Consider the following 288358-nt stretch of genomic DNA (forward strand, 5'->3'; position numbering starts at 1 on the left):
TGGACTAATAAATGATAATTATTATTAAAATATGTTTCATTAACCTCTCTTGGATGTGAGTTACAGTTATGCCCTTTTTAAAGAGGTTTGGAGGCATTTTGGGGGGATTCCAGACTTGATTTTCACTCATTCTTTGTTATTCTTCAGAGGCTGCCAAACCTGTGGAGAAGGAGACCCAAGAACGGGAGTTTGCAGGTTTCCAGGGAGACCCAAGAACGGGAGTTTGCAGGTTTCCAGGAAGGCTAAGGACGGGAGTTTGAAGCCATTCCATGTGCATGCTCATACAGAGTTTGCCTTTGTGCTGAACAGTGCAGATTTGTGAGTTTCCGGGTGTATTTTTGTAAGAGTTTGGTGTTTCCGGTTGAGTATTTCATATCAGTTTTGGTTGCTGCTGTATTTTATACTTTAAGCTGTTAAAATAGAGCTGAATATATATATTGGGACGTGATTAAACTTCTGAGATAGATTATTAGTGTTCTTGTGGTGTTTCCGAGCATATTTTGTGCTATTTCGGGAGCCCGATGAGCATAGTTTTGGTCCTACATTTTTGAGCTGTTGTGTAAAGGCTATACGGATCTGGAAATATCAATTTGTAGGCTGTTATGCTGCTGAAAGTTCTGTAAAAATTTCCATTTTCAGATTCATTAATAATTTGTGAAGTTGTGAAGCTTTTAGCACTATTTTCAACATACCCGATTTGGGGTTTCTTAAGGAATTTGGTGGATCTTTGTGATAGCAGTTGTTTGATTTTAAAGATCTGATTAGAGGTTGGAAATATCATGAAAAATCAGAAAAGGGACATTTCAGTGGTATCAGAGCCATGATCTTGCCAGCCTGAGGGTTTGTAGAAGTTGCAGGTCAGTTTTGACAACTACCCAGATATTGCATTTCAGTTTTGAGAACTACCCAAATCTTGCATGTCATAATTTATGATTGCATGTTGCTTCTAATCAGCTACATGTAAAAATTTATGGTTGCATGCTACTTCTAATCATTTTCATGTTAGTTCTTGGTGAATTTGGTGGTTGTAGAAGTTTGCATTTCAGTTTTGACAAGTACCCAGATCTTCCATGTCAGTTTTGACAACTACCCAGATCTTGCATGTCATAATTTGGTGGTTGCATGTTGCTTCTAATCAGTTGCATGTCCAAATCTATGGTTTCATGCTACTTCTAATCATTTTCCTATTAGTTCTTGGTGAATTTGGCAGTTGTAGAAGTTTGCATGTCAGTTTTGACAACTACCCAGATCTTGCATGTCATAATTTGGTGGTTGCATGTTGCTTCTAATCAGTTGCATGTCCAAATCTATGGTTGCATGCTACTTCTAATCATTTGCATGTTAGTTCTTGGTGCTTGAAGAAGTTATATCCTATTGGGGTTACACTCTACTTTATCCAGAATGGACAGGTATAGTACAGAGTCTCAGAGGGAACGATCTTGGACAATTGATAGCCAGAGTCAAAATAGTAGAAAGGATGGTTATTTAGACATTCGAGATAAACTTATGAAAATAAGCCATGACATGTCTAAACAGTTGGTTGAGCACCACCGTATAAATGACATGTTATCTGACCCAGCTAAGGTGGATAAGTTGACTGGATTTCTATTTGGCAGATTTTCTCACAGGACAGATGACACAATTCCCAAGAACTTGCATGAGGAGTTTGAGAAACTAGCTGATAGCCAGGTAGTGGTCTCAGATTCTACTTTGCCACAGGAGGTGGTGGGAAAGGATATTACACAGATTGATAGTAACAGTCAACTTGATACTCAAATTGAGACAATTGTTTACAGGTTGTCAAAGGGTGATGCCACAGGTATTCAGGATGGTATAGTTACAACAGGCAGTGACTACAGTGTAGTGGGTTCAGATGATGATTATGAGGATGTTGTTGTGCAGGATGGTGAGATACCTAGTAGAGATGAGCAGACATTGAGCATTCATGAATTTGCTGAGAAAGAGTACCAGGCGCAGTTAGATGCTTCATCACATGAGGTTGAGGCAGGTAGTACTTCACATGATTTATCCCGCCAGCTGAAGGTGAGTGAAGATAGTATTGTGACTTCATTACCTTATCATGACAGGTATGTGGAGTTAGTTGGTATTGGTCATATTACTCAGGTGAGGAGTTTGCTTGAGTTACCAGTTGATTCTAGTTTACAGATATGGACACGAGATTTTTATATTGGTGTTTGGGATTCAGTTGACTGGAGATCTTTAACACTTTTTGGTCGCAGTGTTTGTTTGGGTGCTATCATGGATTTGATTAGCGGATTACACGGTGTTGTCTTTTCTTGTGCCAGTATCTTGTCTGATGTTGGTATTAGTTTTTATACACCGGTGTTGGGCTTTGTTCATATATCCAGTCGACCATACTTGCTGGAATGTGTTGATGATCTTTCATATTTGGCAGTGTGTACAGATGAGTCCCAGGATCATATTGGCATCGATGACATCCAGGAGGATGTAGTGGGCAATTTTGAAGACTTAGTTTCTTTGGGTACAGAGGAGTTGGACAGCAATGCTACAAATTTTGATACTCTGTATGTTGATATGAGCTTTAGAGTTGATTCACAGGACATGGATGGTAATACTCTAGAGACTAGTAACTTTGAGGATACTCCTTTAGACAGTGCATCAAAGGAGGTTTGTAGGAGACAGTCAAGCCAATGCCATCATGTGTCTAATCAGTTGAGAGTTAGTGACCGAGACATTGCTATCACTTGCCAACATTTTGATGCTGCTCGTCAATTATTAGCAGTTTATGGATGGGGTTCTCCTACTAGTGATGAGCAGGAAGGAAGTTATCTTTCCTTGACAGAGATCCACTCTTTATGGGAGGCTATTCAGATTTTGAGACAGAATTATATGCAGTTGGTAGCTGATAGAGATTATCTTATGGAGTGGGGTAGTACAACATATGATGCATTGTTGGCCAAGGAAGATGAGGTGAGTGAGCCTACTGAGCAGCTTGAGGTGACTTTTGAGATTCTTGAGAGTACACAGTTGGCTTTCAAGGAGTCACAGTTTCATTTGGCTAAGGTGACCATGGAGTTAGAGCAACTACAGTCTTTATCTGATTCTATACAGTCACAAGCTATGGTGTTTGGTGATTCGAGGATGTCCATGACTGAGATTGTCAGAGACAATGGAGATGGGGATGCATCCATCCTTGATACTAACATTGGCATATCAGGTTCATTCCCACTAGAGTCAGGTTTAGTTGAGTTGGGTATTGTAGCAGATTATTGTATGCCTGACAGGGTGGTGGCCTCTAGTACTGAAGGCACAGAGACTAGAGATGTATCAAAGGTCATGTGTGATGTTGGTGAGTCGACAGTTGGCATGGTTCCTGATAGTAATACTACTCCCTTGGTGATATCTTTGGAGGTAGTAGTCAGTTCCAACATGGTTGATGATCAATTGCAGTTAGTTTCATCTGGATTACAGTCTGAGCCACTGACTGAGATTGGCGCATTCTATCGGCATTACACTGTGAGGTACGCTCATCAATTTACCTTTGATGACCATGTTGATGAGATTATGATACAGAGATGTACTTTGGTTCCTAGTGCTTATCATCAATTATGGAATAGTTTGATGCCTCGAGATGAGAGTTGTGATGGGCACGACATGGCGACAGGTTTTGTAGTTGATAGCTTGATAATACATGACTTAGAGCAGGAGTTTTGGAGTGATGCTTCAGCAAGTGTTGTTATTGATTCTACTCCTTTGGCTATGACATCTCCTGACTTAGCTAGTGATCAGTCACAGTGGGTTGTATCACTTGTTCATGGAAAATTTGGTTTGGGTTCCATTTCTTGTTGTTTATCTTGTGATGGCTTTTCACCATCAGGGGTGCATGGGAGTTATGGTTATGAGACAGTGGCCAATGATCTACAGAGTTGTGTTGACTGCAGGAGTTGTATAGTGTGTGGATTCTCCATACTTGGTATAGTTTCATTTGAGAGCATTCACCATTGTTGCAGAGTTGGATTGTACATTCCATATAGGCCAGTGGAATGCATTGATGGTATTTACTATGTTGGTAGTCCACTTTACTTGGGTTTTGATATTCTAAGAGTTTGTGTCTCATGGGTTTTTGACTGTGGTAATGGTGATTTTGGAGTTTGGTTGAGCTATAATTGCCAGTTTGATTATGGATTCCTCTTGGTCATATTGCAGAGGATCTTGCAGGAGTCTGTGTTAATTGGTAGTAGTATAGTTCATGACTACATTTGGGATCCAGGAGGATTGATTGGTTTATTGTTCAGCCATTGCTTGAGGACAAGCAATGTTTGGGAGGGGAGGACTTGTCATGTCCCCTTTTCAAATAATTAAAAAATAATAATCTTTGCTAAGACAGGCAGGCCCAAGAAAGTGAAGTTTCGGAAAAAGGGAGTTAATCTTTGGAAACCGTTGGACTAATAAATGATAATTATTATTAAAATATGTTTCATTAACCTCTCTTGGATGTGAGTTACATTTATGCCCTTTTTAAAGAGGTTTGGAGGCATTTTGGGGGGGATTCCAGACTTGATTTTCACTCATTCTTTGTTATTCTTCAGAGGCTGCCAAACCTGTGGAGAAGGAGACCCAAGAACGGGAGTTTGCAGGTTTCCAGGGAGACCCAAGAACGGGAGTTTGCAGGTTTCCAGGAAGGCTAAGGATGGGAGTTTGAAGCCATTCCATGTGCATGCTCATACAGAGTTTGCCTTTGTGCTGAACAGTGCAGATTTGTGAGTTTCCAGGTGTATTTTTGTAAGAGTTTGGTGTTTCCGGTTGAGTATTTCATATCAGTTTTGGTTGCTGCTGTATTTTATACTTTAAGCTGTTAAAATAGAGCTGAATATATATATTGGGACGTGATTAAACTTCTGAGATAGATTATTAGTGTTCTTGTGGTGTTTCCGAGCATATTTTGTGCTATTTCGGGAGCCCGATGAGCATAGTTTTGGTCCTACATTTTCGAGTTGTTGTGTAAAGGCTATACGGATCTGGAAATATCAATTTGTAGGCTGTTATGCTGCTGAAAGTTCTGTAAAAATTTCCATTTTCAGATTCATTAATAATTTGTGAAGTTGTGAAGCTTTTAGCACTATTTTCAACATACCCGATTTGGGGTTTCTTAAGGAATTTGGTGGATCTTTGTGATAGCAGTTGTTTGATTTTAAAGATCTGATTAGAGGTTGGAAATATCATGAAAAATCAGAAAAGGGACATTTCAAAGTATTCAAATTAAATTTAAATATATTAGGGAAATGAACTTATTTAATTAAATAAATTTAATTAAATAAGTAGAAGAATATGATAAATATAATTAATTACTAAATAATTAATTATAATGTCATAGGAAATATTAAATAAATTAATACAGTGTTTGGGACGATTTAAGCATCTACAATATAAAATGTAACTTAAGTGAAAAAAGGAAGAGTATGCAACTTATACTTAAGTGTTATATTTTATGTATGATCCCAATGCTAAAATTGGCCTCGTAGGGCCTGTTGGATTTTACTTCCAAATTTAGAATAGCTTTTTACATTTAAATGTGTTTATTTGTAAAATTTTCATAGTGCATACCCACTATAACGCACGTACACCATATTGCAAGAACACTATAGGGCAACCACACTATATTTTAAACTTTGTGAGCTTGTGGCTCGACCTATCCAACCCATAGTGTGATTTCCCTATACTACGACCATGTTATGCCTTAAATTGGAAAAAAGAGAGTAAGGGACATCTTTTTGGTACTGCATCTTTGTGCACTTACCCATGTATGTATGTATGTATGTATGTATGTATGTATGTATGTATGTATGTAGGTGATGTAATGAAAAATATTTCTCACCAACCCTATTTTCCTTAGGGTATTCTCTATGCCACTTCACTAGCCTAATTGGGGTTCTTCACTACCCTAATTGAAGAGGGTTCCTAACTTGAACCTCTTCTCTTCAATTTTCCAACATCAACATTAGAACAAACTCATCCATAAACTTGCCCTTGGATGTCTCCTTGCATCCCCTATACCTAAAAACCAAATTTGATAAAAAATAATCAACCTTGGAGAGGAAGGATTGTTACTAAGGTTTTGGGTCCATTACAACACCAAACAACCCTAATTTCATTGAAATCCCTATAGATTTCAAAATCTAGCACCAAATTGACCTGATTTGGGCTACAAGGAATTATGCCTAATTTCTTACTATTTGACCAATAACTCCAAATTTTACCAAAAAAGCTTCACTTCTTGATACCCTTTATGGAGACCTTCAAGATTTTACTATCTCCACTCCTCAAATTGTTTGTACAATGGGGTGCTATTTTATAGCCTAAAAATAAGAGTTTCATGGACTTTAAATAGTTTGCACAAGGGTTTAATTTTTCACCTCACAAAACTCATCACCTAAATCTCTCCTTGGACATAAAGCCTCCTCCCAATTCTTTCTTCCTCCCCAAATGCTCAAATTGAAGCATCCAATACATTCAACCCACTGAAAAACTATTGCTTTGTTCTGTATTCTCTAGCCATGCACTACTAGCTCACCTAGGGAATTACTACAAAAATAAAATAAAAAACTTTCCAGGCCCCAAACTTCTCCACACATATGGTACAAGGATTCATCTCACAAATTCCAAGAGCCCATCTAGATTCCATAGAGGAATGGTGAGTTATGACCCCATTTACACAAAATGTTTGGTTCAAACCAACGATAGTGCACAAAACTAAAGAATTTATAAAATAAATAAAATTAAACCAAACACACACTAAACCTACTAATTACATGGGATACCTCATTCATAAGTTAGAGTGCTGAGTTCAATCCATAGAAACACCATTAATAAGAAAATACATCAAAATACTCAAAAAACTTGCTCATTCATAAGTTGCTTCTCGTTCAAAACTACATCCAACCCTTGTGACAAGTAGATGGAGGCATTATATAGTTCTATGACCTCTAATACAACCACTTAGAGGTGGTTACACAACCATTTGATTGAGGTTGCACTTTTTACAAGAAAAAATGTCATGAATTTTTTGCAATTTTGCAAAATTGTCAAGTGACTTTATAACTTTTGTCCTAGTTAGGCCAAACTTGGTCCAAACCCCATGAAACTCCACCAAGTTCCTAGATATGTCACTTATGTCATGAAAACATAATTTCACCCCTTAGTTGACTAATCTAGCCCTCTAGATGCACAAGTGTCATTCTTAGCAATAATGACAATAATTTGACTACACCAAGAAACTTTGGATGACTAGGTAGTAATGAAGATCCAATTAGACCTCCTTATGGATAAGTTCTACTCTAGGTCTCTCTACCCCTTTATTCCACTAGTGGCTTGGCTAAGACCACTACAAGACAAAACTCAACTAGGAACCCTAGGTTGTTAGATAGCCTTACCTAGGTGCTCCTACACCATGCTCCCCACAAGAGCAAATCATGTGACTCTATTAGACAATATGTCATCAGTTATTCCCATCTTCTTGAAATCTACATCTATAACCCATGTTGCCTCTAACACTAGCTTATTCTTCCACTTGATGAGGTGTTCCATGTACACCTTGTGCCTAGTAGTCTTCTTGGCTCTTGAATATAGTACCTTCTTTGCCTCTAGCTGCATCTTGGGAGGTAGGACATTAGTTGCTACATCCTTGCTAACCTATTGTATGTTCCCATCTATTTTAGTTAAATACCCTTAAACTTGTTTAGGTCTTCCACATTGAAGACTAGTGAGATGTTCAAGTCACTAGGCAGATCCACCTTGTATGCATTAGCTCCATATTTAGCTAGGATCTTGTAGGGTCCCATTCTCTTCATTTGTAGTTTGGTAGGTACTCCCTTCTACAATCTAGACATGTTCAAATGTATTATGATATAGTCACTTACTAAAAATTGAATATCTTTCCTCTTCTCATCCACATTAGCCTTCAATTTTTGTGTAGAGTTTTTTATAGTCTTCTTCACTTGTTCTTGAATCTCCTTCATGGTTTGAGTGAAGTCTTCAGCCTATCCACTTCTGTATTCCATATCTCCAAGGTCTCTAAGTTCACACACACCCCTTGGATGAATCCTAAAAACAATCTCAAATGGGCTCCTACCTATTGTCACGTTCACACTATCATTATATGCATACTCTGTTTGAGGAATAATCACAACCCATGTCTAACCATATTCCTTAGTTAGGCACCCTAACAAGTTACCTAATGTTCTATTAACCAGCTTAGTTTGATCATCAGTTTGAATTTGGTAAGTTGATCTAGAAGATAGGTTAGTTCCCAACCTACTCCACAAGGTTTTCCAAAAATGACTCATAAACTTGACATCCCTATCTAATACAATGCTTAGGGGTAGTCCATGGATCCTCACAATATGCTTAAAGAACATATGTGTTAAATGAATAGCATCATGGGTAGTCTTACAAGGTATGAAGTTTCCCATCTTGCTAAATCTATCTACCACTACATAGATGCTATCATATCCCTATTTTGTCTAAGGTAACCCCACGATGAGGTCCATGCTAACACACTCCAATGGCCTATTAGGGACTGGTAAAGGTTGTTACAAACCTACATTACTAGCTGCTCATTTTTCCTTCATGCATACTACACATTTCTCAACATATTTTATCACATCCCTTGACGACTTTGGCCAATAGTAGACCTTTGAACTAGCTCTAGGGTCTTTTTGATGTTAAAATATCCACTTAGGATTCCATTATGTTTTTCTTGGATAAGGTTCTCTCTTATAGAACCCTTAGGAACACGCAATTGATTCCCTTTCAACAACAGTCCACTCTGCAAAGTATATTTAGCAAAAGAGCTATGAAAATGATTTTGAAACTTAGAGCATACCTTGTAAGCCTCAACAAAATCTTCATCATCTTTGTAGAGGTTCATGAAACTCTCTATACCAATGCTATGGATTTGAACTTCTTGAATGGTCAACATTCTCCTACTTAGTGCATCTACAACTTTATTCATTTGCCCCTTCTTGTGGTTGATGGTGAATGTGAATGCTTGCAAGTATTCCATCCACTTCAAACGTCTATTGCTTAAATTTTCTTGGGTATTGATATAGTTAGGGGCTTGGTTGTGTAATCACCTAAAAATGGTCATCTAGACTATTAGCCCCCTTCTCAGCATTTTGGCTAAATTAATTTAATCATTTATCTAGACCAAATTGCTAATAATCAATTTATTTGATTATAACCTATAGTTTGACTATGCTATCCTAAGTTTATTATTTGATTAAAAGAACATGTCCCCTTTTAATTAAATAAAATACCCCATTCTTCTAACCCACTTAAAGTGCACACATAAAGTCCTTTTTCTATTTTGCAATTAAAAGAAAAGGCTTTGTGACTTTTGTCTTATATGACAAGTCAACTTATATTCTATTGGTTGATTTGTGTGTGCACATGGATCACTCCTATTTTCGAATTCCATCGTTGATCATCCACCATCTTCATCTTGATCTCCACCGTCCATACATCTTTAAAAGGGAGAGAGCTTTCCCCCTCAATCCATACATCTTTTGAACATTGTTATGCTACAGGTTTTCTAACAGATTTTCTTTGGAGCTTTGTGGAGAACTTCTCTTCCTTGTCTACATTCTCTCATCCATGGCATTTTAGCTTAGATTCATGTTGCATGTTAGTTTAGCTTCTATTTTGCAATAATCTCTCACATAGCTTAATATTTGGATTGTAACACTCTCATTCATATTCTAGCATAGCTGCATTTGACATTCTCATTCTAGCTTAATCTTCATTTGCATTGCATCCTTGAGGAACTCCTTGGGACATTTGCATTCTTGCATCTTGTCTTTGGAACCTCCCATTGCATGGTTTACTAGCAAGAAGAGTATCTCTAAGGCTCATCTGAGAGCCTTTTTATTCTTGAAATATACTCTCTTGCACTCCATGGATAGGGAGCTCTAAGCCGGCATCTAAGCATTCCAACTCATGGAATTGTTTGGATAGAAGGGTTTAGAGTGGGACACTTTCGAGTGTACAGGTTGTTAGTAAATAGTGCAAACTCCTTGGGTAGAAGGTAGTGCCTCCATTTCTTAAGTAATTGGACTAGGGCATACAACTCCAAGTCATATGAATAATACTTCTTCTTGGCTTCATTTAGCTTCTCACCGAAGAAGGCTGCTAGTCTACCTTCTTGACTCACAACACCCCCTACTGCCATCCCACTTGCATCACATTCTAGGGTAAATAGTTTCTCAAAACTAGGAAATTTTAGGATATGTTGTGTGGCTACTTGTTCTTTCAACTTTTCAAATGCATTTCCTGCTTCAAGGGTCCACCTAAATTTGGCCTTCACTCCACCCTTTATGGTATCTAATAATGGTGCACAAATGCCACTAAAATTCCTAATAAATTTCCTATAAAACTAAGATAGACCATGGAAACTTCTTACCTTTTTTGTTGTAGTAGGTGGTGGCCAATTGAGGATAGCCACAACCTTGTCTTGGTTCATCTTCAAAGACCCCTTGGATACCAAATATCCTAGGTATACAAGCTCTTGCTTCATAAATTCACACTTTTCCAAATTGATTGCCAAATTCTCCTCATGCAACTTCCTTAGCACCATCTCCGCATGCTCTAGGTGTTATTTTATTGTCTTGTTGAAGATGAGTATATCATCAAGATATACCACCCCAAACCTTCCAGCACAATCCTTCAACACTTCATTCACAAGTCTCATGAATGTGCTTTGAGCATTTGGGAGCCCAAATGACATCACAAGCCACTCATACAATCCATCCATGGTCTTAAAAGTTGTCTTCCACTCATCACCTTCCTTTATCCTTATCTAATGGCAACCACTTTTGAGGTTCAACTTGGTGAAATGTTGAGCTTCTCCAAGAAAATCCATCAAGTCTTCAATTCTAGGTATGGGGAACCCATACCTTATTATGATCCTATTGGTGGCCCTTGAATCTGTACAGAGCTTCAATTTCCCTCCTTTCTTGGATGCCAAAACTACTGGCACTACACAAGGACTAATGCTATTCTTTATCAGACACGGATCTAGGAGTTCTTGCACTTGCCTAACTACCTCTCTGTTTTGATATGGGGTAAGCTTATAGGCTAGCTTATTAGGAAAGGAAGACCTAGGTACAAAGTCAATTTGATGACTTATCACTCTCTTAGGGGGTAGAGTTGCAGGTGTCCCATCACTCACTATGTCCTTATATTTCTTAAGCATCTCTTAGATTTTTGTGGGTAAGGGCTCTTGTCTAGCTTTCTCTTCATCCTTAGGATTAAGGAGAATGACATAACCTTCGTTGTCTTCATGTTTAAGAGCCTTGATGAACTCCTTCCCACTACTCAATAACACACCAGGAGTCTTGGATTGTGATTCATCCTCCTCCAATAAGGATCAAATCTTGAAAGTCCTTTCATAATTCTTGAAAGAAATAAAATTCTATTTCCCATCATACACAACACCTCTATCATATTGCCGAGGCCTACCCTATAGTAGATGGAATGCATCCCTAGGCATTATGTCACAAAGAAACTTATCCATGTAACCTGCAATTGAAAACTCAACCCAAGTCTTCTCATTCACCAACACACTTTGCCCTTCATTCAACCATGTCACCTTGTATGGGATAACATGTAGTACTTTTTTTAAACTTGAGTTTCCCCACTACTCCCTCTGATATAATGTTGTCTATGGAGCTTGAACTCATAATTACTTTGCACACCTTGCCCAAAATCTTACACCTAATTCTTAACAATGCTTTTCTATGCTTAGGTTCATCCTCAACTAGCTATCTAATCAACACTCTCTTGAACATTAAGTTCTCCCCTCTTTCTGACTCAATATGGTCTACCTCAGATACCTTAGAACTCATGGTATCCTCTTAAGCATAGGCAACCCTCTTATCACCACTTGAAGAAGTAGGCTTATTAGGACATCTATAGGTAGGGTGACCCAATTAACCACAAGTGTAACACTTCATACTTGTAAAATATGAGTTTCCCCTAAGTGTATCTCTGGTTCTATTTGAGCCTCCTTTATTGCCTCTTCCTCTTGAATACCCCCCCCTTGGAGTAGTTTCACTAACCTGCTCTGCTAGTTTGGACTCACTTTGATTTCTCTAATCATTGCCTTTGCCTTGGTATCCACCTCTATGCCCTCTTTGGTCTCTTCCTCTACCTCTACCTTTGAAACTTGAGTCTCCCTTCTTCTTGTTCTTTTCTTCCACCTTAAGTGCTAATTGATGACACTTTTGAACAATTGTAGGAGTCCATAGGCTTAGCTCCTCTTGGATTCTCTATTTAAACCCCACCAAGTAACTTGCTGCCTTAACAAGTTCCTCTTCCTAGATCTTGGACCTTAGGCATAGTTTTTGAAATTCCTCTATATAGGAGGCCACATCAAAGTATTTTTTCTTCAAACCTTGTCTCTTTCTATGCAACTAGACCTCATAATCTTCTAGCAGATAGCTCTCTTTCATTTTGGTCACCATGGCATTCCAGATAGCTATGGGCTTCTTGCCCATGCTGACCCTTTCATCCTGCAATCACTTCCACCATGTCAATGTTGGTCCCCCAAGTCTTGATTTTCCAACCTTCACTTTTTGTGCCTCTATGACACCTTCACATTCAAAATGGTTCTCCATCCCCTCAATCTATTCCATCACTATATCAGATTCCATATTTCCATTAAACAATGACATTCCTTCTAAGGCTTTTCCTCCTAGTGCGTTGATGTCTTTCAAGAATGGTTCTTCATTCAATGGAGGGTTTGGTGTAGGTATGACATCCTCCTCCTCAACCTTTTCCTTTCCTTTTTCACTCCTTCCACCTTCTTCATATTTATTCTTGGCTGCTTCAACAACTTCTTCTAGCTTGGTCTTCATTTCTTTTAGGGCTTCTTCAAGGATTCTATTCTTCTCCTTTTGCTCACCCATCTCTTTGGCTAACTCTATATTAGCTGCCATGTTTGTTGAACCCACTAAGTCTTTAGCAGTTTGAAACATTTAACCACAATCTCAAATCTTTTGGGGCTTTGATACCAATATGATGTAATGAAAAATCTTGCTCATCGATGCTATTTTCCTTAGGGTCTTTTCTAGGCCACTTCACTAGCCTAATTGGGGTTCTTCACTGCCCTAACTCAAGAGGGTTCCTAACTTGAACCTCTTCTTTTCAATTTTCCAGCATCAACATTAAAACCAACTCCACTATAAACTTGCCCTTGGATGTCTCCTTGCATCCCCTATACCTAACAACAAATTTGATAAAAAATAATGAACCTTGGAGAGGAAGGCTTGTTACTAAGGTTTTGGGTCCATTACAACACCAAAAAACCCTAATTGCATTGAAATCCTATCAATTTCAAGATCTAGCAACAAACTGTCCTAATTTGGGCAACAAGGAATTAGGCCTAATTTCTTACTATTTGACCAATAACTCCAATTTTTACGAAACAAAGTACCAAACAAGCTTCACTTCTTGATACCCTTTATGGAGCCCTTCAAGATTTTAGTGGTCTCTACTCCTCAAATTGTCTGTACAATGGAGTGCTATTTGATAGCCCAAAAATAAGGGTTTCATGGACTTTGAATGCTTTACACAAGGGTTTACTTTTCTACCTCACAAATTGATCACCCAAACCTCTCCTTGGGCATGGGGCACTCCTCCCACTTCTTTCTTCCTCCCCAAATGCTCAGATTGAAGCATCCAATACATTCAACCCACTGGAAGTCTCTTGCAATGCTCTGAGTTCCCTAGCCATACACTACTGGCATGCCTAGGGCAATACTGCAAAAATAGAAAAAACAATTCCAGGGCCCAACCTCCTCCACACATATGGTACAAGGAGTCATCTCACCAATTCTAAGAGCCTGTATAGATGCCATGGAAGAATGGTGAGTTATGACCCTATTTACACAAACTACCTAGTTTAGACCAATGACAATGCACAAAACTAAAGAATTTACAAAACCAATGAAAATGAACCAAATACACACATAACCTACTAATTACATGGGCTACCTCATTCAAAAGTCATACTACTGAGTTCAATCCATATAAATACCATTAACAAGGAAATACATCAAAATACTTAGAAAACTTGCTCATTCATAAGTTGCCCTACCCTTCCTTCAAAACTACATCCAACCCTTGTGATAGGTCAAGGGAGGCCTTATAGAGGTCTACCACCTTTGATCCAACTACTTAGAGGTGGTTAACACAACCATCTAATCGAGGTCGCACTTTTTGCAAGAAAAATTGTCAAGCAACTTTACTATTGTTTTCCTAGTTAGGCCAAACTTGGTCAAAATCCCATTAAATTCTAACAAGTGCCTACATATGTCACTTGTGACATTAAAACATCATTTCACCCCTTAGTTGACTGATCTAGTCCTCTAGATGCACAATTGCCATTCTTAGCAATAATAAACAACAATTAAACTACACTAAGCAACTTTGGATGACTAGGTTGTAATGAAGACCCAATTAGACCTCCTAATGGCTAAGTCCTATTCTAGGACTCTCTATCCCTCTTCATTCCACTACTGGCTTCGCTAAGGCCACTATAAGCCAAAACTTGACTAGGAACCCTAGGTTGTTAAATAGCCTTACCTAGGTGCTCCTACACGAGTATGTATGTGTTGGAATTCTTTAGAATAACTGAGAGGGGGAATGAATTAGTTATTCAAGGTCCAAATGTACAAAATAAAACTTTTCACAATTCAGTGAACCCATATATCATTCTTAACCATGCATGCATCCATTGTGTGTTAACCAAAACTAATATGTTACTATAACATGAACATGCAGAAATATAAAGCATAAAACACAACATATCCATTAGCACACTTCACATAATGATTTAATGTGGAAACCCAATTTGGGAAAAATGACCAGTAACATGCTAGTCCTTTTTCACTCTTCTGAAGTGATGCCCTGTTAAAGGTTACAACACACACTGTTAAATGTGACCCGGTTAAGGGATCAATCACCTTGTTAAAAGTGAGCCTTGTTAGAGGACTTTAGGCCATTCACTTGGAATGCCACCCTATTAAAGGATTTTTCAATGACTCTTAAGTCAACCTTTCTTCAAAGGATTTACCCTAATCTGATACAATTGTTAGAAAGTAATAGTAGATCTTTGATCTAATACAACTTACAACCTTACTTGCAGATTACAAATCATTATTCGGTCCTCAACTCTGCTTGGCTTCCAATCTTTGCAACTCTGACAGCTTGTTCACCCTTCAAGTATTCATCCTTTTTAAGCCTTCTTGCTTAGTTCATCATTGTAGACTTCTTCTCTTGGGTTGCTTGATGAAGCAAACCCTCTTCCTTCTCCTTGTCAGATTTTTTGCATCCAAAACTCTTTAACCTCTCTGCTTCATGACCAGATATCCTTACATATAGGGATTTTAGAACTCTTTTTTCTGCTCATTATCCATCTCAAATATTAGGGTTTTCAAAGGATTAGGTAGGATACAATGTATCTACCCCATATCTTGTCTTCTCTAGAATCTTCTCCTCGAATCCATTTGAATTCGCCTCCAAAATGGTTTACATAAGATTTTGTGTCTCCAACTCATCAATCTTATCTTCCTCCTGATTTACAAGTTCCAAGAAAAAAAACTTGTCAACTTTTATTTGGAAAATCTTTGATCTTATTCATAATGCAATAGCTTGACATTATCAATTTACTAATGCTCGACACATACTGCATTACTTAGCATCTATTGTAAAATCACTTAGCAACAACTAGATTTTACTAGTGCTCGACATCAATTGAAAATCACTCAGCTTCTACTATCTTGCTCGACACCTACTAAATTTTTCGACATCCACTAGAAATTGCTTTCACTCAACTCCAACTGAATTTTTTCTCGGCTTGCACTAACTTTTCTCGACACCTTCTATCAACTTGGTCAAGCTTAGTAAATGAACTTTGTCCAACCTTATTCTTTTGAACTTTCTAAGAGTAGCCAATCATTTCGTAACCTCAAGTAGATCATCAATACATTATGTTATCATTGTCTTAACTAATTCTTGCACTTCAATACATAATCATAACTCAACCTTTCCTCTAGGTACTTTTGTTACATCTTGTTGATCAAATCCTCTTCATCAATCAACTAAGTGATAGTGCTTGAAACATATAAGCAATTGTCTTACTAGCATATAATAGGTTTGACATCAGTGACAAAACAATGATTGAAAACACACAGTCTTCTTACAACAATCTTTCCATTCAAATGATATTTTCAATCATATATCAACAATCTCCCTCTTTGGCATTGATGGTAAACCAAACTAATCAACCAATCAAACAAATGATAAACTAACTAGGTTAAAACAGTAAGGCAATACCAAAAAGAAAGGTTGTGAGTAAAACTTCTCCCTCTATCACCAACTCCCTCTTAGGTTACAAAATATAACATTCTCTTCTTCCATGGGTCAATAGAATATCTAAATATCTCCCTCTCTTGTTTTCTGCTTTCTCCCTTTTTCTTTTAGTTCTTTTAGTCTTTTTTCTTTCTTAAGATGTACTCTTACTTCATTGCTCCTCTTGTTTATTGTACTTTCTATGTTCTCCCTCTTGATTAGTATGCACTTGATTAGTTTAATGTACTTTCTCCCTCTTTGACAACAATGCCAAAGACATATACTCAACAATTGTCATCTTTGATATATGCAGATATAAGCTTTTACAGGCTCTTCAATTTTCTACCTCTGTCACTGAAATGTCCCTTTACTGATTTTTATTGATATTTCCAGCCTCAAATCAGAACTTTAAAATCAAACAACCAATATTACAAAGATCTGCTAATTTCCCAATAAAACCCAAATCGGGTATGTCCAAATTAGTGTCAAAAACTTCACAACTTCACAAATTATTAATAAATCTAAAAATGGACATTTTTACAGAAATTTCAGTAGCATAAGAGCCTACAAAATGACATTTCCAGATTTGTATAGCCTTTACACAACAGCTCACAAATGTAGGGCAAAACTATGCTCAATCGGGCTCCCGAAATTAACACAAGAATGTCCGGAAACACCACAAAACACTCATAAACTATCTCAGAAGTTTAATCACGACCCAATACATATATTCAGCTCTATTTTAACATCATAAAGTCTGAAATACAGCAGCAAACCTAACTGATATGAAACACTCAATTGAAAACCCAAACTCAAACCAAAAACACCCAAATCGGCACTATTCAGCACAAAGGCAAACTCTGTATGAGCATGCACATGGAATGGCTTCAAACTCCCGTCCTTAGCCTTCCTGGAAACCTGAAAACTCCTGTTCTTGGGTCTCCTTCTCCACAGGTTTGGCAGCCTCTGAAGAACAACAAGAAAATTAGCAAGAATCAAGATGTAGAATGAGCCCAAAATGCCTCCAAAACCCTTTTAAAGAGGGCATAACCCTAACTCACATCCAAGAGGGGTTAATAAAATATAATTTAATAATAATTTTTATTTATTAGTCCATTGGTTTCCAAAGATTAACCCCTTTTTTCGAAATTTCACCTTTTTGGAGCCTACCTACCTTAACAAAGTTTTTTTTTTTTTTAAAAAAATTATTTGAATAGGGGACATGACAAGTCCTCCCCTCCCAAATATTGCTTGTCCTCAAGCAATGAAGGTTGAAATTCTCAAGAATATGTTCTCCTTCCCAAGTTGCATCCTCTAGTGGTAATCCTTTCCATTTGACCAAATGCTCTATGATGCTCCTATTTCTCAACCTTTTCTCTCTTGTATCCAAAATCTCTTCTGGTATCAAAACTAATTTCCCTTCATCATCAAGAGGTGGTAATTCTGTAGATACTATGGTTTTCTGGCCTAGAACCTTCTTTAAGCAAGATACATGAAAAATATTATGTATTTTGCTGTTTGGTGGGAGCTCCAATTCATAAGCTACCTCTCCTACCTTCTTGATGATTTTATAAGGCCCATAGAACCTTGGCTTGAGTTTCTCTGCCCCACTTCTCTTCAAGGTGCTTTGCTTATATGGCTGCAACCTAACAAATACCAAATCTCCCACCTCAAAAGATCTTTCAATCCTTTTCCTGTCATCATATATCTTTTGTTGGTTTTGTGCATGTTGTAGATTATCCTTGAGGGACCTTATTATGTCTTGGCTTTGCTTGATGAAATCACTTGCTGCAGGTACTCTGCTATCAAAAAGTATTAGATCAACAAAGGAAAGGGCATCATAACCATAAAGAGAATGAAAAGGAGGCATACCAATAGACATGTGATGAGATGTATTGTAACAATACTCCCCTAGGTGTAACCATTTCACCCAAGCATGTTGTTGATTTGAAACATAGTTCCTCAAATATCCTTCTATCCATTTATTAACTATCTCTGTTTGTCCATCTGTTTGAGGGTGATAGCTAGTACTGGGAGTGAGTTCAGTTCCTGCCAAATGAAAGAGCTCCTTCCAAAAAGAGCTGAGGAATCTACTGTCCCGGTCACTAACAATTTTTCTAGGCAAACCATGTAATCTAAAAATTTCCTTGAAGAACAATTCGGCCACTTGTGATGCCTTGAAATTAGATGTGATAGGAAAGAAATGTGCATACTTAGTTAGTCTATCTACCACCACATATATACAATCCTTACCTTGAACCTTGGGCAACCCAGTGATGAAATCCATGGAAATACTTTCCCATTTTTGTTCGAGAATAGGAAGTGGTTGCAACAACCCTGCAGGAAAATTTTGCTCACTCTTGCTTTGTTGGCATACCATACATTCCTTAATGTGTTTAAGGACATCCTCCTTCATACCCTTCCATGAAAACTGCTCTCGAATTTTCCTGTATGTCTTGAAGTATCCCTGGTGACCAGCCAAAGGTGTGTCATGAAAGGCCCTCAATATCCTCTCCTTAGTTTTTGACCCTGGCACTAAGAAGATCCTGTTCTTGTAATAAATCAATTCATCAACAACCTTGTACCTATTATCATCCACTAACTTATCCAAAATCTTGGTGGCAAATGAATCTTTAGCATACTCTAAAATTATGGAGACTTTCCAATCAGCAGAGATAGATGATAAGGAACACAAAGTGGGCTTTCTTGAGAGAGCATCAGCAACCACATTATTCTTTCCTTTCATGTATTCAATATCAAAATCATAAGCTTGCAATTTGCTTACCCATTTTTGTTGACGATCATTCAAATCCCTTTGGTTCAAGAAGAACCTGAGGCTATTATGGTCTGTCTTTACAATGAATCTCCCACATACCAAATATTGTCTAAACTTATGAAGTGCATGCATGATTGCCAACATTTCCTTATCATAGATGGAGTACCCTTTCTCTGATTGATTTAATTTTTGAATCTCAAATGCTATTGGATGTCCCCTTTGAGTTAGGATAGCCCCTATACCTTCTCTCGAAGCATCACATTCAACAACAAAAGGTAAAGAGAAATCTGGAATTGTAAGCACAGGGCATGAACTCATTACCTCCTTAAGCTTATCAAATGTTTTTTGTGCCTCTTCTGTCCAAATAAAAGCTCCTTTCTTTGTCAAATCAGTCAAAGGGGCAGCAAGCTGAGAAAATCCCTTGGCAAATCTCCTATAGTAGCTACACAACCCGAACAAACCTCTCAACTGTGTAAGATTAGTGGGTGGAGGCCAATCCAAAATTGCCTGGATTTTTTGTTGATCAACCTGTACTCCTTTAGAGCTTATAATATTTCCCAAATATAGGATCTCTGTCAAACAAAACTCACATTTAGATAGCTTAGCATAGAAGGATTGCTGCTCTAAGATTCCCAAAACAGTGTCTATGTGCTTTAGATGCTCTTCCCATGTTTTACTGTATATCAAGATATCATCAAAAAATACCAAAACAAATTTTTGAAGATACTGACTGAATACCTTATTCATACAAGATTGGAATGTTGCAGGTGCATTAGTGAGTCCAAATAGCATAACAAGAAATTCAAAGTGCCCATAGTGACATCTGAAAGCAGTCTTTTCCACATCTTCACTCCTCATTCGAATTTGATGGTAGCCTGATCTTAAGTCAATTTTTGAGAAGTATACAACACCATGTAACTCATCAATGAGTTCATCTATGCGTGGTACGGGATACCTATTTTTTATGGTCTTCTTGTTTAGAGCCCTGTAGTCTATACACATTCTCATTGTACCATCCTTTTTCTTGACAAGTACCACAGATGATGCAAATGGACTAGAGCTAGGCCTTATGAATCCCATGTCCAGGAGTTCTTTAATAGTTTTTTCAATTTCTTCCTTATAACCTCTTGGATGGTGGTATGGGGTTGTTATAACTAGTTTGGCACCCTGTTCTAACTCTATAACATGCTCAAAACCTCTATCTGGTGGTAATCCTGGAGGCAAATCATTGAAAACTATACTATGCTTATCAAGAATATTTTGAATTTCAAAATGGAAATTACCTTGATTCTTTGGAGAGCTTGTTGGTTGGATTATGACTCCTGCTGCCCATGTTACTTGTCCTCTTCGAAAAGTCCTCTCCATCCTCTTTGCAGAGACCGCCTTAGGTGCTCCATTCGATAACCCTCTCAATATGACTTCTTTCCCATTGGAATGAAATTTAAACTCCATAGTTTGATGGTTCATGTAATAGCCTCTGATAGAGTGCAACCATTGAACACCCAATACAAGATCTGTCTCCCCAATACCAACCACATAGAAGTCATCACATAACTCATAATCTCCTAAGGTCATCTTGAGTTGTTTCACCACCCGTGTGCAAGGTATAGTGAATCCATCAGCTACAGTAACATTGAATCCCTCAAAATCTTCTGCTTTAAGCCCTCTTTTCATGACAAATCCCTCATCAATAAAATTGTGAGTTGCCCCACTATCAAGAAGAACAGTCAACCTTTGCCCTGCTAGTACCCCTCGAATTCGGAAGGGATGGTATCTTGGGACTCCTGATAATGCTGCTAAAGTGCCATCCTTGCTGATTTCTTTTACTTTCTCTTCTTCTAGCTCCTCCTTAGTATCATGAAATTCCTCATGCTCATCTGAATCAGATTCTGAAGCAACTTCAATATAGTGCACTTGACCTTTCCCCAAACATCTGTGTCCTGGAACCCATGGTTCTCTACAAGTAAAACAAAGCTTTTTCCTTCGTAATTCACTCCTAGTCTCTTCATCTACCTTCTTTTTTGCCACATTTGTCACATCTTTTGGTGGTAGTGTTGGGAAAGTCTTTTTCTGAAAATTCCCTTATGTTGCCAAAGATTTGGGGGTTTTTGATTAGTGATTGATTTCATAGGCACGCAAGTTTCAAGTTGCAAGCTTCTTTTGATAGCTTCCTGTAAGGTTGAGGGTGAGAAAGCCTTAACCAAACCCTTAATAGAATCTTCTAAACCATCAAGAAAAAGATAAATGATCCTCTTTTCACTCATATCAGGTACCATAACAGCCACTTTTTGAAATTCTTCTATATACTCATTAACTGATTTGGTTTGCTTCAACTTTGACAATTCTTTAAAGTACTCTTCATCATCCTTGAGGTCAAATCTATCTATCACCCTTTGACTGAAATCTTCAAATGTAGTTACCTGATCGTGACCTTGAGTAGTCATTCCATGATACCACCAATCATAGGCTGCATCTTCCAAGTGTAGACTTGCAAATTGAATAGCATCACTCTCTTTCATGGGGTTAAGTGTGAAGAAAGTTTGTAATTTTTGTAGCCATACTCTAGCTGAAATTTTATTTGTTCCATCAAAAGTAGGTGCTGTAAACTTGCTTATTTTATTTTTGAGCTCTCTTCCACTTGTGTCATGCTCCCTCCTGTTCTCTTTATTAGGCATCAAAGCGTTCATCATATCCACATATTCTCTAAAAGGAACTGAACTACGAAAGTCATCATCTAAGCCATTGTAAGTAGCTCTTAATGTAATCAAATTACCTGTAACCTCTTCCACTGGATTAATGGCTGGATTTGGTACCGGTGGCTCATCTGCAGGCAAGAAAATAGATTTGGTTGATTTAGATGGTGTGGATCTCCCATTTCTCGGCTCCTCTGAAGTGCTTCCTTTCTCATTAATAGATGCAATTCCTTGTAATTTTTCTGTCAATATTCACAAAGCCTCTCTAGTTTCCGCCAAACCATCCACTGTTTGCTTCTGAGTATTTTGGATGTCTTGGAAGAATTTCCAACTTCACAAATTATTAATAAATCTGAAAATGGACATTTTTACAGAAATTTCAGCAGCATAACAGCCTACAAAATGACATTTCCAGATTTGTATAGCCTTTACACAACAGCTCACAAATGTAGGGCAAAACTATGCTCAATCGGGCTCTCAAAATTAACACAAAAATGCCCGGAAACACCACAAAACACTCATAAACTATCTCAAAAGTTTAATCATGACCCAATACATATATTCAGCTCTATTTTAACATCATAAAGTCTGAAATACAACAGCAAACCTAACTGATATGAAACACTCAATTGAAAACCCAAACTCAAACCAAAAACAACCCCGAAAACACCCAAATCGGCACTATTCAGCACAAAGGAAAACTCTGTATGAGCATGCACATGGAATGGCTTCAAACTCCCATCCTTAGCCTTCTTGGAAACCTGCAAACTCCTGTTCTTAGGTCTCCTTCTCCACAGGTTTGGCAGCCTCTGAAGAACAACAAGAAAATTAGCAAGAATCAAGATGTAGAATGAGCCCAAAATGCCTCCAAACCCCTTTTAAAGAGGGCATAACCCTAACTCACGTCCAAGAGGGGTTAATAAAATAGAATTTAATAATAATTTTTATTTATTAGTCCATTGGTTTCCAAAGATTAACCCCTTTTTCCGAAATTTCACCTTTTTGGAGCCTGCCTGCCTTAACAAAGTTTTTTTTTTTTTTTTTTAAATTATTTGAATAGGGGACATGATAGTCACCTTGCTTATGACTAATTTGAAATTCTAGCTCTGTGATTACTTTAGGCAATTTCCTAAAGTAAAATCCACTGCATTGATTTGTATAAAATGAGTGTCAGCTTTGTTTGATGCAATGTACTCCCTCTGTCTTTTACATAGTCTTTGATAGGGGTATCACCACTAATTTACCTCTTAGATACTCATAAGAATCCTTAGGTAATGCTTTGGTGAAGATATTAGCAATTTGCTCCTTTGTGTTGATATATTCCATCTTCACTTCTTTGTCTTCAACCAACTCCCTTACATAATGATACTTTATTGCAATGTGCTTTGTCTTTGTATGCATTATAAGATTGTTTGATATATTTTTAGCACTTATATTATCACAATAAAGTGTCACTGGTTCAGTGATTTCTTCCTTCATTCCCTTAAGTAGCTAGTTGATCCATACAATGTTTGTGCAATTAATAGGAGCAACAACATACTCTACTTCAGAAGTAGATTGGGAAGTACAAATTTGCTTCTTACTTATCCATGTAACAAGTATTTTGCCTAAGAAAAATGCTCCTCCACTGGTGCTTTTTTTGTCTTCAATATTTCAAGCCCAATCAACATCAGTGTAGGCTTTCAGTTCAAAATTTTCATTCTTCTTATAGTATAAACCATACTCTTACATTCCTTTCAAGTATCTCATTATTCTTTTCACAACCATCAAATGATTCTCTCTAGGGTTAGCAGAGAATCTAGCAACTATCCCCACAACTAATGCAATATCAGGTCTGTTGTGTACTACATATTGAAATTTGCCAATCATGGATATGTACAATGTTTGATTGACCTCAGCTGAATCATTATTCTTTGATAGCTTGAGTGTTGTTAACGTAGGTGTACTTACTAGTTTTGAATCCTCAAGTCCAAATGTCTTCAATATCTCCTTGACATATTTTGACTGAGTGATATATACACCATACTTCATTTGATAGACTTTTAATCCTACAAAGAATTTGATCTCACCAAACATTGACATTTCAAACTCCTGTTTCATCTGATTTACAAAATCTTTACACAAAGCATCTTGACCTTCAAATATTATGTCATCAACAAATATTTCAGATAATAGTATACCTTTTTCTTTATCTATCTTCATGTACAAATTTTTGTTATCATATGTCCTTTCAAATCCAATCTTAACAAGATAAGTATGAAGTCTCTCATACCATGCTCTTGGTGTTTATTTCAATCCATATAGGGCTTTGTGTAGTCTACATACCATGTTTTTATTGTTTTTATCCACAAATCCTTCTAGCTATTTTATGTAGACATCTTCTTTTAATATGTCATTCAGAAATGTAGACTTAACATCCATCTGATAAACTTGGAAACCTTTGTATGCAGCATAAGCAAGCAAAATTCTTACTCCTTCCATTATTGCAATAGGGGCAAATGTTTCACCATAGTCAATTCCTTCTTCTCGTGCATACCCTTTGCAAACTAGTCTTGCTTTGTTTCTTGTCACTTCACCATTCTCACTAGCTTGTTTCTAAATACCCATTTTGTGTCAATTAAATTCTTGTCTTCTGGTCTAGGAACTAGGCTCCAAGTCTTGTTCTTTTCTATCTTCTGAATTTCCTCTTCCATAGCCTTGTACCAATCATCATCTTCCAATGCATCTCTCACTGTCTTAGGTTCCTTCATACTTAACAAACATGATTCACTTCTAAACCTATTTCTTGTCATTGGCCTTGCATCTTTGTCCCAATGATTTGATCTGCAGGATGGTGTCTTTTGACATATTTGGATAGTCTTGGATCAATTCTTGTGGCTGCATTCTATCTCTCGGCTTTAGTATCACTATGTGCATCTCTATCAAGTGTTTCAGAATCTCTTTCATGTGTGCCAATCTTAGATTAAGATTGTGCATTCTCCTCATTTTGCAACTCAACATTCATAGGATGTGACTTAGAAATTTTTGAGACTTGCTGTTGATTGGCTGCATGATTTGTAGCATCTTCTTCAGTAAGCATTCCTTCATAATAGTATACAAATGTCTTGTAATCTTCTGGTTCTTTTGTAGGTTTAGCCTCATGTGCTTCTGTAAACTCATCAAAATTCACATTTGCACTTTCCACAATTTTGTTAGTGTTATTAATTAAACACTTATAAGCTTTACTTCTTGTGGAGTACCCAAGGAATGTACCTTCTTCGCTCTTTGAATCAAACTTTCCACTCCTAACATCTTTAAGAATATAGCATTTGCTTCCAAATACCTTAAAATATTTCACATTAGGTGGATGACCATACCATAGTTCAAAAGGTGTTGAGTGAGTACCTTTCTTTACTTGCACATGGTTCAAGGTGTATACGATAGTACTTATAGCTTCTCTCCAATATTTTAGAGAAACATGTTTCTCCATCATGAGTGTTTTGGAATAGTCCATTACAAACCTATTTATTCTTTCAATAATTCCATTTTGTGGGGGGGTGTTAGGTGTTGATGTCTGTCTCTTGATTCCTCTGTCATTGCAGAACATCTCAAATTCATGTGAAGTGAATTCACCTCCTTTGTCTGATCTCAAACATTTCAAGCTTTTACTTGTTTCTTTTTCAACTCTTGCCAAATACCATTTAAACATTTGAAAAGCATTTTTTTAAAATTTTAGAAACATGACTGTCATCATCCTAGAGTAATCATCAACAAGCAATATTGTATACCTATCTCCTTTGTAGCTTTGCACTTCAATAGGTCCACACAAGTCAGTATGAACAATTTCAAGTATTTCCTTAAAGGTATAAGCTTTACTTTTAAAACTTGACTTTGTCATCTTGCTTAGCTGACATTGTTTGTACATTATATTTTTCTGTTTTCTTCAACTTAGGCAAACCTCTAACTCTTTTCATGTTGCTGATACTAATCAGATTATCAAATTTAACATGACATAATCTCTTGTGCCAAAGCCATACATCATCAAATTTTGCAATAAAACAAGTAGCATTTTCTATATCCAAATAGAACAGATTACTCCTAGTTTGATCACCTTTTCCAATCAAATTCCATTTGTATCATATATCTTGGCTGATTTCTTTTCAAACTCAACTTTGTACCCCAAATTATTCAATTGTGACACACTTAACAAGTTATAATTCAATCCTTCAACATAATAACCATTGTCACATGAAATCTTGTCTGTGAGCTTGATAGACCCCTTTCCTTTTATTAAACATGGTGCATCATTACCAAATCTTACACTATTTCCATCATAACAAGTTAAGGTAATGAACTTACTTTTATCTCTAGTCATGTGATGTGAGCATCCATTGTCAATGATCCATTTGTCATTCTTGTTCACATAAGTCATAAGTGCAGTAGCCTCATCCTCATCTGATTCATCCTTCATTGCAACATATACCACTTCATTATCATTTTCATCAAAGTCATGTTCATTAGCAATGTAGCATGACTTCTTGCCTTCATCTCTGTAATCTCTTCCATCATCTTCTCTTCTATTTGTGTGCTTTTTCCCTTCTCTAAAGTTCTTCTTCTATGTACATCTTGCTGCAATATGGCCAACTTCATTGAAATTAAAACAAATGATAGATAGCTTAACTTTGAATTTGCCTTTTCCTCTATGAAATTTTCTAGCCAGTAATGCTTCCAATTGTTCAATGTCTTCCTCATATGTACTGTTGTCACTGGACGCATACTTTATCTTTCTTTTCTTCTTCTTTGGCTTCACCTCCTCAGAATCTTTCAATAACAATTTGGCTTTGAAAGTTGATTCAATACTTTTTGGACTGTAACTTTGTCAAAATTAGATAACTCAAAAGTATCGAGTCTTCCTACTAGACCTTCAAGGGTTAGATCATTTACTGGCATACATCTTAACTCTTGGATTGAAAACACTCTAATGGTATACACAAGCAACAATGTTCTCAAGACTTTACTTAGCACAGTATCATCATCTATTTTACCACTAACACCTTTTATTGCTTTTATTCTAGCAACATATTGAGCAATGTTTTCACCTTCTTCCACTCTCATATCATCAAACTTACCTCTGAGGCTCTCTGACTTGGCTCTTTGAACATTTTTGTCTCCTCCATAGATGGTGTCTAGGGCATCCCACATCTGCTTTGCACTTTTAAGGTCTTTGATATCATCAAACTCAGCATAGCTTAGGGCAAAGGCAATCTCCAACATAGCCTGATTGTGCTCCTTCCTTTTCTTCAAATCTTCAGTAGTTAGGGCTCCTGATGGATCAACATGTGCTACTAAAATGCAAGATTATACATAATCTTCAAGTCCTCCAAGGTGTGGCTTCATCAAACTTTGCCATGCAAAAAATTTATCTCAGTTTACTTTGGGTAGCTCTCTTTTTGACATCTTGATCTTTATGCTTTTAGTACCTTAAAACTAATCCTCTTAAGCAACTACGCTCGGATACCAATTGTTTGAATTCTTTGGAATAACTGAGAGGGGGGGTGAATCAGTTATTCAAGGTCCAAATATACAAAATAAAACTTTTCACAATTCAATGAACCCATATATCATTCTTAACCATGCATCCATCCATTATGTGTTAACCAAAACTGATATGTTATTGTAACATTAACATGCATAAATATAAAGCATAAAATACAACATATCAATCAACACACTTGACACAATGATTTAACATGGAAACCTAATTTGAAAAAGAAGACTTTACAACATATCAATCAACACTCTTTTGAAGTGATGCCCTGTTAAAGGTTACAACACATACTATTAAATGTGACTCAGTTAAGGGATTTCAATCACCCTATTAAAAGTGAGCCTTGTTAGAGGACTTTAGGCCATTCACTTGGAATGCCACCTAGTTAAAGGATTTTCCAATGACTGTTAAGTCAACCTTTCTTCAAGGGATTTACCCTAATCTGATACAATTGTTAGAAAGTAATAGTAGAGCTTTGATCTAATACAACTTACAACCTTACTTGCAGATTACAGATCACTATTAAGTCCTCAACTCTACTTGGCTTCCAATCTTTGCAGCTCTGACAGCTTGTTCATTCTTCAAGAATTCATCCTCTTTAAGCCTTCTTGCTTAGTTCACCATTGCAAACTTCTTCTCTTGGGTCACTTGTTGAAGCAAACCCTCTTCCTTCTCCTTGTTAGATTTTTTGCAGCCAAAACTCTCTAACCTCTCTACTTCATGACTAGATATCCCTACATATAGGAATTTTAGAACTCTTTTTTCCACTTATTATCCATCTCAAAAATTAGGGATTTCGATGGATTAGGTAGGATACAATGTATCCACCCCATATCTTGTCTTCTCTAGAAGCTTCTCCTAGAATCCATTTGAATTCGCCTTCAAAACGGTTTACATAAGATTTTATGCCTCCAACCCATCAATCTTATCTTCCTCCTGATTTACAAGTTCCAAGAAAACAAACTTGTTAATTTTTATTTGGCAAATCTTCAATCTTATTCATAATGCAACAACTTAGCATTATCAATTTACTAATGCTCGACACATACTGTGTTACTCGACATTTATTGTAAAATCACTCGGCATCAACTGAAAATCACTCGACTTCTACTATCTTTCTTGGCACCTACTAACTTACTCAACATCCACTAGAAATTGCTTTCACTCGGCTCCAACTGACATTTTTCTCGGCTTGCACTAACTTTTCTCAACACCTTCTATCAACTTGGTCAAGCTTAGCAAATGAACTTTGTTCAACCTTATTCTTTTGAACTTTCTAAGTGTAGCCAATCATTTCGTAACCTCAAGTAGATCATCAATACATTATGTTATCACTATCTTAACTAATTCTTGCACTTCAATACGTAATCATAACTCAACCTTTCCTCTAGGTACTTTTGTTACATTTTGTTGATCAAATCCTCTTCATCAATCAATTAAGTGATAGTGCTTGAAACATATAAGCAATTGTCTTACTAGCATATAACAAGTTTGACATCAGTGACAAAACAATGATTGAAAACACATATTCTTTTTACAACAATCTTTCCATTCAAATGATCTTTTCAATCATATCTCAACAGTATGTATGTATGTATATATATGAGCTTCCACTTCAATCTTTGCTCTATTTCAAATTATAATATAATCTTAATGATAAAACTTATGCTAATGCTAATGCAAACTAAAATTTTAAAATAAAAATATAAAATATATAATATATCATTAATATTTAATAATTATAGATTACTATTATAGATTAACTATAATAAAATAATAATAATAATATCTTTCATTCTTCTTACGATTGCTATAATAAGTAAAGAGATATCCTTGTAGAGATGCCTATTTTCATAAATTGTCCCAGTGTGATAGGTACCTCAAAAAAGGTGAAAGGTGTCTATGTTCATAAATTATATTAGTGCTATAAGTACCTCAAAAAAGATATCACCCATCTTATTTTCTTTCTATCAATCTATCTATAGTAGTTAAATAAAATAATCGGATTAAAATCAGTCCCCACCTCTCTCTCTCTCTCTCTCTCTCTCTCTCTCTATTTTTTCATGTTAAAAAATTTAAGCAAAAAAAAAAAATCTAGAAATCAACCACCTGGCAAGGCAGGATAAAAGTGTATTAAATGATTTTATTTATTATTGTTTGTACATCTTGGTGGCTCTCGATTCTAGAGCCTCAATACCAATAATTCCTCTGCCCTATCACCTGACTAATAAGTTGTGTCAATATTAAAAAGCTTTTAAAAAAATCGATATTAAAATAAATTATAAAAAAAATAACAATCAAATGTATTGATTTAAAAATTAATTTTTGATTAAATAATTAATGATATTAAAAAATACTACATTATTGTTTAATTTTTTATTATTAATTAGTTATTTTGAACTATTTAACAATTGTCTACATTAAAAATACAAACTAAAATTTTATATAATCGTATTGTAAGAAATTATCTTTTATTTTTAATTTTTCAATTTTCATTTGACTTATTAAACTATTATAATTTAAATTTCATATTGTTCTTTTTTACTTTAAATTTACAAATAAAATATTTTTTTAATGAAATATATTTTATTAAAAACAATAATACTCAATGATTATAAATTTCAAATTTCAAATTTCATTAGAAATTTTTGATAAACTAAATTTAGAATTCAATGAATAATGTTTTAAACAATTTAAACAATTGTTTACATTATCTCAAATTTACACATGAAAACAAAATAGAATAAAATAATCAAACTTACTTATTTTCCTATCCACTACATGTAGATGTAGACAATGTGGATAATATATAATGTTAGAATTTTTTGCATTAGCTCCTAAATTTAAATCACATTTATTATACATTTTAGTCAATTACACAAGGCAAGGACTCTAGCTGTATCACACAACTCTTGTTTAGCTAAAGAGCCTATGAAAAAAACTTGATCCTAATAATGAGTTCATTAAAAATTAGAAATTAATAAAAACTAGTTTATAAATTTACTATTCAATTCCCATAACATTGCACAAATTGGAAAGTCTGCAATAAAGCTTGGGATACGTTTGTCCTGATGAGAGCTACATCTTTTAATAGAGGTTCATTGATTCTGTGGACAGAAGCAAGACTCCTCACCCATTCTACAACAATCTCTTATCCACACTGCAATTAACACTCAAACACATAAGTAGAATTACCAGGACTAGTTCCTTTGGGTAGAAGCATAACAAAGTGCATGTCAGGAGGAAAAATGATAATTCCTCTGGAAACTGCAAGACACTTTGACACCTCAGGTGTATTATCTTCTTCGTGTAACGTTTTTCGGGGACACACAGTTTCTTCAGTTAATTGGGCCAAACGTTGTAATGCAAGGAAACCCAGTTACATAGAGAGAGTCCGCTCAAGAGGAGAAAGTTGGCTTACAGTGCGGGCTTCTGCCAAATCAAATAAGGCGAGCATAAGTGCACAAGTAAGTGAAACAGAGGGGGAGCTACTAAAAGATTCCAAAATTGTACTACAGGTAATTAAAATGTTCTTCCCGGCTTATTACTTATTTTCTTTAAAGAACGGTAAAGAGTAACTGTTATTTTAAGAACAATTATGAGGTAAATCTCGTGTGAGATTCTGGCATAGTTACTAAGAATATTTGGTATAGGAGAGAGGAGGGTATCTCTAATTTGTTACTCTACAAATTTCGCTTCATTTCTGTCAGCGTCACCTAGATGCAATGAGTGCTAAATGTTCCATTCATTCTCATGAGAGATAAATTTGTGTGAACCATTAACTCATTGTGTTTGACTCAAAAACTATACAACAGCTGAATCCTGATGCAATATCACAATTTGACTTCATATGGAAAATATCTCCTATTAATCAATTGATGAGCTTAAGGGGCTTTATAATGTATAGTTTGTAAGACATGACACTTGCTGAAGGTTTTGTAAATGGGCTTGCAAGCAATGTGGCCTTAATCAGGAAGAAACCATAGTTAGGAACACTTGAGTTGGAGTGATACTGGGATAGGTGACCCTCCTAGGAAGTTCCAGTATTTTTACACCTAGATGCAATGAGTGCTAAGTATTCCATTCATTCTCATGAGAGATGGGTATTGTGAACTAGTGCTCATGAGACAGGGGTCAATGAATTTGACTCAAAAACTAAACCGTTCAATCCTGATAGCATTATCACAGTTGACTTGCTGTAGAAAATATCTCCAACTTATCAAGTTTGAATTTACTATTTGTTAGCTCCATATTGCTTTCACCCAAATTTTTAAACATTTGTGTCAAAACTGGTAATGATTGTCATATATCAAACACATTATGATAAATAAATTGATCTTTTATGTAAAGTTTAATTGCATCAAGCTTTGAATTTGTGCTTCAGCCTGAAGGAGAGTTGCTCATTCATTTAATCACCATATTGGAAACTGTTGTATAGTACGGTAACTCACAAAAACAATTAAATCCAAGGATATTTTTGAGCTGCATTGAGATAGTTTGTCAGAGATGATCATGTCTCTATTGCACACAATATGGCAAATTTAGGAGCCAGATTACTTTTCATTTGGGATAAATTAAAATAAAAATTTTCTGCCAGTGGTTTGGAGAAACAATTTAATTAGGAGTTTCATTAAAGTTGGAGCAAAATAAATTCACAGAGGGCATTCTGTGTAATGTGGTCAATTTTCAAGATAAAATGGCTTCTAGTTGAAAGCTATGAAATTTATGGAGTGGAGACATGATCTTTGTTGGCTCCTGATTGTTCTCTCACAACTTATCTAAATCTTGCAAAAAAAGTGGTAAAAGGTTCATTGCTATAATTTTGTCAGAGATTTCTAATAGTTTGAAGCAAATGGTAGCACCTGATGTGTTTTTCATGTCTTATAATAAATAAAAAGTAACGTACTTAAGGAAAAACATCAAACGCTTATTTGAGCTCTTGAGTGGCTCTAAAACCTATTCAACTTGTTGAAATACTTTAAATTGGGGATTTAAATGGTTATAAAACTCTTCAAATTCCTGAGATACATTATGCCAGCACTCTCTAGTGGTTACAGAACCCATCTTGACTTGCAATATGCCTTTCAAAAATGGAATGAAAGCACTTTGTAATTTGTACCGAGCATTGGAGGCTAAGTGAGGTTTAAAAACCTTTACTGGCTCTTGACACTTATTCATAACCATACTATAGTCAGAAGGGTGATCCTCAAATCTAATGTCCCGTCCTAGAACTCCTTTATCTTCTTTTAAATAAATATCCCATACTCATTTAATTACAAATATTATTTTGTCCTTATACTATAATTTTTATATCTCTCTCTCCCTCTCTCTCTCTCTATATATATTTAAGTCTTATTTACAATTTATAATATTATTTTGAAACTATAAAACTTATTTTCCTGGATATCTGCAGTAATCTTTTTTACAATTTGCAGGTAGATCTTTGTACAAATGTCTTGAAATATTTCTGCTAAAGTTGGGGCTTTTGCCCTCTAATTTGATTAATAAACTAAGGGGTTTTGTCCTTGAATTTTGATTTATGAGGGGTTACATCTTCAAGATTGCTGAATCTTTGATTTATGAGGGGTTTTTTTTAAGATTGCCGAATCTTTAATTCATAGATCATGTAGGAAACACAAAATAAGTATATCTACTCTGAATTCCTCTTACCTTAATTTTTTTTTTCTTTTAATTCATAGATCATGTGGGAAACACAAAATAATTATATCTGCTCTGAATTCCTCTTACCTTAATTTTTTTTTTCTTATATATGCATATTCTTTAATGGTCATAACCCTTGGGATGCCTCTTAACTTTATAGTTAATATTTATTTATTCTTTGTTTGAATGAGATAGTAGCTGTTCAAGTAATTGCTTTACTATTTCTATCAATGGATTGAATGCCATTTTAAGATTTCCTGGGATCAATGGATATTTTGTTTAGTTGGGAATGTTTAAATGTGGGTGGGTGCATGACTATACACCCTTTCCAAAATTTCTTGTCCTCAAGCAAATTTAACTAGGGATGATCAAAGATATCTGCTCCTTACCATGTGGCATTGTCCATAGTAGATTCTTCAACTTTACCAAATAGCTTGGGATAACTTAACTTCTTAACTTCCTTTTGTTAATGTTTAGCTTAGAAATAAAGATAAACAAAAGAAAAAAATAGATACAAAAGACACAAAACATTTATCGTGGGGAAACCCTTTAACTTGAAGGGAAAAACCTAGCCACACCAAAAACTATCTCTTTTCTTGATAGTAAAATGTTCAAGTACTATGCTTTCTTTTGATATGGTATATCTACACAAAGTAATCATTCATATATATAGAATTGAGAGACTCTTCACATCACAATTGAAGGTCTCTTCAATTTCCAAAAACCAAGTCTTTTCATATTTCCAAACGCATGACTCTTCGCATGACACATGTCTCTCAAAATAATATTATCTCAAATATTATCATGAATATATTCTCTAGTTGTTGACTCAAATATTATTTCTATTTCAACATATGGAAAAAATCAGAGATAAAGATCTCTATTGCAGCTACAATCTTCAACACTCCCTTTTAGCAAAAGAGAGATCTTTAGTATGACAGACACACATAGCTGCAATCAAAGATGTGTTGTGAGTTTTTCACACCATCGCCCCAAAATTTTGGGGACCCCCTTTTTTTTTGATCACTTAAGCAAATTTTTGGATTGTCCAACAATTTTGATTTTTTCGAGAATTTTGAGCCTTGGGCACTTACAGGCCAATGGGAGAGGGTTAGATTTATTTTCACCCGGTTTCAACTTGATTTTCTAGAGCCACCAATTTTATCCTTAGGCCGAACAAATTTTAAAGAACAACTCTTGGCAGGATAAAATTGTGAATTTTGTACTTAGACATTTTCTTTTGAAAATTTGGACATAATTGTATAAATTTGGATAATTTTCAAAAAATGAAATTTATGTTAATTTTGTTCTTTTGGAAAATCTTAATTATTTTTTTGATGAAGAAAAATAATTTTTGTGATGGTGAAGTCAAATTGCAAAATCAATTTTTAGGCTCTAGAGAAATAGTTTTATTTGTGTTAAAATGCTAAAATTGCTTAGCTAAATCGATTTGAATTAAAATTGTAAAAAATGGTTTTAAATGGATTAATTTGCCTTGAAAACTTTTAGCCTTTAATGAAATTAGTAATTTAATATTGAAAAATGACTTTTGGCTAGCCAAAATCTAAAATGACGTATTAATTACTAAATCTTCATTAAATGGAAATATTTAACACCTCTAAGACATTATTTATTTTCTTTTTGCAATTTTGGTCCAAATGGCAATTTAAAAAGTTAATTTTCATCATGGGAAAATTAATTTTAGCTATGTATTTAATTGTGGGCCATAATTTTGCATTAATTATTTGTTTTTCTTTTTCCGAGGTCCAAGTCGGCCAACTTGGAGGAAATTAGAAAGTTGGGTATAAGAGGAGGCCTCTCTCCCATTTCTTCCTCACTTTTCACTTCTCCTTCTCAAGGCGTTGGTGATTTTACAAGAGCAGATCTGCACTTTTCTTGCTTGGCGAAATTTGTGGAGGCCAAAATTTGTGGAGGGTGAAATTTGTGGGAGCCGAAATTTGTGGGAGATAAAATTATGATTTTTGCAAGAGGCTGCGATTTTGGCCCTAGGTTGGGTAATTTTATTTGGAGGTGAATTACATGATAAATTTATGATTTGCAAGGGATTTGAAGTTCTTAAAGTCAAGTCCTAATTCCGAAAAGTCACTGTAAGATTATTGGTTAAGGCGAATTTTCATCATCTAGAGTTGCAAAGGGTCCTTAAGCTGACATCCTTCTTTCGTTCTAGTTTTAGGATTGCTTCCCTTGGTTCTACTTGCCTTCTGGTCCACCACTCTACCATCCCATAATAGGGCGACGAGCATGGAGGATGTTAGTGCAAGTGAGAATTCCAAGCGGACAAGACTAAGAAAAACAAAGAGGATATGATGCCCAAAACGCCCTTCTTTTCGAAAATGAAGAGAATAACCGACACCAATATCGGTATAGTGGACATGATACGGATGAAGGAAAGACTGAAGGAATGAAAATCCCCCCTTGGCAAAGAGGATATCAATGAGACAAATTTTGGATCGAGGTTGGATGAGTTGGGAAAGGTTGCCATCAAGAAGAAGCATTTGGGCACTCTTTCCTCTCTCAATGCTTTTATTGGATTTGTGAAGGAATATGAGAAGGATCGCGAAAGGATACTTCAAGCAGCGAGCAGTGTGGCGAAGTCAGCGAAACTCAGGGCGAAGCACACACCTTGTCCTCCTATGGAAGAAGTTAACAGAAGGCTAGCTAAGTTCATTGCCTTAGGTAAGAAAATGAAAGAAAAGGGAAGATTTATATTAGAAGATCATTTGATGTAAGCCCAAGTGGCAATTTCCCTTTCTTCTAGAATAGGACAAGTGTCTATTTCTGATTGGCCACCATTTTGGTGCCTTCTCATTGGTTGCCACTTTTTGCACTTTTTTTATTGGTCCATTGATGAGCTGGCAGCTTCTCATTGGCCGGTGGGGTGGCAACCCTAATTAGGGTCTTGAGGATCCAATTTGGATTGTTGATCTTGTTTTGATCTCCACCATCCGTTGTATTTTTGGCCCCTATATAAGGCCATTTGCTCTCATTTGTAAAGTGTTAGAGAAATTGTTGCGAAGATAATACTAAAATTGCTCTCTTTTTCATTGTTGTGATTTGCATGTTGATTAAGAACATTGGGTATTATTGCATGTTTTCTACTTCCACTTAGATTTCTTTTCAAGTTGTTAAAGTTGGTTTCATTTCAAGTTGTTTAAGTGAGGTTAAAGTAGATGGATAGTTGTATGGTAGCATTGGTAAATGTTTGATAGGGATCAATACTAGACCACTAGCATCCTAGCGGCTGGTTGGGAAGCTTTGTGTGGTAAACTAGTTTATTATTCCTTTGAATCATTGCACCTGTGGAAGTGAGGCCGCTGGTCAGCTATCATTAGGTTCGATCCCCGTCCATTTGCTAGCCTTCCATCCATAGGAGTAGGAGTAGAATAGTGAGTAGCTGGGTAGTCAAAGTTTAGAGAGAAGGAAGTTAGAGGAGTAAGTTAAGTATTAGAATACATCCATTCACCTTCCACAACCATCGCTTTCCCATCAACATCATCCTTGGCAGACACATTCTCCATCATCACTACCATCAACATTATCTGCCACCTGCACATTTCACAAACCGAGCCACATCACCTTCATTCCACCAAAGTCCAAGTCATCCTTGAATGAATAGCGTAAGGCCGGCTACGTGATTACCAGCAAATCACATCGATAAAACTGAGCGAGTATCCAACGGTGTAAGGAACATTGGAGTTATACTCATGTCCCATGAGCAATAACTTTTCAAGAGAGGAGTTGCATGTTTGATATCGCATATCGAATATTCAAATCCTAATATGTTATGTAAGTGATACAAAACTCACATCAACATTATCTGGCGCTAGAAGGAGGGTTGAATGATTTTCATTTTCGGATCAACTTGGAAATTTAGAGCATGACGAGGAATGAGGTTTCAAAGCTAGATTTGAGATGAGAGATCTCTTTTAAAGTCAAAAATCAAAAAATTCAAAAATTTTTAAAAAAGAAGAAAGGTTTCTCAATGGATAGGCGAGTGGACGTTCATCCCATTTGGTCTGATTTGAACAAAAGGTTATCTCCATTGAATTTGTCTCAACTTGCAGCACCAAGGAAATGTAGGATACATGGTACTACGGATCATGGGGAGATGGATTGTTTGGTGTTTCTCTTAAGAGTGGACATGGTATTAAGAGGAAAATTTTCTTTTTCACAAATACATGCGCCTACAATCTTTGTCCATTCGGAGGAAGATTTTCTTGTTTTCAGAGAAGATATCAATAGGGAATCAAAAAACACATGTGGAAAAAGTTATTGGTGCCTTGCATATAGTCTCATATATTCAGAGTCTACTTGCCCATCTTGCCAAGACACCATTGACTTGGTCAAGTTTCAATTGGGTTGGTATGAGGAAATATCAGTAGGGGGTGGTAAACATTTATTTCAACTTTCAAATTGGACACCAAAGAATGAAAAGGGTAAGATTTATCAAGATGATATGGTTGATTCTAATGTTCAAGATAACCAAGTGGATGAACCTTTACACATTATATCACAAGATGGAGAGGTTGACAATAAAATCGAGGGAACAATTGAATTTATCCAAGAGAGAGAGGAGATGGTAAGAAAAGGAAAGGATTCCACCGAGATCTTGATTGAGTTAGATCCAGATGCTTCATCCGATGAGGGTGAAGGCATGTTTGAGAGCTTCAAGAACTTTGTGACTAAAACTGTACAGTAAGGAATGGAGTCGGGTAACCGAATATCAGCAGAGAACCTATTATTACCCAATTGGTGCAGAATTCACAATGCATTCCACTCGGAGTTAACTTGCTCCTTGTGGCCTTAGAACAAGTAGAAAAGAGAATCCCAGGGGATCTAAAACGAGAAGATCAACATGGCAGACAGAAGGTTGAGATTCAACAAGTTGATGAAGCAAAAAATCAACAAGTAAAGACACACAAAGAACTACAAATGGAACATCAAAAGGTGGACGAAAAGGAAATCTTTGGTGAGCCTTCATGTATAATTCAAAAGGTGACTCTTGAGAATGGGTTGCAAGAAGTTTCAAATATCCTTAAAGAGGAAGATAATTAGGTGGGAAAGTTGAACAAGGAATTACAAATATCACAAGAGAATCAAGATATGAAGAAAAATTTGATAAACCAATACAAGATGCTAGCTCCACCACATTCTTTGGGGGGATGCTTGAAGATCCTATGAAAGAAATACAAAAGGAATCATAGCCCAAGGCACTTCAAGGTGATCGAGTTGTAGGAGGTGGCATGATTCACCATCAACTTCGACCTCCAGAAAATTTGCCACTTGAAATGGAAGTTGATGGACAATTCACAAAGACGTATGATGGTTCTCCTATTAGTCTTGAAGGTGCTATGTTTGGTGAGAGTCTACATAAAGAATGGCAAGATGTTCCTGAAGAGAGTTCAAAGGGAAATTACGTGCTAGATGATGAAGCTCCTATTGATGAGGATATGCAAGGATTGTTGAGTGCTGATCAAGTTGCTCCCGTGGCAAAGGAAAACAAAGAACAGTTTAGGTTGATGCTATAGTTGGATATTGTGCTCGAGCAACTTGGAGAGGTGTTTGATGGGGAGAATATCAAGGACTCCTTGATTTTTGAGGATACACTTGAGGAGATTCACAAGGATTCATGGTTCACTGTTCACAGGGACAAGCCTCCAAAGGCGATATTTCATGAGCTTGATTCCAAGATTGATCTTGCTTGGGCTACCAATGAGTTCGATGTTGATGCTATTGGGATGGTTCACCACCAACTTTGACTTCCTGAGGCCATGGAGAATTTGCAGGTTCCATTTGAATTTGGGTCACACCAGGTTGTTTCTTTCCTTGCTCTTAAAGATGAAAGGTTTGAAAGGTTTTTATTTTGATTATGGAAATTCTGGAGAAACTACTTGTATATGGATTAATCATGGACCCTATGAGTTGCCTCAATTGTTGATCTTGCATGATAATTTTCTAGAGTTTGAGTTTGAGGTGACCAATTTTTTTTCAAAGTACAAGGATGAGTTTGCGAGATTGAGAACTATCATCCAAACCTTGTTACTTTTGAACAGCTTGAGAAACCATGTTAGATCTAGTGTATATTAGATCAGTTAGTGTTGTCCCTTTAGAGTCTTGTACATAGTTAGAGTAGGTTTTCTTTCAGTTGGTAGTTAGTTTGTTTTTTCTGTTCTTTAGAGTAGAGTTTGTCTTGGACCATTTGGCCCAAGGGTTTAGAGTATTTTTCTTTTAGTTGTTTAGTTTAGTTGTTGTAAGGGATCTCGAGTAAAATTTGCATTAGGTCATTTGACTTGAGATCTTTTACTCTTCCCTTAGTTGGAGCAGTTTTGGTTTTGCAAGTGCAAAGGGGGTTCCATGTTGTCACTCGTGGGTGAGGTGTGTAGATTTTACATTTTTGGTGACAAAATAGAGTTTGCCTTGTTCATTTCTCGAATACATTTAACAAGGTTCAGAGATTAAAGGATGTCTTTAGTTGTTGGTCTATGATAGGACTTGTACTAGATTTGGGTTAGACTTGATAGAGGTTCCTAAGTTATCTTTGACATGGTTACAACATTCTATGCACACTTAATTGCTCTGAGTTCTGGGTATTTTGAAGTGAAATTGACTTAGTAAAAATCATACGCTTGCTTCAGCGCCACTGTGGTCTTTCAAACCCTCTGCAAGCTTCATTGCCTGCAAACCAAACAAAAGATTGAAAAGAAAAAGAAAAAAGAGAAAATATCATGAGAAAGGAGAAAAAGCAGTATCAAAGTGAAAATAAAGATGAAATTTGGTTCAAGGGTGTGCAATCATCTCTACCGGTGCTATAAAAATAATCACTAAAGGTAGAACCATGATTGTGGTGCTACAGCGATAACTCCGTTGGGGCTATAGATGCCTGACTGGCAGCGAGGCTCTATCCAGGTTGCTTTTGAAGTAAGGATATTATAATAGCTAAGTTTAATGGATTTAAGAGATTATTGAGTTCTTGTCGAGTGAGGAATAAATCATTTGCACACACGTAACTTATGGTCAAAGTGCTTAGGTTCAACTTGAGAGTTCTTTCCCTTGTTGAGTGCTCGCCCTTAAGTAAATTTTCGGATAGGCCATCTTGAGATTTTTGTTCTAAGTTACTTATTTCTTGAAATGTTCAGGAACATTTCTTTGGGTTGATGCTAAATGTTGTGAGGTTTTCACACCATCGCCCCAAAATTTTGGGGACCCCCCTTTTTTTTGATCGCCTCGTACGAGCCAATGGGAGAGGGTTAGATTTATTTTCACCCGGTTTCAACTTGATTTTCTAGAGCCACCAATTTCATCCTTAGGCCGAACAAATTTTAAAGAACAACTCTTGGCAAGATAAAATTGTGAATTTTGTCCTTAGACATTTTCTTTTGAAAATTTGGACATAACTGTATAAATTTGGATAATTTTCAAAAAATGAAATTTATGTTAATTTTGTTCTTTTGGAAAATCTTAATTATTTTTTTGATGAAGAAAATTAATTTTTGTGATGGTGAAGTCAAATTGCAAAATCAATTTTTAGGCTCTAGAGAAATAATTTTATTTGTGTTAAAATGCTAAAATTGCTTAGCTAAATCGATTTGAATTAAAATTGCAAAAATTGGTTTTAAATGGATTAATTTGCCTTGAAAACTTTTAGCCTTTAATGAAATTAGTAAATTTAATATTAAAAAATGGTTTTTGGCTAGCCAAAATCTAATTTTAATGACGTATTAATTACTAAATCTTCATTAAATGGAAATATTTAACACCTCTAAGGCATTATTTATTTTCTTTTTGCAATTTTGGTCCAAATGGCAATTTAAAAAGTTAATTTTCATCATGGGAAAATTAATTTTAGCTATGTATTTAATTGTGGGCCATAATTTTGCATTAATTATTTGTTTTTCTTTCTCCGAGGGTCCAAGTCGGCCAGCTTGGAGGAAATTAGAAAGTTGGGTATAAGAGGAGGCCTCTCTCCCATTTCTTCCTCACTTCTCACTTCTCCTTCTCAAGGTGTTGGTGATTTTACAAGAGCAGATCTGCACTCTTCTTGCTTGCCGAAATTTGTGGGAGCCGAAACTTGTGAAGGGCAAAATTTGGGGGCCGAAACTTGTGGAGGGCGAAATTTGTGGGTGCCGAAATTTGTGGGAGATAAAATTATGATTTTTGAAAGAGGCTGTGATTTTGGCCCTAGGTTGGGTAATTTTATTTGGAGGTGAATTGCATGATAAATTTTTGATTTGCAAGGGATTTGAAGTTCTTAAGGTCAAGTCCTAATTCCAAAAAGTCGCTGTAAGATTATTGGTTAAAGTGAATTTTCATCATCTAGAGTTGCAAGGGGTCCTTAAGCTGACATCCTTCTTTCGTTCTAGTCTTAGGATTGCTTCCCTTGGTTCTACTTGCCTTCTGGTCCACCACTCTACCATCCCGTAATAGGGTGACGAGCATGGAGGATGTTAGTGTAAGTAAAAATCCCAAGCGGACAAGATTAAGAAAGACAAAGAGGATATGATGCCCAAAATGCCCTTCTTCTCGAAATGAAGAGAATAACCGACACCAATATCGGTACAGTGGACATGATACAGATGAAGGAAACACTGAAGGAATGACAATCCCCCCTTGGCAAAGAGGATATCAATGAGACAGATTTTGGATCGAGGTTGGATGAGTTGGGAAAGGTTGCCATCAGGAAGAAGCATTTGGGCACCCTTCCCTCTCTCAATGCTTTTATTGGATTTGCAAAGGAATATGAGAAGGATCACGAAAGGATACTTCAAGCAGTGAGCAGCGTGGCGAAGTCAGTGGAACTCAGGGCAAAGCACACACCTTGTCCTCCTATGGAAGAAGTTAACGAAAGGCTAGCTAAGTTCATTGCCTTAGCTAAGAAAATGAAAGAAAAGGGAAGATTTATATTAGAAGATCATTTGATGTAAGCCCAAGTGGTAATTTCCCTTTCTTCTAGAATAAGACAAGTGTCTATTTCTGATTGGCCACCATTTTGGTGCCTTCTCATTGGTTGCCACTTTTTGCACTTTTTTCATTGGTCCATTGATGAGGTGGCAGCTTCTCATTGGCCGATGGGGTGGCAATCCTAATTAGGGTTTTGAGGATCCAATCTGGATCGTTGATCTTGTTTTGATCTTCACCGTCCGTTGTATTTTTGGCCCCTATATAAGGCCATTTTCTCTCATTTGTAAAGTGTTGGAGAAATTGTTGCGAAGATAATACCAAAATTGCTCTCGTTTTCATTGTTGCGATTTGCATGTTGATTAAGAACATTGGGTATTATTGCATGTTTTCTACTTCCACTTAGTTAAATTTCTTTTCAAGTTGTTAAAGTTGGTTTCATTTCAAGTTGTTTAAGTGAGGTTAAAGTAGATGGATAGTTGTATGGTAGCATTGGTAAATGTTTGATAGGGATCAATACTAGACCACTAGCATCCTAGTGGCTGGTTGGGAAGCTTTGTGTGGTAAACTAGTTTATTATTCCTTTGAATCATTGCACCTGTGGAAGTGAGGCCACTGGTCAGCTCTCATTAGGTTCGATCCTTGTCCATTTGCTAACCTTCCATCCATAGGAGTAGGAGTAGAATAGTGAGTAGCTGGGTAGTTGAAGTTTAGAGAGAAGGAAGTTAGAGGAGTAAGTTAAGTATTAGAATACATCCATTCACCTTCCACAACCATCGCTTTCCCATCAACATCATCCTTGGCAGACACATTCTCCATCATCACTACCATCAACATTATATGCCACCCGCACATTTCACAAACCGAGCCACATCACCTTCATTCCACCAAAGTCCAAGTCATCCTTGAATGAATAGCGTAAGGCCGCCGACGTGATTACCAGCAAATCACATCGATATAACTGAGCGAGTATCCAACGGTGTAAGAAATATTGGAGTTATACTCATGTCCCATGAGCAATAACTTTTCAAGAGAGGAGTTGCATGTTTGATATCCCATATCGAATATTCAAATCCTAATATGTTATGTAAGTGATACAAAAATCGCATCAACAAGATGTCAATGATCAATTATCATTGCATAGATTCTCATAAAAACATGCTATCTTAGCATAACGTAATTCACCATAGTTACTTCATAAACACATGAAATTAAAGTCATGGAGTCACACACGACTTCCACCATGCCTACTTGCAGAGGGTGGTTCACCATACCCACTTGTAGAGGGTGGACTGAGGGCTTTCACCTTAAACTACTTCAAGAGAAGAATGCATTTCAACCATTCCTACTCATGGAGGGTGGTCCATTGTATCTACTTACAGAGGGTGGAACAAGGTTTTCACCTTAGACTTCTCCTGGATAAGAATGCATTTTCTATTAGAGTTATGAAATTAGCACTTTGTTTGTTGATAATGAAGGTGTTATCAAATTAGCATGAAATCTAGTCTTCCATGAGCAAACCAAGCATGTGGATGTTCACTATCACTATATATGACAATTGTTTGAAGACGAGACAATAGACTTGTAGTATGTTCCTACAATGGATCAAACTGTAGACATTCTCACCAAACCTCTTGGTCCTGATAAGTTTGTCAAATGTAGAGGACAATTTGGTGTCATGGATAGATTAACCATTAAGGGAGGGTATTACAATAATAGATAGCTTCTATAATTATCTATTATTATTTATTGGTTATCTATTTGTAATCTATTGTAAATATTAGAATGTTTCTAATATTTAGTTAGTTGTTAGTTATTTGATAGCTAGAATTGAATGTTTCTATTCTTTACGATCGTTTCCTAAGAAAACATCGTTTATTCATTTGTATATATATGTATATTATTATTATATTTTGATCGGTAAGTGGCTGAAGCCTAGATTATTTATTATTATTAAGATTAATTATTCTTATGTGTTAATCGCGAGTAGATTTGAACTCAAGACCTTCTCAATGAGAAGTTCGCAATTTACCGATGCGTTGTAGGCTCTTGCCTATTTGTATATATTGATCACTGTTAATAGCGAGTAAGTATTTTACCAATTACTTTGTAATATGGTATCAAAGCTATTTTTTTTGAAAAAAAATATTATTTTTTGGAAAAGGTTTTTGAAAATCTTTAATTTCTTAATGAAATTTTAGACTCAAGATTTTCAACATGCTTTGCCTGGCTATGTTCAAAATTTTGTTTGCAAGGATTTTTTCTTATATCTATCTAGGGTCTCTGTATATATTTTTTCTTTGGGTGGCTTTTCTCTTGCAACTCATGCATCATCTGCCTTTCCCCTGCCCGCACAACCACCTTCCTCTGAAAAATGACTGGCTTTTTTGCATTTTTGGGCCTGTATTTGACTTTTTTTTGTGGACCTATTTTTTCTAGCAAATATTTGAGCTTTCATGGCTACCTCTAGTTCCTGCACTTTCAACTAGGGTTTCTACTCTTCAAATGCAACTGAAATTTTATTTTGATAGAAGATTTGCATTGGGTTTTTCTAGATTTCAACTGGGTTGGTCTCTGTTTTTTTTGGGTGCATAATTTTTTGTGCCTTGTTTTTTGAGCAATCGGATTCAAAATCTAATTTCAGATTCTTTGTGGGTTTTTTGAGCTCTCTTCTGGGTGTCCTTTAATTTTTTTTGGGTCTTTTGTCAATCTACCTTGAAGTTCATGCCTTTTCAGATTTTCACTTTTTTTTTTTTTGCATCAAAACGTGTCATGACATCTCTCACCAATCTTTTCTTGCAAGGCAGCCAACAATTCAACAGAAAGAACTACACCTAGAAGCAGACAATGATGATGGTCTTCGAGTACCGTTTCCTTGAGGCGCATGTTCTGGGTATTGAGACTCGTCCTACCACAACCAATGCTACCATAAACCACTTTTGCAGAACATATAGAGCAGATTCCCTTGCAATTTTTTTTAATTTGAAGTTAGATTGACCATTAAGGAAGGGTATTAGAGTTAAATCTCTCTATTTCTGTTCTCTCTCTTCCATAGATTTACTTATATTTTTAATAGCCAGTCTTCTTCTATGTTTCTATATTCTCTTACTGTTCAATATGGAAACTTTCTTTCTCTCTTTGGGATGTTTCTATTTCTCTCTCTTTGTTCGTTATAGAAACATTCTTGTGTATACTTGTATATATAGATAATTTATGACCTTTATTTAATAACACGTTCATTATTTTACCATAATATTTTCACCATGCCTACTTGTAGAGGGTGAATTCACCGTACCTACTCGTAGAGGGTGGAACAGGGGATTTCACCTCAAACTTCTCTCATAGAGAAGAGCTCATTAACAACATGTATAAAAATGGTTGAGATTCTCTCTATAAATTCTCCCTCTCCGTAGGAACAACTTGATCACCACAATAAGATAACTGATTCCAATTTGACCAAACATGTAGCTTTAGCAGTTACATTGCTACATGAGATTGCAAAGAATTAGACATCTCCCTTTGTAACATAACCTCCCTTCGAAGCTGAAAAGTGTCCATCTAAATATCATTTCCTGTATATGATCTTCTTCTTTTAATGAAGATATGTATCATCAATACAAGCAACGCCCTCATGTTCATCAATCTCTCACCATTTCATTGCATCTCGATGCACCCTGTAACCAAGAGAGATTTATAACAACTCATAAGATTGATCTCTCATAAAGAGAAATATAGAGACCAATGCTAACAACATACATTAATCAATATTCAAGATATAATCATAGAATACTTATTTCTTATCTCAGTATGCACACAAATATGAAATACACAATGATCTCTTTTATAAACGCAGACTAGCATTCATATCATAGAACTTGCTAAACAACATGCGGTCATATCAACCAATCTCCAAGATCAATCATTGAAGCCATCAGGGATAATTGTGAAATTGTGGAATCTGCCAGCTCCAACTTATGTCACTTTGAGAACCGACTCCATCAGAAGAAAATAACATTTATTCCATGCCCAACTCCTGCTAAACACTCCACCATTCTACACTCTTCGTATTTCTGTTGTTGGAAGCTTTGTTACACCAACTTACTCCCGTTTAGTAGGAATTGGTATTGTTCATACTCCAGTAAATTTGTTGTCCATTTCACAGTTTCCTTGCCTTCTATCCATTGTAGACTTGCTTGCTTACGTGACTTTTATATTCTCAACACCCTTTTCCATACACTTCCAGGATGTTGTGAGATAATCATGGTGAATTAGCACGATAATTGTATGTCGGCTACTCTGTCCAACGAGCCTGGAAAATAACACGAGCTTCTCATCTGCTCTTTATACATTAAATCTTAAACTAGTTGAGATGAGGAACATAATACCTAATATCAGATTGAATTAATGAGTGTACGCAACTTCCTGTATTCAGTATGAAACTGAAGTGTTTTTAACTCTTGTGACTTCTCGATTCATCTATACTCCCAAATGTAACAAACAATAATGTGATTAAGTATTTGGTTTGTCCTCGTACTACTATCAAAGTGCTTGGAAACCTTTATTTGCGTTAATTGCATCTTCTTCTCTTTTCTGCACTCTTTTGTTTACTTTTCTTGTTGCAGAAAAGCAAATTTTGACAGGAAGAATTCCAGTTGCACAGTATATAATCTGAAAGAGAACACATAATATTCCCAAGACAATAAATGATGAAAACATGAAGCAAAGAGCCGTAAAAGACACAACATCCATAATATGCAGAGACTACAATGAACGCCAATCCATGAAAGAACAACCTTCGAGTAGAAAGAAAATCATCTCTTTCTTGTAACGCTAGACTTATCAAATGTCAAGGAAAGACTCTTCGTGTGGCGATGCAGGAAACTCTTGACATACTCCAAATATCTTATCATCCTCCACATGGTAACACATCATACTCTATGCAAAGACACTTCATTCATATAAAACCGATACAAGTTTTTATTATACACTCTGATCTAGAGTCTTCAACAAAGAATAACCGTCCAACCTTGAGCGCAGGAGATACGAAACATCAAACCAACCACCGTTATATAAGGAGAAAAACATTATGAATCCTTCATAATTACAAGCACTAAAAGAATGCACCAACCACAACAAAATAGAATTATAGACTCTTGACCAATAATAATCATGAACTGATGCCTTTATTAAGTGAACCAAGCACTTGCCTAGAATATGAAATTAATTTTCTGGCACAACCATTGGTCTTTGCAGGATGCTAAGTCAACATATTCAAGACACAAATACATATTATATGCAAGTGTCTTCAACTAGGATATAGACTAAACACAATAGAGACAAAAGGTAGAACAACACACAAGTATGAAAGACATCTTTCGAAGCTATAATAACATCAGTGCTCCAACACTTGTAGATTGCCTGTGAAATAGCAATCTAAGATAGATGCACAAACTAATGATCAAAAAGGACTTCTTTACTGCTGTCATCTAAACTTGGCTCTAAACAACAATAAAGAAGATAAAAATAGGTACAAAAGATACAAACCATTTATCCTGGGAAAACCCTTCAACTTGAAGGTAAAAACCCAGCCACACCATTAAAATATCTTTTTTATTTATACTAAAATGTTCGAGTACAATGCTTTCACTTGATACGATATCTCTACACAAAGTAATCATTCATATATGTAGAATTGAGGGACTCTTCACATCACAAGTGAAGGTCTCTTCAATTTCCAAAAACAAATCTTATTTCCAAACACGACTCTTCGTATGACATGTCTCTCAAAATAATAGTAACTCAAATATTATCATGAATATATTCTCCAGTCGTTGACACAATATTATTTCTATTTCAACATATGGAAAAATCAGAGATAAAGGTCTCTAACGCAGCTACAATCTTCAACACTGTTCTCTCATGTCAAGGATTTCTTTGGGTTCCAAAATAAATTTGCTTGCTTCATCAAGTGGGTAACTTTGGCATGGCATAATATGTTGAGCTAGCACTTTATTGAGGCAAGATACATGAGAGACCTTATGAATTCTATTATTTGTTGGTTGCTCCAACTTATAAGCTACCTCTCCAATTCTTCGTATAATCTTATAGGGCCCATAGAATTGCGGCTTGAGCGTCTCTGCAATACTTTCCTTGAGAGAATGTTGTTTATAACATTACAACCTTAGAAATATACCAAGTCTTCAACTTTAAACATTCTTTCCAATCTATAGTGATAAACATATATCTTTTTCTGACTTTGAGCTTGTTGCATGTTTTTTTTTAATGTGTTTGAAATATTCATACTTCTCTATACCAAGTTCCTAGCTTTAGGTACTACTATTTACGAGAATCAAAATTTACAAATGATAATGCTTTGTAACCATATAGTGCTTTGGTAGGAGTCATTCCAATTGGCATAATCGTAACAATATTTTCCAAGATGAATCCATTTAACCCATGTCATTTGTTGTCTTGTAATAAATTTCCTTAAATTACCCATTCATAATTTCTGCTTTCTCATCCATTTTTTGTTGGTAGCTAGTGCTTGGGGTTAATTCTGTTTCTGTCAATCAGAAGAGTTCATGCCAAAGCAAACTAATAAATTTACTGTCTATGTCACTAACAATAGTCTTGAGGTAGTCCATGTAGTTTTAATAAATTTCTCTAAAGAGTAGAGTGGCCACTTGTGGAACTCTTTATTCAGAAGATATGACATTGAAATGAGCATACTTGGTAAGTTGAGCTAAAACCACAAAGATACAATCCTACCCATGTACTTTCGGTAGACTTGTGATGTAATCCTTGGATTTTGATGGGATCTGAAACCCTTATAGGAAGATGCAAAAGATAGAACACATACAAACAGTAGACCAACAATCAGAAAAACAGCAACAACCTAAAGGAGACTAAACATGTAAAGACCAAGCTACAAACACAAGGCTGAAGCACCCAAACAACTTAGTACAAAGGATTTTTATAGGCTCCCATAACCTTTACAACTGGTTTTAAAAAGGCTTCACCTTCCACAGATACATCCACGAGATTCCTTTTCCTTACAAAGTCTTCACCTCAATAGGAGTGAGATGAAAGAAGAGGGGAGCAAGACCCACATCAAGCACCTTATAACCAATAGCCAAAGAAAGGGTAGCAACAATGCCCTTACAACTGCACACCATCTCTCCCACACCAACATTCTCCACCTCAATAGGAGAAACATCCACCACAATAGGACTGACAGAAAAGGAAGGTAATTGATGAAGCAACAAACCTTCGATCTTCTCACAAGGAAAATCTCCACCTCCATAGCAGAACTCTTTACATCTATAGGAGACTTGTGAAAAGATACCAAAGTAGAAGTAATGTAGGTCCTCAATAGAAAATCGACAAGAACAGGAAAGAGAGCCCCCTCAACAATCATTGAAACAAACTGCTCTTCCATAAGAGTAGAAGAGACCCTTAACTAGAAACACAGATTTAAAGCTAGGCTAGACAAAGTCCAGGCAAAAGGGAAAACATAAACCCAAATGGGTATGACAGTGTTAAGATTTGAACCAGAATATATAGATTGCAATAAACTGAAATTACAATAAAGAGAACACAAATATTATTCTGGGAATAACCCTTTTCACCAAAGGGAACAACGCAGCCCACAGAAAGATGGATCCTTAATTCAGTTCATCAAATCAATCACAAAGAATCTCTGCCCCTTATGGATGTCTTCAACGTACAATGATCACTCAATGATCAGAGTCAAAGAAATGAAACAACTGAGTTTTGCTTCCCAATACACAGATATAACTTCACAGTTATATTCTCAATGCATTTACAAAATGTGATTACCTACTCTCATACGAAGCAAGGCATGCATGTCTGCAGAAAAATTACTGATGGTGGTCAATCTTGCTAAAGCAATCAATGCAAATGTCTTTACTAAAACTGTATTGTCAGTATTGTATAATCTTCAGAAAAGACTGTATGCTGCAATCACAGAGGATACACCACAAACAACACACTCAGAACATAACAAGTAATACCTGATACCAGGTATAAATGGTCTCCACCGAAAAACAAAAATGAATTGATGCCGCCTGAACCAAGAAGACAAACAGGGAAAATGAATCGGTGTGGAAAAGATAACCGTCAAAATCAACAATGCTAATTAAACATGTCGCAATGAGCTCATAAATTACATGCCGTGATGAATAAAAACAGATCCAACGGTGAATACTTAAGATCAATCAGTGCACATGACTGCCCATAAGTAACTGATACCAAGTTAGCATCCACATGGAACAGGAAAGGAGAACCATGATCAAACTATGTTGATGATAGAGGAACCATGCCAAATAAGAGCTAAGCATCAGATGCACAATGCTAGCTATGACATGTAAGAACAGAAAAACTGAATTCGGGCAGAACTCCATAAGAAACTCTTGCAAGTGATAAAGTCATGAAAATCACAGGAGCAGCAAAGAGTAGAGATATTTCATAGCAGCAACAAGAGGAACCTATTAAGAGAACCAAAGAACATCAACATGAGAAGATCTATCCCGTAGCTACCCCAAGCTCAATAGATAGAAGAGAGGCAAAAACTATCATGCGCCTCACAACAAAGCTTTTGGAATGAAAGAAACTTGTGCACATCGTGCATGGGGCATCAAACTGACTGACAATCTCCCAATAGACACAAACAGGTCCCAGGGCCCCAAATTCCAAAAAAGCCATTATTCACCAAAACAACTCTGGCTGTAGCACCAATGATGATAAAGCTGCTAGCACTACACAGAATAGGTGAAATCCTAGCATCCAAAACCTCTATAGCCCAACTAACCTCAACCAAACATAAGTGATACTCAAAGCCACAGCCCAATGTCATGGTAAATTGATGTTGCAGTAGTTGTATTAAATAAAGGAGATGAAAGTTCCTTATATAGATTTACAAAGACAATGTTTCTAAAAGAAACAATCGTGAACTAAAGACGGAAATAGAAACTACCTAATAAACTAAAGGCTAACTAAGATGACCATTAAAGAAATTTTATAATATATTAATACTCTCCCTTAATGGTCATTGTCTAATTGATGTCTTTTGGTCACAAATTCTTCAAAACATTTTGCTGCTGCTAAGATCCTCCCTAGATCTGCAAAATGTTAATGACCAAGAAGCCAAAATCTGTCCAAAAATGAACAAAGACTTTAGAATGCTTTGCAACAAGAGACAAGAGCCTGCCACTGAATCTGCCATGGAGATAAGTCTGTCACTAACCCTCCTAGAATTAAAAAACCATCTGACTAGAAATCATCGTAAAGTGTCCAACTTGATGTTGGATAACAAAACTGCTCTTCCTTGGAGACAGAGAAAAACACCGAGAACAACTAGCACAATGTTGAGGAAAAATTTGACTTACCCTCCAAACTTTGTAGATGAGCACAATACCACAGGATGCCCCAAACAAGCTGGAAAAAGCCATGATTTTTTAAGGAGAAAAATTGATAAAAATCCAACCCAATTTTTGAGTTGGACAATTAATCAAACCTAACATGATTTTTGAGGTGAAAAATCAATCAAAACCAGACAATACAAAGCTTCGCTTTTTTAAGAAAAAACGGTAAAACCCACTAGATAAATTTTGAGGACAAAGTTATAAACCCACAAAGGAATCTCACATAGCTTTGCAAATTACAGAATCATAAATTTTTCTAGGGAAAAAATAATAAAAATCCATTAGAAAATTTTTAAGGGAAAAATTTATGAAAACCAATCAGAAAATTTTAAGAGCGGCAAAGCATGAGACTTCATATGGTAAACCAGCACATGCAAGCAACATGCAAGCACATGCAAGTACATGCAACCCTAAAAAATTAGAGACTTTTGCTGCAACCAAGAAATCACGGGATCAAAACCTTTAACCAGGCATGTGATTTCCAGCAAAATCCTCGAACATGAACCAAAAAAGTTTCATAAAATACTAACGATTTTATTTCTAAAAACTGAAAAACAAATTTCTGGAAAAAATTCTAGATCAAGAGGCTTGAATTTTTCTTAAAACATTTTGCCAAATTTTATGAAATCCCATCGACTTGCTTTGATACCATGTTATGGTAATCGATGTTGTTGTAGTTGTATTAAATAAATGAAATGAAAGCTCCTTATATCGATTTACAAAGACGATGTTTCTAAAAGAAACAATCGTGAACTAAAGACGGAAATAGAAACTATTTAATAAACTAAAGGCTAACTAAGATGACTATTAAAGAAACATTATAATATTTTAATACAAAAACCAAGATTTGGGTCAAAGATGAAGCATCTGGCAACAACAAGGCCACTGCTAACACTAACACTTGAGCCCATAGAAGAAGCACATGCGACACCAACGAAAGGTTTTAAAAAAATCCAAATCTGTCCTTAAATTTGGTAACAAGGCAGCCATAGGTCCCCAACTAAAGAACAATTTGGCAAGGACTCTGTTTTGCCTGCAGCCACAATCTGGAGTATAGAAAGGCTTCACTTTGGTAGTCCTATCAGCCAGAAAAACTTTAAATGGAAATAGCTAGATAAAGCTTGGCCAAATTATCACCTTCCCCATTTCATTCTCTTTCATTTGCAAAGGCCCTTGCAACTCCAGAAACCTCCGTAGCCCAACTGACCTCAACCAAACTATAATGTCCCTGATTTTGGCATGTCTACATAGTTGATGGAAATAGCGCATCATAGTGACCCTTGTGAGCCGACAGGGTGTTTTGGGGGTCTCAGTTGTGGGCTTACTATTTTTAGTAAGTCTATTTTCGATAGTTGCTATTTTTGGCAGTGTAGTGGGTGGCTTCAGCAATTAGTCGTCACCTGCAGTTAATAGAGTAATAAATTGTATGAGCTCTTATTTATTTATTAATCATTGAATGTATTATTATAATAATGACTTTAAGAGATATTTCTTAAAAAGCAAGTTGGAAAGTTTCTAGTGTTGAGTTCTTTTGGGAACTTCCACAAATTCTGAAGGGGAGTTTTAAGGTAACTTTGGCCAACGAAAGCTTATAAATAAGAGCTTATTTCATTGGGAAAGGCACGCTTGAAAATATATTTTCTTTTTGTGCCTTTGTGGCTTTCCTAATTTTTGACTTGTGAGCCCTTGCTGAAGTATAAGGGTCTCGTTTGAGAAGTTCTTGGCAATTGTGCTGAAGTATACAATTGGCAAACATCTTGTACTGTGAATTCTGTGGCTAAGGAGAATAATCTGGAATATTTATATCATTTGGTTGAGGGTTTGAAGTAATTCTGAGTTTTCTATGATAATTGTGTTGAGGCAAACAATTATTCGCTTCTACTACTATGCCTAAGGTGGCTTGGAGATTCTGTTAATAAAGGTGGATGATTCTTGATGGGAATAAAAGTGGATTTAGCACAAACGACTAGATACTGGAAGTCTGCAAATTCGTTTGTACTAGCAGACCTGGTAGAATGCAAGGGCAGTTTCCATTGTGAAGTTGGTCGGCTTCTTTCTTGGGTCTTATTCACATTCCGAGTCTTGTGTTTTGAGATGGGATGGCCATGTGTATGCTGGCGTGATACTATATTGGGCTGCGATTTCAAGATAGGCTACATGGGAGATCAAACCAAGCCGTGAGTGGTAGTTGGACTTGTATATGATAGATGGCAGCTACCGGGAGTTGTGTTGAAGCTGAATTCATTACGGCAGAGGCGAATTATGCATTCCTACTGTTTGCAAATGGTGGAGTCAGCCGCAAATGGACATTAGAGGGGACAGCTACATCACTATATTCATTACAGGTTCTAATTATTGTTTAGAAGTGTATTCAGATTATTGGCAAGGTTGTTCATCATCTCAAATTTAATAAATTGACAAGCATTGTTTTGGAAAGGTTTATACTTATTCAATTTATGGTCTTGATAGTTATATATTTATAAGAACCAAATGAGCAGATATATGATCAAAAATTAGAAAACTTTGAAACAATAATTTGTTCATCAATATTTGAACTGGGACCCAGCTAGGGGTTTTTACAGTGGTATTAGAGTGGTTTCTTGCCAGCCTGCAGGAATTGGGCTCCGAAATAGTTGTTAGTTCAGTATGTGATCCATTTTTCTATCATGGTTGATGATAGGAGATTTGTGTCGAGTATGCACTATACCTGATGAGGACGTAATTCTCCTCCCAGAGGAGAGCCTGAGATTCAGTTTGGTTCAGTTGGTAGTCTGAGTGGTTTTGGTGGCACTGGAGTATGACCCATAGATGCTGAGGTCAATAGAGATGCCCTACAGGCATATAGGAATATTGCAGCCGAAAAACAACAAATAATAGATATACTGCAATAGTTGTCTAATACTCTGTAGTAGATAATGCTTCCTCAAGGACGGAGTAGGGAGAGAGCTCGAGATGTTTCTATTGGTTCTCATAGATCTCGAGTCGAGGATAGAACACAAGATGGTGTTAGATATAGAGATGTAGATTGGGTTCGAGTTGAGGATCATAGTGGATTAGCTGACGGAGGTGACATTCATATTAGCACTCATGATAGGTTGTAGAAGCCTACATTTCTGAGACCTGAGATGGAAGCGGTCAGTATTGAGCCTGAGGCCGCTCCTTTTGTTGATGACATCTTGGCACATTTTACGAAGTGAGATGCTTTCCCACAGGCAATTAAAGATCATTTGAATTTTGATAGGTTCCTGATCCGGAAATGGGAGCATTCCAGAGCGAGGCTAGGACTTGAGAGACAACGACCTCGACAAAATGAGTTACAAGGAGTTGCCAGTAAGATGACATTAGAGCACTTTGATGGTACTGGGAGAGTTATAGCTTTAGCTTGGATTCATAAGCTCGACACATATTTGGCTTTGTGTCCTATGTCAAAAGTGGATGCTATCAGATTTGGAGTGTTGCATCTAGACGGGGCTGCCCATGATTGGTGGTACCATGGGTTAGTTTCTTTGTGACATGATCACATCACTTCCTACCAGGAGTTCATAGATCTCTTGATCGAGAGGTTTGATAGGAAGGATCCAGAGGTGTACTTCCATGAGTTGGCTCAGCTGAAGCAGTTTGGTGGATTGGAGGGTTACATTAGTGAGTTTCAGAGGCTTTCAGTAATGGTTTGTGATATTTCGGAGCACAGACAAGTTATGTTATTTATGGAGGGATTGACTGAGCCACTTTGTGGATGGGTAAAGTCATTGGGCCCATCTTCTCTACAGCTCGCGATGAGGAAGGTACATGAATTGGAGTCCTCTTTTTGAAGCAAGGTTGCTTCAAAATCTTCTGTTCTTCCACTTGATGATGAGGAGTCCCCACCAGTTGTTGAGGACAAGGGTAAGTCAGTAGGGAGGTCTGATGACACTCCTAGAGAGGACTTGAGGAGTTGTCAGCTTTGCTTTTGGTGCAAGGGGCCTTTCTCAAAAGGTCGTACTTGTGTGTTGAGGCCAAAAGGAGCATCAAATCATGGGATGTGGGTTTACATTGATGAGATTGAGGATGAGTCATCACAGCCATATGAGGATGTCGATGAGGATGATCATATTAATGATAGAGTTTATACTATGATGAGTATTTATAGGTTGGGTTTTGACTCACATGTTTAGGATTTGCATCAGATACAGAGTTGGTCTGAGCTTAAGCTGGATTGTCTGCAAGATGATGTGGTAGGCATAATGAAGGAGAGTGTGTTGAGATCTCCTAAGGATTTGTCTATTGGTGATGTTCCGACCTTTACATCACCAGCACGGGTACTTGGTGCTGTGTGGTGGGTCATGTTATTGGTTGTGTTGATGGTTTTGGCATTCTATTGGCTCAGTGAGGATAGGGACATCACTTGTTTCTTATGGGATCCTGGTGGAGGTTTTGTATGATGTTAGATTGCTTGAGGACAAACAATCTTGGGAAGGGAGGACTGTAATGTCCCTGATTTTGGCAGGTTTATGTAGTTGATGGAGTTAGCTCATCATAGCAACCCTCGTGAGCTAACAGAGTGTTTTAGGGGTCTCAGTTGTGGACTTACTATTTTTAGTAAGTCTATTTTCGGCAGTTGCTATTTTTGGCAGTCTAGTGGGTGGCTTCAGCAGTTGGTCGTCACCTGTAGTTAATAGAGTAATAAATTGCATGAGCTCTTATTTATTTATTAATCATTGAGTACATTATTATAATAATGTTTATATTATTATAATAATGACTTTAAGAGATTTTTTTTAAAATCGAGTTGGAGAGTTTCTAGTGTTGAGTTCTTTTGGGAAACTTCCACAATTTTTGAAGTGGAGTTTTAAGGAAACTTTGGCCAACGAAAGCTTATAAATGAGAGCTCATGTCATTGGGAAAGGCACACTTGAAAATATATTTTCTGTTTGTGCCTTTGTGGCTTTCTTGATTTCTGACTTGTGAGCCCTTGCTGAAGTATAAGGGTCTCGTTTGAGAAGTTCTTGGCAATTGCGCTGAAGTATACAATTGGCCAACATCTCCTACTGTGAATTCTGTGGTTAAGGAGAATAATCTAGAATATTTATATCATCTTGCTGAGGGTTTGAAGTAATTCTAAGTTTTCTGTGATAATTGTGCCAAGGAAAACAATTATCCGCTTCTCCTATTGTGCCTAAGGTGGCCTGGAGATTTTTTTAATAAAGGTGGACAATTCTTGCTGGGAATAACACTGGATTTAGCACAAACGACTTGATACTGGAAGTCTGCAAAATGTTTGTATTGGCAGACCTGGTAGAACATAAGGACAATTTCCATTGTGAAGTTGGTCGGCTTCTTTCTTGGGTCTCACTCACATTCCTAGTCCTGGGTTTTGAGATGGGATGACCATGTGTATGCTGGCATGATACTAGACTAGGCTGCGGTTTCAAGATAGGAAGCGTGGGAGATCAGACCAAGCCGTGAGTGGTAGTTGGACTTGTATATGATAGACGACAGCTACTGGGAGTTGTGTTGAAGCTGAATTTATTATGGCAGAGGGAAATTGTGCATTCCTACAGTTTGCAAATGGTGGAGTCAGCCGCAAATGGACATTAGAGGGGCCAGCTACATCACTATATTCATTATAGACTCTAATTACTGTTTAGAAGTGTATTCAGATTATTGGCAAGGTTGTTCATCATCTCAAATTTAATAAATTGACAAGCATTGTTTTGGAAAGGTTTATACTTTCACAATTTATGGTCTTGATAGTTATATATTTCAAAGAACCAAATGAATGAATATATGATAAACAATTAGAAAACTTTGAAACAATAATTTGTTCATCAAGATTTGAATTGGGACCCAGCTAGGGGTTTTTACACAAACATAAGTGATACTCAAAGCCACAACCCAAACCAAGATGTGGGTCAAACCTGAAGCATCTGGAAACAACAAGGCCACTGCTAACACTAACACTTGAGCCCATAGAAGAAGCACATGCGACATTCCAGTGAAAGGTTCTTAAAAAAACCAAATCTGCCCTTAAATGTGGTAACAAGGCAGCCACAGGTCCCCCAACTAAAGAATGATATGGAAAGAACTCTGTTTTACCTGCATCCACAATCTCGACTGCAGAAGGGTTCGCTTTAGTAGCCATATCAGCCCAAAAACTTTAAATTGGAATAGCCAGATAAAGCTCGGCCAGATTATCACCTTCCCCATTTTATTCTCCTTCATCTGCAAAGGCCCCTGCAGCTTGAGAGCCTCTCAAAACCCTAGTTCCAGCTCCACCTCTCCTGCATTAATAAATGTCTTATGTCAAACTAGTTGCTCGAACATTGATAGAATTTGATGAAATTTGTGCATATTTTGGTTTATGTTGAAAGTAGCTACAGATGTTGAATATTATAATTTACATTAGAGCTAACTGTGGTTTATAAATTTATTTATTATGGTAAGATATTTAATTGGTGATATTTCATTAGACATCTGGTTTCTTGACTGCATTATCCATTTAATTAGTTCCTGTTGATGTAGATTTGTTAGCCTACAGTTTAGCTAGTAATCAACATTCATTTGTTTTTTTCCTTTCAAATCTTTTTTGACAGCTGCTACTGGTCTTTGCCTGATAAGTTTCCCTTCTTTAAGTTTAAAATCTTGCTACAGGTTTTGACTATTAACCATATGGTGAATGGCACAATAATATAGTATGCTAGATATCTACATCAAGCAAATTCTCATTGTAATCTTGTATATGTGCACACTTCATACTTATACATGTTATTTATAGCTTTTAGTTTTAGGTTTAATTATGTCTTAGGGAACCTTCCCTTATAAATTTTGAAACAATACACCATGTTTGATGTTTCTTTTTATAGTCTGCAGCAGCAGAATGGTAACAATATAATACTTCATCATATGTACGATCTAAAGGTTGTCATCTATAAGCAGCTTTTGACTGCCACATCTTGATGTCAATTCTTCAAAAGTTGCTGAACTTTATTAAGTACATTATATTTCATTTAACACCTAGGCCATATGCCCAAATTATAGTTTCTTTTATATCTTCACTTCCGAATCAAAAGATAAGAATTTTGTTAAGAAATCAACGCACTATATGAGGAAATTATGCTGCACTTTCTCAATAATAAAATATGCTTTTTTGTTAGGAAAGTTTTCTCCTAAAGCTTGCAATGAATGTTGAAATAGTATTTCATTTTAATGTCTGATATAGTTTTTAGAGAGGATAATATTGAAGTCCTTTACAGTAATGACATGAGCTTATACTAAGAACTTTTGTCGATGCATCATTTAAACTTAGTGTATCATTAGTATTAATGCAATCATTTTGTGCATATGAGTCTCGGAGGGAGCTGATACTTATATTTTGTGAAGAATTAGAGAGTTGCTGATTGGGAGAAAGCAAAGAAATATCAAAAAAGTGGTGAAATATATGAAGGAAAGGTTGATAAATCAAAAAGTGGAGGGCTTCTAGTGCGTTTTCACTCTTTACAAGGATTTTTACCATACACTCAAATGGTAATGCCAAAAGGTACGCTACATATTTACATACTTTTATATTAGGGTTTGGTGTCATCTATTTCCCTGTGTACTCTGTTATCTTGTGCCTGAGAGGACATAGAATGTGATTGATTGAAGCATGGTAAGAAAGCTTTCACAGAATCACAAAAGAACCTTAATAATTAACAAGAAAACTTTGTGAGCCTAGTTGAGTTATTAGCTCAATAGATTTGAATATCTGATCTATTTTCTACGCAGACAGGATTTAATTGACTAGATTATGGTAAGATTGTTCTTTTTGATATTATAGCAGGATACAAATTGATATGTAAGACATCTTATTTCTAATCCACGAAATTATGGACATGCTCACAAGTGAGATTATGACTGTAGGTAGTGGTATATACCTAGATGGAATCATGTTATTTTTTAGTTTTTAAAATACTGGTCATCAAGCAACTAGTTGTTTCAAATGTGATGTTAGCTGGTTGTGATGTCACCACAATCATGATTAAGATCAGTGACATCTATTTGTAAATCTACAATATACATATTCATATGAGGCGTACTATAGGTAGATATAATTTTTTTAATAGAATATCAAATGTAGATGGAAGATTCACATGCATTGGAAATAAATATTGCAGTAGATGGTAGAAACCACCTTTCTTCCCTTTTAGAGTAAAAAGGACACGATATTATCAAGAGCTTTCTCTCAAGAGCAGATGGATTTTTGTGATGTCCCTGCTTTCCGATTCAATTCGATAACTGTAAACTGCAATCATTTGTCTGTACAATATCCAAAATTGTATGTAAAACATATCAGAAATATTAGATTTAAGTAAGTACTAATCCAAATACTACCCAAGCTACCCCTCCTAATCCTTCAGGAGAGATCCTTTCTCTAATCACCTAACCCTCTGGTGACTTTTATCTCGATTAGGTAATTGTCATAGATAGAGCTTCTCCCTTAGGCCTCTTTGGGATCTTTGATAAGACTACTTGGTAGAGATCCCACCTCTATCAAGTCTCTTATCTTTGACACATGCATATGTTTGACCACTACAATATATATTGCCTCTAATGGATCCTCTAAAGATCCTCTATGGATCCCAATTTGGGAATCCGACATTCTACTTAGAATGCCCTCTAGACCTTGAGTTCTCCTTTAGAGAAACTCGACATTCTAAGAGAATTCCCTCTATTCTTTGAGTTCCCTATTAGAGAAACTTGACATCTATAATTAGATGCCCTCTACCAAGATTCTTGCTTGGTCTCCCTAATTGATTCAACTATAAAACTATTAGTTTAACTGCTCATCTCATATGTTGATAATTCTCGTTCTCCAAATATTAATATTTCAATAGATAATTCAACTCTGTGTCTTACCTTTGATACATCTATCATCCTTTGTAAGATTATATTCAGTACCTACTCACAATATATACTTGTAGCTGTTTGAAGTTACCCCAAATTGAAGATGTAGGATCATTGAAGTAATAATATCTGAAGCTATACCCAATTATGCTGAGATTACTAGGGCTTTTTGTTACTCACGGTGTTATTGAATAAATTACTAGATATGTCCAATACACATCTCTCCTTAATTTCCATTGGTGCCAATGTGGAGCCTCTTATATGGTTATCCTATGATAGAAATAATCTGATAACTAGGGTACGATTGGTTTCTATTGCATCTTTAAGGAAATACATTTTTTTTAGATTCATTCTTGTTCCTGTTTTGTTATCCATTCACACAGTCAAGAAGCTGGATTATTTGAATCTTCTATCATATTGTTCTTCGTTAGGTCTCTGCAGACTTCTACTATCTCCTATTGTCTCGATGGTCTCATTCATTGTTGGTATCTTAGTGTATGTTGTTTGAATTCTTATTTTCCTTCCATCATATAGTATTAAAAAAAAAAAGAATTTTGACTCTCGTTATCAAGTGTTGTGATTCCCAAATAGCGGGTCTCTCCTCTATTTCATATCCACTCGGTCTTATCACTTTCTTGCCTTAACGGGTCTTCCTCTATGTTGTCACATATGATACCCTCCTTATGTTATTACTCTCATCCTTGTGGGCTGTGCTATACTAGTGTTTCTCTCCTCATAAAGCCCAATGACTCTTATACTCCTATTATGTCTATGTTGAAGGGACTATCCATGTTGGTTGTCTTGGTGGTGTAAGCGATACCTAGAAAAGTTTCATACTTTTCCTATTCATGCTCTTTTTCTCTATTTGTGGCAGCTAGTGATTCTAATCACTGATGGTTTCCTTACGTGTTTTCTCTGGTGGCAATGATTTTTTTATGACTGGGCCATGTTCTCTATCACTCCCCCCTTCTCCTCCATTTATATCATCCTAGCTCGAGTAGAGAAGGTTGCCTATGTTGAAAGGGCATGTCTGTTTGACTCAAAGGTCGTGATTCTAAATAATTTAGGACTCTATACTTTGTCTTTTATTAAACCAATTGATTTAGGCATTATCTATTCCTATATGATCTCCATGTAGTGACTAATACAAGAGATGATTTATCCTTAGCCGGTTGTCTTATGAAGATCATATTGTAATGAAATAATTTTATTTTATATTTTTATATTCTTACTTATTTAATATTATCATATTCTTTCATTGTAATAATATTTTATTTATCTATTTAATTAGATTACTATATTTATAATCATGATAATTATTATAAATCTTTAATTATTTAATTATTTAATCTTATATTTTAAAATGTTATTATACAAAATTCTATTCTAGAAGGGGACATTACAATTTTAAACTATGGAAAGTGCCTGATGATTAATTACTAATGAAGAGCTCCAAAGAGCCATGATGTCTTCTGTTTTTCGTTGTTTATTTCTTAACTATGGATGGACTATATCCAAAACATAAGAGCAACCGCTCCTCTTCTGGTTTAGTGGCTCCTTTTAGACTGAAATTGTTGTAGATACAGTTTTCAGGGCTGAATCCTCGCAACATTTGTAATGTGCAACGGTTCTCATTAATACAATATTTAGGTGGTATGAAAGCTTACATATTTTTGGGCTTTGCCTCAAAGAATGCAACTAGCTATCTAAGAAGTATAATATCTCCCATTCATGACAAGGTTACTCTTCCTTTTCATACTCAATGCTGTAAATTGGATGGGTAGATTATCATGATATAGTTAGACAGTTGGGTTTAAGAGTGCTTTCCCCTTATCAAGACTTTGTAAATGCCAATTTGCAATTCCTCAATCCTACGATTTCTTGGCACTCAATTTAACTACATCCAGTTATGCCTGTGTTATGGCCCTCTTACCCATTTTGGCTATATTGCACCCATTATATATAGCTGACATTAGAAGGCAAATACCCAAGGGAAAAGAACCCGAGGGAAAAGTACTCGAGAGAAGTACCCATGGGAAGCTGTTACATCCCATTTTTCCTTAATCATAAAATATTCTTTATAGCCATTGAGACTTCACGTGAATTTGAGTTGATTGGTTTAGTTATGGTTTCATGTGATATGGAAGTGTTGGTTATTCATAATAATTTGATAGGAACTTGGAATAGTGATTAATTGTTATGATGTATGAATTGGAAATGGATAGCCAATATGATTACTTGTTATAGTAATTTTGATTTTATTAAATGATGGGAAATATGTTATTACCATGGTAAATTTCTTTTGCAGGAATGCGACGAAGGGAGAAAGCATTGCTAGAGAGGGAATTGGGCATGAGGGCACCACTTACCATTGAGTTAACAAGTAAACTGCCATGGTCAAGGGAAAATTGGACTAGGCAAGCAAGGGTCTACCAAGAGATCACCATGAGCTAACTAGGTCAACACATTTAATAAAAGAAAGTTTTTACGTGAACATAAATGAAAACTAAGAATATGTTACCTTAAGAATTGGTATGGCAAACATGTTCTAGTATAATGGTACCCACGATACTTATGTACATTCGTACACGTACATGTATATATTCAAATATGACGTACACAAACTTAAAACACAATGTATACACAAAGTACATATATTTAGAGTAATACATATATATATATATATGTATGTATGTATGTATGTATGTATGTATGTATATGTGTATATGCACGTACGAATATATGTAACTATAATAGGCACCATTATAATAAAATATGAAGAATACGTTATTATTATTCCATCTTATGACAATATTTTAATTGTTCCATCAGTCTTCATATTATATTTCCAGCGGCCTATATTGTTATTGCTTCTGTTGGCCATTTTCCATTATTGACCTTTTAAATTGAGGCTCTTGAATGTTAAGCCAAGAATATAACTCATATTCTCACAACCTTTCCTCTATCTTGCTGGTAACTCCATTCGAGAGAGCATATGTTTTGAGCGCACATTTTGAAACAAGAAGCCTTTCTCTATATCCACAATTTTCTTTCATATCAGGGAGCACTATCATATTTGCATTTTGGTATTCATATTGCCATTGTTCATATCTGTGATTTGTATTCATATTGCCATTGTTCATATCTGCGATTTGCATTCATATTGCCATTGTTTCATATCTGCGAAAGGCATCCATACTGTGGTTGATTCTTATCTGTGATTGCCTCTATATTGAAATTATTTTTCCTACCTGCAATTTTCTTATTGGTGAATGTTTCCAAACTTGCAATTGCTTCCATATTGCTAGAGGCTTGATTTCTACAGTCAAGGGGCTGTACCAGGCATTACAAGTCCTTTCTGTAATTTTGTAATCAACAGGTTGCATGTCTTCAGTAGATTTCTCCACAAGTGGTTCAGCTACTTCAGCATACTTATTGTGATTTCCATCAACTGCAACTCGAGAAACTATCTTGGCTTTCTTATTCTTTGAAATCCTTGGCTTGGTCACCTGTTTGTCAGACTCTTTAGGTGGGATTTCCTCTTTCTTTCTCTTTTGTGTGATAGTTCTCAACCATGGAGGAATACTGAAAGAAGATGCATTGGTTGAAGTGGTAGTCACCATAGTTGACACTGGATTGCTCTGCATGACAGTAGTGACTATAGCAGGTGCCTCAGTTTGAATGACCATAGGAGTAGGGCTACTATGTGTAACTTCAGTCATGAATTACTCAAACTGAGCTGAAGTCACATCAAGCAATGCTATAGAACGAATAGTAGTAGTAGGATTTGACAAAGAGTATGTACCAAAACACTCATACTCATACTGATGCCCCCTGTTTCTAATGTAGGTGCAACTAAGGACATGGGCAATGCTGGAGTGATGGTCATGGAATCTTCAAGAGATGGATGCTCTGTAGAGAATGCATCCATAGCTGTGCCCAAGGGTGAATCATGAGATTCATTTGATATTGACCCTAAATTTGGAAGAGAAGTCACAGTAAGAACCGTTGATGCGAGTTTTGTATCACTTGCATAACATATTAGGATTTGAATATTCGATATGGGATATTAGACATGCAACTCCTCTCTTGAAAAATTAATGCTCATGAAGACATAAGCAATAACTCCAATGTTCCTTACACTTGTGGATATTCACTTGGTTTTATCGATGTGATTCGCCGGTAATCACATAGGTGGCCTTACGCAAATTGTTGAGGATGACTTGGACTTTGGTGGGATGAAGGTGATGGTGGTTCGGTTTGTGAAATGTGCGGGGGCAGATAATGTTCATGGTGGTGATGATTGAGGGTGTGTCTACCAAGGATGATGTTGGTGGGAAAGTGGTGGTGGTGGAAGTTGAATGGATGTGTTTTGATACTTGACTTACTCCTCTAACTTCCTTCTCTAAACTTTGATTACCCAGCTACTCACTATTCTACTCCTACTCCTATGAATGGAAGGTTAGCAAATGGACGGGGATCGAATCTAATGAAGGCTAACTAGCGGCCCCACCTCCATAGATGCAACGATTCTAAGGAAAAAGAACTAGTTTACCACACAAGGCTTCCCAACCAGCCGCTAGGATACTAGTGGTCTAGTATTGATCCCTATCAAACATCTACTAATGCTACCATGCAACTATCCATCTACTTTAACCTCACTTAAACAACTTCAAACGCAACCAACTTTAACAACTTGAAAAGAAATCTAACTACGTGGAAGTAGAAAACATGCAATAACACTCAATGTTTTTAATCACCATGCAAGTCACAACAATGAAAAAGAGAGCGATTTTGGTATTATCTTAGCAACAATTTCTCCAACACTTTACAAATGAGAGCAAATGGCCTTATACAGGGGCCAGAAATACAATGAACAATGGAGATCAAAACAAGATCAACAATCCAGATTGGATTGTCAAAACCCTAATTAGGGTTGCCACCCCATCAACTAATGAAAAGATGCCACCCCATCAATGGACCAATGAAAAAGTGCACAAAGTGGCAACCAATGAGAAGGCACCAAAATGGTGGCCAATTAGAAATAGACACTTGTCCTATTCTAGAAGAAAGAGAAATTTGTCACTTGGGCTTACATTAAATGATCTTCTAATATAACTCATCCCTTTTCTTTCATTTTCTTAGCTAAGGCAATGAACTTAGCTAGCCTTTCATTAACTTCTGCCATAGGAGGACAAGGTGTGTGCTTCGCCCTGAGTTTTGTTGACTTCGCCATGCTGCTTGCTGCTTGTAGTATCTTTTCATGATCCTTTTCATATTCTTTCGCAAATCCAATAAAAGCATTGAGAGAGGAAAGGCTGCCCAAATTCTTCTTTTTGATAGCAACCTTTCCTAACTCATCCAACTTTGATCCAAAATCTATCTCATTGATATCCTCTTCTCTGATATCCTCAAAATCAAGTGCCACCCCAACGTCGCTCATCATGGTTAAAATGGAAGTGTCGACGCTTGGGCTATGTCGTGCAATCTCATTATGTATTTCTTCAAGTGTTCTAAATCTGGTAGTCAATGCAACAAACCAAGATTCAACTGTACTCAATCCTCTCTCATCCACCAACTTGGCCCTCTCCAAATATGCTTCTGGTAGCCCAATGAATGTCTGTAGCCTAGGAATAGCCAAATCTTTGATAGGAAGGAAACCTTTCCACTCCTCTTCGAATAATCTGAACTTGTCTCTAATAGCCACTAATGACTGGAATGTCGAGATGAAGGCAAGAAATTTTTCCCATCTTGGATTGTATCATGGATCCAATCCTTGACTTCATGTAGTTGAGCTGATATCTCTTCTGAATTGCTTTCGCTGTCTTGAGGAAGGGCTGCTTGGTGCAGCTATTGGATGGGCTGGCAGTCTCTCCCATATTTGTTCTCGGCTTCCAACTCTACTATTCTTTCATTTGCCTTCCTCAACCTTTCTCTGATTGATGCTATACCTTCTTGGACCTCCTCACACCCCATATCATCTGTATTCCTTCCCAAGTTATGTTCCACTATCTCATATTCCTGGGCCACGATCTCATCTACTGCCTTGTTGATTGTTGGAATAGCAATCTGAACCTTTCGGTGACCATCACTGTCGCTCCTGATTACCCTTGCCACTGTTTTTTCCATTTATTTTTGGTTCTCGCTATCACCTTTTCCCATTAACCCTTGGATGTCCTCAACTGTATGGGCCGTTACCACCTCGCCTCTTGGCATAAGCATTTGCCTTAACCATAGTGGTGCAGTGCATCTCCCCAAATCTGGATTCGGTTCAACTAACAAAGCATCACCATCGGCCTCGGGTGCCTAACTTGTTGCCTCAATGTCAATTGGCCGATCTTCTTCTCTACTAGTTTCTGCGATATCATTTCCTTGTTGGTTTTCCGAGAGAGGGGAGTACTCGGTACTCTCACTATAGCCACTTGATTCCGAATCAGAGCTTACCTCTACCACGACCCCTTTATCACTTGAATTAACCTCTTGGCGTCTTGCCTCAATTATACTCTCTCTTGACGGCACTGCATGCTGTCTCTTGGCTGGAGGTTCTGGATGTTCTTTGCCCTTCTCTACCTCCAAAAATTTGTTCTTGCCGTTTCTAACCATTTCCTATTGCCGGCTACTTCCTTCATTCCTCTGTCTGACTGATTCTGTTTGTCTCTCCTTTGGCATCATTATCTCATAGGTAAGGGGAATCCTTTGCCTTTGCAGCTTCCTTAGTCTTTCATTATACCATGACTCAGTATGTAGATCTACTGCCCTTGTGACTACCTCCAAGGAAGGATCCTGATGGTCATCCCAATCCACTGGATTCAATTCTGTTCCTTCTACTATACCATAATCTTCTCTCAACACATTTCCATCATCCTCCAGTTGATCTAGAATATCAAGGCCTCTCCATTTGATAGCTCTCATCATGTTCATCGACAGCCTTGAAAAAGCTAGCTTTCTCACATGAAAGTCATCCTTGGCGTTGGCCCAAAAGTCTTCTATGGTGGGAACATGCTTGAATTCATTTCCATGAGATACCTTGATAAGACCATTAGGATCAAATCCTTGCCTTGCTCTGTACCATCCTAGATGATACCATTCCAATTCCTTCTCCGCAGCTTGAAAGGAGGCTCGATTTGGGCAACTATCATTGCCAATTATGATTGAGAATGTAACGCCTATTTTTCCTTCATTTCTAATTATTCTATCATAGTGCTCAAGTTGCCTAGCCAATTCCATTAAAACTACCTTGTCGGGAGGGTACCTTGGGAGCCTCTTAGGACAAACTGTACTTCCTGCCACTCTAATGTATGTAAATTGTGGAAATTGGATGAACCAACTCCCATACTTCCTAATTCTTGCTTTTGCTTCCGGTGAAAGTCTCTTAGCAGGTGTCTCTTGTAATACCCTTACTGTCTTCATGGCGAAGGCATCACAAAATATCTTATAATCCTTGTTGTTATGCAAATGGAGTTGCGGATAGCATTCATGCACCAAATATTGCCCCAGCCCACTACCAACTTCTCCCAGGGCCTTAAGTCCCGGACTCTTGTACAATCTAGCAATTAGGTAGAATAGATAGGATCCCATGTAGAATTGTCTTTGGTTTTGTACGGTTCTGAGTTGCAATTCTAGGTTCTCGCTTATGATCCTAGCCCAATCAAATCTTCTTTTCCCCTTTTCAATCTCATCAATGAAGAAATACATCCAATTTTCAAATTGCATCCGTTGAGCTAGGCCCATGATCTGGCTAAGAAGAACAACGAGATCGCCATATTCTATTTTGAAATTTTCCATTGTAAACCTTGATGATCTGCTAACACCTTTCTTTCCCTCGTGAATCCAATTTTGCTTTAAATGCGTGAAATAAGCCTCTTGGTTATCTTGGAATGATTTGGTTGCCTTTGTACTAGGGAATGTTGAATGTTTCTTCAATTTCTTGTTCGCCAATGTTGGCCAACACTCTCTTCCCTTCATCAAAAATGATGGATTTACTGTTTAGATAAAATCTAGATGCACATTCCATAATCAATTCCGGACACGATAATGTAGGAGAAAAAGCTGATGCATGTACAATTCCGCTTCTATATATCCTCTTTGCCAAGGGGGATTGTCCTTCCTTTAGTTTGTCCCTCATCCGTATCATGTCCACTGCATCGATATTGGTGTCGGTTATTCGCTTCATTTTTGAGAAGGGTGTTTTGGGCATCACATCCTCTTTGTCTTTCTTAGTGTTTGTCCGCTTGGGATTCTTACTTGCACTAACATCCTCCATACTCATCGCCCTATTACAATTTAGCCTCATTTCTACAAAATTAAAATTCTCACCAAAGAAAAATTTAAGATTTTTCAAAACTCAAGTCTAACAAAATTTCCCCGTTTGAAAGATTATTCAAATTTATAGTTATATCTGGATTTTCAAAAGGAAAAAATGTCTAAGTATAAAATTTACAATTTTATCCTGCCAAGTTAGAATTAACTTTGAAATTTGTTCAGCCTAAGGATAGAATTGGTGGCTCTGGAAAATCAAGTTAAAATAACTGGGTGAAAATAAGCTAAGTCCCTCCCACTGGTTTGAAGGTGTCCAAAGCTCAAAATCTTCAAAATTCAAAAAAAACTCTTGGACAACTTCAAAAAACTATTACTGAGGCGATAAAAAAAAAGGAGGGACCCCCAAAATTTTGGGGCGATGGTGTGATAACCTCTTAACAAGAACCTCAAGAGGACATGAACCCAGTAGTGAAGACTTCTTTGATCTCCTCACTTCATCATCACTCGAGTCAACTTGAATTGATGGAGCTTCAATCCCCTTTACCTCAAGTACTCTTGAATCCTTTCCTCCTTTGATAGATAGTTTGGGCAAACTTTGAACAGGAGGTTCAAATGTAGACGAAGATGTCCTGTCTTTAGCTTTACCCTTTATTTATGATCTCAAACCAATCGGACCAGCAGGATCAAAGTCTTTGTCAAGCTTTATTTTAATGCATTTGAGACCCCTTCTTTTCATCCACGGGTTGGTATTAGCAAGAATAGATTGGAATCTATCCCGAATTGAAGTACTTTCCTTACATGATCAAGTAGGAGGAAGAATGGGTAACTTCTCCAGATCATGCTGAAAATATTCAGTATCTAGGATTTGATCATCATCTTCAAATCCAAGAGGGGTTGATGCCAAGTTGAAATCCACAATCTGTTTCATTGTTAACAGAGTATAGTCCATGCGTCGTATATCTACCTTAGTTTATACATGAATCCAGAGATCTTCTAGACGATGTATGTGCAAGAATTGCTTCCTCATCTTGTCATGTAGCCCTCTCCAGTTAAAACAATTGCTAGCTGCAAATTTCTTCAATGCGATCCTTTGAAGTTCAAACTCCATGTTCTTTGCTTTAGGCACATTATCCAATGAGTACCCACCAATCTTCAATGGATTATGTTGATGAGATCCCCACTCTTGGTTGGTGCAAACTGGACTGATCAACCTGCACCTCCATGAGTTGTCTTGCTAATTCCATAAGTATAATTTTATCAGTAGGGTACCTTGGCAACATGTATGGTTCTCCCTTGAAGCATCCAACTCATAGATATATGAATTTGGGAAACTGTAAGAACATACGACCATATTCAGTTACCTTGTTCCACGCTTAATCAAAGACTTCCTTGTTTGGGAGTTCTTTATCGAACAAGCACATGAAATGCCCAAAGAAGACATCTTGAACCTTCGGTAATGTATCCGACTTTGCTTCAAAGGCAACTGCTCATAGTACTTCCACACATGAACTATAGATCTATCATTTTTTGCTGACAAACCAAAAATGTACCCAAGGCAGCAACAATATATACCATATAGGAGTTCATGTTGAGCACACCAGTAGACAACACATTCACCAACTGCTCACATATTGAATCACTCGCAAATTTAGCCCAAAAAACACTCTTTTTCTACCTTATTATGAGTGAAATGTACTACATCCATGGTTCGAAGGTGTTTGAATCCTTGAGCCCTGCCAAGTGATTGAGCAATGTAATGAGATCATTGATTTCTTGAAATCACATTGATGCATGCCCTTTATTGGCCATCTAACAAGGTTGGGCCTCTTAGTAATCAATCAGTTATCATTAACAAACTAAGTATAATAAGCAGTATCCTCATTCCACCGCTCCATAGCCTTTTGTCTTGTGATTTTTGTAACAATTGGAGTACGAGGAACGTGAAAAATACAATCAATAGTCTCAGGGTCAAGACTAATGATAGTATTGCCATCCTAATCTCTAATGGTTTGAGAAGGCACATCAAAGTGTTTAGCACATGCAAGAATGAATTCCGGCTCATGTGCTGCCAAAAGTAAATTAGACAAGAAATAAATATGATTCCGCTTGATCCATGTCATATTCTTGGTAACTTCAGCATCAACTCTTGCTAGGAAATCGTCAATGTTCATGTGAGATATCAGTATCCCATGCTTCATCACAGTATGAATTTACTAGTGATGGTGGAATGGAATTATGATACTGATTGTATTGATACTTCATCGTCTTTTTGTCTTTGTCCTTTGCTGGAGTAGGTTCTCTTGACATTGCAAAATTGTACGCTTGCACAACAGTCACATGAAAATCCCATAATATGAGAACATCTTCATGCAAAGGACCCATAACAAGATATTGAGTGTAAAAACACGGGTTTTGGACAAGGTATGGATAGGGAAAATGAATGGAATGACTAAGGATAGAAAATTAACAAATAGGTCTAGCTTAGAATGGCTAAAATATGAGTGAAATAGCCAAAAATGGATTTTTTTTGGAGTGAATTGCATATGCGACCTGCAAGCTTGGAATTTAGTGAGCAAGGGAAAAAATGAATAACACATTGAGCATCTCATGTTTTAACGAGTGCAAAATGCGAAACTCTATCTAGTAAGCATGTGGGAGAAACTTCAATCATAGGGCAGCCATATGGAAGTATACAAAATGCATAATGGTGGGGTTTAAACTTGCATTTGTATGTAAGGGAAAAATGAACTTGTCTTTCTTTTAAGAACGAGATTTTACACTTGACTGCATATGCAAGAAAGATGAAACTTTGCATATGCTAGATAGATGAAACCTTGCATATGCAACTTGGAGAAGATGATGGAAGATAGAAGGACCAACTTCATATACACAAAAGAGATGCAAATCTGAAAATGGAAATAACAAAGATTTGTAAGAACTTTCAAGACAAATATATTCAAATGCCTTAGAAAAATAACCAAGGAAATCTGACCTAAACTCCACCAAGAATGAGAAAGACAAGTCTTAATCCAAAACTTTGAGCAAATCTGAAATAATCCAAGAGATTTAGGATTTTAGATTTCTCCAAAGCCAAAGACTTAAATAGATTTCGGAATCCACACAACATAGTTCGAATTTGGACATGTGAAGGTGGTTAGAGAAATGAAATGCCCAAAATGTGCAGCAAACTTTGACCTAGTAACTTTGAATGCAAAGACACACAAAAATGACGTCTAGGGCAAAGATTAACTTACAAACTAATGAAGAACAAGCTTGGAATTAAAAACCCTTACCTTAGAAAGCCTTTTGAAGAGATTTAATGCAAAACTGCCTTGAAATGAGATCAAGGCCAAACTGGGCTGTTTTTGCCCAAATGCATATACGAAAATATATGCAAATGCTTCTAAAATTGCCATCCAAGTCTTATTGGAAAAAAAAAAGACTTAAAAACACCTTTTAGAAAGGCATTAGCATGTCACAAAATGCATGCATTTCTTCATAAAATCACCGCCTAGGGAGATTAAGGCATTTTTAAGACAAAAATAGGCTTTAGGGAAGTTTATAACATGTGCTCTTTCTTGGAAAATCGTCACTTCCGGCCATATAAAGATAAACAGATTATTTGAAGGCAAATGCATGAACTTTTGCACATGTAAAATGGTGGAAAATTGCCAGTTAGTCTTAAACGCATTTTTTTGAAGACATAAGCATACATGTTAAACATATGCAATATGATATAAAATAGCCACTTTGTTTGTAGGTGGAATTTATAAGTCAAAACGTATTTCTCAAAGGCATTTACATGTGTTTGTAACATATGCAGTTGGCCTTAAAATCACCACTTTTTCCCTTAGGCTTAAAGAGAACAATCTTTTTAAATAAAAAACGTATGTATTTGGGTCCAAAATCTCCACTTAAGCTTAATATGAGTAAAGAACTCTTTTTCAATTAACATTTACATGTCAAAATGACATGCAATTGTATTTCAAAAGCCTACTTTGAATGGTGATTAAAAATACATATGCATTTGTTTATTGAACTTTAAATACAATAACATATGTAATCGCATTTAAAAACCACACTTTTAATAATGCTGGGACTTAAAATTTATTGGGATTGGATTTTCATGAAGTATTTTGCATGTGGATATATGCAATATGAAATAAAAATCCAGTCTATACACTTAAGTTGTCTCATGTAATTATAATTAATATTCAACTATAGTTTCTAATAAAGTAACACGAAGAATAGTCTTGAAATAGGCTATTTTCATGAAACATAAAAAACTATGGTCAAATAAACTCAAAATGAGTTGAAATTTTAAAATGGACCACAAAATCCACAGTAAATATTAAATATAATTTTATGTCGTGTAATTGCCAATAAAAAGCCCACTTTTATGAGTTTTTAGTAAAATATGCAGTTGGCCTGGAAAATCCCACTTTTCCCCTTATAACTAGAGCTAGCCAACTCCGATTTGAACCTAAGTTAGCTTGAATCAAGCAGAATTCCAAGGGCTATACACCTAAAGCAAAAACAAGAGCAAAAAACTATACACCTAAGGCAAAAACAAGAGCAAAAACTATTTACAACACAAAGAAAAACAAACAAAAGACATGAAAGTTTACCAAAAAATTGAGTGTTTGCAGTGCGAGAAGAAAAAACTCTTACCAACAAACAATTACAGATAATCTTGATGGAAAACCTTCAAAAGAATACATAGACAAGCCTACACAAAAAAAGATTCGGAGATAATGAATTGTTTTCATGATGCCTCATCAGGGCATTGCAATGAAAAGGATGCGCCTACGAATCCATGAGAAAATTGCGCAGGGTTGCATCAATTTTGTGATGTCAAAATTGAGGACAACATGATTCACACAATGGTAGGGCATTGATTATGACGAGACTTTTTCTCCTACTATCAAGATGAGCACAATTCTTCTCCTTTTGACCATTGCATCTTAGTTTCAATGGAAAGTCTATCAAATGGATGTTAAGAATGCCTTACTCAATGGTGAATTGCAAGAAGTCAACATGACACAACCTCCTGGCTTCAAGGTTTCCGATAAAGAATACCATGTCTGTAGACTCAAGAAAGCACTCTATGGACTTAAACAGTTCCCTCGATCATGGTGTTGGTTCCCCACAGATTGGAATCCTATGAGCCTTACCAACTCAATGCTAGGATTCCAAGAGGTTGAAGGCCAACTTGACAGGACTGACCAATCCGATCCAAGTACTTTGCTCTTTTGGCTTTGTAGAGCCAAGGCAGGTGCACATAATCTTGAACCTATCACTTAGGTTCTGAAGATCGTGTAGGAGATGATCAAATCACAAGTGCAACAAAAAGTCTTCAAGGAGGCAAGAGATTAAGAAAACTTTTAATCTGTATGTCCTAAGTAAATAGGTGAAATATGTTGAAGCTATTATGACTTCACCAGGAACTTTAGAATGTAGATGCTTTAGATGAAATTACTAAGACTTCAAAATTATGGAATTATAACAAATGTAAATTTGATTAATCTAAAATTAAAGTATCAAGATAACAATGTTTTAGATAAGATTGCTTTTAAATATTAATGCTTTAAAATGAATATGGGATATACACAATGAGCATCAATTTCTAATGAACCTATAAAGATTAGTGCCTTATCTACTTGGGCAATAGAGTCATCTGCATTATATGTTATTAGGTACAACTTTATGAGAGAAGAAAGATAATTTAATATCACAAACTAATCTAGATTTTAGAATGTCAAAATCTATATCAAATATGCAATCTACTACTAGTCTAAAAGGAAATTTAATTTCTTTTTAGATATCCAATTAGATAAAGAGAAGAAAAAACATAAGTTTTATCAGAGTCCTTGTTTATCAAACAATGAATGCTTTGAGACTGATTTTCGAACCTACTAAATTAGATAGGAATGCAATAGTCTCCTTTTAAAAACACAAAGGACCAATCTCACTTGTAAATGACGTTCTCCATTGATAGAAGCACATATCTTAAATATTCGTATTAGAAGATAAATTCCTAGTTACATTGCTCTTTCCATATATCAGATCTCAAATAACATTTGTTTATGAATGCAATGTGTCTTAGATAAATAGAATCACTTGTATTCATTTCTATATTGTTGGCATTCCATATTTCTAACTAATGAAAGGGTGCATATTGAATACACACAACCTTTTGGCATCTAATCCCCCTCATAATTGAAACTGCCCGATAATCCTATAGAATTACGAACCTTACATCTTCAATAAACTAAAAAATAACCCAAATGTGCTTCATGACTTATTAAATAGATATAACAAGGAATCGTATGTCTTAGAGAAGAAGCGTCGAGTTCCTCATGCGATGACAGAAACAACAATGATGCATCTCATAATTTGGGAGTCATGTTTGTTCATTCTAGGTGCTGAGAACAACCATCATCACCGTGAAGATCCAAATCTTCTTCATTCATAGGTGCGACAATCTATTTAGGTATTGTGCTAGGAAGACACGATGCCTTTTGTTATGTTCAGGTTTCTTAATCACCACCATGGCTTTGATTTTCATTCATATGTTTGATCTATTTGTGCAGGATTCCTTCTCCATCGAGACCACTGGCCTAGTAAGAAGAAAACACCTTCTACAAATTATGCATTGGAGGAACTCATTTCCTTGGCCATAAACAAGAGCCTTAATCATCCTTAGTTCTTCCGCCCTTGAGTAACATGCATAATGTATAATGGTTGATATATATTTGTGCACTATGCTTCTCCTTCATCATGCATCTCATAGGCCAGCAACAAACATAAAACAACATTAGATATAAATTACTAAAAAATGATTTATAATACATAACATAACTTCCCCGCTCATGAGGCCTTGTGAAGAATGGGCGCTAAAATCTACATTATTGTAGAATGAAAAGAAAAATAGGAATCATGTCAAAAATCCAAAGTCTCTTGGAAGACCACTCCCCAGTATTTGATATGCATTCCTTCTAACTCGCAAATTCATTATCAACTTGGTTATTTCTTTTCTGAAGTTTGCTAGAGATTTAACACATCAATTATTTTGGAACATCATTGAAATCCATTCATATCTCAAATGGTTCCGTCCAAGAATACCTGCTTCTTCATTATTCCTATAATGCGCCACTTTACTCATCTCATGATTTTACAACTGTTTCTAGAAAACTATGTAACTCTGCCTTCTACCACATCTTTAGGACTATCTCATGATGAATGTTTTCCGCACATTTATTAAATGTTTTCTTGGCTTTGCAATATCTCTCGTGCGTGCCAAGATAATTGAAGGATGGTGAGTTGATTAACTTTCAACTGGGTAGACAATCTTCAAATCTGACATACACAATCATCTTTGTTTATTCCTCAAATTGCCTTAGGCACATGGTATTGGTACCAAGGAGTTCATCTGGGCTTCTTCAAATGGAATCCAACCTTAGTTGTAAGGTAAAAACATATTTCCTTTTAATATTAATCCTGGAATTAGTTGAACAGAGTGGTGAAATTCTATACAATAGGACATCAATATTCTCCATTGAAAGTTAATTGGGGCCTTAAGACACTGCTGCTTCTAGTCTGTTGTGTAATCTCGGTAATCTTGAACCAGTGCATTATTCTTGCACAAAAGACTTCCAATAATATCGAACTTTGGTGTTGCATTCCAAGGTATTTTACTTGCTTATCTCTTTTGCGACATCACTTGCTATGTCTTTTGATGACATCTTTTCACTATAGGAATTTTCTTTGGGATTCACTGATATATTTTTTGTTCTTATTTTCATGGCCAGTGATTTTCATCAGTTATTTACATAAAATATCACATATGGTTTCCCTGAAATACTCATTCAAAGAAGCATCTATAAAATCCAATTAATAGTCAACATCACATTTTCCTCTGTCTCAACAATCCCTGTATGTGAATAGAAATATCTTAATCCATTCGTGCCCCAAACTTTCATCTCCATTGTGCTATGTTAGATGACCCCCAATTCATACAACCAAAGATATCCACCCTTCCTCTTATGCAGACTTGAGATGATGCTTAGGATCAATAATATCCAATATGTTGTTGGCAATATGAAACACTGTTATAATAGTATAATAAAATAGGATGCATCAATACAAATACGATCTTGATTGGTCAAATTACAGTATCTGATTATTATCTCGTGTCAATGAAAGTCCATATCTAATGGAAACAGAGTAGTAACTAAAAAGATAATATCAACAATTAACTGAAAAGAGTGGTACTCAAATGGAAGTCCTGATATTATAAATTAGGACTCCATTAGTGGCTCTTATTGGGGACATATGCCCCTTGTGGCTATAATGAGTATCCTAACTATCTCTGGATGGAGCAAACCTTCTTTACTACATGCCTCATCAAAGTACATTTTCCATATGTTACCATGGTTTTCCTGCACATGTACTTCAATCGGGTCAACAACATTTAAAACTGGTTTAGTTATATTCACTTGAAAGTTATCCATATCAAACAGGAAAAAATTAACATCAGAATCATGATTTAAATCTTTAACTAAGTAATACGATCTTGGCTCTTTTTTAATTTTGATTTCTTTACCACCTACTGGTATAGTAGCATAAGATAAATTCAGTTGAACATGTCCTCCTACAAGGTTTGACCATTGTGGAGATAGTAACATGCCATAATTTGCTGAAATTTCTACAACAGTAATGTCAGTCCTATATGAAATTTGAGGAAATGTAGGAAATCTGAATTCAACATTTTTCATATTACCGACTATAGGAACAGATCCATTATCCATAGCATAACATTTTCCATAAGGAATATCCAATTTTAGACCGATTTATTTCATAACATCAGCAAACATAATGTTAACTGCTGCACCAGGATCAATCATGCAGTTTTTAACTAATCTATTATTAATCAACAAAGTCAAATAAAAAGGAATTTACTTGATTAGGGTTTTTATTTAATTCAATCCCTACATATACAATAGGAATTTCTTCATTATCTTATTTATAATTTTTATCATGTATTTCCTTTATGCTAGATATGATCACAATCTCCTTCTTGTAATTAGGAAATTTCATCGTTTCGATTAGCGGGACATTAATTTTTAAAGAGACAATGCATGATTCATAAAAGAGTGACAGTTGGAAACTTGCTTACCAGTATTCTGCTTGGTCGATTGCTTGGTTAATCTAGGAGGTTGAGAGGTATCTACTTCTTTACCTTGGCTGCTGATCTTCCTTGATGTATCTCCTTGCTGCGGGGTCTTTGCAAACATGCTAGCAGGTTTACTTTGATATGTACCTGTGGGTTTATTCATTCGTCGATACGTTTGTTTGGCCTGCTCAATGACTGCAATAGTATAGGCTTTTCTTTCCTCATATGTCAACATTCTAAGAGTAGGCACTTCTTCCTCATTAGAAAACACTTGCTGAATATGATGTTGCTGATCATGTCTTCTTTAATATAGATTGGAAGCATGGTCCTCGTCAGAATACTCTTCACCATCTCTAGCCCATAAAGGTTCAGATGATAAAGCATTAACAAATGTTGATCCTATGTTTCTTGATTTTCTTCCTCTAAAATGCTACAACAAAATGATTAGGTGCATGAGGTAATCTGCAAAGCTCGCACCATGGCCCATCTTCAACTATGTTAACTTTCTTTAATGGATCAAGAGTGGCCTTAACATGATTTGTTCTCTCTAGTTTTCCATCTTTCCAATTTGTATTATATGGCATATCATGTAACCTTGGTCTGTCTATCTCTGAAATGGTATTTTTTCAATTATATTTTGCCTCATCTTAATATCCTTGAGCATAATCTCTTTTAACTCATCCCTTTTGGGGGCTTTAGGATTATACAACTTTGTATCATCCCTCTTGTTTATTCTGCTAGCTACCTTTCTGTCATTCTCTATTGTTGTAGCTATCTTGAAAGCTTGTGGTAGAGAACTAGGCCTATGAGACCTTATCTCATAATGAGTCTTTCTATCAAATGCGCTTAGATAAAAGTCAATCAGAAAAGAATCCATTTACCTGATTTCTTTTGGGAATTTGTTTAACACTTTATTGTATCTTTTGTTGAATTTTGATATTGACTCATTCGCATTCTTTTTGATGCTTGTTAGCTCATGTGAAGAAAAAGATATATCGTTGTAAAAGATATATCATTGTGATCCCCGAGCTGCTCTATGAATTGATAGACAAAATCACACCATCCAATTATGAATCTATCAAGAAGACTCCTATACCACTTTGCCACGTCTTCTACTAAAGATTGCACAAAAGTTTAATGAAAACATCCTCATGATCTTCTTCCAACTCCTCAATTGTATTCTTTAGATTAATGACATTTTGCTCAGCAGATTTAACTCCATTGCTGGAAAACTTTGGAATGGCTGTTCTTAGATCATTAGAAATCGGGTTGGCGTATCCTCTTATCCCATCAAAATCAAGTTGTCTATACCTTTCAATAACCACAAGCTGTCTTACAATGGTTTCTCATTCCTTGATTTTGCATTCCATAACCTTGGTTATTTTGATTGATATCTCTATTGTTTTGATTGCCACGATAGAGCTGCTTGGAGTTTGCATTATTGTGGGGAATGCCTCCAGCATGCTGCCCTGAATTTCCAGCATGTTGGTTGTTGCTATAACGTCTTCCAAAAACCTCATTCTGATTTCTATTTTGTCCATTATCATACAAAGGATTAACATGGCTAGTGGCGAAAGGCGAGTCTAAGTTTTGTGTGTGAGGAGGGTTGTACTTAGATGTTCTATTCACCTCTTCTTGAACATGTTCCTTTCTTCCCTCCATCTTGCTTGCCTTTTCCTTTCTCCATTGTTTTCTTTACTTCGTTGAGAAATAATATCCATTCTTGATATTCCTAGTTTCTCTAGGATATCATTAGGCTGTATCTTAAGTATTCTTGCTAATATTGCGTTGTTATCTCTACATGCTTCAGCCATTTTTTTAATGACCACACCCCATTGTTGTAACTCTTCCTCATCTTCTTCATCATCTATTTGAGTAACCTCACATTATGGTTCTTCATCAACTCTAGAGATTCGAAAGAATGGATTAAGATTTTAATCTTCCTTCTCGGGACTATTGAGCTTCGAATTACTTCTTTCGTTTTGCTTATTAGTCTTGTCACGGAAATTCTTGTGTCTTGAATAGATCATTTTTTATAATTTGTTTTGACTTTTATTCTTTCTCGGCTTTCTTTCAAAGGTTAATTCTGTGAATTTATCTTGCCCTTGATTCACTGATTTCCTTCCCCACATAAACTTCAAAGATAGATGTCTAATTCCTTTATCTTTTCTTATACAAATTAATTGATCATTCATGAACAATGTATATATGATATAGTCGCCACCCTTTAAGGGAAATGAAATAAATATTTAGGTCATTCCTTAGCAAAGCATATGCCACAAAATGTTTGTATTGAAAAATATATAACTCTGAAAATAAATTCAACACTTTTACAGGAAATAGAATCTTTATAATTTCAGATTCAAAAGAAAGCTCTAATGCTTATATGCTTACCCCTATATGCTGAAATGAAGAATCAGAACCTAAAAAATCTGAATGATATCAATTATTCAAAAACTTTTAACCAGAAAACAAGTATTTAATGCTGAATTAAAATATCCAAAACTTCTCCAAAATCTGAAATAGTGCCAATTATTTAAATGCTTTGATAAACGGGAAAAGATTGAATGCTGAAAAAAATATCAATTCTAAAACAAAATCTGAATTATGAAACTCACCACAATGTCTTGATTAAATGAATCTCTATGTTGGTCTGAAAACAAAAAACTTTTAAAATTACTTGCAACTCTCTTCAGTAGAGTCGCCAATTTGTTGGTTCCGAAAACCACAGATTGGAATCCTACAAGTCTTGCCAACTCAATGCTGGGATTCCAACCGGTTGAAGGCCAATTTGACAGGACTGACCAATCCGATCCAAGTGCTCTGCGCTTCTGGCTTTGTAGGGCCAAGGTGGGTGCACCTAATCTTGAACATGTCACTTAGGTTCTAAAGATTTTGTAGCAAATGATCAAATCACAAGTGCAGCAAAAAGCCTTTTTGGAGGTAAGAGATTAAGAAAACTTTTAATCTATACTTCCTAAGTAAATAGGTGAAATATGCTAAAACTATTATGACTTCACCAAGAACTTTAGACTCTAGATGCTTTAGGTGAAATTTGTAAGACTTCAAAATTCTGGAATTATAACAAATGTCAATTTGATTAATATAAAATGAAAGTATCAAGATAACAATGTTTTGGATAAGACTGTTTTAAATATTAATGCTTTTAAATGAATACGGGATGTACACAATGAGCATCAATTTTTGACAAACCTATAAATATTAGCACCTTATCTACTTGGGCAATAGAGTCATCTGCAGTATAGATTATTAGGTACAACATTATGAGAGAAGAAAGATAGTTTAATAGCACAAACTAATCTAGATTTTAGAATGTCAAAATCTATATCAAATATGCAATCCACTGCCAGTTTAAAAGGAAATTTAATTTCTTTATAGATATCCAATTAGATAAAGAGAAGAAAAAACATAAGTTTTATCGGACTCCTTGTTTATCAAACAGTAAATGCTTTGAGACAGATTTTCAAACCTACTGAATCAGATAGAAATGCAATAATCTCCTTTTAAAAACACAAAGGACCAATCTTACTTGTAAATGATGTTCTCCGTTGACAAAAGCACATATCTTAAATATTCGTATAAGAAGATAAGTACCCAGTTATATTGCTCTTTCCATATATCAGGTCTCAAATAACATTTATTTATGAAGGCAATGTGTCTCAGAAAAATAGAATTACTTGTTGTTTCTATATTGTTGGCATTCCATATTTATAACTAATGAAAGGGTGCGTAATTGAATACACACAACCTTACGACAACTAATCTTTCTCATAATTGAAACTGCTAGATATTCCTATAGAATTACGAACCTTACATCTTTAATAAACTAAAACATAACCCAAACGTGTTTCATGACTTATTATATAGATATAACAAGCAATCACATGTCTTAGAGAAGAAGTATCGGGTTCCTCATGAGATGAACGAAACAACAGTGTTGCATCTCATAATTTGAGAGTCATGTTTGTTCATTTTGGGTGTTGGGAATATATATCATCACTGTGAAGATCCAAATCTTCTGCATTCACGGCTGCGGCAATCTATTAAGGTATTGTGCCGGGAAGACATGGTGCCTTTTTTTATGTTCATGTTTCTTGATCACCAGCATGGCTTCGATTTTCATTCATATGTTTGATTTGTTCGTGCAAGATTCCTTCTCCATCGAGACCACTGGTCTAGTAAGAAGAAAACACTTTCTGCAAAATATGCGTTGGAGGAACCTCAATCACCCTTAGTTCTTCCACCCTTGAATAACATGCATCATGTATAATGGTCGATATATATCTGTGCACTCTACTTCTCCTTCATCATGCATCTCATAGGCCTGTAACAAACACAAAATAACATTAGATATAAATTACTAAAAAATGTTTTTATAATAGATAACATAACTCCTCCACTCAGGAGGCCCTGTAAAGAATGGGCACTAAAATATCCATTATTGTAGAATGAAAAGCAAAATAGGAATCACGTCAAAACATCAAAATCTTCTGGAAGACCACTTCCTAGTATCTAAGATGTATTCCTTCTAACTCGCAAATTCATTATCAACTTGGCTATTTCTTTCCTGAGTTCTATTAGAGGTTTAACGCATCAATTATTTTGGAACATCATGAAAATCCATTCATATCTCAAATGGTTCTATCCAAGAATACCCGCTTCTTCATTATTCCTGTAATGCGTAATGTTCTGTTTCCCTTCCAATGCATTCCAACTATGAAATTCCTATTAAGTATTTGTCAGATGCACAATGGGGGAGGCCATACGATAGTATTCTAGCAGACAATGCACACAAGGGAGGCCGTATGGTAGCGTTGGAGTGCAATTGGGGGCTGTACAGTAGCAAGTAATGTGTAATGGGAGGTCATATGGTAGGATTAGAAGAGGCCGTACGGTAGTATTAGAAGAGGCCGTACGGTAGTATTAGAAGAGGCCATATGGTAATAGGTGGATGTTGTATGGTGATGTCTATGTCCGTACGGTGATAGGAGGATACCTTATGGTGATGGAGTTGAGCATTCGGTGAGGAAATAAAGAGGCCATGCTTGACGGGGGTGATGCAATACTTTGTTGTTCTTCAGATTTGCTCAAGCTGAGTCCTCCAGAATGGATTGAAAACTTCAAGGGAATTATACAAAAGACACTAGAGTATATTGAGACAGTCATAGATAGATATAGATATATTCTAGACTGAAATGGTGTTCCAGATTTGCCAGATCCGAAGCAAAGAAGTACAATGGACAGAATAGGGTGAGGGTTGATTCCCATCGAAACCATGAGAGCCAAGTAGGGAAGATCTTTCACTTTCGGAATAGTGAACAATAGAGAATCCCAATGGGAATTCAAAAAATAAAGAAGAATAATCTAAATCGCATAATAACTACTACCTACATGCCATGCTTAAATACCCTTTGGAGGAACTTTCGAGGGTTTACAAAGATAGCCGACGACAACACCTACGGAAACAATTAAACTAAAAATGTGTCTGAGATATACTAAATCAATCAAAACCACAAATACAAGTATTATTAACTTTGGCCCCATATTAATTAATTAAAGTAACTAATTAAAGGTCCTTTTATTATATTATTTAAATTTTGGGACTAATTAATTAATTAATTAAATTATTACATTAAAATTTGGGGACTGACAAATCCTTCCTACCCAAAGATTGCTTATCCTCAAACAATCCGTCTTCAGATGAAACAACAACAGCTTCAAGTTCCCAAATCAAACGCATAGGTGAGATGAGTGAAATGAGATCAATCCTTTGTAGCATCACATTGCCATCAAACTTTCGCTGCACCACTCTACTATAAATATTGTCATGTCTTGAGTTACCAGGATCCTAAAGATGCCGATCATAAATTACATCGATGTCATCATGTTCGTCAATCTCTTCTGAAAACTCATAATTTAGGCAGACCCTATTGCTCTCGTGCAAAAGGCCCTCATACGAAAAATTACAGTTATACATTCCTTGAGCACAGTTGGAGGATAGACTTCATCACCAATCAATTGTAACAATGGTTCCTGTAAACAACCTTTGCTCCATTCTCTAGGTTCATGATTCCATTTATATGACTCTAGATTATTATCCATGCCCTCTTGTAAATTAGCAGCCTTGTTCTCATGCCACACATTGAGAGTATTATGGGGGTTCACTTCAACATTGGTTTTGCTGTTTGCACCAAGATCCCAAACCAAACATGCAGGCGAAATGAGTGAATTGTCATCAAATCTCCCTTGCACCACACTATCATTAAGCATCCGTTATGCCACTTTGATATAAACATTGTCATAGCCTTCGACAGGATCCCAATGACACAAATTGATGAAATCTTTCATGTCATATTCAAAAATCTCTTTGGGTATGGTCATGCACACAGACATTGATGCTAGCACAAACTTGGCTAGTAAACAATCACAACAACTACTATTATATTCCTGACGTTCGAAACCTTGACGAAGAGAGCTTTAGTGGCGAGAATGTCAGTGAAGGGCGGCTCGGCCGTGAGTATCTTGGAGATAGGGGCTTTGACGAAGGATGCTGGGATGATGGGAGCCTCAGCAAAGAGTACCTCAGTGAAGGGAACCTCTATGGAGAGTAACTCAGTGAAGGAAACCTCGACCATGAGTACCTCTACGAAGGGAGCCTTGGCAGAGAAAGCCTCAATAGAGAGTACCTCGGCGGCAAACAAAATTTTAGCTGCAGATAAAATCTTGGTGGCACATAGAACCTTGGATGATGCCTCGATGATGGATAGAGTCTCGATAGCAAGCAATGTCTCAATGGTGACCAATGTAGCTATTGCAATGGACACATCCACAATGAAAGACACACAATGATGACAGAGACAACCACGATGACGTCAATGGACACAAGTACGGTGACGGATACAAACTTGACATCGGTGATGGACATGACGACGTTGACAGACACAACAATGGTGACAGACATGATGGACTCGGTAACAGATACGATGGCTGTCGCCGATAAATATTGTGTAGCCGACGAGTTGACGTTGTCGGTAGATATTGTGTAGCCGACAGGTTGATGTCATTGGTAGTTGTTATGTAGCTGATGGGGCCCTTCGGGAAGGTTCTTTGGAATGGTATATGTACAATTTTGGGTCATCATTGTAATCATCATAAGCATTATGTAATCTCTTCGGCATATATGTGAATAAAAGGAGTACTACTGTTACATGTTCTTGTTTCATTATCTATATGCATTAAAACTATTTACCTCATACGGTAAACAGTTGGCGTCATTGCCCAATGGACTTGGAACAAAGGCAAAGGAATGAAGATTAATACCGAATCAGCTTAACAAGGATAGAAATAAGATAAAGGGAAAAGATGGAATACTCACCGCATAAGAAATTTTAATTTTGGCACAACAAGCTAAGCGCAGACAGAGATTTCAGTAGATTGCCGATGGACACCGAAGCACCGAGGAGTTGTTGGAAGAGACTCAACAGTAGTTGGATTTGGTGGAAGAAGTGAGGGAGGAATTTTTGAACCTGTATAGCCGAGGGAAGAGAATCCAGACGAAAGGGAATTAACTTGCACGGTTCAGAGTGCCAAGGGAGCACGAGTGTGGAGTGAATTCTTCATTCGCGATACACTTCCGAAATGGGCAACTTCGCTTGAGGAAAACCCTTTTTCACTAAGCAACACGACTGTTGGAAATAAGACAACTGCCTAGAACAGCAGAGTGTACAGAACAGTAGGGGTGTGTAGAACAACGTGGGTGTTCAGAACAACGCAGGTGTGCAAAAACAGCACGGGTGGGCAAAATAGTGTGGGTACACAACAAGTACCTCCAACTCGAATAGTAATGGTTGGACCAAAGGTAAAATTGCCAAAGTTTGATGGTGATGGAACGACCGATCCAATCCGACACTATAAGACATGCGAAACAATTTGGACAGAAAATGGCATAACTGACACAAATGAATGGGTTCGACAATTTCTGGCAACCATAAGAGGTATAGCAATTGATTGGTTTGCCGATGCGAATCCCCAAAAAATAACTAATTGGGTGGGAGTTAAAAAGGAGTTTATCACCGAATTTCAATTGCTGCGCGACGACAATGAGATTGTAGTAGAAATATACAACACAAAGCAATGGAAAAATGAAATAGTCCGTGTATATGCCAGGAAACTAAAAGAATTAATAAATAAAATGGAAAGTAAGCCGACAGATGGGCTGCAAAAGAGATGGTTCATTGAAGGACTACGCTCGAAGTTAGGGAAGAAAATGAAGATCGTGCCGCCATCATCGTACATCAAAGCATACAATCGGGCGATGAACTTAGAAAGTGAGCAAAAAACAAAAAAGAAGAAAAGAGCTCATCCGACTCAGATGATGCATCTTCGGAAGAAGATAGCAGGGATGAGGAAAAGGGCAGCAAGAAGGTTCAAGCTCTCTATAAGGATATTCTCCGAATGATGAAGGAATTTAAGAATATGCAGAGAGAGACGAAGGGAAACAAGCTATAGTGCATAGAATGTAAGACAAAAGGTCACACGAAGGGATCCTGTCCGAAGAAACAGTTCTGTGAGATCTGCCAAATTATGGGACATTCCTTAAAGAATGCCCCTTCAATATGAAAATAAGAGGGCCTCAATAGGTGCTCTTGACATAGGAGGCTTCTAGGTCAGGAGTGAGTGGGAACATCAACAACAATGGTGCCACTTCGGGTGGGTACAAAAATAATAGAAGAGGGCAAAACACCAATACCAACAACAATAATAATAGGAGCTGCAGCCAGATTCAGTACGATGCAAACAACTGCCCGATGGTTCAATGCTGAGCATGTAATTTGTGGGGCCACTTTGCATGAAACTGTACATCAACGAATACACCAAAGTTGTTATGCCGATGGTGCGGTACTGGAGATCATGAAGATGCCAAGTACCTGAAATCAGGAGTGAATCTGATCAGCATTGGTGTGGATGAAGAAGTCTTGGCAATCACACGGAAACAAGAAAAATTGTACCTCGATTCGACGGAAGAAAAGAAGAGATTGGAAGAAGCACAGGTAGAGATTAAGAAAGCAATGTAGGCAGAGAAATCACAATTGAAGAACACTATCGGTACCTCAACAAGGAACTGTGCAGAAGAGAACATCTTACGACAGATATTACAAATTGAAATACCAGTCAAGTTAAATGATCTGATCCTCACAATGCCTCAACTACGGACAACACTCACAAACATAGCCTCGACTGCTAAACTACTAGGAGAACATGGAAGGGAAAAGGAAAGCAGAGCAAGTGCAACAGACCCAATGTTGTTGGCCCTCACATCCGGACAACATCCAGCGGTCGTTGAAATGGGTATATTAGGAATGGTCGTTTCAGACACAATTGTGGACGGAGGTTCAGGGGTAAATGTCCTACTAGAAGATACCTGGAAGAAGTTGGGATAGCTGACGTTGTGGCCACCTACATTCTAGTTGCTCATGATAGACCAGCACGGGATCAAACCATTGGGAATTCTGATGGCACAACCAGTGACTATTGGAACACAACCGTTCCTACTTGACTTCATTGTCATCTCGATGAAGAGGAGAGGATATGACGCCATTCTAGGCTGAGGATGGCTTGTACAAGCAAGGGTTAAGCACGACTGGAAGAAGAATACATTATCAATGGAAAGCAGGGGACGACGATTCGTTATTAATTTACACACACAAATGGTGGGTGAAGAAGCCGTATCATTTGATTTCGAAGAAGAGGATGAAGGAAAGCAGCGATTGGAACCCAATGAGGAAGGAGTCCTATGGTTGGAAGGTGGATTGACGGACGATGATTTGGATTCAGTGAACGGCCTTTTCCATTGGTAGATGGAGGATTATGAGCTCTTTCCGAGCTATAATATGTTAAGGGTCAATGAAGGTGAGAAAGAAGAGGGAAATGAATGCCCAAAGGAATATAGAGAAGCGGAAGAAGGAAAGGCGGTTATGAAAAAAGCTAAAGGGAAGAACATATAGTATGAACCTAGAAAAAGTAAAGATTCCACCATACGGTACAAAATAAACAGACAGCGCCAAAAGAAAATGTTACGTCGAATCACGGATATAGTAGAAAGGTGCTGGCATCAAGGAAAACACATCATACAGTCTGCATAGGAAACAAAGAGGAAGGGTTTAATAAAAGCCTCAACAATATGGAGGGAAGGTTCTAACATGAAGAATACAGTTATTGACAGCAAGGAGTGGCAGTCGATAGAATTCATGGTATCGAGTTTCGAGAACAAACTGGGCGATATGGAAAACTTGAGGGAGAGATCGTGTAACTTAAATAGACTTGATGAACAATGAGTCTAAGCACAATGGGCCATAGAGGTGACACAGAATAGGTGCAAAGCATGGCATGATAGACACCTGAAACTGAACAAGTTCTAATCGGGGCAGCTAGTGTTGAAGTATGATGGACGAAACGAAATCAAACCAAGAAAGTTTAAAGTCAAATAGGTCGGGCCATACTAGATCCAGGAAGTAGGTGATAAAGGAGCAATAAATTTATGGACACTGGATGGGAAGGAAATTCTGGAAACGGTGAATGGTTGCAAGTTAAAAATATATATTGCGCGACCTATTCTGTTGTCGACAAGTATCGAGGAGCAGTAAAATTCTGAGTTTTAAAAAAAGAAGAAAAAGTAGAAAAAAAGAAAAAAAAAGAGAAATGAAAAAAAAAAGCCATTAAAGCCATTGTACGATCTTTTAAATTGAGCCTCATGACCGTACAGTAAACATATTAACACCGTGGGCTGATCTCTTTTTCATTTTATGACCCTTCAGTGTATGCATTCACTGTACGGTCCCTTCAATAAATGCACTCATTGTACGACCCCTCCAATGTAGGCAAACAACGTACAGGGAAAGTCTGAATCCATATAAAAGCCGAACATGCATAGCAGGCACATTAGGAAACCATACAATGTGTAGTGATAAGGGAAGGAGTGATGACTGATGGCTATACGACATACGATGGAGGAAAAAGGTGCAGCAAGGGCAATTACAACACAGTTCAGATTGTACGGCAATTGCAGTAGACACTTATCCAACTACAATAAGAAGAGAGAAGGCTAGGTTCATTCAGACCGTACGATGTACAACTTCTAAGACACGGAATTTGGACTGTACAGTGTACGACTACATAAAAGAAGAAACATTAAGTCGTACGGCCAACCAAATAAAAATGTTGGCAATCAGCTAGTCTTTAACAAGTAAGGTCGTATGTTTCATTTTTGGGCAATTGCAGGAGGAATTCATAAGTACAGTAGAAGTTAGAAGCCATTCATTAAGTCTTGAAGGAGGGCCATACGGACGCCAGGGAAGGAAAATAATTTGTGTGCAGAAAAATAATTGACCTAACCCAACAAAAGAACAAATGGAGCCTGTAGGAAAGAGGTAGTAGAAGAAAACCTTAGAGGAAGGAGCCAAAAAAAACAAAAAAATGATAACAAATAAAAAATGTTCAGAATGAGTAACGCATGATGCCCAAGGGAAAGGAAAGACATAAACATAAGCAGTTGCCAGAAAGAGTGTAGAATCGAAAGAAAATCACAAAAATGGTGGTTCCATGGAGTTTTGTGTGGCTTTGAGAGTGTTAATTTGGTCTTGGCGGCGGGGGCACTGCTCCTCGACCTTGCTGTAGACCCTTAGTCGGTGTAGTTAACAGTCGTGGGAAGTGTGACTAGTTGATGAGACCTGGAGCTGCTGCAGGCATGGAGTGTCAGTGTACTAGAGGTGGAGGGAACAATAGAGCAAGCCTTTCGAGAGGGGTGATACATTTTGAGGCACTTGGAGTAGGTGTTGGACATGAAGCTGTCTTGTTGGATGCATAGAGAGCTCGGGACGAGCTAATCATCCAGTTGAGGGCAGTAGAGCGACACTTTGCTAAGTATACCCAGGAGTTGAAAGAGAAAGCGGCACGGGTGGCTATCAAGGTCAACTTGACTAAGGAGACAGTATTGTGTTAGCAGAGGTTACAGATGCAATGTGGTTTGGAGACCAGTTTGGTCTAGGCACGAGACGAATGTGAAAGTGGTGTGACAAAAACAGATCTATCTTGTTGTAGTTAGTCAATAAATGTATTCCATTTTGTTAATCTGTGTCGGATATTTTGTAATTGTTGCCCGGAGACGACTTTCTTTTGGGGGGATGATGTCACTGGTAAATATTGTGTAGCCAACGGGTTGATGTCGTTGGTAGATATTGTGTAGCCGACGGGTTGATGTTGTCGGTAGATATTGTGTAGCCGATGGGTTGACGTTGTCGGTAGATATTGTGTAGCCGAGGGGTTGATGTCGTTGGTAATTGTTATGTAGCTGATGGGGCCCTTTGGGAAGGTTCTTCAGAATGGTATATGTACAACTTTGGATCATCATTGTAATCATCATAAGCATTATGTAATCTCTTCGGCATATATGCAAATAAAAGGAGTACTACTGTCATAGTGTGGTTAGCCATGGTGATACTTAGTTGGGGAACAAGGTGTGTACAGGGAAAAAGTGGTCCTCTCGTGACCTCAACTAGGAATCTTGCATGTGTCTCAGTAGGTAGACCTCTTCTTTTAACCAAAGATGAGTTTATGAAGTTTAGAGTGGCTTCATTATCGAGCGTCACAATGATCCTCTGTCCTTGAAGGGTTCCCTGTACACGAAATACTGTACATCTTGGGCTCCCAGCTAGGGCAATGGTTCCTCCACGTCGTACCAACGTGACTATCCTCTTTGTACAGTTCAAATTTACTAGCAAGATCACTAGCTTTGATAGCACTATAAAGAAATCCTCTGTCATAGTGTGGTTAGCCATGGTGATACTTAGTTGGGGAACAAGGTGTGTACAGGGCAAAAGTGGTCCTCCCGTGACCTCAACCAGGAATCTTGCATGTGTCGCAGTAGGTAGACCTCTTCTTTTAACCAAAGATGAGTTTATGAAGTTTAGAGTGGCTTCATTATCAAGCATCACAATGATCCTCTGTCCTTGAAGGGTTCCCTGTACACGAAATACTGTACATCTTGGGCTCCTTGCTAGGGCGATGGTTCCTCCACGTCGTACCAACGTGACTATCCTCTTTGTACGGTTCAAATTTACCATTTTGGAGTCCTCGTGGGGGCGATCGTCTTCTATGGGCAGATTCTCCTGATCGTCCTCATCATCGGATACGACTTTGATGTAATGTATTTTCCCTTTACCGAGGCATCTATGCCTAGATTCCCATAGTTCCTTGCAATTGAAACATAATTTTTTCCTTCGAAGCTCCTATCTGGTAGCTTTGTCCAATAAAGGCTTCCTTGGTAGAGGTTTGTTATCTTTGTCCCTTGGAAATACTGGCGGTTTGGAGTTGGAGTAATCTCAAGAGGACAATGTCAATGTTGATGCCATGCTTCACACCTTTTTTATAGTCTCCAAAAGGGTGGTGGATTGAAATCTTTTACCCAACCCCGTAGTGGTTTTGCTAGTCCATCCATGAAGAGTACTATACGTCTCCTTTCAGAAATGTTCGTAACCAAAACAGAGAGTTTCTGAAATTCTGTGATGTACTGGTCAACTGATCTAGTTTGTCTCAATTGTGCCAACTCTTTGAAATTGAGTTCTGGATCTTTACCATCAAACTGTTATGTCAATCATTCAGTGAATTTTGCATAAGTATTGACTTGGTCATGCCCTAGCATAATAGTGCCATGATGCCACCATTCATGCACCACTCCCTCCAAGTGGAGTGCTGTAAATTTAATTGCTTCTTCTGGCATTGGATTAAACTGGAAGTAAGTATCGACCTTCATTACCCATGCTTGGGCAGATATACACCCAAATTCGTCAAATGGTGACATATTTACTTTACTCAACTTTCTTTTGAGATCGTCATTAAAATATCTTCGGTTTCCACCTTCGGAATATCGCATTCTCAATTTTGCGTAGTCTTTGTAGGATATACCCTCTCCCAAATTTGCATTTTTCCAGTCTTCTTTCAATTGTTCTTGAATCTCCTCAAAGGTTGGTTGCCTTCCTCCATGTGGTACCTCCGTCCGTGTAGGGAAAGTTGGCATGGATAGTCGAGAGTGTGCCGGATGAGGATTCACCTTTCCCAAAACTTAGTAGGAACTATGACCATTTTGTTCCCCAGATATCTTATTGTCTACCAATTATCAAAGAGTTTCTTCCATAAGTCACTGAGTGTCATTGATCTGTGCCTGATTCCTTGAAAGATCCCTCAATAGTGCCATGACTTCCGCAGGAGTGGGTTCTTGATCTGCGATTCTATCAACTGAGTGGGATCTCCTTCTCTTCCGGCGATAAACTTTCATTCATTGTCCACAGGATGGCAGGGTATTTGGCTCGGATACCACTGTAATGTTTAGTTTCCCTTCCAATGCATTCCAACTATCAAGTGTCAGATGCGCAATGGGAGAGGTTGTATAGTAGTATTCTGGCAGGCAGTGCACACAAGGGAGGCCATACGGTAGTGTTGGAGTACAATTGGGGGTTGTACGGTAGAAAACAATGTGTAATGGGAGGCCGTACGATAGGATTAGAAGAGGTTGTACGGTAGTATTAGAAGAGGTCGTATGGTAATAGCTGGATGCTATACGGTGATGTCTGTGTCCATACAGTAGCATTAGGGCTAAGATAGTGGGTCCATAAGGTGACAGGAGGATACTGTACGGTGATGGAGTTGAGCGTTCGGTGAGGAAATAAAGAGGTCGTGCTTGATGGGGGTAATGCAGTACTTTTTGGTTCTTCAGATTCGCTCAAGCTAAGTCCTCCAGAATGGATTGAAAATTTCAAGGAAATTATACAAAAGACACCAGAGTATATTGAGATAGTTACAGATAGATATAGATATATTCCAGACTGAAATGGTGTTCCAGATTTTCCAGATCCGATGCAAAGAAGTATAGTAGACGGAATAGGGTGAGGGTTGATTCCCACTGAAATAGCGAGAGCCAAGTAGGGAAGATTTTTCACTTCCAAAATGGCAAACAACAGAGAATCCCAATGGGAATTTGCAGTACAAAGAAGAATAATTCAAATCACATAACAACTGCCACCTACATGTCATGTTTAAATACCCTTCATAGGAACTTCCGAGGGTTTACAAAGATAACTGATAGCAACACCTATGAAAAAATTTAAACTAAAAATGGGTCCAAGATATACTAAATCAATCGGAACCACAAATACAAGTATTATTAACTTTGGCCCCATATTAATTAATTAAAGTAACTAACTAAAGGTCCTTTTATTATATTATTTGAATTCTGGGACCAATTAATTAATTAATTAAATTAAATTATTACATTAAAATTTCAGGACATGACATAGTACACCACTTTACTGATCTCATGATTTGAATACAATTGTTTTCTAGAAAACTACGTAACTCTACCTTCTACCGAATCTTTAGGACTGTCTCATGATTAATATTTTCCGCACATTTATTAAATGTTTTCATGGCTTTGCAATACCTCTTGTGCATGATAAGATAATTGAAGTACAGCAAGTTGATTAAGTTTCAATTGGGATGGACAATCTTCAAATCCAACATAGACAATCATCTTCACTTATTCCTCAAATTGCCTCAGGCTCATGGTATTGGTACCAATGAGTTGACGTGGGCTTCTTCAAATGGACTCTAACCTTACATGTAAGGTAAAAACATATTCCCTTTTAATATTAATCCTGGAATTAGTTGAACAGAGTGGTGAAATTCTATACAATAGGAAATCAATATTCTCCACTGAAAGTTGATTGGGGCCTTATGACAGTGTTGGTTCTAGTTTGTTGTGTACTCTCGATAATCCTGAGCCCATGCATTATTCTTGGACAAGAGACTTCCAATAATATTGAACTTTGGTGTTGCATTCCAAGATATTTTACTTGCTTATCCCTTTTGCAACATTGCCTGCTATGTCTTTTGATGCCATCTTTTCACTATAGGAACTTACTTTGGGATTCACTTATATATTGTTTATTCTTATTTTAATGGCTAATGACTTTCATCAGTTATTTACACAAAGTATCACATACGGTTTTCTTGAAATACTCATTCAAGGATGCATTTGTACAATCCAATTAACAGTCAACATCGCATTTTCCCCTGTCTTAGCCAGCCCTGCATGTGAATATAAATCTCTGAATACATTCGTGTCCCAAACTTTCATCTCCACTGTGCCATGTTAGATAACAGCCAATTCATACAACTAGAGATATCCACCCTTCCTCTTACAGTTGAGATGATGCTTGGGATCAATAATACCCAATACACTGTTAGCAATATAAAACACTGTTATAATAGCATAATAAAATGCGATGCATCAATACAAATCTGATCCTGATTGGTCAAATCACAGTATCCAATTATTATCTCATGTCAGTGAAAGTCCATATCTAATGGAAATTGAGTAGTAATTTAAAAGATAAGATCAACAATTAAATGAAAAGAGTGGTACTCAAATGGAAGTACTGATTTTATAAATCAAGACTCCATTACATGGTACATCAAATTTGAGTAGTACCTTTGATTATAGACTTCTTTACACTAGGAGTTATGATTCCAATCACAATGGGTTCACAAATTTAGATTGGACATTTTTAGTTGATGATAAGACACCAAATTCTGGATATGTGTTCCGTTTGGGATTAAGAGCAGTCACTTGGACTAGTAAGATGCAACATGCAATCTCACTCTCCTCCATAAGAGAGTATCAAGAAGTTGTTAAAACAATTTGTGAGGTAGTTTGGCTTCACCGGATGCTTGCGGATGTGCATTTATCTCAAGTAGGCCTGATTTTGTCCCTCTTTGATAATTAGGGAGTGCTCAAACTTGCCAAGAGCTCGGTCTTCCATGAAAGAACCAAACACGTGAATGCTCATTGTCATTTCATTTGACAGTTGGTTGAAGATGAGATTGTTCACTTGCAGTTTGTTCCAACAACAATTCAAACTGTGGACATTCTCACTAAGCCTCTTGGTCTAGATAAGTTTGTTCAATTCAAGGGACAATTGGATCCTATAGGCAGATTGACCATTAAGGGAGAGTATTAGAATATTATTGTGTCATTGCTTTGATGGCCAATTTGTATTATATTAAATCATTTGTAGATAAGATCATCATTATGATCTTAAATTTCTAATTAGAAACTTTCTATTTTTTACATTAGTAAATTCTTTATAATGATCTCTTCAATCATTTGTTAATACATCAAATATTTTACCAATTACTTTCCGTAGTAGGTGACACCTTCATTCTCTCCCCCATTAGCACTTCAAACTATGCAAATTCATTTGGTGAGGCCTTAACAAAGTTGATGGTGAAGCTCACCAATGTTGGCCTTAAGATGTGAGCTAAGGGCAGTGGGACTCAGAGTTATATTCCATCTTCAACTTCTGAACACTATATTGTTACTTTTTGAATAGCCTTTGGTTTTATATAATGTTCTATATTTCTATGCTCCCTGTGATTTCCAGCCTTTTAATATTTTTATTCGCCTCACATAAATGGGTCAATTCAATTGAATAACGTGCTTAAGTGGATTGTTTCACTTTGCACACAATGAAAAACTCTTAAATATTTAAACTAATGTTTGGGTATTAAAAAGGGGCACCTTTCTAGGTCAATACACCTTGAAGACCAAATTCCAAGTCCAATATGTTCTAGTTATGTGTTATACTTATGGTATGAGATATGTGCTTAACTAGGCTTAATCACTCTTCTAAATCATTAGAAGATTGTGTTGTCCATAAGTTACAGGGTTAGCCGAATTTTTGGCTTTAGGTTTGAAATTTGGCAAACCTCAAAAAATAATATAAAAATTTCATTATATTCGTCTAGAAATTCGTATTACAATATTTCCTTTGTCATTTTGCATAAGGGTTGAAGCATTTCTGATGGTCAAAACAAACACTGGAAGTCATCTGGCAGTTGTGGTGTTTGGAGTCGCCATTTGTCTTTGGCAGTTGCATTGTTTGAAGTTGTTGTCTTTGCTGAAGGATTTCCCCTGGCAGCTCTGCCATTTTCAACTTGCCCAGTCATCGACGGTTGGATGCAATATAGTTATAAAATTTTTATTTTATTTTTTAGGTTTCAAGTTTAATACTTTTTTATTAATTCTTATTCAATGTTTCTTATTATATATTTTATTTTTATTAATTTTTATAAAAGTGTTTATTAAATTTAATGCAAGTAAAACATTTATATTTTATGCATATTTTTATTTATTTATATTAGTAATATATTAATGTTTTGTTTGTTTAGTTATGATTATTAATATGTTTTAATTACATCATTTTAAAATTATTTTTAATTGTATAATTTTTATAGTTTTATTTTATACAAATATTTTTAAAAAAATAACATATACATATTTTTTTTTGAAAATTATATAAGGTGAATTTAATGTCGATTTTATTTTCGATTTTTTTGCGTTGTCGAACCTTATCCAAACTTCATAGCTGTTGAACTCGAACTCGAACCTACTGCATACAATTAGGAATTGTTGTTAGTATGTTTTTTTTTTAAATATATAGTTTTTTAAATTGCATATTTAGCTTTTTGTTTATTATATGATGATGCAGTATTCTGAGCTTGATCCTGTTCTTAGATTGTAAATTTCTATATTTTTATGATTTTATATATTTTTTGTATGTATGAATCCAGCAATTTTTTTTGGCCACATCCACATACCTGAACCCACCCAAACCCAAATCAGTAACTTACCATTTTTCTTGTTTACATAATCTTGGAAATGTGGTTTAGGCTTTAAAGTTATGGATCTTCAAAGTTACTTGTAACATAAAAAATAAATATTCAATCTCAAAGCTAACGGCTGGTCCTTTCTTATCGGAGTTTAATCAAGTATTATTATTTTTAATCATTGGCAAATTCTATCTTATGCATCAGGATTAGTCATTTCAGTTTAGCCACTATTTTAGTAGAATCTTGTGAAACTTAAATACATTTTAATTCAGTTTTAAAAAGCCTATGCCTTAATTCATGGTTTACTTTTGTCAAATGCAATCTCTTAATGATATGAAATATTCTCTATCAGATTAATTCTTCAAGTATGCACATTGGGTTTATTTTTTCAGAAAAGTAGCGTGTCATTTATACTTTAGCATGTAGATGAACTCATTTATATGGATCTTCTAATTCCAACCTTCATGTTGCACGCAGATCGGAACAAGCCACTGGTAGAGGTTATCAATGATTTGATTGGTTCTACAGTTTCTGTAAAGGTATTTCTTGTGTTATGTTGCCTTGGCTACAAGAAATGATATCCCTTGCTAGTTGAAACCAAAAAAGTGATTTCGATAGGAGTGCTAAATTCCATTTTCAAAATTAGTTTCCTTCCATAAATAATGAAATTGTAAGAGTCAGGCGACAATCGTTGCCACCACTGAAGATGGACACATTGCAACAACAACAAATAAATACATTGACTGTGTCTCAAGGCCCAAGAAAATAACCTCCCATCATTTAGATAATATTTTAAAGTAAACAAAAGAACCGGGAAATAAAATAGTAAGATTATGAAGAAGGTCAAGCAGGTTAAAAGGGATTAACAATTTACACGACGTCAACTGAGACCGCAAATCACATATCTTTAGAAGTCATCAAGATGGACATTGAAATCTATCTTATAGATGGGGCGGCAAGTTAATTTTTGGGACCAAGAGTTCAATCCTTAAGAGGTTTATTGGCAGGGTAAATTGATATACACCAATAAATGTAATCTGAGAAGACCATCCTTCACGTGAGGAGAATAACTTTGTGTAGGCTCCCAAAGAGGAGGCCTTTTGGGCCCACACAAGGAAGACTGGTAATTAAAGACAGATACGTTATTTTGCATCCACTTTCCACATTCAACATATCCTAGTGAAGAAGTAAGGGAGTGTATTTGAAGAAGCACATGCGAGCTGCAGGACGTAGTGTGGACGCAGTTTTTGAACTCCTTTTGGATGCAAATTTTGCTTTTATCTTTTTAAGTGATTGAGACAATTTTTTAATTTTTCTTCTGATCTTTCTATACATGGTCTAGCATATCTTTGATTAATTGATTTTTATGCTGTAAATATGTTCTAATTTTATCATAAACCAGATATCCAAGAAATAATTGCATGAAAAGCCCTAGATTGTATGGCCATAAAGAGTTACTTAAATCGTTTATTGGAAACTCCTTAAGATTTTATTAGAGAAATGTCAATATTCCCCACTTCTTATTGTGAGATTTACTGGTCTTGTGGGCTGCATGAATCTGCATGCCCTTTCCACAACATGGTCTGAAGGTTTTGGGAAGCATGACCTTGAACTTGCATTTGATAGGTTGGATAAGGTGGTGATAGTTGGAACCTGTTGATGGGTGTTTTACGACCACACTAACACATAATAAAATGCCAAGGTATCCTATCCTCTCTTGAGCAAAATCACATGTATGCTAGGATTGGTCATACGGGTGACTCCAAGGTTCTTTTTTGCTAGATCTTGATGTGTCGATAAGCTCAATGGTCATTGTGATATGCTGGTAACACAAAGTGACTTATATTTGAATCATTCTTTGCCTCTTCTGCAATGTTGGCCGGAACTTCTTCATTGGATTTTGCAATCTCATGATACTTCTTCCTTCAACAACACAACTCAAATGTACTAAAAGTTAAAAGGGAAAGGGTTAAAGAAATCTAGTCTATTCCTAAGGACAATGATATCAATGGATAGTGCTTCAGTGCATGAACTCCAAGATAACCAAGTTCTGCTTTGCCAAGATTAACTACAACTCCATGGGAATTATGCAATCTTCCGAGGATTATACAAAGATTTTTCATATCATAATGAACAATGCACATTTGATGGTCGAAGTTAAGAATCTGTATAACAGGGGCTCATGCTAACTTTACACTGCAATGTATAATCAACAAAATGCAAAAAGAATGAGCCATAGAAATTCATGAAACACCATTACATTCTCCATTGAAATCAAAGCACTTTTTCTAGCAATTGAGATATTGGAAGAACACCATGCAACAAGTCAAAATTTAACATGAATCCACCATATCTTCCAAGAAACCTAACTTTTATTTCTACTAGTCTTACAATGTCTTCTCCTCCTATTTTACTTATACTCTAAGAAGCAAGAGCTCTTTACTTCTAACAAGCTAACTATTGTACTATGATTTAGAAATGAAAAGTGGTGGCCTTTTCTAGAGCTCCTAAGTGTGAACGATCAATATTGATTTGAAATTAAGGGACCAAATTTTCCCACCTTAGCCCTAATTAGGGTTAGGTCATGGAAAGAGAATTTGTCATGAATAAGTTGGCCCACATGGAGCAATAAGAAAAGTGTCATCTACTTAGTGGGAGAGTGGTCAAAGTGACCATTAATGAAATCAGATTCCCACAATGCATTTAATGCTCTTTTGCCTAGAATAGGTTATGCTTGATCCATTCCTTATATGTTGTCAACTGGAATACTTTTAATTAGCTAGTGAAGGTGTTTGGGCATTGTTCAACATGCTAGGTGCCATGTAAATGTGATAAATCACCATGGGCAATATTTTTTAATCGCATGATTTTATGATTAAGGCCCTAACTTTGATTTACTCTTTTGAAACTCTCTCCTTGATCATATTGTTCCTTCCATATACTTGCTTTGGAATCAATGTAATGTCCCCTTTCTAGAGTTCACAACACATTGTTGTCGTTAGTCTATTTTCCCTTGGTACCATAAGCTAACCAAGACATAAGGGACTTTGAGCCCACTTGGCATAGGCAGTTTCAATTACAATTCATTTTGGGGTGTTTAGAGGCAGTTTTGGCCACACTATTTATAGTAAGTCATTGCGGCTATATTTCAACTTCCACTGCAGTGGTAGATCGATGGTAAATTGCTCAATATTTGATAGGATCATTCATTTACCATTGATATAATTTATTATGCATCAACAAAGTCTTATATAAAGTTAAATTTAATTATTTAACTTTATTAATGCATAATCTATACTTTGTAGGAAATATTTAAATTAAATGGTTCCTCTTCATTTTATAACACATTGGAGACATAAAAGGTAAAGGGGAAATTTAAAAAAAAGAGCACCCGCAGAAAATAGGAGCCGTGAGAATATAGGGAGCCACAAGAAAATAGTGTTCTGCAGAAAAATAGGGACCACGGGAAAATAGGGGTTGCGAGAATGTAGGAGTAAAAGACAGTGTCATGGTTTTTTATCCTACATTGAAAAAACAAGAGAGTGAACTCATGAGAAAGTGTATAGAAAGGAGCGAAGTACTCTCTTTTTGGATGCTTTATTTATGTTTGGATATTGCATAAAAAGTTGGTGAAATTTTGCAGATTATTCTCTTGGGCTTGGAGGACAAAAAATCCTCTTTGCTAGCATTGTTCTCGTGGTTGCAAGAAACCGTCAGGGGAATTTGACTGTACTTGAAAGGAAGAAATCAAGAGATTGAAGAGTATTTGCAGGTATTTATCTTCAATCAAGGGTTATTGTTGTTAGTGATTTTATTGCATATCTTAGAGTTTGGAGTGCTGGGAAATTGTGGACATCATAGAAATATCAAAGATATTAGAGTTCCACAATCCATCTGAATATTATGAGAGTTTCTGGATTTGTTTGTCTAAGATTTTTTATCATCAACATTTCTGATCACACTACATGATCCATCATCAGGATACAAGAGATCAAAAGGAATTTTTTTCCCCCTTTCAATCTCTTGCATCCTGATGATGGATCATGTAGTGTGATCCAAAACATTGATGATAAAATATATTACACAATCAAATCCAGAAACTCTCATAATATCATAGAAATACTCCAGCTGTACCTGTCAGGTGTTTAGTGGAGCTTCATTTCATACCTTACTGGCAGTATATCTTTTTGCTGTGCTATATCATTACCAGGCCAAGCCGTGAGCATGCTGGGCTGCAGCTGGGGGCCCTAGAAGAGAGTTGTTGACTGAGTTTATGGCCCTGTAACCTTGTCTCAGGCAGCCAAACTCTACAAAAGGTTAAATGTATATTTGGTGGCTTTGTAATTCACTCAGCTGGGTGCTATGTAATGTTGGAAGATGTGATTGATGCTGGAGATTTGTGTGTGAACAATATCTTTTGCTTGTATGCACGTTGCCAACCATTGGTAGATGATAAGCTGGAGGGATAATCAGGTCTGCGATGTTAAACACCACTGATTTTTTATTGAGTAAAGTTCTGGAATAAATCTGAAAACAATATATTATTATTAACAAACACTGGTTTCAGTCTGCTTTTTAGTCACCATTTCAGAATTAAATTTGATTCCTTGGCAAGAGTTTTGTTGTGTTATTTCTAGTTGTATGGAAATCTGATAAACTTAGTAAACATCCTCAAACCAAATACACATTTGCATATTGAAAAACAAATCAGCATTCTCAGCATCCAGGTTGCACACAAACTGTTTGAAAAAAACTCCAGGAGTCAAAGTTTACGTTTTTTTTATCAGATCAAGGGGGTATCTTACAGTGGCATCAGAGCAGTGTATCCTGCCATCCTAGTGGGTACACTACAAAATGATTAGACAGTGACATGGCTGATTGGAGTGTACAACCATTGTCACATGATTTAATACATGGAGAAACTGGGCATTACTGAATACGGGGCAAGAAGAACAGAGAAATCCGAAAGAACACTTGAGCATAGGTGAACAGGTTACAAGGAATACGGGTGAACAAAAATCTCAGGAGCAAAGTCAACAAACAGACTTATTTTTGCAGATGATGGCTAGACAAATGGGTATTGATGTCAACAATGGCAGAAATAATGGAGGAAACAACAGTGCTATCATTAAGATGAAGACTTATGAGATGCTAGAAGATCTTCACTACTTGCATGAGCATCCTGGTTGGTTAATATCCTTTTTTAAAAAGAAAGAAGTAAATGAAAAATATTCTCCTAGTGTAAGAGACAATGAGAAAAAAAACAAATAGAAAGAGCTTCGTAGCAAATCTTTTGAACGAAGATTAGTGCCTTGATAGAGGAAGACCAGTTGACAAATTTTCAGAGTGACTCTTCGGACATGTATACAATTACTATTGATGAGTCTGTGCATGAAGAGAGATAAAACAGTAGCCTTGGATTTGATATCAGATATTTCCAGTGAAGATAGCCAAGACAGATACATATTGAATGATTATGCAAAGCCTTTGGGGAGAAGCGTCTATGAAGACATCAGTGCTAGTGAGCTTGGCAGTGACTTTTTCCACTCATGTGGACAACAAGCACTTAATTTCTGAACAAAGCAATCAACCTTTTGAAATATGGGATCTGGGTGTGTTGGCACCTAGGTATGATAGAGATCTTATCCAAGATGAATTTCATTTTGATTGTGGTGATAACCATAATGCAAGTATGAAGGATACTAATGATGATTGAGATGAAGATCTTGAAGCAGAAACTGATTTATCTTTGCACGGGGGTGACTTTGAGCAGAAGTTTACGATGTAGGATGATTCAGATCCACAATATATTGCTGAAGATGATAATGAGAATGTATGAGAGACTTGGGACAGCCTTGGAGTCATTGATGAAAGGTATAACAGTTCTGATTTTGATATTCATAATAGCAGCAATTCTTTTGATTTGCATAAAGAAGATTGGAAAAATCAGTTCGTGGTGTTCAATGATAACCTATTGTTTGAGATCAGTGTAGAGAAGATATGACAATCCACTTTTTGAGTTGGATGATGGAAAATCTCTTGGTTGTAGTGCTGCATTTGGTGAAAATATTAAGGTATGGAATCCAGGAGAAGATTTATAACCTGACTTGGAGCATGATTTTCAGCCCGCTAATGATTTGAGTTTTCTTTATGAGGTGTGATTGTGTACTCTCTTGCAAGACACCCAAATATAAATTGTACAAATAAGGAGACAAATGAAGATCGCATGTGGAGTGAGCTTTGGAGGGATGATCTAAATACTAAATTTGACAGCATTGGTCATTCCCTTACCAACTGTCTTGTTATTCCATGTGTTCATTCACAAATGGACTGGAGAGAGAGATTTTAAACAGAAATTGGAGCATTGACAGTATGACCACTCTTAGGAGTATTTCTTGGCAAATAATAGATCAGGTTTTCAGTTTGGAGCTTGTTGTTTGGCTGAAGGTCAGTCTCATCATTTCACAGGTTGTCTCATTCAGTGGAGTTGGCACACTATTCTTTGTCAAGGTAGTGAGGATTTCCAGTTGGTGATTTCTTGGAGGTGTTTTTGTAGCACTTTGGAGTTGATTTGGAACTGCTGTTGTCCTTTGTGTAGAACCACAAAATCAGATTGTTCTTCACTAATTTCATTTTTGAGCAATGATACTTTTTGTTTACTTCAAATCTTCCAAATTGCAAGACCTCATCTTATGAAGGTTTGTGCTGTGAACTTTGGTGGCCTACTCTCAGTGATCATTCATGACAATGAACTTTTGCATGCTTTGGTTTTTCTATTAGAAATCTGTAGAGTTGGAATAGTGAGAGGTTTTGCATGTCTTGATGATTGTATTAGAATAGTACAATGGAGACATGTTAGATCTTTAAGGTCCTTTGATGATGGATGAGCTTGTTGAACTCTTTGTTAATGTAATGTTCCCCATCTTTTAGACCCTCAATTGAGTTCTTATCTTTTCATTCTCCGAAGGCTAAGTGGAGAAATAAAGAGAAATAAATTGAATTAAAGTCAACAAATAAGTAAATCTAAAGGTGACTTTATATTTAATTAATTTAATTTTTTAGAAGCACAACTAATTATTGTATTGGAAAGAGGGAAGCTTCTAGAGAGTGCAATTAAATAATATTTTATTTCCTTCTAGAAGGGTGAAGGAAAAGAATTAATAGATGCGAGAGCTTCATTGTTAAGCATCCGATTATTGTCAATTGCATTTGATATAAACTTGGGAGAAGAAACTAAGGGTTTTTGATTTCAGTTAGCCATTGGAGAGCGTCAATTCTTCAGTGTTGCAACCATTTGAGGTAGTGAAATATCCACTAAATTTGGCATTTAGGAGATCTTCATTCTAGAGTTCTATTGGTGCTTAAATTGGAGATTACATTTATTGCTGGCTGCTACAGTGCTGTGAACAGTGACGTGAACAGTACCCACACTATAGTACTTGGCTTGATTATGATTGCAATTTCATCTCCTTCATTGGGCGATTTGTATATCAGGTTCTACAATCAGTTTGCATCATTTAAATTGGTTATTTGGCATTGTAAAGGTGGCTGTCATAAGTAGTTGTAGATGCACATTTTATTTCAAATTTATAATGTCATTTCTACTCAGTTTTTTTTGGGGTTGCAAAGCCAAGAGCCTTGGAATATTATGTTAAGCATTGAATTAAAATATATCTCACTAAAGGAGTGATAAGTTGTAGGTCTATATATTTGATGTAATGTGCATATTTATATCTACCATGTTTGACATAATAGTATGCATGCCAAGTGTTTGACAAAATACCAATTGGCTGTGTAAGTGCACATTTTTCATTTAGATTTCATCTATATGCATTTGAAAAGCCAAAAGAGAATTGCATATGCATGTAGTTCTTTTCTTAGATATAGTAGTAATCAATTACAGGATTTTAGATTCCCTTTGATATCATTTGAAGCAAGCATAACCAGTCTAAAACTTAGAAACAACAAGCATAGAGATTGTATTGGAAGTGTTTCAAAATTTTCCTTGACCTACAAATCAACAAGTTGATGTTCGAATTGACAAAGGATATTATAGTGGTATCAAGGCTTGCTTGCAAAGTGTTTGATGAAATGTCAAACAACTGAATTAGAGAAGAATTTGGTGTTTGACGAAGTTATAACCAATTGGGGTTATTACAGTTAAACCCCAATTTTTGCTTAATTATAAAATATTCCTTATAGTAGTTGTGACTTCATGCGAAGTTGAGTTCATCATTATGGTTTCATGGAAATGGAAGTGTTGGTTATTCGTTATATGTCACCATCCCTATAGGATAACCTTTGTGATTATTAATTTTTTTAACAAGTATGATAATTTATTGTCTTTTAACATTATCAGATTTCCACAATCCATTTGTAAATAAAATGTTTTCTAGATTTGATTGGTTGTGATTTTTACCATCAACGTTTTAGATCATACTACATGATCCATCATTAGGATGAGAAAGCGCAGGATAGTAGAGATATGCAGATTGAGACATTCTCAAGAGATATAAGAAGAGAAGGAGAGAGCACACAAATTCGTGCAAAGAACAAAAAGTGAGAAGTGCACCACCTAATGAAATAAATGAGACATGAAAGATAAATGGCACAGAAGAATTTAAAATTATAAAAATATAAATAAAAGGTGATAAAAATAAGAAATTATAAAAAAAGAAAATTTGAACCTAAGAAAACCAAAAAACACATACACTAAGAGAAAGAGAAACAAAAATACATACGCAAATGAAAGCATGTATATACACACACACACACATATATACAAATATATATATATATATATATATATATATTATATATTATAAGTATATACTATTATATATATTTACAGATATATATATATTATATAATATATATTATATATATTATAAGTATATACTATTATATATTATTGTCTTTTGTTATAAATTATTTTGATTTAGTTGATTTATTTTAAAATCCCTTAGATGATGTTCATTCAAGTGTAATGACCCATACCTACAACTCTAAAAATCAATATATAGCCACCAGAATGCTTGTACAAATGTCAAATGGAGTGTACGGACAAGGTTGAAGGCCATACGGTGCAGGCCGTATGGTATGTATGGGACACTAGAAGTGTCGTACGGTGGGAGAGAGGTGATGTACGGCTAGCAATCTGGCCGTATAGAGGTATAAGGGGGCCGTACGATAGAGTGAGAATGAAGTTGTACGATTAGTAGAGTAGCCGTACGGTAGGGAGTATGGGGCTCGTATGATTGAGTATATGGAGGCTGTATAGTTGGTTGGGATGTAGTACGACTTAGCTTGGAGGTCGTATAGTAAGTAATGGTAGTTGCGCAGAGTGTTGGGAGAAATGAAGGAGGTATAGAAAAATAATGATTTCAGATCTGCACTTTAAACTATTAATTTCAAGTTCATCAAACAATGCCAAACAAGAATAGAGAATTAGAACACAAACAACCTTCAATTAATAATTGCCAAAAGATGGTTCTCCAATTTGCTAGATTCGGGCAAAGTCTTACATGCAACAATGGAATAGGGTGAGGTTGAATCACACTGAAACCACATGAGCCAAATAGGGAAGATCTTTCACTTCCGAAATGGCGAACAAAACCAGAACTCCAATAGGAATTTGCAGTACAAAGAAATAATCCAAAATTGTATATCTATGACTACCTACAAGTCGTGCTTAAATACCTGTCGGGAAAACTTTTTAAGGGTGTACAAAGATAGCTGATGGCTACACATACCTATGGAAATAAAACTAAAATGGGTTCGAGATATTTTACATCAATCGGCCCATTAACATAGATTTGATTAATAAACTATTTTATGATAGAGATATTACAGTCCTTTCATCCCAAATTTTGCTTGTCCTCAAGAAAACGCAATGCTGGATGTTGTAGAATGTGCTCACCTTCCCAATTTACATCGTCCAGCGGCAAGTGTTTCTAGCACACCAAATATTCCTTCACCTTTCGGTTCCGTAGGGTCTTCTCACCTACTTTAGTAATCTTTGCTGGTTCCAATATGAGCTTTTCTTCTTCATTGAGTGGCGGAAGGTTTGTAGCTACTGTGATGTTCTGTCCCACAACTTTCTTCAAGCAGGAGACATGAAAAATGTTATGAATATGGCTCCCCTCCGGAAGTTCCAGCTCATTGGTGACTTCACTGACGCGGTGAACTACATGATAAAGTCCATAAAATCGTGGATTCAATTTTTCTTTTTCCTTCTCTTTTAATGAGGATTGTTGGTATGGCTGGAATCTTAGGTAGACCAAGTCTCCTACTTCGAAACTCCTCTCTATTTGGTGTTTTTCGGCGTTTATCTTTTGTTGATTCTATGCCCATTGTAAGTTTTCCTTTAGGTATCTTAGAATGTCTTGTCCCTCTTGAAGCCAGTCCCTCGCCCTTGATATGCGATTGTCTCCTAGAACTGTGTCGATGAAGGAAAGGGGTTCGTACCTGTATAGAGCTTTGAATGGTGCCATCCCGATGGACATGTGGTACATGGTATTGTAACAATATTCCTCTAGGTGTATCCATTTGACTCATGCCCTTTGTTGTGCTGACAAATAGTTCTGAAGGTAACCTTTGAGCCACTTATTCACAATCTCCGTTTGCCCATCTGTCTAAGGGTGGTAACTAGTATTTGGTGACAGCTCTGTTCCTGCCAGTCAAAACAGTTCTGTCCAGAAGATACTGATAAATTGTCCATCGCAATCACTGACAATGTTTCGAGGTAACCCGTCTAGATGAAAGACCTATCTAAAAAATAGATCAGCTACCTGTGCAGCTTGAAAGTCTAAGGGGATGACGAAGAAATGTGCGTACTTCGTCAATTTGTCAACCACTACAAAAATAAAATCCTTTCAGATCACCTTGGGAAGTCCAGTAATGAAATCCATCGAGATACTTTACCACTTCTTTTCTGGAATTGATAGAGGTTGCAGTAACCCGGCGGGTAGAGTATGTTCGGATTTGTTCTCTTGGTAGATTGTACACTCTTACATGCTGCAATACATTTCCTTTAAGGCCTTTCCATGAAAACGTCTCCTTGAGACGTTTGTAAGTTTTGAGAAAACCTGAGTGTCTTGCCAAGGGTGAGTCATGTACCTCCTTCAAGATTTTCTACTTCAATTTGGATTTCGGCACTAAAAAATCCAATTCTTATAGTAAATGATGTCATCCACCACTTTGTACCAATCATCTTGGGTGTTTCCATCAATTAGCTCACAGGCCAATGTGTTTTTGGAATATTCTACCAACAAATGTGCTTTCTAGTCAACTGAAATCTTGGTTAGTAAGCAGATGGCGGGTTTCCTAGAGAAGGCATCTGCAACCATATTGTTCTTTCCTTTCACATATTCAATGTCAAATTCAAATGCCTGAACTTTGCTTACCCATTTTTGTTGCCTCTAGTTCAAGTCTCGTTGCTCTAGAAAAAATCTCAGACTATTGTGATCCGTATGAATGACAAACTCGGCACCCACCAGATACTGTCGAAACTTGGTTAGCGCATGTACGATGGCCAACATCTCTTTGTCATATGTGGAATATAAGCATTCTGTTTGCATAAGCTTGCTGCTCTCATAGGCTATGGGCTGTCTATCTTGCATCAGTATGTTGATGTGAGTTTTTGTACCACTACATAACATATTAGTAATTGAATATCTGATATGGAGTATCAAACACACAATTCCTCTCTTGAAAAGTTAATGCTCACGGGACACGAGAATAACTCCAATGTTCCTTACACTTGTGGATATTCGCTTAGTTTTATCGATGTGATTTGTTGGTAATCACGTCGGCGGCCTTACATTATTCATTCAAGGATGACTTGGGTTTTTGGTGAGATGGTGATGATTTTGTATGAGTGCCAGGTGATGTTGATGGTGACGGTGATGGTGGAGGATATAGTACCAGATAATGTTGATTGCACGAGGAGGCGATAATGGTTCTAATGACTTCTACCTTCTTAACTTTCTTAGAGTGAAATTCGACTACCCAACTACTCACTATTTTACTCCTACTCCTTCAACTACTCGCTATTCTACTCCTATGAATGGAAAGGTTAACAAATGGATGGGGATCGGATCTAATGAGAGCTTACCAACGGATCCACCTCCATAGATGCAGTGATTCAAAGCAAAAGAGAACTAGTTTACCACACAAGGCTCCCTAACCAGCGACTAAGATGCTAGTGGCCTAGTTGTAGATCCCTATCAAATATTCACTAACATCACCATACAATTAGCCATCTACTTCTACTCTAACATGAAATGAAATCCTACTTTAATTTGAGAGATGAGAAGAACCATGCAATACACCAAAATCATCATGTATATCCACCATGCAAGCCACAACAATGAATAGAGAACAATTTTGATAGTATTTTGGCAACAATTCTCCAACATAACTCTCACAAATAAGAGCAAAATGGCCCTATATAGAGGCCAAAATTACAACCAACGGTAGAGATCAAAAGAAAAATCAACGATCTAGATTGGATCCTAGAAACCCTAATTAGGGTTGCCACCCCATCGGCCAATGAGAAGACACCACCTCGCCAATGGACCAATGAAAAAAGTGGAAAAGTAGTAACCAATGAGAAGGCAACAAAATGGTGGCCAATCAGAATTAGACACTTGTCCTATTCTAGAAGAAAGAGAAATTACCACTCGGGCTTACACCAAATGATCTCCTAATATAACTCTCCCTTTTTCTTTTTTTCTTTTAGCTAAGGCAATGAACCTAGCTAGCCTTTCGTTGACTTCTTCCATGGGAGGACAAGGTGTATGCTTTATCTTAAGCTCAACCGATTTCATCATGTTGCTTGTTGCTTGTAGTGTCTTTTCATGATCCTTCTCATATTTTTTTGCAAATCCGATAAAGGCATTGAGGGAAGAAAGGGTGTTCAAATGTTTCTTCTTGATAGCAACCTTTCCTAACTCATCCAATTTTGATCCAACTCTTGTCTCATTGATATCCTCTTCTCTGATGTCTTCAAAATCAAGTGCCACCCCAACGTCGCTCATCATGGTTGAAATGGAAGTGTTGACGCCTAGGCTGTGATGTGTCACCGCTTTTTGTATCTTCTTTGCCAAGGGGGATTGTCTTTCCTTTAGTCTATCCTTTACTTGTAGCATATTTACTGTTCTGACATTGGTATTGATTATTCGCCTCATTTTTGAGAGGAAAGTTGTTTTGGGCATTATATCCTCTTTGTTTTTCTTAATGTTTGTTCCCTTAGGGTTCTTGCTTGCACTAACAGCTACCAACTTGTCAACCTATGATAGGATGGTGAAGTGGTGGATAATGAATGCAAGAACCAAGGGAGACAATGTCTAGACAAGAACTAAAGAGAGAAATCTGCTTAAGGACTCATTTCAACTCTAAATGATTTGAAATTGCCTTTACCAATAGCTGGGTCTTCTTTTTGGAATCTTTACTTGTATCATGTTTATTGTACTGACATTGGTATCAGTTATTCACCTCATTTTCGAGAAGAAAGTTGTTTTGGACATCATATCTTCTTTGTCTTTCTTAGTGTTTGTTCCCTTAGGGATCTTGCTTGCACTACTATCCTCCATCTCGTCGCCCTATTACGGGATGGTAAAGTGTTGGACAATGAATGCAAGAAGAATCAAGGGAGACAATATGTAGACAAAAATGAAAGAAGGAAATCAGCTTAAGGACCCCTTTCAACTATAAATGATTTGAAATTGCCTTTATCAATAGCTAGGTCTCTTTTTGGATTTTTATCTGTATCATGTTTACTGTACTGACATTGGTATCGGTTATTTGCCTCATTTTCGAGAAGAAAGTTGTTTTGGGCATCATATCCTCTTTTTCTTTCTTAGTGTTTGTTCCCTTAGGGATCTTGCTTGCTCTACCATCCTCCATCTTGTCGCCCTATTACGGGATGGTAAAGTGGTGGACAATGAATGCAAGAAGAACCAAGGGAGACAATATCTAGACAAGAATGAAAGAAGGAAATCAGCTTAAGGATCCCTTTCAACTCTAAATGATTTGAAATTACCTCTACCAATAGCCAGATCTTCCTTTTCGAATTTAGGATCAGACTTTGAGAATTTCAAACCTCTTGCAAATTAGAATTTTAATCCTTTGGAATTGTCCACCATTTGTCCAAAAAAGTCAGACCTCCATCATGTATTTCTTCTCCAAATAAAATCGCCCAGATCTGAAGTAAAAAATGCAGTCCCTCTTGAAAATCAAAATTTTTTCTTCCACAAATTTTGGCTCCCACAAAATTCAGCTCCCTCAAAATTTGGCTCCCACAAAATTTGCCTCACACAAAAGTTGGCTCCCACAAAATTCGCCAAGCAAGAAGAGTGCAGATCTGCCCTTAATCATGGAAAATTGCCAAACATAGAGATCTCTACCATGAAGAAATTTGTCAACAATAATGCAAAGCTGCCCTAGCTGGAAAAATCACCCAAAGAAGATGCCAATCTGTCTTAGCAAAATTGCTCAAGGAAGAGAAAATTTGCTCCTAGCCAAAAATCGCCTAAGCACCAAAGAAGAGTGAGGAATGAAGAAATGAGGGGAAAGAGTTTCCTCTCATACCCTACTTGCTCATCCTCCCTAGCTAGCCAACTGGGACCCTGGTAGCAAAAATAAATTAATTAGAACACAAGACATGGCTCCCAATTAAATGCTTAGCCCAAAATTAACTTTGCCAGGATGAAATTTACTTTTTAAAATTGCCAATTAGACCAAAATTGCAAAAGGAAAGTAAATAATGCCTTGAAGATGCTAAATGTTTCCATTTAATGATGATTTAGTAATCAATATATCATTAAAATCCTTAGTTACCGGATTCGTGCCCTAGAGGCCGGATTCGGATTCGTGCCTGGATTCGTGCAGATCCGGGCAGGATCCTTGTTTTACATAGTGGATTCGTCCGGATTCATGGCCCACGAATCCTGATGAATCCACTGTGTAAAACAAGGATCCTGCTTGGATCTGCATGAATCCAAGCACGAATCCTCAAGGATCCAGCGTGAATCCTCAAGGATCGACAAGTTTAAGTGAGTCTAAGTTATATAATATGACTTTTTTAAATATATTTTTTTGCTTTCTAGTGCTAAAATGACCTTTTTATGCATTATATATACTAATAAATGAGAGAAATAAATAAATATATATATATATCTGTTACTAGTTGGGGCTTGGGCAAGATCAGTAATATATATATATATATATATATTCATGAATCCTCCACGAATCCTAATTGGGAAAAAAAAAAAATCACGAATCCACGGATCCGATTCACGTGCCCGAATCGGATTCGTATCCCGAATCGGTAACTAAGTTAAAATCGGATTTTGGCTAGCCAAAAGTCATTTTTTCAATATTAAATTACTAATTTCATTAAAGGCTTAAAAATTTTCAAGACAATTTAATCCATTTAAGCCAATTTTTTGCAATTTAATTCAAATCGATTTTGCCAAATAATTTTAGTTTTTTTTTTTTTGAAAAAAATAAATCATCTCTAGAGCCTAAAATCGATTTTGCAATTTGATTTCATCTTCACAAAAGAAAAAAATTTGGCCAAAGAAATTCAAGATTTTCCAAAAAACTCAACTCTAACAAAATTTCACTTTTTTGAAAATTCTCTAAATTTATACAATTACATCCAAATTTTCAAAAAAAATCGTCTAAGTACAAAATTTACAATTTTATAAAGCCAAGTGTTGCTTTTAAAAAATTTGTTTGGCCTAAGGATGAAATTGGTCATTTTGGAAAATTGAGTTGAAACCGGGTGAAAAATAAACCTAGCCCTCTCCCCTCTAGCTTGAAGGTGTCCAAGACTTAAAATTTTCAAAAAATCGAATCAAAATTTTTGGACAACTCAAAATTTGCGAAGGTGATTGAAAAAAAGGGGGTCCCCAAAATTTTGGGGCGATGGTGTGAGAACCTCACAACACAATACCACCAATGCCTTCTTCGGATGTGTCACACTCGAAAATGAATGTTCGAGCGAAATTAGGCAATGCAGGTACAGGACAAGTGCTCATTTCTTCTTTTAGCTTATCAAAAGTGAGTTGTGCTTTTTCATTCCACTAGAAGGGCCCCTTTCTAGTTAGGTCTGTTAATGGAGCGCTGAGCTGAGAGAATCCTTTTACAAACCTCTGGTAATAACTGCACAGTCCAAAAAATCCTCGCAACTCCATGAGTGATGTCAGGCGAGGCCAATCAAGGATAGTCTGAATCTTCTCCTGATGAACTTGAACTCCATATTTACTGGCAACATGCCCCAGGTACAATATTTCTGTCATATCGAATTCACACTTGGATCACTTGGCAAACAAGGACATCCTTCATGATCTGTAGAACTTCGTCCAGATGCTTTAGGTGCTCTTCCCATGTCCCGCTATAAATAAGAATATCATCAAAAAATACCAGTAAGTACTTACGCAATTGTTTGTTGAAGATGCGATTCATGCATGATTGGAAAGTAGCAGGTGCATTTGTTAATCCGACTGACATTACCAGGAACTCATGATGCCCATAGTGACAACGAAAGGCTGTCTTTTCCAAATCTTCCTACCTTATGTGGATCTGATGGTACCCGAAATGAAGATCTATTTTCAAAAAATAGAGTGCACCATGTAATTCATCCAGCAACTCATCTATCCTTGGAATGGGATATCTATTCTTTATTGTTTTTTTGTTCAACGCACAGTAGTCCACACACTTGCGCATCATCCTATCCTTTTTGACCAAAACCACTAATGACGCGAAGGGGCTAGAATTGGGACGTTTCCATCCTTTCTCTAGCAATTCCTAAATAGTCTTTTTGATCTTATCTTTGAATTTCTAGGGATGGTGGTAGGGTGTGGTTATGACCGGCTTGGCTCTTGTTTCCAATTCTATAGTGTGTTCAAACCCTTGATGAGGTGGTATGCCAGGATGAATGTCTATAAAAACCTTATCATGTTCACTCAAAATATTCTGGAGATCATCATCCTGGGGAGGTGTCCATTGCCTTTTTATAGGTTCCGCTAAGACAAAACAATGTGCAGCACAAGCAATGTCATCATGCCGAAAAATTGCTTCCATTCGATGTGCAGAAACTTCCTTCGAATCCTCATTTGCCATTCCACAGAGAACAACCTTCTTTCCATCGACAAAAAAAGTGAAGTCCATCCATTTGAAGCTTTGAGTATGTTCATTAAGTGTCTCCATCCACTGTATGCCTAGAATAACCTCCATATCATCAAGGTCCACTATGAAGAAATCCTCAATCACCTTATGATTCGCCATTGTGATACTTAGCTGAGGAACAAAGTGTGTGTAGGGCAGAAGAGTCCCTCCAGCAACTTTGACCTGAAATTCTGCGTGCGTCTCCGTAGGTAGACCTCTTCACTTCACTAAAGATGAGTTTATAAAGTTTAGGGTGGCTCCGCTACTGAGCATCACCATAACCCTTTGTCCTTAAAGGGTTCCTTGCACACAAAAAACCATGCACCTCGGGCTACCAGCTAGGGTGATAGTTCCTTCGTGTTGTACCAATGCTGCAATTCTTTCCATATGGTTCAAACTAACCATCTTGGTATCTTCGTGGGGTTGGTTATCTTTGGTGGGTATATCTTCTTGTTCATCCTCATCATCGGACACGACCTCAATGTAGTGAATCTTTCCTTTCCCGAGGCACTTGTGCCCAAGTTCCCATGGTCCCTTGTAGTTGAAACATAGTTTCTTCCTTCGGAGCTCCTGTCTGGTAGCTTCGTCCAACGACGGCTTCCTCGACAGAGGTTTATTATCTTTGTCCCTTGGAAACATTGGCAGTTTGGAGTGTGAGTAACCCCGAGAGGATGACGCCAACGATGATGCCATACTCTGTGCCTTCTTAATGGTCTTTGATAGGGTGGCAGGATTGAACCCTTTTACCCAACCTTTTAGTGGTTCTGTCAGTCCGTCCATGAAGAGCACTATCCATCTTTCAGAAATGTCTCTAACCAAAATAGAGAGTTTTTGGAATTCCGCAATTTACTAGTCAACTGATCCAATTTTCCTCAATTGTGCCAAATCTTTGAAATTGAATTCCGGATGCTTACCATCAAATCAATCTATCAATTTCTCAGTGAATTCCGCATAGGTATTTATTTGATCATGCCCTAGTGTGATGGTGTCGTGATGCCACCATTCATCTGCAACTCCCTCCAAGTGTAAGGCCCCAAATTTAATTGCTTCTTTTGGCATGGGATTAAGTTGGAAGTGCAGGAAGTGCCCTCGTGCCCAATTCCTTCTTTGGCAATGCTTTCCCCCCTTCGTCACGTTCTTGCAAGAGACATTTACCACGGTAATAACATATTCTCATAATTTTATGAAATTAAAATTATCATAGCATATGATCATATTAGCCAACCATGTAACATCCGGTTTTCTCGGGTCTAATTAAACATCTAACATACTCAAAGAATATTGTTTTTACTTCGTTTCATAGGAAGCTAGTTATATCATTCACGTTCATGTGAATAAGTTTTATCATTAAAATCAGTTAGGCAAAATTTCGTAACTTAAAAACTTGAAGTACCAACAAATGAAATTACTATAGAAATTGAAAACCACATACCTTGGAAAACTGAGATCGAAATCAAACTAAGGATGCTTTTGCAACCACTTGGGTTAGTCCACAAATACATTATAACAATTTCATATGATGACTATCATCTGCAAACCGCTATCTTAAGATCAAAGGATAATTACAATTAAATACCACGATATTTTTAATTAAGGAATCACATACCACTGTATCAATTAGGGCATCATTTACCTTCGGTTCATTTAGGGCTTCTGATACCGCTATCTCACTTAGGGCTTCCGCTACCACAAATTCAACTAGGGCTTCCGATACCATGGATTCAATTATTACAAATTTTCTCTTTTTCACCTCGTCACCCTTTTTCTCTTGGCTACATAGCCGGGTGAGTCTCATATATTTGGAATTCTCAGAGTAGATGGCTCTATCAATTATTACATACATCCAGCATTTCACACTTTGTGATTACATAATTATTTTCTTTAAAGATCTCAAAATTGATAACATTCTCCCTGAGTGAAACATGCATAAGCTATAGAAATGTTTTAATTTATTAATTTTATGAATACTGATGTCAACCTCATTTTGCTGGTTCTCTTCACCTCCTCACCTTATTCAGGCCTCCAAGCCGGCGATTCCAAGGTGTTATTAGATTAAAGATCACAGTGATACTTTACATCTTCTTTACCACATACTGGCATCTTTGCCTAGTGAATTCCTTGGTGTTTTGGTTTCAATATCTTATTCTCAGTTTAATATATTTCAGGATGCATCTGATTCTAAACTGGGTTGATATACTTTCTTATCATGGATCCAAAGATAATTTCAAAGTAGCTCTACATATTTGGACATATATATATGAGAAAGAATAAGAAATAGACTTTATAATTTCAATGTCATATCAAAATTGAAAGCGTTTGGGTTCAAGCACCTTATTCGAGTATATGGCATGGTTTTCAAATACATAATAGAGTAGAAAAGGTGTATACACATTTATCCCTACCTATCATACTTTGCGTTGGAAATAAACTGTCAGATTTTGCGACATGAAATGGTTTCACAATGTTCTTGCTACGGTTATTATAAGCATCAAAAAGATTAACTAAGAACCAGCAGACTTTGAGCATATAAATAATCTGAGATCGACTTTGGCAAAGAAAACAAAATAAAGAATGTGAAGCAGAGTACGATATGTGTCTTACGTGACTCCTTAAGTGGTTTAGAAGGCTTGAGTCTTGAACAAATTCTTACCTTCAAACTATGATCCGTGGCCAGTGCTAAGAATATTGCAGGTAAATATGACCATGAGTTATTGAGCTCTCGTTCTGGTATTAGCAACGGCTAAGGTTGGAAAGACTGAAAAAGAATGATCATATCCTTATTCTGTTATTTATCTTGTGGTAGAGGTTATGAAGGAATAATGGGACAGATGTAAGAGCAGTAAAGTGTATCGACTTTCAGACTTAGTCATTCTTCGAGCTTCTGTTAGCAAGGAATGATATGAAAAAGGAATAGAAGAATGAATTGTTTCAGGAATGAAATTCAATTAAAAGAAGAGCCTGACTTAACGACTTCTTGCAGTTACAAGAATCTATTTGAATTCCCAAGAAGTCTATATGAATTTAAAAACATAAATTCTATTAAACATGCCAAACAATAATTGGTTAAAAGCAAGAATAATAAAAAGAAGAGAATAGAATTGGAAGATTAAAATTCAAAGTTTATAATAATACAATTATTATAATTTGAACATTATTATAATGTACAACTATTAAAATATTAAATGATAATGGTGCCAAATCATTTTATATTTAAATGCACGTTATTAAATATTTATTAAAAATAATATGACGAAAGGTAAATTAAAATCCTTAAAGATATGTTTTATATTTAAACTCAATTAATTAGATTAAATTATTAAATAACTCATGCGAGTCCTGCAGATGTATTCTATTTCAAATCACTAGGTCCTTTACCCTTCTGCCCAGTGATGTTGATGCCCTGCCTAATTCTTTTCTGACAATGCTTCCACCCCTTCGACATGCTCCCTACAAGGAATTATAAATCATTTAATCATAAATAATCATAACAGTTAACCTTTCATCTTAATTCCATGAATTTGTGATTAACGATCAACGAACATGTCATCTTCACTTGATATCATAACGACTAACTATCTTACCATTTTGTCAGATTATATCAATTTAAACTGCCAACTGACTTCATGTCAACCTCAACGGCTATATTTTAAGCTAGGTCAAAAATTGGGATGTAACATACCATTCCCCTTGTGGTTCATCATCCTCGATGAACTTGAAATTGCAACGAATATTATAAAGGAGTTTTAAAATTGGAATGTAACGTACCATTCCCCTCGTGGTTCATCGTTCTATATATATATATATATATATATATAACATTGTGATATCATTTCTTTTCTCTATTGGGTCAAAATGAAAATCATAATCGAAACTCAAGATCCAAAGATACTTGCATGGTAACATAAATTTAAGCACATGCTCACCTAAGTTCTCCTTACCATACTTGTGGTTTTCTTAGCATCATTTGAGTTGATTCTATTTCATGTTCCTGTCATACTCATGTAGGCACTCACCATATCATTAGTTCAATTCCATATTGATATTTAAGAGAATTTTCAAGGTTCAATGACTGAAAATAAGATAAGCATTCAAAATTGAAATTCTTCAGCTAGCAAGTTCTAGATCATAACTTAAATCACTTATACATACCATTTGGCTTAAGGCACTTATTAATGGGTAGATCGTCCTGGTAAACTTACAGATCACCTGAAGAAGATTATTAGATCCATGTTTTTCCATTTATGTAATCTCGGCCTCTTTGTCCATCTTATCACAATAGCATTTCTTTGTAACAATCATTTCATGATAGAATATACACTTTATCTCCAAAGCAATATACAACAACTCAATATGCAGAGTCAACATTGCATGTGTATTATACATGTATAGCAGTGTGTCAAAGGGTAAATACATGTTATACTGTGCAAGATATACATCAAATCAAGATCATAAATATCTGAAACAATTCATAATATTCTTATCGAGTGGCTCATCATTCATTTGTAAATACTTGGAAATTCATCTTTTCCATTTCTGTGATTGAGGCTTCCATGCCCATCTCATCGAAAGTTTACATTTGTAAACAAACATTGATAGTTCCAATTATGCAAGTATGTTTACTCCTTACTGGAGCACATAATGATCTTGTCGTTTAACCAACATCAGAAAGGATCATGGTTCATAGTTTTGTTTTCATTCAGTTCAAGTTCAAATAGGTAACAATTTATTTTTGTCATTAATTTGGGTTGACAAACCCGATCATGATGGATTTAGATAACATTTTATCAAAATTATATAAACTGTGTTTGGATTGCGCAAGCCTCAGCATTTGGACCCATCTTAACCTTTTCATTCTCAAGAAAGAATGGCCCTCCCTCCATGGATAAGGCATATGTATCATTCTGGTCCTACCATCTAAGTATTCAGGTGGGTTGAAGTCCCAACAGTTATTCAACAAAATAATTGAAGCGTCTGGACAATTAACAAAGATCAATTGTGCCAGCAAATCTGCCTAATTTCACCCTGGCCAAGGATTTCAAAATGTGGGTTGACAAGCCCGATCTCCACCACTCAACTTGCCAATCCTTATCTTTTTAATAGTTTATACATTTGTCCACTTTATATTATTTCAGCCTTCCTGGCTATTCTGAATGATTTTCCAGTGTGTTTTTCCAGTTTTGATTGCAATATCTATTATGCAAAATAAATCTTTTTCAACATTTATATTTTCAGTTTCTCAGAAATAATGCTGGACCCAAGGTTTCAGCGTTGAACGCAACGCTTTGATACCATATGTAACATCCAGTTTTCCCGAGTCTAATTAAACATCTAACATACTCAAAGAATATTGTTTTTACTTCGTTTCATAGGAAGTCAGTTATATCATTCAAGTTCATGTGAATAAGTTTTATTGTTAAAATTAGTTAGGCAAAATTTCTTAACTTAAAAACTTGAAGTACCAACAAATGAAATTACTATAGAAATTGAAAACCACATACCTTGAAAAACTGAGATCGAAATTAGACTAAGGATGCTTCTACAACCACTCGGGTTAGTCCACAAATACATTATAACAATTTCATATGATGACTATCATCTACAAACTGCTATCTTAAGATCAAAGGATAATTACAATTAAATACCACTATATTTTAAATTAGGGCATCACATACCACTGTATCAACAAATTGAGGATACACAAATGAGAAAACAAACGGTGGATATGCAAACCATGGAAAAACAAACCATCTCATTGGTAAAAAACGGTCAAGAAATTATGGTACACTTTGAAACTAACCATTTAGGGCAAGTCAAAATGGCATCACTTGGCAAGACAGGAAAATATATCTGGGTCAATGTTAAACAGTTCAAGGGCATTTTAAAACGTAGACTTTCTCGTATGAAAGGGTCACAGGACAAGCAAAAACACGGGCAGAGATTGCATAAACAAGTCAAAATGTGCCCTCCTCCACACTTAAGTGGTGACAGTCATCTGTATGGTAGTAATAACTTCGATGAGTCTGTCAGTTACAGCCCTACCTCCACACCTCTCGCTTGGTGCCCAGATCTTTATGTGCAAGAACTTTTGAGGGCCAAGAGGAGGTTGGAGCTCCTAGAGGCTAAGGAGCAAGAAAGTTACCGCAATATACAGGTGCTAATTGCAACAAATAAAACTCTTGCAGATGATAACAACACTTTAAAAGCTCAAATCTCAACGTTGCAAGAAACACTTTTAGCCGGGAAGCTTGAATGGCAGAATATGAAGGATGAATGGAAAAATCTGAATGTGACATTGGAAACAAACAAGGTCACAGCAAATACCGAGTCATCTCATAATAAGGAGAAAACGATTCTTCACACTAGTTTGCTAGGAAAGGCAGATGGTGAAGAGAAGAGAAGGAGTTTTGCAGAAGTCACCAAAACTTGGGACAAAAACAGCAAACACCCTGATATGGCAAGAGAAGAGGCAAAGATTCGTGTGAACACGCAAGACAAAGAGGTCAAGGAAAGGCAGCTTAGGGCATCCAATATAATTATCAAGGGAATAAAAGACTATGGGGAAGGCGAACATACCCTTGACCTAACGAGGGATTTCCTACAAGATGTGCTGTTGTGGCAAGGACAAATCTGCCAAGCTTGGAGGGTTGGCAAACCACACGCTGAGAGAAATAGGCCAATCAAGGTAGTCATGCTCAGCATTAGCGACAAACAAAATCTACTTAACAAAAAACAGCTTTTGTGGGGTTCTCGCTTCGTTTTAGAGGAGGATTTAACTATGAGACAGCAAGTAGAAAGAAGGATGGAAATGGAAAAAATCAGAACAGCTAGAAATGAAGGCAAAAGAGCTTGGATGTTCAAGGGAAAAGCAGTTATTGCTCATTTTGGCCACTGCTACAATGAAGGGCAGCAAGAAGGCAACAAAGGTGCAACAACAAACACCTTAACAGGCAGCGATACAACAAGATCCATAATCACACCTAGCGATAATAACTCAACTTTGAGTCTTTCGCATCAAAATAAATAGCAATCAAGCTTAACCCAGGCGTCCTTAAGTTTAGTTTGTTGGAATTGCAGAGGTTATCCGTGGAGACGTGGGCCTGGGTTAGGGCCTATTGCGGAAGGCAAAGACATTATTTGTCTCATAGAGACACATGAGCATGAGGGATGTAAGACCCCATTGTTTGAAGGCTACTGGAAGATGGCAGTGTGGAATGAGGCAGCGGGAAATGGTAAAGGTTATGGAGGTATAATGGTTCTAGTAAAAGAAAAAGAAGGTCGTGTCATTCAGCTGGAAAAGACTGATTCTAATAAACAATTTATATGGCTCAAAATCGTGGAAAATAACACTCTTCTCAGGATTGCAGCTTGTTACTTTGCTCCACAAGTATCTAAAATTTATAAAAAGTGTGGTTTAGATCACAATGACCCTTATGCTACGTTAAAGAAAGATGTTGCTGTTTTTTCACAACGTGGGGATGTCCTTCTCGTTGGAGGTTTCAATGCTAGGACAGCAAATTGGCAAGCAAGTATTTTCAGCTCCGAAGTAAATGATAACCCTATTTGGCTCACAGAAGAGAGAAATCATCCATGGGATAGAATATCCGAAGATGCTAAAGGCTGCAATCATTTTGGGGAAGAATTGATCACTTTGTGTGGCACATTTGATCTAATAATCTGTAATGGTTTGGCTAGATGGGCTAAGTCGGGCAATTTCACTTGCAACACATACAACGGGGCAAGTGTGGTAGACTATGTAATTTGTTCGCAGCATTTGTATAACAATATTGAAGAAGTTGAAATTGGAGAGCACATTTGGGATCTCAAATCAGATCATAGACCACTGTACGTAAATTTGTATTGGGCAAAGGATAGACGGATTGGGGCAAAAATCCAAGGCCCTCAACACCCACCTTCTTAGGGCAGAATTTTGTTAACTTCAGAAAATAGTAACACTTTCAGGGCTGCTCTTGAGGAACTTTGTATGGGACACCCTATGTATAAGCATGGTGTTAATAGTCATGATTTATCAAATCTGATTCACAAGGCTCTTTCAAAATGCAAGAGAGCAAAAAATAGAAAATCTGAAACTAATTGTTTTCCAGCCAATGCATGGTTTGATAAGGAATGCAAGAGGGCTAGGAGAAATCTAAGGGAGTCAAATAAAACTAACCTTGACATTAAGACCTACAAATAGATCCTAAAGAAGAAAAAAATCGATTTTATGTCCACAAGGAGAGAGGAGCTAATTTTCTTGGGCAGAAATAACCCCAAACGTTTTTGGAAAGAACTCCAACCAAGGAGGAAGCAAACTGAAAATAATATTACTGCCACCCAATGGTTTGATTATGCTAAGAAACTTTATGAACAAGAAGGTGGAGTGGGACAGCCACCTTTGGTCAATGATACCACAAATATTTTTACTGTGCAAGAGATAGAGACAGGGATTAAGAAGTTGGGTGGAGGCAAAGCAAAAGACCTTGTTGCACTTCAAGCTGAATATTTGAAGTGGGGTATGAAAACTCTTGCACCGCACATCACTGAAATCTTCAACAAAATCTGCCAGGAAGGGTTTCCGAAAGATTGGACAATCAGCCTTGCAATACCACTTTTTAAGAGTGGTGATGTTAACAATCCCTCCAACTACAGGACTATAATGATCAATCCCCTCTTTGCTAAACTTTTTGGCAGTATGATAGAAACTAGGATCAGCAAATGGGCAGAAGAAAATCATAAACGTGCTAAAGGGCAAGCTGGTTTTAGGCCAAAGCACTCGACAGTGGATCACTGTGTCACTCTGAGACACATTATTGAAAAAGAGTGGGAGAAAAAAGAAGAGGTTTTTTGTTGCTTTGTTGACTTCAAAAAGGCTTTTGATACCGTTCCGAGAGACAAGCTTTGGTTGAGGATGGAAGAATTGGGGATTCCTAGGCATCTCAGAGCTGCTGCTCATAGAATGTACGAAGAGGTGAAAGTCAAAATCAGAACTTCAGATGGCATTTCAGAATGTTTTAGGAGCGATATCGGGGTCAAACAGGGCTGCCCTTTATCCCCTACTTTATTTGGTTTATATATTGACAAACTGGAAGAGTGGTTAAACATGCAAGAGCGTGAAGGCATTCAGCTAGGGGAATTTGTTATAAAGCTACTCCTATATGCGGACGACCTCATTTTAATTGCCAAATCTGCTTGTGGTTTGCAAGACCATCTATCTTCTCTTGAGCGCTTTTGTAGAATGGTGGGGATGCAAGTCAATATCAGCAAAACCAAGGTTATGATTTTCTCTAATAATAAAAAACAGCATCAACATGAATTTTATTACAATGGAAGTGTTCTCGAAGAAGTTGCGGAATATAAATACCTTGGCATCGATTTCAACAAAAAACTAAGCTGGTCTAGCTGCAGGTATAAAAGGACATTAGGTGGATGGAAGGCTTTCTACGCTCTTCAGAATAGGTGCCGTGAAGCGGAGTTGTGGGATTGGAAAACTATTCAAACCTTGTTTGGTCTTCTTGTGCTGCCAGTTGTTCTTTATGGGTGTGAATTATGGGCCAGCAGCACTACTATAGCACAATGGAAACAAATCGAAGGAATCCAAAAGCGCTTGATTACAAGCAAGTTTAAAATTAAAAGCACTGTTCCATATGACATCATGCTAAGTGAAATGGGGGCTGCGCCTATTGAGGCACTTGCTATGGTTCGCCTTTTAAGCTATCTAAAAAGAATCAAAAAAATGGAAGAGGATAGATGGCCGAAAGTTGTCTTTAGTGACACACTATGTAAGCGAAAAAGGACATGGATGCAACAAAACATCAAGTGGATGAGTAAATGGAATATTCATTTCAATATGTGCCCCACAAGTAATAAAGAAATAAAGGTCTTTGTTATGGAGAAATTCTACAAGAGAAATTGGGGAAGCGAGATTGGGAGGAAGAAACTATATTATATAAATGAGTTCAACCCCACTTGTGATCAACTCGAAAAAGTGTACATAGGAGCCAACATTTCTTGGAGAGCTAAAATTCTTATTGCTCAGCTGAGAACCAACTCTCACCAACTTCGTTGTGAGACCGGACGTTGGAAGAGGCCAAAGGAGGCTTGGGAAGAGAGAATTTGCAGATTTTGCAATTTTGGGAAAGTGGAAACTGAACAACACTTTATTCTAGAATGTGAGGCCTACAAGGATAGCAGGGATAAGTTTGCAGATACTATATGTGACAGTTCTTGGCATAACCTGTTCAACGAAGAGTACATTGAGCAATTGGGGGGGCTCATCATTAGTCTACACAAGAGGCGAACAGCGCTACTTAAGTCTGCTTGAGTTGTCTTGCTGTCCCATAGGCTATTTTTGGCCTCGTGGACGTTAAAATTTTATCTATCTATCTATCTATCTATCTATCTATCTATCTATCAATTAGGGCATCATTTACCTTCGGTTCATTTAGGGCTTCTGACATCGCTATCTCACTTAGGGCTTCTGCTACCATGGATTCAACTAGGGCTTTCGATACCACAGATTTCCTCTTTTTCACCTCGTCACCCTTTCTCTCTTGGCTACATAGCCGGGTGAGTCTCATATATTTGGAATTCTCAGAGCAGATGGTTCTATCATTTATTACATACATCCAACATTTCACATTTTGTGATTACATAATTATATTCTTTAAAGATCTCAAAATTGACAACATTCTTCATGAGTGAAACATGCATAAGCTATAGAAATGTTTTATGTATTAATTTTATGAATACTGATGTCAACCTCATTTTGCCGGTTTTCTTCACCTCCTCACCTTATTCAGGTCTCCAAGCCGGTGATTCCCAGGTGTTATCAGATTAAAGATCACAATGATACTTTACATCTTCTTTACCCCATATTGGCATCTTCGCCTAGTGAATTCCTTGGTGTTCTAGTTTCAATATCTCATTCTCAGTTTAATATATTTCAGGATGCATCTGATTCTAAATTGGGTTGATATACTTTCTTATCATGGATCCAAAGATAATTTCAAAGTAGCTTTGCATATTTGGACATATATATATGAGAAAGAATAAGAAACAAACTTTATAATTTCAATGTCATATCAAAATTGAAAGTGTTTGGATTCAAGCACCTTATTTGAGTTACTGAGTATACAACATGGTTTTCAAATATATAACAGAGTACAAAAGGTGTATACATATTTATCCCTACCTATCATACTTTGCGTTGGAAATAAACTGTTAGATTTTGTGACATGAAATGGTTTTACAATGTTCTTGCTACGGCTGTTATAAGCATGAAAAAGATTAACTAAGAACCAATGGATTTTGAGCATATAAATAATCTGAGATCGACTTTGGCAAAGAAAGCAAAATAAAGAATGTGAAGTAGAGTACGACATGTGTCTTACGTGACTCCTTAAGTGGTTTAGAAGGCTTGAGTCTTGAACAAATTCTTGCCTTCAGATTGTGATCCGCGGCCAGTGCTAAGAATATTGGAGGTAAATACAACCACGAGTTACTGAGCCTCATTCCGGTATTATCAGCGGCTAAGGTTGGAAAGACTGAAAAAGAATGATCATATCCTTATTTTGTTATTTATCTTGTAGCAGAGGTTATGAAGGAATAATGGGACATACATAAGAGCAGTAAAGTGTATCGACTTTCAGACTTAGTCGTTCTTTGAGCTTTCGTTAGCAAGGAATGATATGAAAAAGGAATAGAAGAATGAATTGTTTCGGGTATGAAACTTAATTAAAAGAAGAGTTTGACTTAACGACTTCTTGCAGTTACAAGAATCTATTCAGATTCCCAAGAAGTCTATATGAATTTAAAAACTTAAATTCTATTAAACATGCCAAACAATAATCATTTAAAAGCAAGAATAATAAAAAGAAGAGAATAGAATTGGAAGATTAAAATTCGAAGATTATAATGATACAATTATTATAATTTGAACATTATTATAATGTACAACTATTAAATTATTAAATTATAATGGTGCCAAATCATTTTATATTTAAATGCATGTATTTAAATATTTATAAAAAATAATATGATGAAAGATAAATTAAAATCTTTAAAGATACGTTTTATATTTAAACTCAATTAATTTAATTAAATTATTAAATGACTCATGCGAGTCCCGCAGATGTATTCTATTTCAAATTGCTAGGTCCTTTACCCATCTGCCTAGTGATGTTGATGCCCTGCCTAATTCTTTTTTGACAATGCTTCCACCCCTTTGACATGCTCTCTTCAAGGAATTATAAATTATTGAATCATAAATAATCATAACAATTAACCTTTCATCTTAATTCCATGAATTCGTGATTAACGATCAACTAACATGCCATCTTTACTTGAAATTATAACGACCAACTATCTTACCATTTCGCCAAATTATATCAATTTAAACTGCCAACTGACTTCATGCGAACCTCAACGGCTATATTTCAAGCTAGGTCAAAAATTGGGAAGTAACAAACCATCTCCAATTCATATATCATTATAATGATTAACCAATAATCCAATTTATCGTAAGATCATAACGATTAACCAACACTTCATTTTTACATGAAACCATAACGAATAACTAGTTTAACCAATCACTCAACTTCTCATGAAGCCTCAATGGCTATAAAGGAACATTTAAAATTGAGCCAAAAATTGGGATGCAATAGATACCAATTCGTCAGATGCCAAATTATCAAAACTCCCATTGTTAATTATTAGTTTGTAACATTTTCCTTCAATCTTACATCTGGTCTTGAAAAAACTTTTCCTAAAAACAAGTTCTTCATTCAATAGCTCATTCCACAAGGTTCTTCTGATCATCAGATTCTCTCCATTCTTAGGTTCTCATTAGGAGGGTTAATGGCTTCTTCTTGAATCAAAGCATTTTTGCTACTACTCCCTGTCTTCTTCCCAGAAAAGGTACATTCAAAGGCACCATGTCCTCCACATTTGAATCAAGTACCCTTAAACTAAGATCTATGTTCACTTACCAATACTATTATTCCTAGAGTAACCAGAATAATCACCTCTAGCATAGTTACCTCTTCCTTTGTTAGCATTATCTTCTTTCCCTTCTGGTTTGCCTTTATCTTGATGTGTACTGTCGGGATCTGCCACTTTCTCCATAAGATCTACCTCTAGTTCGCTGAAATCTTCCACCTCTTGTCCTTTGTCTATGTTCTTGTTTTTTTGCCTATATTTTTTCAGCTCTTAAGGCATATAGTATGCTTCAACACTTTCCATTTTCACAAAACTGATCTCATCTTGTATTGAAGTTCTTAGTCCATTCAGATATCTAACATCCTTTTCAACATCATCATCAATATGTCTAGATCTAATGTCCAACTTATAGAATTCCTTAGTATAGTCTTTCACAGTCATGTCTTTATATCTCAAATCTTGATTTCTTCTCTGCAGGTTAACTTGATAATCAGTAGGAAGGAATTTCTTTTTCCACTTACTAACTATTTTCTCCCAAGTCTTGATCTTTTCTTTTCCTCTTCTTTGTTTATCAGTTCGCAAGTGTTTCCACCAAAGAGAAGCATGCCCTTTCAACTTTGTAGCTACTATTCTCGCCTTTCTATCCTTAGGGATACTTTCATAATCAAAATACTTCTCAATCTTAGAGATCTAATCCAACAAAGCATCAATATCAAGATTTCCATGGTAAGTTGAAAGTTCAAAAGAAGGTCTTCAATTTTCTATAGATAAAGCTCTAAAAAACCTTTCCTCATTTTATTCCTCTTTAGGTTCAGGATTAGGTGAACCTGCTTCTTCATCACTAACATCATCAAGATGTAGTATGTAATCTTCTCTTGGCTGTCTCAATAGCATCAAGTTTAGCTGCAATTTGCCTCAACATGTCCATTATAGCATTATCAACATTTCCTCTACCTCGAACCATTTTGATAGTAGTTACTGCAAGAATCATGACCCTTTGCGAGTTATAGGTCAGAAATCAAATCTACCACCCTACAACCAATCCAATCAGGGTTCTCCACGATCCCAAAACTTCACAAGGAAAGAAACTTTTGCTTTGATACTACTTGACACAAGGTAATATGGAGACATGAACCCAAGGACATTTACCAACCACCCTGCTAGAGTATACACATAGAAGCCAACACAAATATGGAAGAAAAGACAAGATATATATTGATTCTAAATGTAGTTATGATGAGGAAATCCTATTACAACATTCCAGAAACAAGGCCTATTTGGTTGCAGCCATAAACAACTAAAATACAATCTGGGAGTTTAGAAGCTTGGGCTTACAGAGCCAAACTTATGATATCTTTCTTTTGCTATACTCCAAAAAACTACCTACTCTAATCCTAGATCTCAAATTGTATAGCCAACAAGACCACAAGTCGCTCTGTCAGGCAATTTATTACAAAATTGAGGTCCTACCCGAAGGAGAAATCAGAGACCAAATATTTAAGAAAAACATGTTTGTGGGGACAAAGATAGGTGATCCAAGAAGAGATCCCCAAGGTCCTGGATAACTTTGACATCACAAAAACCTCGCAGAAGCAAATGACCACATGTTACTTGATGTGCTAGGAAATAAGCACGCCTCGAGCATAAAGAAGGATAATTCTCTCAAGGAATGGAATTAATATCCACGAACGTATAATAAGGAACCATGATAGGTCTTCATTATATTGGCGATACCAAGAGCATCTTGAAAAAGACCAAGCAAGGACCATAGGGAAACGTTGCCATTCCAGTAGTGGAAGAGCAAGGAACCACTGTGAGGCTCCACATTGCCCCATTGTTGTTGGAACCATCATTTGGCATTAGCAACCAACCTCGATTCCCAACCAAGAGGAGGAGAATACCGAATAATAGAATGAGGTTCTTGGTAACGACTGACTTCTCGTCACATCTAGCATCTGTCACAAGGCCTCGTGCTTGTTTAAACTGAACAACTTTCAATTTTGTGAGGTCCTCATTGAGATATATCTTCGAAGGAAGAGGGAAGAGCTTCTTCCTAGCTCCAAGCACATGAAGTCTATCTGAAAGACTATGGAATCAAAGGAAAATGGTGGAGTTGTAACCAATCGAAGCCCTATTAAGAGAGATATTAAGGAACTCAAGCTAGTCCCTAAGAAAAGCATAAGCCATATCCAGTGAGTCGATAGTTGCAGTGACAATAGATGGGAGACCACAAACCTTGTCGTTGAGCTCTCTCACTCTCCTTGTTCTTTCCTCCACAAGTTTAGATTGAACAATGGCTTCCACCCTGGTCAGAGGAGGGGGAGGAAGAGGGCCATTACCATTGCAAATCATAGCTCAAGACTTCAATTGGGACTCGGTTTCAAATCTCAAAGATGTTTTTGGATTTCTAGTTCCCGTTGCATTTCGTTTAGGTGTTTGATTTTGGATACTTATTCAACTTGTGAACACAAAAGAAAAAAACCAAATAAAGCAGAAAGAGCATAACACAAAAGCAAAAAAAGAGGACTTGAAGCAACCAAATCAGCATGAAGGACCTTTTTTATAGGGTAGGACTCCAAGAAGTTGTAAATAAACTCTACACCTTCCTTAGAGCCACAAATCTGTCCCATTTTTATTAAAAATAAATAAAAATCATATGATTTAAAATTTGTTCATACATGTCAATTTTGGGAGAAAATTGCTTCAAAATAAAATAAAATTGAAGGCCATGCCCCTTGACCCCACTAGTTGTTTCCCTTAGACCCTAGCTTTCAAATTTAAAAACAAAGGATGAAATTGACAGGGAAACATTGTTCAATAAAGTTGATTTTTTTATGTCCACTTCATTGAGTTCCATTAATGAGGAGTTTCCCTTGAAGGATGATTAAAGGCCTCCCTTCACTACATTTTGACATTTTTTACTTGTTTTGATATCACACTAATCATCTTTATGATTTTTTGATATAATAAAAATCTTGCATTCAATGATACAACAATTCTATCTAGTATTCTAATTTCTAATTTGCAATTTGATAGTCATTGTTCCATTGTTCATTGTTCAATGTTCAAGTATTTAGTATGTGGCACTTGAATTTTTGCCATTTTACTTATATTGTTATAAATCTTTTCATAACTTGCATTTCAAGTACTATATGTATAGTATATAGTATATACAACACCAACCTCCTGCCACCCTCCCCAAATTGAGGCCCTTAGCCCCCCTGTCCTAGAAACCCATACTGTTGTCCTCCCATCCGCTTGTCCCCCAGAGCCCATGTAACACTATTCTTGAATGATAGTTTCAATTTAGTGATTTTGATGGTAAAATTTATATCCACTGATGTAAGTTATAGTATATGTTTACTACGAACTAAGGTTGCATGAAGATGAGGGCACATGGTTACTTTGAGTATGGTTATGATTATTTAAAAAAAAAAGGAAACGAGGATACTTTGGGTACGTCAATTTGTTTATATTTAATTTAATATTTAATATTTAATATTTAATATTTAATAGAAAATCTTAAAATATAATGACATTGAGTTTTGAAAATAAGAATAGTGATAAGTTTACTGTCAAACATTAACTTTGAAGATTAATGATTGCATATAGAAATATGCTTGAGAAACAACAAGGTAATACACAAACAAAAAACTGAAACAAGAATAAGAAATCTTAATCAAGGTCCTTGGCTATGATGCTCTCCATTAAGTACCTATTCAGTACCCGGTGCTTGGGTACGTGTACTAGTACCTTGAACACATCCTAGGGGTGTGGGTATGAGTACCAATGCAACATAGCTCTGAGCCCAACTTAAGCATTAGTTCAATTGTGACTGCCTGTTTGACATTATTGGGTACTTGAATGTATGTTTATAATCTGAAAATATTTTGTTTACTTTTCAAGATTTCACTATTTATGTGGTGTTGTGAGTAATCTGGTTAAATATAAAACAGTTATGAGATCCATCTGTCTGCAGCATTAATTATTATATTCACTGTCCTAAGAATTCTTAGATAATTTTCTAAACCCTTATTTCCCTATTGCAATTTATTTTGAAGCAGTTTGGTAGTATTATTGAACTGTTATAGAGGCTCTGAAGATCTGAAAATGCTTGGACAGCTAGAGAAAAGTATAATGTCCCTTTTTCTAGCCTATTAATTCATGTTGTATCATTAGCCCTATTTGCCTTGGTCCCATGGGCTAATCAAGACTTTGCAGGGATCAGATTGAGATTTGGCCTAGGCAGCTCCAGTTTTAGGCTCATCAGAGTTGATTTTGCAGGGTTTCCAAACAATTACTAACTATAGTAAGTTAGTAGGGTTCCTTTTTCTTGGCATTTCAGTATTGGATTTGGAACACCTCACCACGACCTTTTCAACGAGCTATCACGCATGATTTTCTGAGTTCGATTGGTTATTTATTTTTAATGCCAAATATTAAAGAGTTTATTAATAAAGTGACTTTTAAAATTAAGTACATATTATATATCACTCTATTTTTAAAAGGGTTAATTGAAGCCTCAAAAATAAATATGAAGAAACAAGCTAGCGGACAATGAAAAGTCATAGGAATGTGTTATGAAAGAAATTTTAGAGGCTCATTATCTTCATACTTGGTTTAATGATTTGATTACTATTCTCTTGGAGATTTTGGAAGCTTCAACTTTCAGCCAGTTTGAGTTTGGAAACCCTCAAGCTTGGAAGCAGTGGATGGAAACCCATTGTTAGTTGGAGTTGTCATATGGGCGTCTTGCTTGTGCTTAAAATCTTTATTGCTTATTAGCCATCTTCTTGTAATTTCTGTACTTGTGATTGGAATTTATTATTTCTGACTGATGATTGGATTGCAGTATTCATTTCTGAAACTATATTTTCATCTACGTATTTTGGTAAGTTTTGCTAGATAATTTGAAATCTATTGCATGAAATTATCTGATTAAATTTTTGCACCAAAATTTGGGTAAATACGTTGTGGGAATATTACAAAAAAGATCCTATTATTAGACTTTGGAGAATCTGAAATCCCACCATTAGGAAGCCTATTGGAGAAATCATTCTCAATGAGAGAGTTGCATTTTCTGTCTAGGAGCATTTGTGTAAGTTCCCTCCTGCTTACAGGCATATCACATCATCAACTGAGTCTATCCAAGTGAGTCAAGACCTGACATAGAGAACCTTTAGGTCATCTCACTTGATCAAACATATTAGCATTTGAGATATGCTTTTAACATAGAATACATTGTGTATTTTATTCTATGTTGGTGGTTGCAAACACCCTCATCAATACTTTCTTGTTTAAGAATTGAATGGTTGAGAGAACTTATCAAAGTTCTTAGATAAAGATATAGTTAGATTGCTCTTCCAGAACAAATAGTTATAAATTTTTTAGGTTAATTTATTCCTTCAAAGATTGAAAATATCATTTTGAATCTTGATTATCGGGATGCTTGATTGGAAAGTATAAACGATCTATCATTAGCTATTGTAGCCATTAATTTATGTTTTATTTTTTAGTTTCTTATGTATAAAAGACTGTTCAAAGGAGCTTCTTACTTAATCAGTAGTAGTTTTCTAAGAGAATGATCTGGATTGTTTCTTGAGTAAATAAAATTGAATGAATAGATTACTTATATGAAGTTGTTAGAATTAAATAGATTCTAATTAGAGGAAGTGAAGTTTCTTTTCGATGCTCTCCTTATTTATGAAAATATGAACTAGAACCTATTAGGAGATAAATAAAGCTTCTAACCCTCTAATATGATATCTAAGATATTTAGCTGATTTTAAGAATGATGAAATGATCGATAGATTAGAAGTGTTGAAGAAGTAGGAATGCTGCGAATGTGTATGAAATGACAATTCAGTGTTGATAAATACTGAGTATTGATTTGTAATTTTGAATCTAATAATTGTAGTCCCCAAACTCTAAACGGCAGAACATATATTGATTTCGATGTGTTTCCTGGATTGGATCTACATTATAAAGGATATGAATAGACATATCCATGAGTGGACATGTCTCCACAAGGTGGAGACATGCCCGCTCATGGGTATGTCTCATGAAGAGGTGCCCTTCATGCCTGATCTCTGTCATGTCCCCATTTTGGAGGCAATTTGATTTAATTAAGTTGTCCAAAATAATGAATATTTTATGAGGATGACTAATTAATTATTTTAATTAAATAAATAAGTGATATTAAGTTAATTATTTATAAAGTTATCAAATAAATAAATATTAAAAGGTAACTTTAGATTTAATTAATTTAATAAAGTGACTTGAATTATAAAATATTTTTTATAAAGTCACTAATAGATAAAATAAAATAATGTTCTAGAAGCTTCTGGAGAAAGTGGAGGAAAAAGAATAAATAGGCACCCCGGGCTTCATTCTAATCATTTAGATTTGTTGTTGTTGATGTTGATGTTTGTTGATGTGCATTGTGGAGCCTAGGGTTTCTGCAATAGTCACAACTGGCCATTCAGAACGAAAACTCTCAATTGGTACACAATTTTGAGGGTGTGAAATATCACTTGAATTATTGCAGCTGGGAGGAAGATACTTCAGTCTTCTATTTGTGCTACATTGAGAAAAAATATTTGTGGCCATTGAGAACGAAAACTCTCAATTGGTACGCGATTTTGAGGGTGTGAAATATCACTTGAATTATTGCAGCTGGGAGGAAGATACTTCAGTCTTCTATTTGTGCTACATTGAGAAAAAATATTTGAGTACAAAAAGCAAGCCAAAAAAGCAGTTCGAAAAAGTAGGCCGAAAAAGTAGTCCGAAAAAAGCAGGCCGAAAAAGCAGTCCGAAAAAAGCAGGCTGAAAAAGTAGAACTGAAAAAGAAAGCCGAAAAAGCAGGTCCAGAAAAGCAATCCAAAAAAAAAAGCAATCTGAAAAAGCAAATTCGAAAAAGCAAAGAAAATTATTACAACCATCTACAATCAAGGGGCGGCAGCTAGAGAGGCACGACTTGGGCACTTGAGGAGGTTATTTTCTGTTCAGTGGTATAGCAATACATCTATTCTCTAAGGTGACTTCATATGCCAGGTCTGATGTGTATTTTCATAGTTGCCTTTCACTATAGAGTGCTGTTGTAATTGTCATTTCGTATCAGACCTATCATTCATTAATAGATACATCATTCATTTTTACATTCCTCACAATGATATCAGCAATCCATGGCTTTACTTGTAATTAATCATGCATGTGATTAGCGTACTGCTGTAGGGGAGTATTGAAGTTAGATATTTAGTATTGCATTAGTTTTCATTGGCAGCTGTAGGTGCATATTACTTTACCAGCAATCATCATATTTTGATATCTTTGTAAATGCCAAGAGTCTTGGCTAACTTAGCATGAATATTGTATTGGATACTCATTGTCAATTAAGGAGATACAATTGCTGGTTATTAATAGTTGTCTTTGAGCGTTAATATATCATTTTTTTTTTATCAGCCAGTTAGTTTGCATACCAACTGTTTGTTAAAATACCAGTTGGCTGTAGGTGATCATTTTCATGATTAGAACTCATATATGCATTCACTGTTGCCAAAATTAGTTGCATATTTATGTTAGGTCATTGTTTAGACAATTTGGAGTCTTTTGTAAGCATTCTCTTTGAGGCAAATCCAAACAAGAATCACTGCAGCAATCTGAAAAGTTATATCAGTCAGAGGACCCTTGCTTGCAAAGTGTTTGATGAAATGTCAAACCACTGAACTATAAAGATTTTTGGTGTTTGAAGAAGTTATAACCTGTTGGGGTTATTACAATGGTATCAGAGCTATTAACTTGCCATCCTGTTGGGTAGATTGGACATTGAATCAGTTAGTTACTCATGTTTACTTCAAGTACCCAGAACCAGTGGGACAAGGATATGAAGAAGCTTAAACAAAATTTGAAAAGGTTGGATGAAAGTCAGAAAAGGATGAATGAATTGATGGTTTCCATGTTTAAGAGGACTACATCATAGAACAAAGACAAAGAGGAACAAGAGGTCTCTACAAGTGAGGTATCTAGAAACCTCTACAAGGAGTTTGCAGCAGTTGGTGACCAGCATATAGTCGAATCTAGGGAGGACAAAAATCAGACTAGCTTGGAGGAAGATGTTGGGCACACAATACTTCAGAAGGTAGTGGGAATGGATATTATGCAGATTGATAGTAATAGTCAACTTGATACTCAAGTTGAGACAATTGTATACATGTCGTCAGAGGGTGATGTCACAGGTACTCGGGATGGTTTAGTTCCAACAGGCAATGACTACAACATAGTGGGTTCAGATGATGATTATGAAGATGTTGTTGTGCATGATGGTGAGATACTTGGTAGAGACGAGCAAACATTGAGCATTCATGACTTTGTTGAGAGAGAGTACCAGGCACAGATAGATGCTTCATCACATGAGGTTGAGGCTGATAGTACTTCACATGATTTGTCCAGCCAGCTGAAGGTGAGCGAAGACAGTATTTTGACTTCATTATCTCATCACGACAAGATGCGGGATATGATAGAGGATCACATTCGGATGATTCAGTTACAGGGTAGATATAAGAAAGTTTAGACGAAGTCTTCTTGTGTTGACTTACAGGAGATTAGGGAAGGAATGGGAACGATGAAGTTGAGTTATTTACATCTTCTATCAAATCGTGACCATCTTTTTAGACTTGTCAGAGACTATTCAGATGCCTTGAGGAGGAAGGAGGAAGTTGACAGGCTTTCTCGCGAGCTTGAGGACACTCAAGCTTCTTTGGGAAATACTTCATTGGCATTATAGGATTGGGAGAGACATGGGAATAAGCATGGCATGAAGTTGAGTTTAGTTTCATCTTGCACTCCTAATACTCAGCTTTCTGCGACAGGCGGATCATATGTGGTCGCTGATAATGTTGCGAGTTCATCTTGTATTCAAATCCAGGATACAGGGACAATGTTAGACAGGTATGTGGAGTTAGTTGGTATTAGTCATATTACTCAGGTGAGGAGTTTGCTTGAGTTACCAGCTGATTCTAGTTTACGGATATGGATTCGAGATTGTTATATTGGCATTTGGGATTCAGTCGACTGGAGATCTTTATCACTTTTTGGTAGCAGTGATTGTTTGGGTGCTATCATGGATTTGATTAGCAGATTGCACGGTGTTGTCTTTTCTTGTGCCAGCAGCTTGTCCGATGTTGGTATTAGTTTTTATACACCGGTGTTGGGCTTTGTTCATATATCCAGTCGACCATTCTTGCTAGAATGTGTTGATGATCTTTCATATTTGGTAGTGTGTACAGATGAGTCCCAGGATCATATTGGCCTTGATGACATCTAGGAGGATGCAGTGGGTAGTTTTGAAGACTTAGCTTCCTTGGCAGTTTCTTTTGGTACAGAGGAGTTGGACAGCAGTGCTACAGTTTTTGATACTTCGTATGTTGATATGAGCTTTGTAGTTGATTCACAGGATATGGTTGGTAATACTCTAGAGACCAGTAACTTTGAGGATACTCCCTTAGATAGTGTGTCGGAGGAAGTTTGTAGGAGACAGTCTAGCCAGTGCCATCATGTGTCTAGTCAGTTGAGAGTTAGTGAGCGAGACATTGCTATCGCTTGCCAGCATTTCGATGCTGCTCATCAGTTGTTAGCAATTTATGGATGGGGTTCTCCTACTAGTGATGAGCAGGGAGGCAGTTATTTTTCCTTGACAGAGATCCACTATTTATGGGAGGCTATTCGGATTCTGAGATAGAATTATATGCAGCTGGTAGCCGACAGAGATTATCTTATGGAATGGGGGAGTACAACATACGATGCATTATTGGCCAAGGAAGATGAGGTGAGTGAGCTTACTCAGCAGCTCGAGGTGACTTCTGAGATTCTTGAAAGTACATAGTTGGCTTTTGATGAGTCACAATTTCATTTGGCTAAGGTGACCGTGGAGTTAGAGCGACTACAGTCTTTACTAGATTCTGTACAGTCACAAGCTGTGGTGTCTGGTGATCCGAGGATGTCCATGGTCGAGATTGTCAAAGACAGTGCAGATGGGGATGCATCCATCCTTGATACTAACATTGGCATATTGGGTGCGTTCCCACTAGAGTCAGGTTCAGTTGAGTTGGGTGTTGTAGCAGATTGTTGTGGTATGCCTGACATAGTGGTGGCCTCTAGTACTGATGGCACAGAGACTAGAGATGTTGTATCAAAGATCATGTGTGATGTTGGTGAGCCGGCAGTTGGCATGGTTCCTGCTAGTAATACTACTCCCTTGGTGATATCTTCGGAGGTAGTAGTCAGTTCCAACATGATTAATGATCGATTGCAGTTAGTTTCATCTGGATTGCAGTCTAAACCACTGACTGAGATTGGCGCATTCTATCGGCATTACACTGTGAGGTATGCTCATCAATTTACCTTTGATGACCATGTTGATGAGATGATGATACAGAGATGTACTTTGGTTCCTAGCGCTTGTCATCACTTATGGGACGGTTTGACACCTCGGGATGAGAGTTGTGATGGGCATGACATGGCGATAGGTTCTGCGGTTGACATCTTTATAATACATAACTTAGAGCAGGAGTTTGGGAGTGATGCTTCAGCGGTTGTTGTTATTGATTCTACTCCTTTGGCTATGACATCTCCTGACTTAGCTGGTGATCAGTCACAGTGGGTTGTATCACTTGTTCATGGTGAACTATTGACTGAGGTTGGTTCTTTTTATCAGCATTATACTACAGGGTATGTACATCAGTTAGCATTTGATCCTTGTGTTGAGGAGTTGATGGCAGGCAAATTTGGTTTGGGTTCCATTTCTTGCTGTTCATCTTGTGATGTCTTTTCACCATCAGCAGTGCATGGGAGTTATGGTTATGAGACAGTGGCCGGTGATCTGCAGAGTTGTGTTGACTGCAGGAGTTGTGCAGTGTGTGGATTCTCCATACTTGGTACAGTTTCATTCGGGAGCATTCACCATTGTTGCAGAGTTGGATTGTACATTCCGTATAGGCCAGTGGGATGCGTTGATGGTATTTACTGTGTTGGCAGTTGTGATTTTGGAGTTTGGTTGAGCTGTAATTGTCAATTTGATTATGGATTCCTCTTGGAGCCTGTGTTAATTGACAGTAGTATAGTTCATGACTACATTTGGGATCTAGGCAGACTGATTGGTTTATTGTTCAGCCATTGCTTAGGGACAAGCAATTTCAGGAAGGGCGGACTGTCATGTCCCCATTTTGGAGGCAATTTGATTTAATTAATTTAATTAATTAAGTTGTCCAAAATAATGAATATTTTATGAGGATGACTAATTAATTATTTTAATTAAATAAATAAGTGATATTAAGTTAATTATTTATAAAGTTATCAAATAAATAAATATTAAAAGGTAACTTTATATTTAATTAATTTAATAAAGTGACTTGAATTATAAAATATTTTTTATAAAGTCACTAATAGATAAAATAAAATAATGTTCTAGAAGCTTCTGGAGAAAGTGGAGGAAAAAGAATAAATAGGCACCCCGGGCTTCATTCTAATCATTCAGATTTGTTGTTGATGTTGATGTTTGTTGATGTGCATTGTGGAGCCTAGGGTTTTTGCAATAGTCACAAATGGCCATTGAGAACGAAAACTCTCAATTGGTACGCAATTTTGAGGGTGTGAAATATCACTTGAATTATTGCAGCTGGGAGGAAGATACTTCAGTCTTCTATTTGTGCTACATTGAGAAAAAATATTTGTGGCCATTGAGAACGAAAACTCTCAATTGGTACGCGATTTTGAGGGTGTGAAATATCACTTGAATTATTGCAGCTGGGAGGAAGATACTTCAGTCTTCTATTTGTACTACATTGAGGAAAAATATTTGAGTACAAAAAGCAGGCCAAAAAAGCAGTTCGAAAAAGCAGTTCAAAAAAGCAGTTCGAAAAAGCAGGTCGAAAAAGCAGTTCGAAAAAAGTAGGCCGAAAAAGCAGTCCGAAAAAAGCAGGCCGAAAAAGCAGAACCGAAAAAGCAGGCCGAAAAAGCAGGTCCGAAAAAGCAATCCAAAAAAAAAAAGCAATCCGAAAAAGCAAATTCGGAAAAGCAAAGAAAATTATTACAGCCATCTACAATCAAGGGGCGGCAGCTAGAGAGGCATGACTTGGGCACTTGAGGAGGTTATTTTCTGTTCAGTGGTATTGCAATACATCTATTCTCTAAGGTGACTTCATATGCCAGGTCTGATGTGTATTTTTATAGTTGCCTTTCACTATAGAGTGCTGTTGTAATTGTCATTTCGTATCAGACCTATCATTCATTAATAGATACATCATTCATTTTTACATTCCTCACAATGGTATCAACAATCCATGGCTTTAGTTGTAATTAATCATGCATGTGATTAGCGTACTGCTGTAGGGGAGTATTGAAGTTAGATATTTAGTATTGCATTAGTTTTCATTGGCAGTTGTAGGTGCATATTACTTTACCAGCAATCATCATATTTTGATATCTTTGTAAATGCCAAGAGTCTTGGCTAACTTAGTATGAATATTGTATTGGATACTCATTCTCAATTAAGGAGATACAATTGCTGGTCATTAATAGTTGTCTTTGAGCGTTAATATATCATTTTTTTTTAATCAGCCAGTTAGTTTGCATACCAACTGTTTGTTAAAATACCAGTTGACTGTAGTTGATCATTTTCATGATTAGAACTCATATATGCATTCACTATTGCCAAAATTAGTTGCATATTTATGTTAGGTCATTGTTTAGACAATTTGGAGTCTTTTGTAAGCATTCTCTTTGAGGCAAATCCAAACAAGAATCACTGTAGCAATCTGAAAAGTTATATCAGTCAGAGGACACTTGCTTGCAAAGTGTTTGACGAAATGTCAAACCACTGAACTATAAAGATTTTTGGTGTTTGAAGAAGTTATAACCTGTTGGGGTTATTACAATCTCTAATCAGGTTTCAACCTTTAATAGTTACAAATAATTTCATTAATAATAGTGTTGTAGATATATATATTATATTATATCTCACATAATATTAAATATGATATGTATATATATCTTCAATATAGAAGGCGGAGACATGCCCGCTCATGGGTATGTCTCATGAAGAGGTGCCCTTCATGCCTGATCTTTAATTGGGTTTCAACCTTTAACAATTACAAATAATTTCCTTAATAATAGTATTGTAGATATATATATATTATATTATATCTCACATAATATTAAATATGATATGTATATATATCTTTCATATAGAAGTTATCCAACTGAAGCTAGAAAACATTAACACTCCCTCTTAGCTAGGGAGGATAAATACATGATTTGATATTACCTCAGAGTAATATCAAGATGGCATGGTTAAGAATATCCTTGATCAGAAGATATTCACCATTAGATATCATCTCATGCTATCAAGACTAATGGCCTCAGAATATCAAGTCACACGATATTCACCAAGAACTCTGACTAATGGCCTCTTGAACGTCAAGATGCATGATATTCACCAAGTACTCTGAGTAATGGCCTCCTAAACATCAAGTTAAATGACATTCACCAAATACTCAAAATGTTCAGCATGTGCATACGTATCCTCAATAATACTTACCATAGGAACATTCATGGTCTGTTTAAGGAACTTAATTCACTATGCAAGATATAATCTATCATGATCTACTTAGACAAGTAAGATATCCATAATAATCACCCTTTGAGTCTAAAGCCTTGATTGGCATAATTATTTTATTATGTTTTACTCTAGTGAATGTGTGGAGCCTTCAGGCTGTAATCTTAGTTGCGAGACCACCACGATCCTTGTACTTGTAGGACACTTCGGTGAAATACAACAGAATACACTGGTATTTGTGTGGGAACTAGTACTCTTAATCTCATTTATGTGAGCTTATGCTGCTAATTTTGATTGTCGTCACATTACTCTTTGCTAGATCATGATATTGTTACATCAGCATTAGATTGTAGATATATCATGTTGCACATATGCCATTAGTCTTGCTAGGTTCAGATTTCTAGGCATCCTTTCATTGGGTCAAACATTCTTCACGTTAGGCAGAATTTTGTGGGAGTGTAAAAAGGTTCTTGGTTGGGTGGATGAGTGTTCCAAATCTCGTGAGTGGTGTGTTCAAGGGAGATAATTGTCAAGAGTTCTTGTCAAGATTGTCATCACCTATGTGCATTATGTACTGATTATATTCAGTCATGTTGCCTATTTTAAAGTATTTGTCTCCTTAAGTTCTACCCAATTTTGGCCAATTTTCATGTTTTGAACTTCTTTGACGGAAATATTTCTCTTTTGGATTTTTTTGCCTTCTTTTAATGTTTTAAACTTTGTAGACAAAATTGCTTATGGAGCATGCTTTTGGCCATTTTGTCCTCTTTAATGTTTTGAACTTTTTGAGACAAAATCGGACAGTTTGGCCACTTTTCACTTAAACATCTTTTTAATCTTTTTCTACTCTTTATCACTTTAAAGTTTAAATGACTTTTTGTTCACTTTCCATTATGATGTAATCCAAAGCATTGGATGCCCTATTTGCATCTTTTGCATTTTCCTCTTTGTTGAAGCTTTGATCTTCATCATAATTGATGTGTTGGAAGGCTGTATGAAGACATTGATTAGGGTTTGGAAGTATGGCATACATACACATGGAAGATTGGGGTTTTGTGGATGTTTTTAGTTTGAAAATTACCATGATTTTTTTGGTATGGGTCTAGTAGTGTGTGCATGGGAGCAAATCTTTTTGATTTGACAAATGGGTTGTGTCTATAAATAACTTTTCTGAGTATTTATATTTTACAAAATAAGTTTTATTTATTTAAAAATTATTATTTATCTCTTTTGTTTGAGAGTTGTTTAATGCAACTAGTAGGAACTAACATTATGTTTAATTTACAAGTTGTGTTGCATCTTTATATTTATTTAATGTTGTTCAATATTAAGTATTATTGCTAGAAAGTTCCATTGTTTTGAATTATTTATTGTATTGGATCACTAAATTGTTTTCATGCTATTCTATATTCAGCAATACTCAGAGATGTTCATGTATATATTGCTAACATTCCTTATCTATATGACACCTAATGCATATCTCTAGTAATCCCCAAGTTGTCTTTGAATAGAATTTGCATTAATGTGATTTTATATATCTCTTGTATACCATGGATATTGTTTTCTAAATCGTTTTTATTCCTTGATGTTGTAGGTATCTGAAGTAAATGAAGAAGAAAAAAAATTGATATTCTCTCATAAACTTGCAATGTGGGAAAAGTATATTGATCAAGTAAATGTGGGGGATGTGTTTGAAGGAAAAGTCAATAGTTTGGTTGAGTTTGGTGCCTTTGTATACTTGTGCTTTCCTGATGGTTAGTTTGTTAGACATGACATTTGAAGGTGGTTTTGCTAATATTTCAAATTTTGTTGGATTTTTTACTCTTTAACACAATCGTTCAATTTTTCAGTTATATAATGAAAATGCAGTCCAACACTTTTTGTATCATATGATTTACTTCATGCACATGCTCAGTTAAAAGCCAATCATCAATTCATTTATAGAAGTAAAGTCTCAAATTTATCAAGTAATATGAGAGTGAGATAATTCTCATCCAAAACTATTTTCCATACTTAATTTTGGCAGGCAGCTACCATATAGAGGGATTGGTTCACAAATCTGAGATTTCGTGGGATTTAGTTCGTGACATAAAGGATTTTTTGACAGTTGGCGAAACTGTTCGTGTAAAAGTTGTTAACATAGACAAGTAAGTCTTTTGGATCTTGAAAATGATTAATCATAGTATTTTGTTAATCATGCATATTATAGTATAGAAAATCAAGTTATTCAGAATGTCTATTCTTCAATTTGTACTAGAGATAAAGCACACGAGATATCCCATATAGGACTTATAGTTAACTTGCTATAGTAACAGATCATGATGTGTCCATGCCGGAGATATTTTCCTATCAATTACCAACTTACAAATTCTTGATTGTCAACACTACAAAGACCTTCAAACATTTAATATCCACCTCTAAAAGATGTTCAAATAGTCTAATATTTTCATAACAATTTCAAAACTGATAATGAGAAGTGTAGAAAAATTCTATACAAAAGAAGCACACAAAATTGAGAAACATGGTCACACTTCAGAGAAACCCTTAAAAGGGAAGAAAATAATAGAATTTTTTTTTCAGAGGTATAAGATAGTTATGATCTGTATAAAGGAAGCATAGGAATTAAGCAAGGATTAATGGAAGAAGAAGAAAGTAACTTCCAAAGTGGCAGCAATGGTCGAAGGTGGTAATTGTGAGAGGGTGTGAGTGTGACCATTGAAAAGGGCAGGCATGGTGAAAAGGTGTGATACTTCCTCACAAATGATATAAAGGGGGAAGAAGGATTAATATGGAATGGAATATGAAGCTTATTTCTTTACTTATCATCATCAGAGAATCAGAGGTCATAACCTGTATTTCAATACTCTTCACAAGAGAAGAAAGGAAATGAAACATTCATATTGCTGGCAAGCATCTATGAGTTTAATACTGATTTACATGATATTATTTGTGGATTTTATTCGAGGTAAGGAAGCCTTATATGGTAACATATACGTATATCATATATGTTTGTTAATAGTAGTGAAATCAGAATTATATATAAAATTATGTTTTATTGTTCAAATCTATCTATCTATCTACCCATATATATTTGTAATACATTAAATATTAATATATACATAGCCATTCCTTAATCACTCGTTATAGCCTTAAGAGGATAAGTTGGTTCTCAGGGTGAGCTAGAGTAATTCCTCGCAAGGTAGGAGAATCCCAAGATGGGGTAAAGACATATATTTGCAATCCTTTGAGGGGAAAGTCTTGAGATAGATGTGAATATGCATTTTGAAAACCTTGAGGGAGCCTACTTGTAGATTGGTTTCTGAGCCCTCTAAGGACAAGTAATTCCCTAGCTTCCTTGGTGTTGATGTATAGGAGAGAAGTAAGGAATTGGCTCCTTATGTTAATAATCAAACGTATTACAAGTCAATTATTTCTGTATAATGATGAATGTTAATTATTGGAAAATTGGTAACCTCCTTGTAAGGAACATTTTAGAGACTAAGTTAAATTCCCATTTTCAAGCGCAAACCAAACCCTAGTTGGAAATTTAGGGTAAACCAAGTAAATTTCCTATTGGAGACATTACAAATATAAAGGAGATGTTAGTGGAGAAGATTGGTTATAGGACGGGGTGAGGGGTGAGAAAAGATAGTGTACATGAGGAAGTGTGAATGGAAAGCATGGTAAGTAATTTATATGTAGAGAAGAAGTTGTCTCTGTTGGGGATATTACAAAATATAAAGGAGATTTTAGTGGAGAAAAGAGGGTATAGCATACATGAGGAAGTGTGAATGGAAAAGTGTGGTAAGTAATTTATAGGTAGAGAAGAAAAGCTTAGTTGCCGATTCGTGAAACGAATCCGATTCGGGCATGCGAATCGGATCCGTGGATTTGGGATTTTTTTTTTTTTTCCAATAATGATTCGTAGAGGATTCGTGTGTGTGTGTGTGTGTGTCTCTCTCTCTCTCTCTCTCTATATATATATATATATATAACTAAGAGAAATTATTTCATAGTATGAATCTATGATTCTAGTATGCATCTATGAATCTAGTATACTTGATAATTGATCTATATTCATGATTATAAAGAAAATCAGAACATTCATATTCATGTTTTTATGTTTTCGTAATTTATCAATAATTATTACATGCATTCATTCTTTGTATTTAGAAATCAAGATCAAAGCTTTATTTTATGAATATTATCATCCTTTTTATTTATTGTCAATTTTACATAGGCAAAGGTGATGGGTACACATTTGAAAAAGTTGAAAAATGTCAGTTTTTTCTTTTCTAATTACATTTTGCCTATATCCTAGGAAACAGTAATGAGAATGTGAAATTGCAAACATTTATGGATAGAAAATCTATGGAACTTAACATCACTTTCAGCACAGAAGATTTTTCTTTGGGTGCTGAAATTTTTTATTTTGAATATATTTTTGTTTGCCTTGCTAATATCTAGGGTGAGACCCTAAGATAATGGCTACACCTTAAGAATATTAGGGTAGAGCTGGGGAACTGTGTCATCCATCTAGTGGTACACCTTACTCTAAACAGTTTGCAACACTCATCTCATGTTATGTATGTAATCAAACAACTTCATTGGCCTATGGCTACCAGCCTTTGGGTGGATAGGAGACCTCTCCCAAATCCTATCCATAGTCACAGGAGGCAAAAGAGATTGAGTCAAACATACCTGAGATATGACCCATATGAAAATTCTTAAAAGCAGGTTCATCCTTGGAACCTGCCAAATCTTGCAACATAGATTTTGTGTTCATCTTTTGAAATTTTTAGATATAAAATTAATAGAGGAAGTTTTCTCATACAGTTTTCTCAATTTTCAGACATAGGGTTTCAACTTTCAACCCAAGTTTTGCACCAACAGCTAACTGCAACTGGGTTCACAACAGGATTACTGAGATCCATCTTGTAACCAGAACTACACAACAAAAAGATACAAGGAAATACAATGATATAATCAGCATTGTTCCACCTTTAACCCTCAGGTTGGTTTCCTTTGGGTTCTGTTCCCGACCTTGTATTGCCATGGATTCGTGTTGGATCCTCAGGATTCGTGCTTGGATCCTTGAGGATACAAGCAAGATCCTTGATTCTTCCTGTGGATCCATCAGGATCCTTGGGCCACGGATCCTGATGGATCCACAGGCAGGATCACGGACCCTGCCCGGATCCTCACGGATCCACGTGCGAATCCGGATCCGGATCAGACTCGAATCCGGATCTAGGGTCTGATTCACGAATCCGGTAACTAAGAAGAAAAGTGTGTTTGGAGGCATGGTTAGGGTTAAAGGTTAAGGATGGGAAAGAGGTAGGGTTGAGGGTTGGAAGAGGAGAGAAAATGATGTGTAGTAAAGAAAGGAGTGTGGTTGGGAAAAGAATGAGAAGAGGTTTTTTTTGGGGAGTGAATTTGTAGGCATAGTGAGCCAAATGGAGGAGGGAAGTGGGGTAGGCTGTTGTGAATGTGGATTTATTCCACTCACACGTCTTAAGGTTACTTATGTGCCATTCTAGGATATCTTTATAATGGGGCCATAGCCCATTATTAGATATCACCACCAACCCATGCTGCCCCATTTCCTCCAACCACCATTTTCCACTATTAAACATTGCTGACGTGTATTTTATGACTACATTACTAGTAGAATGAAATATTGAAGTATTTTATCCTCTCTTGATCAAAATTTAATGTATCTAAGATTGCAAGTAAGATCAACACAATTTCCAAAATTCCTACAAGGTTAGATAGGCTCAATGGTTAATGTGATATGCTGGTATCATCAGGGGCCCTATATTATATTCCTCAAGTTGACTTCAAACAATACTAGCTATCAAAGCTTTCAAATGGTATTGCAATGAAAGTACCTTTGTGGTTTTTCGCAATATGTAGAAAGTAAATGAGAGTAGGGTGAGGGATTCTATTCTAGTCCTAAGAACTTGAAAAATGAGTAGTGCTACTAGATGAAATCTACCAAACTTTGCTTCGCCAAATTCAACTACACAAAGCTGGTGCTATCTCCAAGGGTTATGCAAACAATTTTCATATCTCAATGAACACTATAAAAACACAATGGGAATCAAAGATAGAAGTAAAGCATCCACATAATGACTCAGAACCAACCTTACATATCATTTAGGAATCACCTAAGAACAAAAGCTATGAGCAAGCTGATCCCACCATAACTCTATTACTTGAAAACATATCTACTCTTAGTGAGGGAACAACAAGAACATTCAAGCACCAAAATACATCAAGAAATCTCCAAACTGCACTAACAACTTGATTATATTGCTAGCTCATAAGCAAAAATCTCGAGATTCCATCCTTTACTATAAGCGAGAAGTAGAGTCCTTTATATAAGTCTCAGATTATAATTTGCGGGCAAGAATGAGACAAAATAAATGCCCTAGATTTTTCTATGTCAACCCTTATTAGGGTTAGGGCAAGGACACGAGACAAAATAAATGGCCTACATTTTGCACCTCTATAACACCTATGAGCTTAGTAGGATGAACACACTAACATACACGAGATGACGAATATTTATTAACAAAAGACTGAACAACCATATCTCATCATAAATCTTTGAGCTCTTTTGAATGGCCTTGATACCACTTATGCTCTGCATCACGCTGAGCATACCAACTTTCTCTATCTAAAGATCTCTTTGATAATTTGAATTGAAGGAAATGAAGCCACAAATTGGAGAGCCTTAATATAGTTTGTGATGCAAAGAAGCTTGTGTTAATGAAAATGTTGAATTTGGTTTTCAAATCTTGGCTTGCAAATCACTTGGAGAAATACATTCATCTTCATTGAACTCCTTTGTTAGATCTTCCTGTAGCTTATTTCTTGCTTCATTGTTGGTACACTTTTTATGGACATTCCCTAATATAGGATGATCTATTTGATCAAGAGATTTGAAAAGTTAACTTTTTGGAACTTTGGATTCTCCAAAAGACATTAATAGCTCTTCCATTTAACTAGGAACCTTTGTTGACATATCCTCATACCTATCATCTTCAATCTGTTCATCAATATCTATCTAGGGTCATTTGTCTATCCACTAATTCTTCTCCATGGTAGTTTTTATGAAATATAAAATTTTCATTTTCTTGTTGCATAAAGGTTTGGAAAAGGTTGCTTGATGATTCATCATCTTCTACTTGGAACTGATTTTTAAATCTTTCATCAAATGTACCACTCATTAAAGATTCAGTGATTATCTTTAAAAGCAAAGATCTTAATTTCTATAGGAGAAGGAATTTGCAAAAGTTCACTTGAGGTTGCCTCTTCTTTAGTCATAGTAGTACAAGACAGCATGATAGACATTGAAGGTTTGATTCTATCAATGGAGCTATCATCTTCAATAATCAATGGTGGACGAATAGGAATATCTTCTCCACATAGAAAGACATCTTATGAAGACTCTAATCACCAAGTTGGAATAAAAATTGTTTGATATTCGTCTTGATGCATGTTTTCTTCACCGTTCTCCAGCTTAGATTGCTTTCTTGTCTTCGAAATATTCGATGCATCTTCTTTAATATTGTCATTATCTGGTTGATCAAATATTTCTTCTTTGTTATCAGAATCTCCGCAATTTTTTTGCCATGCATCAATGCATTTTTCTGTTTCTTTCTATCAACTTCTTTTGTATCATTCTCTTGATAGGAATTCTTTTGAGAAAATTCCACTCCTTTTACCTATGCATGTTGTGGTGAAGCTCTCTAACAGTTTGATCATAAAACTTTTGGATAGGAAGAAGATGATTTCTCAGTATTTTCTTTTGTTGAATCTTTTGCAATCTTTGAAGCAATGAAGGATGGGGTTTATTAGGATCAAGCTGCATACTGCTTTTAAAGCTTCTCAAAAATTGGGTTTGTATAGGATTATCAAAAGTTTGATTTTGTTGAACAATAGATACAATGGAATGATCACTTTTATTTTCCTCATTGTTGATTTGGGTAAATGACCATGATGAAGAAAATCAAACTCCATTCCATCTTTTTTTGAATTTGGAGCAAGGCTTAACTTTTTTAGGTCAAGGTTCTTGCTAGAATAGAAACAATTCAAAAATAGAATTTTCTTAGGGTCATCCAAAGTATAATTTTGTTGAATGACAAGCATAGGAGAATGATATCTTTTTTCTTCATCATTGTTGTATGTCACCAATTTGGACAAATGATCATGAGCAAGAAAATCAACTTTTGTTCCATCATTTTCTTTGATTTTTTGCAACTCTTGAAGCAATGCAGGATGTATCTTATAGGAGCAAGTTCCTTATTTCCATAGCATGTTTTGATGAACACAATCTATTTCAGATCATTGAGAGTATGGTTTTGTTGAGGACCAAGTATAAGAAATGAACTACGTTTCTTATCATCATTATCCATCACCATTTCACATGAATGATACTTCTCAACAAAATCTTCTCTGTCTTTGCATGTGGAACCTCTTTTTGATAAAGTTTCTTGATCATGAAAAAGAGATTGGTTATCTTTGCCATCTTCTTCTTCAATCTTTTGTAGAGTTCAAAGCAAGCAAGGACGAGGCTTTCTTGGATCAAGCTATAAGCCACCGTAAAATCGTTTCAAGAAATCAACTTATATGGGTTCATTAAGAACCTAATTCTTTTGATAAGAATAATCTTCACCCTCACTTTCACTGCCACTTCCCATTTTTCCTTTATACTAAACCATAATGTCATGTCCAATATTTCAATCTTTCAAATAGAGTCCACAACCTTTGTTCATGGCTTAGAGTTGTTGAGGAGTGATATACATTGGCATTTTGAATTTCCCTAGCAGAGTTGCCAAAAATTTGTTGGTAAACAAATTTTTCACTGCAAGTGTTTCTTCAAAGCTAACCTTGTTTTCCCTATGAGCAGTCAACAATTGGAGAGATTGCAGTTAGATCACAATTAGATTGCAATCTTCCTATGCATTTGAGAGGGGAAACTCCCTCATATGATAGGGCTATTTTAATTTTTTTTGCACATTTCACTATAAAGCACAACAAGAAACAAGAGAAACTAAAGGAAATGGATAACATAAATCTCAACAGTAGACATACTAATACTAGTTGAGATTCACAATTGATAACAAATCACAAGGGGGCTTTTAGCACATAATAAGTTTGAATATACAATTATGATAGAATATTGATAACAAATGTTGACATATGAAAATATAGGCTATTCCAACACATTCATACCAAGATTCCAAGAAATGAATGCATTTTATCAAATCAATTACATAGTTTAGAAAGACCATTGGATTCCATCAATACATAATCAAATTTCCAATTTAACATACGAAGAATTAGTAATAATAATTGATGAACACATTCAAGACATATAGCTTAATCTATTCTTCATTATCTCTTTGAAAATATACAAGTTCAAAAACACTTTTGTATGTAGTGTAAACCCAAAATCCTGTTTAGAAATTTCTCCGTAGTTTCCCCTTTGCAAAAGGTCCCCCTTTTACTTTGCAAATGGCTTGTATTTATAGGTTCAATGAATAACCAACCCATAACCGCTTAGCATAACCACTAACGATAACTACTTGGGGTAGCTAATTAGGGTAACTACTTAGGATAACTACTTAGGATAACTACTTAAGTAACCATGTAGTTTAACTAGCTAAACGATTGTTTCAAAATAACTACTTTTGTGAACAAGTTAGGATTTACCTAAATTTTACAATGATAAAGTTCAAGATAACTTCAATTACAATAATCAACGAGTCACTTTTACAAAAAGGTAACATAAAATCCATATCCCTGAAGAAAGAACAAGTTATTGGCTTTGTCGAGATAGTCATTATATCTTTTTCCAATCAGCCACTCATGCACTTTACCTGTGTTATGCCGTGCATGAACTTGTAATCATCTTACCACTAAATTGGTCAACCCACATTTTTATAGCTCATTTATAATTTCTTCCACATCATTCACGACATGACACCAAACTCATTGGTATCACATTATTGTTTCCATTGATATCTTTATTTTGTTTTATGTCCCTAACATTCCATGAAGTTGCATTTCAGACTGTGTCTCCATGAGTTTCTTACATACACTAGTTCTTTATGTTAATGAATAATTTCTCCACAATTAGAAAGCAATTGTGGTATTCCTATTCTCATCACTGTTATCCTCAAGTATCATTTTGTTACTTTTCAAAGGAATGTACCGTGAAATATTAAAAAAGGATTTTTTGAGTGCTGCAAAAACTTGAAGTATACAAAAGAATTGCCATAGTAAAGTGTCATGTCCCCTTCTCAGCTCTAGTGTTTTGGCGCCAAGTTAATCTATCTCCACATCCAGATAGATTAACGACATTAACTAACAAGATGCTTACCAGTCACACAAAGGTTTAATTTTATTTATTTCAGTACTTTATTAAAGTATGTGGAATAAAGTCACTTTATGTTATAAAGTTATATACTTTATAAAGTGGCTTTAAGTGACTACAGGACGGAAATTGTTAAATTCATGGATCTTCTACAAATGTATATTTAGAATTTGATTGACGCAGATATGACTAATGTTTACTGCAGGTCCAGTCCTCTATATTCGATCTTGGATGATTAATAATATCTCTGCTATGTAATTCAGAGGAAGTAAAATGCTTGGAAGATTAGAGTGTTGTGTATGTTTGTCTTCCAAACTGTATTCACAACCCGTACATATATCCTATCTAGAGGGTATGTCCCTCAAGGGACATAACCCTTAGCATTAACGAACAACTTGTTATCCCTAAGCCAGCGATCTTTAGTAAATAAATTAGTTATGACTAACCAAGTTAACCAAGAACAAATAATGTATTTGTCCAGAAATTGCTGGCACCTTTAGAGACAATATATATTAAATTGAATGCCATTCATTAGGAATATATGTATAGAAGAGCAGGTATGATCTGTACCATCAGACCTGTAGGTTTATCTAGGTTATATTCTTAACACTCCCTCTTAACCTGATAATCCTACAGAGAGATCATATCTAGCAACATCAATACAGATGTTTAAGCAAGAATTAATACTCAATATCTATTTGTCTCTTCTTAGTACGTGATATCATAGAACACATGATACAAAATCATATTGCTAAATCTCTGGTATGACAAATCACTGCTACTAGTGATAAGACAAATGTTGGGACTCATAGAAATTGGTATTTCTATATCACAACGAGATCCTGAGTTTAAGATCTACCAAAATATAGAATAAACTTGGAGAATTCTAAGATTCTTCCTTTATCCAATTTGTGACCCATGAACATAGCAATGTTAATGTCACAACACGATCTAAAACTCATCTGAATCTTACAGTAAAATCTATTGTTTAGTACATTATCTAAGAGATCATCATAATGCCTTTTACACAAGTATTCATTATTTCAGAGATCATCACCTCTTTAAATAATGATTACACATGGTGGAGCCCATAACAGTCAATAGCCTTACAAAAATAAAATTATCATAAGAATACAAAATAATTCAATCATACGTGTATCTTTACTAAGATGATCACTCTCAGAGAGGTTTAATAAGAATATCTGTTTTCTAATTTCTAGTACTTAAGGATGAAGTCTAGAGAATAATTAAATTCTCTCTTTATCCAAGTTGTGATTCATAGATATCGAAATGTCTCTTTCACAACACAATCTTGAATCTATTCAAGGTTTGCCAGTAGTCCTTTACTGATTTAAAAACACCATAAGATCATTTGATATCACATCAAATTTGTGCTGGAAGATTTTTTTCTATTACTGCAAACTAATGCTGCAAGACTGTTTGCTGAAAAATGCTTCCACACCATGATATTTATAAAGGTAGGCCCATCAGAGGGTTGCTCACTTTAGATTTTCAAGACTCCAACTGGATATCAAATCTTCCGAGCTCCTTATTCAAGGTTGCCTTGATGAGAGCTTTTGTACTTTATGAGTATACACCATCTTGACATGGTACACTTAGTCTGAGTTTGTATAACCTAGATCCTGGGGAGTCAACTCGATTTTCTAAGTACTCTCTTTGACATATAACCTTCTTATAAGTTGATACTTATGATTTTTGCTACAAATTCTTTATTACTTGGGAATAAATAAAGCATGGTCTACTCCCTCTTGGACTTGAGGAAAGATCAGAAATGCCTTGAGTAAAATGTTTTGATATCGCATATGATATCATGAGTATTGGCCTCCTAGAATATCATCAATATTTATCAAATACTCTTTGAGTAATGGCCTTCCAGAATGGTAGATAGTCACCAAATATTACAATAAATTTTGTGCTTGACCATAGTTTCCAGCAGCCTAATGTATCCTCTTTTAATATTCCCGAGCTGACAAAGCCTTACCAAAAGTATCTCCCATCTAGAGATCACAACCTCCATTTCTGGCCAATACCATAGAATTAAGTTTGCTAGAATCTGATTTAGCTAATTTGAATACTCCCTCTTAGCTAGGGAGGATTCAAAACATTCAAAATATTCACATAATCACTATGGCATTCTCAGAGGGTGATATTGAACATTATGGACTTTCTATGATACCATCTTGCATACTTGCAAAGGATGGATCTACCTTGCATTGCCCACAGAGGGTGGGAGATACAACTAAATGTATCAATGAAGCAGTCTACATATCTCTCATCTTCCCATTGCATTCCTCTTATGAAAAGTAATTGCTCCTTGGTAGAAGAATACTTAGATACATTTGGTACTCTAACCTTGGTGCCATCCTGACAGCTTTTCACAAAGATTAATAACAGTCCAAGAGAAATATCAATGCTTGAATCATTCATGATTCATTATCCAAATAATATAGCATGAATTAATAACAACATGAAGGATTGAAGAGCATTATTCAACCATAAAGAATACTTATCTCTTTGTACTTCTTGGTCTGTCTGCAGTCAACAGATATAAGCATTCAGCAACATAGAAGTCAGACTAGATCACAAGCTCCAGTCCATAGTATATTCTGAAATCCTTTGCTTTTATTGATCTTGAAGTAATTTCAAGTGCAGACCCATCTCAGTTCATTATGTTTCCATTAAAATGTAAAGTGTTGCTAGTTAGAGTACTGAGGCTTCCAAGAATATTGAAAGTGTAAAAAATATGACTTCCACAGTTTCAAGCTGAAGGACCTTCACACTATGCACTTTATTAGGATTTGGAATTATCTCCATTAAAACATCAACATCCTCAAGCCTTTTAATGGCCATTATAACTCTTGCTATGCCTTTTGCAGTCTTTCTGCCCATCAACTCTGTACTGCCTGGAATCATGTGGAGTTGTTCTGACAACACTCTTGTTCAATATTTCCCTTGATGGCTAATTCTAGAAAAACTTCATAGGCTTCCTTAGTATCTACTGATTATCGACTCAAAGTGCAGAAGTCTACTATCTTATTTTCTGACCGAGTTGTTTCATCCAATTACAACTTCGAGGGTTTCAACCCTAATGAGAAACAATCCCTACTTAGAAAAACTCTTTCAAAATTACAGCACCCACTCAATCAATTTGAGCACCAACCCAATGCCAACTTACAAATGATTTGAGGAACCAATTGCATTAAGTCTGAAGTCATATTAATCCAATAATATTGCTGTAACTTCCATTATAATCAAACTGAAATTCTGATACAGTAAACTGTTTATGAACAACTTTTCAGAACAAGAAATTTAACTTGGGATATATGGAGCTTTTTTGCAAATTAAATCAGATATTATAGGGAAATGTCTCTAGCAAAATTGAAGCATGTATTGGAGAATATCACAATTATTTCATACATGAACTGAGCATTGATCTGTTCAACTTATTCTCTAAAGTCTGAACTGTATTACTGAATCTTCTTTCAGTAGTACATTGATGATCACAACTTATCTTGTCACTTTCAACAGCATTGAGTCCACATCACCCTTCAGCAGACATATTGTGAATATATATTTTTTATTTCAGACATAGTCAATCCGTCTCTCAGTCTGTTTATCTGTGCAATTGAATTTCTTCAGATTTTACAAGGATGCTTTTCCTTATCCACACAGACATCATAAAGGAATCGAGAGCATATGTATATACAAGTCGCTGTTTGTTTACTCACACATGTTATATTTGATACAACTAATCAACAAAATGAGTTTTATTTTCTATTGAGTGTCGGATCTTTAAACTGTAGCACTCATATCAATCCGATTTGCATGTGGATTGGCCCATGTGACCCATCCCAAGCACAAGGTTTTTACGGTGGATTTGGTCTGATTATATCTTATAAGCCCCAAGCACACCATCAAGGGTGTTGATGGTCATATCAGTGTATAAAAAAAAAATCCCTGCACTAGAACTGCCACATGGCCCCATCTGTGGCACATTGGTGAAGACACATGGGTTCCTTGGCATCACAGAGCATGAGCCAATATGCTAGCAGATCCACACTCCTGCATACAAGATCTTTGCACAACATGAGTGATTTTGTACAGCAACTACGATCCAAGAATCAAATCTTCTTTGAATCTAGATGCCCAACATCCCATGGATCACGTGACTGATGGTGGAAAGCAATTTTTGATCAAAGACGCATCATTGGTTATGAATACGAGCTTGATTCATCTTCATTGATATATCCAGCTAGTTGAGTTCGCTAAGCTTGAAAATCATTGGTCTGATTTCACTAGCGAACCTTCCAAAACTCTGTTGAGTCCAATGAGTTCAATACTTGACAAACCTCTTATCGATATTATTATGAATCTTTACTATTTCCTGTGTGATTAAGTTCATAGATTTGTATAGGAGGTTTCTGTAATTCAACAACACTTGTAGATGATTGCGCCTGATAACCTTATCGCTTGTCAACAATTAAAGTTTATTATCATCGAACCCCCGATGACAACAAGAAGTCTTTGTGGTAAACAGAAATAAAACTCCAGTTTTTCTCTAATGCTATTATGTCTGTATTATAGATGTAATACTGTCATGATGAATTTGGTTCCAAACCTTACATATACTTGGAACATGATGGGTTAACAAGTAGGCACCCAGCTTACTCTAGACAACAGGCAGACAACATTCGATTCAAAGAAAGTATATACTATTATAGTTTGGTATTTATAGACTCTGGAGTAATTTTCTAAATAGAGATTCAACCCATCAACACCACTACTATATGGGAACAGATATATATTTATCTAACGTTTTTGCTACAGTAAATGTTCAAAATTTCAAATATTGGTTCTGTCCTCTCAGATCCGAGATTACAATTATCGCCAATCTCTAGGAATGTCTTGTGATTCCATTTCCATTCAACCAGCTCATTTAAATACCATTCATCAACTATTCTTTTCATATCTATTCTTACATTTGCAGTTGGCTCTGATATCATGTTAAATTCATGGATCTTCTACAAATGTATATTTAGAATTTGATTGATGCAGATATTACTAATGTTTACTGCAAGTCCAGTACTCTATATTTGATCTTGGATGATTAATAATATCTCTACTATGTAATTCAGAGGAAGTAAAATGCTTGGAAGATTAGACTGCAGTGTATGTGTGTCTTCCAAACTGCATTCACAACCTGTACATATATCCTATCTAGAGGGTATGTCCCTCAAGGGACATAACCCTTGGCATTAACGAACAACTTGTTATCCCTAAGCCAGGGATCTTTAGTAAATAAATTAGTTATGACTAAGTTAACCAAGAACAAATAATGTATTTGTCTAGAAATCGCCAGCACCTTTAGAGACAATATATATTAAATTGAATGCCATTCATTAGGAATATATGTATAGAAGAGAAGGTACGATTTGTACCATTAGACCTGTAGGTTTATCTAGGTTATATTCTTAACAAAAATGGTGTTTTTATCCCACATTACTTGCTCCTCGTGTTTTTCCCTCACTTCAAGGTTACAAAAGAAGAGCTTGTATTGGGATTTGAACACACAAGAAGTTTATGAAATCAAGACACTTATATTCTGGTTACTAAATGTGACTGGTCTAAAACTTTGAGGATGAAACCCCTCGAGTTTAGTAGCAAAGGAAGATTGGACGATACCCCAATCTTGACCTTGGTAGTGATACATCTTTCAAGCAGAATCGACAAGTTAAGGGAGATCTCAGCAGTCGTTGGAGGTATGTGAAATGGTTATATACATTGTATGAACACGAATCTGAACACCATTCTGGAATAATCGAATTTCATTGGAGGGTAGAACGATTAGAGAAAGAAGTGATCAAATTTCTTAGTTCCACCAGTGTAGTCGGAGGTTGCTATATAAAAGGACGTTCGGCATTTGAGAGCATGCTATGTTGGAAATACTGAGCTTACGAGATTGTCATTCTCGCCACATACAATATCGATAGAGAGAGACTACGTTTGACTAGTGTAGAATTCCAGTGAAGCCGCGGGTTGGAATAAGGAATCTGGGTGGTAGCTACGGGACTAGTAGGATGTAACGCATTATTTTGGGCAAGTAAGGAAACTAGTAGCTCGTTGTTCATGGAGAAACCTCATGCCTAGGACTGACGGTTATTGGGACAATATCTGCACTTTAACGGCCGTTGCTTGCTCATTGACAGTTAAGGCAATATAGTTAGCAAGGAGAATGATCGGCATAAATCTCAGTGTGCTCGGGTTTAGTACAACATCCAAATACGGGTCTGTCATTCTGATCACAACATTCTGATAATTTCGTAGATAATCTTGGTTGTAATATTTTCTTTGATTTAATGTCATATTAGTTGGAAGGAATGAACATTCAGTTTAGTTGGTACCACTTGTGTTGATGTATCTATCGTGCCCAAACTATGAGGGCAAGAACACAACAAAATTTTTTTGAATAACGATAAAATTACTCTAAGTTTGAAAATGATTGTGATTACAGTTTAAGTCAGTTTCTCTATATTACGTCTTAAGATTATAAACAAGAGGATGGTTATTATAATTAAGATTTATCTCAATAGACTTATGTTATTACATTAACTTTTAATAATAAGAAAACAATTATTTAAATGACAAAGCAAAAGTATTCGAGTACAGATTCATTGTGAAAGTATAATCAAAATCAACTATAAAACTCTTAGACAATAATCAATTTACAAACTAATCGATATTGGAAGTCACTTTATGGAAAAACAATTTAACTAGAATTAAAACATATTATATTTATATAATTTATTAACTTTAAACATTTCAACTATTTTAACATAAAAATTAACTATCTAATCTTACTAAATTTGCATGATGATAGAACCTAAAATTTAGTATTAATTTATCATGATGCTTATAACAAAATCTAACTTAACCTTGTAATTCAAATAAAATCACCATTCAGGTACCAATTTGATTTATGCTAATAAAAACTATGATCGCAACCAAACTATATTAAAAGATAAATTTATTTAAAAGAAATACTAACTGAATTAAAAATCTAAACTATATTACATTTAATATAATTTTGATGCTAAACTAACTTTAATTTTAAAGAAGACGTTTACCAAACTAAACAAAAATTACATTTAAATATCTATATATAAACATATAGAACACTAACCAAATTTACTTAACTAACCTAACTAATCTAAATCTACCACATAATACTAACCTATTACTAACAAACCTATCTAACACCCTACACTAACCCTACCATCCCCCCCTAAGCCCATCCTAACCCCATGCCCCACTTGGGCAAGCGCTTCCCAAGGAGCGCTTCCCAAGCGCTGTCCTTGGGACAGCGCTCTGCCCAAGGGAGGCGTGTCAGACCCCCCCCCTTCCCCCAATAAACATGCGATCCAAGAGGGTAGCAAGTGGAAGGAAACAAGGTCAAATCACTTGCAAATTTGTTATTTTAAACACATAACTTTAATGCCTTCCCTCCAATCTGAGCGCCCAATTTGGAGGAAGATAGTGATGGGACATGGTGACGTCATCATGTGGGATGACAGTTTGACTTGCCCCAAATATTCATTGATAAAGTTTAATAGGTGAGAGTTAGGATATTAAGGATGTCTACTAAAACTATATTATTTTTGTCATAATGAATAGAATTTGGTTTTAGATTTTATTTTATTTTATTGTGATGTGAATATTTTAATAGTCTGTAATAGCATCAACCAAATTTTGAGTTTTTCATACAATTTCAAGAATGAAAATGTGCTTCTACAGGCCCCTTTTATATGTATTTTTGAAAACTTATTTGATGGTTAAGGTCTTACTATATAGTCTTATAGAATTGGTGTTTTAATTCATAATGATATTAATCTACCACCTTTTTATGCATTATGCTCAACAAATCAACTATTGCAAGATCATCAAAATCTACGTAAATTTCTTATGAATTCCTGCTTAATAACTTTCATGAACCTCAGATGCTATGTATTTCAATGATACCTACATTACATGAAATAATCATCTACATATTCGTTTAACTATCTATTATAACTAATGGAGCAAAATTGAAATAACATAGTGACGAAACTAGTCTTAAGGCAATTGAAACAATACAGAGATCAAAATGATAATGCTCTATTCATTTTTGATGGGAGTATCAAAACACACCACGTTCTTTCCTCTATTGTGTTTTCAGATTTAAGTTGGATATCTTGACATAATTCTTTCCTTCATGTTCTTGCAAATTCACTTTCAACACAACCTTACATAAACTAAATCATACCAAACTCAAGGAAATACCGTACATTTATAATTTGAATCTTGCATAATTGGATATCATTGTTCCATCTTATCTTTGATACACATTCATATGACAACACAGAATACGAAAATTTTAAGAGAAGCAAAATTTACTCAATCACTTATTTTATTATCAACCTGATTCAAGGGCTCAGCCGGGAAAGAACCAGGAAGAAAACCCGGCTTCGTTGCCATTTACAATAAGGTTTAAAATACAATTTACAATAGGATCTCAATCCCAAATTTCAACAATTACATCAAATTTTTCCTCATGATCAAAATCAAAGAATTTGTAATGTTTTCTGAATCTCTTTTCAAGAACCATGGAGGAAACCAATAACTGATCGGGTGACAACCAAGCAGAACCAAAAGAAAATCAAACATGCATAATCATACATGGTTTACACAATAGGATTCACAATGAATCAAGACTAGGGAAAGGTGGATTCTTCCAACAGGAGAAGTCAAGCACAACACCAATTCAGATGCCCAATTGGGGCTGATAACCAAGAACTTCCGTTCTTCCATTTAAACATGCCATACTCATACCAGGTTTGTGCTGACAGGTAGGGGCCCATAACACCCTACCCTTTATCCCTCTTCTCATTCTGAGAAGAGACTCTACACTGGTTGGAGTCCAACTAAACAGACCTTTCCCAAAATTGGTCACTTCTGCCCTCCCCAAGGGTGAGTAATACCAAAACACCCATGCAAGGAAAACTCAAAATCTCAAACATAAACAAGAAAGGAAAAACAACCAAAATAACATGGTTATCAAATCTTCCCAACATACCCACATCCATATAAACAGTGAAACAACAACAAGGTAACATGAACATGAAACAAAACATAAAAACTGAATAGGGGAGATGAGAAATTTCCTACCTTCACAAAGAGGTAATGGCAATGAACAAGTTTGAGTAGAGTATCCCTTTCCTTCCTTCAACCTTCAAGCATTCCTCTCTAAATGTAGAGATTGGGTAACAACACAACTAGTCCAAGGAAGGCCTCTAAATAAGCCTCCAACTCAACCACCCAAAAAGGAGCAATAACTATCTCCACCCACTAGCCACACTAGAAACTCCTAACTCAACCTACACCATGGTTAAACCCTAAAAGGAGGTTGGGTAAGACAACTCATGACAACCACTTGCATTTTTCGCACAAAGGCAAAAAGGGGACTTTTGAGTGACCTCAAAAGTCAAAAAAAGGGGCTTAGGGGTTGGAAAAGACCCCTAACCCATACCCATACCCTTTAGATGGAATAATAACATGTTTTAAAGCTTTAGGAAAGAGGTTAGAGTCAAATAAACTCTAGGAATAAAAATAGGTCCATCTAACCACTCTAACTTGAAATCTACGCACTAATCCGAATTGAGGAATGACTAACCTCGATTAAGAACCCAAAAAGGAAAACTGACACTAACTTAAACCAACTTGGTCCAAAGGTTAAACAATTAACCCTAAACAGCACACTGAAGCACATAAACATTTTACGAGTGTCAAGTGACACTGAAAGAACATAATTACGAACATTAACACTCACTGAACAAGGACGATGCATACATACATCACACAATAAAATTACGCGAATTACGAACAACAAGGTTTTCAAAATTTAGCACATGGAGATCAGTTCTGTTCCTCCGTAGGGTTTCTCAGCTAAATATCTGCACACTCATTGCACACATCAGTAGTCCCGTAAAATCACATGTACATCAATGTATACGTATTCAGAATTCACATGAATTAAAACATACATCAATAAGAGTTTCTTCATCCTACATAATTCTTAACCATTTGAAATATCTTAAATCAAATCTTAATCCTACATTTACTGATTTCGTCAACATACACATACATGAACATTAAATGACAATCATCAAATATATCTGCAAATGACATCACACAACATGAAATAATAAAATATGTTCTAAGCATCAGATACTGTCTCGACATCTCGAGTCGTGAATAACAAAATAAGGGTAATGTATCACTATGCTACGATGGGTCGGGGCGAGGCCTCACATCCTCCCCCACTAGGCATGAACTTCCTCCTGGAGTTCATCAAAAAGGTACGGGTACTGAGATCGCATTTGCGCTGCATCCTCCCATGAAGCCGTGACCTCATCGTAACAATCCCATTGGACCCTAACCTGGCCCAGCTCTCGGCCTCGAAGTGCTAGGGTCCATCGGGCAATAATGCGGATAGGCTCCAGTGTCAGCTGTCCGTCTGACTCCACCCTGTAAAGCATCCCAATCTATAATATGAGACTCATCATAAATGTATCCTCTAAGTACTGAAATATGAAATACATCGTGGATGCATGACAGGCTAGGTGGCAAAGCTAAACGGTATGCAACAGGTCCTATCCTCTCAAGGATCTCGAACGGCCCAACAAACCGGGGTGCCAACTTAGAGCCCTTTCCGAATCGAATCGGACTCTTGTGTGGTCGTACCCTCAAGAACACTCTATCACCAACCTGATACTCTCGATCTGTCCTCTTCGCATCTGCATACTTCTTCTACCTATCCTGTGCCTCTCTCAGGCGCTGTCTAATCAGGGTCACCTGCTGCTCCATCTCCTTCACTAACTGGGGCCCAATAGATACTCGATTCTCAATCCTGTCCCAACTTAAGGGTGTCCTGCACGGTCTCCCATACAAAGCCTCATAGGGCGGCATACCTATGGAAGAATGATGCCCATTGTTGTAGGAAAACTCGACAAGATGTAGGTATTCCTCCCATTTGACCTGATGATCCATCACGTACATACGTAGCATGTCCTCCAAAACCTGATTCACTCGCTCGGTCTGGCCATCGGTCTGAGGATGGTACGCTGTACTAAAATTGAGCCTAGTGCCCAAAGCCGACTGCAACTCTCTCCAAAACGAAGAAGTGAACAAAGAGTCTCTGTCAGATATGATCTTACGGGGAACACCATGAAGTCTAACAATGTCCCGCAAGAACACCTGAGCTATGTCTCGTGTTGTAAATGTAGTACGCACGGGTGAGAAATGGGCAACCTTGGTCAATGTGTCGACTATCACCAAAATGGCATCATGGCGACGAGATGACATAGGAAGACCAACAATAAAATCCATAGATATAGTGTCCCATTTCCACACTGCAATCTCATGTGGTTGGAGAAGCCCGCCAGGATGACGGTGCTCCGCCTTCACCCTCTGACACTCGAGGCATCTCGCAACTATGCTAGCAATTTGCACTCTCATGCTTGGCCAATGATACAACTGCCTCAAATCTGCATGTAACTTCTTAACACCGGGGTGCGCTGCATAAGGTGCTCTGTGAGCCTCAAGTACAATGAGCTCGCGCAAACTCCCAATGGAAGGTACATACATACGTCCCCTATGCCGCAAAAGTCCATCAGACTCCAAAGAATACTCTGCAAACTTCCCTTCCAAGGGTCTCTGAGAATGTACTAACTGACTTACTTCTGCATAAAGCTCATCAGCTGGCAAGTGCTGCAAAACCCGCTCTCTCAAGTCAGTGCAAGTAGTCACAGCTGAAAGTTCATGGCGCCTTCTGCTTAAGGCATCTGCAACCACATTCTCCTTTCCCTTGATGTAATGAACATCAAAATCATACTCACACAGGAACTCCATCCACCTTCTTTGCCTAGCATTAAGGTTCGGCTGAGAAAATATGTACTGCAAGCTCTGGTGATCGGAATGAAGCTCGAATCTATGACCTAGAAGGAAATGTCGCCATCTCACCAAGGCATGAACCACTGCCGCTAGTTCTAGGTCATGAGTAGGATAATTGAGTTCATGAGTCTTCAACTTCCTAGACTCAAAGGAAATAGGTCGTCCTTCCTGCATAAGGACTGCTCCTAAACCATCTAAAGATGCATCGGTGCACACCACAAAATCTGCAACAGGATCTGGTACTGCAAGAATTGGTGCACTCGTGAGGGCTCTCTTGAGCTCTTCAAAGGCTCTACCACACTTCTCTGTCCACTCGTACTTCTTCCCCTTTCTCTGAAGAGAAGTGATGGGGTGTGCCAATCTAGAGAATCCTGAAATGAAGTGTCGGTAATAACCTGCTAGCCCCATAAAGCTCCTCACTTCGGTAACACTGGTGGGTGCTGGCCAATCCATGATAGCCCTGATCTTTGATGGGTCTACTGAGACACCATCACCTGATATGACATGACCCAAATAATGTATCTCGGGTCTGAAGAATGCACACTTCGACAAGCTGCCAAACAACTGATTCTCTCTTAGCCTCTGCAATACCTGTCTCAGGTGCTCTTCATGCTCTCTCTCATCATGAGAATAAATTAGAATGTCATCAAGAAACACAACCACAAACTTATCCAAAAAGGTACGAAATACTCCATTCATGAGGCTCATGAATACAGCTGGAGCATTCGTAAGGCCGAAAGGTACCACGGTGAACTCGTAGTGGCCATACCTAGTACGAAAAGCTGTCTTGGGGATATCACTATCTACAATCCTCAACTGATGGTAACCCGACTTTAGGTCAATCTTTGAAAATACACGGGCACCCTGTAACTGGTCAAAGAGATCATCGATTTTGGGAAGAGGGTATCGGTTCTTGATGGTTACTTTGTTCAATTGCCGATAATCAATACACAACCTTAGTGATCCATCCTTCTTCTTGACGAAGATCACCGGTGCACCCCAAGGTGATACACTAGGTCGAATATGCCCCTTCTCCAAGAGTTCCTCCAACTGAGCCTTTAGCTCACTAAGCTCATGAGTAGTCATCCTGTATGGTGCTCTCGAAACTGGCTCGGCTCCTGGCACTAGGTCTATATGAAAATCCACTGCTCGAGGTGGCGGCATACCAGGAAGCTCCGAAGGAAACACATCTGCAAACTCCTGAAGGATTGGAAAATCATCAAGGGATGGCTCCCTTTCTGAATCTTCCTCTCGGTCACTAATAGTGATAGCAAACAACTGACAACCCTTTCGCATGCACCGTCTAAGCTGCATAGCGGAAATCATACGAAGGGACACTGGCCTCTTCACTCCGAAGATCTCCCTAGAGATACCATCGTCATCCACACATTCCACCCTCTTCTGTTGACAATCCATCTTGGCGTTGTGGGCATAAAGCCAATCCATGCCAAGAACAACATCATAAGAACCTAGAGGGGTAATGCGTAGATCAGTCCTAGTGGACATGTCTCCAATCTGCATCTGACAACTCCGCACCAAGGAACTAACTGACACTCTGGCTCCTGAGGCTAACTCTACCTCCCAACTAACATCCTGTCTAACTGCCACTAGCCCGCAACGCTCCACCACAAATGGAGATATAAAAGAGTCAGTAGCCCCGGAATCAAATAAAACTGCAACCATATGGCCCTGTATAATACCTGTAGCCTCGATAACTGTGGCCTGATGCTCAGCCTGGCGGTTGTCAACCGCTGCAAAAACTCTATGGGATCTACCCATGTCACCAACTGTCGGCTCTGAAAAAACCCTGCTCTGACCACTGGATGCCTGTCCCTGCGGACACTCCCTAGCTATATGACCCATGCCACCACAAGTGTAGCATGGTCCGCGAGAATAAGATCATGCACCTTGTGACCCAGACTGCTGTGGGCCTCCTGATCTGCTAGATCCGCTGAATCCTCCCCTAGAAGACTGTTGAGTCTTCATTGACTGAGACTGTGGGGCCTGTACTTTCTGCTCCTGCCTAGGACCCTGTGACTGCCACTGCTTGGGCTTAGAGCCCTGATAACCATGAGAAGGTTTCTGCTGTTGCTGCTGCTGGGGTTTTGGCTGCTGAGACTGTTGGCCCCTAGAGGACCTTGCTGTATAGTTCTGATTCCCCTTCCAAGGGGGTTTCTGCTGGAAGGAGTTTCGGTTCTGAGGCCGATCCCGTGACTCCTGCCTACCTCGAGTATCCTCAGCAACTAGTGCTATCTCCACTGCCTGTCTGAAGGTGGTAGGGAAGGTCATCCTAACTGGGCCCTGAAGAGAGAAATTCAGACCCATGATAAAGCGATGCACCCATAGTTTCTCGTCCTTCATGTATTCCACATAGGGAAGGAGCTCGAGAAACCTACTCTCGTACTGAGCCACTGTAAGGCCTCTCTGGTAAAGAGAATGGAACTCCTCTATCTGTTTCTGCTGGAAATGCTCTGACAAGTACCTCTCTCGAAATCTTTCTAGGAAAGATTCCCATGTGAGGGTGTCCATCCTCACTCCACCAATGATCTCCTCCTGATGCCACCAGTTGGAGGCATCCCCTCTCAACTGATGAACTGCTAGGCGTGCTTTTAGATTACTCCCATAAGGGCGTAACCCAAAGCACCGCTGTAAGCTCTGCAACCATGCCTCTGCTACTGAACCCTCAGTGGTACTGGTGAACAATGGTGGTCCAAGTCGAATCAATTCCCTGATGTCATCCCCTACATGTCTAGGAGGTCTGTCAAAAGGGGGTCCTCTCTGGTGTATGGACTCTTCCTCGTGATCACCCTGACCCTCTATCTGTGTCGGTGGGGGACTCCTAGTCCTCTCTCTGACTCCGGGCCCGCCTCCTCCGGGTCCCTCTGCTTCCACTACTGGAATCTGCCGAACTGGCTGAACTATAGGTACCACTCTTTGCTGAATTGCACCGATCAAGGTCTGAAGTGCATCTATAATGTCCTGGTTTGGGTTCGGTGGTGGTGGAGGTGGAGGTGGAGGTGGTGGTGGAGGTGGTGGTGGTCCATCCTCCTGTCCCGCTCTACCACCCCCAGTCTTACGACCTCTACCTCGCCGGTTACGAGTAACAAACGGCATCTACACAATTAAAAGTTTGAGTTAAGTTAAGAAAGCACAATGGTTTAAGGTTCCTAGCGTTGAAACACGGGCTCTGATACCAAAATGTCGTGCCCAAACTATGAGGGCAAGAACACAACAATTTTTTTTTTAATAACGATAAAATTACTCTAAGTTTGAAAATGATTGTGATTACAGTTTAAGTCAGTTTCTCTATATTACGTCTTAAGATTATAAACAAGAGGATGGTTATTATAATTAAGATTTATCTCAATAGACTTATGTTATTATCAACCTGATTCAAGGGCTCAGCCGGGAAAGAACCAGGAAGAAAACCCGGCTTCGTTGCCATTTACAATAAGGTTTAAAATACAATTTACAATAGGATCTCAATCCCAAATTTCAACAGTTACATCAAATTTTTCCTCATGATCAAAATCAAGGAATTTGTAATGTTTTCTGAATCTCTTTTCAAGAACCATGGAGGAAACCAATAACTGATTGGGTGACAACCAAGCAGAACCAAAAGAAAATCAAACATGCATAATCATACATGGTTTACACAATAGGATTCACAATGAATCAAGACTAGGGAAAGGTGGATTCTTCCAACAGGAGAAGTCAAGCACAACACCAATTCAGATGCCCAATCGGGGCTGATAACCAAGAACTTCTATTCTTCCATTTAAACATGCCATACTCATACCAGGTTTGTGCTGACAGGTAGGGGCCCATAACACCCTACCCTTTATCCCTCTTCTCATTTTGAGAACAGACTCTACACTGGTTGGAGTCCAACTAAATAGACCTTTCCCAAAATTGGTCACTTTTGCCCTCCCCAAGGGTGAGTAATACCAAAACACCCATGCAAGGAAAACTCAAAATCTCAAACATAAATAAGAAAGGAAAAACAACCAAAATAACATGGTTATCAAATCTTCCCAACATACCCACATCCATATAAACAGTGAAACAACAACAAGGTAACATGAACATGAAACAAAACATAAAAACTGAATAGGGGAGATGAGAAATTTCCTACCTTCACAAAGAGGTAATGGCAATGAACAAGTTTGAGTAGAGTATCCCTTTCCTTCCTTCAACCTTCAAGCATTCCTCTCTAAATGTAGAGATTGGGTAACAACACAACTAGTCCAAGGAAGGCCTCTAAATAAGCCTCCAACTCAACCACCCAAAAAGGAGCAATAACTATCTCCACCCACTAGCCACACTAGAAACTCCTAACTCAACCTACACCATGGTTAAACCCTAAAAGGAGGTGGGGTAAGACAACTCATGACAACCACTTGTAATTTTCGCACAAAGGCAAAAAGGGGACTTTTGAGTGACCTCAAAAGTCAAAAAAAGGGGCTTAGGGGTTGGAAAAGACCCCTAACCCATACCCATACCCTTTAGATGGAATAATAACATGTTTTAAAGCTTTAGGAAAGAGGTTAGAGTCAAATAAACTCTAGGAATAAAAATAGGTCCATCTAACCACTCTAACTTGAAATCTACGCACTAATCCGAATTGAGGAATGACTAACCTCAATTAAGAACCCAAAAAGGAAAACTGACACTAACTTAAACCAACTTGGTCCAAAGGTTAAACAATTAACCCTAAACAGCACACTGAAGCACATAAACATTTTACGAGTGTCAAGCGACACTGAAAGAACATAATTACGAACATTAACACTCACTGAACAAGGACGATGCATACATACATCACACAATAAAATTACGCGAATTACAAACAACAAGGTTTTCAAAATTTAGCACATGGAGATCAGTTCTGTTCCTCCGTAGGGTTTCTCGGCTAAATATCTGCACACTCATTGCACACATCAGTAGTCCCGTAAAATCACATGTACATCAATGTATACATATTCAGAATTCACATAAATTAAAACATACATCAATAAGAGTTTCTTCATCCTACATAATTCTTAACCATTTGAAATATCTTAAATCAAATCTTAATCCTACATTTACTGATTTCGTCAACATACATATACATGAACATTAAATGACAATCATCAAATATATCTGCAAATGACATCACACAACATGAAATAATAAAATATGTTCTAAGCATCAGATACTGTCTCGACATCTCGAGTCGTGAATAACAAAATAAGGGTAATGTATCACTATGCTACGATGGGTCGGGGCGAGGCCTCACATTATCCGTTTCTAGTATAGAAATTTCTTATGCATTATCTTAGTTGCTCAAAATGCTGTTCTGAATATAGTAGAGAATCTGGTATAACTGTTTAACGAAATTCTAGTTACAATCCTGTACCTTTTAAATTAAAAAAAAAAAACCCAAAATGCTACATAAAGTGATGACATCATTGATAAATATTGTCCCATGATGATTGGAATGTAGAATTCTGCCATGTTTTAGCTTGATGTAGTTGATCAAGATAACACTTATTTTTCAAAGTATTCAAAGTATTTATTTCGTAGTCGTAGGCAACCATCATCATTCGACCACTTCGAGATTTTCAACATTCTTCTTTTGTGGACTCGTTTAAACTCTGTGTAGGTGAGATTTTTTTATTAATTACTTTGCTATCAGTCATCCTGTTAATATTTGGTAGCTTCAGTTGGACAAAGTCATAAGACTAAACTGAAGTTATATATATTATGTATTATATATTTGATATATATAAATATATGTGCATGTGTAGTTAAATAATAAACTATTATATTAATTACATATTAATGAATAGACATGTCCCATAAAGGAACATTTCTTTCCATATCTCATCCACAATATAAAGAGAGACTGTTGTAGTTGGAAGACACATACCAAACATGGTAGTGCTTAGTACATTGCAGCGATCCTGAAAAATAACATGGTATCAGAGCCAAACTGTGAATGCTAGGAAATAAAGAAAAACAACGATTGAAAGTAAAAAAGGAAGGATATATCTGAAGATTCAAGGTCGGGTTGGTTATTACTACACATCTGGATAATTGTAATAAATGGAATTGTAAAATTCAAGGATCTTGATAGTCCAACAATATTGAAAAGAGCCCGAGATTATAGGCATATGCAAAAGTAATAAGTGGAAAAGAGCAAACAGAGTTTGGTAGTCCACATCATTGCTGGCAAGTCCAATTGCACCATATGGAGAACATACAATTAGACCTCTGCTAGTGATAATGACAAGCCTTGACAAATGTAGAGATAATTCGCATTTAGATTGAAAGAATCAATGGGGTCTTTGGCATCTATAGGTAGTAATATCAAATCTATGAATGAAAAAAAGATGGAAAAAGGATGTCCCTGTGCATACTAAAAGAAGTATATGATATAATGCCCAAAAGTGAATCCTATGCAGTTTGCAAATAAGCAATGATAGAATAGTAGACGCAAACAAAAATACTTGATATCGAATCAGAATAAGGGATAAGGGAAGATTAAAATTAATTGAGTGGCTAGGATTTATAGAATAGTTGGTGCTCGTAACTGTAATAACATTGCAAGTGACAGTGGATAGGACAAGAATTAGCATAACATCGAGAATGGAGAAGACAAAATCAATGACAAAGATAAATAGAAATTGGGGACAAATAATCATTCCTACAAATATTTGAAAGATCAATAATAGTCAGCAAGTAAAATAATTATCTCAAGGAAGATCAATAGGAAATGATTAAGATTTTGATTCTGACAAAAGAGCTTCAAAGGCGTTGCTTATCACATCAAAGATACAAAATCATAGGATATAAAGAGAGCATTGCACAACATCATGCGAACAATTAGAGAAAACAGATGAAGAAGACATAGTGAATAATAACAGGAAGGTACTATAAGTTCTTGTAGAGATGAGTGATGAGTGAATTGATAAAGGTGGTTCCACTGCATGCTGAGCCTAACATAAAATGGAAATAGGGATGTAACGTATGGATAGGCACCTGAAAGTTAATACAAATTTGTCAGAGCATTTAGGAGAAATCAAAAAATGCCATGTTACTCAATGACCATCAGCCTTTGTTAAATACGTGGGTCTATAAATCCTATTGGCGTCAAATACACTGCAAGCCACAATTTGATAACACACAAGATATTAATTAACACCATTTTTGGAGAGACACAATCTTTCATAGTAATATAACAAGGGGGGAGATTATAGTTCTGCCACCGTGGGAAGACCCATTAATAAAGGGAAAAAGATGTGACAAAATGCCACATTTAAAAGAAAGAAGATATCAAAGAAGTGATCCATTATTGGGTATCGTGGTGTGTTCCTCCATGGCAAGTAGAGGACCTTATCCACTTACATAATGAGTACGAATGCATTGATTTCACCTACGAATGATAAAGTTAACCTTCACTAAAGAGATAAGTATTTTCTAATTATTATATCTTGAGAACTACTTTTTTGTAGTTAATATCTTATTTGTATTTCTATGCATATTATAAGAGATATTTGCTTGATTTTTTTCCTCTGAGAATGTTATTGCAAGAAAAGGTTGATTGGTATCAGATTCAGAGGGAGTCTGACACTTTGTTGATGGAAACTTTGGATGAGGAGCTCAAATGTTTGATATTGAGAGGGAGTTAGAAAGTCCATATGTGTGACTCTGATTTTAATGTGCCTACCCCTTGTCTACATCATGAGGAAGTGGCGACTTCAAAATGATTATCACTTGTATTTGCAGAAGCTATTGAAAGGTGATGATCTTACAATAATTTTATTTTCTATTAGGATGGATATCTTACAATGCCTATGCAGATCATGATTAATTATACTTTGCATGGTGGATGTTTATATGGTAGGCATTGTGAGAATGCATGTACATATACCTTATAAATATTTTTGAGTGCATGGTGAATGTTATGCAAATTGATGTTTTGGAGGCCATTACACCGAGTACTTGGTGAATATCATGCAACTTGATGTTTAGGAGGCCATTACTTATAGTACTTGGTGAACATCTTGCATCTTGACATTCTAGAGGCCATTACTCAAAGAATATTTGGCGAATATCAAATGTTGATATTCTGGAGGCCAATACTCATGATATCAGATGTGATATCAAACCTTATTTGAGTACATGGTGAATATCATATGTTGATATTTGGCAGGCCATAGAGTATTTGGTGAATATCATATCTAGATATTCTGGAGGCCAATACTCACGCGATTTCAAAATGGTGAATATCATGTGTTGATATTCTGCAGACCATTACTTATAGTATTTGGTGAATATTATATGTTAATATTTTGGAGGCCAATACTCATAATATCAAATTTGATTTCAAAATGGTGGATATCTTTTGATCAAAGATATCCTTAAAATTCGCCATTCCTAATATTACCAATAGTGTAATGTATGTCTTGTGTTTATCCTCCCTAGCTAAGAGGGAGTGTTAATGTTTGGTAGCTTCAGTTGGATAAACTCATAAGACTAAATTAAAGTTATATATATTATATACTATATATGTGATATATAAAAATATATGTGTATATGTGCAGTTAAATAAAAAAATATTATATTAATTAAATATTAATGAATAGATATGTCCCTTCTATCCATATCTCATCCACAATATAAAGAAAGATTGCTGCACTTGGAAGACACATACCAAACATGGCAATATTTAGTACATTTGGAGCAATCTTGAAAAATAAGACATCCATTCTTTCCATCATCCTTGTTCAATCTCATCATTAATCGTCTGCCTATTTATCCAAGCACCATAACATCTGACTTCCAGTTAGGAGTTGTGACATAATCAAAGGAATTAGCATATCCTCCATACTATGCAATCATTGTTCAATGAGATGTCTGGAATGTGTTCCAAGCATATAAATTTCTTTCTGCAAAAGACTCTTGGTATGCTCTCGTTTACGAAACCACTTCTAGAATACACGTTGCAAACTCCATTTTTATGCACATTTTGCAATCATTTCACATCAGTCCCAATGATGACGTTTTTTTAGGCAGATTGTTGAACACTTTTGGTCCATTATATATGAATCCACATTCTGGATGCATGTCTTCGAGAGCATTTCTAACTTAAATACCCGACACAAATTCTCATACCAATATGTTCCGATGCACATCTGTAGGCTGTTCAAAGCTTCTGTTTGCATTCTGGCAGCAAGGATGATGGCCAAGGTTGATGCATCAACCGTTACATCTGCAAAATAATTTTGTTTAGATTTTTTTTAAGCCTTTCCTCATGTCCATTTTGTGCATGTATTGCAATCATTTTGATTAATTCCTTGAATGAAGAATCAGCTTTTCTCTAGTCAATTGCATTTGCTCAAAATTTTCGGAGACATTTTCAATAGATCCATTTCTCGCATGTTGTGCAATCATGCCATGTCGTGAGACCATTTCTTTCAGGCAGCAATGTTAAACAGCTCTAGTGCCTTTCTGATGATTCCAACTTTTGCTTGTGTATCTGCAATGTGTCATGGTAAAAGATCTGTTTGAAAGGTTATAAAGAGTTCTCACCAAAACTATTTTGTGTATTCTATAGCTGTGTCTTTCCATGAGTTTCATTTATTTGAGGTGTATTGCCAATCTTTACAAGGATTTTAAGTTAGTTATAATAACTATCTTTTTTTATTTGATTGTTTATACTTCCCACAAACTTAATGATGGCACCTTTATTGCTGATCGTTGATAACGTTTGAATTAAATCAAACTCTTTTTCCATTGGACGTACCAAATCGGTAATTTCTCAACTTATACTAACTTGTCGACTAGGCTTTCATTGCCGATAGCCTTCGGCTTATACACGCACCTCTTCCATGGTGAAGAAATTTTGGTTTGTAACAAGGTGGCGGTCTTTTGACTTATCAGCTCTTGGAGGAACCAATTAAACACACATAAACATATTCTTGTTGGCATTTCAAAACACTTTGACAACCAAGCTAAATGACCTATTCACTATACCTTGTTGGCATTGAAAAACTCTTGTCCCAACTTCATCATTGATTTAAAGTTCCTTGGCCTATGAGAAACTTCCAATGGGTGCATGTCTCTTATAATTCTGTAATTTGAGATGCTTCTCAATTTTCCAAACTAACTGATTCCACCAACCAACTCCTTATTGGCTTTTATGTAATTTGATGAAAGGACTGATCCACTACTTAAACAACCACTTGCATTCATCCATCGGTGATTTTTTCATTATTGAATGTTGGCAATTGGATCAATATAATTGTTCCATATGTCCATTGTGTAAAATAAGAGCTTATTTTATGGCTCAATTCAAAAACTTTGGAAGCATTATGATTTGACCGGTGGGAGGATAACTTTGCAATACACAATCACCCATCTGTGTTTTAGCAAGCAACATTAACATACAGATGAGAACTTTTATTGAAGGTTTGAATGATCTTTCACATCATTCTCAAATGGACCTTTGAAGTCATTTTCACGTCTTGACCAAGTGTGATGTTTCTTCTTTTGAACGAAAAAGTAAAAATCATCATGTGCTTCAACTTCAAAATATTCCATGTCATTGTTGAAAAATTTGGACTCGGCAATAACTGTTCCAACCCAAAAAGTTTGGAAAACTTGGAAGCACCAAAAAATTGTGAAAAAATTGACAATTTTATTGAACATTTGAAAATATATAATTTTTAAAAATATTTTAAAAAAACTGTTATGAATAAATTAACAATAATAAATATAAATTTATAAACCCAGCTATAGGTTCACCATTCATAACTCTATATTTAAATTTATATGAAACTTAAGATTGGGGGATTGATAGTTGCAGGTCCAGAACAGTAAATCAACAGTCAATGCAGCAAGTATAGGGGACTGTTCGACCCTCTTGAACTCATGATAACAACACAAGTCTGCCCCAAATCTGATAGAAATGACCTTCTAGAGTCTAGGTGCTACCAATATGCTGTACACTCTGAAAGACATACAATGGCCAAAGTAAGGGTGCAAAAGTAGTCAAAGTCGAAACTTGAGGATGCAGATGTTGAAGTCAAAGTTGTTATATTTGCAGTGCTAAAAACCCGCCTCCTCCATTGCACTTGAAGAAACCTAAAATCGTTTTTTATTTTATAAATTTTTTGTTTTTATGTTTTGCCTTTTTGGTGCCAATTTTTATGCCCTAATCATGTCTTTTGGAGAGTTTTTTACCAAAATATCGCTGCATGACATTGGATAGAGTGCAGGCAACTTTAATTGCGATTTTATTGTCCTCCTTTATGACTCGTGATATATTGTGAGCTTAGCCATATGTTGCAGATATTTTTAACCATGCTCCATGCAATGATTTTGATGGAAATTATATGTAATTTGAAATGTTTAAAACCAGGGCTAAGCCACTGCTGTTGCTATATTACTTCAGGGTCATTGAAATGCCACTGGTTAATCAATTGGGGAGAAATAGCATTAGAATGCTTCAATTATATATGCTCACTATCATCAATATATGTCTACTCTTGTAATTTGAATGAATTATCTTGAAACCTTGAAAAGTTAAAAAGGGTTTGTCTGTCATCAACACTGTGCCAAGAAGGCCATTGTTCTAGTAGCAAGTAGTTTTGAAACTTGTGGAAGATGTAAATATTAAAATAAAGAAGTGTATTTCTATATCTTGTACACGATCATGTCAATACTTCTATAGTGTTGTTGAGGATATATAACATGATCTGATGCAAACTATATCTTTGTTCACCATCAGCTCCTCCTTTTGACATGAGGGGTTTGATCCACATGATTGAATTGTATTCCACAAGTCCTGTATATTCTGACATGCCTAAGGTTTACTGTTGTAGGTATGACCCCCCTCATACTCGATTCTATCTCTTCCTGGATTTAGTAGTAACTTTATTTTTATTTCTTGAAGATTCTTTTTAGCAATCTTGATCACTTGATGTAACTTATTGTAAGTTTATGTCCCACTGAGATACCTTTGTCATTTTGGACATTAATGAAATTCTTTCTCCATACTTGTTTTACCATCTCACCTATGTTTGCATATAATATTGTGAATACAGACGAAGGTCAAGGATGGAATTATCAATCAAACAACTGCAGGCTGATCCTTTGTTTGAGACTTTGGATACATTGATGCCTCCAGTAAGAATATGAATATTTCTATCAAATGCTTTTGTTCAGAAGAAAATAGAATTTGCTTCTATAGCTTCAGTGAATGCTGTGATTGTATGAATATAACATCTGACATGTTGTCATGATTTTCATCAACAGGAAGGAATAAACATGGGTGTGTCAAATGCTGATGTTGGTGTACCAAATGAACAACTACCAGGTTTAGAGCAAATTTGTGAAGAACTTCGTCAGGAGGAAGGGTACATTATGCCAACTCAGTACTAAATCCTTATAAGTTAGCTTTTGGCACATGTTGGAAAAACATACCTATGGGAATTGCAGGCTATACTTTTGGGAAAATGGAAGCTGAAATCTGAATTTTGATTCTGCTAGATGTGGAATGTGGAAATAGCTTCATTCCTCAACATAAAAGATTTTTTTTTTAAAAAGGTTGTTAAGTTTTCATATTGAATCAAATATTTCATTCATTGAGCTTCTTGAAACTGAAGCAAATGGTACGCTCATCTCTACTTCTGGACTTAAAAAGCTTGTTAGTCTTTAACAGGAAATCACTGAAAAGTACCATGCTCATTTTCCATGTCAGACAAAATTGTGTATTATTTAAGCGCATTTTCTGTAGTTCCCATTCTTGATTGATCTGAATTTAATGGGGAATTTTGTCCAAAATATTCTATCTGATTTCTATTTGTTGAACAAACATATTAGTCAAGGAGATTATTCTATCAATTCTAGCACTTTTTCTAGTTGCTTTTATCTTTGTTTCCCTGGCTTCTGTAATTGGCAATGGCTGCAATAGGGCTCAGAGCAATGTGTTTGGATTTGGCAAAGCCTTCTTGGATTTTTCTAGTTTGATTTGGAACATTTATGATCATTTTGTGGCTTCAGTCAGGAAATTTGGTGAGTACCGATATTGTGCATAATTATGCACAAAATAAGCTCTTGACACTAGATAGAGACTGGAAATGACGCTGGTTGTTTCAAATCACTGTTCCTTTGCCTCTTTGTAGATTTAGTACCCTCTTTTATCCTATCATTGAGATCCAATTCGAGCAAATTCGAGTGCCCTAGCAAGTTGTCTGGGAAAATAGGATATTTGTTGATCGATAGAGATTTTGGTTTTATGACATTGTCCTAAAGCTCCATCCTTGGATGAACCCTTCTCTGCCCTGCTTCATTTGTAAATTGGAATTGCTGTTCTTGGGTTTGAAAGGAATGGAAAGTTCTTTTCAGACAATGTATAGCAATATTGGCAAGAACCTTGCTTATAATAGGCAACAAATATGCAGAAGCTTTCACAAAAACCTGCAATTTAAAAAAGCTGCAATATACTGTAAATGTTTCCTCCAAATCAGTGCAATCACCCCATAATACTGCTTTAAAAACATTGGTTTTACAATGTATCTGCAACAAAAATCATCAAAGCCCGGGTTTGAAACTTTGAAAAGCCATTGCAAAGCCCTTCATAAGTCTGAAACCATGCCTTTGATAACTTAGGGTTTACAAACCATATTGAGACAGCTGCAAGAGCTCTCCAAATCTGGTGGCACCCCTAGAGAAAAGTTTTTATAAATGATGAGCATTGAGAACTGATGAAAAATGTTGTGGAACCTGTTCTAGTATGGAAACACTTAAATACCAACAAAACCTAAGTGGGAAAACCCTCCAACACTGTTCAACTATACTTTCCTTTAGTGCTTCAACAGTAATGGATGAACAAATGAATGCCACCTTGATTTAAAGAAGGAATGCCATGCTGTTCAAGTGTTCTTTTTGGTTTTTGTATTGTCCCCATTTTTCCCAGCATTGTTGTTATCCTTGTAGGCTAATTATTGTGGATAGAAGGTGTTCTAAGGCAATGGCTTGGCTTGGGAGGGTTTTGTCTTCTCCACAATTTAGTAAATTACAGGTTGGTCTTCGTTTGGCTCATATTGGACTTTGTTTGGGCTTAGTTTTGTTTACTTACTATTTGTGGCAGGTCGGATGTTGATTGATTTGGTAACTTTATTATTTAATATAATGGAGGGCTTTGGCCTTTTACCAATAAAAAAAAAGGTTGGTTGTTAATTGAGCCGGAGTGTTTTTATTTTCGGAAAGTGCATTTGGTCATAGGAAGAAATAATAGGTGTGGCTCATATTTTAGACAACATATTTAAATGATGAGTATTTTGAGAGTTATTATATTTTAATTGGCCAAATTATTAATATTATTTAATGGCTTATTATAAAGTTATAATTTAACTTTATAACTTTACTTAAGTTGAGGGTTGAGTCATCATTGGAAGGGGCCATTTATTTAATTAATTATATGCCTAAGCCAAGTATTAAATTTTACTAAAAGAGTTGTGTTGGAAAGTTTCAAGAGCTGAGTTCTTTTGGGAAACTTTCACAGTTTCTGAAGTTGAGTTCTCTTGGGAAACTTTTGTCAACAAGAGATTATAAATATGAGCTCATTTCATTGGAAAAACACAGTTGAATATTTATTTTCTTTTGTTGCCTTTGTGACTTTTCCTGAGATTGGTTTCTGTGCCCTTGCTGAAGTATAAGGGTTTGAAGTTGATCTATCTTCCACAACTAAGGTATTGTGGATTTTTGAGAATTTATTTTGTCTTCCTACTATTCTTACTGTTGCTGGAAGGCTCTGTTTATTTATTATTCTTTCAAATTTGACTGAGGGTTGAAGTCTGGAAATTACTTGGAACATTGATCTGCAAATTAGTGCTAAAGTATATTAATTTGCTCAGCACTTCTTTATTGTTCCACACTGTACCTGGGAAGTAATTATTGGTAAAGGAAAGACAAGAGGAAATTGTTGCTACTGTGATCAATTGACACTTGTAATTTGAACTAAGAGTTAATAGTGCGTTTGGGAGGACTACGAAATCAATAGTGGCTGCATTTTGAGCCTATAATCGCACTTGCGATCACCATCTACGTGTTTACAGTCATTACATTCAGCTTGCAATCAAGTGTAGCAAGCCTGCAATAAGAGTTTATGGGCATGCAATCAGGATTTGGGGTTCCAACATTGCAGTAAATTGAGTCTGCAGGCCCGTGATTTGTCTTTAGAGACTGTGGCTACATTTTGTGGATCTGCATTTGCATTTAGGCTGGTGATAGAGATTGTGGGTTGTGTTTGGAGGGGAGGGCTTGCAAATCGAACCTACAGGCTTACATCTTGGACAACCTCATCCATTCATACTAGGCGATAGTTGTATATGCAAGCCAATTGTTCTTGCAAAGACATTCATATTCACTTAAATAGTTTCGAATTTACTACTTGAAATGGTATTGAATTTATGGAAAAATGCTATCATACACTTGTCAATCCTATTTGCAGATAAAATTTAGAGTTGTTCAGTTTGATAGAACAACCATTGTGTTAAGTATTTAGTATCATTAAAGAACTCCATCAATTCAGATATATTTATAAGGAATAATTATATAACAGTTGTTTGCTATTCATCTATGCAAAAGTCTTGAAGTCTGATATGCAGTGATAACATTATGGTCTGCCAAGTGTTTGTTGAAATGCCAAATATTTGATTTGTTGGCAAGCTTGTGAAAATTGGAGTTGTAACTAGGATAGGGTTATTAGAGTGGTATCAAAGTAGTTTCCCGCAAATGTGCAGGAATTTGGCTTATTTGATTAGTGCTTTATTTTGGAGATTTGGTTTTCAAAGCTATGGACGTTGACAGAAGGTTTGGTAATCATTATACCCACATAGGGTGTACTTATCCACCCAGAGATGGAGAATCTAAGATGCAAGGTATTGTGAAGCAGTTGGATGTGCTCCTGAATGAGCTGAATCAAAAGCACAAATGGATGACCCAACTGATTTCGATTTCGAGATTTGAGTAGAGCGTCATATCACTTTTTCGAAGAGCGAAATTTGATGATACAATTGCGGCTATAGATGTGCAATATTTCGTATGAGACACCACATGAGTTGGGCACAGTAGAGGAGGAATGTGAGAAGAATTTGTGTCATCTTGAGTGAGATGATGCAATGGTTGACATGAGTTCCCAAGATCATGTATTTGTTGGCGATACAGCGATAGATGGAGTTGGAGCATGCGAGGATACTAACATATTAGCAACCACTTCTGTGTCGGTTGAGCCATCTAGCGAGGAGTTTAGTAGTATGCATGTGGTTGTAGATGTGTGCTCTAATAATAGTACACTTGGTATTGATGATGAGGTGAGTGATGTAGTGACAAAGTCATGCTATATTATTGATCAACACAGTGTTAATGTTCACTTCGTGTACAATCCTATGTTTGACATGGATGCAACATTGTCTTATGACAATCTGTTGTTTGAGGTTGATATTGATCACTCACCTGAGTTGAGTTGGACTCAGTTTTCACCATCTGCAGATTCAGTTTAGTTTCCTATGGCGTCAGTTGGTGATGTTCCCATGTCCACAACTTTTGACGGGGATCCACCTATTATTGATACAGTTGGCATAAGTGCATATGGATCTCCTGTAGCTACATCTTTTCCAAGGATTGTTGGTGATGATCAGGATTCCAATGCAGTATATATTATGTGGGTGTTGACTGGGAAAAAGAGTATGCTGAGATTTCTTATGGAGTTGTCTTCTAGTGATATCTTGACTGCTACATCAACAACACATGTTCTGAGTGCTATGTTGTAGGTTATGTTGTTGGTCCCAATGATGTTAGTGGTATGCAGTTGGTTCAAAGTTGACAGGGGTGTCACATACTTCATTTGGGATCCAGGTGGAGGTTGGAGCTCATTGTGTTGCTAGATATCTTGAGGACAAGAAATCTCGGGGAGGGAGGACTATAATGTCCCCATTTTTGCTAGCACCAGAGTTTGGGAGATCAGCCTATTATTGTGATCCTCGTAGGCTAATTATTGTGGATAGAGGGTCTTCTAAGGCAGTGGCTTGGGAGGGTTTTGTCTTCTCTACAATTTAGTAAGTTATAGGTTGGTCTTCGTTTGGCCTTAGATTGGACTTTGTTTGGGCTAAGTTTTGTGTATTAACTATTTGTGATAAGCTAGGTGTTGATTGAGATGGACCCTTTCTATTTTTGGAAAGCGCATTTGGTCACATGGAGAAATAATAGGTGTGACTCCTATTTCAGATGGTATACTTGAGTATTTTGGGAGTTATTATATTTATAGTGGCCAAATTATTATCATAATTTAATGGCTTATTATAAAGTTATAATTTAACTTTATAACTTCACTTAAGTTGAGGGTTGAGTCATCATTGGAAGGGGCCATTTATTTAATTAATTATATGCCTAAGTCAAATATTAAATGTTACTAAAAGAGTTGTGTTGGAAAGTTTCAAGAGCTGAGTTCTTTTGGGAAATTTTCATAGTTTCTGAAGTTGAGTTCTCTCGGGAAACTTTTGTCAACAAGGGATTATATATATGAGCGCATCTCATTGGAAAAGCACGCTTGAATATTTATTTTCTTTTGTTGCCTTTGTGGCTTTTCCTGAGGTTGGTTCCTATGCCCTTGGTGAAGTATAAGGGTTTGAAGTTGATCAATCTTCCACAGCCGAGGCATTGTGGATTTTTGAGAATTTGTTTTGTCTTCATACTATTCTTACTGTTGCTGGAAGAATCTATTATTTATTTTTCTTTCAAATTTGACTGAGGGTTGAAGTCTGGAAATTACTTGGAACATTGATCTGCAAATTAGTGCTGGAGTATATTAATTTGCTCACTTCTCTATTTTTCCACACTCTACCTGGGAAGTGATTATTGATAAAGGAAAAACAATTGCATTGAGAGGAAATTGCTGCTACTGTGATCAATTGACACCTGAGATTTGAGCTGAGAGGTAACTGTGCATTTGGGAGAACTGTGAAATCACTGGTGGCTGCATTTTGAGCCTACAATCGCACCTGCGATTGCCACCTATGGGTTTGCACTCATTACCTTTAGTTTACGATCAAGTGTAGTAAGCCCGTGATCAGAGTTTGTGAGCCTGTGATAAGGATTTGTGTTTCCAGCATTGCAGCAAATTGAGTCACATTTTATCTGCTTGCCTGCGATTTGTCTTTAGAGACCAGTGGCTACATTTTGGGAACCTACATTTGCATTCAGGCTGGTGATAGAGTTTGTGGGCTGCATTTGGAGGGGAGGGCCTGTAAATCGAATATACAGGCTTACATCTTGGACATTTGCATCTATTCATACTGGGCAGTAGTTGTATATGTAAGTCAATCGTTCTTGCAAAGGCATTCATATTCACTTAAACAGGTTCCAATTTACTATTTGAAATGGTATTGAATTTACTGGCAAATACTATCATACACATGTCAATCCTATTTGCAAATAAAATTCAAAGTTGTTTTGTTTGATAGAAGGGCCATTCATCCAGTGTTAAGTATTTAGTATCATTAAAGAAGTCCATCAATTCAGAAGTATTTGTAAGGAATAATTATATACAGCTGTTTTCTATCCATCTATGCAAAAGTCTTGAAGTCTGATATGCAGTGATAACATTATGGTCTGCCAAGTGTTTGTTGAAATGCCAAATATTTGATTTGTGGGTAAGCTTGTGAAAATTGGAGTTGTAACTAGGACAGGGTTATTACAGTTTTATGCTTTTAGGGAAGAAATAAGGCTGGCATTCTTTTGGAAATCCTTTGTCACTATAAAGTTCTTTTTAAACTTTAAACAACTAGGCACACCCTAGGAGTGACATAACAATATAAGTATTAAGAATAACTCTTGAATCCTCTTTTCATATTTGCAGAACTTGTGAGTACTTGCTAGCCAAATTGCTAGGTGAGTTAGTTGCCCAAAAGCTCATTTGTGATTTTTTGAAAAACTTGCTATAATATTTGATATTTCCCATTAAAACTTGCAAGTCAATAAAAGAAATTGCAATTTTTTTGCTTAGAACTGTCCATTTCTTGCTCGCTGCTAAATTTTTTTGACTTTTGCTTCATTTTCACATGGGATTGCATGTGGTGAAACAAGGATTTGCAATGGTAGTTTCTATGGTTTCAAAGGCCTTAATCTAAGCTTAGTGGCGAGAGCTTTTTCCTCTTGAGCCCACCTTGTATCACAACAGGGAGCATGCCTGCAACATCTCTCCCAAACCCCCACAAAAAGTGCTGCCCCTTGTCCCCCATGAGGGACACTGCCCCTCTAACCCTTTGAGGTCTCCACTTCCAAATCGCCATTAGTTTTTAGGATCTCTTCTTTGGCAAGAAACTTGATTATAATGTGGGAGTGATGCATAATTGTGATATAGCATATAACTCTTGAGTGTGCTATCTTAGATGTTATCTTCACTGAACTCGCCAAAAATCTATTAAGACAAAGCAACTTCTTCATATTACATGGCTAGTGGAAGTGGCATTATAACTCATTTAGAGGTTGAAGTCATTTTTGGGTCTGATATGTATTACGTATTAAATTTTTATTTTGGATTTTACATTATATAGATCCATATTAGAGTTTAATAATTACATTATCATATTTTCAGCTGATATACATTTCAACAAACACAATGTCATTGCAGATGTACTAAGTCAAAAGTAACAACTTGGTGCTTTGTAGAGTTTGGAGGAAGGTTCCAGCCAAGTCTCATTAGCAGAAGTGACCGATCAGATTAAGGAGGGCTCGGAAAATGATTCCCAAGCTCATTCTCAGATTGTGCTCCAAGTTTCGTGTTGGGCGGACAAGGAGGTTTTCATTGAAGGATGGGCTGTATAATGTCCCCTTTTCTGGCCAGTCTGTGTGGTTGATAGAGTTAGCTCATCATAGCGACCCTCGTGAGCTGACAAGGCATTTTGGGAGTCTCAATTATGGATTTACTATTTTTAGTAGTTGTTATTCTTGGTAGTGTAGTGGGTGGCTGGACAGTTGGTCGTCACCTGAGCTCTTATTTATTTATTATTCATTGAGTTGCATTATTATAATAATGGCTTTTAGAGATATTTCTAAAAAGCAAGTTGGAAAGTTTCTACTGTTGAGTTCTTTTGGGAAACTTCGACGTTTTCTGAAGTGGAGTTTTATGGAAACTTTTGCGAACGAAAGCTTATAAATGAGAGCTCATTTCATTGGGAAAAGACACGCTTGATTATACATTTGATTTTGTGCCTTTGTGGCTTTTTCTTGGGTTCTTAATTGTATGCCCTTGCTGATGTATAAGGGTTTGGAAATTCTTTTGCAATTTAGCTACTAAGGTATAGCTAAGTTTTCCCAACTTCTCTACTATTCATCATTGTAGTTGATAAGTGTTTTCATTCCACTACTGAAATATAGTGGATTTGATATTGTTGGATTCTCCTATTGTGTTCAGTGTCTAAGGAGGAATTTGTTTACATTGGTTGATTGATCGAATTGGAAGCAATTTGTTGACTAAGAATTGTCTTGAAGATTTGTGATTGCAATTGGGAGTCACTCGTGCATTTGAAGGTCGAATCCCTTTCCTAGTAGCGATTTGGTTACATTCTGAGGGAGCCGTTTGGTGTTTTAAGAGCTGGCTGATCCATATTCAAAAACCTGTGTGTGATTAAATGTGGCCTTTGATTTCCATTTATCGCTTACATCTGGAGTTTAGGGTCTACAGTCAGTGTCAAAATTTGATGAAGGGTTCTAATTAATAATCGCCCAGTGTTTGAGTGGAGAGTAGCAATATCATAATGTCGTCGGTAAATATTGTGTAGCCAACAGGTTGATGTCCTCGGTAATTGTTATGTAACCAACAGGCCCTTTTGGGAAGGTTCTTGTTATGTAGCCGACAGGCCCCCATTATTATTGTTGGTAGTGTTGTTTTGCCCTCTTCTATTATTTCTGTACCCACCCGAAGTGGCACCATCGTTGCTGATGTTTTCGCTTGCTCCTGACGCGGAAGCCTCTTGGGTTAGGAGCACCTGTTGAGGCTCTCTTGTTTTCATATTGAAGGGGCATTCTTTTAAGGAATCTCCCATAATTTGGCAGATCTCACAGAACTAGTTCTTTGGATAGGATCCCTTTGTGTGACCACCTGTCTTGCATTCGATGCACCATAGCTCGTTTCCCTTTGTCTCTTTCTGCATATTTTTAAATTCCTTCACCATTTAGATCATATCCTTCTAGAGAGCTCGGACCTTTTTGCTACCCTTTTTGTCATTACTGCTATCTTCTTCCGCAGATGCGTCATCTGAGTCAAATGAGCTACTTTTCTTCTTCTTTTTCATTTTCTGTTCACTAAGTCCATCTCCCGATTGTATGCTTCGTTGTATGATGATGGCGGCACAATCTTCATTTTCTTCCTTAACTCTAGGCATAGTCCCTCAATGAACCATCACTTTTTCAACCCATTTGCCAGCTTACTTTCCATTTTATTTATTAATTCTTTGAGCTTTTTGGCATATACACAGACGGTTTCATTTTTCCCTTACTTTGTGGTGTAGATTTCAGTTACGATTTCATTGTCATCGTGCAACAATTGAAACTCGGTGATAAACTCCTTTTTAATGTCCGCCTGTGTAGTTAATTTTTGGGGATTCGTGTGAGCAAACCAATCAATTGCTACACCCCTTAGGGTTGCTGGAAATTGTCGCACCCATTCATCTCTGTCAATTACGCCATTCGCCGTCCAAATTGTTTCGCATGTCTTATAGTGTCTAATTGGATCGATCGTTCCATCACCATCAAACTTTGGCAACTTCTCCTTTGGTCCTGCCATTATTACTTGATTTTGTCTACGGGCACTGTTCACTATTGCTCCACCGGCACCGTTCGGCACTACAGCATCGACACTGTTCTGCACTCCAACACCGATGCTTTGTATTCCGACACCAGCGCTTTGCACTCCAACACTGGCGTTGTTTCGGGTAGTCATCTTATTTTCAACAACTGTGTTCTTTGGCGAAGAAGGGTCTTCGTTAAGCGAAATTGTCCGTTCCGAAAGTGTATCACAGACGAAGAGTTCACTCTACGCTTGTACTCCCTCGGCACTCTGAGCCATGCGAGTTAATTCCCTTCCGTCTGGATTCTCTTCCCTCAGCGTATATAGGTGCAGAAACTCCTCCCTTGCATCTTCCACCAAATCCAACCGCTGTCGAGTCTCTTCCAACAATTCCTCAGTGCTTTGGTGTCCATTGGCAATCTGCTAAAACCTCCATTTGCACTCGGCCTATTGTGCCAAAATTAAATTTTCTTGTGTAGTGCATATTCCATCTTTTTTCTTTATCTTATTTCTATCCTTTTTAAGCTGATTTGGCATTAGTCTTCATTCCTCTGCCTTTGTTCTAGGTCCATTGGGCAACGGCACCAAATGTTTACCGTATGGGGTAAATGGTTTATTAATTCATACAAACAATAGATAAGAACAACAATACTCCTTTTATTATTCACATATATGTTGAAGAGATTACATAGTGCTTCCAATGATGATTACAACAATGATTCAAAGTTGTACAAATACCATTCCGAAGAACCTTCCCAAAGGGGCCCGTCAGCTACATAACAATTACTGACGACATCAACCTGTTGGCTACACAATATTTATCGATGACATCATCAAATGTTTACTGTATGGGGTAAACGGTTTATTAATGCATACAGACAATAGACAAGAACAATAATACTCCTTTTATTATTCGCATATATGCCGAAGAGATTACAAAGTGCTTCCAATGATGGTTACAACAATGATCCAAAGTTGTACATATACCATTCTGAAGAACCTTCCCGAAGGGGCCCATCGGCTACATAACAAGAACCTTCCTGAAGGGGCCTGTTGGCTACATAACAATTACCAACGACATCAACCTATTGGCTACACAATATTTACTAACGACATCATCCCCCCCCCCCCCAAAAGAAGAAGTCGTCTTCGGACAACGATTACAAAATATCAGAGATAGATTAACAAAATAGAATACATTAACTAACTAACTACAACAAAATAAATATGTTTTTGTCACACCACTTTCACGTTTGTCCTGTGCCTGCACGAAATTGGTCTTGAAACCACGTTGCATTTGTAGCCTTTCCTAGCACAATACTGTTTCCTTAGCAGACTTTGATAGCCACCCGTGTCGCTTTCTCTGCTTCCAACTCCTGGGTACACTGAGCCAAGTGTTGTAGTAGTGCCTTCAACTAGATGATCAACTCCTCCCGAGCTCTCTATGCATCCACCAAGACAGCTTCACGTCCAACACCTACTCCTAGTGCCTCAAAGTGTATCACTCCTCTCGAGAAGCTTGCTCCATTGATCTTTCCACCTCTGGCACACTATGTCTGCAGTAGCTCTAGGTTTCATCAACTGGTCACACTTCCCACGACTGATAACTAAAGCAACTAGGGGTCTAGGCGGGGTCGAGGGGCAAAACCCTTGCTGCCAAGACCAAATTAGCACTCTCAAACCCGCACAAAACTCCATGGAACACATCATTTTTGTGATTTTCTTCTGATCCCATACTCTTTCAGCTAACCACTTACATTTTCTACCTGTTTATGTCTTTCCCTTCCCTTTGGTGTCATGTGTTATTTGTTACAAACGTAAATGGCAGAATACTTTCTTGATTAATCAGAGATCGGAACGATCAATATATACAAAAGGACGATAGAATAGAATAGAAACATTCTATTCTACACTACAACTAAATATTAGAAACATTCTAATATTTACAGTAAACTACAATAGTGAGCATTAAAGATTATTCTAATACCCCCCCATAATGCTCAATCTATTTACTACACCAATAGATCCCCTGAATTTAACAAACTTGTCAGGACCAAGGGGTTTTGTGAAAATATCTGCTGGTTGCTCTGAGGTAGGGACATAGAGTAACTGAATAGTTCCATCTTCTACTAATTGTCGAATATAATGGCAATGAAGCTCTATGTGCTTGGTTCGTTCATGAAACACTGGGTTTTTGGCGAGTTTGAGTACTGCCTGATTGTCTGGAAACAAAGAAGTTGGACCCGCTTGAGAAATATGCATATCTGCAAGCATCTGACGGAGCCAAACTGCTTCACAAGCTGCCTTGACAGCTCCTCTATATTCTGCTTCTGTAGAGGAGAGGGCATGTGCCTGTTGCTTCTTACTGGTCCAGGTAACTGCTGCAGATCCGATACTGAACACATAACCAGAAGTAAATTTCCTGTCATCAACTGAGCCGGCCCAATCAGAATCGGCGAATCCACGGAGCTGAGGAGTAGTACTCCTTGTATAACAAAGACCATAATCTGAAGTACCCTGTACATAGCGTAATACACGTTTTGCTGCAATCCAATGATCAGTCTTGGGGTTTGTCATGAACCGGGAGATGTAGCTGACTGCAAAACTGAGATCAGGTCTAGTAGTAGTAAGATAGATGAGACTACCTACTAGTTGCCTGAAGAGTGTTTCATCTACAGGAGGAGAATCAGATTGTGCGGACAATTTCAGACCAGTCTCCATAGGAGTGGAGGCAGGTTTGCAATCCTGCATTCGAAACCTGTCAAGCAAACTTCTGGCATACTTGGACTGAGACAAAAAAATACTGTTGTCAGTCTGCCAAACCTCAATACCTAAACAATAATGAAGCAATCCAAGATCGGTCATGTCAAAAGTTCTGCATAGATCCTGTTTGATATCTGAAATCAAATGTTCTGAACTCCCAGTAATGATCAGATCATCCACGTAGACAACAAGAAAAAGAATTTCATTACCAGGGTGTTTAATATACAAATTACTATCTGACGGGCTGCGCTGAAATCCCTGAGTAACCAAGTACTGATCAATCTTTATGTTCCAAGCCCTAGGAGCCTGTTTAAGACCATAGATGGCCTTCTTGAGTCTACATACTTTTGGTTCTGAACCGGCAACCTAAAACCTGGGGGCTGTGTCATGTAGACTTCTTCCTGTAATTCACCATTGAGAAAAGCACTCTTCACATCCATCTGATGAACTTTCCAACCATACTGAGCTGCAATGGCAAGAAGAATACGAATAGTACTCATCTTAGCTGTTGGAGCAAATGTCTCCTCATAGTCAATGCCTTCACGTTGGGTGAATCCTCGAGCAACAAGTCTGGCTTTGTATTTGTCCAAGGTACCATCTGCATGGTACTTGACCTTATAGACCCATTTACAGCTAATGGGTTTCTTTCCAAGAGGAAGATCTGAAAGAACCCAGGTGTGGTTCTTCTGAAGACTTTGAAGCTCAGCATCCATTGCATGTTCCCATTTTGGAATTCCTTTGGCCTCTGCATATGTCTGGGGCTCAGGGATACTATGGATGTTTGCCATAAGAGCTATATTAACTGTGTTGTGCTGAATGCTCTTATTTCTGGAGGTTCTACCCTCAATGAGTTCATCAGGACGAAGATCACTAATCGTTTTAGCCCACCATTTTGGCCGAAGAGTCGAAGAGCCAATATCAAATGCTGTCGGGATAGCTGTATTATCAGGAGGTGGCTGAGGTGGTGTATCAGTAGCATCAGATGACTCATGTAAAATAGAAGAACCCAAGTCAGAGATTGCTGAAGACTGAATCTCAGAATGCAGTGGAGAGTCAGAGAGCGGAAATGGTCCAAGTTCCTCATCAAACACAACATCACGATTGAAGATTAAATGATCAGTATTTACATCAATCAACCGATAGGCCTTATGTGTGTAACTATATCCTGTAAACATAAGTTTTTGGCTTTTGGAATCCAACTTAGTGCGTTTGACATTAGGAATCCATACATATGCCAGAGAGCCAAAAACTTTCAAATGGTTGATCTTAGGTTTGCGACCAGACCAGGCTTCCTCAGGGGTTTTATGATTAACGACAAGAGTGGGTGACTGGTTAAGAAGATAGACCGCTGTGGATACTGCTTCTGCCCAATATTTTCTAGGAACATTTCTATGTTCTAACATAGCCCTAGCCATTTTTGTGATGGTACGGTTACGACGCTCTACAACACCGTTTTGTTGAGGAGTGTGAGGTGTAGTGAGCTGACGTCTAATGCCGTGAGTAGTACAGAAGACAGAGAAAGCAGATGAACAAAATTCCCCCCCATTATCGGTCCTAAGAGTACGGATGGAGGAACCAGACTCTTTTTCTACTAGAGCTTTAAATTGCTGAAATATAGGAAAAACATCTGATTTTTGCTTAAGAAAATATACCCACATTTTGCGACTAAAATCATCCACAAAGAGTAAGAAGTACCTATTCCCGGAAATAGAAGGAGTATTCATAGGACCACATACATCAGCGTGAAACAACTGTAGCACTCTAGATGCCCGCCATGATTCGCCATTCGTAAATGGTGTCCTATGTTGCTTCCTTGCTTGGCAAGCTCCGCAAACGCGATGGTTCTGGGTCTGGATGTTAGGTAGGCCATGGACTAAATTATCCCGAGCAAGTTGTGCTAGATATTGCATGTTCAGATGACCATATCGCTGATGCCAGAGGCTGCTGAGAGCGGATGATTCGGCGATGAAGGCATGCTCAAGAGAATCTCCTGAATCTATAAGTCTATAAATACCATGATCCTCAAGACCGATAGCAAGGATAGTGCGAGAAGCACGATCAATAATTGAACACTTATTTCCACTGAAGATGACATCCAACTGAGGAGAGTGCTTCATAATCTGACTAACAGACAGAAGATTATGTTTCATGCCAGGAACATAACATACATTGAGAAACATGAGTTTTCTTCCTCCAGATTGAATCTGAACATTGCCTTTTCCGACAATATTGTATTCTTCGCTGCCTCAAAAGATGACTGAATCAGAATAGGGAGTTAATTCAACAAACCAATCACGCCTATGAGTGAAATGTCGAGAGGCACCAGAATCGATGTACCAGGCAGAAGATTTCGCATGATTTGTAGGTATGCTGGCCATAAAGGCATGATAGAGAGATTCTTTCTGCTCTGAGTGCTGGGCAGCATTGGTTTGCTATTGAATTGAGTTTGACTTCTGATGTTGTTGATACAGATGGTCATAATATGCAAATGTCTCAAATGGCACAAATTTCGAGGTGAGAAAATGAATGACCCAAAAAAAATGGAGAAGTATACGGACGAGAGCTTGAAAAACCCAGAAATAATACGTTGTCATAATTTGGATCCGCTGGCTCAAAAATCGAGGCACAAAAATCTCGACACCCACAAAAATCTGACGAAGACCCATTTGAGATCTCAAAAAACCCACCAAGAATATGTGATCAGAAATCTTTTTTTTTGAACCAAAAAAGTAGGGTTTTCGAAAAAAAAACTTTACCCGACTGGAGAGAAAGTTTCAACTATGGCAGATCTGTGCAAAAACTTGCAGAAAACGACCCAGACCAGTCGGATTTGAAAGGTGACGCAAGCTGCCTATATATCACCAAAATACTGCGCCAAAAAACCAGACACGATTTGGAAAATTCGCGTCAAAAAAAAGACACGAAAAAAATCGCGTTTTTGTTCTCAGTCGTTTCCAGAAACCAGTAGAACCCAGAGTTGCAGCACTGAACCACGAACCAGGCAGCATTCGAGTTGCAGACAAAATTGGTGATATGTGTCCAAAAAAACTAGCTAAATCTATTACAGGTGCCTTATTTGATTACAAATCGCCATGATTCAAACAGATGATAAAAAACAGAAACCCTAGACGGTTTTTTGTTTTTTTTTTGTGAACAATCAGAAATAATTCCGAAAAATCTTTAACAAATAATTTCAATAGAAATTATAAATTTTCCGGAAAAATTTGAAGCATTTGCTCTGATACCATGTTACAAACGTAAATGGCAGAATACTTTCTTGATTAATCAGAGATCGAAACGATCAATATATACAAAAGGACGATAGAATAGAATAGAAACATTCTATTCTACACTACAACTAAATATTAGAAACATTCTAATATTTACAGTAAACTACAATAGTGAGCATTAAAGATTTTTCTAATATTATTCATTCTAAACATTTTTGATTTGTCGTCTTTTTCTTTTTTAAAGCTATAGATTCTTCCTCTAGTTTTTCTTCCACTTCCTCTTTCCTGCAGACTCCATTTATTCTTTTACTTGGTTAGGTCACTTATCTCTTTGTACAAACCAACTGTTCTACAAATTTCTCTCCTTGCCTAGCGTTTGTATGGTCCTCCTTCATCAACAGCTGCTGGCTTTTGCTATCCTTAGTGATTTCTCTGCTTCTAACTTCGCCGTACAGTGTCCATCAACCTGTTGGCTACACAATATCTACCGATGATACATAAGGCTTGCGATAATTTTGGCAGGGGCTTCACATAACTTTTGGGATCATAATTCATGCCGGGAGATCAACCTTTGTCTTGGAAGTGCTGAGATTATGTTCTGGGGATCCAGCATTGATCTCTTTAATTATTATAGTCACTACCAAGTTCAAATTTATATCTGAATACCAATATTGTACTCTCTTCGATAGATATTTAATAATTGGAAATGTTATTCATTATTTCTGATATCATATGTGAAGTCTATATTTGAACAAGTTGGAATATGTTGCCTATGCTGGCATTGTTTAGTTTGGACATTTATGACCATTACTACAAAGTACAAACACCTGTCATTATATTGGAAATCGATAGTTTGATGCATTCTAAGTGTTTGATAGAACATCTGAACAAGAATTAGGTGTTAGTTCAGTTTGTAGCCAGCTAGGGGATTTTATAGGCTGTTGTATTATGCTGGAAACCGAGTGTACGTTCCTAAGTGGAAGGAACTATGAAAGGAAGTGTTGCATATGTGTCATGATTCGATTTGGATAGGACATTTAAGCCAGAAGTGAACGATGTTGTTAAAAGGGGTTTCTACTGGGAAAACATGTTGTAATGTCCCTCGCTTAGCCAATTTGGATATATGTTGTCGTTAGCCCATTATTTCATGGTCTCGAGGGCTAACGAGGACTTCAAATGGGATCCTGAGGTTATTTGGCCTAGTCAAATTTAATTACAGGCCAAATGGAGTTCGTTTGTTGGGTTTTGGGGAGGACTTACTATTTTTAGTAAGCCAACAGGGGATGCAGGCCTTCATTTTTTCGGCAGCAGGATGAGATGTATTTTGTCAAGCTCTTTCTGATGAGCTATTATATGTGGAATTCTAAATTTATTTGGTATATTATTTTAATGTTTGAAGTTATAACGATAAAAGTGACTATTTAAATTAAATATTATACTGTTTCATAAAGTCACTTTATAAAAATCAAGTTCCCCCTTTTAAAGTACATGCATGGGCACTTGTAAAAGGGAAAAAAGTAACATTAAAACTCATGTATTATCCCACATTGGCAAGAGGGAAGCGTAGAACTAGTGAAGAAGGTTTAAAAGAAAGAGGATAACTCTCATTTGGGCATGCTTGGATATTATGTGAATTTGGCAATTGTGGAGATTTTCTCCTTGGGCTTGGAGGACGTAAACAGTCTGTGCTATCAATCTTGACGCCGTTGAAAGAAATAGTCTTGAGATTTGTGTTGGAATTTCAAGGTAATTTATATTGATATCTATTCTCTATTTGGTTGAATTTCACTGTGCCAGGAAGAGTTCAGTTTTGGTAGTCGGGAATGAAGAGCCAAATTATAAATCTGGGTTGCTGATAGAGTTTGAAGTTCATAGTATTTCCCCAGGCTGCTGTACATGTTACTGGGCATCTTTGTTGAAGGCATCATTTAGCATGGCTGGGTTTGTGGCCGAGCTACAGTGACAATGCTATAGTACCGAGCTACAGTGACACGGCTACAGTAATTGCTGTCTTGTGGAAATCAGATTGTGAGGTATTTGATATTTTATTTGAAGGAGATTGTCAATTCCTAGCGAGTTTGATTTGAAGGAATAAAGGTTGGGTTGAAGATAGACTGCTCGTAAATAATTTGTGTCTATTTTGGAGGGGCTGCAAATCAGTGTTGTGGCTGTCTAGTGACTGCATAGAGGCACAGAACCAGTACGACCAGGTTTGGAGTTTGAACATTTTCAAAGCGATCTGCTGTTGCTATTGCTGGAGTTGTTTCTTACGAATTCAAAAAACAAGCTGAAAACGGGATGGCCTATTACAGTGGTATCAGAGTTTGTTTATCCTGCCATCCTAGTGGGTACAAACACAATAAACAGGTGGTGATATGATAGATTGGAGTGTTCAACCTTTAACTCATCACTATAATTTAAGAAGAACCAAGGCTCGTCTAAACATAGGACAAGAGGGACAGGGAAATCTAGAGGGATCATATTGATACAGGTGAACAGGTTATTGGCAATATGGGAGACAAGAATGCTAGGGATCCTGGAGAGGAAAGATTCTTACAGTTATTAGAGACCTTGGCACAGGGACAGTGATTAGCAAAACAGAGGGCACAGGAACAGAATCAGAGATTGGAGCTTATGATGCAGATGATGGCTTGTCAAATGGTGTTGAATGTTAACATGTGTGGAGGAAATAATCATAATGGTAATAATCAGAATGGTAACAATTAGAATGGGAATAATCAGGATGGGACACATAATGGAGGTGAACAAGTTGGGAACAATTTCGGTCATGCACCCCAGCAAGCTAGGACAGTGAGTTCGAGGCCCATGATTCCCACATTTCCTCCTAGAGCCCCAGAGCAGCTCGTACCAGAGCCCCAGATCACTGATATACAAGACCAGTTGAGGAGAGATTGGGAAGCCGAAGGTCTAGATTTTACTGCTGCAATTACCTTTAGGGAGTATATGGATGTGTGGATGAAACATGTCATGTGGACATGATAGGAACCAGAGCTATGAGCTACGAAAGAAAGTAGGTAAACTTCAGTTACCATATTATGATGGCTCGGGGAAGTCTACAGCAAGAGCTTGGGTTCAAAAGCTTGACACATACTTTCAATTGAACCCTATGCCTGAGGAAGAGGCTATTAAGTACACAGCAATTCATCTGGATGGGTTAGCACATGAGTGGTGGCATCATGGTATGGTCACTATGGGTCATGCACACATTACCTCATATGTGGAGTTTACGGAGAGATTGATTGAACGTTTTGATAGGAAGGATCCAGAACTCCATTTCAAGGAGTTAGCTCAGTTTAAACAGTGGGGATCATTGGAAAAATACATTTCAGAGTTTCAGAAACTTGCAGTTTTAGTAACAGATGTATTTGAATGGAGGATACTGGTTCTACTTATGGATGGGTTAGCTGATCCGTTGAGAGGGTGGATTAAAGCTCTCAACCCTCCCACTTTGCAGGAAGCCATTAAGAAAGCTCGTGACATGGATTCCTCTTCAGCTTCCAAAAATAAATTCCAGCCAAAGAGTTTCCCTTCGAGGAAAGATAAGGACAGGAAACCTTTTCATAGAGAGGGTCAGCCACCTAAGGAGGAAAAGTAAGAGGTTGGACAATGAGACACTTAATGATCTCAGGAAGAAGAAGCTTTGTTTTGATTGCAGGGAGCCTTGGGATTTGTCACATAAGTGTCCATTGAAAGCAAAAGCTAAGCAGATGGAGTACTTTTCAGCCGAAGAGTCAGTGGATGGAGATTCAGAGCAGTCATCAGAATCAGATGGAGATGATGATAATTCTTCACATGAGGAAGCACGCAATGATAGCACGACAGCTCAGTTGTCCAGTATACAGGAGGCCGTCACTTTCAGAGTTAGGGGAACTTTGGATGGACAGAGATTTGTGGCACTCATTGATACAGGGGAAACACATAACTTCATTGATGAGAAGTTTGTGTCATGCAGAGGGCTACATATAGAGGAGCACAGGGGATTTAAGGTGATGGTTGCCGATGGCTTCAAAATCGACTGTACCAAGAAAATCTCCAACTTGCAGCTTGTTTGGGAGATTATGACATGGTGTCACTCAAGCGGATGCAGAGTTTCTTTAGACATGATTAGGTGCAGTGGGGAGCAGAGTTCAGAGCAATGTCGAGGAGATAACAAAGCAGCATGAACAAGAGTATCCACCTGATGTACAGGAACTAATAACCAAACATACTAAGGTGTTTGGTGAGATACCTCCAGGGAGACCCTCGGATAGGGGAATCGAGCATGTTATTGAGTTAGAGGAAGGAGCTAAGCCAGTCATCATCACACCCTACTGCCATCTAAAGAGATATAAGGATGAAATAGAAAAGGCAATCAAGGAGTTGATTGACATGGGGCAAATACGGCCAAGCAAGAGTCCTTTCGCTTCTCAGTAGTACTGGTGAAGAAGAAGGATGGTACAATGAGGATGTGCATTGATTATAAGGAGCTAAACAAGAAGACAATCAAGAACCGATACCCTATCCCGCGCATCAATGAGCTTATTGATGAATTGCACGGTGCATGCTACTTCTCTAAGATTGATTTGAGATCCGCTACCACCAGATATGGGTTAGAGAGGTGGATATGGAGAAGATAGCTTTTAGATGCCACTACGGACATTTTGAGTTCTTAGTCATGCCCTTCGGGTTGACTAATACTCCCGCCTCTTTCCAGTCCTGTATGAATAGAGTGTTCAGAGATCAGTTGAGGAAGTTTGTGTTGATATTTTTTGATGATATACTGATATACAGCCGTACTTGGGAGGAACATTTGAAGCATATTGATATAGTGCTCAATATTCTAGAGAGGGAGTCATTATATGCCAAGATGAGTAAATGCGAGTTTAGGATGACAGAGTTGCTCTAATATCTAGGGCATATTATCAGTGCAAAAAGTGTTCGGGTTGACCTAGACAAGATCAGGGCCATTCTGGATTGGCCACCACCAAGGAACACTTCACAACTCAAGGGATTTCTCGGCCTTTGTGGGTTCTACCGCAGATTTGTGAAGGGATTTTCACAGATAGCAGCACCACTTACAGATTTGACATGGAAAGATAGTTTCAAGTGGTCAGAGAGGGCTCAGGATTGTTTTGACAGGTTCAAGAAGCTAATGAGTACATGTCCTGTTTTGTCTATTCTAGATTTCACCATACCTTTTGAGTTGCAGTGTGATGCCTCGGGAGAAGGCATAGGAGCTGTCCTCATGCAGGGAAAACATCCCATCGCATATGAAAGCAGAAAATTAAGAGGTGTTGAAAGAACTTACAACATCTATGACAAAGAAATGCTAGCAATCATGCATGCGCTAGCTAAGTTCAGGCAGTACTTAGTAGGAAGCCGATTCACAGTAAAAACAAATCATAATAGCTTGAAACATTTCCTTGGACAGAAGGATCTTAAAGACAGGCAACAAAAATGGGTGAGTAAGTTACAGACCTATGATTTCGACATAGTCTATGTCAAAGGGAAGAAAAATATTGTCGCAGATGCTTTATTGAGGAGGCGTCATTTGCTTGCTGTTGGGAGAGTATGCCAAGGATAGTTGGGCATCTAGCATTACTGAGGGGGCTATTCAGGATAGTCGATATACTGTTGTAAATGATCAAATCATTTACAAGGGGAGGATTTATTCGGTACTTGGGTCTGCTATGAAACAAAAGATCTTGAGAGCATTTCATGATTCACCATTAGCCAGACATCCAAGATTCTTTAAGACATATTGGCAAGTGAGAGAGTGCTTCACTTGGAAGGGGCTCAAGTCTGAAGTGCTACAGTTTGTTAGGGAGTGCCTAGTGTGTCAGCAGAACAAACAAGAACATTCCTTTCCAGGCAGATTACTACAACCCCTACCTATACCTGAGAAGAAGTGGGATAGCATTTCCATGGATTTTATCACAGGCCTTCCAAAGGCACAGGGTCGGGATTGTATTTTTGTTGTGGTAGATAGATTGACGAAATTTACACATTTCTTTGCAATTTCGTCTACATATTCAGTAGCATAGACAGTAGAGCTATTCTTTCGAGAGGTATTTAGATTGCATGAGATGCCACGGAGTATAGTTAGCGACAAAGACAGCAGGTTTATGAGCCACTTTTCGTAGGAGTTGTTCAGGTTGTGTGGAACAAAGCTCACTCCGAGTACCAGTTACCACCCCCAAACTGATGGGCAAATAGAGATAGTGAACAAATGGGTTGAGGGGTACCTTCAAAACTACATTGCAGGACAGCAGAAGGCTTGGGTGAAGTGGCTACATCTAGGGGAGTACTGCTATAACACCTCTTTCCATATGTCTATTCAAATGTCCCCTTTCATGGCATTCTCTGGGTATGATGCTCCTAATTTCTTGGATTTGTTATTTGGGGACAGTAGGTTGCCTAAGGCCAAGGATCTTTTGCAGGAGTGTCAGGACATTATGCAATATTTGAAGGAAAATTTGCAAAGGGCACAAAATCAGCAGAAGCAATATGCTGATCAGCACAGGGTTGAGAGGTCTTTTGAGGTGGGAGACATGGTGTACCTCATGTTACAGCCGTATAGACAATCCTCTCTCAAGAGGAGTGGAGCAGAGAAATTGAAACCACGCTACTATGGACCATTCAAAGTAATCAGGAGAGTGGGCGAGGTAGCTTATGAGTTGGAGCTGCCTGCAGAAAGTAAAGTGCATAATGTGTTCCATGTGTCACGCCTTAAGAAGGCATTGGGGCACAATGTGGTGCCTTCAGTAGTTTTTCCACCTCTTGATGATGAGGGGAAGCTTATCTTGGTTCCCGAGGCTATACTTGACACCAGGGAGAGAGTGCTTCGCAGGACTATTAGGGAGTACCTAGTGAAGTGGAGGAACTTACCAGTTGAGGATGCAACATGGGAGGCAGAGAAAATTCTTCAGCATCTAGAGTTGAGATTGCTTGGGGACAAGCAATTTCAAGAGGGGCGGACTGTAATGTCCCCCGCTTAGCCAGTTTGGATATATGTTGTCGTTAGCCCATTCTTTAATGGTCCCAAGGGCTAACGAGGACTTCAAATGGGATCCTGAGGTTATTTGGCCTAGTCAAATTTAATTATAGGCCAAATGGAGTTCGTTTGTTGGGTTTTAGGGAGGACTTACTATTTTTAGTAAGCCAACAGGGGATGCAAGCCTTCATTTTTTCCACGGTAGGATGAGATGTATTTTGTCAAGCTCTTTCTGATGAGCTATTATATGTGGGATTCTAAATTTATTTGGTATATTATTTTAATGTTTGAAGTTATAACGATAAAAGTGACTATTTAAATTAAATATTATAATGTTTCATAAAGTCACTTTATAAAAATCAAGTTCCCCCTTTTAAAGTACATGCATGGGCATTTGTAAAAGGGAAAAAAGTAACATTAAAACTCATGTATTATCCCACATTGGCAAGAGGGAAGCGTAGAACTAGTGAAGAAGGGTTAAGCGAAAGAGGGTAGCTCTCATTTGGGCATGCTTGGATATTATGTGAATTTGGCAATTGTGGAGATTTTCTCCTTGGGCTTGGAGGACATAAACCCTCTATGCTATCAATCTTGACACCGTTGAAAGACATGGTCTTGAGATTTGTGTTGGAACTTCAAGGTAATTTATATTGATATCTATTCTCTATTTGGTCGAATTTCACTGTGCCAAGAAGAGTTCAATTTTGGTAGTCGGGAATGAAGAGCCAAATTATAAATTTGGGTTCCTGATAGAGTTCGAAGTTCATAGTATCTCCCCAGGCTGCTGTACATGTTACTGGACGTCTTTGTTGAAGGCATCATTCAGCATGGCTGGGTTTGTGGCTGAGCTATAGTGACAGCGTTATAGTATCGAGCTACAGTGTTGCGCTACAGTGACACGGCTGCAATAATTGTTGTCTTGTGGAAATCAGATTGTGAGATATTTGATATTTTATTTGAAGGAGATTGTCAGTTCCTTGGGAGCTCGATTTGAAGGAATAAAGTCTGGGTTGAAGATAGACTGCTAGTAAATAATTTGTGTCTATTTTGGAGGGGCTGCAAATCAGTGCTGTGGCTGTCTAGTGACTGCATAGAGGCACAGAACTAGTACGACCAGGTCTGGAGTTTGAACATTTTCAAAGCAATCTGCTGTTGCTATTGCTGGAGCTGTTTCTTACGGATTCAAAAAACAAGCTAAAAACAGGGTGGCCTATTACACATGCATGATGATGTTGAAATGTATGTCAAGACATGTCTTACTTGTCAGTAAGACAAATCGGCGAACATGCAACCTAGACTTCTGTTGCAACCTCTATCCTTTCCAGTCAACTCGTTGGTGAGTGTGAGTTTGGACTTAATCACTCAACTGCCGATTGCCGATGGTTACTTGAGCATCATGAAGATCTTTGATAGAGTCAATAACTATGTTGTGTTTGTTGCTTCTAAGCAACCTTGCATTGTTGAGGATGCGACAATGTATTGCTTCAAGAATGTGGTTAAGTATTAGGGGATACCTTTGAATATTATGTACGATAGGGATCCGAGATTCACTTCTAATTTCTGGTTTGAGTTGTTTTGTTTGGCAGGCACGAGGTTTCTCATGAACTCGAGCTATCATCCTCAAACAGATGGACATATTGAGCCAATCAATTGTATGCTTGAAGATAACTTGAGGCAGTTAGTGGCATTTGATCAGACTAACTGGATGAGATTGCTTGATGCATCATAGTTCTCTTACAATTTGCATAAGAGTGAGTCATTGAAGTTCTCTCCGTTTGAGTTGGCGAATGGGAAACAACCACTCACTCCTCACACAATGATGCGAGGTTATTTGGGGTCTGATACTGATGCAACCAAGTTGGTACAAAATTGGAATGAAAGGGTTGAATTGGCAAGGTATCATCTTACCAAGTCAACAGGTCGGATGAAGAAGTTTTCTGATGAGCAGTAAAGGAAGGTTGAGATCAATGTAGGTGACAAGGTTTTGCTAAAGATGAACCCGATCCAGTTCAAAGTACCCAAGGGTCTAAGTCCTTCACTGTTGAGGTGATTTGATGGACCACTCGAGGTTGTGCAAAAGATAACCCAGTCGCATACAAACTGAACTTACCTTTTTATCTTGGTGTACATCCAATGTTTCATGTCTCTTAGTTGCTAACACTCATCCAAATGAGGAAATCTAGTGAGGAATGTTCCTAGCTGAGGACCAACCAATGTGATTGATCATACCAACATATGAGTTGCACAAGTGTTGGCAATACTTATAAGGGGGCATGAAAGAAAGGTTTCTCATGAGTTCTTGGTGATTTGGGAAGGAACAACTCATGAAGAGACAACATGGAAAAGAGGTGAAACAATGTGGTGTGATGAAGAGAAGGTCATGGAGTTCTTGCAGGGGAACTCATTACGATGGAAATAAGTTGCAGGGTTAACCCCTCCCATGCATCTTCAAGGGGGTGCATCGACATGAGTTAGGTGGGGGAGGATGTAACCACCCTAGTTGGTGAGCTAACTTGGACAAATCAAGGTAACTTGATTTGCTTGTCTGGCGACATGATTTATGTGGTGACTTGATTTGGCCAACATGACTTGATGACTTGATTTGGCCAACATGACTCGGTGATGATTTCGGCTAAGTGTTGAAATCGACGATTTGGCACATCACATTGGAGAATGAGTGGCATCAAGATAGGTCTCATGGGGGATCGTTGGAACAATTTATGAGGCGGTGATTTGACCAAGGTAGGATTGGTCGTTTTGTAAGTTCAATGTTCCTTGAAGTGTGTGTGATTGCACTAAGTGTTTTATGTGGCGTGTTGCTCTTTTGGGGTTGACTTGCATAACATGTTACATTGGACGATGCATGATTGGTTAATCAAGCTCTTTGAATATTATGAGCCAGCGATCATGCGATTTGTGATCTAACTATGGTGGACTTTGTTCCACGTTTGATGCATTGTCTTTATAAAGAAGGAAAGGCTCAACTCATTTCAGATTTAGAGATCAGTTGGAGTGTTGGCGGTCTAGAATGTGACTGAGGAGCAAAGTGAGTGAGAAGGTGAGCTATGGTGTTCTTCATTGCATTGCGGATTGTATTTGCAGAGTGTTTACCGTATGGGGTAAATGAATTAATGCACACGGACAATGAAACAAGAACATGTAACAATAGTACTCCTTTTATTCACATATATGCCGAAGAGATTACATAATGCTTTTGATGATGATTACAATGATCTCAGATGGTATATATATACTTCCCGAAGAACCTACCCAAAGGGGTCCATCAGCTACATAACAATTGCCGAAGGGCCCGTCGGCTACATAACAAGAACCTTCCCAAAATGCTCGTTGGCTGTTTTACAATTTTACCGACAACATCATCCCCCCCCAAAAAGAAAAGTCGTCTCTGGACGAAAATACAACAAAACTCAAAATAACCAAAATACATCAATGCATAAATACTACACAGAGGGATGCATCCCTGGCATAGTGGTCGTCCGCCCTCTCAACTCGTTCAGCTCAGCTTGTAGCTTGAAGACTTGCTCTTTCCTAACCTTTAGTTCTACTTCTGCCTCCATTTGGAGCTCTAAAGTTGACTGCATCATCTTTGCAATTTCACCCAACTCTTTCTCCTTTCCTGCTGCCACTTGTTCCTTTTCTGCTGCCAACTTCTGTAGCTGACTTTGTTTGTCTAACAGGGCTATCTTCTCGGATTCCTAGGTGGTCCTCTCTGAGGCTAACCTCGCAGCTGACTCCTCCCGAGCCCTCTTAGCTGCTACTTGATTTGCCTAACTTCTTCGAAGAGTGTAATATGCCTCCCTATATAACTTCACTCTCTCATGAGTCAAAGCCTCTACTTGGCTCTCTATCCCAGGATCTCTTGTCGTGGCCCAGTCCTGTCACATCTCTGCAGTCTCCACATTCGGCCATTCCCACTCTTCAAAACAGATTGTAAAGGCAGTTGGGCATCCTAATCTCATAAAAGATATGACTCCCTCCAACTCCTTCACTACTGAGTCCAATGCCCGAGTCTCCGTCGAAGCTAACACCTAGTGAGCCCGAGTTGCTAGAGCTGCTACATTAGCAAGAAATGCCTCTCTCATCCCTATCTCTTGTGCTACTGAATGTTCTTGCTGCACACCCATAGCCCTCTCTACTGCTTCCACCATATGCTCCACAGCGCTATGCGACGATCCCACATCCTGTACTGGCTCCGCTACTTGTGCCTGCTAAGTGTCTTCCTCCAGAATGTCGTCTTGCATAGGTGTCTACATGTAGGACATCCAAGGTTCTGGAGTGTAGTGGAACTACGTACTCAAGTAAGTACTCAACCTCTGTGCTCTACTCTCCCTATCACGCTCAGGTGATGCCAAGAGTGTTGTATCCATACTCATAGTAACTACTGCATCTGAACCCACTACATCCAAGTGCACACTAGGCGTATTTTGGCTCTTCACTATCTTTGTTACTAGAAGTTCGGGTGCCTCCCTAGTAGTCTCCTCTCTCTCCTCAGGTACCCTCTCTGTTGTAGGTGCCATAGATTCTGCTGCTAGTTGTGCTTCAGTAGATGTCACCGTTTCTACTACTAGAAGTGCTTCAGCAGGAGCTGGCATACTCTCTTGGCTTACGAGTGCTGCCACCTGTGCAAATCCCACGGCAAACCCAACTGTTGGTCGGACTGGGGGAGGCCTTACCCCGTATTGCTAGGGTGCTACTATTGTAACCGCCTGCTGGGGTGCTGTAGTCATCACTATCGGCTATCGTGTCTATCTAAACCCTAGTATATGAGCCATGTGCACACCTGCTGGGACTAGGCAGGGAGTGGCAGATAGTGTAGGGTGCGAAAATAACAAGAGAGTGGCTATGACAATCTCAACCTCTTCGTCATTGTCTTCCCCTTCCTCCTCTCCCATGCTGTTCTTGTTATTATTATTCCCATATGCCAAACAGTACATTATGTTTCGATGATAAGATATGATCACAATGCTTTTTGAAGGGGTTATAATACTTTTCGAAGAACTTTCCTAAAGAAGTCCGTCGGCCCCATACAACATGTCGCTACAACTATTTTCCTGTTGGCTATATAACAAGACTTTTTCCGAAGGGACCTGTCGGCCGATACACAATTTCTACCGATGACATCAAGCCGAAGTCTTTTCTACCGTGTAGAGCCCTTTTGCCCAGTGGCTTAGTCCAAGTGTCTCCACTGCATGATAGGAGGTTCCCCAGGAGCTAATGGTCCAAGTCTTGCCTCCAACCTATCTTCTGGAATCATCCGCGCTGTAGCATCGAGGAAGAGACCTATGGCATAATGTGGCATATAAAATGTCTTATGCTAGAGTGTCATAAATTCATGCATTCGTTCAGCCAGCACAGATGCCCAATCATGCACCTTCCCATTCATTATGTTGTTCATCATGGATACCTACGGAAAGGAGATATCGGATGCCCTACTTGATCCCATAAGTTTGGTCTTTACTAAATCCATCAGGCATCACCATGGTCCCTCCTAGATGTTTGTTTTCTTTAATACCCTACCTTTTGATGTCTCAGCCAATGCTTCCTATTCTGCTTCAGCCATGTCTTTACATACCAGTTCGATCAAAAACATTTTTACCTCCTTGGAAATCTTTTTAAGCTGTACCTTCTTGCCCTGCGGCCCTGGTATGCCAAACACCCGTGTAAAATCTGCTGCTTTGAATGAAACTACCAGGGCTCTTCCCAAGTACTGAAATGTGCTTTTCCGAGAGCCCCTACCATAAGTCTCAATCATGACGCGCAGGAAACCCTCGTATTCTCAGATGCAAAAAACAGGCATCCGAATCGCCCATTCCACTTGTGCCCTTCTGATGCTGGCTTTTACTGGATGATTGCCTTGAGTTTCCTACCACCACTTTCTACAATCCATACCGCTCAGTCCTTCAAATGCTATATTCTAATGTGTGATCTCAGTGGTTGTAGGTGCCTGTGCCTTACACTTCTGCTTGCTGTTGCTACTGGTGCCTTCACTCTGGTTACTTGTCGACATTTTCATGCCCTTCCCAGCTGTCGATTCTTCCAACTCTCTTTTCCACTTTCTCTTGCCTATAGACTCCATTTATTCTTCGGTCAGTTATCTCTCTGTACACAAAAATTGTCCTCTTTTCCAAGTGTCTGTATGGCCTTCCTTCAAGACTTAACAAATGGCTTCTAACTTCTGTTGTACTAACCAAGTCCTACGAATTCCCAGAAGGGAACCGTACGGCCGTATTTGCTCTTATGGACCAGCCAATTGTTTGTATGCGACTTCCAACTTTCTCCCTTGTCTAGGCCGTATAGTGAAGGAACATAAGAAAAACGTACAGGCATATAAAACACCATAGGAATTGTTAACTGCCTTTTCTGTATGGAGATTTACCCAGACCAATCTGAAGATTGTGTAGCCTCCACTAAGCCTCCTGAAGAGGTCTTCAAATCTCTGTAAAATCTATGCTCTATAGACCAAATTTGCATCAATCTCTTCCAATCGTGGCAACAAGACCTTAAGCTCTACAAATTTACTGATGTCACTCTCCTCTCTTCCCTTCCTATCCAATCCTCCCTTTAAATCACCATGATAGGCACTGTGGAAGACGATATTATTGTTGATGCTTGACTGCAATGCCCGTATGAACATAAGGCTATTAGAAGAAGCCATACGGTGGAAGCACTAAAAGCTAGAGAGAAACCGTATGGTGTTTATACAACAAGAACCTAGGCAATTGTCGTACAACAATATGAAATCCGCAAGAGAAAACTTGTATTGACCCTTTTATCCGTATGGTAACAGCAGCACATAAAAGGGCCATACGGTGATTATTTAGCTCCTGTGCACAAAAGTTCGTACAGTGCTTGAATAAGAGAGGAGGCCGTACGATGCTAATTTAAGATTTTAAACTCTTTTTAAAAGTCTGTATGGTGGGAAAAACAATCCTTGCTCTGTTTTTCCATATGGCTACAAGACTTCAAATACTGTACGGTGCTATTAACAGATTGCCGTACGGTGACTATGCTGGTTGTCACATGGTGACTTAAATCTTTTCTTTTTTTGTTGTTTACTCAAAATTTTACTGCTCGTCAATACTCGTCAATGAAGGAACAGGTCGCGCATGATATATTTTTAACTTGCAGCTGTTTGTTTACCGCATAGGTTAATTAAGAAATGCACCCAAATAATGAACACAAACAGCAATACTCTGTTATTCGCATAAGCCAATAGATTACATAACTGGTGATAAGATGCTTTACAATGACCCAAGAGGGTGTATAAATACTTTCCGCCAAACTTTCTAGAAGAGGTCTGTCAGCTACAAAACAATCCTAATCTACCCGTCGGCTACAAAACAATCCTAATCTACCCGTTGGCTATCAAATACACAATCTCCGACGGCATAACCCAGTCGGCTACAGTTTCTACCGACAACATCATCCCCTCCAAAAGAAAAAGTCATCTCCGGACGACAATTACAAGATACTCAAGACAAATTAACACACAAAATACATTAACTGACTAACTATAACAAGATAAATTTTCTTTTGTCACATCCCTTTCACATTTTTTCTGTGCCTGCACCAAACTGGTCTCCAACCCACGATGCATCTGTAGCCTCTGCCAATACAATACTATCTTCTTAGTCAAGCTGACCTTGATAGCCGCCTATGTTGCAAACTCTAGGTACACTGAGCCAAGTGTTGTTGAACTGCCTTCAACTGGATGATCAACTCATGAGCTCTCTGTGCATCCACCAAGATAGCCTCACATCCAACACCCACTCCAAGTGCCTCTGGTATACAGACATTCCATGCCTGCAGTAGCTCCAGGTCTCATCAATTGGTCACACTTCTCACGACTGATATCCGCAAGGACTGGGGGTCTAGGAGGCAACGCCCCAAGGTCGGCAAGACCAAATTAGTACTTCGAAACCCACACAAAACTGCATGTAACACACTATTTCTGTAATTTACTTCTGATTCTACACTTTTTCTGGCAACCACTGATGTTTTCCCTTCCCTTTGGCATCATCCGTTACTCATTCCGAACAATTTGAATCTGTCGACTTTTTTTTTTTTTTGAAAACCTCCTTTCACCCTTCTTCTAGGTCTACTGGTGTATTGCAATCTTCCTGTGGGTCAACTTCTGTGGCAAAAGGACCTTTTGAACTGTTTCACCCATGCATCACCTTCCACGGCAAAAGTGTCCGTGGGACACTTTGTGTTCATGGCCATGTGACCGTGGGACACTCAGTGTCCGCGGGACACCTTGCTCGTGGGACACTTAGTGTCCGAGGCGCGGGCGGTGTCCGTGGGAAACCCAGCCCGTGGGACACTTAGTGTTTGCGGGTGGTGTCTGTGGGACACCCTACCGATGGGACACTCGGTGTCCGTGGCACGGGCAGTGTGCCCGTAGAACACTTAGTGTCCGTGGGACACTTGGTGTCCGCAAGCGATGTCCGCAGGACACTCGGTGTCCACGGGCGGTGTCCACGAGACACCCTATCTACGGGACACTCAGTGTCCGCGGCCAGTGCCCGCAGGATACCAAGTCCATGGGACCACTTCTTGGCAAAACTTTCTTTATAGACACCTGCATGATCTTATCCGCTAGCAGAATGTAATCATACGCTTTAGTTATCCCCGTAGCCTGTCTTTTCAAAGCGCATTGAAACACAGATTGAGCTTTGAAGTGCTTCTTCCCCATAATTGAAGAGATGCTTTTTCTAAAGAGGGCTCCTTGTGAATCCCCCTTAGAAGAATCCCCCATATCCCTCCCTCGGAGTCGAACCTTGGGCGACCGCTTCTTTGGATGCCTCTTTATGGAGTTCGGCACAACCAATGGACAATCCTCATTATCTTGATCAGTGGCCCATTGTGGCTGCAATTGCCTCTCCTCGAGTTTGTTCAGATTATATAAGCTTTCCCTCAAGCTTTCCATGCCGCGTACCATGAATTTTGTCGGCTACCATTCCTCGCCGTCAACTATCTTCTTGATTTTAGAACTTTCACTCTGTATTGCTGAAGTTTTTATTGAGCCTGCTCTCTTTGTTTTCTGTGTAGACCGTATAATGTGTTTTCCCTGCTGCTAGCACCCTTCTAATAGATCAATGGTTCGTCATAACCTTTTCTTCCTATGCAGTCATATTGTGGGATCTTTCCTTTTTCTGGGTTCGTGCTGTATGTTCTTCCCTTCAGCTTCAGCCGTAATCGCCTGTCCTTCTTCCATTTCTCTATATTCCTTTGGACATTCATTTTCCCCTTCTTTTTTACCTTCGTCTACCCTTAACATATTATAGCTTGGAAAGAGTTCGTAGTTCTCTATCTGCCAGTGGTAAAGACCATTGATAGAATCCATATCGTCGTCTGTTGATCCTCCTTTCAACCACAGGACTCCCTCCTAATTTGGTTCCATACACTGCCTCCCTTCATCTTTTGCTTCAGAATCTGAGGACAAAGCTTCTTCCCCCACCATCTGGGTGTGCAAATCAATGACGAATTTTCTCGCTTTTCTTTCAAGTGATAAAGTGTTTTTCTTCTAGTCATGTTTAACCCTAGCTTGAATAATCCATCCACGGCCTAGAATGGCATCGTATCCTTTTCTCTTCAGCAGGATCATGACAAAGTCAAATTGGAATGGTTGTGTGCCAATCGTCACCGGTTGTGCCATCAGAACGCCGAGAGGTTTAATGCCCTGTTGGTTTGCTGTCAACAACTAGAATGTAGGTGGCCACAGTGTTGGCTATCCTAGCTTCTTCCAGGTCTCCTCAGGTAAGACATTTACGCCAGACCCTTCGTCAACTATTGTGTCTGTGAGAATGTGTCCAAAGATCCCCATCTCGACAACTGCGAGATGTCGGCCAGATGTGAGGGCTAGCAACATTTGGTCATCTCCGCCTGCATCAGTTTCCTTCCCTCTACCTTGTTCTCCTAGTATCCTCGGAGCTGGGGCATTGTAAGAAGCAAATCATTTATCTTGACTCGTACCTCCATTTGTAAAATTTGTTGTACAATGTTTTGTGAGTTTCTTGCCGAAGTGCCAGTGGTGTCCCTCAACTGAGATGTTTCTGCCTACGATGCCTTTTCAATCTTCGCTCGTGCTTCTACAAATTTCCTCTTTTCTTCTACTGGGTCTGGGTACTCTTTTGCTTGCCTCTGTGTAATCGCCAACACCTCTTCTTCAGCTATCCCGACAGTGATCAAGTTGACTCCAGATTTTGGACATTTGGCATCTTCATGATCGCCAGGTCCGCACCATTTGCATAATAATTTTGGTGTGTTTGTCATTGTACAATCCCGTGCAAAATGACCTCACAAATTACATGTCCGGCATTGAACGATCGACCGTCTGTTCGCATTATACTGAATTCGACTCATCCCGCCATTATTATTGTTATTGTTTGCATTGTTATTGTTGTTTTACCATTTGCTATTATTCCTGTATCCTCCCGACGTAGCACCAACATTATTGGTATTTCCGCTACTGCCTGACGGAGATGCCTCTTGTGTAAGTCCCTGCAGGGATCCTCTGGTCTTCATGTTAAAGGGACATTCCTTGGTCAAATGGCCCATGATCTGACAAATGTCACAGAATTGGTTCTTTGGACAGGATCCTTTAGTATGACTGTCAGTCTTACACTCTGTGCACCACAGTTCACTACCCTTTGTCTCCTTCTGCATATTTTTAAACTCCATCATGCGGATCATGTCCTTTTGTAGGGTGCGCACCTTCTTGCTACTGCCTTCATCATCGCTACTATCTTCTCCGGAAGGCTTGTCATTATTAGAATAAGATGAGCTAGTCTTCTTCTTCTTCTTCTTCTGCTCACTTTCGAGGTTCAATGCTCTATTATAAGCTTCTGTGTATCACGACGGCAACACAATTTTCATTTTCTTCTGCAAGTTTAGGCGTAGACCTTCCACGAACCATCTTTTCTGAAGTCCGTCCGCTGGCTTATTTTCCATTTTGTTTATCAAGTCTTCTAATTTCCTGGCGTAGACATGGACAATTTCATTCTTCCCCTGCTTAGTATTGAAGATCTCTGCTACAATTTCATTATCATCGCGCAACAGTTGAAATTCGGCCAGAAACTCCTTTTTAATGTTATTCCAACTGTCTAGCTTTTGCGGATCTGTACTAGTAAACTAGTCAATTGCCACGCCTCGTAGGGTGGCTGAAAATTGCCTCATCCAGTCGTCTTCATCAGTTATGCCATTTGCCCTCCAGATCTTTTCACATGTTTTGCAGTGTCGAATGGGATCGGCCGTACCATTGCCATCGAACTTCGGCAGTTTCTCTTTTGGTCCCACCATCACAATTGGTTTTTGTAAACAGGCGTTGCTCGGTCCTGCAACACTGGCGTTGTTCACTACTACACCGTGGTTTTGCACTCCCACACCGACGGTTTGCACTCCCGCACCGACGGACTGGTCTCCCACATCGGCGGACTGTTCTCCCACACGGGCGCTCTTCCACACCAGCGAACTGTTCTCCCACACGGGCGGTCCGCACTCCCACACTAGCGGACTGTTCTCCCGCGGTCTCAACAGCTGTGAACGTTGGTGAAGAAGGATCTTCTGAAGTTGTCTCCTGCGGAAGTGTATCCCGAACGAAGAGTTCACTCCACGCTCGTGCTCCCTCGACACTCCGAGCCGTGCGAGTTGATGCTCTCCCATCTAGATTCTCTTTCTTCGATGAACACAAATTGAAAAACCCCTCCCGTGCTTCTTCCACAATTCCACTTGCTGCCAAATTTCCTCCAACAATTCTTCCGTGGTCCGGTTTCCGTCAGCAATCTTCTGAAATCTCTTTCGTCGTTCAGCTTGTTGTGCCAGAATGTTTACTACATAGGTTAATTAAGAAATGCACCCAGATAATGAACATGAACAGCAGTACTCCGTTATTTGCATAAGCCGACAGATTACATAATTGGTGATAAGATGCTTTACAATGACCCAAGAGGGTGTATAAATACTTTTCGCCGAACCTTCTAGAAGAGGTCCATCGGCTACAAAACAATCCTAATCTACCCTCGGCTACCAAATACACAATCTCCGATGGCATAACCCAGTCAGCTACAGTTTCTACCGACGACACCGTTTACCATTTTCGGAATTTCCTGCCCGTCCAGTGTCCATAACTTTATTGCTCCGTTATCACCTACTTCTCGGATCTGGTATGGCCCAACCCCTTTTGATTTTAAACTTGCCTAGTTTGATTTCGTTCCATCCATCATACTTCAACACTAGCAATCCCAGTTGGAACTTGTTCAATTTCAGCTGTTTATCATGCCATGCTTTGCGCCTATTTTGTGTCACTTCTGTGGCCCATTGTGCCAATAGCTGCTTCTCCTCGAGTTTGTTTAGATTATGCAATCTTTCCCTCAGGCTTTCCATGTCGCCTAACTTATTTTCCAGTGCGATCCTCAAACTCGGTATCATAAATTTTGCTGGTATCACTGCCTCCTGTTTAAACATCAATTGGAACGGTGTGTGTCCCGTTGTCACCTTGTATGCCATGTGGTATGCCTAGAGGGCAGAGGGCAGTTTCTCCTCCCAGTGTTCACCTTTGACCGCACATGACTTATAGATGATTGCTACCAGGATCTTGTTCATAGCCTCAGCCTGTCCATTTGCTCATGGGTAGTATGGACTTGATAGAGAGTTATATATTTTGAATTTTGTCATCAACAGTTTAATGATGTTATTTACAAAATGCCCTCCATGATCACTCATTATCTGAAGTGGAATCCCATACCGTGTGATTATCTGTTCATATATGAATTTTGCTGTACTAGCTGCTAAGTTATTCGGTAGAGCCCGTGCTTCTACCCACTTCGTTAAGTACTCCGTTGCTACAATTATATATCGACATCGGTGCATCCGGATCACTTTCAAAGCTCCCACAAATCCAATCCCCATCGTTTGAATAATTCCTACGCATGTGAGGGGTGAAACGGCATAAAGTCTCTCTTCAGTGGTTTTTCAGCCCTTTGGCAAGTGTCACACCCGATGACCCATTCGTGTGCATCGTTGTACACTGTCGGCCACCACAGTCTTGCCAACAATATTTTCCATGCTATTGTATCAGGTCCCATATGCCCTCCTACTGGACCCTGATGTGCTTCCTTCAACACTCTTGGTATTTCCTCCTCTAACACACACCATCGGAGGATGTGATTAGGCCCCATTTTGTACAATAATCCATTAATCAATTGAAATGTATGGCTCCTAATTACTAACTTTCGCCTCTCATTTTGTGGCATCTCCTTCGGTGGCTGTCCCATGGAAAGATATTCCCCAATACTCGTGTACCATTTTGGTAGTACTGCAAGTTAGAATAACTGTGCATTAGGGAAATCATTGTTCACTCTGTCTATCGGTTCACTTGTTTTAATTCGCGACAGATGGTCTACGCTGACATGATGTTTCCCGGGCCGTACAATGATCTTGAAGGTGAATTCCTGCAACGAAAGTAGCCACCGACTGATTCTTCCTTGGATGATAGGTTTATTCACCAGGTACAACAGAGCTTGATGGTTGACATAAAACACGAATGGTGTTGCCAGCAAGTAATGTCTGAACTTCTGTATTGCATGGACCATTCCAATGGCTTCTCATTCTGTTGTACTATAGTTCTATTCTGCTTTTGATAGTAGTTGGTTGGCAAAATATATCGGGTGATCTAGTCCATGGTTGCCTGTTTGCGCCAAAGTTGCTCCAGTTGCATAGTTGGATGCATCCACATGGACATGAAATTCCTTGTTCCAATCTAGGTACGCCAATATCAGTGCTGTGACCAACTGTACCTTCAACCCTTCAAATGACTCATTTTGTTCTTTCTCCCATTTTAATGGTTCCCCTTTTGCATTTTAACCTGTCCAGTGGGTATGGTACCTTGGCAAAGTTTTTGATGAATCTTCTATAATAGCCTATGTTTCCTTGGAATGACTTTACCTCCATTATGTTTGTAGACGACTGCATTTCCATTATCACTCTTTGTCTGGATCTATTTTCAGCCCCTCCTTGCAGACTATATGGCCAAGTAATTTTCCCTGCGGGACCATGAATCTACATTTCTTTGGATTTAAAGTGGGGCGTGCCTTTCAACATCTTTCCATGCATTCGCCCAATGCTGCCAGATTTTTGTCTTTGGTGCTGAATACAGATCAGTCGTCCAAGAATGCTTTGAAATTTCCGACAGACATTTTGTCGAATATGTGCAGTATGATTCTTTGGAATGTAGTTGGTGCATTGCACAGGTCGAATGACATTTGGTTGTATGCGTACATCCCGTCTTCTACCACAAATGTCGTTTTCAATTTGTCCTCTTTTGCTATGAAAATTTGATATATCAAAAACCCGTCCATAAATGAATAAATCTCATGCCCAGCTACCTCCTCCAATATACTGCCTATGAATGGTATCGAGAAGGGGTCCTTGATTGTTACCGCATTGAGGCATCTGAAATTAACACATATCCTGATTTGGGTGGTATCCTTCTTCAGGGATATGACTATGGGCGACACCCATTCACTTGTTTGAACCTTAAAAATAATATTAGCCCCCAACATTCGGTTAATTTCTCCTATAACCCACACTGCGTAGTTTCTATTCATCCTATAAGGCCGATTCAATACAGGCACTGCACCTTTGACCAATGAAATGCGGTGAACACAACTCTAGTGGAACTCCTTTCAAATCCTTATATGTCCACGCGAATATATCTTTTTATTCCAAAAATATTTTAAATGCCGCTGCTTTTAGTACTGGATTCTAGTTATCCCCTACCAGTATCTTTTCTAGTTCGGCCTCATCTCCTAAATTCATGGGTTGTGTTGTGGCTTCATTATATTTGATCGGCTGCCCCTCACCGAATACATGGGCAGGTGTTTCATCCAGCGATGTGTTCCCTTCTTTTATTTCCCTGAACTCTTTTGGAAATCCATCTCCGTTGTACCCTTCCTCTATCGTTAGTATGTTGCAGCTCTGGAATAGCTCATAATCCTCCATCTACCAGTGAAATAATCCGTTACCGAATCCAAATCATCGTTTGTCGATCCACCTTCCACCCGTAGGATTCCCTCCTGTACTTGTTCCATTCACTGCTTCCTTTCATCCTCGTCTTCAGAATCAGATGATAGAGCTTCTTCACTCACCATTTGCGTGTGTAAATCAATGATGAATTTTTGTCCTTCACTTTTCAGTTATAGTGTATTCTTCTTCCAATCATGCTTAACCTTTGCTTGTATGAGCCATCCTCGGCTCAGAATGGCGTCGTATACTCTCCTTTTCAGTGGGATGACAACAAAGTCAAATAGGAACGACTATGTTCCAATAGTCACTGGTTGTGCCATGAGTATGTCGAGAGGTTTAATGCCGTGTTGGTCCACCGTCAATAATTGGAAGGTAGGTGGCCACAATGTCGGTTGTCCCAATTTCTTCCAAGTATCTTCTGGTAACACATTCATGCCTGACCCTCCGTCAACAATTGTGTCTGTCAGAACAGTTCCCAGAATTTCCATCTCGACGATCGCTGGATGTAGTTCGGATGTGAGGGCTAGCAGCATTGGGTCCTCTACACTTGCTCCACTTCCCTTCTCCCTTCCTTGTTCTCCTGGTAATTTAGCAGTTGAAGCGATGTTTGTGAGTGCCGATTGGAGTTGAGGCATTGTGAGTAGCAGATCTTTTAGTTTGGCTAGTACTTCCATTTGTAATATTTTCCGTAGGATGTTCTGTTCAGCGCAATTGGTGTCCTTCAAGTGTGCTTTCTTCTTTTGCATTGCTTTCTCAATTTTCGCCCATGCTTCTTCCAATTTCTTCTTTTCTTTTATTGGGTCGGGGTACAGTTTTGCTTGTTTTCGTGTGATTGCCAGAACCTCCTCTTCGTCTCTCCCAATAGTGATCAAATTCACTCTTGATTTCAGGCACTTGGCATCTTCATGATATCTCGGACCGCACCATCTGCATAACAACTTTGGTGTGTTTGCCAATGTACAGTTTCATGTAAAGTGGCCCCACAAATTGCATGCTCGGCATTGAACCATTGGGCGGTCGTTCACATCGTACTGAATTCGGCTGTGGCTCCCATTATTATTGTTGGTATTCTTGTTGGTATTGTTGTTTTGCCTTATATTATTTTTGTACCCACCTGAAGTGGCACCATCACTTTTGGTGTTTCCGCTTGCTCGTGACGGAGAAGCCTCCTGCGTTAGCACTTGTTGAGGTCCTTTTGTTTTCATATTGAAGGGGCATTTTTTTAAGGAATGTCCCATAATTTGGCAAATTTCATAGAACTAGTTCTTCGGACATTATCCCTTTGTGTGACCTTCTCTCTTGCATTTGGTGCACCATAGCTTGTTTCCCGTTGTCTCTTTCTGCATATTCTTAAATTCCTTCATCATTATGATCATATCCTTCTGGAGAGCTCGGACCTTCTTGCTGCCCTTTTCGTCATCATTGCTATCTTTTTCCAAAGATGTATCATTTGAGTCGGATGAGCTACTTTTCTTCTTTTTTGTTTTCTGTTCACTCTCTAAGTCCATCGCCTGATTGTATGCTTCAGTGTATGATGATGGCGGCACAATCTTCATTTTCTTCTTTAACTCTAGGCGTAGTCCTTCGATGAACCATCGCTTTTTCAGCCCATCCGCTAGCTTACTTTCCATTTTATTTATTAATTCTGTGAGCTTTCTGGCATATACACAGATAGTTTCACTTTTCCCTTGCTTTGTGGTGTAGATTTCTGCTATGATTTCATTGTCGTCGCACAACAATTGAAACTCGATGATAAACTCCTTTTTAACTTCCACCCATGTAGTTAATTTTTGGGGATTTGTGTCGGCAAACCAATCAATTGGTACACCCCTCAGGGTTGCTGGAAATTGTCGCACCCATTCATCTGTATCAATTATGCCATTCGCTGTCCAAATTGTTTCGCATGTCTTGTAGTGTCTGATTGGATCGGCCGTTCCATCACCATCAAACTTTGGCAATTTTTCTTTTGCTCTAGCCATTACTATTCGAGGTTGAGGGATTTGTTGTGTTCCTGCGCTGTTTTGCACTCCCGTGTTGTTTTGCACACCCACGCTGTTTTGAACACCCATTCTGTTTCGAAGAGTCATTTTATTTCCAATAGTCATGCTATTTGGTGAAGAAGGGTTTTCGTCAAGCAAAGATGTCCGTTTCGGAAGTTTATCTCGGATGAAGAGTTCACTCTATGCTTGTGCTCCCTCGGCACTCCGAGCCATGTGAGTTAATTCCCTTCCGTCTGGATTCTCTTCCCTCGGTGTATGTAGGTTAAGAAATTCCTCCCTTGCTTCTTCCACCAAATCCAACTGCTGTCGAATCTATTCCAACAATTCCTCAGTGCTTCGGTGTTCGTCGACAATCTGCTGAAACCTTCGTCTACATTCGGCCTGTTGTGCCAAAATTAATTTCCCTTGTGCTATGCGTATTTCATTTTTTTCCTTCAGCTTATTCTTATTTTTGTTCAGCTGATTCAGCATTAGTCTTCATTTCTTTGCCTTCGTTCTAGGTCCATCGGGCAATGACGCCAAATGCTTACCGTATGGGGTAAATGAATTAATGCACACAGACAATGAAACAAGAACATGTAACAACGGTACTCCTTTTATTCGCATATATGCCGAAGAGATTACATAATGCTTCTGATGATAATTACATTGATCTCGGATGGTTTATATACTCTTCTCGAAGAACCTTGCCGAAGGGGTCCGTTGGCTACATAACAATTACCGAAGGGCCCATCGACTACATAACAAGAACCTTCCCAAAGGGCTCATCGGCTGTTTTACAATTTTACCGACAACATAGAGTTGGGAGATAGCTCACAAGCTATAAGTTAGAAATAAACAAATGAAAACAAACGTTGTGTGCAAGCAACATACAATCTATTTTTAGCATAAATTAACCACTTTTAGGCAACCCAATTTTCTGATATACAATAATATCTATTAATGGATTCCTTGCTGATTGCACAAGATAGTGTACAAGATTTCCATAAATTAGACATAGCAGGAACCAAAGGTGAATGTTCCCAGAATGAAGTTTGTTTCACATTTTATACCTCCTTAATTCTAAAGTTGTCTTTATATGAGGATGTCCAGACAGAGAGTGAGTTGTAAGGCTTTTGCCAACTTTCTGCATGGAGATTCCTTTCCAAAATTCAACTGGGGCAAACATTAGTCTGACCCAAAGTAGAACTGCTCTACTTTTCATAAGATCAACTGTTGGACTAAAATTTCTAGTTTAAGATTACGTTAGTGAGTCCTCTTTAATCACGAGCTTATGCCTTCCTTGGAAAACTTTCTTTTCCGCAGTGGTGGTATTTCTATCAATCCCATTGGTTCCAACTGATCACATATCCATGTTCTATGGAAGTTGAAAGCTGCCTGAGGTTCCATAAATGAACACAACGGGTGGGATCCATCATTCGTTAGCATCCATCATAATTTTTTGCTCGATATGAATTGTCAACTGTACATTTGACATGAATATGAAGGAATTAAGCAGCTGTTCCCTTCATGGAGACTGACTGATTTGAAAGCAACAGATTCCTTGAAGATTGTGGATCAGTAGGTTGAGGAGCACATGCCCTTGTAGAATATATCTGATGACTGATCCAAAACTTGGGATTATTGTTTGGTTTAGAGAGAAGAGACTGCAGCATTGGCCAATTTCTAGGCAGGGAGGTGAGAGGTTTTTGGAATTCCATCAACTTTAAATTTTAATATCTTTGATCAAGCCCAGCTGGACTTTGACCTTAGCATTTTGTGTTACTTTGTACCCTTTATAACTCTCCCATGTGGTTCATGATTCATATAAATATTATGCATATATAAAAATTCTCAGTTCGAAAAGTCTTTAAAGGTGCATTATGGACATCTAGGGTAGAGGACTATGGCATCTTGAATATTTTAAGTCCATAAAGAATTCAACTTTTGGGATTAAGAAGTTCAAAATTATCCTAGAATGTGCTGAAATTCATATTTTATGAATATTCTTTCTGAATTATGAATGATAAGTACATTTTAACTTATAAAATTTCCTTATGTTTCACCAGAGAATGGGGAAATATAGGAGATCGACAGAATACATTCTGTTTGGAACTGTGTAGGTTCCATCAGAAAGGATTTACAAATGGCCATAGAAATCACAGTAATGTTGATCTTGGATCATAGGAGTTTCATCAATGAATGGTAAAAGGGAGTCAGGGATGAATGTTTATTTGATACACAGACACATGGACACACACACATATAAGGGAGGGAGTGACAGGGAGTAGCAGATATAGTGGGCACTGGTCTCTTCTAATCCTCAAAAATGAACATGGCAGTGTACATTAAATGACATCTAACCATCATAGATTTGGTGATTGTTATATTCTTATCCTCACTCTTATAAGGGAATCTTCTATAACACTTAACTCTTCAAAACAATGTTATTACCGTGACTCTCTGTATCACACAAAAACCCAAAGAATGTATTCCAACAGATCAGTGGGAGTGGATGTGTAACAAAATCTGTGATTCATGATAATACAATATTTGTAAAATACAAAAATCCAAATCAACCATAACAGTGTTGTTTGGGCAAGATCTGAATTCTTCTGTTTCGTAATACTGGCATTAACTTTCATACTTTATGCTGTGGATGAATCTTTGAAGTGTATGCTTCTAGTTTTATGTGTTACTCCTTTATTTCTCTATATTTCTGTCCTTGGCGCATGCTGATTAGAAATGTTTTAACATGTCTCCTGACCATTTGGAGGAAGGCCAGATGTCCCAAGGGGGAAGAGGGGGGAGGGGGAGGGGGAGGGATAGGGGATATAGTGGGAACTTGTCTATTGCAATCCTAGAAAAAGGACATGGCAGTGTACATTAAATGACACCTTACCATTATAGATGTGGCGATTGTTATATTCTAATCCTCCCTCTTTTTTAGGAAAGCTTTCTTTAACACAACTCTGCAAAAACTATGTTATTACCATGACTCTCTTTATCACACAAAAACCCAAATAACTCATCCCAACAGACCAGTGGGAGTGGATGTGTAACACAATCTGTGATTCATGACTCTGCATTATTTGTAAAAGACAAAAATCCAAATCAACCATAACAGTGTTGCTTGGGCAAGATTTGAATTCTTCTGTTTCCTAATACTGGCATAACTTTCACATTTTATGCTATGGATGAATCTTTGAAATGTATGCTTATGTGTTAATCCCTTCATTTCTCTTTGTTTCGGTTCTTGGCACAAACTGATTAGGAATGTCTAAAATGTCTCCTGACCATTTGGAGGAAGGCTAGATGCCCCAAATAAGTCTCTTTTTTAATTTGTAAATTCTCAGAAAGTCGCCAAATATATTTAAAAAAAATTTAAGTGGCTTTCAAATTTGTAATGAAAACAATGAAAATATTAATTATGTTGCTATACTTGAATCAATGAACATTGAATGTTAAGTATCTAATTTGATTCATTACGTGGGTGCCAAAACTTAAATCTTGATTTTATGTACAGCCATTCCTGTATACACATGTACACTAAAACATATGCACCTCCTCCCTGAAACATGTTCTGACATCCCAGCATGGATTTGTTATAGACAGATACAAACACTTGCATAACCTCCCTGAAACATGTCCTGCTGACCCCAATCTAGAAAAGAACATAATTTATGATTTCACGAAAAAAATTGTAAGTTCCAGCCAATTTTGATAAATAGGAAGTGCTTGGATCACTAAAATTACATTCCTTAATGTGCCCTCCTTGGTTCTTTTGAATCCTTCTTGATAGGCATTTACCCTAGAAAAATTGAAACCTGGTTGCAATATTGAAAGTAGCTATGATGAACACATTCATTTGTCCTAAATGCATCCTTTAAGCTGTGAATTTATTTAGAGGATCCCACAAAACCCTTGTATACCAATTCTCTCCTACAACTAGTATCCTTCTCCTTTTAACGATAATCTGCTCCTATCTTTGATTAATTTAATAAGAGGAGACTGACACACCCTAATCACCTTTCACACATCCTAAACTATTGATGTGAGTTTTATTCCACTACAACATGCATAGTCAAATACTCAATGTTTTGGAGTGAAATTTCAAATACTCAATCTTCTCTTGATATAAGGTCATCTCTTATGCTAAGCTTGCAAAGTAAGATCATGAAATAACTTCAAGGTTCCTTTCAACTGTGGATACTCTCTCAGCAAAATAATGTGATTTGTTAGTAATCACTTAGGCACGGATTTTTTGAGTCAATCAAGTAAACATTGACAATTACTTTCGATCACTTAGGCATGGATTTGTTGAGTCAATCAACTAAACATCCACAATCACTTTCGTTCAACCAAATTACTTCAACATGAAAAGAAATCTATTCCAAGAAAAGATGGAGGAAACCATGCATCACTTCAAAGAAATATTAAGTATTTCGTCATAAAAAACCAACAATGAACTATCCATTACTTTGAAAGCATTATAGCAAGAATTTCATCAAGTCTCTCCCTTAAAGTATTATAGCAAGAATTTCATCAAGTCTCTCCCTTAGCTAGCTATTGCAGGAGCACCTCATACAAGGGCACACTTGGTGGTTGAAGAAGGTTAATAATGATGTCATGTATAAAATTCAAGTTTGTAAAGTCATTTGAAGATGTTTCAAGTCATAATAATTCATTATGCAAAGCCATGTGATGTGATTACAAAAAGTTGTCAAAGTTGTTTAGTAAGGTCCTAAATTGGTTCATATGGTCAACTCATGCAAATAAGCCCATGGAAGGATAAGCGTGTTGTAAAAGGTCATATATAGTCCATTTTGATATGTTAGGAGGATTTATATAAGGTTTTAAAGTCATTTGTGTCAAAATTCAAAACTTGTCAAAAAGTTGCAAAAGTGCAACATTTGCAGAATGCAAATTTTTGTAATGTTGCGCAAACCTTGTAAAGGAGAAGTTGATCGGTCAAATGGGTTATTGAATAGTTTGGAACTATCAAGAACATTATAAAATGACATGTGAAGGTTGGGCTTCGTATGGTGATCAAGTTAGAGGAAGGATTTCCAAGGTTATTCGTAATATACCTCTGACTGTCACTCCTATTCTGCAGATTTGAGGACAGTCATGGAGTTTGTGTAAGATTTTGATTGTAGTTCTTTGTGTAATGGTCAAGAAACACAAGGGAAGGAAGCAGAATCCATAAGAAACTATTGCAATGTATTTGTTTTGAGAGATCAGGGAATAGATCTAATGTTTTGTTCAAATTGCTTGACAGTTACTCTGTGACCAGTCACGTTTTTACTGTTCATCAGCATTTTTGTGTATGAATGGATTGGAAGACCATCGAAGCCTATATGGCATTGAAGTAGAATGAATTGAATTTGTTTTGAGTCAGGTTAGAACCTTGGCCGTGGATACGAGAGAGAGATCTAATGGATTTTGTAAGAACAGGTATAAACCCTTAGTAACAGACTGTTTGCAAGGGTTTGTTTAAATCTTCAGATTTAATCGTTGGAAAAATACGATTCTTGGCTTTTCTGAAGTATATTCACTAAGATTTGAAGGGCGTTTGATATTACGTCGAATGGATATGTTATGTGGGAGAAACATGATGCCCTAGCGGGCAGAATTAATGAATTATCTGGGTTTGTCAGTGTAACTTTTGGTTCCTGAGGCTTATTAATAGCTATATGATTGTGAATGACTCCTGATAATTGGATAACACCAAAGTATTGCATTCAGACATTGTGTAGGCATGGGGGATGGATGCATAAGAGTTTAAGGGTCTGATTACACTAGTTCACATAAAACTGTCATGTTGGACAGTAACAGTCATGTTTTGATCTTGATCATTATATGTTCAGAGGGAAGTGTTTTTTTTTTTTTTGGGATTACCATGGTTATGAAGGGACAGTGGAAAAGGGTCGTTTATGGATAACTGTTGTTAGTTGTCCACATAATGAATCTTGCAGGTTTTGTAGATAAGGCATTGAATCAGGGTATGGACATTGGATCAAACATGTATTGTGTGCAAGTATGAGCAACAGGACAGAATGAAGAATTATTGTAAGGTAAGAGCTATTGGATTTTGGATGATTGATATTGGAGACAAATAGGCTTTGAGCTATTGGATTTTGGATGATTGATATTGGAGACAAATAGGCTTTGAGGCTTAATTTCTGTACTAAAGATTAAAGCGGTTGTTTGATGACATTGAATATGAATGGGATAACTGTGTATTGAAGTATAAGTTGCTGCTTGAGTACTTGTGATGGCTAGATGAAACGCTGTTTTGGATCCTTGGAGGATGATAATCCTTATGACAATTGGATGTTAGTAGGATCAAGTTGGTAAAGATAATGTGTTAAATGGGTTGATTAACTAATTATGCCTCTAGAAATTTGTATTTGATCAAGAACATGTGAAATTGATGTTTGGATCAGCATGATCCAAGAGAGTTGATGAGTTTTCCATGATGCTCTGCATCGCTAGCCTTTTCTAATCTAATCTTCTACAATCGTCAACTTTCTAACTCCTCTAACTGTCTAACTTGTTTACAAATGTGAAGGCCTTGGCCTTTCATAGTTGTTCCAATACAATGAAGAACCAAGATCAATTGAAGATCAAGGGCCAAGATTAATCCCCATACACCCTAATTAGGGTGCCAAATTTACAACGAATTACATGAGGGCACCAATTCATGGGCCAGTAAGAAAATTACAATGATTTAAATAGCCAATGAGAAAATAGGACACTTGGCATGTCGTGATTGCCTGTGCTTGAAATTGGAATTTTCTGATTGGAGGAGATAATTCAGTGCCACACTCATCAGCCTCATCCAATAGATCTATGTAAGAACATGTTCTTGGAGTCTTGGCTTGTGGGATTTGTCTGTTAAAACTGCAAACATTTCTTGCTTGGGTGTTAGAAAGTAACTCTCAACTTGTCAAACTTTAATTAATTCTTCTGAAACATTTGGCTCTTGGAGGATGATTGTGATGGTTCATATCTTCACATTGGTTCATTTTTATGATCCTGAAAATCTTCCTCATGACTGGATTTGGATTGGTATGCTTCAACTTGTATCTTGACATGAACTTCATCACATTTATGAACATAATGATATCTTCACGTGGTTGGATTCTTGGACTTGATCTTTCAGATTTTCTTTGCCTTTGATAACTTGGTGTTGGATCCTCCTCTCATTTGAAAGCCCTGGGCATTCCTCCTGAAGCTTGTTTGGAGTCTTGAGTGTCTCCTTACTTTTCCATCTTTCTTCAACAATGACCACCTTGCAACACCAAAAAGGAAATTTTATTAAGTGCATGAGAGGGAAAGAGAAATAAATTTTTTTATAAAATAATATTACATTAACAACAAATAAAAGAAAATAGATTTCCCCACTTTAAGATTAAGTGTCTCCATCTTCTTGCAGTCCAAAATAATCTTGATCTGGCCACTTAGCATGAATCCACCCAAAATCTGGAATGGTACTTGAGTTTTCAATGCATAAAGTACACAGATTTCACTTCCTCGTCTTTTATCTCTCATTTTGGGGAATATTCTTCCTTGAAGTTCAGAGTTGTTGCCTTATGATGCCTTAAATTACAGGCAAAAGATATAGCTATTGCTACCGAAGACAATTCACTATCTTCTCATGATGCTTTACTCCTAGATAATGTGCTGCCAACTCTAGATACAAATCGCTGCCAAGTGCTTATATAGATTTTGCAGTCCAACTAAGGTGAAGTTCGCTGCCTCAAATTGCAGAGACAAATCATTTTGATTCGGTCTTGAAATGGCTTGGAGTGTTACCCTTATATAGGTGCAATGAAGGGATGCAACCTCCAATGCAAGGCTGAACTTGGCTTATCAATAGAATTTAATCATTTAAACTGCCTTTCAGGCCTCCACAGGTCGACCTTGAGGGAAATTTTTATTTAAATCTGAAATTGCCTGTGTTTGAAGAAGAGGAATCTTAGGCGGAATTCCTCTAATCAGCTCTAATCAGAGGAATTCCACCAAGGTCTTTTTGGTCTATTAATTGAATTTTCCTCTCTAACTTGACACCTTGCTCTTTGCTGAACTCAAACCTTATCGCACTGAACTTAATTTTGCTAAAAAATACACACTCAGGGGTCATAATTTTGAAATTTAGAGGATTACAGGGGGCGTAGTTCCTCTAATCAGCGGAATTCCGCCAACTTGGGCTGCACCTTGCTGACACTTTCAACCAGAAAGCATGCTCCATTACCCCTCATTCTCATCATCTCCCCTTCATTAGGCCTTGCTACCTCTAGATTACTTATTTCAATCCAATGTTAGCCATCACATGGGCTGGCAGAAATTTTTCTTTGAGGAATGCAAGGTGAGATTCTTGAGATTTCATTAGTTTTGCCACACATCTTTATGTTGGCCTTTATCTCTCAAGTTTTAAACTCCCAAGACTTGCCCTTATTAAGGAATTTCTTTCCTTCTAACTTCATAGCCTTTTCTCATCATCTTCAAACTGATTTTGGCCATGATGGATGGGGCAAAATTTTGAAGATCAGAGGATTCATGTGGCGCAATTCCTTTGATTAGAGGTTTTCCTCCAATATGACTTCAATTTTTCTTGGCCTCCAAAACTCAAACTCACCCCCTCTAACATCTTAGACAACATTGGTCATCCCTTGATCATTGAATTTGCATCTAGATTTGCTCTCCTTAATAGAGGCAGAACGTTCAAGATATGTGGAAATTAAGGGTGAAAATTCCCTAGGTGAGGACTTTCCGCCAACATTTAGCTCTCCCTTTTGACACTTGAATTGCGAAAATTATTCAATCAACCTCTCTTGATTGCTACTTTGTTCTGCATTGTCTTGTAGCACCCCTTAATTGTTCATTTCAATCCAATATGGGCATCACATGGAGGGTGGGAATTTTGATTGTAGAGGGATTTGGGGAGCGGAATTCCTCTAATCAGAGGAATTCTGCCACTATTAGTTTCACTTCATATTGCAACTCAAAAAACTTGCCTCCCCCCTTCACACTTGGCAGATTTCCTCTCTCACAGCCTTGATCATTAGCTTTGATCCAATTTTGTCCCTTCTAAATATGGCGGAAATTTGAGAATTAAAAGAATCTAAGGGTGGAATTCCTTTGATCTTTAGGAATTCAGCCAACCTTGACCTTACTACTCTTGGCATCAAAACCCAAACTCACTCAAAATGCATTTTGTTCCAACACTAAGCCTAATCAGCCTCACCCCCTGACCCTGCCCCACAATTTAAAAAAAATAAAATCCTTTCTTTCCCTTTGAATTTCAAGTTGCATCACAAAAGGGACTCTAAGGTTGGCAGAGATTCCTCCGACAAAGTAATTTCCATGGCGCAAACCCTTTGATTAGAGGAATTCTGCCAAGGACTCTTGACGCCCAAACTTTCAAGTCAATCAAATTCACACTCCAAGCACAATTTCCTGGACATCTTTGAATTCCCTCTTGGTCAAAAGACTTGAAAAAGTTGCTATCAAAGACCGAAAAGACCACTAAAACCTACAGCTGAAACAAAAAGAGGGTTCCCCATTTGCAATGGGGTGATGTTGTGAAAAATTCACAACACAACCACATGTTCATTCCTTAAAAACTAAGGACTCCTCCCTTCACATTTCCCTATTAAGTATCAATGATTCCCTCCATGTACACTTATGGTCATGTGTTGTAGGAGCTCCTTCAATTATAATGTGAGCCAAAGGGCATATGTGATCTAAATAGGGTAAACTTGTTGTAATAAGACTCCAAGGACCATTTGGGTCTATGACGTAAGGCGTTCTCAAAATTGCAAGCCAAAATTGGCACTTAATTTGAACTTTAGATGTTTTAGGCATTTTGGTGTAAATTGAGGCCAAGCGGATCAAATATGCAAGGCAGCCCTTAGGCTATGTTTATTGAGTCATTTTGATGTTATCTAGACCAAATGTGGACTGCTCAAGGTCCTAGAATAGCTTTAAGATCAAATTCCTAAAAAGTTGCTAAGTTACTCAAATGTTGTCATGATAGCTTGACAACTTTTTAGTGCCTAATTGCAAAACGGTTGCAAAACGATCACCTAACATCAAATCTGGTCAGGAACTGTTGAATTATGTTTGAAATAACATTGAGAAGGCCCGACAATGGTGGTTGTTATTTTTGGTAGTATTTGGAGCAATAAAGAAGTGGAACATTCTATGAAACGAGGGTAATTCTGGCTCATTTTCGTTGGTATTAGATTGGTGATCATGTTTAATCTGTAGATCCTAAAACTACATTTTGTTACCTTCAATTTGCATTTGGTTTGAAGTTTCTAAGTTGCAGGGGACAAATTTGGTGAAGCATTCTTTCTCGGCTACCCCTTAACCCTCATAGACCTAGGGTTTGGAGGAAACTACGAATTTTGGGCCATCATTCTCTAGTCAAAATTTTTGATTCTCGTGTTTGATAATGTTGACATTAAGGTCAATTTGTCTATTAGTAACTTAACACTTAGTCAGTTGGTTTCATTGCTATTGAGCTCTATAGTTGCTACCAAGCTTATCATTCTTCTAGCAGTGTTAACCATGTGTTTTAGTTGCTACCGAGCTAAATAGTCAGATTGAAGTTCATGACGAGCTTCATAGTGTCTACCAAGCATCTAAGATAGATTACAGTGCCTGCCAATTTCTACAATGTCTACCGAGCATTTGAGGTAGATTACAATGCCTGCCAAGTTATACAATGTCTATCGAGCTTCAGAGGCAAAGCACAGTGTTAAGCGAGCTCTATAGTGTTAACCAAGTACATCAGTGTCTACTGAGCTCGTAGTGTTAATGAAGAGAATTCAGTGTTGGCCGAGTGTTTCAATGTCAACCAAGCATTTCAGTTTCCATTGAGTTTCTCAGTGTTCAATGAGTCATACAGTGTTGACTGAGTTCTTGCTTCTCGAAGTGATTAGTATGAACCGAGCTTCAACATCAACCGAGTGCCAACGTTTGTCAAGTGTTGACAGTGTTTGCTGAGTGTCAAAACATCACCGAGTTTGTCTTTAGAACCTGAGTTATAGCAATGGACTAACTTTGTGAATTATCATGAATTTGGTATTGTAGCCAACTTTAGCAAGTAATTAATTGGATTGGTATATGTGTAATGTATTGTATCATACCCAAAATGTAGAAAGAAATGAGTATGTGAAGAAGTAAGAAGCAAATGAGTGCGAATTGAAGAAGGCTACAAGCAGTATATGGTATAGCAAAGACTTATCTATTACAGTCAGGCAATCATTGCAATTCAAGGACTCTCATTTAGAAAATGAAAAGTGCAGATTAGAGATCAACCATTGATTCATCCTAATAGGTACATCAGTCAAATCCTTTAACCGGGTGTACTTAATGGTCTTTTGCTAAATTTCCTAGCAGAGTGCATACTTCACTGTATGTTTGTAAATCCTTTAACAAAGTGGACCTAACAATCCTTATTGCTCCTAAAAGGGCAGATCACCAGAAGTGGTCAATTGTAAGCCTTAACAGGTCAACTTTATACTGCAGTACTAAAGCTTGTGGGTATAATCCCCACCCTAGTTTTACTTTCTATTTGAAAGGTTTCTAGATCACCATATCTTGTGTCAAAGTGTTATGAATGTTTATTGCTTTCATTCTTTCATGCATGCAATTAGCTCAAAATAATTTATGAAGGATTAATTGGTGAAGTAAGTTTAAATTTTTATTGGTTCCTGATTGACCCCTCCCCTCTTAGTAACCTAGCCTACTGTATATTTCCAACAATTGGTATTAGAGCATCTGGTTTTGACATTAGAAGTTTAACAACTTGAAAAAAGATCAGAGGCAATGGAGGTATACATACTAGAAAAAGGCTATTAAGAATGAAAAGTTGGATCTAGAATTGGCTATTGGACAACTCAAAAAGCAAAGGAGCAACTCTCTCAATCCTTGCAAAGAAGGAAATATCTTGCAACATAAATGAATGACAATCTCTTCAATGAAGAAAGAATTGAAGACTTATGCCAAAAAATAAATTCAGATGAAGTTGATGCAACAATCAAAGACCTACTTGAGAGGAATCTCACTCTTCAAGAAGTTAGAAAGTTGAAAAGAGAACATGAAATACAGTCAGTCAGATTATGTGAAGTCATAGAACAAAAGGACAAAGCCAAAGAAGAGATAGAAGAAAAGGACAATGAAATTCAATAGCTATCCCTTTAACAAACAAACTTTATTGATCAACTCAATAATACAAATCAAGAACTTATCAATCTGAGGATAGAGAATGAAAGACTACAGAATGATCTCAACATGGAAAAACAAACTAATGAGAGAATGATGAAATCTCAAGAAAGCATGAATAAATTGAATGAGGAAAGTCAATATGGACACAAAGGCAAAGCTAGATTAAGATATATAGATGAAGGTGAATCATCTCAACAAGCTCAAAAGAATAAAAGACCTACTTGCAATCATTGTGGTAAGATAGGTCATACATCAAACAAGTGTTGGAACAATGGTAAAACAAAATTCAATGGAAAGTGTTACAATTGCAATAAGCATGGGCATAGAGCAAGTGAATGCACATAGAAACCTAAGTTTGAAGAAAAGTGTCACAATTGCAACAAACAAGGACACGAATCTTCAAAGTGCAAGACCAAGAAGTGGAACTCAGTAGAGTAAATTGTGAAAGCAATATTTGGGTGGGATTACAACACACTGTTTAGACGTCACTACTGTGGTGAGTTTGGGAACATTGGAGCAAATTGTGTAAAACATCACATGAGGAAGAGAGACACTACAAAAAGATGTTTTGTATGTACAAAACTTGGACATCTTGCCAAGAATTGTATGAATCGAGGAAGAGTAGAAGATGAAAAGAAAGCTAAAGCTGACAATATCAGAAAAAAAATGAGGCAAAAATGGGTGCAGAAATCTCCAAAGAATACAAGCGAATGTCTTGAAGTTGTTGACATCCAAGTCAATGAGTTGGGTGGCACAATCACTTCGACTTAGTTCCCTATGGAGATCATTGGAATTGTGATTCAGAAGAAGTCATCTAACATTAGTTCCAACCAGCAAGCAGAAAGATTCATAGCAGCATTTAAGATGCATAAGGATCACCAAGTGATGAGGGAAATTTAAGACCTTACCAAACAAGGTCGGGTTGCATATCTTTTTCTAGATGCAGATGCCAAGTTGTGACTCTACTGAGTACCGATTTCAGACCGAGCGATGGTGTTACTTCCCAAATTTTGACCTAATTTTAAATTTGCTCATAGGCGTTGGATTTAACAAGTTTTTCTTTCATAATCATGTGAAGTAGGTAGTTATTTATATCCATTGTGTTAACTGTTAATGAAGATGGTCGTTAACCATTATTTGTTATATGATGTTTTGTAGTTGCTTGATTTTGGAATTTTGGTTAATAATTTTAAATGTTTATATGAAAATTATTATGGAATTTGTTATTATGGTGGAAGTGTTTCACGGGTAATTGCAGGAGAAGATGAAGGGGGTAAGCATTGCTAAACGGGATCAATAGAATGGGATACTAGCTTAGTCTAGTCAATAGGATTGACAAGTATGACCTTAAACTCCTTTGGTAAGGACCTAGTGACTTGAACTTCAGGATACATCTGTAGGACCCGCATGAGCTATTAAATAAATAATTCAAGAAACCTAAAATAATTTAATTAAAATATAATATGTACCTCCAAGTATTTTAAATGTTCTTTCATCATATTATTATAATATATACCTATGTACGTACACAGATGTAAAAATGAAGTGACACCATAATATTATTTTCTTATAATAAAATGATGCCACCTCACCAATATATGTACATAAATATAAACCATAATATTTTTCTTCGAATTATAATCTTCAAACCTTCTTCCAACCTTTATTCTTTCTTTTTCTTTTAAAAAACTGATTTAACACTTGGCATTTTTAATTGGCGTTCAAAGAGCCAAGATATTCTTTATGTTATGGAAGCCAAGGAGTCAAGTTTTTCCCTTTTTAATAGAAGTCGAGAGTGAGAGGCGAATATCTATTCAAGCACCCGACTACCTTTCTCAAGATCGACTCCCTTTATCATTTCCGACTTCTTCATTATTTCCATTTTTCCCCTACTCATATTTTGGGCTTCCACATACCATTTGAATCTCTACAAACTCCAATCAAAATCTCTATAGATTATAGCATTGCCATTCTTGTTAGAGGCTTCCGTATATTGTTCTTCCTTGCTGAAGTTGAGGTTGCATTTACATACTGTGGTTACACCAAGTAATCAAATTGAAGAAGAGCTGATACACAAGCGTCTAGCAAGACTCAGGCATTTCCAAAATTTATACTAGGCCATGTGGTTGATCATTCTCCAAATATTGCTATAATTCCTTTTAAAACTATTAATGCATTTCAAATTCCATAGCAGTAAACTGCAGATTATACCCATTCATACTTGAATAACCTTAGGAAGTTGTTACTATAAATCATAGCAAAGTATCCAAGACATGGAATCATAAATTATTTTTGTCATTGGAAATCAGAATCCAATGATTTTATTTCTGCAAGTCTTAAAATCTCTCAAATCACAAAATGTGAAATGCTGGAAGCATCTAATTGTCATGAATTAACATAACAGAGTTGATTGCTCTGACAATCCAAACACCTAGGACTCACCGGCTATATAGCCATAGAAAGGTGAAGAGGTGAGATGAAATCTGCAAAAACACGGAATTGGAATTAGATGTGATTAAATAAATTAAATAATCTTACTTAATAGCTCATGCTCGTCCTTATTAATGATTCCTATTGTCAAGTCGAGTGGTGGTGATCGGGTCATTGAACCCATCAAAAAACCTTGGCCAACGTAGTTTAAAGGCATGTTTTCCATCTATTGATCACTCGATGTCAGTGGTGCCAGCTATGCAGACATGTTCGTCCATAATTGTGCGGACATTCCAAACACCAGTATGCTTAGGTGGCTGGACTAAGAGTATTCCAAGCCTGATCCCGGGGTAGGGAGGGCCTTTCTAATTCAATAGATTGTGTGGGGATAAGTGTGGTCCGAGGTTGGGAGGTTAAGCCTAAGTCAATGCTTCTCCTCTTACCGAAAGCCGAGGCTTGTACAACCAGCTAAAGACCCACTGGATATTACTTGTATGTTTCTTTTCTTCTTTTCATAATAAGCATTTACTTTACTTGTACATAGAAAAAGATAGTTAATCATTATTATAGTTATTTTCAATTAATCATTGGTTATTTCAGTTGATCATTGATACAATTATTTTAATCAATTGATTATTGATATAGTTATTTTCAGTTAATCGTTAAAATCTAGTTATTTCAGTTAATTATTGATACAGTTATTTTTCAGTTGATTGTAAATCTAGTTATACAATTATTTTATTTCAGTTGATCATTGATATGCATATCATAGATAAGCATGGTTATTTCAGTTACCGTTGATAATTAAATAAGTTAATGTCATATGAAAAGGAATTTAGTTATCTATTCAATGAATGTTTGGAAAATATCTTTATAAACTGTCTTTGTTTTTGTTATGAAAAAATCATTTGTTATGGATGGTAACCCTACTGAGTTCGAAGTTCCTACTGAGTTGAAGGTGTCTTCCGAGCAATAAAGACCTAACCGAGTGGAGGACAACCTGTCATCGAGCGAACATTTGTACGAAGCATTAATGGTGATTATAAAGATAAAATTTGGTCAAAAGGAGAAAATTCATCGAATCATTTCACCATGAATTTTCAGAGCTATTAGTGGAGCGATTTCAGAGCCCCAAAGCGATTTGAAGCAGTGTCTAGTAAAGACTATTGTCATGTTCAAGATTTACCAAGCAAAGGGTATCTTCAAGCAACAAAGTGAAAAAGGGTTCAGAGATGTTGATTTGTGGAGTGGATTGCAAGGCTCCTGCATTCAAATTGACACTAGCAATTGTAAAGGCACTTGACCCAGTTGGAGTGCAGTCACAAATCCCTTCGAAGGTACTTCTTACACACGATATCAGGTCAGTTTATCACTATTTGATTTAAGAGCTTGGAACCCTAGAAATGAACCAGGCATTCAATGAACTTTGTGTGGATGGTGTTTTGAAACCGGGGCATATACATTTGGAGACAAAGGGTTTGACACACATTATGCATATGCTATGAGATTTCCAAGGGAAATGGATCAAATACATCTTGAGCAGAGTTCACGAGATACATTTGTGGTTGGATCACCCTATCCAGATCACAAAGAAGGTGATACACAGGATTACTGGGTTGCCAATGTTGAATAAAGCTAAGACCACAAAAACCCTAGGTCAGGTTGAATTGACGAAGAGAACTCTTGCCAAGTGGGATGGCAGAGGAATGAAGCTTAATGGAGTAATAGACATGGAAATCAAGTATGGGATACATGTGATTGTTTACAAGTTATATAGCTTGAGCAAATAGAACAACATTCCCTATGAAGTAATTGACCTAGTGCTAAAGGTGGTAAAAAAACAATTTGTCTTTTGACCTTGTTGAGCTATTGTTGAGTCAATTTGGCAAAAACATGAAGATAATCTGAGTCTCCAAGAACAATCCGTGTAAGTTTGGTTCTCTTTTAATCTATTTATTCTTTTATGTTCAAAATTTTTTCCCTTCTAAAGGAATTGTGGTATGGAGGAAAGACATACCTATTTTATATCAAATAAATGAATTCATAGCTGAAATGGGAGAAAACTTTGAAAGTATAATGGATGCCTACTTTGAAACATTCAAAGAGAAGATGCAGAGAAGATATAGGATTCCTAAGAAGTTAGTAGAAGATTATGAGCAGGATATCTATTTTCTAGTAACTGTGATAAAGTTCACATCCAATTAGTTAGGCTAAGAGTGGCATGGGTAAAACCTTTGGGTTATGAGGTGAACATTGATGACACCAAAGACATTATTGAGACTCTCTTGAATGAGCCTATGGATCCCAGGGCTATATATTTTGGAACATATGAGGAGGCAAAGGCCAAGATTGAACTTGAGATCAAGTTGGCCTAGGTAGTAAACAGAGGAAGAAAGACGATAGAGAAAATCATGAAGAAACACCAAGTCATCAAGCTCTCCTCTCATGCTTACTAAAGGTAAGGGAGTTGACATAGCTGAAGATGAAGATGAAGATGAAGAGGAGAGTGCAGAGGAAGCAGAACTTGAAGCAGAGGAGCCTCCCAAGAAGAAAGGGAAGGTTATAATAACAAAGCCTGAAAAGTCTTCCCCTGCTGTGTTCACAAGGAGATCCACCAAATCAAAGAGAAAACTAAAGTTGGGTGATGAAGAGGATGAAGTTGAACAAATCAAATTTTAGAAGACTGTCCCTACCTTTAAAGAGAGGCTGAAAAGAATAAAAGGAGGGGTGGCATCCTTCAAATCACTTAAGTATGACACTAGGAGTGCAACAGAGAAGAAGCAGATTGAAGAGGCCCTAATGGCACAAATGGCAAAATGGAAGTACTCTCCTGATGAGCTAAAAGCTCAAGTTCTTGATGCAATTCTCAAGGAAATTGCACCAGTTTGGGAGATTGCACTCAATATTGCTAAGGACATCAGAGCACAAACCTTGAGGCAACCTATGCCTAATTTGTCAGTCAAGGAAATCAGGGAATCACTGAAGAAAAATGAGAAAAAGCTTACTCCAAAATTCAATGCATTGCTGATCCTGTCAAAGGACATTGAATCTGTGGTGAAATCTAATACTATTGCAAGGAAAAACATCTATGGGCTGCACAAGCCTAGTGATAATGTTGTGCAAATAGATGATAAGGATGGTGAGGAAGATGACATGGAAGAGGATGCATAAATAAAAGATGATGAAATAGAAAATGTAGATATTGATGATATTGATGAGGAAGAAGAACAAGAAGCTACAGGAGGAAGTCTTCTATAGACACAAAGTGTTGAGGATACTGATGTAGAAAAGATAGCAATAGAAATTATGACTTCCCTTCCTCATTCTCTAAGTGAAGCCTTAGTGAAATCTAGCTTAGAGAAGGTTTCTACCAAGTAAGTTGAGGATAAAACTAGATTACCAAGCACCCAACCAATCTCTGCAATTACTCTACCGAGTACTTCAATGAGTGAAGTCTCTAACACTTCATCTATCAAGCAACAGGCTTAGATAATTCCAACATCAGGCTTGATCAAGCAACAACAAGGTATTCCTATTGTTAGTGTTATTTCTACTATTCCTACATTTCTTTCTATTTCTACTATTTCCACTATTGTTTCCACCATGGCTAGTGCAATGACAGTTGAGACTCAGTCTCAACTAAGAACTGAAGTTTTGAACAAGGAAAGAAAATTGTTCCTTCTGTTATAGATAAGGGAAAAGAGGAAGAAATTGATCTGGATGAGGACATTGTTATTACAAATTGGGATACCTCTAACCTCACCCCTGAAGAGATGGACACCCTTGGAGAACTTTGGAAGAAGAGAGAAAGGCAGCAAAAACTTAGAGAGGAAAGGAAAGAGAAAAATCAAGTCCTTGAATTTATCAAGAGCATATTTGTTGATGCTCTGAATACTAAGGTTGATGAGAAACAACTTATTTTGAATCAATTTGTTGAAATTGTCCACAAATACAATGAAGAACTGAATGGACAAGAAAAACTTTTGCAGAGGGCAAAAAGAAAATTTGAAAACAAATTTTTGGAGCAAGTAGCACAGAAGATAGCTATTGAACGAGTAGAATTATCTACTATTCTTGCTACACTGGAAACATATGTAAATAATGTTGTTTCTTTATTTGTCAAGTTGAATGACACATCTATCTTTATTGAGGAGATAAACGACAAACTATCCAAGATAGATGAAGATATGAAGGCAAGTGCACATCAATTGTCACTTGACCCTAGTTGCAATTCTGCACATTTTGCAAAGATCAGGTACTTGAGAGATTTCCAGGCAGAATTACTAAGGGAAGAAGCCAAGATTAGGGCAACACTTGCAGAAACTCAAGGCATGATTCTTCCAAACATGGATGCACTACAAAATCATATTGCACATGCAAAGACATTGGTCCATGGCAATAACTTCTCCATAGTTGACCATATGATGGAACTTTTAGCTGAAGTGCAGATAGCCTTGCATGCACTTAAGGTATTGCAAGAGAATTGGGAAAAGACCATAGCAATCATTTTGAAGGTACATAGTGATTCCTTGTCACATTTTAGTATTAACTTGTAAATATTTTACACCATTTGCATTTATGCCAAAAAGGGGGAGAATATTATTAATAAAGGGGGATAATATTATCATACTCCAGATATATGTATGAGGGAGAGATATATGTATGGGGGAGTAGTAATATGAAGACACATGTACAAATAGCTAAAAATATGTTTACAAAAGCAATTTTGAAAAATCAGTAAAAATAGAGTAAGAGGTTTCCGAGCTACAAAACCAAGTTGAAGATCCAGATTATTCACTAAAGAAGTTGACTTGTAATTTTGAGAATTTAGATTTTTGATATGATAAGTGTTTTTGTCACTAATGCCAAAAGGGGAGATTGTTGACATTAAGGTCATTTTGTCTATTAGTGACTTAACACTTAGTCAGTTGGTTTCATTGCTACCGAGCTTTACAGTTGCTACCAAGATTATCATTCTTCTAGCAATGTTAACCAAGTGATTTAGTTGCTACTGAGCTAAATATTTAGATTGTAGTTCATGTCGAGCTTCATAGTGTCTATCGAGCATCTAAGACAAATTGTAGTGCCTACAAAGTTCTACGTCTATCGAGCATCTAAGACAGATTACAATGCTTTCCAAGTTCTACGTCTACTGAGCTTTAAAGGCAAAGCACAGTGTTAATCGAGCTCTGTAGTGTTAACCAAGTACATCAATGTCTATTGAGCTCGCAATGTTAACGAAGAGAATTCAGTGTTGATCAAGCGTTGTAGTGTCAACAAAGCATTTTAGTATCTACCAAGTTTCTTAGTGTTCACCGAGTCATACAGTGTTCACCGAGTTCTTGATGCTCGAAGTGATCAGTATGGACTGAGCTTCAATGTCAACCGAGTGCCAGAGTCTACCAAGTGTCAGAACATCACCAAGTTTGTCTTCAAAACCCAAGTTACAACAATGGGCCAACTTTGTGAATTATGATGAATTTGGTATTGTAGCTGACTCTGGTAAGTAATTAATTAGATTGGTATATATGTAATATCTTGTATCATATCCAAAATGTAGAAAGAAATGAGTATGTAAAGAAGTAAGAAGCAGATGAGTGTGAAATGAAGAAGGCTACAAGCAGTATATGGTATAGCAGAGACTTGTCTATCATAGTCAGGTGATCATTGCAATTCAAGGAATCTCATTTAGCAAATCAAAGTTGTAGATTAGAGATCAACCACTGACTCACCCTAACATGTGCATCAGTCAAATCCTTTAACCGGGTGGACTTAACAGTCTTTTACTAAATCTCTTAACAGAGTGCATACTTCACTATATGTTTGTAAATCCTTTAACAAGGTGGACCTAACAGTCCTTATTGCTCCTAATAGGGTAGATCACCAGAAGTGGTCAATTGTAAGCCGTAATAGGCCAACTTTATACTGCAGTACTAAAGCTTGTGGGTATCATCCCCACCCCAGTTTTACTTTCTATTTGGAAGGTTTCTGGGTCACCATATCTTGTGTCAAAGTGTTATGAATGTTTATTGCTTTCATTCTTTCATGCACGCAATTAGATCAAAATAATAAATGAAGGATTAATTGGTGAAGTAAGTTTAAAGTTTTATTGGTTCCTGATTCACCCCTCCCCTCTTAGTAACCTAGCCTATCTTATGTTTCCAACAAATAGGTTCATCTATGACTTGTAAAATAAAACAATTTTTAGAGTGTTCCACGTGTGTTGCTAATTATGGCAAGAAGTCCTAAGTGTGATATCCCTATGTGACAGGTTAGTGTACATGTGAACAGTTTGAATTAGGTTGGCAAAACAAGTTGGGAAAGGGGTTTGAATGGATGTAATTTGTTGAGTAGGGGGTGTTCCATCTATCCATGGTGATCAAAGTTGTGAATTGCAAGGGAAAAGTGCCCGAATCAAAACATTTGCAGTAAACTGTCCTAAATAGCCCTATAGACCTAATAGGAGTTTTACAAAGAAAAGGCAGACAGATCAATTGATCTAATTTGGTTTTGAGATATTGTGTAGAAGACCAAAAAGGGTTTCTGAATCTGGCCTTAGTTTGGTAAGATTCACCTAGAATCAAACGTGGCAAAGAAAATACCTCTTAGGTCAACCTAATTGGGCTACTAGAGGCCTAATTGTGGCAAATTTGTGCAATTAGGTATAAACCCAATTTGGGAACCCCCAGACCAGTCAAATTGGTGTTTGTTTGGTGTAAGGATGCAACCTAGTATTTGGTGAAAACAATTTGTGGTTGGGCATTCAAACCCTCATGTTATCAAACCAACCTACGGAAAGGAACAAGGTGACAAGAAGGCCTAAAACTTGAACATGTTCTGTTCAAGGCTTGTGAAAGGGAGATAGGTTAACTAAAGTCTATGTTGGGCACATGTATGCCAAGGTGTGTGAGAACCCCTTTGAAAGATGTTTGAAGAGATGCTTGAGAGTTGAACCTAAGAAGAGATATTAGGGGTTATTGTAAGGTGAAAGACCATCCAATCATCTAGCCTCCTCATCATATTGTTATTCAGAGAAAGGAACTAGATCACTTGGGTACTGTGATCCTAGTGTATGTCAGTAGGAGAAGAAGAAGAATTTCTAGAGGCTAGTAGCACACCTCATAAAAACATGTCATGGGATGCTATCAATAAGTTGGTAGAAGAAATGCTAGAAGAAAAGCTTGGAGAATTGCAGAAGAACAAAGGGTAAGAGATGGACGGGGAATGTGACGTTGATGGAGAAGAAGAGGGAGAAGAAGAGACCCCTAAGCAAGTTGTGGAGTTGCTTGCAGCCCAAAAAGCCTTTGTGGAAGCTCTAAAGTCAATAAATAGGGACCCCACAGAAGGATTGCTAGTATTCAGTGGAAGTTTAGACCCTGAGGAGGTGATAGATTGGGTTGAGTCTTTGACTAACTATTTTGAATACAAGGAGGTCCCAGAAGATAAAAGGGTCAAGTTGGTAAAAGCCAAATTAAAAGAATCAAACTTCTCATGGTGGAATTTTTCGCAAGGGGAGAGGATCAAGGACAAAAAGAATATGATAAAGTCATGGGAGAGAATGAAACCCAAGTTAAGAACCAATTCTTACCCATTGACTATGAACTCCAATGCATAGAAGGTTGCAAAATCTCAAACAATGAAACCTGGATGTAAGCATTTATACAGAGGAGTTCCATAAGTTGAGCCTCAAATCAAATAGATGTGTTCACAAATTAGAACTTTCATGTTGATGTTGTTGTTCATGCCATGCATCTTAGTGCCAATAGCTTCATAGGCCTAGTGTGCTCGCAAGCTTTGTGCCTCTATTTAGCTATTGTGCTCATAGGTTTAGACTATTCACATTAATGTTGTATGTTCATGTTGAGGATGAGGTCCTTTGTTTGTGGCCTCACTTGACTTGGGTGAAGCTAAAAATTCTCTTTGTACCAAACAAAATAAAATAAAATAATGTAATACAGCACAAGAGATCAGAGTAGCTTCTAAAACTGCTTAAAACTCTTTAACGGAAGAAACAATGTTTATCAAGTTTGGGAATATGGGAAGTTGGAATATAAGGTCGGATATCAAACATGTGTAAGAGACCATCCAAATTTAAGTGATGCCAATTTCTGGGACGTAGAGGAATGGTCCCAAATAAACAATTATATATTTTTTATATGTTAGGAGTAGAAAATTAAGTTTCCGTGCAAAATAATAACATTGAAATATCTCATATAAAAAATACTGATTTCTATATAGGCGCATGCATGAATCATAGTCATCATAAGTGCACTGTCTGAAGAATTTGATCTAGTAGAATTTTAAGTGTTGATTCTCAAGTTTAACTTTTTAGCTACGGTAATAACTCTGGCCAAAATCTTTGTTCAAGGCTCCAAGAAATATCTTTGTACCTCTACATTCTTATTGCGTTATTAAGTTTGTAAGATCCTAAACACTTGATTAAAACTCATATCACAATCTTATTCCATAGACTGCTTTAACTCACATGGTAAAGAAAGCTGTTTCATGTAATTCACATGTTATACCAGCTGGGTTAGGGAGGGCATTGTGTTTCCCGTTGTAGTGTTGGATCCCTCACAACTAATTAATTAAAAACTTAAAAAGTTAGTTATCATTTTTTTCTAGTTATGTCTTGTAAGGGCAGTGAACACTTGGAAGTGCCTTATATATCAGGGTACTTCTCTTAGTTCACTGCATTAAGGATTGCCCAAGGGGATGCCTGGTTGGGTTTCCTTCTGTTCCAGGGAGTCAAGGGCAATGTGCACCCAATCAAACATGTGAAATCAGGGGCTGTATTCTGAACCTTGGGATCCTGTTGGACGATGGGAAGAAATTGACATCATGGCTATGTCATTTTCATTTCTTATCTCTTTCAGTAATCAAAGGCATTCAATATTTGAATAGCAATTCACCAGTCAAACTCTGGGGAGTTTTTTTTCATTTATTTACTATTTAATTTTTATGATTTATATTGGCATTCTGGCGAGACCAGATTTTAGCAGTGTTATATTAGAAATTCTTACCAGAATATGATGAAGGAAACTTTTACCTTGTGAATAGCTTTTCTCATATCACAATTTTGTCCACCATTTACAGGATACTTGATGTTAAAATTGGAAGACAAGCACTTGAAAAAAGAGTTGTATCTCAAGACCTGGAGCTTTGGCTTTCACATGTAAGCTGATGCTATTAAAAATGAGGTTTACATCTCATTTTTTATTGGATGATTATAACTTTTATTACATCACCATTTTGCAAGCGATAGGCAATGGATATAATTTGTCTCCATTATTTTCTTTCCATTTTATTTAAACTGCGTATCTTGCAGATTCCTGGTGAAAATGGTAGATTTACTCTCCTTGCTCGTGCTGGTAGACAGGTCTTCACTATGATCCCTTTTTCCTTTGCATTTCTCCAAAAACAGTAATGAATGTAATGAATGTGGGAGTAGAGAAGTCAACTTAAAGGAAATAACATAATGACAATCTCGATCTTTGTACACAGGTGCAAGAAGTATTGTTGCATACTTTTCTTGACAGGGAGGGAATCAAACAAGCTGTGCAAAGGGTCAAGGCAAGAGTTCCGTGAGTACTTGTATTTCTTATTGTTTAGATCATGCCATATTTCAACGACACCATCCCAACAGTGCACTTCACTATCAACTGCATTCCTCTAGAGTGGTTCCTTCCTTGAATATCAGTTTTTACATCTGCCATTGAAAGAATGCTACTAATGCTGCTAATATGCGACACACACTTATCTTTACTGATGAAGGAACATGTTTGAGATCAGAATATGGTGGCTAGATACAGATAAGACGCACAACCACTATATATTCTTATTCATGGGTAATGTGCTTGAATGCCAAATTGTCAACTGTAATAATTGAAAATACATTATTAAAATTTTGCTTTGTGCAGTTAAAAATATGATTGCAATTTATCATTTCAAAACTACTAATTTGTTAGCAATATTACATTTCTCAATTCAACTGTGGTAAACAAAAAAATTACTTCGAAGCTTTTTGTAGTTGGTGAATAAATTTCAAGTACAAGTTTTTTGGGAATATCTATGAATGCATCTTCCAGATCTGACAAACCAAATGAAAATTGTGAACTTCCAGCTATGTCATATCTCTCTCTGTTGATCCATAGCCTTGGATATAGAGGAGTGACTACAGTCTCCTTGCACTTGTCCAGGACATATTTGTCTAATGTTTTAAATAATATCATCCTAATAATCTAAAAATACCCATATAGTCACATAACAGACAAGAAGGATTGACAATACCCGTACAAGTTAAATGGCCTCTTAGTGGGAGGCCTTAATATAGAGGCGCCAAGTACAGTGAGCTGGTTTAGGTGTCAAAATTGTTGACCTAATAGACTAGAATTTGTGGGTACAAAGTCCCAATAGAATACTGGTGCTACCATTGTAGATCTAACCAAACCACTATAGGAAGTTAAGGGGATAGCTATAAGTAGCATTTATGAGACTTTGACTTGTGAAAGAGCATGTTTGGGTATCATTTCCATCTTTCCACCAAGGAATGAGAGACCTAACCTCCATTTTATGAAATTTCTTGGTCCTAGGCAAGGAGATTCTTAGTGGATAAAAATCTAAGACTTTTTAAGGAATTAGGGGCACTGAGTATTAAGGGTTTAAACTTATAAATAACAAAATTAAATTTTTTAATCCTAATGTTTAAGATGCTAAACTTTACGTTTTGGAGTTTGAAATCTAAACTTAAGATCTTATATCTTTGAAACCAGCCCTTAACCAAGTCCTATTTTTAATTAATGATCTAGAATGGAGTTATGCTAAAAAGTTCTTGAAGTAATCAGAATGACCATTCTAATGTTTTTCGTCTAGTGATATAAGTAATCATGTTGCATGAAATAGATTTAACATGGATCAATTGTAAGCTTGTGTGTGATTTGGACAAAATGAAAATTAATTTTGTATAGCTTGTTGACATTTGCTTTAAATGATATTATGCTATAGTAGTAGACATGATGTTAGGGCTTGCAAAAATAGTCTGATGATGTCCTCCACCAAACTTATTTTTGTCTCTACAAGCTTATGTACAAAGAGAAAAAAAAAATTAAGGACAACCCTTAGATTATTATCTAAAAAAAATGAGAGTTTGAAATATGGGCAAGGATTATATTTTTATTTTATGTAGAACGTTGAAAAACCTAATATGAATGGGTGTAATGTTTAAATTATTTCTGTGTACCTCACATCATATTTGGATCTTAATTGTTTAGAACATATGATGGACACATAATTATCACGAATAGGCAAGAGTTATGGTTTTATTATCTTGATTTCTTTGGTTTGTATGCTACAAAAGATGATTAATGTGATCCCACTCGTTGGTCATGGTTTCAAAACCCCCTCATACCAAGCTTAAAGACTAAATTGTGCTAACATAATTTAAGATGCAAGTAACATACTTGTTGAGCATCACAATGAGGTGGTAAAGACAAGGTACTCATGTATGCTAGATAGGTTGATGGATAGGATGGAACAAACATAAATTTATTTATTTGTGGCACTTGAGTAACAATATTTTCTATAAATCTCTAGTTACATTTGATGTAGTCAAACAAACACTTTCAATTTGATGAGACACCTGATGAGGTAGGGCCATACTGTGGTAGTAATATCCCCAACTAGATATTTTTCCAAATTCTTTCAAATGTATTTTAAAAGAAATTAACAAATAAATTCATTCAATATATTTCAGAATTAGCCAACAAATACTAGATAAAATAGTCTCAAATATGTTATTACATTTAATATTTAGTAGTACAATAACATAATCCAATTTTAAATATACAAATGACAGCCTAATTGGATAATAAGAAATGAACTTGAAATGCAATGTGATTGCTGTTGTGAATCGACCTCAAGTGGTGAACTAGGTTTCCATCCAATCCACTAAGAAATCCTGAAGGTTTTTGTACTCATGTCTCTTAATGGAAAGTTGATAGCTTCCCAAATCTTTCCAAGAGAAATTAGAAATCAAAACATATCCAAACATGAAAAGAATGAGTTGTCACATGTCATTTCGTAACACATCCTAGTGACTTCAATTTCCTTTGCCTGTCTCTTCATATTTCTTTCTTGTCTCTTTTATCAATCCACTTTACTTTAATAATATGCATTTAGTAAAGTGGCATGATAATAAACTATTAAATCTTTTGGCACTAAAATGAACAACCAATCAAACTTGAAAACCCATGTGTAATAGCTTTCTAAAAAGCTCTCAATAATACACTCCAAGTCTAGTACTGAATTGGCCAAAAAACTGAACCATGCTAATTTACTATAAATTGTAAGTATGCAGAAACCCTATCAAATAAACTCCAATTGGCCTACAATTGGAAGTGCCAAGGCTAAATTTCACTCCGACCCTTGTAAAATCTTGGTTATCTCATAAGACCATGGTGAAAAAGGGCTAATGATGCATTAGGATGATATGGCTAGAAAAAGGGGAAATCGCAGTCCTACCCTCCTATAGATTCCTTGTTCTCAAGCAATTTGTATCTGCATGTTGTGATCAAAATGCTTGGATCCCATACCAACCTCAAGGAAGTTTCTCTACCAAGCCATTGTCCTCCCCTTATACACATGTTGTGAATAAATGTGAAGTGACTCATCAATCCCCAACAACAATAATGCATCAATTATACTAATGCTTGGTTCCCAAAAGGTCAAGATGTCATGACCATTAGAAATGAGGAGATAGAAATATCTAAAGGGGTTTTCAATACTCGACAACTCTCCATTTGTGAGTGATCTCACATGGAAATGTGTACCATCCATCCTACGATAAATCATAACTGCCAATCCTAGACTAATGATGTAAGAATCAAACTACTCAATAGCTGGAGTCAACATCAAAGGTGCAGAAATGTCGATACTACAATCATCAACCTAAATGCCCCTAAGTACATAGGTGTTGATGAGATCCATTTACGACCCATTTAATACCATATTTTAATCCATTTTATGCACTTACCTACTCATTTCCATATTCCATTTCCATTCCATTACCACCAATTTTACCATTTTACATTGCATATGGTTTAATATATATAAGTAGTATTTAATGAGGTTTTGGGATTAAAATATGGAAAATTCATCATTGATTATGTTTTACTAATCTTTTATATTGTAGCATGTTGATATGCATAACAAAACTTCCTGTCGCATTTTGGATGTAAACTAGTAATCTTCCAATGGAACGTGGTCATTGCATTTCACCATCGATCAAATAACTATCACTACAATCTTAATCTAGAAGATCAGTTTAACAAAAATTGTGCTTTGATTCCATTTGGGCATATGGAATAATGTTTCATATTATTTGTAGTCAGTTTGTTGAAACTATCAAGCATTATATTTGTGGTATACATAGATAGATCCACATGGAGGACCTAAATCGACCATCATTCTTCCTATTTTTAGTTGCAAATAACAAACGAGTTGCGTGACTGGTATAAGGAAGAAAGATCTGCAAGTCTCACGTGGGAAGTTTATTCCTATATTAATTGTTTTTTATAATCCAAGATTGTACAAACTATTATATTATAGTTTTTAGCCATGGGCCGAAAATGAAACAAACTCGTTTGGCATAAATAAGCTATATTTGCAACTACTCACAGCCTATAACTAAGGTTGTACGATATCTATTATGTTGTCTATTATAAGCTATTCCTATTATGTATTGTAAGCTGTGTATATAAACAACGTAATTCATAATCAAAGGGATATGTATTAATTTTGTACTATTCTACTAAGAAATAAAAAGACTATATATTGTGCTGATCAACCTCGTGCTCACTGCCTTCTATCTCACCACCTGACGGACTGAGGAGGGGGGCCACTTCTTAGAATGTCTAGTGTGTTTTCTGGTTTTATTTCAGTGTGGTATATTTGTATTTCAGTAATATCAAGTTTCATTTAATTATTATTTTTGAACTAGTTGGTAATATGATTTGTATTGATATTGTATGCCTGTTGTTCTTGTAACAGTTTGTAATTTGATTTGCATTAATATAATATGATTACTATTTTCTTATAATTACTAATGGTTTATCCTAGTTTTGATTCATTGAATAGAAATAATTATGTTGTTATTGCTGGTAGAAAGATGTTTTTGTTTATGATGTTTTTATTCTCCAAATCATTTTAGTAGGTTTCAGTCAAGTTCCTGTCGCAGTTTTGTTTCAGTTCTTTATAGGTTCATTTTCGTGTGTTTTAGCTGCATTCATAATTGCTCATATCACAAGCTGCACCCCTTGATAGCATACTGCTCGGACACCTTTCGCAAGCTTACGCTCTCGGATTGACATGTATAGACCAGCCAAATTTTGTCATAAAATTATTAATTCTTTTGTTATTATTTGTCCTAGTGTTGGCCTATCATTTTGGCGCCGTTGCAGAGGAAAGGTGTCAAAGGAATGTTAGTTTGCTAATTTGAGTTAGGAACAATGCGTTAGGATGAAAGCTTTTGCAACTGCTAGCCTTGCTTAAGTAATTAATCTTAATTTGCATTGCATAAATCATATAGATGCATTGCTTCAGAGTTTTGTTTTAGAGTTTGCAAGTAGGCCTTAGAAATTAGATTTATTAGTTTCTTTAGAAGTTATTAAAATTTACATTATCACTAGTTGTTGTGAGTTATTGTTGGTAAAGAGAAGATGCTATTTTGAAGAAAAAATTGTTAAAAATGATGAATTTTCAAGGTTGTTCAAGTACATCAATTTTAGGTGCAAAATGTTTTTAAAATGCAAAATTTGAAAGGACCACAAGAGGGAAAATGTGCTTGGACGCTACCCCAGGGCATTGCCCCTTGACCTCATTAGTGGTTGCCGCCCCCATTAGTGGTTGCCGCCCCCAGACCCTCGCCTTCAAATTTAAAAACAAAAGAAGAACTTGTTGGGGAAAACATGCCAATCAAAGGTGATATGTTAATACCCTCTCTACCTAATGAATGCATCTTTTCTTATCTTGATCTTCCCTTATCAGAGGTATGTGAGAATTTTATCCCTATGTTTGAACATGAACAAATCATTAATGAATTCTTAGAGCAATGTGATTTTGATGATGAAAACTTAACCACCTATTGTTCTCTTTGCTATAGGAAAGAAGACCAGTGCATATGCCTTAACAATCAATAGCAAATGGTGAATGAGGTACAAGCTTTTTGTGATCCTTACCATGATAAGGATGAAAGTGAACAATTCTTCCTTATACCTAGTACTCCATGTCAAATACCAACCCAAGAATATCAAGATATGTATTATGTTGGTGACATATATTATTACTCGAATTCATTACAAAGCCAAGATATTTCTTCAAAACGTACTTCTCCACCTGGCATGCACAACGAATGTAATCATGCATACTCACAACAACCACCATACCCATCCTTACCATCTTTATTCCACCCATCATACTTATTACCATCAACTTTATCTCCTTCACATTTCTTACCATATTCATTATGTCATTCACATCATATTCTACCCACTTCACCATATCCACCAAAGGCAACTATATTGTCTCCTATACCACTTCATAATAAGGTGGCTAATGATACATATAATATTGAGCTTTCAAGGATCCCTCCACAATCTAATGATGTGCTTGAAATCGATAAATCAACATTGGAATATATTGATATATATAAGGGATGTGATTTTGGTTTACTTAAATTAGAAGAACAATATTATTTATTGAAATATAATCAACTTCGTTCTTCTTTTCTACTTAGTGAATTCAACATACCCACAAATGAGCCCATGCATCAATTTTAATTAACGGACTCATGAGTATGCATGTTTATGTTAATCATTCACTAAGTAGTATTAAGCCATATACATTCCATATTTCACAAACATGGTACCAGATCCTCCAAGATCTATATTTTATTTTTGTACTTATGCATATTGATATTTGGAGGCCTATGGTTAAAATATGCATCCCTCACACGCTTGTTGATTTAGGACCAATAATTGATTAAGCACGACCATATGGGATTCTATGCATTAATGACCAAACAACAACTATTATAATTGGATGAGTATTATTTGTCATTGTTAAATCTTTCCATTGTCCCAAAATGACCAAATACACTATGGATGATTCATTTATTTAGCAAAGACCAAGGTATTACTATCCATATATTTTTCATTCTTGGTTCTTATCTTTAGATGATCATTCATTGACTACACGTGTTGATTTCTTGATTCCTTGGATGATTCAAATTCCCTATGTTTTTATAACCTATAGTTAATTTGGGAATACATCCATTGAATTATTGAAATATTTGATTTATATATCATTCAAAAAGGCACACACAATGATAAAGATGTGTTACTCTCTTTGGGTTACCTAATTCCTTTGGTTATCCTAATGATTTCATGACCTTGTAGCATGAAGTTAAGTTGGGGGGAATTCCTCCAATCTTGTGGTTCTTGGATGATTTCCAGTCAAGTTTCATTGATTATCTCATTGGTCCTTTTAGCAAATCTCCACATGTTATGTCTCCACAATTCAAGGTATGTGTTGTAGTGTTAATTCGCATTGCTATTATATGAACACAAGAGTTTATTTTGTATTTATCCATTTTATCAAGTATCTATTCATAGTCATAACTCTATCTATCATTTACAAAAATGACCTACTTAATGATAGAGTTATTGAATGGATGATATTCATTTACTATGCTTGATATGCTTGGTTTTGAGAATATGGTTACAAGTTCCTTCTTGTGGTATAATGATCTTAGAACCAATACCAGTTAACGATGCTTTTCTACATAAGCATTGCATAACACACTATGTTGGCTTTGTTCACATTGAGTGGGCTTGCTAGCTATATAGTGCATATCCATTTCATTGGTGCTTCACTATTCAAGATCACATGCAGATTTTGGCATAAGGGTGTTCACCACTTTGAGACGAGATTTCCTTTCTTTGGTGATTTATCACTTGGAGGAAAATATGCAGCATGGTCTATGAGATTCATGAATATTCAAGAACACTTTTGAGAATACTTTGAATACAGTGCCAGCTACTACACTCCTTCCTTGAGTTGTGTCTCTCTGGAGTTCTATGGACACATTGGTGACTACTATTGGTTTTCACTCCATACTCATGTATTTGGTAATGAAGGTGTGCTACTTGCAACTTGACATTTTTCTACAATGGATATTTCCCAAGCTCCACAAGAATAGGGTTTCATATCTTCAAGTGATGTCTTCTTATTCAGTTAGCATAGAGAAATATGAGAATCATCATCCTTGTGAGTAGTTCTTTCATCCAAGTGTGCTAGTATGTTCCCAAGTTCTCCAAGAAGATTTCAGATTCAGTGGTGAAGAGATACATAGATCAAAAATGTTTCAAGTGCAGTGGTTTGTGGTTCCAGTTCTGATGAGGTTATTCTTGGTGATCATTTCAAGTTCATTATGCAATCAAGTTTCAACAGTGCCTTTTGTGAGGTCATGGACAAAAATTAAGCTTTGGATGGTATCATTTTTCATCATCCATGTCACGATTTCATTTCTTTGGTCATTCTATGCAGTTATTGAAAAATTGAAAAAAAAAAAAAAAAAAAGGAAAAAAAAAAAATCCAACAATGAAAACCTTCTGGCGTTGTTGGCCAGTTAATATCTGAAAACCAATTTTTGGCGGATGTTAACTGCAAAATAAATTCTTAATGGTGAAAACTATGCTTATAGCACCATTAAGCGGTGAGTGATTGAAAACTAGCTTGCTAGTGGTCACTTGTCGTTATCAAAAAAAAAAAAGACAAAATGCAATAATTGGTGTTCCTAGTTTTTTTTTGCTAATCATTCTTTTTAGGAACACTTATTGGTTTCAGTGGTTCTTTCCTTTTTGGCACCTCCTGTCATTCATTCCTGCAGCTCTACTCCTCTTCAGTGTGGTCCTCAAATCTTTGATCACCCATAATCTGAGTTGCCTGTTCAGTTGAGGTGTTTTTAGTGGAATGTGCTACTTCCTATATGATCTATACTAGTTCAGTTGATGCTAGTGGCCCCTCCAATTGCAGTCACTCTCCTAGTTTTTATGGTTCCTTCTAGTGGTCTTCTCTTCAATGTTTTCACTCAAATGGTGGTCTTTTGTGGTGTTGCAATGCAGTTTTGGAAGCCTCTCTTTGTTCCTTATTGATGATTCATCACTCTTGGTGGCACAAGTTGCTGAGTTGCTCTGTTTTCTAACATTGGTCTCTCTACACATGCATGTTGGTAAAACAATCAATTTTTTTTTTCCTTATTTTATCTCTTAACTTTATTTGTATTACTTATTATATTGATCATTGTGCAACACCCCTTCCTAGCCTCTCCTTGTTTCCCGTGAACGGTCAACCCTTAAGTTGGGGGGAGGACTATCATCATCTTCCATCCATCACCCTCAATAATCCCATCCTACTATCCATTATATCCATCATATAATAGCCTTCATTTTGTCTCTTATCTTTCCTGTTTCACCCATTTAAACTCCTCTTTTGCAAATTGAGATAAATTTCTCCTATGTGTACCCTTTTGGACCATGATGCTATAAAAGTTGAAATGAAAAGAAAAGAAAAAAATAAAGAGAAAATAAAATAAAATAATAATAAGCTAATTCAGAAGCTTAAAAGAGATATCCCTATTGAAGAAGAAAAATAACAAAGCTTGTCATGTAAAGCAAAGAAAGGGATTTGTATTCATCTATGAGTTATCATGGTTCAGGGTGGAGACAAAGTCAAAATCCATTAAACCTAAAGTGCTTTCAGTTAAAACTAAAGACCTATGATCATAATGATTGCACGAGGACGTGCAATAAGCTAAGTTGGGGGGAATGATGAGATCCATTTACGACCCATTTAATACCATATTTTAATCCATTTTATGCACTTACCTACTCATTTCCATATTCCATTTCCATTCCATTACCACCAATTTTACCATTTTACATTGCATATGGTTTAATATATATAAGTAGTATTTAATGAGGTTTTGGGATTAAAATATGGAAAATTCATCATTGATTATGTTTTACTAATCTTTTATATTGTAGCATGTTGATATGCATAACAAAACTTCTTGTCCCCTACCAGTTGGGACTGTAACTTCCTGTCGCATTTTGGATGTAAACTATTAATCTTCCAATGGAACGTGGTCATTGCATTTCTCCATCGATCAAATAACTATCACTACAATCTTAATCTAGAAGATCAGTTTAACAAAAATTGTGCTTTGATTCCATTTGGGCGTATGGAATAATGTTTCATATTATTTGGAGTCAGTTTGTTGAAACTGTCAAGCATTATATCTGTGGTATACACAGATAGATCCATATGGAGGACCTAAATCGACTAGCATTCTTCCTATTTTTAGTTGCAAATAACAAATGAGTTGCGTGACTGGTATAAGGAAGAAAGATCTACAAGTCTCACGTGGGAAGTTTATTCCTATATTAATTGTTTTTTATAATCCAAGATTGTACAAACTATTATATTATAGTTTTTAGCCATGGACCGAAAATGAAACAAACTCGTTTGGCATAAATAAGCTATATTTGCAACTACTCACAACCTATAACTAAGGTTGTACGATATTTGTTATGTTGTCTATTATAAGATATTCCTATTATGTATTGTAGGCTGTGTATATAAACAGTGTAATTCATAATCAAAGGGATATGTATTAATTCTGTACTATTCTTCTAAGAAATAAAAAGACTATATATTGTGCTGATCAACCTTGTTCTCACTGCCTTCTATCTCACCTCCTGACGGACTGAGGAGGGGGGCCATTTCTTAGAATGTCTGGTGTGTTTTCTGATTTTATTTCAGTGTGGTATGTTTGTATTTCAGTAATATCAAGTTTCATTTAATTATTATTTTTGAACTAGTTGGTAATATGATTTGTATTGATATTGTATGCCTGTTGTTCCTGTAACAGTTTGTAATTTGATTTTCATTAATATAATATGATTACTATTTTCTTATAATTACTAATGGTTTATCCTAGTTTTGATTCAGTGAATAGAAATAATTATGTTGTTATTGCTGGTAGAAAGATGTTTTTGTTTATGATGTTTTTATTCTCCAAATCATTTTAGTAGGTGTCAGTCAAGTTCCTGTCGCAGGAAGTGACAGTTCCTGTAGTAGTTTTGTTTCAGTTCTTTATAGGTTCATTTTCGTGTGTTTTAGCTGCATTCATAATTGCTCATATCACAAGTTGCACCCCTTGATAGCATACTGCTCAGACACCTTTCGCAAGCTTATGCTCTCGGATTGACATGTATAGACCAGCCAAATTTTGTCATAAAATTATTAATTCTTTTGTTATTATTTGCCCTAGTGTTGGCCTATCAGGTGTCATGAGTAAGGAAGAGACTACCAACTTATCCCCTATGATCAAAATATGTCTCATCATTCCTCAACTAAGATCTGTTAAGCTACTCAAGCATAAAATCCATCCAACTCATATGTAAGTTATAATCTAGAACCATGTATATGTTGATCAATGAATGAGAAATATTACAACTCAGGAAAGTGATCCACCACTCAAGTCTTGTGACCAAGGCTTGTCACTAGAAGTTGGAATCAAGTCCCAAATCCAATAGTCAATCCCATTCTCTTCATGGAAATTGAGAAGGTCTTCCTTATTGGTGCAGGGGCACCAACAAAGTATTTAATTTTCTCTTATTATGGTCTTGAATTGGTTATTTGATAAAATTTGTATACAATAACCATGAAGTGGTAAAATAGTGATAAATGACATTATTATTCCATTCTAATATGTTTGGAATGTTCTTGTAAAGTTGTAAAGTCATTTCAGTCAAATATTGTAGAAGTTGTGAAATGCGACTTTTCAAAAATTGTAAAAAGACAAAATGGGAAGATGGATGGTCATAAGAGGAAGTTGACTAGTTATAACTTCCACATAAGGTTGTAAAGGCATGATGTAAATTATTTAAAGTTGATGAAGGATTGGAAAGCATTGGAAGCATTTTGGTATCAAATCTTCATTGTTTCAATCTATTGTTTTGTTGTCTTGACAGTTTTTCCTCTTGTTTTTCAGGTCTTGTACAACCATGTACAGCATGAAAAAAAGTATATTTATATTATAGTGGTTTAGTACATTGAATAATCTTTCCATTTATTTTGGGGTGAGGTGATTTTATGCACTATTGAGGAGGTTATCAAAGTTTTGGTGAAAACTATTTGTAATTGCCTAAAACTTTGATTCACGGTGACTAGTTTTGGGAAAACATTCATAAATTTCTATTGCACCATTGGATCTTTTCTATAAATTGGAGTCATGATCTATAACTACCCATTATACAATATGAATGATGGGATTGACCTTATTATGAATGTTTGAAGAGTTATTGATGACTGTTTATTACTATATTTCCATGACCAGAATTGATTTTATTTCACATGTTAAGATAAAATAAGATAAGATAAATTTATTAATGTCCAACAAGAGACCAATGAGGGTCTTAGGCTCTGGAAATAGTACAAAGGGCAAACACCAGTAGAGGGAGCAGCAAATGATGTCCGCAAAAAGAACGTGAAAGCAAAACAACAAAATAACCAAGAAAAGGGAATAACAATAGCTAAGAACTCCTCACAAGCGAGAAGTAGTCTAGAATGGAAAGGTGGACATAAGGGCAATCAGGTACTCTAGAAGGTCGCCTCTGAAGTCTACTAGAGGGATGTTGCTGAGTGTAATCTCTGTCGGGTCTCACTGATCTAGTGTGAATCGAGATAGTGTAGAGAGGTCACTTCGATCCTTGGGTAGGAACTGTAGGACTCAAGAAAGAGGTGATAAGCTGCGTAGGGGTTGATGTTGAGGAAAGCTAGATCTGTATAGTGTTCTCATGAAGCTGCATGGTCTCCTGAAGATAGAGTGCAAGACAATGCTGGTCAATATATATGAAAACTGAGGGAAGAGACTAACACTCTCTGAACAAACAATAGAATTGTAATGTCCCCACTTTTGCAGTTAAATTAATCTCTTATAAAGTCATTAAATAAATTAAAAATTAAAAGGTGACTTTATATTTAATTAATTTAATTAATTATTGTATAACGAGGGAGAAGCTTCTAGAGTGTGTATTAATTATTGGAAAGGAGGAAGCCTCTAGCAATTTAATTTTCTAGAAGCACAATTAATTATTGTATTGCAAGAGAGGAGTTTCTAGAGAGTGCATTAATTATTGGAAGGGGGAAGCTTCTAGCACTTGCAATTAATGAATGTTTTAGTTCCTTCTACAAGGGTGAAGGAAAAGGATAAATAGGGGTGAGAGGCATTAGATTTTTGTAAATGACATTTGATAAGAACTTGGATGTGTGACTCACATATCTTTTCTTGGTAATAGAGGACGTTCATCCTCTCTTGTAACATTCTAGACATCATTCCTTTGGGATTTGGCCTTTAGAATACATTTCTTTGTACTTGATTTATCATTTTGAGAACTAATATAATTTCAACATCGGTTCAATCTTCAGTTTTCATAAAAAAAAAATCTATTTTAGTAATTGGTTCAATTTTTGGGCATTTCCAAGGTGCCCATTACAATGGTATTAGAGCCCATTATAGTGGTACAAAGCTAATAAAGCGAAAAGTGTTTGACAAAATGTATATCAGTCTAGATCAGGATGTGATGTTTAGATGATTATTGGGTACATTAGAGGAGGGGCAACATATGCAACAGGAGAAGAACATGCGAATGGATATGATGTTGCAGCTAATGGCTAGACAGATGGGCATCAATATTGAATTTTTTTATGTTGCTCCAGTGCAAGAGGTAGTTGCTTCTTTAGGTGGGATCGAGACACATATAGAGCCACCTAGTTATGATGTTGGTGAGAGTTAGGAGTCCACATATGAAGCTTTGTTGAGGGATGGTGATGTAGCAATAGTGGAATTAGGAGAATGCAATGATAATGTCATATCAGCAACCACTTTTGTGTTAGTTGAACCATCCAATGTGGAGTTTAACAGTATGCATGCAGTTGTAGATGTGTGCTTTGATGATAGTAAACTAGTTATTGCCAATGAGGTGAGTGATATAGTGACAGTCATATTACACTATCGATCAACAAAGTGTTGATGTTCATTTCTGGGATAGTACTATGTTCAACATGGATGCAAGGTTGTCTTATGACAATCTGATGTTTGAGGTTGATGTTGATCACTCACCTGAGTGGAGTTGGGCTCAATTTTCAACATCTACCAAGATTCAGTTTTGTGTTGTAGTTGGGAAGAAGAGATTTCATAGATCTTCTATGGAGCCACCTTCTAGTGACATTCTGACTTCTACATCATTAGCACAATTTTTGGGTGCAAGGTTGCAGGACATGTGGTTGGTCCTAATGATGTTGGTTTGCAGTTGGTTTAATGTCCATATGGATATCACATATTATTTCAATTGGGATCCAAGTGGAGGTTGGAGTTCATTCTATTGTTGGATTGCTTGAGGGCAATTTCAAGAAGGGCAGACTGTAATGTCCCCACTTTAGCAGTTAAATTAATTTCTTATAAAGTCATTAAATAAATTAAAAATTAAAAAGTGACTTTATATTTAATTAATTTAATTAATTATTGTATTGCAAGGGAGAAGCTTCTAGAGTGCATATTAGTTATTGGAAGGGGGGAAGCCTCTAGTAATTTTATTTTCTAGAAGCACAATTAATTTTTGTATTGCAAGGGAGGAGTTTCTAGAGAGTGCATTAATTATTGGAAGGGGAAGCTTCTAGTACTTGCAATTAATTAATATTTTATTTCTTTCTAGAAGGGTGTAGGAAAAGTATAAATAGAGGTGGGAGAGTCATTGTTGAGCATGAGATTTTTGTGAATGACATTTGATAAGAGCTTGGATGTGTGAATCACATATCTTTCTTGGCAATAGAGGACATTCATCCTCTCTTGTAACATTCTAGATGTCATCCCCTTGGGGTTTGGCCTTTGGAATATAGTGCTTTGTACTTGATTTAATCATTTTGAGAACTAATATAATTTCAGCATCAGTTCAATCTTCAGTTTGCATAAAAAATCTATTTCAGTAGTTGGTTCACTTTTTGGGCATTTCCACCTTTTAATTTTTAATATATTTAATGACTTTATAAGAAATTAATTTAACTGCTAAAGTGGGGACATTACAACTGTAATGAGCACCTATTGATTATAACTTCGTGAAACACTTTGCAAGCAAGCTTTGATACCACTGTAATGGGCACCCTGAAAATGCCCAAGAACTAACCAATTGCTGAAAACAATTTTAATGTATTTGCATAGGTTTCAATCCACATAACATGAGCAAGAAGGAATTTATGCAAATTGAAGATTGAACCGATGCTGAGATAATATTAGTTCTCAAATGATAAAATCAAATAAATAGTAATGTATTGTAAAGGCCAAATCCCAAGGGAATGACGTCTAGAATGTTGCAAGAGAGGATGAACATCCTCTAATGCCAAGAAAAGATATGCGAGTCACACATCCAAGTTCTTATCAAATGTCATTCACAAAAATCTGATACTAAACAATGAGACTCTCACCCCTATTTATCCTTTTCCTTCACCCTTCTAGAAGGAACTAAAACATTAATTAATTGCAAGTACTAGAAGCTTCCTCTTCTAATAATTAATACACTCTCTAGAAACTCCTCTCTTGCAATACAATAATTAATTGTGCTTCTAGAAAATTAAATTACTAGAGGCTTCCCCCCTTGCAATTATTAATACACACTCTAGAAGCTTCTTCCTTGTAATACAATAATTAATTAAATTAATTAAATATAAAGTCACCTTTTAATTTTTAATTTATTTAATGACTTTATAAGAAATTAATTTAACTACTAAAGTGGAGACATTACAGTCTACCCTCCTTAAATTGCTTGTCCTCAAGAAATCCAACAACACAATGAACTCAAACCTCCACCTGGATCCCAATTGAAGTAATATGTGATATACATATGGACATTAAACCAACTGCAAACCAACATCATTAGGATCAACCACATGTCTTGCAACCTTGCACCCAAAACTTGTGCTAATGATGTAGAAGTCAGAATGTCACCAGAAGGTGGCTCCATAGAAGATCTATGAGATCTCTTCTTCCCAACTACTACAATACAAAACTAAATCTTGGTAGATGGTGAAAACTGAGCCCAACTCCACTCAGGTGAGTGATCAACATCAACCTCAAACATCAGATTGTCATAAGACAACCTTGCATCCATGTTGAACATAGTACTATCCCAAAAGTGAACATCAACACTTTGTTGATCGATAGTATAATATGACTCTATCACTATATCACTCACCTCATTAGAAATAACAAGTGTACTATCATCAGAGAACACATCTACAATCACATGCATACTGCTAAACTCCTCATTGGATGGTTCAACTGACACATAAGTGACTATTGATATGACAGTGCCCTTGCATTCTCCTAATTCCACTATTGTTGCATCACCATCCCCCAACAAAGCTTCATATGTGGACTCCTGACTCTCACCAACATCATAGCTAGGTGTCTCTATACGTGTCTCGATCCCACCTGAGGAAGCAACTACCTCTTGCATTGGAGCAACATAAAAATCTTCAATATTGATGCCCATCTGTCTAGCCATTAGCTACAACATCATATCCACTCGCCTATTCTACTCCTATTGCATACACTGCCCATCCTCTAATGTACCCAATAACCATCTGAACATCACATCCTGATCTGGACCGATATACATTTTGTCAAACACTTTTCTCTTTATTAGCTCTGATACCACTATAATGGGCTCTAATACCACTGAATGGTATTAGAGCTATCCACTACAAGAATCTCTCTTAGACCTCATAGTAATTGGGACAATGAAAAATAAAATGAGACTCGGTCTCGACTTGCTTGAGGTGACAAAGCCAATAGATCCTGTCCTCCCTACCAATCTGGTGATCAGTCTGAATATGTAGCTAGTGAGAACCCACCCTAAAAGATCCCAAGGAAATGTGAAGAGCGTGAGTCCAATGACCTTGTATCATGTTGAAGAAATTGTATTGATCATTGAAATCTATGGTGGATTTGGGATTTCTTGAAAAGGTCTAATATGCTACCTACATCAAAGTAGTATTAGAGCTCAGAAGATTATGAGCATGTAGATGGAGAGAAATCTACACTAGGTAGTGCTTGGGTTTGTTTTGATTCTTGTTATGCAAGTTTGTGGTTGCAAATTGGTGCCAGTTCATTTAGTTGTAGTAGGTGGACATGAATGTCCACCAAAGGCCATAGGAGATGGTTGTATGTGTCGCCAATAGTCTTGGGGAGAGAGGCATGAAGGGACTTCCAAGTGAGGGACAAAATTTGTGTAGCAGTATGGACGAGTGGACTGTGTAATAGTAGAAGCACCATTGAAGGCAACCAGTATAAACTCCATTGATAGGAGTCATTTGAAGGAAACAGAGGAATCAACAGAGGCATCAATCGAGTGAAGACCAAGAGGCCAAGGATTTTTGTAGATGCTCACCAAAGCATTTCCATGGGACATGTAAATATTTCAAGTCTGGCAGTATGGTGCAGGGGCACCAACAAAGTATTTAATTTTCTCTTATTGTGGTGTTGAATTGAATTGGTTATTTGATAAAATTTGTACAAAATTAACCATGAAGTGGTAAAATGGTGATAAATGACATTATTATTCCATTGTAATATATTTGGAACGTTCTTGTAAAGTTGTACAGTCATTTGAGTCAAATATTGTAGAAGTTGTGAAATGCAACTTTTCAAAAATTGTAAAAAGACAAAATGGGAAGTTGGATGGTCATAAGAGGAAGTTGACTAGTTATAACTTCCACATGAAGTTTTAAAGACTATTAAAACCTTTTAATGGTCTTTCATAGGCATGATGTAAAGTTGATGAAGGATTGGAAAGCATTGGAAGCATTTTGGTATCAAATCTTCATTGTTTTAGTCTATTGTTTTGTTGTCTTGAAAGTTTTTCCTCTTGTTTTTTAGGTCTTGTATAACCATGTCTAGCCTGAAAACAAGTGTATTTATATTATAGTGATTTAGTACATTGAATAATCTTTCCATTTATTTTGGTTTGAGGTGATTTCATGCACTATTGAGGAAGTTATCAAAGTTTTGGTGAAAACTGTTTGTAACTGCCCAAACTGTGTTTCATGGTGACCAGTTTTGGGAAAATATTCATGACTTTTTATTGCACCATTGGATCTTTCTACAAATTGGAGACATGATATATAATTACTCATTATACAATATGAGTAGTGGGATTGGCCTTATTATGAATATATGAATAGTTATTGATGACTTTTTATGACTATATTTTCATGACCAAAATTGAGTTTATTTCACGTGTTAATGCCTCTATCATGTTGATGAAATTATATTGATCATTGAAATCTATGGTGGATTTTAGAGTTCTTGAAAAGGTGTAATATGCTACTTGCATCACTGATCCATCTCAAAAAGTGGATTATCAAATGTCAAAACAACATCTGTCTCAAACAAACAATTGTCAGCCAACTCAATGTTGCCCAACGCATATCGAAGTTTTGGTGGTTCCAATGATTTTTTTCTTGATCTCTTATGGAAGTTATCCAGGTCATAAGTTTGTTATATGCTATCAAGTTCCTTGATCACCTCCTTGAAAAACTTATTCCTTTCCTTGTTCTCCCTTTCCCTAAACCAATTAGTGGCCAAAATTTTTTTTTGCTTCTTGAAGGGAAACACGAATGTTATCCAATGAATCCTAAGAAACATTAAGCTCCTTGTTGAGCTTGTTAATTTCATTCTCTTTTTTTGTCAATTGATCAACATATATTTCAGCAACCTTTAAATGTAATCCACATATGAACGGAGACATAAATAATTTGATTTCAAAGACTCAAAGGCTACTTTGACCCCATGTAAATCAACAACATAACAATCACCTCCAATATTATTTTTTCTCTTTTCCATTTGATCCTTCTTGCAGAGATCCTCAATGGTCCTATGAGTGTCATCATAACACACTAAGGCTGGAATAATCATATCTTTAGTAACTTTAGCTATTTCTTCAAAACATGCTTCTCATCATCTTGTGAAGTGCAATTTCTAATTGCTCATCCAAAACACCATCATCTTGGAATCCCATCTTTTTTTGGTCATATGAATCAATATCAATGCCCAAATGAGTTTTTGTTATAAAAAACACATGATTCATCACTCCTCACAAAGGTACCATCAATGTCATTATAGGCCTCTAAATCCCCATTTGATTGACCAACATGCAAAATCAATGTTGTTGCTATGTTATCATTCCAAATAATTTCTCATGATGTGAAGTTTCATAAACTTCTTTGGGAACATCTTGAGATACCATCATGTTCTCACATTGATTAAGGTTTTCCTTGACAAAATGTGCATTAATTATAACCTCAAATTCAGCAATGTGGATATTTGTATAACCCATATTGCGAACAATATCTAGATCCATTTCACCACCAATATTTGTGTTATTTTGTGGGGGAAATCCATGAAATTCCCATCTTCATTATTGGTGTGAATTTCTTTAGGCATCTTTTTTTCATTACAATCCTCATAAACATGATTAGGTGTCCAACTTTTCTGGCATTTAGAACAAATATTCTCTCTTATTTTTTTCTTGTTCATTCTTAGAGATCCCACAACCTATAAGCTTGTTGATCTTAGTTCATTTTCAATCATGTGCTCCTTAAACCCTTCAATTTTATATTCAACTAATCTTCTTGAGAACTCCTAAGCAATAAGTAGTACAATTTCTTCATTCCTCCAAATGGATAACAAATTTGATTTAATTTTCTTGCATCTTATCATTTTCATCAAGGATTAAGGATATCACAGTGTGCTTGCAAGCTCTTACATTGTGTGGATGATGCTTCCTAATTTCAGCCAAGAAGCATTGAAACATTTGAAGAATCAAATGATTAAATTCAAGGTCAATCATTAAGGTAAATGATCTAATATTTGTCATAATCTTTAAGATCTTAACCCTCTTACTAAAAGCCTTCCTTTGTCATCATGTAACCCTTGAAATATTTTCACTGTCAGTTGCAAAGATTTCCCCAACACATTGTCTTTATAGGGTGCTATAGCAGTTGTTATCCATATGATCTCACCAAGACTTGAAGCCATTACAAATCTAACACCTCTATGTTGATGCTCCATAACTTATGTTTGACCAAAATGAGCATTTTGGGTTGTAAGGCCTAATTAAGAAGCCCACAATCTGCTTGGTCTATTTGGACAAGTATAATTCTTATTCGTCCAACTTGAAGAGAACACTATCTATGGATTTAATTGAATCCAATTGTAATCTAACCAAGTATAGCCAATTCCCTACTTCCTTTTCTTTATCCTAGTCCCTTAAGTGGTCACCATTGAATATATCATTGAATTCCTTTGAGAAGAGTTTTGTTTTCAGATTTTGCATTGACCTGATGCACTCTGAAATAGATTTTCGTATTAGTTGTAGAAGTAACTTTGAAGTAGGAATAATGGAGCTCAATCCTCAAAGAACTCTATTTCAATGAAGTGATAGGGTTTAGCAACACTTTCCTACTAGGTAATCTTAGATCTATTCTAATGAGGGACTTCCTTGTAGGCACATTGATCTTAGAATGTTTTCAACTTAAGGGAACTTTGTCAATTATATTGCATGCATAAACTATTATTTTTCTGATATGACTATTATTTAGTGTTTAGTGAACAAATGTAAGTTCTTAATAAGGTGTGTATCAAATGAGACTTCCACTTCATAAACATTCAACTATAAGAGAAGAGGGGCTTCCAATCATAACTCTCAATATAACCCAAGTTAGATTAGCAAAACACAAGTGGGATGAAAGGACATCAATTCTAAACCCAAATTATAGAAAGGAAGTACACAAGCAAGTCCTCTTTCCTACAATGTTAATTAACTTTCAGTTGTGCAATGTGAATATAAAATTGAACCGATTGATTTAATGAAAAGAGTAAAGTAGATCAAGACACTAAATGTATGTAGTCAATTTAATTAAGACATGTAAATATTTCTATGCCAACAAACAAAAAAAAGGATGAAGAACTTAACTTGAAATGTGTAAGAGAAGATTCTATTTTACTCTAGAAATCATGGATCTAAAATTGTGACTGTAATTTTGATTGTGCATCAATGAGTAGGATACAAAACCTAAATAACCCTATTTTCCCACACCTCTAAGAACTGTTTGACCTTAAAAATGGTGTCCAAATTCTTTATGGGATGATGGACATGTTCTTGGGGAATTATAGAAAAGTCAACCTAGACTCTCCAAAAAGCTCTCAAAAAGTACTTTTTGGATTTGTAATCACAATTTTTATATCTTGTTTCTACACAAAAGAGGATTTAGTTTTATTTTGGTGGATGACGGCTTGCCTTGGTCAAGACCTAGATTGATGAATCAATCTTGAAATTGAGATATAAAATACCGATAAAGGAAATGCTAGCATGTAGTAGGATTGAATATATCAATGAAAAGTACAATTATCTTTGTAAATGAAATTGATATTGATATTCGATCAAGTGTTTAAATGTAATAAGCTTGACTTGGAGAAACCAAAAGGAAACCATAAATGAAAAAATAGATCGAATGGGGATGTTTATGATGTGCTTTGATGAATTATGAAATTTAACATGGATGATTTGTATGATAGATCTCCTCCTTAGAAGCCAAACTCCACTACCACCTTGAAGGAAGAATCTTGATGTAAAAATGAATTACTTGATCTTGATAAATGCTTGAAGATGCTCTCTTGAAGCCTCATGTATGCATGTATGCTTTCTCTTGATAGTTTGATGGTGGATGGATTGATTGTGTGTAAAAATGAAATGCCCAAGCCTCCTTATATACTAGTTTTTTAGATAAAAAAGGAGTTTGGTTGGAGAGAATAATAAAACAATTGAGAAACTTGAGAAACTTTGGTCCTCGAGAACTAAATACCTCTAGAAGTAGGTCAACCTATTTCACAATAGGTCAACCTACTCTTGAGGGGTCCTGAAAAAGGGGACCCCAAAGTCTCAAAGGAAGAATATAAAGATCTGGGAAATATGGAAACTGTTAGAAGATATGACCAAAAAGGTGCTAAAATAGAATCCAAAGGGCCATGCTAGAAATAAAGAGATGACTTAGAAATTGGAGCCATATTGGAAGAAGAGATAGAGAGAGAGTTACCAAAACCATACTAAGGAGGGCCAACAGGTCTAGAAATGAAGTGCTTAAGACAATATAAATAGTAATAGATTTGACTTAAAGGCAAGAGAAAAGTAATCATGTGAATTCCTTGTAAAACTTGAAAAAAAATAAATCTATATGCCCTTCAATGTCACAATTTTTTTTGAACTTATAAATTTTTTAATATTGTTCTCAGAAAACCATTCCCTCATATAATAGTAATAACTAGTCTAACAAGTATTTATCTTGGAATTTATTTTTTTCCAATACACATAAGGAATAGAAAAATTAAAGTTGGAGAAATTAGTTCTTGTTAGTTGATTGATTGCTCCAATCTTTGTGGATTCCCAATTCCCTTCAAATTCTTCATAAAAATCCCATAGCCTTTTCTACCTTAGAGTTTCCTTTAAAATTCTCCTACAACAAAATGACAAGCCTCCAAAGTTTGCATTGGTTACAAAATGAGAAATGACATCAAAATTTGATGCATTAATGTATGCTCTGGTGTAGGAGCACTTGGGAATGGGCTAGTTCCTTGGTTAAATTTTGGATTGGACACGACTCTAGCCAAGTCATGAAGTGAATAATGAATCCAAGAGAGTCTCAAGTGTTCCTTAGAGTAGTTGGTTAGGAGAGAAATATGTGTGGGCAAGTGTTGCCACAAGTTGCATAGTTTTGCGAAAATATTATCAAGGTTGCTAAATAGGGCCTAATATGTGAATTGAATTCAAAATAATTTTTAGGACTAAGAATGGAATTAAATAGGTTAAATATAGTTTAACAAATCAATCTACACTCATTTGTGGTGCTTTTGCATGATAGAAGGCTAGTAGTGCAAAAGTAGACAAGTTGTCATTGTCAAAATTTTAGCAATATTTGGCATAACAACCAAAATCATTAATGGGTACTAGTTTATTTTTTGAAACAAGTGGAAATAAGGTATATAAGGCCATCCTAGACCTTGGAGGGGGGTTGACTAATGTATTGAGCCAATTGCAATAGGAAGCGAGTTTTCTCTAAAATTTTATCATAATCAAGCTCACAAATCAAGTATCTGTCACTTAATGGATTGGATGAAATATTTTGTCATTGTAAATAGTTAGAAAATTTAATTTAATTTTTGTATGTGTGTTGATAGAGTTAGATTAGAAACTATTTTTAGTAAAATAAAAAACAAACTCTTGTTGCCAATTCATTGGACTAGTCAGGGTTTATGATTAAATAAAGACATTTTCTTGAATTCCCACCCTAAGATCATCATAATACTTTGGGATCCAAAAATTCATTCATTGTACGATGTATATTATCAAGCTAGAGGTGAAATGAGTCAATTTAATATTTTTGTTGGCTTTCCTTAGACGAGATTGCAGGTACCCAGCTAGAAGCAAGTATAGCAACAATTGAAGGTAGAATGGATGGATGGATTGGGGATATAGTCAAATGGTATCAAAGTGTTTTTTGAGCTTGTAGGAGACTAGAGAAGCCTTGCCAAGGATTGGTGAATCCATTTGACCCAATTTTGAGCCAAGAAACTAGAACCAGTCCAAACCCTTAGCTAAAAAGTCCTAACTATGAACAAAGGTGTACAAATGACTTGGAAAGTCCAATACCTAAAAATATTGAAGGTATCCCAAAAGGATATCTTAATCAAAAATTTATTATTAGGGTCATTTGGAGACAATTTGAGATATTTTCAAAAAGGCGGGTTTAGAGACCTAAATAGGCCTACAAAGCCCTACTAGGTCTAAAACTTAACTATATTGAAATTGGTAAGTAAAAGGCACCAAGACTCAATGAAATGAAGTCAAAAAAGGTTTGAAGAACATGTTTGAAGGAAAATCCATCCTACCATTAGTTGGTCAGGTTTAGACAGATGAGTTTAAGTGTAAAAATGAAGCTTTACACATGCTAGAGAGATCTTGGGAAGGAGTAGGAGGTTAAGTGAATTCTCCTTGAAGTTAGGGCTAGGTAAATGTTACCTCTCTTACCTCCTGCCAAAATTTGAATTCGAATATTTGAGCCCACCCAACGGTCGCTTCCCATCTTTAATATTATTTAAATGCCCTAGAAATACAAAAAATAAAATGATTAAAACTTATGGTATTTATTTTATTGTTTCCACTCGCTCGCAACTTTTCGCACCGTCAGATCTTTCATGATCTATGGTGGGTGCTTTCCCACATTCTCAAAATGCACTACTTATACATAATGCAGGGAAGCCCCTTTGTGATGCATGACACAGTGTGACATCATGGTCCCACCTTTCTCATAAAGTAATAACAGCTCATCTTCCATGGCAGTTGTCAAGTGAGTTGGAGTACAAAGAAGGAATCTCATTGGTCCATCCAACTAACTAGGTATGCAGTCATATAAGATTTTGGTCATTGTAGATTCAAATGAGATTGAGGGCTGGCACTTCCCTGCATCATGAAAGTGCAAGGATGTTAAGTAATAAAGGAAAGTGCCTCGTTGTCACGTGTCTTTGTGGGTTCAGGTTGGTTTCATATGCCACAGGGTGATGCCAAATGGGGTCGGGTCAGGCTGAGTCAAATGCTGAGTGGTTCGTGGGTCCAAAAATTTTGAGGGGCAAGTGCAATATGATAAGATCTTTCATGATCGTTGATCTCATGGAGATCAACGATTGACACTTTCTTTCATTCTAGAGATGTGAGGAATTTAAACATTGCAGTAAAGTGCCTGAAGGACACGTGTCCTTGCAGGCCCATGGAGATAAAGCTGCAGTTGGCATTGGCAGTTAAGGCTGGTAGTTGAAAGACATCACGGTCAGGATTTTGAAAAGGTGGCTTGGTTCATTAGTTAGATGTGGTCAACCGCGTGAAGACTTTGCAGGGTGGTAGAAAATTGAAAGACTATTGGCCCACATGGCTCATCCTGGTGGTAGAGTTCAATTGACTTGCTGACTTTGCCAATTCATGAGCTAGAAATAGAGGGGATCAAGTTTTGTTGCATGATTTTATCCTCATGATCAATTCCAACCACTCTCGAATGAATGTTGAACCCAGTAAATAGCAGGAAAACACTCCACCACCCTAGTTTATCCATCATTTTGGTTAGAATGGTTTAATGGTGCCATTTCGTGTCTTCTCGAGGCCCTGTTTCGGCAGAATATTAGATTTCATTGTATTTGAATCCATGCCTAGATCAGATCTTCTCCAAATATTTATCAAGACTTAATGGCAATGGTTGTGGTGTAACTTTAGTTAGAAAATACCTCAGTTATGCCAGAGCTATAAAGGCAATTTTTGTATATTTTGTACTGGTCAACTCTTCTCTATTTTCTCTGATATTGCTCTGCAATTTCATGTGTAAATTCCCTTTTCTTTTGAGCTGTATGAAATTCTACCTTATCTCCTTCAGCCATTGATGTAAACTGCAAGAACTATTTGCCTCTCATTGGTGTATTCTAAACATCTGCAATCTTGCATGACTGTACTCTTTTGGCCTATGAATGGTATATAAGTGAATCCTCTCTTTCCTCATGTCATTCATTTGGGTTTTCTGATTTGCATGCAATTGTTAGACTAAAGCAAGTTTGGATGTGTATATCTTTTGGTGTCATGATGGTTCAATAGTGCATCTATGGGCAGAGATTCGTTCAAACACTCTATTTTGGTGCATCACCCCCTAGGTAAGAGCAGGTAGATTTGCTTCTATGTATTCCTTTTCCCTTTTCCTCTCCAAGAGAAATTAGGTGCACCCTGATAGTAAAGGAAGCCAACCTTCTTCGAAGATTCAACCTCACAGTTCAAGTCCCATAGCTTGGAGGTTGTTTCCATGTTTCACAAGGTTGTCCTTAGGTAAAAACTTTGGACATGCGTGCAAACCTTTGTGACAACAATAAAGAACTCTAGAAGACCTAGTGTAGGGTCTAGTGAAGAATTCTAGGAGAATAATTGTAAATATCTCCCTATCAAATTGGTATTAGGGTGGGTTAAAGACTTGGGTAAGTAGAAGGTTTATGTCTAAGTCAGTTATAGAAACCAGTATGGTGACTAATGTGGAATTTTTCAAGATGGTCCAAGAGTAGGCTAGAGTGGCCCAGAAATGAGAGTTGGAAAATCAATTCTTTAAGGAGAATTTGGTAGCTAATGAGCTTAAAATGGGGTAAGTTTAATTGGAAGTTGAATAAGTTAGTGAGAATATTAAAGGAAGTGACGAGAAGGGTAAAATAGTAGCCATTGAGGATGAAGTTCTTGAACCAAATCCACCATTGTAAGAAGAGCCATTTCTTAAGCCTATAAAGACATTAAGAGGGTAATCCCTTTAAGGTGTACCACTATTAAATGGATTGATAGAGTTAGAGTTAGTTATGGATTGGATTGAGGGCATGAAAAACCACTTTGAGTGTGAAGGTATCAGTGAAGCCCAAAATGTAAAGGTTAACAAGTCAAGGATGAGAGGAGTATCCTTAACATGGTGGAAGTTTGTGCAAGTAGAAAGAGAGAAAGAGGGTAAGAACCCTATAGCTACATGGGGTGGCATGATGGAAAAAGTCAAGGAGACTTACTTTCTAGAAGATGATGAGATCCAGTTGCATAAGAAGAGATAACAATTGAGGGAAAAAGAACTAGATGTTAGCATCTATTCTGAAGAATGTCAGAGGTTGTGTTTGAGATCCAAAGTCCAACAAGTTGAGAGTATTAAGGTGGCTAGGTATTTGAATGGGTTGAGATGGAGCATCTAGGAAGAAATTAATTTATTAAGTCCTAGTACTATCCACAAGTGTTATCAACTTGTGCTCAAGGTGGAGGAGAAAAGAATAAAGAAACAAGACTCAAGTTCTAGAGGTAGGGCCATAGGTAAAGACTCAAGAGGTCATAAAGGAGGCTATGGTGGTAGTATAAATGATTCAAGACCCAAAATTGAATCAATATTGATGGAGTAGACTAGTGAATCTAGTGGAAGAGGAAATTAAAGTAAAGGTAGAGGCTTTAGCAACAATAGAGGCAAACTTGGTGGCTCCAATAGAGGGTCCCACATTGCAAGAATGAAGTGTTACAACTATGGCCAACTTGGGCATCCATCCCATAGGTGTCCTATTAAGGAAATATCTTTTCAATTGGGAAAAAGAGCCAACTATGTCGAAGAGGAGACAAGTAGTGTGAAATTTCTTGAGGTGAACCTTGATTTAGAGAGTGGAGAAAACTTGTTGTTTAGGAGAATATTGATTAAGGAACTTGTTAAAGAAGAATCCAAAAAGAGTAGAGAATTGTTTAGGGTCAAATGAAAGATTCTTGGAAATTTTAAAAATGTGGTAATAAACTCAGGGTCTATTGATGACATCATATTAGAGGAGGCAGTTAACAAACTTGGTTTGACAAAGATCCCTAATACACACTCATATAGTGTGACTTGGTTAAATAAGGGACATAATGTGTTAGTAAATGAACAAACATGGGTGGAGTTTTCCGTTGGAGGATATAAAGAAAAAATATTGTGTGACATACTGCCCATGGATGCCTATCATTTTTTATTGGGAAGACAATGGTAGTATGATAGAAAGGCCCTGCATATTTGAGAGGAACTCCCATTCCTTCCAAAAGGATGGAATAACATACCATATTTAGTCTCTTGTGGATGAGGAGGATAAAAAATCAATGTCCTAATGTCTTATTAGTGAGTGGAAATGAATTGTTAAAGGACCTCAAGAAGGGAGATGAGATGAGCTTTGCAAAAGTAGTAAAACATAAAGAGGAGAATGAACCCAAAACATAACCCTTACCTATAGAAGTGAAGGAATTATTAAAACAATATAGTGGCATAGCGAGTGATGGAAGCCCTACAAAACTACCACCTAAAAGGGAAATTAGTCATCAAATTGACTTTATAGAAGGAAATTTTTTACCAAATAAGGAAACTTATAAGATGATACCTGATTAGAAGAAGGAGATAACAAGGCAAGTCCAAGAATTGATTTATCAAGGGTTGATAAGGAAGAGCATAATCCCATGTGAAGTCCTAGTTGTTTTGGAATTGAAAAATGGAGGTAACTGGAGAATGTGTACTGATTCTAGGACCATTAATAGGATCACTACAAGATATAGGTTTCCTATTCCTAAAATAGAAGTTTTGATGGATTTTCTTATTGGGGCTAGATATCTCAAAAAGATAGATCTAAAAAGTTGATATCACCAAATCAGAGTGAAGGAGGGTGATGAATGGAAAACTGCCTTCATAACCATAGAAGATTTGTATGAATGGTTTGTCATTCCATTTGGGCTTACAAATGCCCCTAACACATTCAAGATGTTAATGAATGAGGTACTTAGAGACTATTGTGTAGGGGTAAAATGGAATCAATCAACCCAACACATTTAGAAGGGGGAAGACTAAGAACCACCCCTTGGATTAGATTTGATTGATACAAGAGGAAGTATCAATGTAAACCTAATGGACAAAAGAATAAATAAGATAGAAGATATGCAATATAGAACTAAGATATAAATATGTGACAAAATGATGAAGTATATAGAAATGAAAGAGAGGAAGATGAAATACCTTGTGAGATACAAACCTGAAAAGAGGATGTCAAAGGACTTGTAAAAGAGCCGATTCTTTTTTATTTAGATTGAAAACTATGCTATGAATAAAACCCATAAATCATTCGGTGATCTATCAGGGGTGAATAAGATCTTTAGGGATGAATTGGTGCAGCAAGCATGCAATGTGCCCTTGATGAAAGATATGTGACATTGATTTTGATTTCACAATTTTGATAAACGATGAAAAGGGTACCCAAATATACAACCTTTTTGTCAATCCAAGATCTAAAACCTACAAGGCAAGAGATTGTTTTTTTTTTATTGGGGGGGGGGGGGGGTTTAGCTTAGTCAAACCCTAGTTGAGTAATTAACATTGAATTGAAATAATTGAAATAGAATACTAAAAATTAATAGTGATAGATTTGACATAAAAGAAATGTAAATCTATGAATATGATCTTGAATTTGGAATGTAATTAAGTATGTAGATGTAATAGATTTGATTTGACTTCAAAACCCTAGAAAGGAAATAAAAGTGACATCAAAACCTTCATGTACGAATGTGCTTGAAATCTACCCTAGGAATATATATATATATATATATATATATATATATATATATATATATATATATATATATATATATATATATATATATATATATATATATATATATATATATATATATATATATATATATATATATATAGATGAATCTAGATCTTGAGAGGATGAATGTAGAAGATGCAACATAGGATCTTGATGTATGAGGGGAGATCTTGAATGTTAGAATTGTAGATCTTACATAAAATCATTCAATAGCTTGAATTCATGAATCCTTGACCTTTAATGGAGAAATTGCTTGAGAACTTGAGAGATTGAGCATGAGTTCCTAGATTGTAAACTTTATGGATATGAAATGGTGAAAATGGAAGGGTTTATAAAGGGCTCAATATAGCTTACTCCCATAGGATGACGTACCTAGAAGTAAACACCCAAACATCCCATAACATGAGACCTAAACAGGGGATCCAAAATAGGGCTTCATAAGGGGCATACTTTTCCCTTGATGATTAGATGGAAAAACCCCTAGGGCCATCTGAGGCTCCCAAAACAATTCTCAAGATCCAAAAATTAGGCCTAGATTATGAGGCAATCACATTTTGGTGCAAGAAGTAGATTCCAAGTGGATTAAATGAAGGGAAGGGAAGACCTAGGGAAAATAGATCCTACCTTGAGATTTACACCATGAATATTGGAGCTTTAAATAGGATCTATTAGGTTTTACCCCAATTCCACCTAGGAGGAAGGAGGAAAAAAGGAAGAAGAGAAGAAAAAAAGAAATAGATTGATGATCTTGCATTAAATAGGTGCTAAACTTTTATTAAATTGGAGTGCTTCCAATTTAAGACCCACTTTAGAAAAAGGGTGGATCAACTTGCACTTGTGGTAAAGTAGAGAGAAGAAGAATGGAAGAAGAGTCTAGTGAATCACAGCGAGATAGAACATTACTTTGTCAAAAAGGAAAAGCACCCAAGACCAAGGTTCCTAACTCCACATCCATGCAGGAGGGTACAAAGGAAAAAAAAAATGAAAACAAAAAGGCAAAAAAGACAAAGAAATGATTAAGAGATTAGTACTAAAAATAACTCAAATCAAATAGTGAGAGAAATCTTAGCTAAAGGAACATCTTGTTAGAAATTTATTCAATGCTTCCCTTGGGATTCATAACAAGGTCTTAACCACCTCCTATGTACTATAAGTTGAGTGGTTGTATCAGGAATTGATAGATTGGTCTTTTCGTGAAACAAAAACCCCACTCTAACACATCTCTCATACTAATATAATATTTGGAAAGCCATTACAAGAGCATAAGTGATGACATAAGAAATGCAAGAGAAACATCATTAATAACATAGCTTCACGATCTATCTCTACTTGCATGAAATAAAAATAGAGATAAGGGAGAGAAAGGTGATTACCTCGTCCAATAGAGTTCCCACCCTACTATGAATCACCAAGAGAGTTATGCAAAAGATGGCATTGAAATAGTCTAACAAGGTGATAACTTGCTACTCAACCAACCATAAGGTCCATTTCACATCACCATGGCATTGTCCTATGTAAAATATGTGCTACCCATGTATTGGACTTAACATATTATTTTAAAATGCGTTACCTATATTGGGACATAGCATGTTGTTATATGACACCCAAATAAAAGATTTAGAATATAAGTGTCTTGATGTGTTACCCATAAATGAGATTTAGCAAGTCTATATGCATTGCTAATTATTATTTAGCATATGTTTTTGTGTGTGCAAAATAGGGATGAAGTAAAAATGCATAGATTTGAAAATAATTTAGAAAGTATACTAAGCAACCAGGATAAAGTACTCTAAGCCATGGTTAGAATCTATATTTTCTACCCCATGAGAGCTAAGACTAAACAAGGAGGGCATATGTGTGCCCCATATATTATCATGTCTATTAACAATAGAAATTATAATGAAAAGAAAGAGGATACCTACTTTACAAAACAAAGAGATATCATTAAAACAACAATGTGAACTACATTCATAGAGAATAGCCTTAACTCTTACAATCTAAGAACATAGACAATCATGAAAAAGATATATTGCTTATGGAAGAGGATCCTCAAGAGGGAGAAATATTAATAACAGGAAATACACCTAAGAGGAATTCTTGATTAATATATCATCTACAAGGAGAATGGAAGAATGAAAAGAATACACCTATTCAATCCCCTCTGTATATTATTTCCCTCTCATACATCTCGATGCAAGTGACATGTCTTTTGCATTGTACTATTGGAAATATAAGAGGAGTAACTAAGAGGGGAGGGGTTAATCAGTTACCACTTAAAAAATTATAATCCCTTAGATGTCAATACAAACTCTCTTGTAACTCAAAACTAGGTTAGAACTAGATATTTCTATAACTTAGTTAACAAGGAAATCTTTAAATATTAATGTGCATTAACCTTCAGTAAGTAACTTAGTTGTAGAAAGATAAAGCAATAAGAAAATAACATGAACACATGAGACACCAAGATCTAATGTGGAAACCCAATTTGGGAAAACCACCAATGCAACTAGTTAAAACTTTTCACTCTTCTGAAGTGAGCCCTGTTAGGAGTCAACCTTGTTAAAGGTTACAAAATGCACTGTTAGGTGTGACCCTATTAAATAATTTAAATCACCCTATTAGGAGTGGCCTTGTTAGAGGTCTTAAGACACTTCAATTTAGAAATTCCACCTTTCTAGAAGATTTACAAATGATTGTTAAGTCAACTTAGTTAGGAGATTTCTTCACTACTATAATTGTTAGAGTAAAAATGATTGACTTGATTAACGAAACAACTAGATTACAGATTCAGATCATTGTTTTAGTTTATCCTCTATATCCTTCCTAATAAAAATATTCTTTGCACCTACTTGGATATTCTTCCCTTAATCAAATATCCTTCTTAATTCATATATTATATTCTTTCACCTCTTTTTCTCTATTTCATTCCATAACTTGATCTTTCATATATATGAAATACAATTTCAAGTCAGCTTGAATATCCTTACAAATAAAAATTAGCATCCATTAAGTCAACTTGCATAAAAATAAAATAAATAAAATTGTTTTGATGTAGGTCACCTTGAACTAAAACTAAGTCACTCGGTTATCACTAAGTTCGTTGGTAACCGATCGGAGTTGGTTTACATTGAACTTCTAACTTAGTTACAACTAAACTCCTTTGGTAAACAACCTATCTTGGCTTCAACTGGATCACTGAACTTGTATTTTGTTTGGATGATACAAGAGTCTTCTAATCTCAATTCCAACTGGCAGTGCTCCTAACATTAATGACAATATACAATTGAATAATTGTTATCAATAATCTCCCTCTTTGGAATTGATGGAAACACAACATGCCATTATGTAAAGAAAACTTAGAGAAATAAAATTATTTATAAGATTTTATAATATCCTTAGTTTGATTTTGTTTCTCTATCCATCCATGAGAATTCCCTCTGAGATTCTCCCTCTACCATCTTATCTTCAAACTCCACCAAATCAAGTTCTCCCTCTTGTACATCACTTCCTCTTATTCTTCTCTGAATACTTCAATCTTTCCCTTAAATAAGTATATGACATGATTTAATCTCTCCCTCTTTGACATCACATGCCAAAGACTTGACATGATGCTTTTACAATGTATGTACTAATTCATATACAATGAGCTTTGACTTCTTTGCATCAATTTGATAGTTCTTTAATTATGCTTGGTGGATGCATCACTAATTTGTACTCTAGTGAGCATCAGATAGGGGAATGACCCCTAGCTTTCCTCTTAGATAAAAAAAATGCATCCTTAGGTAATGGTTGGGTAAATATGTCAGCAACCTGCTCCTTTGTGTTAACATATTCCAATCTAACCTCTTTATCTTGAATTAATTCTCTTAGAAAATGATACTTGATTGCAATGCATTTTGTCTTGGTGTGCATCACTGGATTTTTAGATATGTTGATTGCACTTGTGTAATCACAATAGATAATCACTGTATCCTTGATTTCTTCCTTCATTCTTGAAAAAATTTTCTTGAATCACATTATGTTGGAACAATTAACTGCCGCTATTGTAGAACAAGAATCAGTATGCAAAGAACATTAACAAATGAAGTAAACATTCACAAACCAAAAACTAAATTCACATATATGCTTAGACTAAGAAAGAAAATAAGAAGTGCAAACCTCACAAGAGAAAACACTCCATGCTTTCTTGATTCTGTAGATGTGTCCTTTTGCTGTGGATGTATGCTCAAGATGCTCAAAAGCTGCTTCAATGGAGATGGGTAATGGCAAATTGGTAGCTTTGTGAGCTCTCAATTTGGCATTATAAGGGTATGGTTGATGGCTTTGGTTCTCAAAATAGCATGGTAACTTTAGCTCAAAGATTGTTGATTAAATGGTTTGGGATGGGATTCAATTTATAGGCTAAGGGGTAGAGGGATGGAGGGCTTAGATGCAAGGATGGATGAAGGCTTAAGGAGGGCTAGGATGCACTCAAAGGAGAGCACATGGATTGTGCTTGTTTAGCACCAATGGGAAGGTGACACTTGTCACAAGGAGGATGAGTGTGAGAGGATAGGGTAAGGGGTTGGTTAAAGTCATGATGAGTGGGGTTGAGTATGTAAGAGGGATGTAAGAGGAATGAGTGTGGAAGAGGGAAGAGTGTGGAAGATGGGTGTAAGAGTCATGAGTGGGCTTGTAAGAGTCTTTATGTTTTGTAAGAGCACTCATGACTTAGTGGTTGGGTTTTTTTGAGGGGAGACTTTGGTTTGGATTAGGAAAGTCTTAAACTTGTTTAAGGAATGTGACAACATTAGGGGGTGGATTAGGCTTGGGTTTAGGATTAGATTAGGGATGTTAGAGATGTGCAAGTGGATGGCATTAATGAGGGTGGGTGAGTTAGTGGCTAAGCTTGGTTAGTATGGGTGGATGGGGTGGATTAGGCTAAATGGAGGATTAGAGATAGGTTAGGGGTTTTTGAATTTGAGGATTTCATTTATCAAATAGATTTATTTAATAAATGGGGATTTTTGGAATTAGATAGAAGAATAGGATTTAATTGATAAATAATAGATTATTTGATTTATCAATTAGGACTATAGATGATTAATTAAATTAATCAACTAGGGGATGACAAAGGATTAATTAAATAGAAATTTAATTAATAATGCCTTTTTAGATAACTAAATAGGATTACTAAAATAGTGTAATCAAATTTAGGTGTCTACAGCTATAACATATTCTACCTATGTTGTAGACAAAGAGATGCAATTTTGCTTCTTACTTGTCCAAGATACTAACCTTTTAACAAGAAAGATTTCTCCTCCACTAGTGCTCTTCCTATCATCAATGCTTCCAGCCCAATCAACATCAATAAAGGATTTCAAATCAAAATTCCCTTCTTTCTTGTACCATAAACCATAGACATGAGTACCTTTTAGATATCTAATAATTCTTTTGATTACCATCATATGATTTTCTCTGGGATTTGTAGACAACGTTGCAACTATATCAACTGCTAATGCAATATCAAGTCTTATGTGAACAACATACTAATGTTTTCCAATCATAGATCTATAGGTAGTCTGATTTACCTCTTTTGAATCATCATCCTTGGACTTATGTCCATTAGACATAGATGTTCCAGCTGGTTTCGAATCTTCCATTCCAAAGGTCTTCAATATGTCCTTTGATTGCAACTCAACTTCTTCATTTGTTGGCTACAATTTAGGTTGCACTAACTATTGCTTAGTTTGCACTAGTTGCAACTTGAGTTGCACTAGCTCCAACTTGGTATCCTCTATCTGAGACTCAATTCCCACAAAATATGACCCAGGTTCCTCTATTTGAGCTAGCAAACATGTAGTTTCGATGAAGTCTAGGAAAAAACTACCTTTTGTTTGATTGCCAGTTCCAACTAGGTTTCCTTTACCATCCGGAACCCTAGCCTTCCCATTTATGAATTCTACCTTGAATCCAATGTTGTTCAGTCGTGCCACACTTAGGAGATTATGTCTCAATCCTTCAACCTAGTAGGAATTATCACATCTAATTCCATCAGTCAATGTAATGTGACCTTTTCCCTTCACATAACATGGTTGATTGTTTCTAAATTTGACACTTCCACCATCATAGTGCTCCAAATGTTAAAACTTTTTTTTATCACCAATCATGTGATGAGAAAAACTACTATCTATTATCCATTTGTCATTCTTGCTTACATGAGAAATAAGTGCCATCTTTTCATTATACTCATCATTTGATTCATCCTTAATAGCAATATATACCAACTCATCTTCATTATCACTGCTAGAAGCTTTAGCAATATAACATGATTTCTTACCTTTTTCTTTGTAGTCCTTGTAGCTTTTGAAATCTTTCTTGCCCTTGAACTTGTTGAATCTTTTGTTGTCTTTACTTTCCTTGTTTGGACATCTTGCAACAATGTGACCAAATTCTTCATAAGAGAAACAAATCAATTGAATTTTTCCTTTATATTTACCTTTGCCTTTTGGTAACCTCCTTGCAAGTAGGGCTTCAATGGCTTCAAGATCATCATCATATTCTTCATCTTCTTCTTCACTATTAGACTATTTACATTTTGAGTTTTCTCCCTTTCTACCAAGAGTTAGTTTAGCTTTGAAAGATGATTCCATGTTTCGAGATCTAGAAAGATATTTATTAGAGTTATCAAACTCAAAAGCTATTAATGTTCCCACTAGTGCATCCAAAGTTATATCATTTTTGGGATCACATCTCATCTCTTGAATAATTGAAACTTTAATTACATAAATAGGAAGAAGAGTTCCTAATACCTTTCTGACTATAGTTTCATCATCTATTTTTCCTCCTGAGACTCTAATTGCACTCACACTTTCTTTGATTCTTTCACTATATTTTGCAATTTTTTCATCCTCTCTCATCTTCATATGATCAAATTAACCTCTTAAAACTTTTTCTTTGTCTCTCCTCACATTGTCATCTCCTCCATAGATCTTTTCAATCTTGTTCCACATTTCATGAGCAATAGGAAAATTTTACTTCATCAAATTCACCATAATCGAGAGTAGAAGAAATGCCAATTATCATTGTGTTGTGATTCTTCTTTTCTACCATTTTATCCACAATCAAAGTATTAGGAGGTGACATATACTTGGTGTTAATTAGGAATTTTAGGCCTGTTTCTCTAATGGTTCCCCAATGTAGCCTCATGAGATCCTACCATGCTTTGAAGTTATCTTTGTTCAACTTAGGAATCTCTCTTCTGTAAGACAACTTAATCTTTAGCTTAGGTCCTTGAATTATTTTTTGCAAAAACCAGTAACTTTGATACCAGTTGTTAGAAATATAAGAGGAGTAACTGAGAGGGGAGGGGTGAATTAGTTAGCACTAAAATAATTCCAAATCCCTTAGATGTCAATTTAAACACTTTTATATCTCACAACTTGGTTAGAACTAGATATTCACTGTAACTCAGTTAACAAAGCAATCTTGAAATATGAATGTGCATTAACCTTGAGTAACTTAGTTGTAGAAAGATAAAGCAATAAGAAAATAACATGAACACATGAGACACCAAGATCTAACATGGGAATCCAATTTGGAAAAATCACCAATGCAACTAGTTATAACTTTGCACTCTTCTGAAGTGAGCCCTATTAGGAGTCAACCCTGTTAAAGGTTAGAAAAAAAACTATGTTAGGTGTGACCCTGTTTAGGGATTTGAATCACCCTATTAGGAGTGACCTTGTTAGAGGTCTTAAGACACTTCAATCTAGAAATTCTACCTTGCTAGAGGATTTGAAAAATGACTATTAAGTCAACTCTATTAAGAGATTTCTTCACTGCTACAGTTGTTAGAGAGTAACAATGATTGACCTGATTGATGAAGCGACAGGGTTGCAGATTCAGATCACAATTCTGCTTTATCCTCTAGATCCTTCTTGATCAAAATATTCTTTGTAGCTCCTTGGATATTTTTCCCTTAATCAGATATCCTTCTTAATTCACATCTTATCTTGTTTCACCTTTTTTTCTATATTTCATCCCACAACTCAAACTTTCATATATATGAAATACAATGTCAAGTTAGATTGAATATCCTTACAAATAAACAATTAACATCAATTAAGTTGTCTTGCATAAATTTTTATTTTTTTATTTTGATGCAAGTCAGCTTGAACTAAAACTAAGTCACTCAATTACCATTGAGTTCCTTAGTAACTGACCTAACTCAATTACAACTAAACTCCTTTGGTAACCAACCTAGCATAGCTTCAACTGGATCATTGAACTTGTCTTATGCTTAGCTAATATAGGAATCTGCCGAGCTCGGTTCCAACTAGTAGTTCTTGGTTAGAGTATAACATTTTTGTAACATCAATGACAATATACAATGAGATAGTTTTTATGAGCATGTGCATCCCTCTTGAGTACTCTCTCATTTCTTTCTTATTCTTCTCTTCCTTAAAGTATCAATATAGTAAATATGATAATAGTTTAAAGTATGTGGGCATAAATATTCTACTCCCTTGCACATTCTTACATTTAGCATGTCTATTTTAAAAATAAGAGTTATTCTATTGACATTTGTATGTGTTGATCAACTATCCTATTGCACCTTCCTTTTTGGGGATGAATTAACTATCCTTATTTATCTACCTTTGTGGGGACCAAAACACTATACAAATAAATAATCTATCTATTTTCCTAGAATATGGTTCTATTGTATAACACAAATTTATACCCATAAAAATAAAATAAAATTTGTTTTATCATATAGTTTTAGATTATGATAAAAGAAGGTTTTGAAGGGACCCCGAAACCCTTTAAAAAAAAGCAGAAAGATAAAGCATTATAGCCCAACAGGAAAAAGAAACCTGCAACAAACTATAGAATAGTATCAAAATCAAGTTTTACAGGAACCTAAAACCAATAGAAAAGTCCAAAAACAAACTAACCCATGTTTTACAAGGACCTGGAACCACTAATAGTCTAAACGAGAAAAAACAAAAATGAGGACCAAAGATCCCAACTAGTAACTAGCACCAGATAGGAATAAAACCAGAGAACCTGACCCAGAGCCACTATTGCAGCTCTAAGATCATTTTAGCAGCTTCCTTACCAATTGCTGTAGTCTCTTGAATGGTATCAACAACTGAAGCAGCATCAACTTTCATTGTACTCTTCCTTGAGCTATGCTTTGTTCTTTTGCTCAGACCCTTAGCCGAAGTGATTTCTTCATTAGCCCTTTTGCCCAGGCTTGCAGCGGCCACACATATGCTCAAGGTGACCTGCTCCATCTTAGTGCCTCTCTCCTTGATTAACATTCTGAGTTTCTACTCATAGTTGTTAAGTTTGTTAGGGATGTCTCCCATTTGCCCTTCCAATTGGCTAAGTTTGGCATTGATAGTATCCTGGTTTTGTTGTAGAATTTCCACCTTTTTCTTCAAACCCATCATTTCATTGGAGATCCAGAAATCTACTTTGAGCATGGTGTTGGCTTTAACCTTTGCAGAATGTAGGAAGGTGAGCATGGTATCCCTCTGCATTGAATCACTATCATCTTCAGCAGTCTCGTGTGGGGGGGGAGCGAACATTGTCATTGTTATCCTCCATTTCCATTTGATCCTCCTTTCAAGCCTCGACAAAGTCCTCTATGTGAGTAGAGTCCTTCCTTTTTTCTTCATCTATCCCCTTGACAGGAGAAGCAGTCTTAGCCATATGGTCCTCCTTACTCTTCTCAATAGGGTTCCCGACAGTGTTATCTTCCGCTTTATCACCTCCACTAGATATAGCCTAGTTACCCTCATTAACAGATTTACTCTATTCAGAATTACCTTCACTATTGGCTTCCTCTTTCCCTTTTTCATTATTACCTTCAGTCTCGGGGTACCCGTCCAAATTAGAGCTTAAATCTATGGTGTCAGTATCATCTTCATCCTTAGGGTTAATATTCTCACGGCTTTCCAATTTCTCAATCTTAGACTCCTCATCCTTGTGTTTTTGAGAAGCCAAGGGTTTCAAATTCAAGGCTTTATCTTTACCTTTAATAGAGTCACCCTTCTTACTCTTAATGGAGTCCTTCTTCTTGTCCTTAGAGGGAGTAGAGGTAATGTGTTTATTTTTACAATACCCCTCAATAAGAAGAATCAACCCTTCATGTAAAATGGGTCTGGACTCCTTCTTATCGGCTTCTAAACTATGAAGTAAAGAAAACCGCAAAAAGAAGGGGAAAGATATTCTATCTTTGTGTCTAAAGTGATTTAAAAAAACAAAGTGGCATTTATGAACTCTTTTACTTCTTCCATCAAGTATGAAATACTCACAGATATAGCAAAGAACATCCCTCCAGATCTCCTTTATCTGATGCAGATCGAAGAAATCACCACTCTTTTCTAGTTCCTTCTCCTTGTCTTCCATTTTTAGAAACTTTTTGTAGGCTGCATTTGAAATACTGGTTTGCTTGGTGAATTTTATGCCCGTCGTGGGGAGCCCTGTGATCTCTGCAATAAAATCCTCCATAAGTTTCACAGTAACACGATGGAGAGTGACTTTGTTATTGGACCAGTTCTTAAGGAAAGTCGTAGTGATGTGTGGCTTAAAACCATTGAGTCTCTCTAGATAACAAGTCACATTTCCTTTCTACAAAATTTTCCATACATCCTCATGAGCCTTTTAGGCATCACAATTTTTTGGTTCTGGCTTGCGCGGTTTGCCCCCCATCTGCAGAGAATAGAGAACGCACTCAAACCAGAGTAACCAGATGCAAAGAATGAAAGGGTTAAAATGAAAATTATTTTTTGTTCCATCAAAAGAGACTCCCTTTTTCAGAGATACGTGCAAAAACCATGCCGCATTTATTTGAGTGTACTTCCTTGGGGAAGAAAATATGGCAATAATATGATCACTCCACAAAATCATTAACTTTCTAATCTTTACAAATCTTTCCCACTTGCGCATGGATGACTTCATAATGAATAATTGCTTTGAGATCAACTTGGTTAGTTAATTCATCGATCCACCTCACCATTTGCCTCGTTAGGACAACATAGTTGGCTATCCAATCAGCAACACCATTGGCCTCCCGAAAGGTATGGGATATGACAACTTTTTCAAATTTTTGAATAAGGTATTTGATCTCCTTGATTGTGGCCTCTATCGACCATGAGATAGAACTTTTATTATTTAGGATGTTAAAAATATTTAAAGAGTCACCTTCCAACCATAAATTCAGACATCCCAAATCCATGACAATTTTCATAGTATAAAGGGCAGTCGTTGCTTCAGAAATGTGACTATTAGTCTGGCCTATAGCTATTGCTATAGCATCTTTAACATTTCCCATATGATCTCTCAACACACCTCCACAACCCACACTTCTTGGGTTGCCCTTAGCAACACCATCAAAGTTTCCTTTAATCCAACCATTAGGGGGGGAACTCCAAGTGATGGTCAATCTTGGGTTATCAGTTTGAAGTTTAGGATTTTCAGAAAGCATTGGATTATCAATAGGAAAGGTTTGATCAGGGTTCTTTAGAGATCTGAAATTCTCCTTAAAAGCTCTAATAATATTTTGACCAAGCACCCATCCTGGAACCTCTCTGTTTCTAAAAATTCTATTATTTCTTTCTTTCCAAATACCCCACCAGAGATGAGGAAGAGTAATTTTCCATAGGAATTGAACATCAGAATTCTTAGAAGGGCATTTCCAACTTTTAAAAGAAGATTCCACATTGTTTTGATGAACCCAAGTCAAGTTCCAATATATTAGGATCTCAGCCCAGACTTGCTGGGTATAAGAGCAGTTCAGAAACAGGTGGTCTCTATCTTCAAATCCATTCTTGCATAAAATACACCTATTCACCAAATTTATACCTCTTTTCTGCAAGTTATCAAGGGTCAGAATTTTATTTTGAAGTAGGACCCAAAAGAAGATGTTAATTTTAGGAATGAGACCCTTAGTCCAAGCCTGAGACCAAAAGGGAAGATTTTCCTTCTCCTTAGAAACAAAGAAAGAAGAAACTTTGAATTTCCCACTAGGATCAACATACCAAATAATCTCATCCTCAAAAGAAGGGTGGAGAGAAACAACATTGAGAGATAATTGGATGTGATTGAAGCTTTGATCAATGTCCTTCAAGTTCACCCAAGAGTCATTCTGCTAGTAATGACTAACAAGAGTGCCATATCTCTGCTTGCATAAGTCAACTTGTGTCATATCTTGAACATCTTCAATCAGGGGGTGATCCTTAAGCCAGAAATCTTCCCAAAATCTCACCCTAATCCCATTACCAATTTTCCTAGAGCACCCTTCTCCAAGAATTTTCTTTGTTCCCTATATAGCTGCCCATATGGAGGAAGGATGAATAACATCAGAAGAAGAGAAGAAATCAGAAAGAGAAATAGAATTAAGAAGGTACTTGTGTTTCCAAATGGTACTCCACTCTTTGTTTTCATGGAAAACACACCATCCTTGTTTAGCTAGAAGAGCTTTATTCATGCTTCTGATTTTTTAGATGCCCAGTACACCTTCCCTGACTGGTTTACAAACTTGATCCCAAGAAATTAAAGGCATTCTCTTTTTTTCCTTTGAACCAGCCCATAAAAAAATCTTTTGAATTTTGTCAATAGCCTTAGCAAATTTAGTGGGGATTTTAAAAAGACTTAAAGCATAAGTTGGTATACTTTGGAGAGAAGCTTTAAGAATAATTAATTTACCAGCCTGGCTTAAAAGATTCCCTTTCCAACCAGCCAACTTCTTGCTAAATTTGTTAATAAGGTCTTCCTAGAAGGAATTCAGAACCTTTAAGCCTAAAGGAAGACCTAGATAGGAAGAAGGGAAAGAACCTATAGAACATCCAAGGATTTTGGCAATTTTATGTTGTCTAAGAATAGGGGTATTGAGAAAAAACACAACACTTTTATTCTAGTTAACTAGTTGGCCTGAGGCAAAAGAATAGAGATTTATTGCTTGCTTCAAATTTCTGGCTTCCCTAACTTTAGATTTCCCCATAAAGATGGTATCATCAACAAATTGGCCATGAGAACATATAAGAGGATGGGAAGAGGGTTGCAATCCCTTAATAACTCCTTTATCCACCAGATCCCCAATGTACCTCCCCAAACAATCAGCCATAATAACAAAGAGGATGGGGGATAAAGGGTCCCCTTGTCTCAATCCCTGAGAGGGATTAAACAAATGAGAAGAGCTACCATTAACCAGGATAGCAATAGAAGAAGTAGAAATCAACTGATGAATCAGTCCAACAACCTTGTTGTCAAAGCCAAAGGCAATCAAAATGGTTGAGAGAAAATACTAATCAACTCTGTCATAGGCCTTAGCAATGTCCACTTTCATTACAAATCCTTGATTATTAGAACAAGATAAGGAATGAATATTCTCACGAGTAGAAATAATAGAGTTGAGGATTTGTCTACCTAGAGTGAAGCCATTTTGTTGGTCAACAATGATCAAAGGGGTCACTAGAAGCAATCTAGAAGTAAGAACTTTGGAGATAATTTTATAGAAAGAATTACAAAGATTGATCGACCTAAATTGATCAGGCGAATCAGCTCCAATTTTCTTAGGAATCAAGCACAGGAAGGTGGAATTGACTTCCTTCAGCATTTTTTTTGCCTCAAAGAATTCCTTCACTACATCACAAACATCTTTTCCAACAAGTTTCCAAAGTTTCTGAAAGAAAAACATCGGAAAGTGTAATGTCCCCTTTCTAGCATTCATAGCATGATGTTGTCGTTAGCCTATTTCCCCACAGTCTCGTAGGCTAACTAGGACATTAAAGGGGCTTACAGTCCATTTGGCCTAGACAGTTTCAGTTGTAGGTCTTTCTGAGAGGTTCTGGGGCAACTTTGGGCATACTTACTATTTATAGTAAGTCATCTTGGACATGGCTGAACATTCAGTCACAGTGGTATGTCGATGGTAATTGTTTAAAATTGACAAGAAAACTTATTTATCATTGATAATATTTGTTATGCATTGATAAAGCCATTTTATAAAGTTAAATTTAAATATTTAACTTTATTGATGCATAGACTATAGTTTGTGGGAAATATTTAAATTAAAAGAGTTCCCTTTATTTTTATAACACATTGGAGACATAAGGTACATAAAGGGAGTTATGTTTTATCCCACATTGAGAAAACGAAGGATTGAGCTCTTGCGAGAACACTATAAAAGAAATGGAAGAGCTTTTTTTTTGTATGCTTGGATGAAGATTAATGTTATGTTGCTGGATATCTGATTATTGGGCTTGGAGGACGGAATCCCTCTTTGCTAGCATTCTCTTCACTGTTGGAAGACATAGTCAGGAGGATCAAGGGTGTTTTCACTTCAGAAAACACACTGCGTTTCATTTGGGGTGTTTGCATAAAGAAATTTACAAGGGTTTGAGGTGCAGATCTGAAGTTAGTTATTGCTATAGTGCCGCATGAACAGTATTTTTCTACAATCGGCATGAACAGTATTTTGCTACAGTACGACATGAACAGTGTTGGTATCAAGTTTACTTGTCTTTTTGGCTTATTAGAAGTTTGGAGGGCTGCCGACTACATCTACAAAATACTATGGCAACTAATTCCAGGTTTCTTCTGTCAAATTTTGATACTTTGCATAATAATTGTTGAATACAAGTCTGAATAGTTGTTGCAGCCTTTAAGGCAGCTGTAAGTGCACATCTACATTTAAAAATCACCCTTTTATCGGCAGATTGAAAGAGTTTCTAGATTTTTCATATACTATTGAATGTGTGCCAAGTGTTTTTGAAAATGTTATGATGTGTATTATGCATTTTAATGTCACTTCATAGTTGTTTGTAAATCTACTCATTGGAAAGCAATTTATTGAGGAAATCAGCTTTATGAGTTTGCATACAAAGTGTTTGACAATATTCCTTAAGTTAAATTTCTACAAGTCAAAGTTCAAATCAGGGAAGGATATTACAGTGGTATCAGAGCTATAAGTCCTGCCATCCTGTGGAGGTCTTATAGGAAATTTGGAACTGGCGGATAGAGGGGAAAGTGTTTGATGAAATGTCAAAACACTAAAATCAGAGCATTTATGTTTGAGCATGCGATAGGAGCCTTATAATTTCTGCAATACCAGAGCAAGAAAAAATAGGAGTTCAGACCTGCAAAGCAAACAGTCTAGTTCATCCGTATAGGGGGGTATAGAATCCAGTCATACAGACACAACGAAGGTATTCTTTGATCAAGAAAACAATATGGGTGACCAAGAAGACAGGAATACAAGATTAGGTGGAGGCAGGAATGTCGGTCTAGAGCCTGGAGAGGAAAGATTCTTACAATTATTAGAGACCTTGGTTCAGGGTTAGCGAGTAGCAGAACAAAGGGCACAGGAACAGAATCAGAGATTGGATCTTATGATGCAGATGATGGCTCGTCAAATGAGGTTGAATGCTAACATGGGTGGAGGAAATAATTAGAATGGTAACAATCAAAATGGAAATGATTGGGATGGGATACATAATGGAGATGAACAAGTTGGGAACAATTTCGGTCATGCACCCCAGCGAGCTAGGAAAGTGAGTTCAAGGCCCATGATTCCTACATTTCCTCCTAGAGCTCCAGAGCAGCTCGTACTAGAGCCCCATATTACTGATATATAGGACCAGTTGAGGAGAGATTGGGAAGCCGGAGGGCCAAATTTTACTACTACAATTACCTTTAGGGAGTATATGGATGTGCAGATCAAACATATGCCACGTGGACATGACAGGAACCAGAGCTATGAGCTACGGAAGAAATTAGGGAGACTTGAGTTACCATATTATGATGGCTCAGGAAAGTCTACAGCAAGAGCTTGGGTTCAAAAGCTTGACACATACTTTCAATTGAACCCTATGCCCAAGGAAGAAGCTATTAAGTACGCAACAATTCATCTGGATGGGTTAGCACACAAGTGGTGGCATCATGGTATGGTCACTATGGGACATGCACACATTACCTCATATGTGGAGTTTATAGAGAGGCTGATTTAACGTTTTGATAGGAAGGATCCAAAACTCCATTTCAAGGAGTTAGCTCAGCTTAAACAGTGGGGATCATTGGAAACATACATTTCAGAGTATCAAAAACTTGCAGTGTTAGTAACAGATGTATCTGAACGGAGGATACTAGTTCTATTTATGGATGGGTTAGCTGATCCATTGAGAGGGTGGATTAAAGCTCTCAACCCTCTCACTTTGCAGGAAGCCATAAAGAAAGCTCGTGACATGGATTCCTCTTCATCTTCAAAAAATAAATTCTAGGCAAAGAGTTTCCCTTCAAGGAAAGATAAGGATAGGAAACCTTTTCATAAAGAGGTTCAGCCAGCTAAGGAGGAAAGTAAGAGGTTGGACAATGAGACACTTAATGATCTCAGGAAGAAGAAGCTTTGTTTTCATTGCAAGGAGCCTTGGGATTTGTCACATAAGTGTCCATTGAAAGCAAAAGCTAAGAAGATGGAGTACTTTTCAGCCAAAGAGTCAGTAGATGGAGATTCAGAGCAGTCATTCGAATCAGATGGAGATGGTGATAGTTCTTCACAGGAGGAAGCACGCAGTGATAGCATGATGGCTCAGTTGTCAAGTATATAGGAGGCCATCACTTTTAGAGTTAGGGGAACCTTGGATGGACAGAGAGTTGTGGCACTCATTGATATAGGGGTGACACATAACTTCATTGATGAGAAGTTTGTGACACACAAAGGGCTACCTATAGAGGAGCATAGGGGATTTAAGGTGATGGTTTCCAATGGCTTCAAAATTGAATGTACCAAGAAAATCTCCAACTTGCAGCTTCGTTTGGGAGATTATGAAATGACAGGAGATTTCTTTGTGGTCAACATTGGTGATCAGGATATGGTGTTTGGGATGAACTGGATGAAGTCTCTGGTAGAGTTTACATTTAACCTTGAGAAAATGGAAATGAGGTTTGAGGAAAATGGTAAGAAGATAGTGCTCAGAGGTTTTTCAGATGGGAGACTTCGAGTGGTGTCACTCAAGCGAAAGCAGAGTTTCTTTAGACATGATCAGGTGCAGTGGGCAGCAGAGTTTAGAGTAATGCCTGAGATGATAGAGCAGCATAAACAAGAGTATCCAACTGATGTACAAAAAATAATAACCAAACATACTAAGGTGTTTGGTGAGATACCTCCAGGGAAACCCCCAAATAGGGGAATCGAGCATGTTATTGAATTAGAGGAAGGGGCTAAGCCAGCTATCATCACACCTTACTGCCATCCGAAGAGATGTAAGGATGAAATAGAAAAGGCAATTAAGGAGTTGATTGACATGGGGCACATATGGCCAAGCAAAAGTCCTTTCACTTCTTTAGTAGTATTGGTGAAGAAGAAGGATGGTACAATGAGGATGTACATTGATTATAGGGAGCTAAACAAGAAGACAATCAAGAATCGATATCCTATCCCGTGCATCGATGAGCTTATTGATGAATTGCATGATGCATGCTACTTCTCCTAGATTGATTTGAGATTCGGCTACCATCAGATACGGGTTAGAGAGGTGGATGTGGAGAAGATAGCTTTTAGATGCCACTATGGACATTTTGAGTTCTTAGTCATGCCCTTTGGGTTGACAAATGCCCCTGCCACTTTCCAGTCCTGTATGAATAGAGTGTTTAGAGATCAGTTGAGGAAGTTTGTGTTGATATTTTTTGATGATATACTAATATATAGCCATACTTGGGAGGAACATTTGAATCATATTGATACAGTGCTCAGTATTCTAGAGAGGGAGTCATTATATGCCAAGATGAGTAAATGAGAGTTTGGGATGACAGAGTTGCTCTATCTAGGGCATATTATTAGTGCAGGAAGTGTTCGGGTTGACCCAGACAAGATCAAGGCCATTCTAGATTGGCCACCACCAAGGAATACTTCACAACTCAAGGGATTTCTTGGGCTTTGTGGGTTCTACAATAGATTTGTGAAGGGATTTTTATAGATAGCAGCACCACTTACAGATTTGACACGAAAAGATAGTTTCAAGTGGTTAGAGAGGGCTCAGGATTGTTTTGATAGGTTTAAGGAGCTGATGAGTACATGTCCTATTTTAGCCATTTCAGATTTCACCAGGCCCTTTGAGCTGCAGTGTGATGCCTCAGGAGAGGGCATAGGATTTGTTCTCATGCAAGACAAACATCCCATCGCATATGAGAGTATAAAATTACAAGGTGTGGAGAGAACCTACAGCATCTACAACAAAGAGATGCTAGCAATCATGCACATGCTAGCTAAGTTCAGGCAGTACTTAGTGGGAAGCCAATTCACAGTAAAAATAGATCATAATAGCTTGAAACATTTCCTTGGACAAAAGGACCTTAATGACAGGCAACAGAAATGGGTGAGTAAATTGCAGGCCTATGATTTTGACATAGCCTATGTCAAAGGGAAGAAAAATATTGTTGCAGATGCTTTATCTAGAAGGCCTCATTTGCTTGCTATTGGGATAGTCATGGATGATTGGAGAGAGATGATGTTGGCAGAATATGCTAAGGATAGTTGGGCATCTAGCATTATTGAGGGAGCTATTCAAGATAGTCGATACACTATCGTAAATGATCTGATCATCTACAAGGAAATGATTTATTTAGTACCCGGGTCTGCTATGAAGCAGAAGATTTTGAGGGCATTTCATGATTCACCAATGGCAAGACATCTTGGATTCTTTAAGAAATATCGGTAGGTGAGAGAGCGCTTCACTTGGAAAGGACTCAAATAAGAGGTGCTTCAGTTTGTGAAGAAATTCCCTATGTGTCAGCAGAACAAACAAGAACATTCTTTTCTGAGTGGTTTACTACAGCCCCTACCCATACCAGAGAAGAAGTGGGATAGCATTTCCATGGATTTTATCACAGGCCTCCCCAAGGCACAGTGTCGGGATTGTATCTTTGTTGTGGTAGACAGATTGACAAAATTTGCACATTTCTTTGCAATTTTGTCTACATATTCAGCAGCACAAACAACAAAACTATTTTTTCGAGAGGTATTCAGACTACATGGGATACCACGGAGCATAGTCAGTGACAGAGACAATAGATTTATGAGCCAATTTTTGGCAGGAGTTGTTCAGGTTATGTGGAACAGAGCTCACTCTGAGTACCAGCTACCACCCCCAAACTGATGGGCAGACAGAGATAGTGAACAAATGGGTTGAGGGGTACCTTCAAAATTACATTGCAGGAGAGCAGAAGGCTTGGGTGAAGTGGCTACATCTAGGGGAGTACTGCTATAATACCTCTTTCCATATGTCTATTCAAATGCCCCCTTTTATGGCACTGTACGGGTATGATGCTCCTAATTTTTTGGATTTGTTATTTGGGGACAGCAGGGTGCCTAAGGCCAAGGATACTTTGTAGGAGTGCCAGGACATTATGCGATCCTTGAAGGAAAATTTGCAAAAAGCACAAAATTAGTAGAAGCAATATGCTGATCAACATAGGGTTGAGAGGTCTTTTGAGGTGGGAGATATGGTGTACCTCATGTTACAGCCGTATAGACAGTCCTCTCTCAAGAAGAGTGGAGCAGAGAAATTGAAACCATGCTACTATGGACCGTTCAAAGTAATCAGGAGAGTGGGTGAAGTAGCTTATGAGTTGGAGTTGCCTGCAGACAGTAAAGTGCATAATGTGTTCCATGTGTCACGCCTTAAGAAGGCATTGGGTCATAATGTGGTGCCTTCAGTAGTATTGCCACCTCTTGATGATGAGGGAAAGCTTATCTTGGTTCCCGAGGCCATACTTGACTCCAGGGAGAGGGTGCTTCGCAGGAGGACTATCAGGGAGTATCTAGTGAAGTGGAGGAACCTACCTGTCGAGGATGCTACTTGGGAAAATGAGCAGATATTGCAGCATCTAGAGCTGAAATTGCTTGAGGACAAGCAATTTTGGGAAGGGTGGACTGTAATGTCCCCTTTCTAGCATTCATAGCATGATGTTTTCATTAGCCTATTTCCCCACAGTCCCGTAGGCTAACTAGGACATTAAAGGGGCTTAGAGGCCATTTGGCCTAGACAGTTTCAGTTGCAGGTCTTTCTAAGGGGTTCTGGGGCAACTTTGGGCATACTTACTATTTATAGTAAGTCATCTTGGACATGGCTGGACATTCAGTCACAGTGGTATGTCGATGGTAATTGTTTAAAATCGATAGGAAAACTTATTTATCATTGATAAGATTTGTTATGCATTGATAAAGCCATTTTATAAAGTTAAATTTAAATATTTAACTTTATTAATGCATAGACTATAGTTTGTGGGAAATATTTAAATTAAAAGAGTTCCCTTTATTTTTATAACACATTGGAGACATAAGGTACATAAAGGGAGTTATGTTTTATCCCACATTGAGAAAACGAAGGATTGAGCTCTTGTGAGAACACTATAAAAGAAATGGAAGAGCTTTTTTTTTGTATGCTTGGATGAAGATTAATGTTATGTTGCTGGATATCTGATTATCGGGCTTGGAGGACGGAATCCCTCTTTGCTAGCATTCTCTTTGCTGTTGGAAGACACAGTCAGGAGGATCAAGAGTGTTTTCACTTCAGGAAACACACTGGGTTTCATTTGGGGCGTTCACATAAAGAAATTTACAAGGGTTTGAGGTGCAGATCTGAAGTTAGTTATTGCTATAGTGCCGCATGAACAGTATTTTGCTATAGTCGGCATGAACAGTATTTTGCTACAGTATGGCATGAACAGTGTTGGTATCAAGTTTACGTGTCTTTCTGGCTGATTAGAAGTTTGGAGGGCTGCCGACTACATCTGCAAAATACTACAGCAACTAATTCCAGGTTTCTTCTGTCAAATTTTGATACTATGCATAATAATTGTTGAATACAAGTTTGAATAGTTGTTGCAGCCTTTAAGGCAGCTGTAAGTGCACATCTA

General features: G+C 36.9%; 1 protein-coding gene across 3 annotated transcripts; it reads left to right on the forward strand.

Annotated features, from left to right (window-relative positions):
• Positions 1-30410: 30410 nt before the first annotated feature.
• Positions 30411-239001, forward strand: LOC149557274 (Nucleic acid-binding proteins superfamily). 3 transcript variants are annotated; one of them, XM_089831975.1, is made up of 10 exons: positions 30411-30903; positions 58771-58921; positions 96920-96981; positions 141754-141913; positions 142186-142306; positions 174645-174726; positions 174856-174956; positions 238171-238249; positions 238403-238453; positions 238579-239001. In XM_089831975.1, exons 1-10 carry the CDS (start codon positions 30619-30621, stop codon positions 238660-238662), a joined length of 1176 nt encoding a protein of 391 aa, XP_089688101.1. In that variant the 5' UTR covers positions 30411-30618; the 3' UTR covers positions 238663-239001. The 3 variants fall into 3 exon arrangements, with proteins under 3 accessions (XP_089688101.1, XP_089688103.1, XP_089688102.1); XM_089831977.1 differs by having other exon boundaries at positions 30463-30903; positions 58765-58921; XM_089831976.1 differs by lacking the exons at positions 96920-96981; positions 141754-141913 and having other exon boundaries at positions 30485-30903.
• Positions 239002-288358: the final 49357 nt, after the last annotated feature.

This window comes from Cupressus sempervirens, chromosome 5, assembly GCF_028749045.1.
Source record: "Cupressus sempervirens isolate cs-2001-9-10 chromosome 5, ASM2874904v1, whole genome shotgun sequence".
In the NCBI taxonomy this organism is placed as follows: Eukaryota; Viridiplantae; Streptophyta; class Pinopsida; order Cupressales; family Cupressaceae; genus Cupressus; species Cupressus sempervirens.

Coding starts and splice junctions, on each gene's coding strand:
- LOC149557274 (XM_089831975.1), top strand. CDS start 30,619: ATGTCAGGAGGAAAAATGATAATTCCTCTGGAAACTGCAAGACACTTT. Junction 96,982..141,753: donor GTTCTACAGTTTCTGTAAAG/GTATTTCTTGTG, acceptor TTGATGTTGTAG/GTATCTGAAGTAAATGAAGA. Junction 238,250..238,402: donor TGGAGCTTTGGCTTTCACAT/GTAAGCTGATGC, acceptor CGTATCTTGCAG/ATTCCTGGTGAAAATGGTAG.